At 38.8% G+C, this 288,358-nt stretch overlaps 1 protein-coding gene, 2 long non-coding RNA genes and 1 pseudogene across 3 annotated transcripts; all 4 read right to left on the minus strand.

The window, feature by feature from the left end:
• Positions 1–21,515: 21,515 nt before the first annotated feature.
• LOC139029704 (uncharacterized) lies at positions 21,516–155,712 on the minus strand. Its single transcript, XR_011481918.1, has 4 exons — positions 149,144–155,712; positions 148,828–148,929; positions 53,080–53,264; positions 21,516–21,590 (listed from the first exon to the last, which is right to left on the minus strand). It is a non-coding gene; the product is annotated as an uncharacterized lncRNA (long non-coding RNA).
• On the minus strand, positions 35,876–43,908 carry LOC139039639 (myb-related protein B pseudogene; annotated as a pseudogene).
• A 6,781-nt stretch (positions 155,713–162,493) lies between the features above and the next one.
• Positions 162,494–172,075, minus strand: LOC139039632 (uncharacterized). Its single transcript, XR_011492968.1, has 3 exons — positions 169,227–172,075; positions 163,798–163,933; positions 162,494–162,835 (listed from the first exon to the last, which is right to left on the minus strand). It is a non-coding gene; the product is annotated as an uncharacterized lncRNA (long non-coding RNA).
• Positions 172,076–224,203: 52,128 nt separating this feature from the next.
• On the minus strand, positions 224,204–237,152 carry FUT9 (fucosyltransferase 9). The gene has a single exon (XM_070450097.1). The coding sequence runs from the start codon at positions 237,150–237,152 to the stop codon at positions 236,073–236,075; it is 1,080 nt and encodes a 359-aa protein (XP_070306198.1). The 3' UTR covers positions 224,204–236,072.
• Positions 237,153–288,358: the final 51,206 nt, after the last annotated feature.

Here is a 288,358-nt window from a genome sequence, read left to right on the forward strand (position 1 = left end):
TACATGGGCTTGCCTGATAGCTTAGTTAGTAAAGAATCTGCCTGCAATACAGGAGACCCCATTTTGATTCCGGTTGGGAAGACCTGTTGGAGAAGGGATAGGCTACCCACTCCAGTATTCTTGGGCTTCTCTTGTGGCTCAGCTGGTAAAGAATCTGCCTCCAATGCTGGAGACCTCGATTCAATCCCTTGGATGGGAATATCCCCAGGAAAAGGGAAAGACTACCCACTCCAGTATTCTGGCCTGGAGAATTCCATGGTCTGTACAGTCTATCCAATCACAAAGAGTTGGACACGACTAAGTGACTTTCATTTTCACTTTTCTAGATTTACATACTAGATTGATCCCTTAATTTTGTGTGACTATAGACAGTCTGCTTAAATTTTTAAGGCTTGATTTTCTCCACCTTTTGAAATGGAAATAATGTTAAACATACTTTACATAGTTAGCTATTGCAATGTAGAGTTGTATATTTACCTATTTAAAAATTCTGAAAGAGATGGGAATACCAGACCACCTGACCTGCCTCTTGAGAAACCTGTATGCAGTTCAGGAAGCAACAGTTAGAACTGGACGTGGAACAACAGACTGGTTCCAAATAGGAAAAGGAGCACGTCAAGACTGTACATTGTCACCCTGCTTATTTAACTTATATGCTGAGTACATCATGAGAAATGCTGGGCTGGAAGAAGCACAAGCTGGAATCAACATAGCTGGGAGAAATATCAATAACTTCAGATATGCAGATGACACCACCCTTATGGCAGAAAGCAAAGAAGAACTAAAGAGCCTCTTGATGAAAGTGAAAGAGGAGAGTGAAAAATTTGGCTTAAAATTCAACATTCAGAAAACTAAGATCATGGCATCTGGTCCCATCACTTCGTGGCAAATAGATGGGGAAACAGTGTCAGACTTTATTTTTGGGGGCTCCAAAATCACTGCAGATGGTGATTGCAGCCATGAAATTAAGATGCTAACTGCTTGGAAGGAAAGTTACGTCCAAACTAGATAGCATATTAAAAAGCAGAGAAATTACTTTACCAACAAAGGTCTATCTAGTCAAGGTTATGGTTTTTCCAGTGGTCATGTATGGACGTGAGAGTTGGACTGCAAAGAAAAATGAGTGCCAAAGAATTCATGCTTTTGAACTGTGGTGTTGGAGAAGACTCTTGAGAGTCCCTTGGACTGCAAGGAGATCCAACCAGCCCATACTAAAGGAGATCAGTCCTGGGTGTTCATTGGAAGGACTGATGCTGAAGCTGAAACTCCAATACTTTGGCCACCTCATGTGAAGTGTTGACTCACTGGAAAAGACCCTGATGCTGGGAGGGATTGGGAGCAGGAGGAGAAGGGGATGACAGAGGATGAGATGGCTGGATGGCATCACCGACTCAATAGACATGAGTTTGAGTAAACTTTGGGAGTTGGTGATGGACAGGGAGGCCTGGTGTGCTGTGATTCATGGGGTCACAAAGAGTCCGACATGACTGAGTGACTGAACTGAACTGACTGATTAATATAATAGTGAGGAATCATGGATGATTTTTTGCTTTCTACCAGAAAATAAGTTATAATACAAATATTTCATTCTGTAGATAAATAAAACTTGGTATTTTGGAGCTCCTCATAATTGCAATGATTCAGTTTGACATCACCTTGACAGACAAAACTCACATTTTTACTGCTAGGGAAACTTCGGGATTTTTGCTTCCAGCAATATGGAGGGCTAGATCACCTACTACAAATGCACTGGATATAATGCAACAACATTTTAAAGTTCACAAGGACACTCTTCATTGTTTACAAAAAAGAAAAAGCAGCAATCTGGCATGGTAAATCTATATTAGATTTGTGACTGCAAGCAGGTATTTTCTGATTCAAGGAGACTTGTGTTTTCATGATTCAATACTTTTCACTTATGCAAAGTGATCCCTATAGTCAGTTCCTTCAAAGGGATATTTGCTCAGTGAAAAGACAGGCTAGGAAAATAACATCTTCTTACCAGCAAAGATATATGACAAGGTCACTTGTTTGTCCTTGGCTCTGATTCTAGGTAGGGCAAAAAGAATGTGCTTCTTAACAATTTCTAAATATAACCACAACTTCATGTGGAATCTGTAGTTGGATTTATGTAATCTAAATCCTGGAAATTAAAATAATGTGGCCGTGGGTATCTGGCAGAAACAAAGTAACTCTCTAGAAAGATACATACTTAACTCAGATCCCCACATTATAGGTTTAGATTAACTGAGTTTAAAATTCAAAATCATAAAACACTCAAGAAGTAAATCATCACAAATGGGAATCAATATGAACAACGATGGAGTGTGAAATGTGGTACAGCATCAATGGGAATTTTTGTTTTACTTTGTTGTTGTTGTTGTTTTTTTTAAGGTGGAATAGACTTAAGTCTATTTCTAGGTCAAGAGGAAAAACAGATTTTCGATGGGAGAGTCAGGGGAAATAATTGATGGAAATTCTGCCAGTACCCTGGAAGGAGATGGAGAGCAGAGGTTGGAGGGAGAGGCCCATTCATCCCCTGAGGAGGGAAGCTGATGTTGACATGTTGAGGTAGGAATGGACAAGTCTTTGACAGATTCATGGTTCAATTTTCTCAAGTAATACAAAGACAAAGAAGGTGAGAGTGGGTAGTGGAATTGGAAGCCTGTGGAACTAGGTAAAAGTTCAGATTCTGCATGAAAGAGAGAGAGATGAACAAGGAAAAGAGAAGGGCTGCTGATCAGTGTTGACAACCTGAGTACGGACATGGAAATTTGCAATATACTCATTTTGTGATGTTGGGACATATCAACCATGGAAATGTGGAGAAGCTGTAAAAACCACAATTATAATTAAAGGCACATTTAGAGCAAAGGCAAATGAGTAACTAGAATTCTTGTATCAAGAAAAATATGAAGTTCTATTTAGTGTTCAGATTTTAAGAAAGAAAGAAATTGTTATAGGAATTTTGAAATCTTTGGTTGAAGATTATTATATTATAAGTATAATTATAAATATTATATTATAAATATAATATTATGACAAATTATTATAATTTTAAAAGTCTTATGCTAGAAAAAGTAAACTATCATGAAAATTTCCTTACATCTAAAAATACTGAACAAATGAACTCTTACTGAATTTCTTTACTTTTTACCTGATTAAACTGATTGCCAAAATCAATTAAAAAAAATGTTTTTTCTCGTTCTCAATGTGTATTTAGCAAAACATAAAGAAAAAATCAATCTTAAATCTCTTTCAAACAATATATTCAGAAAGTGGCTAGGTACTATGCATGTTAAGTTTGAAATCTTGATAGCCAAAGAATGTGTGTATGAATTTTAAGTGATTTCCAATATCTTCATTTCAGCTCCACTGGAATCATTCACTGTGTTAGGTGTTCTAATCATTTATTGATATTCCAGTAACTAGCATGGCAGCTTCAACAAAAGCCCTACTGTATTTCTGTCCAGAATCCCTGCTGCACCACAGCACCTGCTGTGAAGAAAATTAAGTATGGATGAGAGATCCTTGCTGATTTCATTCCCAGCAGGCCACATGAGAGAAATACATACACCACACACACACACACACACACACACACACACAAACTTTGGTTCAGGAGATTCTGAAGCTAAAGAGAAAATAAAGAGAAACGAGGAGGATCTTAAACGATAAGAGCAAAAATAAGCTGAAAAAGTAAACAAGGTCTGACAGTTTTAAACAATCGTGAAATCCAGAGATTATAAGAAGGAACAGTATCTCCAATGATGGTTTGGTGAGAGAGTTCAATTTGGGAAGTGCCCAGAGTCTAAGAAAGCAGCGACTTGATCTGCTTCCACTGTTCTTGGCATCTCACACAGCTCTTTGGCAAGCAGGCCTCCTCTGGAGGCTGCTAATGGCTTAGGGCCCTTCAGGGGGAGTTTATGCAGAACATTAGGTAATCTAGAGCCTTGTTTAACTTAGTTGCTACGTCCAGTTGGTTGCCAACACTTTGTTTTTGTTATTTGATACCACTGTGATGTTAATTTTGAAGGACAGTGAGAATTAATTAGGATGAAGTATATTTTAAGTCTGACTAAAATATTATCAGGGCCAAGAAACTTCTCACCCCAAATCTCTTGGACTCATTATTTTGACTCAAGCTAGGAAGCTCAAGGAAGCTACTATTTCCAAACCACTCGGTTGTTAAATCCCTGGACAGCATGCGACTTCGGTTCCTCTGTGCTCTGCTTCAGCTTCTGCCTTAGGAGAAGGAAGCACCTAGTGGGGAGTAACTGAAAATCAACAGAAGCATACTCACTGAAAACATGCTTAAAGGAAGTAAAATTTTTGTTCATGAATATGACAAACTGCTTCTTACAAAATGGTGGTGATATAACATAAAAACAGCATCTGAAGTGAGGGAAAAATAAGAATCAGGGTGTTTAAACATCACATCATAAAGCCCATAGGATTTATTTTACAGGAAATCCCCTCAGGTCCTCATCCAGAGCTATTTTGTGTATTTTGTGTAACACTCCTACGTGCCTGATTATCTACGTTTTCAACTTACAAGTGATATATGGAATATGTAAATCTAGATAACTGTAAGAAATCTGCTATCAAGCTCTATGAGGATAGAGGCTATATTGATCTCATTCAGTTTTTGGATTTCCAGTGCCTAGTATATGCCTACCATACAGCAGCAACATGAGAAATATTTGTTGAATGAATAAATGAATGGAAATTAATTAGAGTTATCATGAAATCTAGATTTTTTTTCCCATTGAACCAGATGTGTGATATATCCTGAGAGACTCGAAAAAAGTCTCAGCTGTGATGCTAACAGTGTTACTTTTTAGAGGTAATTGGAATAGAAAATGTTTCACCATTTTTTCCCCTGAAATCTGTCAGCTCTGTCTTGAATGACCTAAACTGTAAAATCTATAACAGAATATTCACAACTATGTAGATTGAAAACAACTCAACCATAATCAAAATAGTGACCTCCAACAGAAAACCAATATCCTTTTATTAGCTTCTTAAGCCAGACTTTGGGCTGCCCTCGTGCCTCGGATGGTCAAGAATCTGTGTGCATTGCAAGAGACCTGGGTTTCATCTCTGAGTCAGGAAGCTCCCCTGGAGAAGGGAATGGCTATCCACTCAAGTGTCTTGCCTGGAGAATCCCATGGACAGAAGAACTTGGTGGGCTATGGTCTATGGGGTCGGAAAGGGTTGGACATGTCTGAGATTAACACTTTCACTTTTCTTTTCAAGCCAGCCTTGCATGTTTGAAACACAGCCCTTACCAAACTTAAGTCTAAAGTACAATGCATATGACCTAAATCTTATCTCTACCAAAAATCTTTCAATGAAACTAATAATCTAATTATTGATTTAATTCAACAGAGAGGAGCTGGTTTTATTTTACAGTGGAATACAATATCTGAAATAAAATAAAAGAGCAGGTAAGACAGAGTGGAGGAAATAGACAGAGGCAGATTAGAAGGCCATATCTAGAATTCTGGTTAGAATTCTAGGTGTAATTAGAGCCATACAAGGGTGTTGGAAGGGTAATCTAAGTTGTTGCAGATAATTGGACTGACCTTTTCATAGTAACAACTGTAACACATATGTGTGTGTATGTTAGTGTGTGTATAACTTGAAGGCATTGAATAGTAACTAGAAGCAGAGAGAGTTAGAATTTAACCCTTAAAAGAAGACACTCATATGCACCGGAGATATTCACATTTGTATGACCCCCCCCCCCACCACCATTTTTTACACAAGTCTCTCTGCTGTCTACATAATATAGGACATTTAGACTTAAGCAGAAAGCCAGAATACTACTGGCTTGAGAAATTAAAAGTTGGTGTTCAAGGATGCCAGAGTAGCTGAAAATTTGGAAGGACACACTATAAGAGGAATTCCTAGACAAGGAGACATAGTAATAAGAAGATGAACTCTATTCAAATACTTGGCTGACTTTTGGACTATGTAAGTATGAGGGAGACTCCAAGAAACCGACTTAGAAAGTAGTAGCTGAAAGGATGAAAAAGTGAGTAGAGATATTAGATGTTTCTAAAAGCAGAAAAGACAAGTTTCGATTTTGAGTTCTTTCAAATTAAGATTTTGATAAACTACCAGGGTTTTTCAACTACCTACCCTAGCAAATTATAACAATAAGCCTCCACAAGTTCTAGGTGATCATCCAGTAATTTAACTCACTTCTAGAACAAAAATCAACAATCTTCCAGTGAAGAAAATAGATTACAGTATTTTACAATGGAACATAATACCTGATGTGAGATAAAAGCTATAAACATGCAAAGCAGAAGAATGGGACTTTTAATCAGGGGGAAAAAAAACCCCAACATGAATCAGGTGTAAAAATTAGCATATGAGGACTTTAAACTTGATTTTACAAACATGTTTAATGACCCAAAGGAAACAATGGTTATAAAGAATAAACATAGGAAGTCTCAGTAAAGAAAGAAAATCTATTCTAAAAAGAAATTTTACATTTGAAAAGTAGTTTCTGAAATGAAAAAAACCATCACCAAATTGGCTTAACAACATATTGGATGATGCAGAATAAAGTCAGTAATGAGAAGACAAGTCAATAAAAATTATCCAATCTGAAGATGAGAAGGAAAGCAAAGACTGGGAAAATGATCACATCTTCAAAGGACTCTGGGATAATATTGAGTGATCCAATATATGTCTAATATGAATTCCAAAAAAGGAAAAGACATAGAAGGGGAAGAAAATGTTTGAAAAACTAATGACCCAAATTGAGTGAAAAATCTAAATTTACAGATAGGAAGCTCAGAACACTCTAAACAGGATAAGTCAAAGACCAAACTTTAGGTACATCATAGTCAAATTTTTGGAAAAGCCCACATAAGTTTAAATTTTGGAAGTGGTCAGAGAAACAAGACACATTACATACACAGGAATAATGATATGAATGGTGGCTGTCTTCTCACCAGAAACATTGGAGGACTGAAGACAGTAGAATGACATTTTTAAACTAGTGAAATAATATATGTATACCTCTACCATCTATGGTTCTATATTCAGTGAAAATATTCTTCTAAAATAAAAGCAAAATATAGATGTTTTCAGATAAATGAAAGCTGACAAAATTAGTTATCATCAGGTCTGTTCTTTCAAGAAATACTAAAGAACGTCCTTCAGGCCAGAGGGAAATAACACCTGATGAAAACTGAATCTACTGCAGGGGAGAAGAGAACAAGAAATGGGAAATATATACATAAATATAAAAGACAATTTCTTTCTTCTTTCATTTCCTTTATAATACAACTGACTGAGGTTTGTGAAACATTTATAATACAAGTAAGAAATAAAAATAGCACAGAAGAGGAGATAGTTAAATGGAATTTTACTCTTATAAGATTCCTAATTTTATATTAATTAACACACTATTAAGTATAAGTAGAGTGTGGTAATTAATCTGTAGGATAACCGCGACCGAATAATACAAACGGTAGTTCTAACTAAAAAGTCAATATATAAGTTAAAATAAAATAATAAAAACTATTTGATTAAACCCCACCTTCCTCCCAAGAAAGGCAAGAAGGGAGGAGCAGGGAATCAAAAAAACAAAACAAACCAAAGAAACAAACCAGGGCAAATAGAAACCAAATAGTAAAGTGGTATAATTACAATCAACCATATCAATAATTGTATTAATCTTTTTTTTTCATTTTAAAAGATTATCTTTATTTAGGTTTCTGATTCAGCACATGTCTCAAAGGCTAATCAACAGAAAGAAGTAAGTAATACATTAATTGGAAGTCTTACATCTCTCTAAATTCTGACCAAGAAATGTCAGGATTGCCACTATTAGCAGATCTCTTAGTCGAGTTGTGGATAAGCTATCATGAATGACGTGCAACGTGCACAGGCGCACAGAGCCAAAGACATGCCAGCACTTGGCTCTCTCCTCTTCCCTGTTGATGTCCCTCCTTGGGACAGCCCACTTCTGCTTTCCATGCCTAATTCCAAATAAAGCCCAAAGAAGGCTCAGGGTCACCCTGATCCAACACTCTGCTGGAGGAATGCCTTCTCTAACTGTTGTGCCGGCAACTTTGTTTTTGCCAGGATGAGGTTCAGATTGAGATGTGCAATACAATCTAGATGACGGTGCAGACGAGGGCAAGAACTAAAGTTGAGCAGTAACCCGAGTTAAGGCATGAATGTACACACACACACGCTCGCACACACACATGCACACACACAGCACCCACGCTATCATGAATAGAAGATTCATTATTTAAATGTAAATGGTCTACTGGACCAATCAAAAGGCAAAGTTGATGACAGTAAAGATGGAATTAAAAGGATGAAAGGGAGAAATGTACTGGTAGTAGGTGCTTGCTATTGTTGTTCAGGAGGTGTATAGAGTGAAGATTGGCTGAGGTAATGTGATATTGCTGTATTGTATATGTTAGAGCTTTGGCTGATTTGTCAAGCTTAACTCTAAACTACAAGTAGAACTCCCTATTGTTGCTGGTTTACTTCATTCTGTGCAACTGGAAATGAAAGCACACATCCAGGTACTAAATTATCTTCCTTTTGGATGTTTACAGCCTGGAAAGCATTGAAATAGCTAAAGAATAATGATACAGGAGAACTGGGGCCAATGCACCCCTGGATATTTCTTTCCTGAGTTATTACTTTCCTTTATATCATCCAGCACAAAATAGCATGTATCTATTTTTAATGACACCCAGGGGATAATATTCCTCTTGGAAACTTAGAGCAACGCTTAGCAGGTTTCCCTGTAAAGGGATGCTCTATATGTAGCATGAATCCCTTGTGTTGCTCTTTGAGTTTATTTTGAATGAATTAAGAATTTGTTGAACACCTGCTATGCACTAAACACTGGGGAAGGACAATTAAAGTCAAAATCAATATTAAAAGAGTGTCTCTATCCTTATTAAAGTCAAATTTATGTGGGGAAAGATATATAAATATTCAAGTAGTTAATTAAAAATACAAGGAATAGGATAAATATTAATTGGCTAGCAAAGATAATAAACACAACACAAATCACTAGTTAAGTATAGGGACTGTGAAATGGACTGATAAGGAAGAACTTCAGAGAGATGTGACTTTCCCTGAACCTGAAATCATGGGTCAGGTTCAGATGATAGGGAAAGGGATGAGAACCCATTCCAACTGAAGGAAATTGGGGAAGAATACTGCGCTACAGTGAATCACATGTGCTTGAAAGGCCAGCCAAGCCCAACTAGAAGAGAGACTTTGAGTGGCTATGCACCAGGCTCTAAGGCAGGAAATGCAGGCTGGGCAAAACCTATAGGAGGCATTGAAGGTAGGATAGGTTGCTTCAGCTTTCACCAGAAAGCCACTGGTTGTGTTGGAGGGGAAAAGTCACATGGCAGACATAGTTCATGAAAACAGATTAATTTGTGTGAAGAGTTGCAAGGACAGGAGGGGAAAAGATTCCTCTTATTTTGCCCTTAGCGTACTCAGAGGAGGAGTCGAATAAAGCAAAGTTGTCTGTGGAAAAGATTAAGTACATTTACTATAGTCTACCTTTAATAAGCCAATAAGGAAATGCAAATATTAATTGTGGAACTGTTTCCGTGAGAATATTACACATTGTTGAGTGTCTGTTAATTTTTGGTTGAGAAAATTTATGTGACCTCAGTTATGATCTAACAGTAATCATATAGTTGTATCCTCTAACAGCCTAGAGCTCTTTTTGGATGAACTGCACTGGGTCCCTAGGAGAAAGGGTTTGGAATTTTAAAGTCTTCATTGGCACGTCTTTATTAACTCTCCTTTGTTCAAGGGGGATAGAAGTTATCCATAAAAACTCAATCTTTTTTTTAAAAAATAAAAATAAATTATTAATGCCTCCATAGAGACTTTCATTCTATATTTCATTTTGACTTCAGGCTTATTTCAATCATCTTTGTGTTAAAGTGGGAACACATTTTTATCATATTTGCTGTGAAAGATTTATGTAATTCAGGTACCAAAATATCTAGGACACCTGCAAAAAACCTGGAAACTTTATAGTGCTAATTGGCAATATGGTACCCTGCCAGATAAGCACATCAGATGGAACTCTTAAAAAAGAAGTATCAAAAACTCTTTTTTGATAGTGGCTAAATTTGTTTACTATGAAATATTGGAAGTGGAGTTAGGGGCCAGACTGGGAGAGAATTTAAGAAGATATTTTAATGTAAAAAATCTTACAGAAAAATTTATTCTTTTGCGCTTTCCTTGTGACATTGTATCACCAGATTCCATGATGCTAATGGGCATCTTAGTCAATGAAATTTTCTATGAATTCTACTCTACCTTGCACATATCATCCTGGTATATCAAGGAAGCTCTATCTGTCACAGGAAGTCCTTTTATAGAGCAGTATGGATAGGCCTTTGCAGTGTGATGATATGATCACACTACATGTTAGAGCATTTCATGGAAAAAGTTGGTTATCATTAGACTAGATATGATTTATGACACAGTTATGAATGAAAACTCTAAGAACCCATTCAATTCTGATTTCTTTTAATTTTTAGCATTTATATATTGTTTTGAATCTCATGAGGTTACTAGGATTTGGTGAATGAAGACGTCATTTACTATTATCCAGAATTCTACAAACCTAATATTATTTGGAAACACTGTAGATGGTTAGAATTACTGACCTTAGATGAATGAATGATGTGCATCAAGATAATTTTATGCAAAGTTTAGTCATTTCTAAGACATGAGTTTTGAATTACCTTCTGCTCTTACATTGCTTTAGCAGAAACATTAAAAGAAATCAGGGAAAATTCTCTTGCACAAAGTATCCTGCATGTTAGAATCTGGACATTTTCTTGGCCAGGCCATTACCACCATAGATAATTCTAAGAAAAATATTCTTAGCTATTTAAGAATAGCCATTCAGAGTATGAGAGTAAGAGAGTAGCCATTCAGAGATGAAATGGCTTATACTGTCATCCATCCTCTTCTTGTTCTGAGATTTCATGTGAATAAAATTTTAATTTCCATGAAATGAAAGCTTCCCATCTATAAATGTGAAGGATGAATATGCAAATATTCACATGTTGACTTTTATCTGCATCTCTCAATGCTTTAGAGATGTCCCACTGAAAAGTTCTTGCTGAGCCATGAAATACACCAGGATTCTTGGCCTCTGGAGGAGAAGAATTCAATCTGAGGCCAGTGATGAGGCTTGATTGCTCAGAACTTTTGTGTAATAAAGTTTTATTAAAGTATAAAAGAGATAGAGAAAGCTTCTGACATAGACTTCAGAGGGGGCAGAAAGAGTGCTCGCCTGCTAGCCTTTAGCAATGTTATATAGCTATCAGCAAGCTATTAATTAGAGAAAGGAGATGTCCCAAAACTCAGTGGCACCAGACCCCTCACCCACAACTTGCATTTTGAGATAATATTGGCAACAGGTGAGTCACACCGGGCCATAAAACGATGGACATGAATCTTCAAGAAAGGTAGGTTTCCACGAAGTGTATAGATTCATTAACATAGATTAGGAGAACAATGTATGAGTAAAACATACAGATTTGTTGAGTCCTTATCAGTTCTGAGTCTTAAGCAGAACCTATTTCAAGAAAGACAGAGTCAAGGGTAAATACATAGTTCAATTAACATAGCTGAAGGAAAACATTTGCATAATAAAAATGCATTGGTTAGATCAAGGTTTGAGAACAGTTCAGTTCAGGTGGAAATAGGTGTAATTTTAAGAGAAACGTCTTTTTAAATTTGTATCCGTCAGTCAGTCAGTTCAGTTGATCACTTGTGTCCGACTCTTTGTGACCCCATGGACTGCAGCACGCCAGGCTTCCTTGTCCACCACCAACTCCTGGAGTCCACTCAAACTCATGTCCATTGAGTCGCTGATGCCATTCAATATCTCATTCTCTGTCATCCCCTTCTCCTCCCACCTTCAATCTTTTCCAGCATCAGGGTCTTTTCAAATGGGTCAGTTCTTCGCATCAGGTGGCCAAAGTATTAGAGTTTCAGCTTCAGCATCAGTCCTTCAGCATCAATTCAGGATTGATTTCCTTTAGGATGGACTGGTTGTATCTCCTTGCAGTCCAAGGGACTCTTAAGAGTCTTCTGCAACACCACAGTTCAAAAGCATCAATTCTTTGGTGCTCAGCTTTCTTTATAGTCCAACTCTCACATCCATACATGACTACTGGAAAAACCATAGCTTTGAATAGACAGACCTTTGTGGGCAAAGTAATGTCTCTGCTTCTTAATCTGCTGTCTAGGTTGGCCATAACTTTTCTTCCAAGGAGCAAGTGCCTTTTAATTTCATGGCTTCAGTCACCATCTTCAGTGATTTTGGAGGCTGCCCCCAAAAATAAAGTCTGTCACGGTTTCTACTGTTTCCCCATCTATTTACCATGAAGTGAAGGGACCAGATACCATGATCTTAGTTTTCTGAACGTTGAGTTTTAAGCCAAATTTTTCACTCTCCTTTTTCACTTTCATCAAGAGGCTCTTCAGTTCTTCTTCACTTTCTGTCATAAGGGTAGTGTCATCTGCATATCTGAGGCTATTGATATTTCTCCCAGCAATCTTGATTCCAGCTGTGCTTCATCCATTCCAGCGTTTCTCATGATGTCCTCTGCATATAAGTTAAAATAGCAGGGTGACAATATACAGCCTTGACGTATTCCCTTCCTGGGTTGGAACCAGTCTGTTCCAAGATCAGCTCTAACTGTCGCTTCTTGACCTGCATACAGATTTCTCAAGAGGCAGGTCAGGCGGTCTGGTATTGCCTTCTGTTTAAGAATTTTCCATGGTTTGTCATGATCCACACAATCAAAAGCTTTGACATACTCAATAAAGCAGAAGGAGATGTTTTTCTGGAACTCTCTTGCTTTCTCGATGATCCAGTGGAAGTTGGCAACTTGATCTCTGGTTCCTCTGCCTTTTCTAAAACCAGCTTGAACATCTGGAAGTTCACGGTACACATGTTGTTGAAGCCTGGCTTGGGGGCTTTTGAGCATTACTTTGCTAGCATGTGAGATGAGTGCAATTGTGCGGTAGTGTAAGCATTCTTTGGGATTGCTTTTCTTTGGGATTCCAATGAAAACTGACATTTTTCAGTCCTGTGCCCAGTGCTGAGTTTTCCAAATTTGCTGGCATATTGGGTGCAGCACTTTCACAGCATCATTTTTTTAGGATTTGAAATAGCTCAACTGGAATTCCATCACCTCCTCTAGCTTTGTTCATAGTGATGCTTCCTAGGTCCCACTTGACTTTGCCTTCCAGGATGTCTGGCTCTAGGAGAGTGATCACACCATCATGATTATCTGGGTCATGAAGATTTTTTTTTTTATAGTTCTGTGTATTATTGTCACCTCTTCTTAATATCTTCTGCTTCTGTTAGGTCCATACCATTAACAAGAATCAAAAACAGTAACAGTTGCCCAAAACAACATGTCAGCAAGAGAGATTTGAAGGTTGGAAAGGAAGCACTGGTCACAAAATAATGGAAAATGTAGAAAACTTTGATATATTAATGGGTGGAGTTTTTCTCTTTACCTAAGGGATAGTATTAGGAAACATTCTTTCCTGTGGGATGAAAATAACAAAAAAACTTTTTCTTCTGTTCCTCATGAAATTTCTAATTACAACCAATGAATGTAACTAGTTGCTTATGCCCTATCCTCCACTGTGTAATGTCAATCCTTGAATGCTAACAATAGTTTACCCAAAGGTATGTGCATAGAGATGGAGAGCTGTGCTGAGGCTCTTGGAATTGCCTCATGCATACACCATCTGGTCTCTCTTCTCCTGAAGAAGTACATAGTTTTTCTGGGCATGGCAGGTGGGACTCTGACCCCCAGGCATGGACGATAAGCTGAAAACAAGATACTCTGACTCCTGTTCATTTCTATTGTGTTCTGAGTGAAAGATTATTCTAGTGCATTGCCCGTGATAGACAACTGCTTTAAAAATATTAATTATGAAGGATGCTATTTATTTCTACCTTGAATTACTTTCACCTTTTTGCTTGATCCTATTTATTTTATATAAAATAGGTAAATAACCAATTTACTTTATAGAATTTGAAAATGACATTTGGAATGCATGTCCAAGTTCTATTTTTGCGGTGTTTCACCATCACTGCCTTTGTAATGTTTACTAAATACTTGTCTCTAGGTGGCAGCATTTCAAGCCTTTCTAATACATTCTATAAAAACATATAAAAGGAGGTGTTCCTGAGTGTGGTTAGTGATGATTTCGGGGAAGCCTGGTAAGATAACCCAATTTGCTGACAAAAATCAAGGACTTGTATTTTCAGGGCATGTTTGGCATTAATCAAATCCAAAGTGGCAGGAAAATAACTGTCCACGAAATAAAATAAGACTGTTTTTGTTCACAGCTGGGCCTTCCAAGGACCATCAGTGTGATTCTCCATCCACCACGCTGATTAGAGTTCTGGTGAAAAGAAAATCTTCTCCAGTCATCCTCCTCAGCGTGAGAGTGCAAAGAGCATTCTCTGCTGTAGCATCTGTGTGGCTTCTTAACCAGGCTGGCAAGGGAGGGGGGAACTAGGACCTTGCCTGGGCTGCACGCCTTGGACAATAACAGATCGGATGCCTATCATTATAATTGTCATTAATTGGCTGTTTATCGTATGCTTGCTTCAATCTGTTTACTTGGAAAATTCTTATGGATTTATTCCTTACAATAACCCCAACAGGTAGGCATTGCTATTCTCCATTTGCAAATGATGGACTAAGGTGCTGAGAAGTTAAGTAACCTTGCACAAGATAACACATCTAGAAAATGGCAGAACTGGGATTTGAACTTGACCATCATGCTGCAGAGATTTTCCAATCATCTACCAAGCCATGGGCTTTCCTGGTGGCTCAACAGTAAAGAATCCACTTGCAATACAGGAGACGTGGGTTCAATCCCTAGATTAGGAATATCCCCTGGAGGAGGAAATGGCAGCCTGCTCCAGTATTCTTGCCTGGGAAGTTCTGTGGACAGAGGAGCCTGGTCAACTACACTCCACAGGGTTGCAAAGGGTTCGGACACAACTGAGCAGCTGCGCATGCGCACACCAAGCTCCACCGTGCCCTCTTAGCTGGGAAATGCCGGGAGGGAGTGAGAAAAGGACAACAGAAAGTATAGCGAAGCTTTATTGGGCTTAGGGGAGAAACATCACTTCTCTATGCTCAATGGCCTGTAGAGTATTCTGAGGGTTTTGAGACTCCTTTCTGACCTGGTACTTAAATTCAGTTCGGCATACCTTTATTGAGTGCCTCTTGTGATCTAGGAATCATGTAATGTGCTAGGAAGAGCAAGACAGGTAAGACACAGATAAGAAGCTGCATTAAATCTTGGAAAGATGTTCTTTATTTTATAAATATCCTCAGATGGCATTCTTGGCTGATGCCCTTAAAGTAGCAGGATGCTATAGTGAAAATGCATGGTTCCAAATGTGTGCCTGTTTCTTACTAGAGGTCATCCTCTCTTTTTGTTCACATCTCAAATCATTCAGGGAAGTGCAACTGAAGCTGTTTGTATCAGATGAATCCAATTCCTAGAATCTTCTCTGGCCATCAGTAGCAGGCCATGGCTGCTTAAAGCTGTTTATTAACCTGCTGGCCCACTGAGCTTAGATCACAGATAGGCAATAAATGAAACGGAAGAATAACAGCCAACTTTCTTCTTCCCTCCCTGTATTTTAGATCATTTATTTTTGACTCCTGACTTCACTTGTTCTCTAAGATAGCAACTAGCATGTAGAAAAAGTCATCATCTGATAGTCATGCAAAAATGGCAAGGTGATACTGCCTCTCTAGCAAGGAAGGCATCATCTGAAATAATATTTACTACCATCAAATTCCATAAATTCCATAAAATAATAAATAAATGGAAATCTCATTCTTCATCTGTTTTAGCAGCAACTGCATTTCTTGATTTTATGATTATTTTCAACAAGTGATTTTGAGCAATTAATTAGGAATTAGAAAATGTGAAAGAAGATGTTTTAACTTCACAGATAGCATGTTTATAGAAAGGACTTACTGTTTCTATGTCTCTAAAATCTATGGGTTAAGTAGCAGCTTTATAGATGGAGATAATTTAGGGCCATGCTGTTGGCTCTCCAAGTATTTCATGATAGCTACAGCACTAATCAGGTCAGGCCTTAGGCTAAGTACTTAACATGAATCATCTCATTCAATTCTCCCAAATACATCTTTTTCATTTAAGAAAACAGACTCATAGAGGTTATTTGTTCAAGGCTGTGTGTGTGTCTTACGTGTATGTGTGTGTGAAATTGCTTCAGTTGTGTCCAACTCTTTTCAATCCTATGGACCCTTCTGTCCCTGCCAGGCTCTTCTGTCCACGGGGTTCTCTAAGCAAGAATAGTGGAGTGGACTGCCATGCCCTCCTCCAGGGGATCTTCCAGTAATCAAAGCCTTGTCTCTCATGTCTCCTGCATTAGCAGACAAGTTCTTTACCACTAATGCCCCTGGATGTTTAAGGTTACATAGATAATTGTGACAGAGGGGAACTCCCAAACTGGGAGATTTAGCTAACCAGTCTATGCTATGGCTACCCTCTCATTTCTTTCTAACAAAGTCACTTTATGTATTATTATTAAGATGATTTTAATTAATTAATTAATTACTTTTCTAGCTGTGTCTTGAAACATGCTGATCTTATTTCCCTGACCAGGGATGGAACCTGAGCACCTTGCAATGGAAGTGAGGAGTTTTAACCACTGGACTACCAGAGAAGTCCCCCACTTTATTTATTGATTGTAGTTAGTGCTCACCAATTTAGCATATCACAGCTACAAGCCTTTCCTGATTTCCTGAATTTTGTGGATTTATTGTAAGAAATAAATTCAACCCCTCAATTATATACTTACTGCTCCAGAGACCTTTTCATTTTACATTTTTAAATTTTATTTTAAATTTGTGTTGCAATTTCATTAGTGTCAGTTATTGATTGATATAATAAACTACTCCAAAACTATGTGGCCTAAAACAACAACCATCACTTGTTATTTCTCATGGTTCCTGTGGGTCAGGAATTCATAGAGGACGCAACAGGGATGGCTTGTTTCTGCTCCATGATCTCTGGAGCCTTACCTGAAGCTGGAATCCTTTAGAGGCTTGCTCACTCTCCTGTCTGTCAGGTGACACTAGCTGTCAAACTAGCGTCTACTGTGGCTTTGGTTGGAGCATCTGTATGGAGTCTGTTCATCAGTCCTGAGTTTTCCTCATAACATAATGGCAGGTTCCAAGGGCAAATATTCCAAGAGAGTGCACCAATGCAGAAGCCACACTACCTTTTTTTTTTTTTTCATTTATTTTTATTAGTTGGAGGCTAACTACTTTACAATATTGTAGTGGGGTGGGGGAGGGCAGGCAGTGGTGGTACAGATTTATTAAGACATAATGCACTCTTATGGTAGAAAGCAAAGAAGAACTAAAGAGTCTCTTGATGAAAGTGAAAGAGAAGAGTGAAAAAGTTTGTTTAAAACTCAACATTCAGAAAACTAAGATCATGGCATCCGGTCCCATCACTTCATGGCAAATAGATGGGGAAACAGTGGAAACAGTTACAGACTTTATTTTTGGGGGCTCCAAAATCACTGCAGATGGTGACTGCAGCCATGAAATTAAAAGATACTTGCTCCTTGGAAGAAAAGTTATGGCCAACCTAGACAGCATATTAAAAAGCAGAGACATTACTTTGCCAACAAAGGTCCGTCTAGTCAAAATTATGTTTTTTCTAGTAGTCATGTATGGATGTGAGAGTTGGACTATGAAAAAAGCTGAGTACTGAAGAATTGATGCTTTTGAACTGTGGTGTTGGAGAAGACTCTCGAGAGTCCTTTGGACTGCAAGGAGATCCAACCAGTCCATCCTAAAGGAAATCAGTCCTGAGTATTTATTGGAAGGACTGACACTGAAGCTGAAACTCTAACACTTTGGCCACCTGATGCAAAGAACTGACTCATTTGAAAAGACCTTGATGCTGGAAAAGCTTGAGGACAGGAGGGGAAGGGGATGACAGAGGATGAGATGGTTGGATGGCATCATCGACTCAATGGACAAGAGTTTGAGTGGACTCCGGGAGTTGGTGATGGACAAGGAGGCCCGGCGTGCTGCGGTCCATGGAGTTGCAAAGAGTTGGACACGACTGAGTGACTGAACTGAACTGAATGCACATATTAGAAAATTCACTCATTGTAAGCATATTGAATATTAAAGTCTATACCACTGGCATTCATGTGAGTCAGTGTATAGTTAAATAAAATATATACTGATAGTAGGGTTAATGATAAAGTGAAAGTGCAGGTTGTTCAGTTGTGTCTGACTCTTTGCGACCCCATGGACTATACAGTCCATGGAATTCTCCAGGTCAGAATACTGGAGTGAGTAGCCTTTTCCCTCTCCAGGGGATCTTCCCAAGCCAGGGATCAAACCCAGATCTCACACATTAAGGTGGATTCTTTGCCAGCTGAGCCACAAGGGAAGCCCAGGAATACTGGAGTGGGTAGCCTATCCCTTCTCCAGAGGATCTTCTTGACTCAGGAATTGAACCGAGGTCTCCTGCATTGCAGGTGGATTCTTTACCAACTGAGCTAGGGTTAATGATAAAGTGAAGATAATTAGATGTTTTTGAGGTATTCCCTAAGTCATCTCAACATCTCTGACTACGGTGCCTTATTTAAAAATGGAGTTATTTTGGAGAAAAACATGTTGAGTGCCAGGGCCCCACCTTCCTTCTCATACCTACTGTGGATATTAGTTGGGAACTTTCTGTACATATGTAGCTACCCCAAAAGTGGTCACACAAAATATCCAATAAATGTGGCTTCTGCTGTGGTTGAGCAAGGAGTTCCAGATGTAGACACTACCAACTCCACTTCATTGCGAACAAAACCTTGATTTTCTTCAGCTATATGACTGAAATGTGAGCGGATAAGGTGGAGCTCCACTTATGTCTCCTCCCTCCAAGGAATAAACTGTAAAGTGAAGCTCGTATTCTTCTTTCATGCCCTAGGAGATATAGTCTGAGAGTAAGAGGCTTCAGGTGTTATAGTCCTTTTGTGACCATGAGGGTAAAGCCAACGAAGTAGCAGGGAAACCCACCAGCATCCTGATATTTCTGAGCAGCTAAAGTAACCATCTAAACCTTCTACTTAAAAGTCTGGATAAGTGAGTTACTAAAATATCTTTAATGTTAAATCTCCTTTCATTCCCATATTTTGTTACTTGAAGTAGCACTCCTCCTAAATGAAAAATTCTTGTGGAAAGAACAAATTATGTTTATTCCTGTCGGCAACAGAATAAAAGTATACAACTACTTGCTCTTATTAACACTTGCTGTAAACTGTATTAATCTTGAGACTATTATAATTTATAATTTTTCTGTTGGAAATTCAGTGCCACTAACACTGTTTAGAACTTTTAGGCACCTGAGGCCATAACGACTGTGTGCTAAAGATATTAAGTCAATATTAAACTAAAAGTGATTTTCCCAAATTTTAAACTCTGTGCTTTAAAATATTAGAGAATATAGGGAGAAATCTCAGAAAAGCTGAGCAACTGATTTAGAAAAAAAAAAGTTGGGAATTGGAAACTATAAAATATATAAGGGGGCATAATCTGCTTGGTGAGGGGCCATTTTGTACTGCCGAATTACGTGCAGGATTCCCGCTGGACTCAATCAGAGTTGTGCAAAAATCGATGTCAGGATCTTTCCCTGAAACTGTAAATGAGGAAAGCTGAGAAATCAGAACTATTTCTTGATAAATGTATGGGAATGTACCAGTTTTCAGGGAGACCAGGTGTTTGATGGAAATGAATGTTCTTGAGACCCTAATATTGCTGGATATATTAAGAAGAGAGAATCCCATTCATTTTTTTTTTAAACTTGAAATGTTTTTTTTTTTAAGACCCTTAGAATTTCTTCAATTTTTTTTTTTCAGTTAAGTATTTTAAAGGATAATACTCACTCTTTGAATAAATGGTATAAGATTAGGTGTTTTTCTTTCCAATATTCTTAGAAAAAAAATCCTTTCCTTTTAGACCTAAACTTAACCTGAGGATCAGAGGTCAACATTTGTGTGCCCTTTTTTTCTGAAGTAGGAAGTTAATCACCAACCATTTTACTTTGAGTCTCCCTGATGGTTAGAAAGGGGGTGAGGAAGGAACAGTGGAACATTTGGCAAGGTAAGGTCTCTGAAAACCATTTTTAAAGAATTTTGTCACAGAGGCTCAAGAGAAGAATTAAAAATCATCTTATAAGTCCTGATATGGTTACAAAGTTGGAATAGGAAATGGCAACCCACTCCAGTATTCTTGCCTGGAAATTACATAGACAGAGGAGCCTGGTGGGCTACAGCTCATGGAGTCACAGAGAGTCAGATACAATTGAGCACACTACTATGGTTATAAAATATAAGGAGAAGTTATGATTTATTAAAATGATGTGTTAACTGGGTAGGTATTTAAAGAGCCAGGACACAGAATCTTGCTTGTAGTTGATCAGTGTTGATTAGAAGCCTTTTGAATTGGTTATAACTACAGAGGGAATTTTTTTTAATTTTTGTTTTTTAATCTTTAGGTATAAAAATTTTCATAGGCATTAGCAGGACAGGTCTGTAATTTGTAAACTCATCATTCATGGGGGTAAATGGTTATTGTATTTTTGCTGCTGCCTCTTGTGAGACACATTTCATCATTTTTATTAGATTTTTATCACTCTCTAGTATTTAAGTTGGCAGCAGATATTTACAGTATGCCTCATTTTAGGGTCTGCCATATGAGATCTAAGGCAATTATGATAAAAGTAATAGTATTGATTCATTGATTGAATGATCTATGTTTTGTTATTTTTGCAAGAATCATAGAGGTTCTCAGTGGATAAGATCAAAGGGGTAGACAATCAAGTATTTGTGGACAGAGACCTCAAGAAATTTGCAGAAAGTGTGATTTTTATAGAATTTTGTGAAATTTGATCATTGAAGATCAAGCCCTCTATCTTACACTCAAGGTACTGGAGGAGTTCCTAAAAGGTCCATTATTTTGTCAAGGACTATACAGTGGGTCCTTTTAACTCTTGTCCAGACTATATCATAATATCAGTCTCGCATAGCACCAAATTTCCCTGATAATCTTCTGTGGTCTACCATGTTATAGTTATCTGAACCCTTGTTTTTCAATGACATTTGCAAGGTTACAGGTTTAATTAAGCTAACATATAAGTACAAAAAATTTGCATTTATTTTTGTCCTGAAACAATGTCTCTAACATTTTAAGTTCAGTTCTCATTCTAGTGTTTTGGGATTTAGAAAATTATCACACAATCTACTTACGCTCTTTATAATATAGCTTTCTGGGTTTCAGTGGGCTCATCATAAAATGAGAATGTTACTGTAATTGATCTCTCAGGTCCAGCCCTAGAATTTTCTTAATCTGTATACAATTAAAATTTCTACTTACTCTTCAGATGAACTCTTCCTGGTCTTAGTATTTTATTGTGTTTCTCTCTTCGGGGAATAAAGACTTTCTTTGTGTCTGTAAAATAATTTTAGGCATGAATGGTTAGAATTTTTTTTTTTGGCAAGTGTCCTCTTTATCTCTGAATTAAATTGGCCTGATTTCTAGCCCCAGAGGTAAAACTATTGTAGTCTTTTAGAATGCCTATGAGCTTCCCTGGAGGCTCAGATGGTAAAGAATCACCTGCAGTGCAGGAGACCGGGGTTGGAAAGATCCCCTGGAGAAGGCAATGGCAACCCACTGCAGTGTTTTTGTCTGGAGAATCTCGTGGACAGAGGAGACTGGTGGGCTATGGTCCATGAGGTCACAAAAAATCACACATAACTCAGCAACCAACACACACACATACGCAGAGTCTGGATTAGAAGCGAGGTCCCTGGGCTCCTTTCTGTCTTCCATGTTCTTTAGTGCATGTCTTTCTTTTCTGAGGTCTCAGTTCTTAAATTCTCAAGTACCAGAGATGCAGAACCGTTACTCACTCTACCATCTCCTACCACTCATACCTGCCTGTACTTGTTAAACCTAACACTCTGGATAAGCCATTGCCTCATTTTCCAAAGTTCTGAGGGCCTTAAGTCCTCTGTTACCCAGAGATCCTTGGTATGTTGGGGTGGTCCAGTTATTAGGTGCACAAAGACTTCTGATTGTGGTAAAGTGTCAAGGAGAGCACTGATGGATCTGAGCATATATAATATTAGTGCTGGGGGAGAGGTGGAGTCAGTGGTACTGGTTTTTCTAATGTGTCAGCACAGTAAAATTGCAGTGGGTGATGATGATGTTTACTGATGATGGTGGTAAAGAGAACTAAACAGTAAATGCCACTGAGGAAAACTGGAAATCTGTGCTCATAAGAGATACAATGTAAGGAGGAAAATTTAAAATTTATACTTATTATAGTACTAATTATAAAAACTATAGTACTTCTGTGACCTAATTTTAGCTTAGGTTTTTTTTATTGAGAAGTAAAATAACAATTAGATATAAAGCTAAAAATTCCATATGAATTCTATTTTACTGATAACAATATTCATATTTACTCACATACTTATTAGTATTCATATGATCTAGTCCCATACTCAAGCAATGGGATTATTGTTTCAGATCTTAAAAATAAAATTAGATTGCATCCTAAGGTAATTTTGAGCTTAAAGGATTTATGTGAATGCTAATGAATGCCACCTGAGAACTGTTAGTGTTGTACGGGCAAATCTTGAGATGTTGGAACACAGGGCTTTTAATTGCATGCTAATTTATTGAACAAATTAAAAAAATAACATTTCTTGGTTTTTAATACATGTTCATTGCAAAAGTAATGGAAATAGAGAAAACTTAATACATTAAATAATTATTTGCACTACAGGTAGACAGGCACCAGTGACATTGTGACATGAACTCTTATAATTCTTTCATATACATGTACACACACAAACACATGTGCACATTTTTGGATACAAAATTGCTCTCAGTCTATTTGTTTTGTTTATACTTTAAAATATTAACTTCTATGTGTTTCAGTAGATTCATCAGAAAATGAGACCGTTACTATAATTGATCTCTGAGGTCTATCCCCCCATTATATGAATATTAAATTTTCACTTAATCTTTGAATAAGAACTCTTGCATAGTAACATAAAAATTCTTTTTAATTCACCATTTCACATCTAACAATGCTTTGTGGACATTTCTATGGCTTTGAATATTATCTAATATTATGATTTTTAATGGTTTATAGTATTATATTAGATGATTATATAATGTTCCTATCAATCTTTTTTTAAGACGTTAGGGTGTTTCTTCTAATTTTCCTGTTATATTTTATGCTAATCATTGCCTTTGTAAACAAACTCTTATGCAAATGTTTAATGATTTGTATATAATAAATTCCTAAGTGTACCATTTATGGGTCAAAAAATTCCCCAAATTTAGGTGTTTTAGTGAAAATTAGTTCTAGAAATAATGTGCCAGTTTATATATTCCTGAATTTTAGCTCAGCATATTATTTAAAATCCTTATTAATCAAGTTTAATATGATAGTACATTGTTTTATGTTCTTTGTGTACTAAAATTTTGCCACATATTTATCATTTGTATTCCTTTGCACATTTTTGTGAGTATTCATCTACTTTATTGATATCTTCACATATTAACATTTAGTCCTGAGTTTGCAGTTACGTTTTCCTGAGTTTATTCTTTGACGCACTAGCTGTGTGATCTTGGCCAGCTGTTTACCTTGCCAGTGCCTTGGTTTCTTCAAATGAAAGTGAGACTGATACAGCCCATCTCTTCAATTAATGTTTTCTGGATCTGAGAACTTGCTAAGATTTAGAGACTAAGATTGTGACTTTTTATTGTTGAGACCTTCCTGCTTTTCCTGCTCTTGCCTTTTTAGAGACTGAAACTCACGTTAAAGAAAACTAAGATCATGGCAGCCGGTCCCATCACTTCATGGCAAATAGAAGGAGAAAAGTGGAAGCAGTGACAGATTTTATTTTCTTGGGCTCTAAAATCACTGTGGATGGTGACTGCAGCCATGAAATTAAAAGGCTCTTGCTCCTTGGAAGGAAAGCTATGACTGACTGACTGTATTAAAAGGCAGAGATATCACTTTGCCAACAAAATATGTCAAAGATATGGTTTTTCCAGTAGTCATGTGGGTACATGAGAGTTGGACCATAAAGATGACTGAGCACCAAAGAACTGATACTTATGGTGCTGGAGAGCAGTCCCTGGAACACCAACGAGATCAAATCAGTCAATCTGAAAGGGCATCAGTTCTGAATATTCATTGGAAGCACTGAGGCTGAGGCTGAAGCGCTGATACTTTGGCCACCTAATGAGAAGAACTGACTCATTGGAAAAGACCCTGATGCTGGGAAAGATTGAAGGCAAAAGGAGAAGGAAGTGGCAGAGGATGAGATGATTAGGCAGCATCACTGACTTAATGGAGACAAATTTGAGCAAACTCCGGGAGACAGTGAAGGACAGAGGAGCCTGGAAAGCTATAGTCCATGGGGTAGCGAAGAGTAGGACATGAGTTAGTGAGTAAACAGCAACAACAGCAGACATTGGGTAACACTACCATTGACTGCATGTCTACCTTATCTCTAGAATAGGGGTCCCCAACCTCTGCGATCTAATGCCTGATGATCTGAGGTGGAACTGATGTAATAATAATAGAAATAAAGTACACAGTAAATATAATGCTCTGAATCATCCTGAAACCATCCACCCTACCCCTGGTCTATGGAAAAACTGTCTTCCACGAAGCCAGTCCCTGGTGCTGAAAAGGTTGGGGACCACTGCTCTAGAGAGAAGAAGCTCTACTAACAACTCCTGGCTGATCAAAGCCCCTGGACTGCCTTTCTGGCCTTGCCAATTGTCCAGGTAACTGTGGCCTCCTGGCATCTGCTGCTAAGCCCACATCCCAGACTCATTCCTATGGATAGAAGCAAACCCAACTCTGTGGCCTCCTTTGCCATGCTCAGGCCTGCATTGCGGAGAAGGCCACCACCAAACTATTTAGTGATGCTGGCACCCAGACCAGTACATGCCTCGTGGCCTTGCTGAATATTTCTTTACTCGGTGTCCCATTCTTCCACTGGAAGATTAATCCTCTGATGAGGATTCTAGCCTTACATTTATTCCACCATATCACTTCTCTCAGCCCCTGTTTTCTTTACCATCTGTTAGCGTGGGACATCAATTTCTCAGACTTCCAGGAGCCATTCTGGTAACAAATGCACCCACGCCCTGAGGTTCCTGCCAGGTTGTTAGATCTTATGCCCTGTGAAAGTGTCCCAAATCATAAATCCCTAGTTTATCTGGTCTCATATTCTGACACCTTGGTTAAGCACCCTCTAAGTCCAATGCCAGATGCATTCCCCTGGCTCCCACTGGTGTTGCTGCTCCTGGGGGGCTTACTTTCCTTCCTCCCTTGCTGCACCCAACTTGGCCTTGTGCAGGTTATGTTGGGATTTACCCCTGGTCATCAGACTGGTAACCAGGAGAGGAAGTGCAAGCAGCTTCCAAAAGGAGCATCCCCCGCTTTACATATGGTACACCTTCTAGCGCAGGGACCTTTGTGCCAGGCTACCCTGGTTTTCCACCACAGACCTTCCTCAACTATTTAGTCATCTATGGAGCCCTGCATCTTTAACTTTCAGAGCTTCAGTTTGCTGCTCAGCTGTGTCTTTTCTACTTTGTAAGCGATTAAACAGGTCAATGGCTCTCTCACTCAGCCCTTAACTGCCTTTTAGCAATGCTCAGCTTCTTATTATTCCTTTGCAGTTAGCAATACAATTTATCAGTAACCAACCACCTCTGCTGCTTTGTAGGTATTGTTTCTCTTGATATTCCAAATGCCTTCCCTGTCATCTGCGGTAGCTAGTAGCCTTGGGCTGCCTTGGGCCAAGGCGTGTCCAGGCCCCACATACCACTCAGTTTGATAGCATCTTAGGCTACTGGGCAGTGAATGCTGCTGCTGCTGCTAAGTCATTTCAGTTGTGTCAGACCCTGTGCGACCCCATAAGGCAGCCCACCAGGCTCCCCCGTCCCTGGAATTCTCCAGGCAGGAACACTGGAGTGGGTTGCCATTTCCTTCTCCAATGCATGAAAGTGAAAAGTGAAAGTGAAGTTGCTCAGTCATGTCCGACTCTTAGTGACCCCATGGACTGCAGCCTACAGGCTCCTTTGTCCATGGGATTTTCCAGGCAAGAGGACTGGAGTGGGGTGCCATTGCCTTCTCTGGGGCAGTGAATGAACCCGCCCCTAAAACTCATTGCCTCTTTTCTTGAACTACAAGTGGTATCATTTGTATTAGTTCAGATCCTCAAGAAGTGGGGCACCGAGACAGAATTAGACATGTGTATTAATTTCCTGTGTCTGCTTTAACAAATTACCGTCAATTGAATAGTTTCAAACAGCACACATCACACATCTATTCTTCCACAGTTCTGGAGGCTGGCACTTAGTTCGAGAATCAGTTTCCTGGGTTGAAGTCAAGCTGTGGGCAGAAGCACACTTCCTCTGGAGGCTCTAGGGGAGCATCTGCTCCCAGCTTCTTCCAGCTTTCGGTGGCTGCCTTCCATGACCAGTATCTTCCAATCTCTCCCTCACTGTTGCCTTTCCCTCCACTTGTGTATGTCAAGTCTCACTTTAAGGGCATTAAGATGGTGTTTCAGGCCCATCTGGGTAATCTAGGAATCTGTCCTCGGATCAAAAATCCTTAACTAACCACAATTGCAAAGAAACCTTTTCCAAATTAGGCACATTCAAAGATTTCAGGATTTTGACCTGTTATCTTTGGATATTAAAATATTAAAATACAGTTCCCCTGAGACATGCAAAAGATTATTGGGGAAACAACTGTAAAGGCAAAAAGGAAGGAAAATGTAGAGGCAGTGGGGAAATGCAGTTCTGACATCTCTGAAAAGGAGTGAAGAGGAAGGGGCAACGTGTACAGAGTGTATCAGGCCTCAGTGCAATTCTAGAAAAGTTTGCCTAGCTGACAGGGAGCCCTTGAACCAAAGTACTTCATTTAAAAATTCCTGTGCCTGCAGGAATGGGTCTGCATCTGTAAGCCTTTGTGCAAAGTCACTGACTCAGTGCAACACTTGGGAAGTGTGGCCTGGACAGGACTGTGGGGGTGGGTCCAGAAGAGCAATAGCTCAATCCATCAGTTATGCTCCATGGAGCTGGGGAGCTGAGCAAGGCGTTTTCATGGTCAATACGTCCATCCATGTTACTCTTCCCCCAATTCATGCCGTCATCCATCTTCACATTTCTAAGGTCCCTGACTAGCTAGATAACTCATGAGGCATTAACCAATGATTAGTTTAGATTTGTACCCATCTACCTCTCCTTCTACAAAAAGTGGAGCACAAATTATTGCCTGAAGATCCGCTCAGCAGGGGAAGTTCCCTCTCCTACAGACATCTAGAAGTGGAACTGTAATAGAGCAGTGATTATTCTTGGCTGGAGACATAATACCTTGTAGATTTAACTCTAAAAAAGGCCTGTGCTTTTTCCCCCTCTATGAGCTAGTCAGTCTCTGCGTATGAGTTCGTAGATGTTGGTGAGGGGGAGGCATAAAGGCAATAGCAGCAACTGCCCTGGGGTCTGATTCACCAGCGCACGTGATTCAGCTGTGCTGTCTGGACCACCTTGAACCTGGTCTTGAGTGTACCACTTCAATTTAAGAGTGAAACACTGCTGCACATGTCCAAATTCCTAATTTGGCACATCAAATAAGTCTCATTTCACAAAGGAGAGTCCTAGACACAGTCACATAGAGTCTCACGTCTTTGGTGGACTCAGTTCAAGGCTGCTTTTCAAATGAAGGATAGTTGTTGGAAGTATACAGCACGTCCTTATTCCCAGATTCTAAGATCTGTGTTGTGGTGCTTCTGTTGAGCCTCTGTTGGCCTGAGGCACTTCAGGTATCATTGAATCTGCTTGGGCATAAAGCCTAAATTGCAGCACCATCTGCACCCCAGCTCGTACGCAACACTGAGGCTTCCTCTGGAGCCAGCTTAGAAGTGGCAGCTTTATATATTACCTTGTAATTGGATTGGGACAGCACTTCCAAATAAGGTATACATTCTCTCTAAACCCTGAAAAGTTCAATCAAGCACTGTGCCTCTTTCTTCGCAGGGGCAGCACTAAGTGCCACCAACTTTTCTCACTTAAGAGAAGTTATCCTCACCTGCTACAGCCCACTGCTCCTTTCGAAACTTATCTATGTGGCTGGTCTCTGAACTCTCATGAGTTTTATGTCTCCTCTGCCTGGCACGCATGGGCCTTTCAAAAGCATCTACTTCTACTTCCTGATCACCAGGTCTACTTAGCATGCTGTTGTCAATCTAAAGAACTGGTGTGATACTCTGTGGGATATCAAGGCAATCAAGGTCCCCCTAGGGTATTATGGGACCAAGAGCCAAGAGCTGACATAGCCCTGAGGTATAAGAGCGAGGGTGAATCACTTTTAATTTTCTCCACTACCTGGTATAGAAGATAAATGTTTGCTGAATCAGTGACTGCCTGAAAGGTGCCAAGGGCTGTGATGGTGTGCTCCAGTGATGATACCACATTGGGAATAGCAACTGCAGTTGGTGTCACAACCTGATTAACTTTATCATCATACAGAGGTGTCCCTGAGCATATATCTGGAATGTGTGCTAACTAAATAGGGGAGTAAAAAGAGATCATAAGAATTGTTACCACTGCATCTTTCACGTCTTTGATGGCAGCACTAATTTCCCCTGAGAAACCTGTATGCAGGTCAAGAAGCAACAGTTAGAACCAGACATGGAACAACAGACTGGTTCAAAATTGGGAAAGGAGTATGTCAAAGCTGCATATTGTCACCCTGCTTATTTAACTTCTATGCAGAGTACATCATGAGAAATGCCAGGCTGGATGAAGTTCAAGCTGCAATCAAGATCGCCAGGAGAAATATCAATAACCTCAGATGTGTAGATGACATCACCCTTATGGCAGAAAGTGAACAGGAACTAAAGAACCTCTTGATGAAGGTGAAAGAGGAGAGTGAAAAATCTGGTTTAAAACTCAACATTTAGAAAATGAAGATCATGACATCTGGTCCCATTACTTCATGGAAAATAGATGGGGAAACAGTGGAAACAGTGACAGACTTTATTTTCTTGGGCTCCAAAATCATTGTGGATGGTGACTGCGGCCATGAAATTAAAAGACGCTTGTTCCTTGGAAGGAAAGCTATGACCAACCTAGACAGTATATTAAATAGCAGAGACATTACTTGGCTGACAAAGGCCTTTATAGTCAAACCTATGGTTTTTCCAGTAGTCATGTACAAATGTGAGAGTTGGATCATAAAGAAGGCTGAGTGCCGAAGAATTGATACCTTTGAAATGTCATTCTGGAGAAGACTCTTGAGATTTCCTTGGACTGCAAGGAGGTCAAACCAGTCAATCCTAAAGGGAATCAGTCCTGAATATTCACTGGAAGGACTGATGCTGAAGCTGAATCTCCAATCCTCTGGCCATCTGATGCGAAGAGCTGACCTATTAGAAAAGACCCTGATGCTGGGAAAGATTGAGGGCAGGAGGAGAAGGGAGTAACAGAGGATGAGATGGATGGATGGCATCACTGACTCAATGGACATGAATTTGAGCAAGCTCCAGGAGATAGTGAAGGACAGGGAAGCCGGGTGTACTGCGGTGCATGGGGTTGCAGAGAGTTGGACTGGACATGACTGAGTGACTAAACAACAAAAATTTCTCTGATAGCCAGTGATGTAGTGTCATATCTTTTTGACTTTTCATACAGTTCATGGGATTCTCAAGGCAAGAATACTGAAGTGAATTGACATTCCCTTCTCCAGTGGACCACATTTTGTCAGAACTCTCCACCATGACCTGTCCATCTTGGGTGGCCCTACATGGCATGGCTCATAGTTTCAATGAGTTAGACAAGGCTGTGGTCCATGTGATCAGATTGGATAGTTTTCTGTGATTGTGGTTCTCGTTCTGTCTACCCTCTGATGGATAAGGGTAAGAGGCTTATGGAAGCTACCACTCCAGTATTCTTGGGACTTCCCTGGTAACTCACATAGTAAAGAATCTACCTGAAATGTGGGAGACCCAGGTTTGATCCCTGGGTTAGGAAGATCCCCTGGAGAAGGGAATGCCTAACCCATTCCAGTTTTCTTGCCTGGAGAAGTCCATGGACAGATGCCTAGAGGGCTACGGTCCATGGGGTCCCAAAGAGTTTGACACATTGAGTGACTAACACTTTTACTTTTCAAGTGGTTTTTAATCCCCATCATAGTAAAGTTTCCATCACTAGACCTAAGGTTTTTTTCATTTGTACATATCAAGCAGTATTTTAATGGCTGCATATCTATTTTATTCCTAGGGATTTTCATACTCAATTAACTACCACCAGAGATCATTTTAGGATAAAAGACTTTGATTACTGCCCCACCTCATTGGCTTATTATGGTAATTGCACACAGCAAGTCTCTAATGATTCAACAGTGCCACCTGGTTTCTATACATCTGGAAATGAAACCAGGGAGCCTGATTTTATGATGGCATCTGCCACCATCATCTCTAGTCTACAGAGAACAGCCACCACAAGGCTTTTAGAGAATGCTGGTCTTCCCGACACCAATGTATTCCTTAATACCTTGGTAAAAGAGACGTCCTTCAGGTTTTAATCCAATATTATCTCCATAAATCTTTGTGCTTCTTCCTCGATTCTAAGCCAGAGTCTGGTATCTTATCTTTATTGTCTAGAGGCCACTAATGAACTCATACTTTAAATTTTATTCATCATATCTAGGTGTTTTTTATTTGGGATTCTTTTCTGGTTATATAGTTTGCTGCATTGCATGAAATATTTTATTCTTATGGTTTAAGATTTATTAGCTAGAATCCCATCTATTCATTAATTCATGCTTGACTCCAAGGATCTCATTATGCTTCAATTATGCATTAAATATTCCTTACCATACATTAATGTTGTTTTAAGTTTTTGAGTATAACCTTCTATTATAAACTCACAAATAATTTTTAATTTTTGTTTCATGTTTTTATAAATTTCTTTGCATCTGCTCTGCACTCTGGTGAGTTTCTTAATGCTGTCTTCCTACCTATTATTTCTTTTTTTTTTATTTTTTATTTTTTATTTTTATTAGTTGGAGGCTAATTACTTTACATCATTGCAGTGGTTTTTGTCATACATTGAAATGAATTAGCCGTGGGTTTACATGTATTCCCCATCCCGGTCCCCTCTCCCACCTCCCTCTCCACCCGATCCCTCTGGGTCTTCCCAGTGCACCAGGCCCGAGCACTTGTCTCATGCATCCAACCTGGGCTGGTGATCTGTTTCACCCTAGATAATATACATGTTTTGATGCTGTTCTCTTGAAACATCCCACCCTCGCCTTCTCCCAGAGTCCACAAGTCTGTTCTGTACCTATTATTTCTCAATTTGACTGTCTACACTATAAAGTTTATCCTTTCTATTGCATTTTCCATTCTTTTTGCTGTATTTATATCTCCAACATCTTAACTTTAAACTTTACATATCTTTATTTCTGTTTACTTCTCATTTTTTTAATTCTCTTTGTTAAAAAATTAAAGTTATACTCTCATCTCATTGGATATTTGCAATATATTTACAGTTTTTGTTATATTTTTAAAAATGAGATGGCATTCATCTGGAGTGGGTTCCATACCAATTATTGATTTTGCCAGCTGCCTTTCCTAGCACTGGTTTCCTATTGGTATTTCATGGCTGTGCAACAACTGGGGCTGTCAGTCATTCATGTACCCCCTATGCCTAAGACAGGTGCTCAAGCTTCCCTGGTGCTCAGAGGTTAAAGCATCTGCCTCCAATGCGGGAGACCTGGGTTCGATCCCTGGGTTGGGAAGATCCCCTAGAGAAGGAAATGGCAATGCACTCCAGTATTCTTGCCTGGAGAATCCCATGGACGGAGGGGCCTGGTGGGCTACAGTCCACGGGGTGGCGAAGAGTCAGACACGACTGAACGACTTCACTTCAATAAACATTTATTAAATAAGTGAATAACCAACTTCACAGGTTTATATAGTCTGAGCATCTGCACTGTCATTAAAAAAAATATTTATTTGTTTGGCTGTATTGAGTCTTCATTGCTGTGTGGGCTTTTCTCTAGTTGCAGTGAGTGAACTACTCTCCAGCTGTAGTGCTGGGGCTTCTCCTCGTGGTAGCTTCTCTTATTGTGGAACACAGGCTCTAGCCCCATGGGTTCAGCAGTTGTGGTGCAGGGCCTTGCTTGCTCCATAGCATGTGGAATCTTCCTGGACCAGGGATCAAAGCCAAGTGTCCTGCACTGGCAGGGTAATTCCCTTCTACTGTGCCACCAGGGAAGTCTGAGATTTTTTCAAAGAAATTTTTAATTGGGAATAATTTTAGATTTACAGAAGAATGAAATACTAAGATAATGCAGAGAGTTCCTGTATACCATAAACTCAGTCTCCCCCTAAATCTTATACCTGTTTTCACCATGGTTCATTTGTCAAACACTGGTACTTCTCTTTAACTGAATTCTAGATTTCATTCAGATTCCTCCAACTGTTCTATTAAGTGTTCTCTTTCTGTTTCAGGACCCAAACAAGAATATCAAATATCAAGTCATGACAAATAGATTTTAAAAAATAACATAGATTCAAAAAACATTTGATTTGACGACTCTAGAGCAAGCTGTAGCTGTGCCTAGGATTGCAAGCTGTGATTCATAGGGGCAACTGGTGCTTCTTTTTCTGCAGAGACTTACCATTAGAGTCACAGACTATATCACATTTAAGAAAGCACTTTTTGGTGGTTGCCCTGACACTGTGGAGTGCAGTAAAAGTGGAGAAAACTAAGACATCAGCTAAGATTGTTGTCATGTTCGCTGTGCCTTCTGATTTGTTGCTAACCCAGAAAAGACGTGTCAGGAATTCAGCACAAGTCAAAGGATCCAAAGGAGAGTCAGAAGATGGATAGCAGACGACTTAACACTCAGAAGGTTGGACTCTCTGAGCTGGTTTCCCTAATCACTGGAAGACTCCCTACTCAGTGTAGTTGATTAATAGATTGTTGAACATATGAATAAGTAGTCGAAGAATGTACTATGTGTTAATATTGGGGCACATGGTTACCAGGAAGGCAAAAGGCCTACAGGTAAATGAAAAAAGATACCCTTTTTCTCCTTACTAGTAGTCAAGAGGGGAGGAACTTAAATGTCCTTACTCATAGCTCTCTTAGATGATCAGATGCTCACAGGATTCAGAGGAACACAAAGAATAGCACTTCAGTCTCCAGGCAGACACCCCAACCCACACAGAGCCCAGTAGAATTTAGGGGCGGCTTCTCTGTCCTACTTCTTGTATGTCCAACTTTTCAAGTTCAAGTCTTGTGCTGCTTTATGAAGCTTCCTCTCTCACAGTTACTAGGAAATTCAAAACCTGTTTTTTTTCTGATCTCTGCTTTCTCTTCACACCTCCCAGCTACCACTGGCCTGTTTTCTCCTCAGCCTCAGGGGAATTATTCTTTAGTCGCATCTGTTTCTACTTTAGATAGAGTTGGGATTGTGTGGGGGTGGTTGTATTTTGGATTCTGTAGGAAGGGAAGACGAAAAGCAATAAGACTTATTACTCAGACATATTCCAATGCATATGTCCTGTGCACTATTGTGCTAAGAGCATCATGGTTTCTATCTCCAGTTTTAGAGGCAATACCAAATGTCAACTTTTCTTCTTGCTGATATATGTGATAAGCAGCAGGAAGGGAACTGGCATTTTCTAGGAATCAGGAACAGAAGGTGGGGGGAGTGGGAGGAGAATGAGGAAAAGACTTCTTTCTGCTTTACTTGTGACGTGCTTTTGTGTTCTTCAGACTTGCCAGTTTTTCTTTTTTTCTCTCCTGAATTCCTATTTGGAGTCAGTGTGTTGGCTTGTTTTTGCCTCTGGTGAGTTGGAGTTGGTCTATTTTTACTATACTAGTGTTTGTTTTGATGTTTTATACCATATTTGAAGGTCTTTCACTCTATTGATCAATATCAAAAATGAGAAAATGTTCATTGCACAATTGAAATACAAACCTAAGCAGTTTCATTCCAGCATTAATTACTAAGCTCTTATACCTACACAATGATGTTTCAACCCTCTTCTCCTTTAGCCTTTATTTTTAGCATTATTTCCTAGCCTTTTTTTTTTTCATTTATTTTTATTAGTTGAAGGCTAATGACTTCACAATTTGGCAGTGGTTTTTTTTTAATTTTATTTTATTTTTCTTTTTTTTTTTTTTCATTTATTTTTATTAGTTGGAGGCTAATTACTTTACATCATTACAGTAGTTTTTCTCATACATTGAAATGAATTAGCCATGGATTTACATGTGTTCCCCATCCCGATCCCCCCTCCCACTTCCCTCCCCATCCCATCCCTCTGGGTCTTCCCAGTGCACCAGCCCTGAGCACTTGTCTCATGCATCCAACCTGGGCTGCTGATCTGTTTCACCCTTGATAGTATACATGTTTCAATCCTGTTCTCTCAGAACATCCCACCCTCGCCTTCTCCCACAGAGTCCAAAAGTCTGTTCTGTACATCTGTGTCTCTTTTTCTGTTTTGCATATAGGGTTATCGTTACCATCTTTCTAAATTCCATATATATGTGTTAGTATACTGTATTGGTCTTTATCTTTCTGGCTTACTTCACTCTGTATAATGGGCTCCAGTTTCATCCATCTCATTAGAACTGATTCAAATGAATTCTTTTTAACGGCTGAGTAATATTCCATGGTGTATATGTACCACAGCTTCCTTATCCACTTGTCTGCTGATGGGCATCTAGGTTGCTTCCATGTCCTGGCTATTATAAACAGTGCTGCGATGAACATTGGGGTGCACGTGTCTCTTTCAGATCTGGTTTCCTCGGTGTGTGTGCCCAGGAGTGGGATTGCTGAGTCATATGGCAGTTCTATTTCCAGTTTTTTAAGGAATCTCCACACTGTTCTCCATAGCGGCTGCACTAGTTTGCATTCCCACCAGCAGTGTAAGAGGGTTCCCTTTTCTCCACACCCTCTCCAGCATTTATTGCTTGTAGACTTTTGGATACCAGCCATCCTGACTGGCATGTAATGGTACCTCATTGTGGTTTTGATTTGCATTTCTCTGGTAATGAGTGATGTTGAGGATCTTTTCATGTGTTTGTTAGTCATCTGTATGTCTTCTTTGGAGAAATGTCTGTTTAGTTCTTTGGGCCATTTTTTGACTGGGTCATTTATTTTTCTGGAATTGAGCTGCAGGAGTTGCTTATATATTTTTGAGATTAATCCTTTGTCTGTTGCTTCGTTTGCTATTATTTTCTCCCATTCTGAGGGCTGTCTTTTCACCTTCCTTATAGTTTCCTTTGTTGTGCAAAAGCTTTTAAGTTTCATTAGGTCCCGTTTGTTTATTTTTGCTTTTATTTCCAATATTCTGGGAGGTGGGTGTAGAGGATCCTGCTGTGATTTATGTCGGAGAATGTTTTGCCTATGTTCTCCTCTAGGAGTTTGATAGTTTCTGGTCTTATATTTAGATCTTTAATCCATTTTGAGTTTATTTTTGTGTATGGTGTTAGAAAGTGTTCTAGTTTCATTCTTTTACAAGTGGTTGACCAGTTTTCCCGGGCACCACTTGTTAAAGAGGTTGTCTTTTTTCCATTGTATATCCTTGCCTCCTTTGTCGAAGATAAGGTGTCCATAGGTTCGTGGATTTATCTCTGGGCTTTCTATTCTGTTCCATTGATCTATATTTCTGTCTTTGTGCCAGTACCATACTGTCTTGATGACTGTGGCTTTGTAGTAGAGCCTGAAGTCAGGCAGGTTGATTCCTCCAGTTCCCTTCTTCTTTCTCAAGATTGCTTTGGCTATTTGAGGTTTTTTGTGTTCCATACAAATTGAGAAATTATTTGTTCTAGTTCTGTGAAAAATACCGTTGGTAGCTTGATAGGGATTGCATTGAATCTATAGATTGGAGAAGGACAATTTTTATTCCTTCAAGAAAATGCACCAACAAGTTGCAAGAAGGAGCACGCTGGCTAGGTAGGTCCCCCGTCCTAAGCAGGGGTCTGAGATGAGGCCAGGCCTGACCAGGGCTTGGGAGAAGCTGAGGGCTCCCTGTGGCACTCGGGGAGGGCCAGGCCAGCTCAGAGGTGGGACTTTGTTCTGTTAGCACCAGGAACTGCCCGCAGCTGCCGCCGGGCTCGGAGACAGGTCAGTAGGTGGGCCTGCCTGTCCCCACCTGAGCAGTCTGGGAGGGGCTGGTGGCAGAAGGCTCCCTGCAGGCAGTCGTCTGAGTGTGATTCTCAAATTCACAGCACAGAATCGGTCCCCGGCCCCCTGTAAATGTGAGAACGGGCTCGTGACTGCCAAGTCCCTAGGACAAGATGAGGGTCCGAGACGTGTCGCTGGGCTTCAGGCGACCCAGGAGCTGCCGGGCTTTTTTCTGCATGAAGAGCTGGTCCCTGGTGCCCCTGCAGGCCACCGTCTTCCAGGCGCTGGTCATGGGGGCAGGGGTGGGAAAGTGGCCCCGGGGCTTCCCGGCCGGTGGCTTCTCAGACTTGGCCTGCAGGAAGCCCTCGTTGAGCAGGCCACTGTCCTCTCTGCTGCCCAACGGGGTGAGGCCCGAGGAGCCCGCTGCGAGGATGCTGGTCGGCTTGGGAAGTGTGGCCATCATCAGCTTCATGTCCTCGTCCACAGTGTCGAGAGCCAGGGACTTGCGGACTTTCTTGATGGGGCTTCGCCGCATCCCGGCCTTCCTCCTCTGCTTCTCCGGCCTCACTTCCTCCTCGATGATGAGCTCGATGCCGGCTTCAGAGCGCAGCACCTCCTTCAAGTCCTCCTCCAGGTGGGGGGTCTAGGGCAGGGGCTTTAGTGGTCCCTATTTCTCAAGGGCGTTCTTGAACGGGGTCGGTGTGTGGGGAGTGTTATCCACGGAGTACTTCTGATCTGGGGTAACAAAAGCAGCGTGTTTCTGGTGCAGCGGCGTCTTGTCCCGGGGCAGCGGCGTGGTGACCACCACCTTCTGGCTGCACACGGGGGTGGACGGCAGCGAGGGGCTCTCCAGCTCCAGTGTGTCCCGCTTATTCCAGAAGTTCAAAAACTGGGAGAAGGGCAGGGTCTTGACGGGCGTGCTCTTCGGGGTGAGGCTGTTGCAGGAGTCCAGGAAGGACAGGCTGGCGCTGTTCTCCGTGACGGGGGACAGGGCGACACGCCTCTCCTTCTGCCACTTGAGCACGGAGGGCGGCGTGCCCACGCCCGAGCCCCCCACGTCAGTGCTGGGGGAGATGGGGATCAGTTCGCCCCGGCTGCCACGGCTCAGGTCGGAGATGGTGTGGCCGTCCAGGCGGTACTTGGTCACGCTGGGTGCCGCGGTGGCGGCTGGCCGGGGCGGCGCGGGCTGCTGCTGCTGCCAGGCTTGGGGCTGCCCCGGGCTGCCCACGAGACTGCCCTCGGCCGACGGCTTCTCGGGGACGTCAAACTTACTCAGGTCACACCACGCATCGGGGTCCGACTCGATCAAGTCCAGGGCTTCCGAGAGGCCGGACTCCACAGCCGGGATGAGGGGGGTGGCAGCCTCCACCAGCTACTTGTAGGGCAGGCTGGTCTCCGGCGAGGAGCCTTCTTGGTCTTCACGCTTGGGGAAGTCCCCCCGGGGCCCCGGGGTCTGCACTCCGTCCAGCTCCGGGGAAGGGCTCCTGCTCCTGCGTGGCGGCGGCCGCCGCGCCCTCCTCCTCGCTATTCTCTTCTTCTTCAGGGCAGGGAGTGCCGGGGGCCAGCTGGTCACACTTCCCTGACCTTCCGAGGAGGGGGCACTCAGGCGGCCGTCCTTGTCCTCCAGTTCCAGCAGCAAGTCCATGGGGGGCTTGCTGTCCCTGGACTCACTCAGGAAGCCTCCCGTGTCCACCTTCCTCTTGATAGTAGAGTTCCAGAGATTCTTCACAGCATGGTCCGTCCTCCCCGGCAGCATCTTGGCGATCTCGGCCCAGCGGTTGCCCAGCACCTGGTGGGCCTCACAGATGACGCGGTCCTCCTCCTCCGTCCAGCAGGACTTCTTCACCTCGGGGTTGAGGTGGTTGTGCCAGCGCTCACGGCACTGCTTGCCCGGCCGGCCGTTCAGGTGCTTGGCGATCAGCGTCCCTGCTTCTTGCCGTACTTCTTGACCAGCTCGATGACCTTCTGGCCCTCCTCTTTGATCCATGGCCCTTTGACGAGGTCTGGATTCAAGACCTTCAGCCAGCGGTACTGGCACTGCTGGTCGCTGCGGTTAGGAAAGTGGCTGGCCAGGAACTCCCAGTCTTGCTGTCCAAACTGCTTCACCAGGGCCCTCAGCTGCTCGTCCTCCTCCTGGGTCCATTTGACCTTGCACTTGCTGTCTCTCTGCTCTGGCACATCTGAATCTGTGTCCTGGCAGTGCAGCTCATCCAGCTCCTCACCGTGCGCCCGCCGCGACACCCCCCCGGACCGGGCCGCGCTCGTCTGCCCGCCAGCCGAGCCCGGAGCGGGAGCTGGCCGGGGTCAGGGTGCAAGCTGCTCCGACCGCTCCGGGCCCCGGGGCCGCGTGGCGAGGCGTCAGCGTGACCGCAGGTCCGGCCGCTGCTCACGGGGACTCTTTCCTAGCCTTTTTGACAAATATTATTTGGCTTGCCTTGTGACTCAGCTGGGAAAGAATCCACCTGCAATGTCGGAGACCTGGGTTCGATCCCTGGGTTGGGAAGATGCCCTGGAGAAGGGAAAGGCTACCCACTTCAGTATTCTGGCCTGGAGAATTCCATGGATTGTATAGTCCATGTGGTCGCAAAGAGTCAGACATGACTGAGCGACTTTCACTTTCTTCATTGAGAGCAAGAGTTCTTAAAGTTGGATTATACACTCCTGGTGTATTCCTTGCTACATTTATTTTGGCCAGTAAAGGCTGGTTTGTTGTACTGGAATGCTGATTATCTGAAGACTTGGGGAAGTATTGTTGAAAATTTGGTGTCACATATATTTACAAGGGAATCAGAAGAATTCCAGTGCTTTGTGTATCTTCTGTGTGCAGTGTATGTGTGAGAGAGATTACCTAGAAAAAAGAAAATATGCAGTGTATACAGAAAATTTTGTATTTTTTGTATTCCAAGGCACAAGTGGTATTGGGTTGCTCTGTGGATGAATCAAGGTGGGGCCTGCCACGGTGCTGAAAATGTATGCTTGTGTCGTTCACCCCCGTGGCCTTTGCAAGTCTGTCAGACAGAGAAGCAGGGATGTGTGCTGGTTGACTCAGTCAGTAGGTGTCCATACAGCTGTTTTATAAAAAATAAAATTCACCACTTTATAGAACATTGCTTCTTTCCCAAATTTAAGTATCAATTAAGTAAAACTCAGCTCCATCAGTCAAATTAATTCAAATATGTGCTGAAATTGTGCTTTATTCAGTTGTCATTTAAAAAATATAAATTTGCTTCCTTCCATTTCCAACCAAAGTGAAGTCCCTTTTCACAAATAGCCTCAGTTATTACCTTTTATTATTTTGCTTGTCCTTCTATATCTTACTTATATGTGCTTATTTATCTTAGGTATGTATCTTGGTTTGGAACCTGGATCTGTGATGCCCGGTTGTGAACAGAAAGTACAAAGCGTGATAAGGAAATTGAGAACAATACGAAATCATCATAGATTATGGTAATGAAGGCATTATTTCTAAACTTCCCACAATGAACTTGACAACAAAGAAGTTGAAAGCTCTCCCAACTACAGCCACTAAATCGACACCAAGCAGTATCAATCGGAAGAAGCTTTCGATGTACTTTGAAGCCAATTTAAAAGTATAAGCTTTTGTTATTGCAGAAATGCAAACGAACCTAGATTTTGGAGCCTTTTATGTAAGAAAACAATGAGTAATAACTTCATGAAATAACGATTCTTTCCATGCCAACACAAAAGCTGCACTTTTTATTTTCATGCATGTAAGATTTCTCTGTTTTCCCCAAACTCCAAGTTCAGAATTTCATCAGAATACATTTAAATATACATGTTCTCATTAATTATTCCCAGAACTTTGAACTTTTTAATTTTTGATTTGTAGACTCCGGGTTTTTTGTTTGTTTATTTTTCAGGGAATAAGAGTTTTCTTGATTAGCTTTTAACTTTTTAACTGTTTCTTTTCTTCTGTTCATCTTATCCTGGAATTCCGGTCATATATAGGTTGAATAATTATATTTGTCTTTTCAGTTCAGTCGCTCAGTCGTGTCTGACTCATTGTGACCCCATGGACTGCAGCACACCAGGCTTCCCTGTCCATCACCAACTCCTGGAGCTTACTCAAACTCATGTCCATTGAGTCGGTGATGCCATCCAACCATCTCATCCTCTGTCTTCCCCTTCTCCTCCCACCTTCAATCTTTCCCAGCATCAAGGTCTTTTCCAATAAGTCAATTCTTTGCATCAGGTGGCCAAAGTATTGGAGTTTCAGCTTTAGCATCAGTTCTGCCAGTGAATATTCAGGACTGATTTCCTTTAGGATGGACTGGTTGGATCTCTTTGTAGTCCAAGGGACTCTCAAGAGGATTCTCCAACACCACAGTTCAAAAGCATCAATCCTTCAGCCCTCAGCTTTCTTTATAGTCCAACCCTCACATCCATACATGACCACTGGAAAAACCATAACTTTGATAGATGGACCTTTGTTGGCAAAGTAATGTCTGCTTTCTAATATGCTGTCTAGGTTGGTAATAGCTTTTCTTCCAGGGAGCAAGCGTCTTTTAATTTCATGGCTGCAGTCACCATCTTCAGTGATTTTGGAGCCCAAGAAAATAAAGTCTGTCACTGTTTCCATTGTTTCCCCTTCTATTTGCCATTAAGCAATAGGGCTGGATGCCATGATCTTTGTTTTCTGAATGTTGAGCTTTAAGCTAACTTTTTTTCTCTCCTCTTTCACTTTCATCAAGAGACTCTTTAGTTCTTCACTTTCTGCATAAGGGTGGTGTCATCTACATATCTGAGGTTATTGATATTTCTCCCAGCAATCTTGATTGCAGCTTGGGCTTCATCCAGCCTGGCATTTCACATGATGCACTCTGCATATTCATCTTTTAGGAATTGTCATTTGCATCTCTTAAGCTTTTCTTCTTCTTTAGCTGATTTTCCTAACTTTGTCTTCTACTTAAGATAGTCAGGTCTCCTTAGACAACACTTTCCGCTATTTTGGGGCTCTAAAACAATTTTTTTCTTTATTTATGTTTTAGCAATATGCTATTTGATGTGTTCTGCTTCCAGAAATGGTGGGTATAGCTTCTTTGAATAATTGAAAAACAACTAAACCATTGTAAAACAAACACAAGAGTTGGAAAACTATGAACCAAAAAGTCTCATTGACGGCACTGCAGGATTCCCTGGTAAATAACACTTGTAAGACTGAGACATGAAGAGAAGGGAAGACCAGGGAGGTTATGTGTCAGAAATTTGTTCCTGTCTTGTCCCCTCAATGCATTCACTGATTTGAAAGCGGTGATTGAGGCTGGGAGGCTATGCAGGGTTTCTAGCAGCTCATGGCAGTGGCAGGACAAACACTGGAACTGGGGCAACAGGAAGTACTAGTAAACCAGTACACCAGGCTTTCAGTTGGAAGTTTTACCCTTAGGAGCAAGAGTAAAAGAAACATAAACTAACTCTTGTAAGGCCTGCCCTTAGCTTAGTCGGGGTTTTTAAAATTTCCTCAGTTCTGTCTCATCGCAAAAAAAATTTGAAGCAATGGGTAGTTCAGAGACCCCTTGGTTGGACCTTAGAAGTAAATGATGTCCCATTGTCATTTTGTAATGACCTGGGCATACCAAATCTCATAATGATTTAATGGAGCAGTTTGGTTTTTTGTTTGTTTGTTTGTTTGTTTTTACCGCCTTCTCAGCCTTCTCAGTCCATGTGGGAAGGCCTTCAATCATCCTGTGAATGTATCTATCATGACTAATAGGTATTTATACCCTCAAGAAACTGGCATCCGTGTGAAGTCCATCTGCCAGTCCTCTCCTGGGTAGGTCCCACGTCGGACAGACTGGGCCAGCTGGAGTCTTCGAGCTCCTTGGGGGTTGTTTAACTGGCAAGTGGGACAAGAGGAGACCACTTGCCTTATAGTCGTTTGGAGGCCTGTTCCTCTGAGGACCTTTCTTGTAATCTTTGGAGGGCCTTCTCCCCTAAATGAGTGGTGGCATGTAAGGAGTTAACCAACTTCCATTGGAGGTTCCCAGGCAGAAAAAGGAGTCCCTCCTTTTGGAACCACCCCATATGATCTTGAAAACCCTCACTTTTAGCTTTAAGAGTCTCACCTTCAGCATAGGAAGGAGTTTCTAGCAAATTAGTCTGTGGAAATAAGGTGGGAGCCCCTATTAGGCCATTGTTCTGTAATGCTGCTCTCTTAGCTGCCTGATCATCTGCTTGATTCCCTCATGCCAGTTGTGAGTTCCCTTTTTGATGCCCTTTACAATGGGAGACTGAAACCTCAGTGGGCAGATGGACTGCCTCCATGATCTTAAGGATTTGATCACCTTATTTGATTGGAGACCCTCGGGTGGTCAAGTGGTCTCTTTCTTTCCAAATAGCAGCATGTGCATGTAGCACCAGAAAGGCATAGTTGGAGTCAGTATAAATGGCTACTCTTTTTCCTTTTCCCAGCTCTAAAGCTTGAGTCAGGGCTATGAGCTCAGCTAATTGGGCTGAAGTACCTCGTGGCAAAGGTTTAGCCTCTATGGTCTCAAAATTGCAGACTACTGCATATCCAGCTCTTCTTTTTCCATCGAAGACAAGGCTGCTTCCATCAGTGTACCAGATTTCCTCAGGATTGGTCAGAAGATCTTCTGACAATCCTTCTCGGGGTTTTGTTCAGTGGTCCAAGGTTTCTAGGCAAGATTGAAAGGGCAGAGAGCCCTCAGGGGAAGGCAGGCGGGTAGCTGGGTTAAGAACCTCACAAGGGGATGTAGTTATGCCTGGATTTTCCATCAGCACTACTTGATATCTGGAGTCTTTGATCAGATATCCATAAATTGCCTCTCCCACTCAGGAGCTGTTTCACTTGGTGGCTGGTAAAAGTAGTTATTTTGCCTCCAAGAGAGTGTTTTAAAGCATCTTCCATCAGATCTGCAATAGCTACAAGATTTCAAAGGCAGGGAAAGATCTCTTCTCAATAAGGGAGTTGGACACTCAGGGACCACTGGAAATTGATGGGAAAATATTTGTCCATCCCAGCAACAGAGAAATGCTCATGTGCATCTTTTTGTTAATTGCTTTTCCTGTAGCAGCCAAAATGGTACAGTTTTGAATGGAGAAAGCTCTGGAGCAGGAGGTCAGGACAGAGTAGGTAGCCCCCTTTTCAACCAAGAAATTCTCGGACCTATCAGCCACATCCATTTGTACCCTTGGCTCCAGCCCTGTGATGGTTGTCTGTGACAGGTGGGCTGGCTGGAGCGGGCCGCTTCAGTCCTGTTGAACCATCATGAGGGAAGGCTTGGCACTTGACTTTGAGGCTCTTGGGTTGCAAGGGCAGAGTGCCGTCCAATGTCCCAATTGATGGCATTTGTAGTAAGCTATTTTAGGAGACTTGTCATGGTTTGGACATTCTTTGGCCCAAAGTCCTGCCTGTTTATAGATTAGGCATTTGCCTGGTACCTTGTTCTTTAACACTCGGGATTTGCCATAGGGTTTCCTTGGAGGGCAGCCAGCATCTGGGCATGCCTCATCTCTTTCCTTTTCTCCCCTTTCTGAACCTTGGCCTCCCTCTCCTCGTCTGTTATAAAAGGTATTGGTGGCTTTCTGGACCATCTCATCTAAAGAGGCAACAGGGTCCTGCTACTGTAGCTGTTGTAACTTTATCCTGACGTCTGATGTACATTAGGACAGGAATTTGTCCTTTAAAATCACCTGTTCCTCATAAGAGTCTAAGTCCAGATTGGTAAACTTTTGGAGGGCCTCTTTTAGACTTTCCAGAAAGGCAATGTGGTTCTCGTTGGACTCTTGAGTTACTGCTGAGACCAGGCACAGTCCCACAACTAATAGGCTTCCTTCTATTTCCATGGGTGAACTTCCCTAGGGGCGAATCTTTCTGAAGCTTATCCTACCCAGTACTGTTGTAACCTGAGAGCCAGGCATCCCTGGGTCAGGGTGCAGATCCCCAGGCAAGCTGAGGCATGACAGCCTCCTGGAGATTGAATCCCTGGGCAGGATGAGGCATGTCAACCTCCTGGGATCCTGGGCTGGTGGATCTCTGAGCAGGTTGAGGCATGGAAACCTCCCAGGGACCAGATACCTATGAAGGTCAAGGCAGGTTGACTTCCAGGAACCCCAGAACTGGAGTTGGGTGTCCCCAAGGACCTGTGCTGGATAGGATTAAGGGGTGTAATCTCAAGACATTGCTGGTTTGTCCACTGTGGATGAGAATAGATACCATGGTGTAAAGCAACCCAAGCCTGTGCCCTGAGACTGGGAACCTGGTGAAGCAGCCATAAGCCTTATCCTCTTGCTGCTCTGAGGGAATGTAAGTCATTGATTTTCTCCCCTAGCCCTCCATAAGAACAGGTTAGGGTATTTCCAATGGTAAACACTTCATTGTCATAGACCCACTTTAGGTAATAGGAGAAGTAATGACTAAGGAGCGGGTTATCTGGGTTAGGGGCATTAAGAATCTTTTATTAATAGGCTGGATGGAGCAGTGTTGCCTACAAGGGGGCAGGGTCCTGGTTGTAGGAGTTAGTAAGTGACTTAAGAACAAATCAATAAGATGTTCCATAAAAGTGCAGTGGAAATTTGATCTGCGGGTATGATTGTAACTTTAGGAGAAGGGTAAGGGTTTGGGCCCAAACAGCCAGAGGGCTAATTCCCAAAGTGGCAAACATTGTCCTGGAAGCCCAGTTGCCCTTGAAGGGATGCCACCAACAGATGGACTTCTAGCAGATATTGTGTGCCTGTTACCCACCCCACCAGGTTCACTGAGAGATGCTGTTGTTGCACATGTTGTAGGAAACACAGAAGATGAAGGCCTGGATATCTAGAGGAATTGGATATTATACAGTATTTCTTTCCCAAGGGCCAGCTATTTTCTGGTTGTCCCTCCAGAAGATTGTAGAGGCAACATTGTGGGCCCAGACGGGGCTCAGGAAAAGAGCTTGAAATAGGAGGGAAGGGGGCAGGGCACAAATTTTGAAATAATGACAAACCCAAGGGAATAACATAAACCAATTAAAATCAAATGGGTCCAAGATGACAAGTCAAATTCAACTAAACCTTGATCCTCAATCTGCAAGTTAAATGACACACCAGAGGTGCCAGGACAGTTCCAAGGCACTATCAAAAGACCAAGGAGTGGGTGGTTCCTTAATTGTTGGGATGATCCTCCCACTCACTAGCATATGAAATCACCCAGCTGGCAAAAACTAACCACACCACATTCTATGGTTGATACTGGAGCCCTCTGCCAAGGCCCACACCCTGCGGAGTGTGCTGCTCTCTGAATCTGAACAAATCCACCTCTTACCTATCGCTGTGTCTCTCACTGAATTTTTTTGCAATGAGACATCAGAGCCTGAGCTTCATTAGGTCCTGAACTCAGGCACAATGGGTTTTGGCCAGGCTCAAGTCCCAGTCAGATATGTCTCAGTGACTAAGCATAGCACAGAGTCCCTTCCACGTGGGTTTGAGTCCCAATCTTAGGTAAACGGGTTCAAACACAACTTTCAGAAATGAAAAGATGATGACCTGTCCAATACTTTGTAAGCAGTGGCATAAATGGAGAGAGGAGCCGAAGGATGGGAGGAAAAAGCAATGTGGAAAATGTACAAAGAAGTCCCCTTCATAATCTGCCAGAAAATCTGCTAAATACCTGACTGTGCTCACAGTTTTCATTGGCCTGATCCTTGGCACATAGAAGATTAAGGACAGAAGAACCCCCACCCACTTGGGCAACAGCTACCAGAGTGCAGAGGATAGTGGGGCCTTCAGGACACGCTGGGGAGGAGACTTTCCAGAGTCCCTCAGTTGCACCCACTGCTGCTCACCTGTTCGTGGGGGTTCAAGGAAACAAGAAACGAGAGATTGCAAAGGAATTAAGATTTTGTTAGGCATATGTCCTTTCAGCCATAGGAGCGAGGACCTCCTACCTTAACCAGAGGTCTTCTGAGACTGAGTCGTGTGAGCTTTCTGCTGAGTTTATTTTTTGCGTCCCAGTTTCCAGCACACTGGGCTTCTTGTCACTTCCTAGAACGGGGTTTTCTTTGTGTTCAGCTTCCACCACAGAAGCTTTTGCTGAGTTGGGCTTCTGCTGTGTTCGGCCTCTGCCTCGCGGGGGCCGAGCTGAGGCTGCTTCAGCCAGGTTAAATCTGAGAAATGGCACCACACAGAGTCGGACATGACTGAAGTGACTTAGCAGCAGCATGTTGGGGGAGTTTGTAATTTCCTTGGTTCTGTCTCGTTGCAACAAAAATTTGAAGCAAGGGTGGAGCAGTGTTACGACCCCGTGTAATTTCCTTGGACAGATCAGTGTTACAGCTCCATGTTACAGCTCAGTTTTTTTTTTTTTTTTCCTTCCATTTATTTTTATTTGTTGGAGGCTAATTACTTTACAACATTGCAGTGGTTTTTGTCATACATTGAAATGAATTAGCCATGGATTTACATGTATTCCCCATCCCGGTCCCCCCTCCCACCCCCCTCTCCACCCCATCCCTCTGGGTCTTCCCAGTGCGCCAGGCCTGAGCACTTGTCTCATGCATCCAACCTGGGCTGGTGATTACAGCTCAGTTTTATTTAGAATGTAAAGGAAAATACATCCTCGAGGCGTGAGGGTGGGCCCATCCAAAAGACACAAAGAGAAGAAAGCCCCTGGCTCAATTTTGGCTTCTCTTTTTATATGTTTTTTTCTCCTCCCACTGAGCCTACCCTATGGAAACTGGGCTAGCCAGGAGAATTGTTTGTTTCACCTGAGGTTCTCACTCTGGTCCTCACACCTTCCCTCGTTCTATTTTTGCAGGCTTTTCCCTTCTTTGTCTTTTAGCCACTGCCATTTTGGACTCCTTTTTCCTATTCTAACTACCTAGCTTCAAATTCACTATTCACTTATTCACTGTTGGATGAAGGAAATGGATTTTAGACTTATTCTTGGCAGAAGCAGAGCAAATACATTTGGACAAAGAAATAAATTATATCTTCAAATGATCCCTAGATATTTCTGCTTGTAATATTCAAGACTCAGTGAAAACTAAAACAAAAAGTTACACTAATTGATTAAAAAACATGAAAAACTTAACATATTTAAAAGAGATATAGGTATTAAAGATAGCCGATACAATCTTTAAAATTACTGTGATAATATATGTAAGACATTCAATTGCAAGTTGACATTTTTAACTAAAGAAGTAGAGATTATAAAAATAATTTAAATTTCCATTTAAATTAAAACTAAAAGCTAAAATAAATATTTTGAAAATAATAAACAAAATTAATAAAATTAAGTATTTAATATTTGATTTTAACAAGAGATTGGATGCAGTTGTGAAAAACATAGTGAACTGGAAGATAGGTCTGAAAAAATATCCAGATTGAAGTAACTGAGACAAAAGGATGGAAAAGAACATAGGATGAACATGACTTGCAGTTAAAAATGTCTGCATCTGGAATCCTTGAAGGAGAGAACCGTGGTTGGTACAGAAGAAATATTGGAAGAGATATGGCTAAAATTTTTCCAAAATTAATAGATGATATTAAACCACAGATGTAAATGTGTATAACCATCCAACAGGATAAGTACAAAGAGAATTCCACACAATAAAACACTTGAAAACAAGACAAAGATAAAATCTTAGGAGAAACCAGAAAAAAAAGTTGTATCACTTCAAAGAGCAACAATGAAATGACAGCTGACTTTGCAGAATACAAGGGAATGAAAATATCTTCAAAGAGCTGCCAAAAAATAATTACCAGCATAGAATACTATAGTCTAAGGAAATATTCTTCAGAAGGGAAGACAAAGGCATTTTAATAGAAACAAAAACTGAAAATTAATCAGCAACAAACCTACAGTGTGGGAAATTCCGAAGGGAGATTATCAGGCTAAAGGAAAATGAAGATAGACAGAATGGAAGTAAAGAGGGATGAAGTCATCAGAAAGGATAAACATCAGAAAGGGCCCAGTTCTCCATGACAACGCCTGTTACCTAGTGTGTGTGTGTGGGGGGTCTGGCAGCTCCCTGCTCAAAAAAAGCCAATAAACAGGCCAGGTTGGTGGAAAGGAAAGTTTGCTTTATTTCAGATGCTGACAACTGGGGGTGGGGGAGGGTGGCAAACATTTGTCCAAAAGCTGACTCTTGCCCCCCCCCCCCCCCCCCCCCCCCCCCCCCCCCCCCACAAGCAGGGGGTGAGAACTTTTACAGACAGAGTGTGGGCAGATGGGCTACATGCAGAATGAGCACTGTCATCTCTCTAAGAGTGATCTTCATATTGGTCACTGCTGTTCTGACCAGCATCGTCTTGGTTGTTTTAGTTAATCTTTACTTCCAGGGTCCATTTATTCCTATTTCTTTGCAGCCAATTCTCAGAATTGTGACAGCTCATGTCCTGGGTAAAGTGTGGTCATCATGTAGCTAACTTCACCTAGGGTTTTAGTATCTATAAGACAGCTCACAGGACATGGCATCAGCAGCCCTTGAGAAAGAACTGAAGGTCCTTGACTATGGTTAATGACTACATTTTTATTATTATTTGGTCTTCTTTGAGTGTTTTTGTTTGTTTCCCCATGTCTCACTTCTCTGATTAAATTTATTCTTTGCATAAGTTTTCCGCAGACAAAAGGCAGGCAGAGGACATGGTGGGGGGTAAGGACCATAGGGTCCTGCTCCACTTAAATTCCCGCTTTTCTTTGATACTCCTCAATCTTGAGGAGGGACAGGTACAGAACAAGAAAAGCAACAAACTTTCATAGTACCTGGACAACATTTGAAATTTACTAGACACATTATAATGAGGATAAGAATAAAAATGCATTTTGTATTATTCTGTTTTAATGATTAAAGCAAAGTGCAATGTATGTATTAAGCCACAAACAGGCTGTTTTGGTTAGCCTGAAGTTCAAATTAAATCATGTATAGGCCAGAATGACTTTCTCATACTTCAGTATGTGAAAATTTCTTCCATCACTTTCCTCTTTTAATTGTAATTCCTTTCACAGAAAGCATTTATAATCAATACATTTTCCCAATGTCGCCAGAGTGGTTCACTTGCCTGCTCTGGGTCCACCCATGTCCCTCGGTGCTAGGCTTCTTTGTTTATATATGTGCCTAGTTGTCCATGTTGGGGGAAAACTAATCAGATATCATGAACAGGCTCTGAGGATAACAGAGCTCCCTCTGTTAATAGGGAAATGCCTTATAGGCCATGCATTTTATCATTTATACCTAATTGTCAAGTTAGAGATACCAAGGGAACATGCCATGCAAAGATGGGCACAATAAAGGACAGAAATGGTACAGACCTAATAGAAGAAGAGATTAAGGAGAGGTGGGAAGAATGCACAGAAGAACTGTATAAAAAAGGTCATCATGACCTGGATAACCACGATGGTGTGATCACTCACCTAGAGCCAGACATCCTGAACTGTAAAGTCAAGTGGGCCTTAGAAAGCATCACTACAAACAAAGCTAGTGGAGGTGATGGATTTCCAGCTAAACTATTTCAAATCTTAAAAGATGATGCTGTTAAAGCATGGCACTCAATATGCCAGCAAATTTGGAAAACTCAGCAGTGGCCACAGGACTGGAAAAGGTCAGTTTTCATTCCAATCCCAAAGAAAGGCAATGTCAAAGAATGTTCAAAATACCACACAATTGCACTCATCTCATATGCTAACAAGGTAAGGCTCAAAATCCTTCAAACGAAGCTTCAACAGTATGTGAACTTCCAGATGTTCAAGCTGGATTTAGAAAAGGCAGAGGAACCAGAGATCAAATTGCCAACATCTGTTGGATCATAGAAAAAGCAAGAGAATTCCACAAAAACATCTACTTCTGCTTCATTTATTAAGCTAAAGCTTTTGACTGTGTAGATCACAGCAAACTGTGGAAAATTCTTCAAGAGATTGAAATACCAGACCACCTTATCTGTCTCCTGAGAAACCTGTATGCAGGTCAAGAAGCAACAGTTAGAACTGGACATGGAACAACAGACTGGTTCCAAATAGGGAAAGGAGTACATCAAAGCTGTATATTGTCACCCTGCTTATATAACTTCCGTACAGAGTACATCATGCAAAATACCAGGCTGGATGAAGTTCAAACTTGAATCAAGATTTCCAGAAGAAATATCAATAACCTCAGATATGCAGATGATACCACCCTTATGGCAGAAAGTGAAGAGGAACTAAAGAGTCTCATGATGAAGGTGAAAGAGGAGTGAAAAGGCTAGCTTAAACTCAACATTCAGAAAACTAAGATCATGTCATCCAGTTCCATCACTTTATGGCAAATAGATGGGAAAAAAATAGAAACAGTGATAGAATATTATCTTGGGCTTCAAAATAACTGTGGACAGTGACTGCAGCCATGAAATGAAAAGATGCTTGCTCCTTGGAAGAAGAGTTATGTCAAATTTAGACAGAGTATTAAAAAACAGAGACATTACTTTGCCAACAAAGTCCATCTAGTCAAAGCTATGGTTTTCTAGTAGTCAAGTATGGATGTGAGGGTTAGACCATAAAGCAGGCTGAGTGCCAAAGGATTGATGCTTTTGAACTGTGGTGTTGGAGAAGACTCTTGAAGTCCCTTGGACTGCAAGGAGATCTAACCAGTCAATCCTAAAGGAAATCAACCCTGGATATTTATTGTAAGGACTGACGCTGAAGCTGAAGCTCCAATCATTTGGCTGCCTGATGCGAAGAGCCCACTCATTGAGGGCAGGTGGAGAAGGGTGCAATGGAGGATGAAACGATTGGATGGTATCATTGACTCAATGGACATGAGTTTGAGCAAACTCCAGGAGACAGGGAAGAACAGGAAACCCTGGTGTGATGCAGTCCATGGGGTCGCAAAGAGCTGGACACAACTGTGTGACTAAACAACAACCTAATTGCCATACAACCATTGTACGTGTGCTTTAAGCGATTAACTTGAAGCCAGCAGTGCTACACACCATGAGTAGTTATATTCTGTGACAACTTTACTGGACAATTTTTCCATCTTGTTAGAGTCAAAAATATGATTAGAAACAAAACAATTACTTTCCATTAGAAGTTTCTGTTACTAAAATCAGATCAATATTCCAGAAGAACTTTGCTTTCTTAACAGAGAAAAAAAATTTCAATCTTAGAATCAGTTTACTGTTAATAAAAGCATTCACATACCTAAATTAATTTAGTTTAATCTTAATCCTGACAATATATAAAATTCTTTTTTCAAAGTTTCTTTTTCATAAACCTTTTATCATTTTATGGACCCAAACAAATTTTCCTGTATTTTCCTGTCCAGAAACATATAACTGTAGGACAAAATTATCATCATTTTTCTTGAACAAAAATATCTCTGTTTTTATTCTTTCTCTTCACCAATAGCACATATTCTACTTATTTTATACATGGAAACATGTCTGTTATCATTTTTACATATTATAATTTTTAACCCTTAAAACCTTAACAAAACTAAGTGAAATGTTACACCAGCATTTTCTGATTGGTAAACTGAAGAACATATTCCATAACCTCTAAAAACTTACATTTTTTTCATAGTATAGTTTTTCTTCAGTGGTACCACGTGCATGTTTAATAAACCACAACATCTTTAGTTTCCCTCTTGGTCTTACAAGAAGACAAAAGTAGGTAAATTTACATTTGTGTGACTTGTGAGCGCTTATATTTTTTTAAGGCCAATTAAGTAGGGCTTCTTTACATATTAACCTCAGCAATATTATCCAAAGGCAAAAACACATTATTGAGACATACAAACATCCAGACAAACCGAGATCTCACTGTTTCATCTTTTTACATTTCATGAATTAGGCATTGCAACTAAACTTATCAGTTTATGGATAACACTCAGAATAGCCAAAATTACATACTCAATCTTAAAAGGCTTCCCTCTTTTTTTTTTTTTCCTTTGACTTGAACTTCTGCTAATCAACCAAAGGGTGATGGCCCAGACAAAGTGGGCTGTATTTGTATTTCAAGGGCCTGATAAGAGTTAATGTCAAGTTTTCTCCTAGGAATGTTTTTATTTCCTCAGGATCCAAAGAAAGTGTTTTATCAAGCTAGCTTTCCCTAACTCCATATGCAAAAAGAACTTTTTAAAAAAATTTCAAGTTTCATCTTAACTAATTTTCCTCGAGTCTAAACAATACTGCAGCCATAAATTGTCTGAAAAAAAAGATCATCTTTCTTTTTTTAGTCATAGTTTCACAGCTAAAATTTTTCTTAAAGAATGGAACCTGAATTTCCCATTTTACATAAGGCAACAAGAGTGCCAATCATACAAATGGAATACATGCTCACACACCAAATGATAGATCTGTCATAAACCCTCTCTGAGGGTGATCGGTATGGAATCCCAGACAAACACTTTCCCAAAACAAATGAACTTCAATGGTACTCAGACATCAGAACCAGTTGGCAAAATGCCCAGATGACACTCATTGCTCACAAATGGTCCTCAACAGTAGACAGATATTAGAACCAATTGTCAAGAATTCCCAAATAGCATTTCACGCTCACAAACTGTCATCAGTGGCAGACAGACCTCAGAAGCAATTGGCAAAAGTGCTCAAATAGCACCTCATGTCCCCCCAAGTTCTCAACATCAGACACACATTGGAACCACTGCCAAGAATGCCCAAATAGCAGTAGTGCTCAAAAACAGTTCTCAACAACACAGACCTCAGGACCAACTGGCAAGAACGCCCCAATAGCACTATAGCACTGGCACTTATAAATGGTCAAATTGCCTGTGTGCACACCGGTAGACTTACCTGGTCTTGAAGCTTGTTGTGCTAAGTTGCTTCAGTCATGTCCGACTCTTTACTATCCCATGTATTGTAGCCCACCAGGCTCCTCTGTCCATGGGATTCTCCAGGCAAGAATACTGGAGCTTGTCAGCTTGTCCCAAATGCAAGATTCCATTCCACCAGAGAAGAGCTTAAGTTGGCAGCCAGTGCTGAGCAGGGGAGAAACAGGGAGGATCGTCAAAGCAAATGGTTTTGGCAGCTGTCCCCCAGACCCTCTACTCGGGGCTAGCAGCAGACTTATATGCTCTCATGGCCATAGTTCTCCCCTGGAAAACCCAGGAAAGCCAGGTGCCTTGAAAGCAAAGGAGCCAGCAGGTGCCAACCGCACGTTGGGTGCCAAAAATCTGTTACTGGAAGAATGTGTGTGGCAGGGTTCCGGCTGCTTGCTGCTCAAAAGCCAGTACACAGGCAAGATGGTGGAAAGGAAAGTTTGCTTTATGTCAGATGCTGGCATCTGGGGGAGAGTTGGGGGAAGGGTGGCAGACTCTGAGAAGGTAGCGTGATATTGGGCTACACAGCTCTCTTCATTGGAGGAGAATTTTGGAGGCAGGATTCAGCTGTGAGTGATCAGCAGCCAACCTTCCCAGTAGCTGGGGGAAGGCGTTCCTGTGTCTTGCAGAGGATTACCGGCAGCCCACACTTAGGAAGCCTCTCCTATTCCTTCAGCCAGTTCCCTGTGAGCGGTATAACAAGGGGCTTCAGAGAATAAGCTTTAGAAACTCCTGGGACTAGAAGTTGGACCCACCACTTACTATTGGCCCAAGGCCAAGTGGGTTTCTTGGTTGAAGCACCTGAATTCCTCATCTCTATGTAACTATAATAATATTTCTTTCATAGGGGAGATACAAGGAATATGAGATAGTAAAATTAATGCTAGACAAATGAAAAGGATCCATACAGCATGTAGTATTAACAAGTCAGGTGGCTTCGGCTTTGTCAAACTGGAAGGAAAACTCAGACATGCTGAGTCTCTGTTTATTTTGGCTACAGGTTCTGGGAGGAATTCCTGCTGTTTTGATTTAGGTTATTTCAGATTCCTAGTGGGTGCAACATCAGCAGAATCCTTATCACATCAGCTCCCTGTCATCTGGGTCTGTTTGTTCCAATGTGTGTTCTCACTCCTACAAGTCAGGGGTTGTTAGTGGTGGTTTCTAGGGTCTATTTCATTTAATTCCGATGTACAATCACCTTTCTCGGTCATTCTTTTCTCCAACAGAAATTGAAATAAATATTGATATGGAGAGTATCTGATAGAATTTCTCCCAACTTTATAATCTCTGGCTTATTCCATGGGAATCTGGGAAAGGGGATTTAATTTCTGTGATGGCACTAACAACTTCCTCTGGGTGTCTTGGACGATGACTATGGAACACACAGGCTCTAGAGACTATGAACAAGACATGGCTGCCTTGGATCCTCAGGAGCTTACCATAGCTGCCTCTTGAAACAATGCTTTACACAATTCTGCCTGTAGAAAGTAGATTATTATTTGACAAACATTAATTGGCTAGTATTTTTATGTTGGGAACTGGGCTAGGAGAAATATTTAACAACACATATTCTACATTCAATACCCTTCATCATTTAGATCCACTCTTGCTCCTGTTAAGTTTTGCTTTGTCTTGACAGAGCCTCTTCAGAATGGCATGGACACTCAAAATTTCTACGAGAAACGATTTACAGTGGAAAGGTTTGTAGGACAAGCTATACTCTCTGATGCTGCTGATGCTGAGATCACAGCTGATACATTCATCCTCCATTTCTACATACTCCTCACTCTCAGCCAACATTTCTGTTGATCTGCTTTGCTTTTCCCAGAGCTTTACTGAGCTCTGAGGGATGAGACCTTAAGGGATGAGACCTTGGTTTCTGTACCCTTGTTAGGCAATGGTTGCTATAATTGCCCCTTAAGAGTAGTCACAAATGTGGAAGTACTCAGAGATAAGGCAGTGAATTTGTTGAGTCCCAGACATTCTGCCCATTACGTAATAGCGGCTGTATCTCCTTAAGGTAATCAAACTCAGTTACTCCTGGTATAGTATGTATACATGCGGCATTTTTTTTTTTTTTGCTTTTATTCTTTTGACATGAGGAGCTTAAAAACTGCCAGATGTAAAACATAAATTTAGATTTAATGGTCCCTCCACTGTGTTCCAATTGCAGCATCTCCTCCTCAACTCCCAGGAACCAGAAACTCTAGACCAGCAAAGCCAAAAGTCATGGGAAGAGGAAGCATAAGTTTTCCAAGTGGGTTATTAAGAGTGGCATTTAGACAAACCACTCCTGTTTCTATCCTTTGGTTCCCAGCCCCAGCTATCAGAGATATAACACTATAAAATAGCCATTGGTTTCATGTATATACTGTACTTTGAAGGACAGCACTGCACATGTAAGCCAGGATCTCAGTTGGACTATCAAGGGCCATCACAACATGAAATCAGGAAGGCAGCGTTTGAGTGTGAGGTTTTGGTAGGACCAGGGGCGTCTGTGTGTGTGCTCCTCATTGCACCACTCTTCCTGGAGGTCCCTTAGCCTGTGGTGATGTTATGATGGATCCTGTGATAACAAATCAGACACTCTGTAAGTTCTTCCAGAGTGGTCTAGTCAAGGACCTGCACACAAGGACAAATCTATACCCAGAATAAATACCAATTCTATTAAAGAATGAATTGATGCCCTTCTGGAGCTGAAAAGATCTGAAATAACCAATTTTCTATCCAAGTGGCTGGTTTCGTCTCCCAGAGGGGTGCCATCACTTTGAGGACTTAATCTCCACAGTGGACCAGATAGACTTTCAGCTGTGGCAGTAGCTAAATCAGGAAGGCCAGAGGGAGCCTGCACTTTGAGACCCACATGCGGGCTCTGGTACAGATTGGACCATGGTCTGATTGGCCTTTCCAGGCTGATTAGTACAACAGGAACTTTCTTTTCACAGCAGAGTGAAAAGCTCAGAGTGAATTCTTCTGGCTATTCTCTTGTAATTGAATATTAATCCTAGCACTCCACTCAAATTAATACCCCTAGCATCTATTTGAAATGGATACATTTCAACTTTGGATCTATTACTTGCTCTGTTTTGCATTTTTAGGTGCCCTAGTTTCAGTCTATGCTGTCTCATGCATTGTTCATTGTAAAATCTGAGAGAGCAAAATTTTTTTTTTCTTGGTAATTCTCTTTGAATTACATTTATTAAATATAACAGTGAAGGCAATAACTGTTATTATTGAACAGCAGCAGGCAATTTTCTTGAAATATGTTTCACAAAATCGGGGATTTTTTGCTGGGTTTATATGCTTGTGCTCAGTCTGGCTCTTTGCCACCCCAGGGACTATAGCTTGCCAGGCTTCTCTGTCCATGGGATTATCCCGGCAAGAATGCTGGAGGGGGATGCCATTTCCTTTTCCAGGGGATCTTCCCCACCCAGCGATCAAACCCACGTTTCCTGCATCTCCTGCATTGGCAGCACATTCTTTACCACTGAGCCACCCGGGAAGCCCCTGCTGTGTTTATAACATAGTCCAAGAACCTAGAGACGTGCCTAGCACGTAGTCATGTCAAGAAACATTTATTGACTAAGTAGACTCCTAAAGGGCTTTATTATCCCTATCTTACTGTTGTTAAAATGTAAAGCTCAAAATGGCTATGTGACTTTCTGAAAGTAACACAGTCAGTCAGTGGCAGAGGAAATTTGAAACTAATTCCATCTGACTTCAGAGGTGTATCTTTCCCACCACTCAATAAGGATAACAGGGTGACCCTGATGGGCAGACAAGTCATTTGTGTCTCCCAATATATGGAAAATTCAATGGTGGCAAGAAACTTATCAGATTTTGTAGCCCCAGGAGTTAGCAAATAGCTTGGTATGAAATAGGGCTTCTACAAACATTTGTTGAATAAATGACTCTTACTTAGTCAAATAACTAAGGTGAATTTGCTGCCATGGAAAGTGTGAATGATTAATCTTGCTGTGTCTATTTATTGATCATGATAGTGCTCTTTGAGTGTAATTGTTTTGCACGAGTTTTCTGATTCTGTCATACAGGACTCAAAGATGTAACCTCAGACACAAAGGATGGGAACTCATTTACCAATTGATCTTGGAAATGAGAAGATATGAGGGGGAAGGAAAAGATAGGTTCACAGCCTTATCACAATATTATAAAACAGCAAAGAGATTTCCTAAAAGATTTAACATAAATATAACCTGTCATCCTTGGTTGGAAAATTGTCACTGATCAGTTATTCTGGATTGATTTTCTTTCTATGCGAGTCCAGTGACCCCTGATGACTGTGGAGTTCTGTGCTGTGCTTAGTTGTTCAGTTGTGTCCGACTCTTTGAGACCCCATGGACTCTAGCCCGCCAGACTCCTCTGTCCATGGGGATTCTCCAGGCTAGAATACTGGAGTGGGTTGCCATGCCCTCCTCAAGGGGATCTTCCCAACCCAGGGATTGAAGTCAGGTCTCCTGCATTGCAGGCGGATTCTGTATCATCTGAGCCACCAGGGAAGGCCAAGTATATTGGAGTGGGTAGCCTATCCCTTCTGCAGGGCAACTTCCTGACCCAGAAAAAGAACCAGGGTCTCCTGCATTGCAGGCGGATTCTTTACCAGCCCATATCAATTAACTCACATAAACTTGGATTCACTATAAGGCTTAAAAATGGGAACAGAAAATTTCTCCTTGAACTTGGATTAAGTGACTTGCCATTTTTAAACTAGCATATTCAGAGCAGGGGCATTATTGAAAACTTTTTTTCATTTTCACAGAATTTATAGGCATAAATTTACTTTGAAATTTGAAAACAACGTGCAAATCTAACAAAAATGCAGAAAAAAAAGAAATATTAACAAAACAAGAGTATTTGTGGGACTGAGAAACATAAGGGATAGTAGTTCTAATCACAAAGGTGAAGAGAAATTAAGCAAAATAATCATTTAATTTCATATTTTGATTCGATAACTCAATATAAGCTTATGTCTTTTCCTAGTGAAAATATAGCCAAAAATATTTGCTTCATCAATCGACAAGACTGTCAATATAATTCCAAATACAAAAAGGACTAAAAAAAATTGAGGAACAGTTTTTACTAGTTAACAGTCAAACTGGTCTGACAGACAGACAGCCTTGGAACACTGCACTGCTGGCTGACAACTGGCATTTAAAAACGACATCCTCAAATATAAGAAAGGAACCATTAAGAATTTTGCCTTACAAAGACAGAAATATAGATCAATGGAACAGAATAGAAAGCCCAGAGATAAATCCATGAACCTATGGACACCTTATCTTCGACAAAGGAGGCAAGGATATACAATGGAAAAAATACAACCTCTTTAACAAGTGGTGCCCGGAAAACTGGTCAACCACCTGTAAAAGAATGAAACTAGAACACTTTCTAACACCATACACAAAAATAAACTCAAAATGGATTAAAGATCTAAATGTAAGACCAGAAACTATCAAACTCCTAGAGGAGAACATAGGCAAAACACTCTCCGACATAAATCACAGCAGGATCCTCTATGACCCACATCCCAGAATTTTAGAAATAAAAGCAAAAATAAACAAATGGGACCTAGTGAAACTTAAAAGCTTCTGCACAACAAAGGAAACTATAAGCAAGGTGAAAAGACAGCCCTCAGATTGGGAGAAAATAATAGCAAACGAAGCAACAGACAAAGGATTAATCTCAAAAATATACAAGCAACTCCTCCAGCTCAACTCCAGAAAAATAAATGACCCAATCAAAAAATGGGCCAAAGAACTAAACAGACATTTCTCCAAGGAAGACATACAGATGGCTAACAAACACATGAAAAGATGCTCAACATCACTCATTATCAGAGAAATGCAAATCAAAACCACAATGAGGTACCATTACACGCCAGTCAGGATGGCTGCTATCCAAAAGTCTACAAGCAATAAATGCTGGAGAGGGTGTGGAGAAAAGGGAACCCTCTTACACTGTTGGTGGGAATGCAAACTAGTACAGCCGCTATGAAGAACAGTGTGGAGATTCCTTAAAAAACTGGAATTACAACTGTCATATGACCCAGCAATCCCACTCCTAGGCATACACACCAAGGAAACCAGATCTGAAAGAGACACGTGCACCCCAGTGTTCATCGCAGCACTGTTTATAATAGCCAGGACATGGAAGCAACCCAGATGCCCATCAGCAGACGAATGGATGAGGAAGCTGTGGTACACATACACCATGGAATATTACTCAGCCATTAAAAAGAATTCATTTGAATCAGTTCTAATGAGATGGATGAAACTGGAGCCCATTATACAGAGCGAAGCAAGCCAGAAAGATAAAGACCATTACAGTATACTAACACATATATATGGAATTTAGAAAGATGGTAACGATAACCCTATATGCAAAACAGAAAAAGAGACTCAGATGTATAGAACAGACTTGTGGACTCTGGGAGAAGGCGAGGGTGGGATGTTTCAAGAAAACAGCATCGAAACATGTATATTATCTAGGGTGAAACAGATCACCAGCCCAGGTTGGGTCCATGAGACTAGTGCTCGGGCCTGGTGCACTGGGAAGACCCAGAGGGATCGGGTGGAGAGGGAGGTGGGAGGGGGGACCGGGATGGGGAATACATGTAAATCCATGGCTAATTCATCTCAATGTATGACAAAAACCACTGCAATGATGTAAAGTAATTAGCCTCCAACTAATAAAAATAAATGAAAAAAAAAAAAAAAGAATTTTGCCTTATTTCTTTTACTTTGGAATTTTGAGTGTCAAAAATAAGAAGAAATGGGAAAAATACCATCAGGAAACTTACGTTGTTTTAGCAAGTTAAATTTTCTCAGTTTAAACTTTTTAGCTTCTAAGAAGAAAGTGGAGTTTCCTTGATATTTGATTCTGGAGCTTCCCAGGTAGCCCAGTGGTAAAGAACCCACCTGCCAATTCAGGAGAAACTAGAAGCATGGGCTCGATCCCTGGGTTGGGAAGATCCCCTGGAAGAGGGCATGCAACCCACTCCAGTACTCTTGCCTGGAGAGTTCCATGGACAGAGGAGCCTGGCGGGCTGCAGTCCATGGGGTCACAGTGAGTCGGACATGACTGAAGTGACTTAGCAGGCAAGCACACATAGGTCATCTAAATATCTACTTTAACATTATTTAATATTCTTTTGGATCTGGATAGTTACTTTGTGTGTGTGTATGTGTTTGTGTTTGTGAGAGAGAGAGAGGAGACAGGTGGAGGTCGGGTGGAGGGTGAAGAGAAACAGAGAGAGACAGAAAGAAAGGTGGGTGTATTGCTAGTTAAATCTATTGCAAGTCAAGCCTGCTAGCATAAACTTTTGATAGATTTAGCCTGAGGAATATCACTGGCTATTACCATCTTCTTTTCAACAGTGGAGCCAAAATATGAATGCATAACATTAGATTGTATCCCAGTGGAAAAGAACTGAGAGATATTTCTGAAACAGAGTAGGGAGGTTTGCACCATTCTGTTATAATTAATACTTTTCCTGGTCTTTGGATAAAGAAGCATTTATTGCCCTTTGCTCTGAGCTGGCATCCTTTATGATGAATTTACTTTGAACTGTAAAACAAAGAGATTTTTCAAAGTATAGACTATAAAGAGATGAAAGCTTCTAAGAGGGTGACCAGTATGCTGAGAGAAATAATTCCATTCATCATGTAGGTTTATATTTTACCTAGTGGGATTAGGAAAGAGAAAATCACTCTTTCTGCACAAGGATAAGTGAAATAAATCTCAATAATAAATGCAAAGCTGAATTTTATAATTCCAAATTAATGAATACAGATAATAAAAAGCAGCCCAAAATCAAATTGATCAAATGCTTAAATAAATTTAAAACCATAAGTAATATCAATATCATCATATGAATATTGCCAGAACAACATAAGAGGTCCTAGTGCGGCAGATGACAGGAGGACCAAGAAATTCATGAGGTATTTATGAGGTAATATCCCAGGAAGAACCTTACCCAAGTCCCCACATTATGGGGTTCCTCCATCTGATGGTTTCATCTGGTCAGTTCTGGCATTGCTACTCCGCAGCACCTGAAGTTATTTTTTCAATCTGAAACATTTAGAGAGGTACAGAGACCGCAAAATGGCACGAAATGTATAGAAGTGACCCAAAACAATAATACAGCATGGTGGTAGAAGAACACACCCTTCTACTGAGAAGGGTCATAGAAGAAAAGAACCCTTCTACTGGGGTACCCTCATCAAGGCATGACAGGAGACATAAAAATTCTGAAGTCATGGAAGTCAGGTAGCAAATTTGAGACCTAGGGTATTTATGCACGGAAAGAAGCCAAGACTGCATACCAGGATTGAATGTTTAATGGAGAGCTGAGCCAGAGGAGCAGCTCTGTCAAGACAGAACCCTGGAAAGCAGGTGAGCTAGAGGAGGCAGAGGGGCTAGGTCATCTAAGTTAATTAGGTAAAGTGCATCTCTCCCTGGCCTGAGGCTGTTTGTAATAGGCTGGCTGGATGCCTGGCACAGGAAGGCGCCAACTAGCACTTGAACACAAGAATACTGCTGAGACCGTAAATAGACCTGGGTCCAGTAACACCTCTGGGACAGCTCTTTCTGCCTGAGCCCTCTGGTTTAATTTGTTCTCTGCTGGTGCTGCTGCTTCTGAGGTCCATATGCCACGTTCATCTTCATGTGCTTCCCGATAGCTGCATGAACTAGTTTTTTCAGTAGGGGATTTGATATTGGCTTTAGAATAGGCAAACTTTGAAGGGAGTTGAAATTAAGTAGAGGTCAAGAGGAAACACCTAAAATATGAAGTCCTGTTAGTGTCTCATGGCAATAACAGCATTCTGGTTGAGTAAAGCCTTTTTTTTCCCCTCCACTTTTTGAGGCTCCAGGCAGCAAAGACCTTCTCAATCCATACCAACTTGGCTATACACTCTGGCCCACTACCCACAAAAAGTCCCTAAGCCAGGTTCTTCTGGACCCTTCGTAGAGCCATAAAAAGATTGATAGGGTGGATCCAAGATGTCTGTGACAAAATCTCCAAGAATGACTTTCTCCCACTCCTGAAAGCTGGATGGAGTGAGCAGCAATGAAAAGTCCTTGTTCCTTAAAGTTTTCCTCAGGATATCACTCACTGTTTAATATTCCTCGCTATCACATGATGGGGTGGAAAAGTATATCAAGGATGAATTATTGTTCAGAAATGTTTCTCATTGCTAGGAGTTACAGTTTATAATTTTGAGCTAGGAAATAGTAGTTTTACTCATTAGTAAAGAGAAAAACAAATATTTTAATGTATGTATGTAGAATCTAGAAAAATGGGTATAAGTTAACCTAGTTCCAGGGCAGGAATAGAGACGCAGGCATAGAGAATGGATATGCAGACACAGGGGAGGAAGGGGGGGATGAATTGGGAGATTAGGTTTGATATAAATACGCTACCATGTGTAAAATAGATAGGGAGGGGGAAGCTGCCGTATGGTACAGGGGTTCCAGCTCAGGGCTCTGTGGTGACATAGAGGGGTGGGATGGGGTTGGCGGGAGGGAAGGTTAAGACAGAGGGATATATGTGTACACATAGCTGATTCATTTTGTTGCACAGCAAAAACTAACACAACATTTTGGTCATACTACAATTGAAAAAAAAGAAGAATGAGAGAAGGAGGGTGGAGGTTCTAGATGAGACCTCCACTTAACGGCGTACGGACGTGGGTCCTGACAGCTGAGTGGGAATCAGTCAGGGACAAAGCTGTGGGCGGGTGGAGGTTTGCAGAGAGGACGTCCCCAGCAGGGGAGAAAGCCTGGAGGTGAGAGAACAGGGCACGTTAGGGGAAACTGCAAGTAGCTTGATATGCTGCCAGTGAGAGAAGGAGGACAGTGAGACATGAAGTTGGAAGCATGATAAACGGAAGGGTCATGAAATGTCCTTGCTGGCTCTACCAGGGAATTTGAACTTCCCCCTCATGAGCATGGGGAGCCCAAAAAGATTTTAAGTGGTGGAAATCATGATCAGATTCCTACCTGTTAGCCTTTTATATGTTTCTTATCTATTTAGGTCTCTGCACCTGAATATTCATTGGAAGGACTGATGCTGAAACTCCAATACTTTGGCCACCTCATGCGAAGAACTGACTCTTCGGAAAAGACCCTGATGCTGGGAAGGATTGAAGGCAGGAGGAGAAGGGGATAACAGAGGATGAGATGATTGGATGGCATTGCCAACTTGATGAACATGAGTTTAATCAGACTCTGGGAGTTGATGATGGACAGGGAAGCCTGGAGTGCTGCAGTCCATGGGGTTGCAAAGAGTTGACATGACTGAGCGACATAACTGATTTGAATGTTGAAAAAATGGGAATGAGAGTTTCTCTGCTTTCTTCTCAATATGAACATCTCTGCTAGTGGCTTCTGCAAAAGTTCTATAGAAGAATACCTTTTGTGACAAGATGGGTGGATTTCATATTATTTGTATAAATTTGAGTAGGAAGAATATTTTTCAAACAAGCATTCAGTAGAAGGATTCCATTATTTTGACGATTTTTTTTTTGGTGATTGCTTGCCATCTCATGCCAACTACCCTCTGGTTACAAGTGGATTTCAAGCTTTTTGCCTGCAGCATTATGGAGGTCATTCTGGCTGTGGTTTTATGCTCAGTCAGGCTAAAAAATTTCCTCCAAGAGTCTGAGTTAGTGTCTCTGGCGACCTTTCAACAAGATCAACAATTGGAAAGCATTTGGGTTCATAAGAATCCCCTGCGGAGCTTGTTAAATAAAAGATTCCTATATCCTACTGTCAGGTACTCTGTCTCAGTCCGTACAAGATGGGACCCAGAACCTCCATTTTTAATAAATGCTCTAGGTGATTCAGAAACAAATGGTCTGGTAATTAGACTACCTCCTTCCAACCACCCCCCCTCCTTTATATAATTTGTTTATATTTTACCTGATTTCTGAAGTGGAACTTAAATCTATTAAAGTAAATAAGGAATTAAGACATGATTTTGCATTATATTCATTTCACTATTTTTGTAACCTGTCTCAGTTTAAAATAATGAAGATGTGGATCTTGTTAGGTGAATGGTAAGGTATTCCAGGAGGTTAGAAGTGGCCTTGCATGACATTTAGAAATTAGAATAGCCTGTTAGGGTAAGGCACAGTTGTCTCTTGCATATATTAGAAGTGGAGGTGTATTCTGGGGCACTGAGACCCGGGATGTGTCCTTTAGTCCGGCAGCATCGGCATCACTTGGGACATGATTAGAAATGTAAATTCTTAGCCCCACCCTGACCTACCGAATCAGATCTTTAGGGTTGGGGGTCCAGAAATCTGTTCTTTCACAAGCCCCCCAGGAGATTCTGATGTATATGAAAAGTGAGAATAATTGGTTTAGTGCACTTCTGTCTCTCCATGGAGACGATATGTTTGGGCTTTTTTTAAAAGTTTGATAGTATATCTTACACTGTGGAAATGTTGCTGGACTTGTTTCTCTAAAATAAATTCACATCTTAGAGTGATTTAATTAGGAATTGGTTCACCCTAAGGAGACAACAACAAAAACAACAGTGAATTTAAAAGGGAGAAACTGCTTTCTCTCTTAAACCACAAGTTAGAACAATTCAGGCCTAAATTGACCTTCCATGATATTAGAGCCCAGGGCTCCTTTTATTTTATTGCTCAGTCTTACAAGCATGCATCCCTAGATTCACTCATTACCTCCGAGGCTTGCTGCAGCCAGAGCACATACCTCTGCCTTCCAGTCAGCAGAAAGGAGAGGATGGCCTGGGCGCGGGAGACACAGACACTGTGGCCACTTCCACGCCACTGGCCAGGACCAAGCTATTGGTGGTTGTTAGCTCCCTAGAAGGTGGCAATATGTGGTTTTAATTGAAAAAGGTAATCTACTCAACTCAAATTCAAGGGTTTTATCATTGAGGAAGAAGAGCAAAAGAGAAATTGGGTGAGGAGTTGGGGATGGATTTGTTTCTTCTGCCACAATGGGAGTAGACACTTATCTGGGAAACTTATTTCTGATATGTTCTTTTTCTTTCTTTTCAAACCTTTACTTCCCTTGCACATAGTTTTAAAAGATGTTTTCCATTTTTCCGCTTCATATTTTTATCTAGTTTTTGAGTCATTCTCAGTGGTTTGAGGAAAAGATTGCTTAATCCTATAGAAGTTATAATGATGAAATGATTCTTGCTGTTTATCTACTTATCTCTATATCTGTCTGAATGTGTTCATAATGTTTCCATGACAAACTGTTGCTGCTTTCCTGGCATATGTTTATGTATGTGAATATATAAAGAAATTCCCATTAAATAATAATGCTTCTAATGTCCCACTTTCTCAGAGTTTATGAGTTATGTCATGTCAGAGAATAATTCCAAAACCTTTAGGGAAATACCAAATTTACATGGTAATATCAATGACTTATTTTAGACAGCTTTAAATAATTTGCTTCTCATTTTTTCCAACTTAATATTTCCTGACATTTGAACCAGACAATGGCTGAATACAAATGTTTTATGTGCTCTTCAGTGGAGACACCTACTGTAAAATGGTTATTGCAAAGCCTATTAATCATCCCTTTCTCTGAAATATTCAGTTCTTTAAAGCTGATTGCTATTAGCTGTTCATATTATTTTAATTAGAAGAAAACATGGCTGCTGAAAATTAGCTGAAGGTTCTATAAATAAAAGTATCCATCCTGCAGAGTCAAATTTTAATTAACCTTTTAGCATGCTAACCTTTCCACTGGATTTTTTCAGGACTTGCAGCCATTCATTTTGTTCAAAAGCCATATGGGCTATTTTTCATCTGCATGTAATCCAAATCTGTGAGAGACTGCTCATGGAATACAAACACTGTTCATCAGCTGTCACTTAAATACCTTTATCGAAATTAAAAGACATCCAGATCAATACAGTATGGAATGGTGGAGGAAGAAATACACAAAACAGAATTAAATAACTCTCTTCTTTTTCCTATTTATCTTGTCACGTGAGCCACAACTGGTGTCCTGACTTTGCACTTGTTAGTTTCTTAAAGATAGACTACTTATTCATTATTAAAGCAACATCAGGCTGTAATTCCTAGGAATCAGACAGTCCACTTTTATTCTTAGTTATTGTCTACATGAAAGGTGTTTTCATAAGCTATTTGTTAGAAAATCCATATGTGACATAAATAAGCATTTTCTTCTGATTGATTTTATGTGTTGCTATGACTATGACTGTGAAAGAAGTGCTGAATCAAAGCACAAAATGTGACTGGACCCTGAATTCACTTCAGTTCCCTGTTACTAGAAAAATCAGTTTTGAGAAAACAATGTTTCTAATTGTTATGCAGTCAATGAAAACCGTCAAACACAACCATAGCAACCACTGTCAGAACCTGACCTTAATAAGCAAAGAAGCCTGATATTAATTCAGTTTCTATGGTTATATTAAAAGCAAATGTGGTATTTTCTTATTTATAATGTATAACTCTCACAACTCTCTATTTATTATAGTAATCAACTATATCAAATTTATTGTACTTAGTAAAAGAACCAAATGATAAAACTTTGCATTTTGCAAATAACAGCCTGGATCTTCAGTGGTGATTTGGTGACTCTAGTTTTAAGAGGGAAACACAAGGCTGACCATTGAATGCTTGAAGCTATTCATTGCTATTATCATACGCTACCTGGAAGCTCCTACTTCTCTGACCATTGCTTTTCTGCCTTTTGGTTATGTTTCTTCCTGAAACCCAGTTCCTTACAGGGAAATGCTTTGCAAACTGTACACATACAAGATATAAATGTTAGTTTTTGCTATTTGTCTGGACAGAAACTTAGACAGTCAGGCCAGTGATTAAAGCCCAAGAGTTTAATGAATACAGACCCTATACTTTGTCCTTCTCAGGACAAAGTGAGAATCTAGAATATTGGATAAAAAGAGACAGAAAAGAACAGATGTGGATTTATAGTGGGTGAGCCATAGAGTCAGGCAGCTCTGACATATATTCCAGTCTTTGGTTCTCTCCTCCAACCTCTGAAAACACTTCCCGTCCTCTCACCATAGGAATGAGTGATATGCAGTCTCTGTAATGACCCCTGATGATGATGATCCCCACCTCTTGGTATTTACCTCCTTCTCCTCTAATGGATTTAGTGACTTGCAACTGATGAGCTGAATACAGCAAAATTGATCGGTTATGACTTCTGTGATTGGATTCCAAAAGACAGTGACATCCAGCTTGCCAGCATTCTCTCACTTTTTAGCTTGCTCACTGTTATGAAAATTCTAACCTACAACAGATTTCCCAACCAGGGGATCTGGCAAAGGAACTAAAACCCTCAGGGAATTTGATTTGGAGGCCAGTGGGATTTGATCACAGGACTGACACAGGAATGGGGAAACAGACTCTAGGAGGGCACAAAAAATATCTTGTGTGCACCAGGACCCAGGAGAAAGGAGCAGAGACCCCAGAAGAGAATGAGCCAGACTTGCCTGTGAGTGTCCAGGAGTCACCAGTGGTGGCGTGGGTCGACAGTGGACTGCTGCAGGTTTGAAGTGAAGTGAAGTGAACATTCCCAGTTGTGTCCGACTCTTTGCGACCTCATGGACTGTAGCCTAACAGGCTCCTCTGTCCATGGGGTTTTCCAGGCAAGAATACTGGAGGGGGTAGCCATTTTGGGCACTGAATACTTCAAGTCCTTTTGAAGGAGGTAGCCATCATCTTAGTTACTTCTAGCATAGTTTGGTCTCAGGTCAAACAACATGGAGGGAACACAGCCCCACCCATCAACAGAAAATTGGATTATAGTTTTACTGAGCATGGCCCTGCCCATCAAAACAAGACCCAGTTCCCCCCACAGTCAGTCTCTCCCATCAGGAAGCTTCCATAAACCTCTTACCTTTATCCATCAGAGGGTAGGCAGAATAAGAATCACAATCACAGAAAACTAACCAAGCTGATTACATGGACCACAGCCCTGTCTTACTCAATGAAACTATGAGCCATGCCATGTAGGGCCACCCAAGACGGATGGGTCATGGTGGAGAGTTCTGATAAAATGTGGCCCACTGGAGAAGGGAATGGCAAACCACTTCAGTATTCTTGCCTTGAGAACCTCATGAACAGAATGAAAAGGCAAAAAGGTATGGCACTGAAAGAAAAACTCCCCAGGTCCGTAGGTGCCCAATACGCTGCTGGAGAAGAATGAAGAGATGCAGCCAAAGGAAAAAAGGCACCCAGTTGTGGATGTGACTGGTGATGGAAGTAAAGTCTGATGCTGTAAAGAACAATATTGCGTAGGAACCTGCAATATTAGGTCCATGAATCATGGCAAATTGAAAGTGGTCAAACAGGAGGTGGCAAAAGTGACTGCTGAAATTTTAGGAACCAGTGAACTAAAATGGACTGGGGTGGGTGAATTTAATTCAGATGACCATTACATCTACTACTGTGGGCAAGAATTCCTTAGAAGAAATGGAGTAGACCTCATAGTCAAGAGAAGAGTCCAAAATGCAGTACTTGGGTGGAATCTCAAAAACAAAGGAATGATCTTGGTTTGCTTCCAAGGCAAACCATTCAATATCACAATAATCCAAATCTATGCCCCAACCAGTAATGTTGAAGAAACTGAAGTTGAAGGGTTCTATGAAGACCTAGAAGACCTTCTAGAACTAACACCCAAAAAGATGTCCTTTGCATCATAGGGGACTGGAATGCATAACTAGGAAGTCAAGAGATATCTGGAGTAACAGGCAAGTTTGGTCTTGGAGTACAAAATGAAGCAGGTAAAGGCTAATAGAGTTTTGCCAAGAGAACAAACTGGTCATAGAAAATACCCACTTCCAACAGCAGTTGTCCAAGAGACAGCTCTACACATAGATATCATCAGATGGTCAATACTGAAATCAGATTGATTATATTCTTTGCAGCCAAAGATGAAGAAGCTCTATCCAGTCAGCAAAAACAAGATGGGGAGCTGATTCTGGCTCAGATCATGAACTCCTTATTGCAAAATTCAGACTTGAAGTAGGGAAAACTACTAGACCATTCAGGTATGACCTAAATCAAATCACTTATGATTATACAGAGAAGTGACAAATAGATTCAAGGGGTTAGAGCTGATAGACAGAGTGCCTGAAGAACTATGGAAGGAGGTTCATGACATTGTACAGGAGGCAGTGATCAAGACTATCCCCAAGAAAAAGAAATGCAAAAAAGCAAAACTGTTGTCTGAGGAGGTCTTAAAAATAGCTCAGAAAAGAAGAGAAGCTAAAGACAAAGAAGAAGAGGAAAGATATGCCCATCTGAATGCAGAGTTCCAAATAATAGCAAGGAGAGGTAAGAAAACCTTCCTCAGTGATCAATGCAAAGAAATAGAGGAAAACAATAGAATGGGAAAGACTAGAGATCTCTTCAAGAAAACTAGAGATACCAAGGGGACATTTCATGCAAAGATGGGCACAATAAAGGACAGAAGTGGTAGGGACCTAACAGAAGAATAAGATATTAAGAAGAGGTGACAAGAATACACAGAAGGACTATACAAAAAAGATGTTCATGACCCAGATAATCACGATGGTGAGATCACTCACCTAGAGCCAGACATCCTGGAATGTCAAGTCAAGTGGGCCTTAGGAAACATCACTTCGAACAAATCTGGTGGAGGTGATGGAATTCCAGTTGAGCTATTTCAAATCCTAAAAGATGATGCTGTGAAAGTGCTGCATTCAATATGCCAGCAAATTTGCAAAACTCAGCAGTAGCCACAGGACTGGAAAAGGTCAGTTTTCATTCCAATCCCAAAGAAGGGCAATGCCAAAAAACTTCAAACTACTGCACAATTATACTCATCTCACACACTAGCAAAATAATGCTCAAAATTTTCCAATAAGGCTTGGACAATTGGTGAACTGAGAACTTCCAGATGTTCAAGTTGGTTTTAGAAAAGGCAGAGGAACCAGAGATTAAATTGCCAACATCCACTGGATCATAGAAAAAGCAAGAGAGTTCCAGAAAAAATTTGCTTTATGGACTGTGCCAAAGCCTTTGACTGTGTGAATCGCAACAAACTGTGGAAAATTCTTAAAGAGATGGGGATACCAGACCACCTTACTGCCTCCTGAGAAATCTGTTTGCATGTAAAGAAGCAACAGTTAAAACTGGACATGGAAGAACAGACTTGTTACAAATTGGGAATGTAGTATGTTGAGGCTATATATTGTCACCCTGCTTATTTAACTTGTATGCAGAGTACATAATGTGAAATGCTGGGCTGGATGAAGCACAAGCTGGAATCAAGATTGCCAGGACATATATCAATAACCTTACATATTCAGATGACACCACCCTTATGGCAGAAAGTGAAGAGGAACTAAAGAGTCTCTTGATGAAAGTGAAAGAAGAGAGTGAAAAAGCTGGCTTCAAACTCAACACTCAAAAAATGAAGATCATGGCATCTAGTCCTACCACTTCATGGCAAATAGATGAGGAAACAATGGGAACAGTGAAAAACTTTATTTTCTTGGGCTTCAAAATCACTGCAGATGGTGACTGCAGCCATGAAATTAAAAGACACTTGCTCTTTGAAACAAAAGCTATGACCAACCTAGATAGCATATTAAAAGCAGAGACATTACCTTGCCGACAAAGGTCCAACTTGTCAAAGCTATGGCTTTTCCAGTTGTCATGAATGGATGTGAGAGTTGGACTATAAAGAAAGCTGAACACTGAGGAATTGATGTTATTGAACTGACTTGCTGGAGAAGACTCTTGAGAGTCCCTTGGACTGCACGGAGATCCAACCAGTCAATCCTAAAGGAAATAATTCCTGAATATTCACTGGAGGACTGATAATGAAACTGAAGCTCCAACATTTTGACCACCTGATGCGAAGGGCTGACTCATTTGAAAAGATCCTGATGCTGAAAAGATTGAAGGTAGGAGGAGAAGGGGACAACAGAGGATGAGATGGCTGGATGGCATCACTGACTCGATGAACATGAGTTTGAGCAAGCTCTGGGAGTTGGTGATGGATAGTGAAGTCTGGCGTGCTGCAGTCCATGGTGTCCCAAAGAGTTGGACATGACTGAGTGACTGGACTGAACTGAATTGTGATGAGCTGCAGTGTTGTGCTGTGAGATGCCCTATGGAGAGGTCTACACAGTGAGAATCAAGAGAGGACGTTCAGCCAACAGCTCAGTAGGAAGAAGGACCTTAGTCCAGGCTCTATGAAGGTCTGAATCATTTCAACAATACCAGGAGTGAGCTTTAAAAATAATCCTTCCAGCTGAGCCTGAAAGTAAGCCATACCCACACTTGTGATCCATAGAAACTGTGAGTTAATTGCTATTGTTATTTTAAGCCGCCAAATTATAGATTATTTGTTACACAGCAAAAGATAAATATTACAGCCAGACTCTGAAACAGCGATACAATCCAGCCATGTGGAGGGCAAGCTGGAAAGGATTGGAATATGGAAGGGAAGGATCCCCTTGCCATGCAGGCAGGTCAACGTCTGGGGACATGATCAGCAAGAGACAAAGGAAAAGAGAGTGAGATAAATAAAAAGAGACTATCAAGCATAATCTCACTCAGGGGTCAGTGTTTAAACTGGAAGCAAGGACCACAAGAACATTGTCTGAAACCAGAAAAAACCTTGGCAGTCGGAGTGGAGCCTGTCACAGGATCTCCTCTTCCTCACAGGTTACCACAGATTCGAGGAATCACAATTAGGGAAGTAAAATTCACTCTGTTCATGATAGATCTTGCCACAATATCCTCTATTTAAAATTATTTTACTGTCTCAGGACAAATAGAACTCAGATATATAATCATAAATTATATACCTCATATTTCATATTTGACTATAGCGTTTTCTTCTTTCTCTGATTCATAGAGACATCACAGGACGGTGTGGGTGGGATGTGTGTGTAATGTCATCCGAGGAAAGTGCAGTGTTATGTGCTATCTGAAACCACTGACTGCAGCCGTCCCCACTGAGATGCTTCTCACTCACAAAGCTTGGAGTTTGCAGGGCATGCCACTTACAGAAAAGGCATGCTTCCGTAGTTATCTGTGGCTTGGTTGATAACAGCAAAGAGCTTTCTGCGATTGTCACTCAACCTGGGATCCAGAGAATTCTCACAGTTCCATTAGGGACTTTTGAGAGAACTGTTTCAGGAATATGGTGAGTGATAATCTTAGATAGAAAAATGTCCCCTTAGGTCTTTTTTTTTCTTCTTTTTTTTTTTTAACTTGGAAGACATTGACATTTATTTTTACTTTCCCACATCACCAGTCAGGGATATGAGTGGCTTGTATCTCCATCTCTTTGCCCTTTCATACTGCAAATCTCCATCAGGAATACATAGCACTATCAAGTGACTATTACATCCAATGCTGAATTCATTCTTTGGTCATAGCCTTAACATCAACTGGATTTGGTACCTTCAGCCCTCTTTGAAATTGCCTACTATTCCATCTTTTGAATTGGAGGGTTTATCAGGAAGACTTGCTTTAACAGCTTGTGCCTAGGCCTACAGAGCAAATAGCTTCATCTAACTGACTGTCAAGCTCTCAGCACACCCCACTTCCTATATATCTCAGATTTTCCAAAAGAGAGATTGGACTGCGAAATGCTGGATATGACATCTATAATCACGATCAGCTCTCCTTTGACCCAGCTAATGATTCGTGCCTCTGGAAAAGAAAGACATGGCTATGTGGATAGCTCCACATAGAAAGACATGTGGATGCTCCACTGGGCTACCCATGGGGTGGAGCTAAATCATACTTAGTATCATAAGTGTTAGCATTTTCTCAATATTTACTCTAGTTCTGCTTTGCTCATAATACTCTAGAGTCAATGGGTGTACTGTATTCTCTTCCATATCCTGCCCAAGGTGCTACCAGTGTTGGCAGCCAGAGATTAAGAGTGGTCTATATCAAGGGCAGGCTTCCACTGCCCCTGGAACCTTGCTCCTAATATTTAAGACGTGATGCTTAATGGACACCCTCTGATGAGTCAGTGTAACTTGAAACACCTCAATCTACTCATCTCTTAGAACTTTGCTTCCATGAGAAAATGGAAAATGAGCAGTTTCTTCGAGTACATCATTATAGATCCAAACTTCAGCTGTAAGCATATGTTTCAGTTGTAAGCATACAAGAAGATATGTTTAGAAAAGTGTTTTTGAGTATTGATTTCAAATATGATCTATGACCTTTCTCAGTTATAAAATTTCATTTATACCAACCTCTTTCTCTTTTCCTGCTTTCAATATAATTTTATCCCTTTTTTATTTCACTTTTTGATTGCCTTATAATTTTAAATAATAATATGTAAAATTTGTTGATTTATCATTTATAGTCTGCCTCCCTTTCCCCTTTCTATACAGATGATCTATTACTTAAATTAGAAGGAAACAGTTTATTTGTTAAAATTCAGCATGAATACTTGCATAGAATTTACTTTTTCATTATGTACTCCTTTCCAACAGCTGCCTAAGAAATGAAGGGAATTTTGTAAATCTTTGCATAACTGCAAATATCTTTATTTCACTTTTATATTTAAATGAAAAAAAATCTAGGTTGAAAATCATTTCCTCTCTGAATCATCAGGTGTTGGTTTTGAAAATCTTGAAGTATTTCTGATTCTCCATCTTTGGATGTGATCTCTTTATTATTAATTGTTTAATATTGCCTCTTTAACATAGTATTCTAAATGTCATGACACAATATACTTTGTTTTGTATGTTTAAAGAAATTAAGTGTACTGGTAAATTTTTCAATTTGGAAAAGTACAGTCTTTAGTTTTGAAAAACTTTCTTGGTAAAAAAATATTTTTTATGTTCATGACCTTCCTCCTATTCTCCTATGAAACTTATGTCAATTGGTTATTTGAGATCTTGGTTTGGTGCTGTTAGTTCTTAGCTTTTCTCTCACATTTTCCATCCTCTTGACATTTTTTTATACTTCTAAGTTTCTGTAGAAATTTTGTTTCAACAATCTTATCTTAACTAAGAGTTCTTCCTTCTAAATATCAGCCCTTTTTATTGACACAAATCCTTCTATCTACCTGATATATTAATTTGCATTTTTGTTTAATTTTGAGAAATTCTTGCATTTCCTGCATTATCTTTCCTCTGAATTTCTTTTTTGGCTTTGCCTTCTTGGCCTCCCTCTTGAGGCTTTCTGCATATTTTCATGATTCTTGGTGACCATTCTTTTTAAAAAATTTTTATTTTTATTGGAGGCTAACTATTTTACAATATTGTGGTAGTTTTTGCCATACATTCACATGAATCAGCCATGGGTGTACGTGTGTTCCCCACCCTGACCCTCCCTCCCCATCCCATCCCTCAGTGTCATGCCAGTGCGCCAGCCCCGAGCGCCCTGTCTCATGCATCCAACCTGGACTGGAGATCTACTTCACATATGATAATATACGTGTTTCAATGCTATTCTCTCAAATCATCCCACCCTCGCCTTCTCCCATAGAGTCCAAAAGTCTGTTCTTTACATCTGTGTCTCTTTTGCTGTCTCGCATATAGGGTCATCGTTACCATCTTTCTAAATTCCATATATATGCGTTACTATACTGTATTGGTGTTTTTCTTTCTGACTTCTCTCTGCATAATAGGCTCCAGTTTCTTCCACCGCATTAGAACTGATTCAAATGCATTCTTTTTAATGGCTGAGTAATATTCCATGGTGTATATGTACCACAGCTTCCTTATCCATTCTTCTGCTGATGGACATCTAGGTTGCTTCTGTGTCCTGACTATTGTAAACAGTGCTGCGATGAACATTGGGGTACACGTGTCTCTTTCAATTCTGCTTTCCTCAGTGCGTATGCCTGGCAGTGGGATTGCTGGGTCGTATGGCAGTTCTATTTCCATTTTTAAAGGAATCTCCACACTGTTCTCCATAGTGGCTGTACTAGCTTGCATTCCCACCAGCAGTGTAAGAGGGTTTCTTTTTCTCTGAACCCTCTCCAGCATTTATTGTTTGTATATTTTTTATAGCAGCCATTCTGACCGGCATGAGATGGTACCTCATTGTGGTTTTGATTTGCATTTCCCTGATAATGAGTGATGTTGAGCATCTTTTCTTGTATTTGTTAGCCGTCTGTATGTCTTCTTTGGAGAAATGTCTGTTTAGTTCTTTGGCCCAGTTTTTGATTGGGTGGTGACCATTCTTAACAAGCAACAGGCTTTCAAATTTTGATTGAAAGCTCCATACTATCTGTGCTTGTAAAGCTCTCCTCACTCTTGTGGAAGGGGCCTGGATGATGGCCAGTCAGCCCCCAAATTTCAATGCAGGAAAGTCTATCCTGGGAATCTTTTTGTACAGAAAAAGTTCTCTGCTATTCTACCTGGAGCCTGACCATTGGGTTCTAATAATCTGTGTAGGGCAGGGGAGAAGTCTTAGAGTCACACTGTCATGTATACTGTGGGTCAACAGTTACTCTTACTTTTAAGTATGTGCCTCTTTCTTGCTCTCCTATGTTCCTTTTGTTCCCGTGACTTTATCTTCACCTGTTATCAGTGATTCAATTTCCAGTTTCTGGCCTCAGAGATTACTTGTATTCAGTGTGTGGGAGCTGGAGGAGGAGAAGTGAAGGTGCTGAACACAGACTTTCCAACTACCTTCCATCTCCCTTCTCCACCCACTTCCTCCACACACCTTTTTTTTCCTCTGTAATTTTCTGTCCTCCTCTATCAAATCTTCCCAATCTTGTGCCCTGCTGGGATACTGAAATGACTGGTGGTGGAGACCAGCTCACTTTTTATTAACATCTCCCTCTGCATGGCAGAAGCCTGAGATTCTAACTACCAATGTCATTTTGCTGCTGTATCTGCTAAAATTTTTCTGAGATCTCTTGTTTTTTAATCTTGGAGCTGATAAACAGGTGTTCAATATGGTATTCTCAACTTGAAGCTGTCTTACATAAGATAAACTATATATATGGATATCATTTATTGAGCATGTAGGTAGCAGACATTGTACTAAGCACTTTATTTCATGTAGCATTCATAATTTCCACTTTACTCATGAGGAAACGGACCATCAGAGAGATAATAAAGGATGGTATAATTATAAGATGTCCAATAAAAATTTTGATTCCAGTGAAAATTGTATTTAACTTCAAAAAAGTTTAATTAACTATAAGAAAAGAGACTCATATGAGTGAGGGTGTGTTTCATCCCACTAGACAAGCCTGAGCTAATGTCAAGAGTATGTGAATGTTTTCTTATGATAAGTTTATATCTCAGGCAATTTACATCTAATGAATGACAGAAAGCGTCTTTTCTAATAAACATTGAAAATTTGGAAAAGAATGGATAATTTATTATTTTGGATTTTTTTTTTCTAAGAGTTACTGAGAGCTTATCTGAAATATATATCCTTCAATGTGGCTGTCATAAATATTACCTTCAAGGATTTAATTCTAATCAGAGTTAATTAGTGAGTGAAAAATTTGCTATAATTTAACAGATAAAGGCTGTAGGCCCCAAGATATAAATAAATAGAAGAAACTTTTAGCAAGGAAAAGGATGCAAACGTCCTGGGATTGCACTCCTAGCAAACTCAGTCCATTTTCTTCTCAAACAAAAAGAATCTTGATCTCATTAAACAGAATGTTTAAACCTCACACAGATAGTGATAGACAGTGCTCAAACTGCTGTGTGGGTTTCCAGTCTTCAGAATAGCTGTAGGCTTACAAATATCCAGCTACTTTAAAAAAAGTTTTCTTTATCATTTATAAAAAATGCATCAAAAATTTTTCACCAACCATAAAAGACTTTTTTCCCTAAGGTAAGAGAATAATCAGTGTGATTTTTGCTTCTTTACTCCTACTCTTACAATCAAACAAGAGAACCAGACTTGAGATGAAGTCGTGTATTACCTTTGGGAACTCTTCCTAGTAGAGTGAGATTGGGGCTCTTCTCCAACCTGTGTTTTGGAGCTATACTTCAAAGATCCTGGAGCTAGAAACACTGGAATTTTGCAGGTTTTTGTTTTTTTTTTTTTACTAAATACTCTCCAGGGGAAAATTTTTTTGGAGGGTGAGTGGGAAGAGGGCCTGATATATATTTATAAATTTGTTTGTAACTTTTTATTTTGTTATGCTTTTTAACTCACAGAAAGTTTTCAGGAATAGTACAAGGAACTAGGAATACCCACATAACCTATATTATACCCGGATTCAACTCTTTACTTTTTGTCCCATTGGTTTCTCTCTATATACTTGCATATTATTATTATTTTTGTGAATCATTTGAAGGTAAACCAGAGAGATGAATTTTAACCCCTAAATAATGCACTGCTTATTTCCTAAGAACATGTTTTTCTCTTACCTATGGCTAACGTAGTTATCAAAATGAAGATATTTTCTTATATTTTCTATCTTCAAGATCCAAACCAGGAACATCAGTTCAGTTCAGTCCCTCAATCATGTCCAACTCTTTGCGACCTCGTGGACTGCAGAATGCCAGGCTTCCCTGTCCATCACCAACTCCCGGAGCTTACTCAAACCCATGTCCATCCAGTTGGTGATGCCATCGAACCATCTCATTCTCTGTTGTCCCCTTCTCCTCCTGCCTTCAACCTTTCCCAGCATCAGGGTCTTTTCAAATGAGTCAGTTCTTGGCATGAAGTGGCCAAAGTATTGAAGTTTCAACTTCAGCATCAATCCTTCCAATGAATATTTAGGAATGATTTCCTTCAGGATGGACTGGTTGGATCTCCTTGCAGTCAAAGGGACTCTCAAGAGTCTTCTCCAACACCACAGTTCAAAAGCATCAGTTCTTCAGTGTTCAGCTTTCTTTATAGTCCAGCTTTCACATCCATACATGACTACTGGAAAAACCATAGCTTTGACTAGATGGACCTTTTTTTGGCAAAGTAATGTCTCTGTTTTCTAATATGCTGTCTAGGTTGGTAATAGCTTTTTTTCCAAGGAGCAAGTGTCTTTTAATTTCATGGCTACAGTCCATCTGCAGTGATTTTGGAGCCCCCCCCCCCCCCCCCGCCAAAAAGTTTGTCACTGTTTGATGTTCACCAGGAACATGGATTATATTTATATTTTTATGTCTCTTTGAAAGTGAAAGTGTTATTCTCTCAGTTGTGTCCAACTCTTTGTGACCCCCATGGACTGTAGCCTGCCAGGCTCCTCTGTCCATGGAAATCTCCAAACAAGAATACTGGAATGGGTAGTCATTCCTTTCTCCAGGGGCTCTTCCTGACCCAGGGATTGAACTCAGGTCTCCTGCGTTGCAGGGAGATTGTTTATCATATGAGTTACCATTTGGGACAGATCCTCAGCCATACATAGTGGTTTTTGCCTTAAAATTTTTACTTATATAGATTAGTTGTTTTTTTTTTTTCCTGAATACCCCTCAATTTGAATTTATCTGATGATTCATTGTTGTTAGTTTCAGGTTATACGTTTTTGTCTGGAAATCCACTGAAATGCTCTTTTGCCCTTCTTAGTGAATCGTATTGGTGCACATTATTCAGACTGCACTAATATTAGTGATATCAGTTTTGATTGCTTGGATAGAGTGGTGTCAACCAGGTTTCTCCATGATAAAGTCACTATTTCCCCTTCCCAATCAATAGGTAATTGCAAAGAGGTACTTTGAGATTAAGTAAATATCCTGTTAATCAAACTTTTATCCACTAGATTGCTGTCTGCTCATGGTTTTCTAACTCCATCATTCTTTCTTCATTTATTGATCTCCATTCTACCATAAAAAGTTCATTTCCTTTCCCATTCATTTATTTTATTTTTAATTTATTCATTTATTTATGTCAGTGTGGAGTTATAGATGTTTATTTCAATCACCACAGGGTTCTCAAGGCAAGAATACTGAAGTGGTTTGCCACTCCCTTCTCCAGTGGGCTACGTTTTGTAAGAACTCTCCACCATGACCTGTCCGTCTTGGGTGGCCCTACATGGCATGGCTCATAGTTTCACTGAGTTAGACAAGGCTGTGGTCCATGTGATCAGAATGGTTAGTTTCCTGTGATTATGCTTTTCAGTCTGCCTGCCCTCTGATGGAGACGGATAAGAGGCTTATGGAAGCTTCCTGATGGGAGAGACAGACTGAGGGGGAAACTGGGTCTTGTTCTGATGGGCCCTGTTCAGTCAATCTTTAATCCAATTTTCTGTTGATGGGTGGGGCTGTGTTCCCTCCCTGTTGTTTACCTGCGGCCACACTATGGTGGAGGTGATGAGGATAATGGGGACCTCCTTCAGAAGGTCCCAGGCATGCACTGCTACACTCAGTGCCCCCAGCCCTGCAGCAGGCCACCAGCGACACACACCTCTGCCGGAGACCCCTGGACACTTTCGGGCAGGTCTGGGTCAGTCTCTTGTGGGGTCACGGCTCCTTTCTCCTGGGTCCTGGTGCACACGAGGTTCTGATTGTTCCTGCCAAGAGTCTGTTTCCCAGTCCTGTGTAAGTTCTGGTGGCTCTATGGTGGGGTTAATGGCGACCTCCTCCAAGAGGGCTTATGTCATACCTAAGTCTGCTGCACCGAGAGCCCCTGCCCCCGCAGCAGTCCACTGCTGACCTGAACCTTCACAGGAGACACTAAAAGGCTTCAACAGTATGTGAACCATGAACGTCCAGATGTTCAGGCTGGATTTAGAAAAGGCAGAGGAACCGGAGATCAAATTGCCAACATCCACTGGATCATCAAAAAAGTAAGAGAGTTCCAGAAAAACATCTACTTCTGCTTTATTGACTATGCCAAAGCCTTTGACTGGGTGGACCACAACAAACTGTGGAAAATTCTTAAAGAGATGGGAATACTGGACCACCTGACCTGCCTCCTGAGAAATATGTATGCAGGTAAGGAAGCAACAGTTAGAAATGGACATGGAACGACAGACTGGTTCCAAATAGGAAAAGGAATGTGTCAAGGCTGTATATTATCACCTTGTTTATTTAACTTATATGCAGAGTACATCATGTGAAATGCTGGGCTGGATGAAGCACAAGCTGAAATCAAGATTGTTGGGAGAAATATCAATAACCTCAGATATGCTGATGATACCACTGTTACGGCAGAAAATGAAGAACTAAAAAGCCTCTTGATGAAAGTGAAAGAGGGAAGTGAAAAAGTTGGCTTAAAACTCAGCATTCAGAAAACCAAGATCATGGCATCTGGTCCCATCACTTCATGGCAAATAGATGAATAAACAGTGGAAACAGTGAGAGACTTTATTTTCTTAGGCTCCAAAATCACTGTAGATGGTGACCTCAACCATGAAATTAAAAGATGCTTGCTCCTTGGAAGAAAAGCTATGAAGAACCTAGACAGTATATTAAAAAGCAGAGACATTACTTTGCCAACAAATGTCCATCTAGTCAAAGCTATGGTTTTTCCAGTAGTCATGTATTGATATGAGAGCTGGACTATAAAGAAAGCTGAGCACCAAAGAATTGAGGCTTTTGAACTGTGATGTTGGAGAAGACTCTTGAGAGTTCCTTTGACTGCAAGGAGATCCACCCAGTCCATCCTAAAGGAAATCATTCCTGAATATTCATTGGAAAGACTGATGCTGAAGCGGAAACTTCAATACTTTGGCCGCCTGATGCAAAGAACTAACTCATTTGAAAAGACCCTGATGCTGGGAAAGATTGAAGGCAGGAGAAGGGGATGACAGAGGATGAGATGGTTGGATGGCATCACTGACTCCATGGACATGAGTTTGAGTAAACTCTGGGAGTTGGCGATGGACAGTGAGGCCTGGAGTGCTCCAGTCCATGGGGTCGCAAAAAGTCAGACATGACTGAATGACTGAACTGAACTGATTTCACTCACCAGCTTATAATCCATTACTACCAATATTTATTTTGGTGGTCAAATTGTCCCAGATTTAGCCAGGGGGAGTATTTTTGAGCTGAATTGTGTATTTGTTTGACATGTCCCTTTTTTCTTCACTACTTACTTTTTGTCTCAACAGGCTTGTTTTATACTTTCCATGCCTTAGCACTGGTATTATCTATTTCTTCTAGGATTCCTGGTTCCCTTTAGTGGAGAACAGAATTTATAAAACAAGATCTGAAAATGACAGAAGATGGATCCTAATTCTTACCTACAAATCACTGTTTTCATCATTAATATTAGAAGTAGATAATTATTAACAACATGGATCTTTCTATTTCTTTCATAGGATGGTATACTATTACAAACACTCTAATAATTCTATCAGAAAATAATGCTACATGTTAAGAAAATATATATTGGTCTTCTGGAAAAAATAGCTCAGCCTATGATTGACTGGTGGTGCAGATGGTAAAGAATCTGCCTTCAATACTGGAGACCCAAGATTGATCCCTGGGTTGGGAAGATCCCCTGGAGAAGGGAATGGCAAACCACTCCAGTATTCTTGCCTAGAGAATTCTGTGGACAGAGGAGCCTGGTGAGCTAGAGTCCATGGGGTCACAAAGCGTTGGACACGACTGAACAGCTAACACACACACACACACGTGTATATAAAAATTCCTCTCTCTCTTTCTCCACACACACACACACACACACACCCCTTGGAATTGCACAGTGGCAGTCTAGTGGTTATGGCCCTTTGTGACCAAAGCAAAACCTGGCTGGATGCTAATAGTAAGAGCTGCCATTTGCTTTACTACTTATATTTCCACAAAATGTAGAATATTTTCATGAACATTAATAGCCTCTTCAGCTTTTTTAGTACATTATTAAGGTACAGCATAGAATGGAAGGGTACCGTAGCATGTAACTAGAGAGACACAGGTATTGGGGAAAGCAATTACGCATAAATAACATTAAATCCTGTGCTTGCACTTCCCTAGTGGCGCAGTGGATAAGAATCAGCCTGCCAATGCAGGGGACACCTGTTTGATCCCTGGTCCAGGAAGATTCCACTTGCTGTGGAGCAGCTAAGCCAGTGGCCACAACTACTGAGCCGGCACTCGAGGGCCCAGGAGCTGCAACTACGGAGTCTAAGCGCTGCCAACACTGAAGCCCACATGTCTAGAGCCTGAGCTCTGCAACGGGAGAAGCCACAGCGATGAGAAGCCTGGGCACCACATCAAAGAGTAGCCCCTGCTCATTGCAACTGGAGAAAACCCATATGCAGCAACAAAGAGCCAAGCCCAGCCAAAAACCAAAAACCCACTCCTTCTTTTTTCGGTAGTATTTTAACTAGTCTTTTAAAGTCAGTCTCCCAGAAAATAAGTCAGTTCTAAAACTTTAAAAAATCTAAGTTAACTTAATTTCATGGGCACATATTGATGCTGCTTCATACATAATTGACTCAGATGTGAAATCAAGATTACAGCCCTGATGGAGAAGGGAGGTTTGAGTAGTAAATCAGTGATTTAAAAAAGTTGCCCAGGTACCTCTAATGTACAGCCAAGGTTAAGGACTTGTGTGCAAACCTATGGCCTCAAGGTCTCACTTTCAACCCTAAATTGCTTTTCGCCAAAAGAATTACATTGCCAGCTTTTGAAAGGAAAAAAACCCATCTTCCATTTTTAACTTTGTAAATGAAGAGTACTTTAAAAAAGCTACTTAATAATATATAATTACAGAAACACTCAACTGTCCTTGAAGAGCAAAGAATTTGCTTAAACATTTAATTACTTAAGAACAGCTGGTTGACCAAATACATCACATTTTGACACATAATACATTTTCTGAGAAGTTTTACTTCTAAGATAAGGTTAGATGAATAATGTCGGTGAAAATCCTCATAACCATTCCTGAGAAGGTGAAAGCCATAAACTTGGGGTCAGATATATTTTCAACTTAAAGCAAAATTACATTCCTTCTATCTTCTTTGACCCAGGTCTTTAGTAATTGATTTGACCTCTGGGAGAAGTATTAGGAGTGCTTATAAGCTGTTCCCTGTTTCTTTTTAGCTATTTGACACCTCTTCACCTTCATTGACCAAAGTCTTCTGGATGATGCTATAGCTACTGACAATCACAAAAGACTGCCTTGAGGAAGTCACATTGAAAATAAAAATGTATTTCCTCTTTAACTCTGGAGGTGGAATGGGGAAAGTGTGTATACACACACACACACACACACACACATACATACATACAGAGATTCCCTGGCTTAGCGGTAGAAAATCTGCCTGCAGTGCAGGACGTGAGTTCAATCCCTGCATCAGGAAGACCCCCTGGAAGAGGAAATGGTAACCCATTCCAGTATTCTTGCCTGGAGAATCCTAAGGACAGAGGAGCCTGGCGGGCTATAGTCCATAGGGTTGCAAAGAGTTGGACAGGATTGAGAACACACACTGTACTGTATTTCATGAACATCTCATTTTTTTTTCATTAGATTTGCTTTCTGATAAAAACTAGGATTAATAAATTTATACACAATTTAGGAATAAATATAAAAATATTCTGTTTTTACATCGAAATGGGGGTGAAATGAAGAAAAAAGTGATTTCTTTTCCCTTGCATACAAAGTCCAAACACCAAGCTTGCAGCCTGCTCTATCCAGAATGGCACCCAGAGGAGGGGGAGGAAGAGAAAAAAGCACCCCTGATTACTTAGGCCTTAGAAACCCCACTTCAAGTGATTTGGCAAAGAAAGTGAAGCTACAGAAAGGTTTCTCAAGCTTCTGTTTCTCAAGGGGGACTCTGGGCCTTTCGAGGTAACTCTTTCACTGATTTCGCTTTAACGAAGCAGGTGAAAGGCCACTTGGCACCAGCCGGTTCCTTTTAGCCCAGCTGCCTGTGATGAGCGCGGTTGCCAGGCAACCAAGTCTCAGGCTCTCTTTGTGCCTACATCAGGCTAGGAAATTTAGAGGTTTTCAAAGCTGTTGTCTGCTGCAGACAAGTTACACTGAAATGCCTTTAGGTTTTTAGGACTATTTTTTAATTCCTTACAGTAAAACTACATTATCTTTTCTAATTTTCTCTCCTTTGTAGAAGAGATTATTTAAAGTGTATATGGCTATATTTCCACAGGAAAATAGCAAGATCTTGACTTCAAAATCAGAAGTAATTTACATTTTAAAAGAAGCAAACGAGCATCGCAGCTGCATCTCATATGTTCCTTCCTGTCAGCTTAATTTCTTTCATTTTCTTTCTTCTCCTCTTCTTTTGCTTTAAATATTTTTATTGGCTTTCCTCTCTTTTTCCCTTCACTCCACCCCACTTCAACATGTTTCTTTTATCTCTCTCTTATGCTCTCCCGTGACATGAACTCTGTGTTATTAATGCATTCATCTTTAATCAATTGCTAATCCCATGAACTTGAAGTGAATCAGGCTTTTCTTTACAAACTCACTGCTTTATATTTTCTTCTTACTTCTGAACTCCTTTTATTATTACTATTCATGTTGTATCTGTAGCTGGGGAGATTTAAGGGGAAAGGGCTGACAAAGTATTCCCAGTTGTTATTTGGACCTGTCTTGTTCCTCACAGAGAAGCCTGCACCACTGCTCTCTGAGTCTGCAGTGTGGCCTCTCTGCTTGTATGGTGGCCTTCTTGGCACCTGCCAGTAGCCTTGAACCTGTGGAGTTGTCCAAGTATTTTGGCCCTACATTAATGTGAGACATTCTCCTCTGTACTTAATATTATAAAGATATTTCATTGAGTGCCATTCAATTGAAAAAGACATGAAAAAGATGTGCTTCCTTTTGTTCTTTATCTCTGAGTCTGGCAATGATTCATGGAATAGATGGGAGTGAATTGATCTGGATATGCTTTTACTATCAGTGATGACTCTGCTGCTGCAAGGGAGAAAAACCTGGTAATATGAACTGAAAAAGGCCAAAGTACTCCTAGGAAGATGTACACTCAAGACAGCAAAGCATTTCAAACTTGGGCACATTTGGGTGATCCCAACCCCCATAAAAAATATCTTGTTACTTTTTTATCATTATGAGGTAACAAGCAGTACAAGGAGTTTGATTTACTTGTTCACTAAGAATTTGAAATAATATGGAAGTCGACCTTCTGAACATCATTGCCTGAAAATCCACTGTTGCTGAAAAACTCATCTGTTAAAACTACTAAAATGATAAATGGGCTAAGTGGTTAATATTCTTACAGTTTTGATTTTGAGTTAGTAGGTGTGCAACCAATCACATATATTTCTGGAATTTATAAGTAAAAACTGTTCTCCCTCTATGACTCAATATTATGATCTCTCATGTTTGCTATGGAAAACCTAATAAAGAGTTATGTCCTTTTTTATATAATAAAATCAAAGTAATATATTACAGTAGGCCAGAAAACAGGAAGTATGGATTTTAATCGGAGTTCAATCCCTAGCTAGCTTTTTGACTTTGGGCAATTCCCTTAATCTTGGTCTCAGCTCCCTCTTCCATAAAGTTGTAAGGTGGGAGTAAGTATTCTCTGAGATATATTCTGCTATTAAAATTCTATTATTGAATTTGAAAACCACTAACCTTTTCAGTGAGTCTGATTTAGGAAAGGGATGATATAACTTTTTTTTAAGCTGGTAAAGTTAAGTGAAAAAAGTATTTAAACCTCCTTGTATTTGTTAATTGAGCTATTTTTTAGTTCAGACATGCAACTTCAAAATTTATATCTCTTTTCAACTCTATAGCCAGTGGTTAAAAAGTACAATTTCTAGAGATGGCCTGTGCTTCGATCTGCCTCATCATTTGCTAGTTGTGGGTCACGGGCATGCTCCTTAACATCTTTGGGCTCAGGTCCCTCATCTGTCACTTGGGAATAATAACAGTACCCATCACAGAGGGATATTGTGAAGATTAAATGCTGTAACTCACTTAAACCCTGAACAAATGACTAGAGCATTAACATATTCTTGATATGTGTCAGCTTTTACTGTCACCAGCTATCCGACTCTATTGTCATCCTATTCTTTATCAGTGTAACAATAACCTCCTAGTTTTCAAGTCTCTTGAACTAGTTTTAAAGTCCATTCTATACATTTCTTCCAGTTTAAACTGCCTAAAACACAATTGTCATAATTTCACTCCCCTGCTAAGAACTATGGCAACAGATTTCAGTGAACCTATACCCAGTAGAATTGAATATAAATTAGCCTGGCATTTAAAGCTCTCATTAATATATTGGTTCAATTTATCTTCTCAGCTTCATTCTATTTCTTTCTCATAAAGAAATGCTCTGCCTGAATGCAACTCCGCAAATGTCCCTGAGAACAAGTGCTCTGCTCACCCGTGTTAAGCAGTTAAGGGCAGAGGCTGTGATGAGTTTTTATACCCCATCAATCCAGGACCTGGCACACAGTGGGCATGCAACTGTTGTTGAAATAAACTGCTTCTACTCATACTGTTTTCTCCCAAAGATACTCCTTATCTTTATCTATATCTCTTATCCCCTCTTATCTTTGCCTATATCTACCCTCTGAGGTCCTATCCAAATATCATGTTACCACAATTCATAAGCTACCTACTTCATCTCACAGTACTTTCATGTATCTATCTGGTAGCACTTATGTTCTGATGGGATTCTAAAGATGTTTTTCATGATTTTATGTCCTAATTTTTAAATAGATTTCAGAGCAGTATACTATATCTTACTCAATTTTATTTCCTACAGTGCCTAGCATTTAGTTTGCTAGCTGCCTATAGCTGGTTGTTGAATACATGAATATGACTGACTAATATTGTCAGTTGTTTTGTTATGATTCTTTTTTAAAAAAGAACTGTCCTATTTCCATAGAAGCAAGTCTGTATTGCTTATGAGGCTTCTCAGTTTCTGCAATGACAATCACATCCTCTCTATCTTATGTAACTTTAGGTAGTTGCTGAAGCCATATAGGCTTTCTCATTATTCCATGGACAAGCCATATGCAATCTTACCCCATCCTTCCACTGACGTTTTCTCTGCCTGAGTGCAGTCTTATCTTCTTTGTGACCCAAACCTTATTTAAAGTTCCATCTCAGTTCCTAAACTACAGATTCACTAAAGAAATTCTGACATGGAAACGTTAGAATGACTGTTTCCATATTAATTAACCCTTTGAACTTTCATTTTTCTCCTTCCAGGGTTACCCCTGTATTATTTATGCAGATATCATTCTTGGCTGCTTCTTTGTAGGATATTTAAGCAATTGATCACTGTCTAAATAGTATGACTTTTCACTTGGTAAGTGCTGATGAAATTCAGACTGAAATCGAAGAAAGTGGAGAAAACCACTAGACCATTCAGGTATGACCTAAATCAAATCCCTTATGACTATACAGTGGAAGTGAGAAATAGATATAAGAGACTAGATCTGATAGAGTGCCTGATGAACTACGGATGGAGGTTCGTGACATTGTACAGGAGACAGGTATCAAGACCATCCCCAAGAAAAAGAAATGCAAAAAGCAAAATGGCTGTCTGAAGAGGCCTTACAAATAGTTGTGAAAAGAAGGGAAGCGAAAAGCAAAGGAGAAAAGGAAAGATATAATAATTTGAATGCAGAGATCCAAAGAATAGCAAGGAGAGATAAGAAAGCCTTCCTCAGCAATCAATGCAAAGAAATAGAGGAAAACAATAGAGTTGGACTATAAAGAAAGCTGAGTACCAAAGAATTGAGGCTTTTGAACTGCGGTGTTGGAGAAGACTCTTGAGAGTCCCTTGGACTGCAAGGAGATCCAACCAGCCCATCCTAAAAATCAGTCCTGGGTGTTCATTGGAAGGACTGATGCTGAAGCTGAAACTCCAATACTTTGGCCACCTGATGTGAAGAGCTGACTCACTGGAAAAGACCCTGATGCTGGGAAAGATTGAGGGCAGGAGGAGAAAGGGACAACGGAAGATGAGATGGTTTGATGGCATCATTGACTTGATGGACATGGGTTTGGGTGGACTCTGGGAGTTGGTGATGGACAATGAGGCCTGGCATGCTGCGGTTCATGGGGTCACAAAGACTCAGACATGACTGAATGACTGAACTGAACTGATGATGTTTTAATTCAATAGAAAAATACAATTTAAATCTATATCTTAGTTTTTTCATATGTTTTAGTCTTTCAACCCATTAGATCCTAAACCTTTCAGGGCAGAGGTCAAATCTGGAACTTCCTTTGAATTTCTCACATTAGCAAGTATAGTGCTAATCACATTGGACATTTTTATCATATAAACAGTATTCATTGGTAAATGAGACCTACCTGCCAAAATGGCCTGGTTCACTTTATATTTATTTTGCAATACATCACACTCAAACTTCATTCCATTTTTTTCCTGGACTATTTGGTTTTAAGTTACCGCATACTTAAAAGTTTTTTCCTGGTATCTTGCTTTCCAATTTACTGTTATACTTACTGGACTTCTCACTAAGTAAGGCAACTAAAGCTGTATCTTTGGAGATTTAGATATATCTTGGAGGGAAGGTACACAGGGTGACTAACAAAAAAGCATTCATTTGGAAACATTTTGAAATAAGGAATAGTTAAGATAATAATAGTATTAGTGACAATAATAATAATACAACCACTATACAACATATGGATCAATATCACACTGTATCCCAGTTACTGCACCACCTTACTATTTGTCAGGTATTGTGTGTTAAGCACTTATGACATATTTTGTCACTTGAGTCTCACAACCACCTAGTGAAATATATATAATTATCACCTACCTTTTATGTGAGGAGGGAACTAGGATCAGAGAGGTTGCATAGTTGGTAAGTGCTGGAAACAGCATATGTCCACAATGCATGAAAGAGACAGTTAAATAAAAGGAAAGCCAGGGAGACTGCTTTCATAGAGCCTACAGGAAGACAGCACATCAAGAGCAGATGATGTCAATTCCTCAGAATTAAGTGAGCTAGGTTGTGAGAAGTGTTCCCTGATTTATAAATGAGGAGGTCATTGTTGATCTTAGCAAGATCAACTTGAGTGAACAGATGGGAATAGTAAGGATATTGGGAGTTAAAGAATGAATGGAAGGTGTAAAAAAATAGAGTTAAATCCCCATTTATTGCATTTCCAACAAAAAGTAAGCAAATAAAGAAGATTGTTCTAGGGGTTGATGCAAATTTAATGAACATCTGAAAAAATATAGGATAATCATGAAAACATTCAGTGAAATGTATAATGAAGAAAGAGGTAGATAAGAATGAAAATAAATAAAAGTAATGAGACAGTCTTGGAGAAGATGGGATAGATCTGTCAGCTTTGTACAGAAGCACTTATTTTTCTGGGAAAGGTGAAGGCAGCTGTGGATGCAGATCTAGGTATTTGACTAGTGATACAGTCATGGGCATTTATGTGCAGGGAGATGGGAAGTTAAAGTAGTTCCTATTGATGGATTTTATTTTTTGTGTTGAGAAAATTAATAGGGTCTTCAAATGAACTAATAAAGATTTAGGATAGCTACTGTGAGGAGATAGAGGCATAATCCCAGAAATACATATAAAGGATTGCTGTGGGATTAAACACCCAGCTGAGAGAAAAGATCATATATTGTAATAGTATCATTGTATGGCTTTTATTCAGTGGTGTTCAGTGCTAGAAGCAGAAGTAGGATTGGGGTCAGTTTAGCTCAGGGATTTAGTAAAACAAGTGGTATGAACAACAGTGAAACATGCTTAAAAGCGTTGACAGTAGGCTTTGTGAAATGAAGGTCTCTGGAACTAGAAGTTTAGGGAAAAACAGTAAGGCTAGTAGAGACCTACAGACATGGAGAAAAGGGCTAAAAATTGAGTTTTAAAGAGATGATAAAGTAGTAAATGGTAAAAGAGGTGAAAGAACTGGAAAAGTAGACAGCTGTGGGGTGAAAATGGGAATGAGCGGGCTCTAGTGTGCTTTAGCTACACAGCAGCAGCCTGAAAGGAATGTGCAATGTTTTAACTCACATAATTTAATCTATTTTCTTTTACTTTTTAGGAAATCTGAGATCCTAATGTCTTAAGGAAGAGACAATCTTCTCTAAGACGGTCTCATTACTTTTATTTATGTCATTCTTATCTACTTCTTTCTTCATTGTACATTCCCCTGAATATTTTTGTGACTATCCTATATTTTTTCAAATGTTCACTAAATTTGCATCAACCCCTAAAACAATCTTAAGTGTAAGACTGGCCTTGTGTTTCCTCTCAGGTCCTGTGAGCTTTCTGATTACTTTGACTTTCTTTCCTTGTGTCTACATCACTGTCAATTCTGCTATCACTTACTCTTAGTCAGGTTAGAACAGAGAAGTATTTATTTCTTTAATTTCTAGAATAATGAGTGCAGGGCCATGCATCAGAATCACCTGGAGAGCATATTGAAAATTTATATTTCTGGCCTTTACACCAGACTCATTTAATCAGGATCTCTGTGGGAGTGGATTCTGAGGAATCTGAATTTTTAAGAAACTCTACAGGAGATTCTGACTCATGTGCCTATTTTAGGAGATGACAGTTTCAACAAGACAGATTCTTTTCCTTTAATTTATCAATTCATACTCAGTATGTTTTTGCTGTTAACTCCTATTTACTGAACAATAATGCTGAAGCTTGTGGGTTTTGACATTGGGATGGAGAGGCAAAGAAAGCAACAATTTAATCTTGAAATTAGTACCTTTCATAAATTTCATCCTTACATACAACCTGGCCCGCCCAACACCTGCATCATATCTCCATCCACTGTTGACATCAACACCTAACATGTTTGGAAAAGCAAAACCAAAGAACAGGTGAAGTAGAAAAGATTTATAAAATTAAGAAGCTTGACCGAAAGACTCCAAACAAGAGATGATTCCAAGTAAAAGGGGCATAGAGATTGGGTAGATGTAAAGAATAGATCAGGCAAGTAAGAATTTCAGCTCAGAAAGTGATAGAGATGCACTGATGATGACTAGAAAGGTAGTGTACTGCTTGTGATCAAATTAGACATATGATTGATGCCCACATATTTGAAACCTACTGCCATAGTTAACTTGAGGGTTTTTTTTTTTTTTTTGGTGGTTCTGTGATCCATTAGAAATCAATGAATTCTCCTGGCACTGAACTCTTGTGCCGTTACATTTCCCACATTGAAATTTCAGTTCACAAAGAACAAGAAATCTTGTTTTTGGTATCTGGGTACCTGGAGGTAAGTAGAGAATACATTATTTTCTTCAGTATCTGCTGACAGTTTTCAGGGAACAAAGGCACAGTGTTGCATCTAAAATCTCCCCTTAGCGACTTAGAAGTCAGACTTCTGTATATTGGAGTTATGAATCATACAACAAATGAACACACTCATGGATGAAAAAAATCATCACTTGATAATATTCTACATGGTGATATACTAATCCATAAGCCATGACAATATTTTTTAAGTTTCCTTTAGAGAAGAAACTACATCTTAGATGTATTTTTATATTCAGAAAATGAGCTTCTGTTTTATCTTTATTAATGATTTCTGTTGAACCCAACACAAAGGCTCTCTCTCTCTCTCTCCTTCTTCTCCTCCTCTCTCTCTCTTTCTCCTGTACCACCTTAGCACTCTTATTTTTTTTTTTTTGTTTCTCTGTGTATATAGGCTTATTAGCATCCTTAATCCTTTATGTTAGAGATCTTACTACAGAAAAAACTAGAAGGAACAAACTCAGAATTGCGTAACCCAAATGAAATTTAGAATATGGAACATGCCTTTGTTTGATGAAGAATAAATGACTGGATATAAAAATCATGCAAGTTATTCTTTACTTGATGAAACTACATGAATTAAGTTTCAACATGGACCATGTCAGTTTCACCTCCGTGAAGGGAATCACCGTTATCTCATCCCTTTTGCTTCTAGTCCTCGTGTCCAGGTACATGAACTGCCCTGTTCAGGCTGGAATGAATGACGGCAATGACCATTCAGTTACTTGGACAAGTATTATTTGACTTGTTCTCAGTGAGAGAAATTTCTCTTAGGTTTGAGTCAGACTACTCAACATTAGTTCAATTGATTAACCTAATAAATTCTGTCAAAAATTAGTTTTAAATGAATGTATGGCCTTTCTCTTATAAAATCCAAAATCTAGATGCCTTGTCCAGTTTGAACTCTGGCTGATAATGCTGATACCCTGCCCCTGACCTATGTCTCTTGGATACATTGCTACTTTAGGAGTCACGCCCATCTCTGGAGTAACTAACCCTTGCCCTTGTTTCTATTTTCTGATTCTGAGCCTTAGCACAACTTGCTGTGTTTCAGTACTCTGACCCCAGCGGTCTCTGATCTGAATTCTGGGACCGTGAAGGAAACCATGGCCAAGTGACTGCTCTTTGTTTGAGTGCCAAGGCATCTGACTGTATTCACTATGTAATCCTTTCTCACACTGTAGCTATCTACCTTCATTTAGGTGTAATTCCCTCATGCTTTGATAATGGAAACATTCTTCTAAACTGCCTCTATGGTACTCCTCCTCAAATTGGTTGTTTATAATATTACCAAATTAATAGTCCTAGATATATATTTCTCTGTGATACATTTCCTAGTGAAAAACTTCAGTGACTCTACAATGCTTACAAAATCAAACTGACATTCCTTAGTTCATCATTTTATGCCTTCATCCACAATCTATTCCGTATTTTCCCAGCCTTGTCTCTAGTTATTTTCCTATGTATAGCTTTTAGTATCACTTTATTGATATTGAATGAGAAAGTTGGATGAGACTTTTTACTTTCTAATTTATTACATTCTCTTTCCCAGGTGGCACAGTGGTAAAGAATCCAACTGCCAATGCAGGAGATGCGAGAGATGTGGGTTTGATCCCTGGGTAAGGAAGATCCCCTGGAGAAGGAAACGGTAACCCGCTCCAGTATTCCTGCTTGGAAAATTCCATGGACAGAGGAGCCTGGCAGGCTACAGTCTATGGAGTAGCAAAGAGTCGGACATAACTGAGTGCGCACACACACACACACACATTCTCCCTGAAATACTCTCCCTCTCTAATTCAGTTATGAAAATCCTACTCATTTTTTAAGTTTCCATTAAATTCTTTCTCTTCCATGAGATTTTCCATCATTTTCATATGAAGTTATCTCCTTTTTCTATAGGTTTATGTTTTATTCATTTGATGCTCACAGATATTACTAGAGCTATTTTGGAATATAGCATATCTACTCAACCAGAAAGCAAATTCTGAACAAAGGAAACTCTTTCTCATGTATCTTTGTATCTCAAACAGAGGCTTGGGTCTAAGAGGTACATGGGAAATATTTTTAATGTAAAATAATGGCTAATACATCAAAATAAGATACTGTCTTTGAGATAGTAAATATTAAATTTTAAGACAATGATGATCACCCTTAAAGCATGAGGGTTGAAATTTACTGGTCTGTTAGAACATTTCCACGATGCCCATATAATTTCAATAGTGTATATTTGTCTTTCAAAACTATTTCCAACCAACATACCATAGATTTAATTGAGTTTAGTTTCTTAATTTATATAAAAAGAGATATTAGAGCACCCTAGGATTTACCAGTTGCTAGATATCGACCTTAGCTTTATTGCTTGTAAAAAACAACAAAAAGCACTTCAAAAACAAGCAAACAAAAGAACAAACCATATAATATTTGTCTTATGCATTCATTAATTTATTTTTTCATTTATCTAAAAATGGTTATTGAGAATTGGCTATGTAAAAGTCACTGAACTCAGAACTAGGGCTAGGACGGTGAACCATTCCTGGCCCTTGAATTGGTGAAAATTAAAGTATTAAGGTAGTATTATTCTACAGAGGGAAAAAAACATTTGTATTGCAAAGATAAACAAAAGAACATGGACTGTTTGGGGAAGATGAATGACATGCTATCAAATTTTATGAATTCCTCAAAAAAAAACCAACAACGGCAAACCCACACCTAACCACCTACTACGTGCCACTGACTGCGTTATGCAGTGAATGTAGGGTAGCTGCTGTAGCGTTTATTACTGTTTGGTAATTCATCGTCCTGTCCCCCAGCACATCGGCAGCCCCTACCTCCCCATTCCATGGACTTTGGTCCTGTCCATGTGATTGCTTTGACCAGTGCAATCTGAGGTTAAGGATCATAGTTTCTGCTTCCTGTTGCCCTGTTGACATTTGACATACATGAACCATGTAGTCACTGTTTCTTGGTTCTGGTTTTGTTTCCAGAATAAGGAACAGAGCAGATACAAATGCAGACAGCAGCCTAGAGTAGCTTGCAAGCTCAGAAGAGTCCAGTTGGGCCAAGCTGCCATTACAAAATCATGAAGAAGAAATAGATTTGTTGTTCTAATGCTCTAAATTCTGTTGTTACTGCAGCAAAAATTAAATGATGCTGGTATTATGTCAGTGGGAAAGAAAGATATTGCCAAACAGATAGTTATCAATGTTTTCTGTGTTTTGGGAAAATGGAGTGTTCCTACACATGTGTATAGCAAGTGGACTTACATTATTCTGGGGGAAAAGGAATATCTTCTGGTGTGGCTACTACTTACATATAATTTAATTTAATTTAGCTTCTAGTCATTACTTAGTATATGCCACACCAACTGCTGCTGATGAACAGATACATCTTTGGGAAACAATTTTCCAGAAAAATCAGATGCAATATCCACAACAGAAAGTTATTGTCTCTTTTACCTCATATAGTAGTTTTGCATAGTTATGAATTATTTTAATGAAGGACTAAAAGGATCTAGTTCTGTATTTTCACTTAAGATCAATATTCTTGTGGCTTCTAGGTGAAAAGTAACCTCTATAGGAACAAGCTTATTCTAGTAATAGAGACTATTTCTGTTAAGTTATAGGCCATAGACTATGTAGACTGGTGTAGGCCTTGAGATGACCTGGCAAACAACTTCATTTTGCAAGCCAAGCAACTGGGGTCCACAGATGCAAAATTACTTTCCTAAGGCTCCCACTGGAGTTTGGGAAAGGTCAGATGTTGAGGTCAGGAGCTCTGACATGTGGATCACAATACTTTAGCTTTGAAAAAAACATTTCTCCATATAATTGTCTTTGGATGAATTTTAAGGAAAAATTGATGATAAATATTGCAAATTTCTGTGGTGATTCAACTTAGAGACAAGAGTTAAATTTTAGAGGGTGAAAATTTTGGTTAGCTTTAGGCCAGTGGGATCCAGCTGAACTGGATGAAGCTCCTCCTAAAAGATGATGCTGTTAAAGTGCTGCACTCAATATGTCAGCACATTTGGAAAACTCAGCAGAGGCCACAGGACAGGAAAATGTCAGTTTCCACTCCAATCCCAAAGAAGGGCCATGCCAAAAAATGTCCAAACTGCCAAATAATTGCACTCATTTCTCATGCTAATAAGTTTATGTTCAAAATCCTTCAAGCTAGGGTTCAGCAGCATGTGAATCGAGAACTTCCAGATGTACAAACTGGGTTTAGAAAAGGCAGAGGAATCAGGATCAAATGGCCAACATCTGTCGGACATAGAAAAAGCAAAGAAATTCCAGAAAAAGCATTTACTTCTGCTTCATTAACTATACTAAAGCCTTTGACTGTGAGCGTCACAACAAACTGTGGAAAATTCTTCAAGAGACAGGAATAGCAGACCACCTTACCTGTCTCCTGAGAAACCTGTATGCAGGTCAAGGACAAAAAGTTAGAACCAGACATAGAACAATGGACTGGTTCAAAACTGTGAAAGTATGACAAGGCTGCATGTTGTCACCCTGTTTGTTTAACTTCTATGCAGAGTACATCACTGTGAAATGCCAGACTGGATGAAGCTCAAGCTGGAATCAAGTTTGCTGAGGGAAATATCAACAACCTCAGGTATGCAGATGATGCCACTCTAATGGCAAAAAGTGAAGAGGAACTAAAAAGCCTCTTGGTGAGTGTGAAAGAGGAAAGTGAGAAAGTTGGCTTAAACCTCAACATTCAAAAAACTAACATCATGACATCCAGTCCCACACTTCATGGCAAATAGATGGGGAAACAATGGAAACAGTGATAGATTTTATTTCCTTGGGCTCCAAAATCACTGTGGATGGTGACTGCAGCCATGAAATTAAAAAATGCTTGCTCCTTGGAAGAAAAGCTATAACCAACCTAGACAGCTTATTGACAAGCAGAGACGTCAGTTTACCAAGAAACGTCTGTAATTCAATGTTTGTTGAAGATATTTTCAAAATTATTGATTCAGAAATAAACATTACTTAGCTGACAAAGGTCCATCTAGTCAAAGCTATGATTTTTCCAGTAGTCATGTATGGATATGAAAGTTGGACCATAAAGAAGGCTGAATGCCAAAGAATTGATGCTTTTGAACTGTGGAGTTGGAGAAGTCTCTTGAGAGTCCCTTGGACAGCAAGGAGATCAAACCAGTCAATCCTAAAGGATATCAGCCCTGAATACTCATTGGAAGGAATGACGCTGAAGCTGAAGCTCTATTACTTTGGCCAACTGATACAAAGAGCTGACTAATCAGAAAAGACCCTAGAGTCCACAAGTCCATGGTGCACTGGGAAGACCCGGAGGGATCGGGTGGAGAGGGATGTGGGAGAGGGGACTGGGATGGGGAGTACATGTAAATCCATGGCTAATTCATTTCAATGTATGACAAAAACTACTGTAATGATGTAAAGTAATTAGTCTCCAACTAATAAAAATAAATGGAAAAAAAAAAGAGAGAAAAAAAAAGAAAAGACCCTAATGTTGGGAAAGAAGCAAAAGGAGAAAGGGGTGACAAGGGATGAGATAGTCAGATAGCATCAATGGACATGAATTTGAGCAAACTCTGGGAGATAGTAAAGGACAGGAAAGACTGGCGTGGGGCAGTCCACGGGGCCTCAAAGAGTCGGACACAACTCAGTGACTGAACAACAAAAATGGGATCCTTAAGCTATCCACAAGTTTTCCTACATTTCCCTGCCAACTCTGGTCATATACATTTCTATGTTTGTTGTTTTTCATAGTTTTTCATAACCATTTGTGTGGTCATTCCGTTAATGTCTGTCATTTGTATCATTATCCTTTTAGGCCCATTAAGACAGAAACAATATATTAACTAGCACAGTATCTGATACATGCTAAGTACTCAATACACTTTTGCTTGATTAATGAACAATCTTTCATTGATCTCACACAGGTACAGTGATCATACTTTGCCATGTGGTGTGAAGTATGTCCCATGATCAATAATCTCTTGTTGCCACATACTCAACATAATACATTTTTCATAAAGTCTGAAGGAAATGAATTAATGGGCTACTTTCATCAGATTTTTATTAATAGATCACATAATGAATATAACTCTAAAATATAGCATTATTAACAACAAAGTATAAATTTGCACAGAATGATTGCATTGAAATATTTCATTTAGAAGAAAATGAGGGTGTACAGTGACTCATTAAATGAAGATCTATTCAAGTGAAATTAATAGAATTACTAATAAAGATTTCAAAATTATTTAAATGACTAATGCTTAAGATACGGGAAACTAAAAAGCCAATAGTGATCTAATTTACTATCTTGATATTTAGAAGAAATATCTGTTAGATTAAGGTAGCCTCATTGCCTAACTCTTAAATGATGCGTTACTGAGTCATATAAAAAAAATAAAGTTTTAAGGAAAATAATTTAGGTCCTGAATAGTTATTTTGCCAGCATTTTTGGAACTCCAGGCTAAAAGGATAAGAGAAAACAGAAAACCAATATATAGCTCAGTAACTACTTTCACAGTCCTGATACGTGGGAGGAACCAGCTCCCCACATGATCTCCACTCTGCTTCCTTCGCTGTTCTACTTGCTGCATTCTCAAGAGATTACCACGGCCAATTTAAAAATGATATAAGGCCCTGGTATCCAAAGTTATGACAACATAGAGCAAAACTTGAACCAAACAGAACGTCTGTCTTGTTATGTAAATGTTAAACAAGTGCACTTATCACTGCAACTTCACTGATGAAATTTTTGAGGATGATATTCTTTATTATTGACATGCATACATCTTTTCTACATGATCACTAAATGATGTGAGAAATAAACAAATACATGAGCTGAAATAGCACCTTTATCGTTGTTGGAGATAAAGATACAGATTGTGGCATTAGGTCCGTTAGTCAAATGGGCCTGGTACTGGGATCCTAGAATTAGGGGACTTCATTCATTTATAGAAAGCATGGACTGAGGAAGGTCTTCTTTCATGATACTCCCCAGACTCAGCTCCTACCTGACTTCTAGCATGAAAGTGCAAACTAATAGTCTCTGTCTGAAGCTGGCTTCAAGAGAAAACTGGAGGGTGGAGCATGTCTAGTTATTCTTTCTATGTTTTCATGCAGGAAAAGCACTCCATCTTCCAAAGAAGAAAGTGACTAACAAGTACAAAAATGCCAAAAGAATATTAGTTGATCTTTCTCAACACAAGGAAAACTGAGAGTAGATGGAAGCTTGCCCAATAACTGTGAAGATGTCTTTAGGGGCAATATACTTACATTCCTGTATAAAGTATTCTTGAGGTCTTTCAAGAAAAAGATTTCAATTGAAAGTGAAAAGTTGTAGAAATTTCTGGCCAGATATTTATTTTGATGTAGACAATAGGTCTAGGAAATTTTCTGTGAAAAAGATATTGAACTATTGAAAATCAATTGAAGGTTGTAAAAAATGCAACTTAATCTATATTTTAAAATAGGGGGTATATTTAAAATACATTCATCTAATTTTTAGAGTTGTTAGGAATCACATTTACTGTAAATTATTTAGACAATAGAAAATGGAAGGAAAAGGATCTTATTGATACTTCTCAAAAGCAATTACTCTTCATGTTTATGTGTTTCATTACAAGTTTTTCTCTGTATTTTCTCATTAGATCATATAGACTATGCAGTTTTATGACATAAGAAATTCATGTGCATCTCTGTATATGGAGGTGGTTTGGTCAGTAAAGAATCTGCCTGCAATACAGGAGACCCAGGTTCAATCCCTGGGTCAGGAAGATCCCCTGGAGGAGGACATGGCAACCCCTCCAATATTCTTGCCTGGAGAATCCCATGAAGAGTGGAGCCTGGAGGGTGACAGTCCATAGTGTCACAAAGAATGGGACACAAATGAGGCAACTTAGTATGCATGCAAGAAGGTTTAAATGAACAGACTTTTACGGAGCAACTCCAGACAGAAGTGTGGCTAGAATTAAGAAACAAAACAGGTGATACTGGATCATCAGACACTTGCAATAAAGGAAGTTATGGGGCTCAATGGGCAGAATAAAGACATGTTTTTCCTGGAGCTCAGTGGGAATTTAAGTTAGCTGTGTGATGCAGTCTTTAACAGTTGACCTCTCAAAGACAGATCAGGAAAAAAAATGGAAGAGAATGGATCGGCAGAGTAGGGAGCCAAGTGGACAATAATCAGCATACCAGTTGTTAAAAATTTCTTATTAACAGATTTTTTATGGCCACATAATATTCCAACATAATCACACCATGTATTACAACTACTACCTTTTGATTAACTACTTAGATGTATCAGGTGTTTTTTGCCACTATAAACAACAGGGCAATTCATATATTTCTTTACTTCTATAATTTTCCTAGAGAAATTCTTGGGTGTTGAATTATTACACTAAAAATTACAAATGTTCTTAGGCCTTTTAAAACTTCATAGCAGTGTTTTAAAGCCAGACATATTATTTTTTCACCAGCAATGTAAGAATGTGCTTATTTTACTGCACACCATCGAGCATTGCATATTCCCATAAAAGTTATTTCTTATTTTCAGGAGAGTTGTCCACAAAAATAACATCTGTGTATTTTTCAAAAGAAATCTTTAGAACTGCATCTCTTTAATTTAATAAGTTTTTTTTCTGTATGCTTTTTGAATCACATCAGCATGAGGTAATAAAAGTACATTGTTGCTCCTTGCTGCTGCTGCTGGGCCAGCATCACTGATTTAACTATCCTGTCTCTCCAATGTTGATTTGCTTCCTTAATCATTTAATACATCATTACATACATTGATATATGTCTTCTGAGCTATCTGTAATATATATCTTTCAGTCTATTTTTGGGGGTATTGACTGAAATAAAGCTTCCTGGCATGCCAAGCTATCCATAAAATAGCTTGACACTGGAAGATGACAAAGATAGGGTCCCTGTTCCCTATGAGGCCCCCACCTCCTTCTTTATCTTTCAGCCTTGGTCATCAGCATTAAAAATAGGGCAAGAACAATACAAGGATCTGTTGAGTGTTTACAATGGGACAGGAATTGTGAAGAAGCTATCATGTGTCAGCTTAAACCACAGCCACAGTGCCTCTCCTTTGGGTCAGAAATGTATTTTTTTGGAGGCTTATGTACCAAATCTTGTTAATTCTACTCTCTAAATGCTTCTTAAGTTTCTCCACTTCCTACTCCTATTGCTAAAACCCTTTTAGCATCTTTTTTTTTTTTTTTTGCTGGATTAATGAAGCAGATATTTTCAGTTCTTAAGTGGTTTGATTTTTAGTAGTCTGATGTTTAACATATCTATTTATTTATTTATTTTAACATTTCAATGGCTATCTTATTTCCAGAATCTCCATTTTGTTCCTTTTCAAAAACATCTGAGTTTTTTTCTTCATAAAATCTTTATCCCTTGTGAAATCTCTTGCTGCCTTGAGCTCTCTGAATATTTTAAATATGCTTATTTTAAACATCTAATTTCTTAGATCTCTATTTCCTTAGTATGAATAATGTCATTATGGCTTTTCCTCAACTTGTCTCCACTGGGAGTTTTTTTTTTCTCTAAAGGGGCTGGACATTTCTTAGATTTTTCAAGAGTCTCTATGTTGCACTTTCAATGTCAACCAGGGTCTACTGGGTCACCAGTTGAGGACTATACTTATATAGCAGTTCTTAGGTGAGGTTTCTGTACCTTAGGGATCTTAGGAATTTGGGTCTCATCCCCATGCATATAAACATCCAAATGTTCCAGCACTGTTTGTGGAAAATACCATCTTTTACCCATTGAAATGCTTTTGTACCTTTGTTGAAAAGAAATTTACTGTATTTGTAGATATACTTTTTGTCACTCTGTTCTATCCCATTGACCTATGTGTCTGTTCTTTAGCTAATACTGCATCTTTCAAAAAACTCTTTACTTTTATTTTTGGTTGTTCTGATTCTTCATTGCTTTGCACAGGCTTTCTCTAGTTGCGGCAATAGGGGCTACCCTTCCTTGCAGTGTGGGAGCTTATTGCAGGGGCTTCCCTTATAGAGCGCGGGCTGCAGGTGGCGGGCTTCGGCAGTTGCAGCTCATGGGCGCTAGAGGGCGCAGGCTTCAGCAGTAGGGGCGTGCGGGCTCCGCAGCTGTTCCCAGGCTCTAGAGTGTGGGCTCAGTAGCTGTGGCTTAGTTGCAAGTGGAATCGTCCCAGACCAGGGATCAAACCCATGTCGCCTGCATTGACAGGCGGATTCTTATCCACTGCAACACCACAGGAGTCGGCTAATACTGTGCCTTGATTCCTGTAGATTTATAGTAAATCTTGAAGAAGGGAGAGTTCTACATAATTTTTTTTTTTTTTTTTTTTTGCTTCTTCAGTATTGTCTTAGCTATTCTAAGGGTTTTGCCTTTCTATATGAATGCTAGAATCAAAATCAGTTTCTCTGTATTTATAAAATGGCTTGCTGGAATTTTGAGTGTGATTACATTTAATCTATAGATCGAGTTGGGAGGACTTGACATCTTAACAATATTGAAACTTCCAATTCATGAACACAGAATATTTCCCTATCCATTACCTAAGGGTGGAAAAATTCTTGTATAGACTTAACTTAAAAAAAAAAAAAATCCCGAAAAGCCAAGTTCTAGGTCTCTAAGTCTGAGTTTAAGGCTTTGGGTCTGATCTGTATGCTGTATAAAATCCATCTCAAAGGTGTATATCATGTCTTTCCCACTTTCTAAACCATAGTTTCCTTCAACTAGAACTCACTGATTTATCTCTGAATGCTTCAACAGACTAGATTTATTTACTTGATTGAAGTACTTTACAGACTTTTCCTATAGGCTTTTAAAATGCTAATCATTTTTCCCTGAGACCTCTGCCTTTTGCTGGACACTCATCTTTAAATATGAGTTTTGACACCTTAATCTCAGTGAAGTGTCTTCGGACTCCTGATTAAGTTGAGGTCCTCCAGTCGTGTGCCTGGTCCTTTTATATTTACCTGCTTAAAAACCATGCAGGAGGACTGAATTACTTTGAAAAGAATACAAAAACCTTTCACTTGCATTTATTAAACATCTGAAAGGTACACAAAATCATCAAAATTCTTTCTTAAAATCCTTTTGGATTCCTCTTCCATCCTCTGCCATCACAAACCTCAGCTTTTTAATATGCCTCTGTTCTCAAAACCATGGGGGGGGGGGGATAAAAAAAACCCCCTTGACTCCCAAAACCATCAGTCTTCTCTAGTTTCCACATCTTTTTAGGTCTAGATGTTTAGGTTTTCCTTAGGTTTAGTAGCATATGTATCATTATTGTAGTTTGCTTGTATTAAGATACTTCCATTTTCTTTTTCTTTTTCTGATGCTAACCATTCTTGACTTTACTCAAATCTTATGCTTCAGTAGTTCAGAACTGATTTTACTCACTGTTTTCCTTCTCTGGGATTCAAACTATAGTGCTCAATTCTTAGCCTTTTGTGTAAATATTGAATTTCCAAGGCACAATTTATGACTTTATCTCTAGTGATTTCACTGCACTTCACTCATACTTTTAGGACCAATACTCCCACTAGATGTAATCATTTGTGTATATGTTTTTTCCCTCATTTGACTGAACGCAGACAGAATGAGCATCACTGATAATTACACACAGTGGCATTATATGAGAAATCTATCTTCATCCTATGACCTATTAAGTTGTAATTGATTTTTATAATTGGACCCCAAAGAGTCAGTCCTATGGGATAGAATGCAATTCAGTTTCTGTTCAGAATAGATTGGAAACTAATATTTAAGTTATATCATGTTTCAAATAGGGCTTTCCTGGTGGTTCAGAGTAAAGAATCTGCCTGCCAATGCAGGAGATGCAAAAGACTCGGATTGGATTCCCAGGGTTGGGAAGATCCCCTGGAAGAGGAAATGGCAACCCACTTCAGTATGCTCACCTGAAAAATTCCAGGGATAGGGGAGTCTAGCAGGCTATAGTCCATGGAGTCTCAAAGAGTTGGATATGACTGAGCACACACTCCATGTTTCAGATACACTTGAACCCACCTCTGTCCTAAAAGGAAGCTGGATGAAAGTAAGCCAATTTGAAGATCCCTTCCACCCAATAACAACAAAGGCAGACCAAATGATGAGATATTGATGGGTGGGCCATGCCATAACCAGATCAACCATTTCCAGGAAAGAAAATGATTAACTTCAATTGCTGCATATAACTATTTACAATCCCAATTTCTAAATATTTGCAAATTGTGCACCAACATTTAGTTACTTCCAATAGTTACTATAGAAATGCCTATTTTATACATTTTAAAATACAGAGAGTTGTAAGATGATAAATGCTGCAGTGATACTGAGAATTATTAAATGTCTTCCTAAAAACAAAACAGACAAGACATAAATTCATAAAGTTTACTGATGACAGACAGCCATCATCTATTCTTCACTGGAAGGAGAAGAAAAGTGAGTTTCATACAGATGAATGAGCAGAGTTTGTAAAATGAGTAAAATGTAGTGAAATATCCATGAAGAGCAAAACACCTAGAAGGAGAAAGGAGTATATTAACATTAAATAGCAAGGAAAATTATATTTCAGGGAGCATAAAAATAAGCAAGTTTCATAGTTAAGGGGAAGTTAGGAGAGCATGCATAATGGGAAATAGAATAGAAAGAAAATTTAAGTTGGAGTAGGTTTTCTGAAGCATCAAACTATGAACCTGCTAGGTGACAGTTCCTCTCCATTCTGCAATGAAAATGACACAGCAGGAGACACAACTTTTCACTTCCCCTAGGATTTTTGCCATTTAGGAAAGGAATATGTGAGGAAATTTATTCTATTTGAAACAAAAATAGAATTTTAAATATGGGATCGTGAAGCTAGATTTGAAATATTAATAACCTGATTTACAGTCTACCTTTATGGAAAAATGGAAGCAACTGAATTTTCAAGGAACTCCAGGGATTTGAAATTAGCTTAGAAAGCTACTAGGTCATGGTACATTACTACATAATATTTGAAGGTTGTAAGCAGCAAAATTGGAAGGATAATGCTGTCTGATCTGAAAGAGAATAATGAAAAGAAATAGGAGGAAATTAAGCAAAGTCACTTTATATTACTATCCAAAAAATTGCTCAACAATGATAGGAAAACAGAGCCCCAAAGACGTGCTAAAAGCTTGATGATGTGAATAATTGCAACATCTGCATTTCATTGAATAACCTTTTTGAAAATCATGCAAAAAATAACTGTGTAGGCTTGGTGGAGGAGGCACCATGTAGCCAGAACTATTTTTCTCTAATCTATGGCATCCTTAATAGATTAGGTTCACATATATTGTGCACCTATTACTATTGTATCTGGAAAATATGAATGTATGGCACATAGGGAAAAGCCAAAAAGAATCAATCATTTAAAAACTATAGAGCTGGAAGGGTCTAGAGAGACAACTCTACAACTCAACTTGCATTTTGGATTAAAAAGCAACCTAACCAACCAAAAACCAAACAATAACAACAGCAACAACAAAAAACAGAAAAAAATCCAAAAACCTAATGCCTGAGAATAAGTGACTCATTGAAGTTCATATGATTAGACTGGCAAAGCCAAGACTAGGACCCATATTTCTTAATGGGCAATCTAGTTTTCTTTCTTCTGGGAGTTGGTGATGGACTGGGAAGCCTGGCATGCTGCAGTTCATGGGGTCGCAAAGAGCCAGACACGACTGAGCGACTGAACTGAACTGAACTGAAGTTTTCTTTCTAAACATACTCCCTAGCTGATTAAGATTGGCCATCAACTGCTCAATACCCAGATGCTAGGCACAAATGAGGCTTCATATCTTCCTTAATTTAATCTACCTAATACAGCATGTCTCCATGGCCTAAGCTCCTTAAAATGGCTTAGAGCAGAAGTTTAAAAATCAGATGCTACTGGGTCTAGATTGGTAATATAAATTAACAAAGAAGATAGACATTTCAGTATCAAGTGAATAGAAATAATTCTCATTTATTTTAAAGAAATATATAGCTTATTTTCTTAAAATATATCATGATCGTTATTTTCTTTTGCTTTTCTACTTTATATTGAACATTCAATTATTCAACAAATATTTAAGGTAGAAACAAGCTTGATGTTTTTAAATGAGAACAGAAGGCCAATATGACTAGAGTAGAATGATTAATGCTAAGAGTAATGGGAGAGGATGTCATATATAGAGATGATTAAGGCTAAGAGAAATGGGAGACGATGGCAGAGACAATATTGTGTAGTTGACTGACTACATAATAGGGGTTTTAATTTTATCTGATTTTATTTTATTCTGTATATAATAGGATGACCTGATAACTCAAATTTCCTAGCACTAAGGGAGTTCCTGGGACATAGGAATTTCATGTTAAATCTAGGAATGGCTCAGGTAAATGAAAATGATCTGGTCAAGCTAGTGATGGGAAACAATCTGGTGTTTTTAAGCAAGGGCCATAACATGACATGCTTTAACTGTTACAAAGACCACTGTGGTACAGAACTGACTAGGGAGGTGAGAGCAGAAACAAGGACATGTTAGGTAGTGATTGCTATGATCTAAGTGAAAGATGACTGTAGTCTTTGCTAAAGTTTTAGTGATGATCCACAGTGAGATGAGGTAATTGTTAGGTAATGATTGCTATATCTAAGTGAAAGATGACTGTAGTCTTTGCTAAAGTTTTAGTGATGATCCACAGTGAGATGAGGTCAGATTCAGACAAATATCTTGAAAGAAGTGTGAGTATATGTTGATAGATTACATACCAGGTAAGAAGAAAAGGAAAGAGATAAGCACAACTGGATAGTTGTGGTTCCTTTTACTGATGTGGGGAAAGTTGAGGCAAGAGCAGCTTTGAAGAAGGAATTCAAGAGTTTGGGTTCAGACATATACACTTGAGAGCCTAATCTGTATTCAAGTGGAGATGTTGAATTGGTCCGGGTCATGATTGTAACTAGAGGATTCTGAGTCGTCAGTATTTAGGGAAATAGTTAAAGCCTTACATGTGTAAGGTAAAGGAAGAGAGGAGATGTGAAGAATTAGATGTAGGACATTAAATATAGATGGAAAAATAAGCAGTAGGGTACAATTAAGTTGAAGAAAACCCGTCAAAGAAGCTTGAAAAGCATAAGTGAGACAGGAGGAAAGCATGACAGTGTAATGTTATGGGAACCAACTGACAAAAGTATTTAAACAAGGATTTTTGGAGAACTTTCCAAATGCCAATGAGATATCTAGTTAAGGTAACAACAAAGAGTTGGCTTTGGGATTTAGCAAGATGGAGGTTACTGATGACTTTGACAAGTGAGTTTTCAGAGGAGTAGAGGTAATAAATGCCTGATTGAAGTGGCTTTGAAAAGAGAGTAAGAGAGGGAGGAGATACAACTCATGCATTAACTAGTTGCAATTTTGTTGTGAAAGGGAAATGAAGCAGTGGTTTGATGTGGGATGTGAAAAAAATGAAGTATTTTAAAGATAGGAGATATTACTGCATTTTTGCAATGTGATAAGAATAAGCCAGTTGAGAGGGAAAAACTGAGAGTGCAAAATCTTTGAATATACAAACAAAGAATGGGATTCAGAGCACAAGCGATGGGTTGACCATTGGAAGCCTCACATTTTATCCCTTCTAACACTAAGGAAGGCAGAAAGCATGGGCACAGATACAGGTAGACTGAGTACAGGAAATATATCTGTATTAAAAAAAGTAAAAGAACAGAGCCATAGATGTGAACCCCTTGACCGTGTGGTGGGGAGTCCATGCACAGTGGAAACTTGTGGACAAACTGAAAGGACGTGCCCTTGGTGTGGGGGCAGCTGCTACTTGGTTCTACACAGATTTTTGTTTGTTTGTTTGTTTGTTGCCTTTCCTTAGGATAGTTCACTGAAATGTGGGTTTTAATGGAATATCTCTCAATTTAAAAATGTTGACTTAATTCTATAAAATGAGGCAAATAAGAGCAACTACTTCTTTTTACTCACAAATGGGTAAATGGGAAAAATTAATATAGGAACCAAGAAAGAATTGATATAAACAAAACAAACAAAACCCCCACAAACAAAACTGGAGCAGGATTCTGAGAACTCAGAAAAAAAATAATGCCCAAAAGAACTACAAACTAGAAGTCAAAGAATTTGTTTAAATCTGCTTATAATCCCAGTAAATAGTAATCATTATAAAATGGTGATAGCAGTAGTAGCAGCAGCTGCTATCAGAATTTATTGAGCTTCAGTGTATGCCAGACACTGTTCTAGATGCTTAATAGGTATTAACTTATTTATAACTCACATCAACCCTGTAAGGAAATTGCTTTATAATAAACACAGTGTACTATATTCTATATACTGGCAACTGTGCTGAGCCTTTCAGGAACATAATCTCACTTTAAATTCACAATTGTTCCATGAGGATAGAAATTTTTGCTGCACCCTTTTCCAGATGAGGAAACTGAGCCTTAGAAAGATTAAGTAATTTCCTTAGAGGAACTACATCTATGCAAAATGGCAGAGAGGGACTCAAAAATTTCTTTCTCCAAAGTCTATGCTATTAAGCACTATATTGTGCTGTTAGGAAATATTTGTTGAATGTCTCCTAGTTCTCAGATTTTGAAACTGGTAATGAAGATACAACATGTAAGTAAGACAGGCATAGTCCGTGTTTTATGGAGCCTGCATTCTGACTTCAAACTAGTTAATTTCATGAATAACTGCAAATGTACAATTCTGGCCCTGAAAAGTGCTGAGGACAAAAGCCAAGAGCTCTGAAGCCATGGAACACGCAACTCTGAGTTGTGCAGGATAGAGGGATGATAAGTGAAGCCTCTTGGGGGGAAAACTAGAGATTAGGTGGCTGGCCTGGTGTTCTCCAGAAAATACAGATGTGGTGAACCCTGGAGGTTGCCGATCACATTATCAAACAGAATGCTTAATGCAACTTCAACACTTTTTTGATTAACATATAAATTATCAGGTAAAACTATTCACATCAATAGTGAATTCCTCACACCACAAAATTATCATAGGTTGCTTTTGTGTAGCACCTGATCAAATGTTCGTTACATATCGTTACATTCTTGCAGAGAGAGACTCAAAAAGCTGAAGGATTCCACAGTCCCTTTATGCATAAGCATAAACCAGAAATTTAAATAAAACCAATCTCAATCATTATGAAAAAGGTCTATAACTCATGGGGTGGTTTTCTTTTCATTTTAGCTAAAAGGAAGCTGAAATATTGAATATTGTGTTTCAATTCCACATATGCTTTATATGCGTCAAATCACTCAGAACAAACCGAAAAGATGTGTACTATTACTTACCCTCTCTTACTGCTAGAAAACCTGATGCATAAAGAAGTAAACTTACTTGCTAAATCTTGCATGTTCAGTGGTAGAGCTGGAATTGAAATTCTGGGATTCAAACCCAGGTACGTGACTCAGGTAGGCTCTTAATAGCAAGCTACACTGAATAGGCTATGTCTTATGCTAGTATACTTAGAGAATATCTATATGTTTTACATCTTAGCCTTAGCCTACATGTGCATGCGGGCTCAGTTGCTCTGACATGCCAAGTCATGTCCAGTTCTTTGCAACTCAATAGACTGTAGCCCACCAGGTTCCTTTGCCCATGGGATTTCCCGGGCAAGAATACTGGAGTGGGTTGCCATCTCCTTCTCCAGAGGATCTTCCTGACCCAGGGATCGAACCCACATCTTCTGCAATGGCAGGCGGATTCTTCACCTATAAAATACATTTATGTATATGTCGTTTCCAGAATTTTCTTACATAGGTAGTAGAAAGTAATAGGTAAAACTTGAAAAATCAACCAGAAATTCTGCTGAATACTCTGGAATCAGAATATCTAATTGGTGAACTCTTTTGAACTTTTTGCCCTAGGTAATTTGTATGCACATCTAACATTCCCAGTCTGTGTATAGGTGGAGTATGCTTCCATCTTGTTTCACAGAGTTAACCCAATCCTGAAACCCAATCTGGTAAAGATGTCACAAAATAGTAAGTCATATCCATCTTACTTTTCAGTATAGGTGTAAAAATGTCAAAAAGCATTTTAGGGAGTAGTTTAAATATATAAATAACATATCACAGACAAATATGGCTTATCCTAGATTGCAAACAAGAGTTAAATATTACCATATTAATTAATGACTATATCGTTATCATATAATTAAATTGGTATTAAAATAAGAGAACACTGTTCAGAGTATGGCCCCTACTTGCTTCACAGAGATCACAGCTACCAGTTTTGTACAGTGATCTTGCCCAAGATGGGCTTCCCAGGTGGCCCTAGGGGAAGAGAACCCACCTGCCAAGGCAGAAGACAGGAGAGACGCAGGTTTGATCCCTGGATCAGGAAGATCCCCTGTAGGAGGACATGGCAACCCACTCCAGTATTCTTGCCTGGAGAATCCCATGGACAGAGAAGCCTGATGGGCTACAGTCCATAGGGTCACAAAGACTTGGACATGACTGAAGCCACTTAGCACGCACACACACATTTCCCAAGCTGATCTTTCTCAGTACTCTACTCCAAAGATGCCACTAGGAATTAATGAGTGTGCTATGAAAGGATAGTTCCATGCTCTCTGACACTCTGTTCTTGTACTTGTCCTTCAAGGTTTAGCTCAGATGTCACTTCCTTCAGGGCTGTCTTTCCTGACCTTGCCCTTAACCAAGCACCTTCATTGCTCTTCACAGGATTCCCAATTTATGGCTGCTTTTAACTTCCATCTTGTGTTGGAATTATCTGATGACATTTTATCTTTACTCTTAGATTCTAAGCTTTTTGACATCAGTGTCTCGATACCCTCCACACATAAAATAAAGCATAATCCCACTTGTTAATATAAATAACACGATTAGTTTATTCTTGTTGAAAGCTAGAGATGAAAGTACAATAGTCATCTAATCCTATCCTGTTATTTTTCTTTCTAGATAAATCCAACCCTGAAAGAAGTTATGAAAGCTGCTTAGATCTATGTGAATGATTTTTAAAGATTATTATTAAAGACTAGTTCAGGTATTGCAAATGTAATGCAATACTTTATTGACTGATGTTAATTGACTTTAAAAACATGCCATTATATACAGTAAATATATGCTTTCTAATGAACAAGCTAATGATACAGAGCAGATTTTCTTTCCTTAAAAATTACCCAGTGGAAGATAAAAATGAAGCTTTATAGAGATATAAAATGATAAGCATAAAAATATTATAAATGAGGTATCTGATGTATAGCCTACTATTAGTTTTCTATTAGCAAGAGTATAAAAGAGTTCCATTTGTTTTAGAAAGATGCATTATATAAGGGACTGAAATCCCAGACAGAAGAAAATGTACATTGATTTCCTTGAAAATGATTTATGATTTAAGCTCTGGTGGGAAATCATTTTTTTCTCATTTTACATCTCACTTGAAAATACTCACCTAATTCAGTCCAAAATGTTCTTTTTACTCCTAAAATTCTCCTCTGTTAAATGAAAATTTCTAGAAAAATTTTATGTTTTCTGTTTGTTTTAGAGCTCAGGGTTTTTTAAATCTATTTTTAAACTTTAAAATTGAAGTATAGTTGATTTATAATATTGTGTAAGCTTCAGTTGTACACCACAATGATTCAATTATACATATATATATGTACATATATATATATACATATATATATATATATATATGTTTGCTCTTATTCAGATTCTTTTCCCTTATGGGTTTTTACACAGCACTGAGTATAGTTCCCTATGGTGTACAGGCCCTTGTTGTTTATCTATTTTATATACAGTAGTTAGAGTCTGCTAATCCCAAATCCTCATTTATCCTTCCCCTACCCTCTTTCCCTTTGGAAACCATCAGTTTGTTTACTATGTCTGTGAGTCTGATTGTGTCTTGTAAACAAATTCATTTGTATTATATTTTAGATTCCACATATAAATGATATCATACAATGGGTGTCTTTCTGATTTACTTCACTTAATATGATCTCTAGGTCCACACATATAGTTGCAAATGGCATTGTTTCATTCTTTTTTATGGCTGAGTAGTATTACAAGTATTAGTTGCTCAGTCATGTCTGACTCTTTGCGACCCCATGGACTGTAGCCTGTCAGGCTCCTCTGTCCATGGAATTCTCCAGGCAAGGATACTGGAATGGTTTGCCATTCCCTTCTCTAGGGTATCTTCCCAACTCAGGGATCAAACCCAGGGGTCCTGCATTGCAGGCAGATTCTTTACAGCCTCAGCCACCAGGGAAGCCTGTGTTAGGAAGCTTCTTTATGCATTCCTCTGTCGTTGGTCATTTAGGTTGCTCCTGTGTCTTTGCTATTGTAAAACAGCACTGCTGTGAACATTAGGGTGCATGTATCTTGTCAAATTAGAGTTTTCTTCATATAGATGTCCAAGAGTTGGACTGCTGGATCATCTGGCAACTGTATTTTTAATTTTAAAGGAAACTCTACACTGTTTACCATAGTGCCTGCACCAGTTTACATTCCCACCAACAGTGTAGGAGGGTTCCCTTTTCTCCACACCTTCTCCAGCATTTGTTATTTGTAGATTTTTAAAAGATGGCCATTCTGATTGGCATGAGATGATATCCCATTGTAGTTTTGATCTGCATTTCTCTAAAATTTAGCAATAATTTTGTTTAACATCATAGCATTAGGATTATTTCTACTTGATAGCAATCAGATTGATTGAGGACCAATTTCTGAAAGATCTGCAAACATAAAGAGTTTAATTTTGATAGTTCAATTTTTTGCAAACATGAAATAATATTATAGAAGACTTTAGTGTACAAAATGTCCCATTCAATATGTAACTGTGGAACAAGTTAGGAAATTAGGTTCAATTGCCCATATAAGTTTCCTATGAAATAAAGCAGAAAATGAAACCTGAAAGAGAGCCTTGAAAATTCAATTTAAATAATCTATTCTGTTTATGGTGATCTCAGCATCATATCAGAACATTTTAGACTAATGTTTCTATAATGAAACTTAGCTTTCCCTGTCTTTCTCTAGATTTTCAACACTGCAAAATACCAATGTTTTCCATTGCACTTAGAGAACAAATACACTATTCTTCATTAAAATCATGTTAATTTTAGCTTGTGATTTCTTTGTCTGAGGTACTACTCTTAGTGACACTTAGAGCTTTGTGAAAACTAGCATGGGAAAATGAGCTACATGAATATTATTATTCATCATCTCAAGCAGCTCATGAAGATGTCTATTCAAGCTCATGTACAAGGTCAGTTTTATGACTAAATCCTGAAAAGAGTCACAGTGCTGTTCAATAAAGATAAACTTTTCAAAAATTGAAAAAAAAAAGATAAACTTTTCACAAATGTTTATTATTTACAAAGGAAAATTCTATTAATATATGTACACTTGGAACAATGCACAGTAAAAATCCTGTAGTGCTTTTGATACATGAGTTTTAAGACTTAACGAAAATGTTTTCCTTTCTCAAATTAAATTAATTATTTTCCTTGAATTGCTTGCTTCCATACCTCCCTTCCCGTTACTTTTGCTTAAACATATTTGTTGAACACTGCATTCTTAAATACCACCTCCTCCCACCCCTGACTCTGCCAACCAAAATTCAAAATAGAAATTTCAAAATAAATTATTACATTTTGCTCTGTCTCTATGTTATAAATTAGATATGAAATTAATTTTCAACCTCTAGAGTTTCAACCTCTGAAACATGTTCCTTAGACTCCAACTACTATCTGGTGTGGTAGACTTACTTAAATGGTAGAAAAAAGCAACAAGTCATTAGTAGTTAGGAGAAGATACCTAAAGGTTAAAAGAAACCATGTTTAATATATTAATAATTTATTATGAAGTTTGGAATTTTTAACCTTTTGGGTTTCATTTAATGGAAAAAGAGAAATCAGTAAGAAGTCAGGGGAAGGAGTTAATTGACTGCATTTGTGTACACTGCCACTGATAAAACTGCAACTTTAAGACTGATTCTATAGAGAACACCTGAAAGAGTAAATTAATATGCCTTAAGGACTAGTTAAATTCTCAGCTTTACCACAGTCGTATTTTTAGGTGTGCTAAGGAGGCCATTCATCACAGTTATGATTTAAAACTTTAAATTGTATATAATTATAGTTGGGTGACAGCTCTGGAATTTCTCTTTGTTTGCTTTATCAGTCATGTTAACTGATATTTCAGCTTGGCTGCTGATTTCTTAGTGCTCAAAAGACAGATGTGTGAATGTCATAGGTTAAAGGTGGAAAACGCAACATCAGTTTGATTAATATTTGGAGCTAATGGGAAAAGAATGATTGATTTGAATCTCCCTCACTGAAACAACCATGCCGGTGCAGCAACCTGCAAAATTATCACCTAGAGAATTGGTGTGGTACTTTCAGAGGCAGTCCTATCACACAGGTCAGGAGCCCAGGCTCTGCAGTCTGACACCTCACGTTCTAATGCCAGGCTGACATTTCTTAAGGCCTCAGTTTCCATATGGGTTTATTAGAGATTCAGCTGGAGGAGGAAATGGCACCCCCTCCAGTGTTCTTGCCTGGAGAATCCCAGGGACGGGGGAGCCTGGTGGGCTGCCGTCTATGGGGTCACACAGAGTCGGACACGACTGAAGTGACTTAGCAGCAGCAGTAGAGATACAATGCTGTTACTGCTAAGTCACTCAGTCGTGTCTGACTCTTCGCAACCCCATGAACTGCAGCCCACCAGGCTCCTCCATCCATGGGATTTTCCAGGCAAGAGGACTGGAATGGGGTGCCATTGCCTTCTCTGAGAGATTCAATAGGTATTACCAATAAAACACCTAAAATAACACCTGCTGCCACAATGTTATACCACTAGAAACCTATCAGAATGACCAAGATGAAAAATACAAATAATATTGTATAGGAAAAAAATGTGAAACACCTGTAACTCAGTTTGCTGGGTGCAAATAATAACTTCAATATATAAATAAGTGAAGCATTAGAAAATCTGTTAACATTCGTAACTCAAAAAGCTGAGTTGGTAATACCAAAGCAAGTCTAAATTCACCTTAGAATAAATTATTTTCGTTTTCAGTGTTGGTGTTGATGCCTAACCAGGGCTGTATTTCTCTCTACTGCTGGGAGAAACCTTACTTCCAAGAAATTGTTATTGTTTAGAATGTTTTCTCTATTAGGTAAAGAAAATAAAAATTTGGAGCAAATAATATAGCTTTCTGTTTCTTTTAATTGATGAAGATAATGGGATCTGTCAACAGTGCAATGGCATAACTTAGAAAAGCAGGAGATATACATGAGCTTTATTCAGTAAGTCCTCTTCTGCCCTAAAAATACTTTATTTCTCATATGACTATTATAACAATAAAGAGACCAGAAAAATTTTCTCTCTACATTTCACCTAATTAAAAAAACTGCAGTTAATCTTATCATGTTTCCCTCTGTTGCTTGAATATATGTGCATACATTCATATATGCATAAATATGTATATGCTGGCCTTAGATTTTATTTTCTTTGTCACTATTTTTAGTATTTAAAATTGTTGCATGGCTGTTCATTGGTCTACTTCATAATATACCTCTCTGTATTTTTTTAATTTTTAGGATAGGCTTTATTTTCCCTTTTAATGTGGCATCTAACGTAAATACAATACAAAATATTGGCTGTATTTCCCTGTGGTATACAATACAGATCCTTATTCTCATCTATTTTATACATAGCTGTTTATATATCCTAGGACCTAGAGACTTTATGCTTAGTGAAATAAGTCAGAGAAAGACAACTCTATATTATCACTTATATGTGCAATCTAAAATTTTAAAAAATGAATGTATATAATAAATTTTTAAAAAAACTATAATTTCCTTAGGATTGTTAGGTCAAAGAGTAAACACTTGGCTGTGATTCTGGGTAAATGCTGTCATTTTGTTTTCCAAAAGATACAAATGTAGAATATTTTTCACACTGTAAATTGCAAAGATAACCAAGTTCAGTCACATCTTGGTGATGAGATGACATCCTGGTTAGTAAGAGATATTATCACTAACATTTAGTAGCTTATCAGATAATAAACGAACTTTAATTATTTTGGTCAACAGTGGTTATACATTTCCTTAAATATTTACTTAAAATTGGATTTACCCTTCTTTTGAATAAACTTTAATGTTCTTTGTCCTTTTAACTATTTGAATCTTTTTTGCTGTATGATTGATATAATAATCTGTATAATGTTGGTATGAGTCCTTATTTACTATCAGTTAGATTCCATTTCATTTCATTTATTTCATAATAGTCAAAGTTATATATGCTTTATTCCTTTGGTCAATATATTTTTGAACCAATGATGTGACTTTTTCTAATTCTTCTGTTCATTAATGCCATTCTCTTTAGCTTAATTTTAATCTTTTACATTTAATTCTTTAACTACCCTAAAGTTAAATATATCTCTTTAATTGCCATCAAGTTTTTTTGGTAAATGTCATTAGGTGTGATCTAAATAATTTTCCTAAACATTTTAGCTTCATTGCATATCACCAAAACAAACCAGCAAACTAAACTTATCTAAACTGAATTAAGCCTTGCCTAGAGACAGGAGTCATCCCTGATTTTGATAAGTGCCAAATACAATGTGACAATAAAAGTGAGAGGCAAGAATTCTCTAGTGTTAGGCTTGCATTTTTATTTTTACACTTATGGTTTATACCAGTATAACCCAGATGTCAACTGGGGTCATGACATTTCTTGAGAATTAAATGCAAATTGAGTTAAACTTCTACCACAAAAAATGATGAGGTCAATGTTTCTCTTAATGTGTCAAGACTGCCTGGAGGAGATGGATTTTTTGTTAGAGTTCTGTAACTTCCCATTTTTTCCTAACTAGGTTTTGTTCCCATTGAATTCAGTCTTAACCTATTTTTTATCTCCTAGAGCTGCTATTCTTTTTCTGCTTCAGGCATAAATTATACAAGCCACATAACTCTTCTTTCTCATGATACCATTTACCCAGAAATTTTATTTGTTCAACACACTTTGGTATTTTCACCCTCATTGTAGTACACACACACACACACACACACACACACACACACACACATATATATTTACTCAGTAATGATTTATCTTGTTAGCACATAAACTAAACTAAACATTGTTCTTATTATTGTTCAGTTTCTAAGTCTTGTCTCTTTGCAACCCCATGGACAGCAATCACTCCAGGTTTCCCTGTCCTTCACTATCTCAAACTCATGGCAATTGAGTCAGTGATGCCATTCAACCATTTCATCCGCTGTTGCCCATTTCTCCTCCTGCCTTCAATCTTTTCCATCATCAGAGTCTTTTCCAATGAATCAGCTCTTCACATTAAGGGATTAAAGTATTAGAGCTTCAGCTTCAGCATCAGTCCTTCCAATGAATATTCAGGGTTGATTTCCTTTAGGATTGATGGGTTTGATCTCCTTGCTATCCAAAGGACTCTTAAGAGTCTTCTCCAGCACCACAATTCAAAAGCATCAGTCCTTCATCACTCAGTCTTTATGATCCAATTCTCACATCTGTACATGAATACTGGAAAAACCATAGCTTTGATTTGATAGACCATTGTTGGTCAATCAAAAAGCAGAGAGTGATGTCTCCGCTTTTTAATATGCTGTCTTGGTTTGTCATAGCTTTCCTTCCAAGGAACTAGCATCTTTTAATTTCATGGCTGCAATCACTATCTACAGTGATTTTGGAGGCCAAGAAAATAAAATCTGTGACTGTTTCCACTTTCCCCCTATTTATTTTCCATGAAGTGATGGGACAGGGTGCCATGATCTTAGTTTTTCAAATGTTGAGTTTTAAGCCAGCTTTTTCACTCTCCTCTTTCACCCTCATCAAGAGAGTCTTTAGTTCCTCTTCACTTTCTGCCATGAGGGTAGTATAATCTGCATATCTGAGGCTGTTGATATTTCTCTCAGCAATCTTGATTCTAGCTTGTGATTCATCTAGCCCAATAGTTCACATGATGTACTCTGCATATAAGTTATATAAGCGGTGACAACATACAGTCTTGATGTACTCCTTTCCTGATTTGGAACCAGTCTGTTGCTCCATGTCCGGTTCTAACTGTTGCTTCTTGACCTGCATACAGTTTTCTCAGGAGACAGGTAAGATGATCTGATATTCCCATCTCTTTAGGAATTTTCCACAGTTTGTCATGATCTACACAATCAAAGGCTTTAGTGGTGTTGGAGAAGATTCTTGAGAGTCCCTTGGATTGCATGGTGATCCAAACAGTCCATCCTAAAGGAAATCAGTCCTGAATATTCATTGGAAGGACTGATGCTGAAGCTGAAACTCCAATACTTTGGCCACCTGATGCGAAGAACCGACTCATTAGAAAAGACCCTGATGTTGAGAAAGATTGAAGGTGGGAGAAGGGGATGATTGAGGATGAGATGGTTGGATGGCATCACCGATGAGATGAACATGAGTTTGAGCAGGCTCCAGGAGTTGGGAGAAACCTGGTGTGCTGCAGTCCATGGTTTGGCAAAGATCAGACACAACTGAGCAACTGAACTAATAGTCAATGAAGCAGAAGTATTTGTTTTTTTCTGGAATTGCCTTGCTTTTTCTATGATCCAATGGATTTTGGCAATTTGATCTCTGGTTCCTCTACCTTGTCTAAATCCAGCTCGTACTTCTGGAAGTTCTTGTTTCACATACTGCTGAAGCCTAGCTTGATGGATTTTGAGGATTACCTTGCTAGCATGTGAAATGAGCACACCTGTGCAGTAGTTTGAACATTCTTTGGCATTGCCTTTCTTTGGGATTGGAATGAAAACTGACATTTTCCAGTCTCATGGCCACTGCTGAGTTTTCCAAATTTTCTGACATAGTAAGTGCAGCATTTTAACAGCATCATCTTTTAGGATTTTAAAAGCACTAATTTTCTCAAAAGACTTTAGAGACTCTACCATCAACATTCTCATTTATATCCACACTGTCCAATATGCTGCTATGCAGTTTGGACTAATCTCTTTCTTATCCATGAGCTCTTCCCCCAATTCCAAATTCCTGTTAAATGGCTACCCATATCCCTAGATTTTAGGTGTTGTGTTTGTTTTATTTTTTCCACTCTGCCATGTCTATGAAGAACACACTCAGGCTTTGCTGTTTCCCTTCTGAGAATGCTATCAAGGTATTTCCTATGCAAAGGCACTTCTGTCTGGGAATCTGGAGCCAGCTGTTAAAATACACCTTTATTTCTCATTGCACAACAAATACCTCCTTGTTTGGGCAAAATAAAATGACACTTCCCTCTTTCTCCCATTTGCTTATATATGATGAGGGAATTTAATTGTGTGGGATGAGTCAGGATTTCAACTTTATGAGCTTATTTTTTTTCTTTTTCTAGATTTGACACTTGTTAATATGAACAAATGGAAAAGATGATGACATTAGGTACCTTTAGGAAAGACCACAAGTCATTTTGTACTAAAGAGTCTAAAATCTTGTGGTAAAGTAAAAATCACGGACAGTACTGAGGGTCAGAAGACCTACGTTCTGTTTCTGGGCATTCCACTCTATTTGTAATTTGGGGAAAGTCATTTTGCCTTCCCAGTGTTTTTTGTAAAATGAAGAAATTTGACCAGCAATTTCTTACTAAAGTGATAATTTTGGCCTGTTTAAAAGATCCTACTTTAAAATACATTGATTTTTGCTTCCAAGCTTCTGACCTTTCTGGTTTACCTAAGATAGTATACTTCTCTACATATTCAATAGCTTCTTGGCTATTTTTAAAATAACATTTCATTTTTCAAATTATAGAACAGCTAGGCTATGTGGGAGGAAAATCCTTCTAACTATAGAAAATAAATATCTGCCACATAGAACCTAAAAACAAACTTTTCTTAGTTTATTCATTTCACACAACTTGGAAAGAACTGGAAAAATACCAAACAAAAAAAATTGTGGAGTAAAAATTATAGGTAACTGACAACAGAGAGATAACAATGAAATATTGTTATATAGTTTTAATACATTTTGTTCTGTTCTGAAATTTTTGTGGGGCATTGTTAACACAGTCTTCTATTTGTTTACAATTAGGGAAATGTGAAGCTTAATACTTAAAAAAATTTAATGGCCTATCATTCAAAAAACTAAGATCATGGCTTCTGATCACATCACTTCATGCTAAATAGAAGGGGATAAAATAGAAGCCAGTGAACATCACAGTAATCCAAATCTATTATGCCTCTACCATCGATGCCAAAGAAGCTGAAGCTGATCAGTTCTATGAAAACCTAGAAGATCTGCTAGAATTAACACCTAAAGAAGATGTTCTGTTCATCATCAGGGATTGGAATGCAAAAGTAGGAAGCCGAGATATACCTGGAGTAACAGACAAGTTTGGTCTTGGAGAACAAAACGAAGCAGGGCAGGTTAACTGAATTCTGCCAAGAGAATGCATTAGTCATTGCAGATACCCTTTTCAACAACACGGGAGTTGACTTTACACATGGACATCACCCATTTCAGTCAATGGTGAAATCAAAGTGGTTACATTCTTTGTAGCCAAAGATGGAGAAGCTGTATACAGTCATGAAAAACAAGACCCGGAGTTGACTGTGCCTCAGATCATCATGTTCTCGCAGCAAAATTCAGGCTTAAACTGGGGGAAAAAAAAGGGAATAACAATGGGCCAGCAAGGTATGACTTAAATCAAATCCCATATGAATTTGCAGTAGAGGTAACAAATAGATTCAAGGGACTAGATCTAGTTAACAGTTCCTGAAGAACTAGGGACAGAGGTCCATAATATTGTACAGGAAGCGGCAAACAAAGCCACATCAAGAAAAAGAAAAGCAAGAAGCCAAAGTGGTCATCTGAGGAGGCTTTACAAACAGCAGAAGAATGAACAGAAGTGAAAGCAAAGGAGAGAGGGAAAGGTACATCCAAATAAACACAGAATTCCAACAAGTAGCTAGAAGAGACAAGAAGGTCTTCTTCAATGAACAATGCTTAATAATAGGAGAAAATGACAAAAGGGAAAAGACTAGAGATCTCTTCAGGAAAATTGGAAATATCAAGGGAGCATTCAGCCCAAAGATGGGCACAATAAAGGATAAAAATGGTAGAGACCTAGTAGATGTTGAAGAGATGGAAAGATTATATGGAAGAAATGTATAGAAAAGATTTTAATGAACCAGATTACAATGATGGTGTGGTTAATCTCCCAGAGCCAGACATTCTAGACAGTGAAGTCAAGTGGGCCTTAAGAAGCACTGCTGTTAATAAAGTTAGTGGATGTGATGAAATTCTAGCAGAACTATTCAGATCCCTAAGGGATGATGCCAACAGTTTTTTGTATTCATTATGTCAGCAAATCCAGAAGACCCAGCAGAGGCTACAGAACTGGAAAAGTTCAGTCTCATGGCAGTCCCCAAGAAGGATAGTACCAAGGAATGTGTTAACCATCAAACAATTGCACTCATCTCCCATGCTAGTAAGGACACGCTTAAAATCTTGCATGCTTGGCTTCAGCATTATGTGAACCAAGAACTTCCAGATGTCCAAGCTGGGTTTAGAAAAATAGGAGGAACTAGAGATCAAATTGCCAACATTTTCTGGATTATAGAAAAAGCAAGGGAATTTCAGAAAAACATCTCTCTCTGTTTCATTGACTACACTAAAGCCTTTGACTGTGTGGGTCATGACTATCTGTGGAAAGCTCTTAGAGACATGGGATTAGCAGACGAGCTTACCTGTCTCCTGAGAAACCTGTATGCAGATCAAGAAGCAACAGTCAGAAACTTGTATGGAACAACTGACTGATGCAAGATGGAGAAAGGAGTACGACAGGGCTGTCTGCTGTCACCCTATTTGTTTAACTTAATGCTAAGCACATCATGAGAAATGCTGGGCAGGATTAGTTACAAGCTGGAATCAAGATAGGTGGGAGAAACATCAACAACCTCATCTATGCGGATGATACCACTCTAATGGGAGAAAGTGAAGAGGAACTAAAGAGCCTCTTGATGAGGGGGAAGAAGGAGAGTGAAAGACCTGGCTTAAGACTAAATATTTAAAAAACTAAAATCATGGCATCCTGCCCCATTACTTCATGGCAAACAGACAGGGAAAAGACGGAAGTAGTGAGAGATTTCCTCTTCTTGGCCTCCAAAATCACTGCAGATGGTGACTATAGCCATGAAATCAGAAGACAATTGCTTCTTGGCAGGAAAGCTATGACAAACCTAAACAGTGTGTTGAAAAGCAGAGACATTAGTCTGCCAACAAAGGTCCGTATAATCAAGGCTATGGTCTTCCCAGTGGTCACGTTGTGAGAGCTGTACCATAAAGAAGGCAGAATGCCAAAGAATTCATACCTTTGAAACTGTGGTGCTGGAGAAGACTCCTGAAAGTCCCTTGGACAGCAAGGAGACCAAACCAGTCAATCTTAATGAAGATCAACCCTGAATAGGCACTGAAAGGACTGATGCTGAATCTGAAGCTCCAGTATTTTGGTCATCTGATGTGAACAACCAACTCATTGGAAAAGTCCCTGATGCTGGAAAAGATTGAGGGAAGAAGGAGAAGAGGGCATCAGAGGATGAGATGGCTGGACAGCATCACTGATTCAATGAACATGAGCTTGACCAAAGCCCAGGAGATGGTGAGGGACAGGGAGGCCTGGCCTGCTGGGGCTGCAAAGAGTCTGACACAACTGGGCAACTGAGCAACAGCAACAAATTATAGGCAGTGGCAGACTTTATTTTTTGGGCTCCAAAATCACTGTGGACAGTGACAGCAGCCATGAAATTTAAAGACGCTTGCTCCTTGGAAAGAAGCTACGACAAACCTAGACAGCATATTAAAAAGCAGAGACAACACTTTGCTGACAAATGTCCATCTAGTCAAAGCTATGGTTTATTCCAGTAGTCACGCACATACGTGAGTGTCAGACCACAAAGAAGGCTGAATGCCAAAGAATTGATGCTGTTGAATTGTGGTGCTGGGGAAGACTCTTGAGAATCCCTTGGACAGCGAGGAGATCAAACTAGTCAATCCTAAAGGAAATCAACTCTGAATATTCATTGGAAGGACTGATGCTGAAGCTCCAGTACTTCAGCCACTTGATTCGAAGACACGACCCATTGGAAAAGACCTTGATGCTGGAAAAGACTGAAGGCAACAGGACAAAGGGTGGCAGAAGATGAAATTGTCAGATAGCATCGCTGACTCAGTGGACATGAATCTGGTCAAACTCTGGGAGACAGAGAAGGAAAGGAACGCCTGGTGTGCTGCAGTCCATGGGCTGGCAAAAAGTAATATATGACTTAGCAACTGAACAACACACAGTTTTCAAGAGCATTTTCAGTGTTAAATAATGTGGCTCAAGGTCCTTGTTTCCAGGTTTTTTTAGGCAACTTGCTAAGTAGTCCACGTTCACAAAAAAGTGTTCTTTCTTTATCAAAGAACCTTTTCAGTCTTTTTTTTTGTATACAACTAAGAATGTTGAAAATACACCAGGGCTCAAGTCTCATAATCCTGTGTGCTTGTGGATAGGTAGTTTCAGCTGAGGTAATAAGGTGAGGAGGAGAAAGCTGTGGTTGGTGGTAGCATTTTAGGTTTGGAGTCAGAAACCTGAGTTTTTTGAGGCTAGTAGTGCACATTTCACTGGGTTGGTTTTAGAGAAAAATGAGATCCTCACAAAAAAACAAAGTGCTGTAAATAATGCCAGGAACCAGTACCAGTGGCTTGCTGTGAGGATTTCTCATGAAACATTTTGTTCCATAGGTCCTGAGTCGTCATGTTTTCTTTAGGGGTTCTGTGGTTCATGTGTTTGAAGCTGCAAGGATGGAGGAGCAAGCAGATTCTTTTTATTTTCCCACTGGAATTATTACAAACACAGCATCAAGTACATTCTTCTGATTTCCCAGATGAGTGATATACTCTCGGAACATGGAGGGCAATGTAACGAAAGTGTTACAAAGAATGAGGCGCTTAGGGAGATAGATGGCTGCCGGCAAACGCAGGGGGTGTGGGGAGTGCCTCATTTCAGGAACTGTGAAATTCCAAAGTGCCTTTCAAGTCTTTGCTGAGTTCTGTGTCATAGAGTGGGATGGAAAGAGGTAAAGGGACTTTAATTCTTTTTAAAAAAAATTTGTTTTTGTTTTATATTGGAGTATCATTGGTTAACAATGTTGTGTTTCAGATGTAGAGTAAAGTGATTCAGTTATACACACATGCGTATTTACTTCGAATCTTTCTTAAGTCCTTTTTGACTGACTCCTGCTTCCGGACAGTCTTTTATCTTTGCCCTAGGGTTGATCCAAATGCGGAAACATCTACATTGGGATCAGAACATTCCAAAGCACTACAGATCAAAGGAAATGACATGAAGCAGCTTTTTTAAACTAAAGCTTTACTAAAGGGTCAGCTTACTCACCTCACAATAACTTAAAATCACACAGGTTATTTCCCACTTAAAGACCCTGTAGCTGTTCCTAGCCAGGTAGCACCCTGGCTGACTGCCAGTTTCCTTGCTCTTTTCCTGACCTTCCCATCCCTTCTCCTCACTGCCCTCTCACTATTACGTACAGCAATATTGATCTCTAGTTCCTGGCCCAAACTTGCATCTATAAAAATGAATGGAGTACAAATAACAACAACCCTGCTCCTTCTAAGGCACTTGGAATTATACATAAAATTATTACTTTTCTCTGAGGCCAAGGTAGCATTTTCTATCTGTAAATATTTGTGTAATATTGTGCATTGGTTATACAAAGCTGAGATGTAAATGACTACTGGAATCACCTTGTAAACATAAGTGCATCCAGACTTTTTGTGAAAATGGCAATTAGAGTGAGATTCTTCCCTGGCTTTGCCTTAAAGGGTATTTGAAGGTCGTCGCTTCAACACTTCACATTCTTCTGGAATTTCTTTGCCATTTTTTTTCCTGAGTGCAAAGTCCACACTCTGGATATTTTTTCTTGTCAACTTGTATAGTAACACTACTTGTAAATACCAAGCTATAGCTTTTTTTTTCTCGTAGAACTGTTGATATAAATCTAATGAAATTCATTCCTTGTTGATTTTTATTTTATAAAAGGATATTTTTGCGTTAAAACAGCTAAGCCATTAACATTTGCAAAACATCTGTTGTAGCATTTGATTAAATTAAATTTTGAGGTTTTTAAAGTCATCCTTATTCACTGATGTTATAGTTGTTGCCAACCTATATATTGGTAACATAAGGACTCACCTATTTCCATATTGGTGGCATCACAGCAAATCATGATGCACTTTGAGCTGAGTAAAGATAGTCTAATCCTAGCAATATCCTCAAGCATATTTAAAGGAACTTATAAAATGTCAGCTGAGAGCTCAAAGATGTAGAGAGCTGGAAACGACATCACTCCCACCCTTGTGACATGAAAAAAGGTGGACTAACTGCAAATTAAAGAATTTTCAGAATAACTACTTCCAAAAAATGGTGAGACACAGGGAAAAACAGAACTCTGAAATTTGACTACTTGGACAGATGCAGTCAAAAAACCATATTGACCAGTATGAAAATGTAGCTAAAATTCTTTTGAAAGCATTGTTAAATGCTTCATAAAAGCTACTATGAAAACTTTGGGGTCACAGGCATAGGTAGTTTATATCCGTTTGTACATTTTCCTCTATGACAGCCATCAAATGCTCACATGGAAGATAATGAAAAATTCTGAGAATGGTTTCCTCTGGTTCTGACTGGACAAGGGGAAGAACAGTCCCTGACAAAGGCCACCCAGATCCAGGTTCTCTATTTCACTTACAGAGCAAAAGCCTTGATGGACTTTTGCACATGGAAGAACAACCAAAGCAGCAAAAACAGCAACAAAACCCAAAAAACTGGTGCATTAGAGCACTGGGTTTTTGCAGAAGTGGTAAGAAAATGAGAAGGGGAATGAAAAAAGCTCCACCTCTGGGAAAGGGGCAGGAGTACACGCCAGACCCAGAATTACAGCTAGAGGGGGAACAGGGATATTGGTGAAAGCACAACATGCAGGCACAATGTGATAGTGCTGCCAAGAGTGAGATTACACAGAGCATCAGAGAAGGCCTCCTTTCCCAGACCACTACCTTCCCGGCTAACAAACATCAATTAAAAAACAAGAAGAGGGAAATGCATCTGAGTCAGATTCTCTCTTGAGAAGATGGCAAGAGGGGGACCCAAATCCAAGTGGGGAGCAAACATTAAGCAAAACCTGCTCACCACTAGACCATACTCTAAACACAAAATATCAGCAGAGGAATATGAAGTCTCTGGGGCTTTGTGGGTCACTGTAGCAATAATAAACTTCAAACACAGTCCCTTCCTAACCTGATTAACAAAACCCTCCCCTGCAGGCCTAGCAAAGGAGAAAGTTTATTCACCTCCAAGAATAAAATATAGTATCCTGGTTTCAACAGACTTATATATGTGTATAGCTTCAACAAAAATTATACAGTGCATGACATGGCAAGGAAAAAAAAAAGTCTGAAGTGAAAAAACAATCTTTAGAAAAAAATTCAGATGTTACACATGTTGCAACTACCGAGGGGGAATCTCATTATTTATATGCTTGCATTTATAATGTCGATCAGTTTCTTGCAAGACTGACCAAGAAACATAAAGAGAAGACACGTAATAATATCAGAAATAAAATTAGGACATTACTATAAACCTACAGTTAGCAAACAAATAGTAAGGATTAAAAATATCCCTGTGCCTATATATTCAACAACTAAGACTAACAGACTAAGTCTTTGAAAGACACAAACTACTAAAATTCACTCCAGAAGAAAGAGATCATATGGTAGCTCTATTTTTAGTTTTTTTTAAAGGAAGCTCCATACTGTTCTTCATAGTGACTATACCAGTTTACATTCCCACAAATAGTGTAGGAAGGTTCTCTTTTCTCCACATCCTCTCCAGCATTTATTGTTTGTAGACTGCCAGATGGCCATTCTGGCAGTGTGAGGTGATACCTCATTCTATTTTTGATTTGCATTTCTCTAATTATTAGTTATTTTGAGCATCTTCTCATATGCTTTTTAACCATCTGTATGTCTTCTTTGGAGAAACATCTATTTAGATCTCCAGCCCATTTTTTGATTCGGTTGTTTGTTTGCTTAATATTGAGCTGCTTGATCTGTTTACATATTTTGGAGATTAATCCCTCATTGGTTGCTTCTTTGGCAAATATTTTCTTCCATTACAAGGGTTTTCTTTTCATTTTGTTTATGGTTTCCTTTGCTGTGTAAAGGCTTTGTAATTGCTGTATAATTAGGCCACATTTAAAAAAATTTTCACTACTGTATGAGGTGGATCATAAAAGATCTTGCTGCAATTTATGTCAGAGTATTCTCCCTATGCTATTCTCTAGGAATTTGGTAGTATTTGGCCTTACATTTAGGTCTTTAATCCATTTTGATTTTATTTTTGTAGAGACATGTATCAGAAGAAAGCCAAAATTTGGAAAGATACATGCACTCGGATGTTAATTATAGCAGTATTTACAATAACCAGGACAGGGAAGTAACTTAAATGCCCATCACCAAAGGAATGGATAAAGAAGATGTGGTATATATATATATATATACAATGGGATGCTACTCAGCCATAAAAAAGAACAACATAAAGCCATTTGCAGCAACAGGGATGAAACCCAGAGATTGTCAGATTAAGTGAAGTAAATCAGACAAAGACAAGTATCATATGATGTCATTTATATGTGGAATCTATAAAAGGGTACAAGTGAACTTGTCTGTAAAACAGAAATAGAGTTACAGATCTAGAAAACAAATTTATGTTTACCAGGGAGTAAGGAGGGAATAAATTGGAAGATTGGGTATATATAAAATATATAACTAATAAGGACCTACTGTATAGCACAGGGAACTCTACTCAATACTTTATAATGACCTATATGGGAAAAGAATCTAAAAAGAGTGGATATATGTATATGTAAAACAGGTTCACATAGCTGTTCAACTAAAACTAGCATAGCATTGTAAATCAACTATGCCTCACTAAAAATTTTAAAAAAGAAATGGCCTGAAGCAAAAGTAGGGTACTGCACATGCCCCCTGCACATTAAGGGGTGGGCAAACCACCTAAGCCACACCTCCAGCCTGATCCCTGGAACCAACTCATGCCCCAGCGCAGGAGCACGCCAGCAAGGGAAACTGTTGTTTGCTCTCACTCCCCACTGTTGTCGAAAGGGACCCAATAACCTTGCCTGAAAAAAAAAAAAAAGAAAAAATGGAAAACCTAAACAGTTCTAAATCTACAAAAGAATTAAACCATAGAAAAAAACATTCCAAATATAAAATTATAGGCCTAGATATTTTCTGTGGCAATTTCTATCAATATAAAGAAATAATACCAATTCTATACAGTCTTTTCCAGAATATAGAAGTAATAGTTCCATACTCATTTTATGAGGCCAGTTCAGTATGGTTCAGTCACTCAGTCGTTTCCAACTCTGCGACGCTATGAACCACAGCACACCACGCCAGGCCTCCCTGTCCATCACCAACTCCCGGAGTCCACCCAAACCCAACCATCTCATCCTCTGTCGTCTCCTCCTCCTGCCCTCAATCTTTCCCAGCATCAGGGTCTTTTCAAATGAGTCAGCTCTTTGCATCAGGTGGCCAAAGGATTGGAGTTTCAGATTCAACATCAGTCCTTCCAATGAACACCTAGAACTGGTCTCCTTTATGATGGACTGGTTGGATCTCCTTGCAGTCCGAGGGACTCTCAAGAGTCTTCTCCAACACCACAGTTCAAAAACATCAATTCTTCAGCACTCAGCTTTCTTTATAGTCCAACTCTCACATCCATACATGACCACTGGAAAAACCATAGCCTTGACTAGATGGACCTTTGTTGGCAAAGTAATGTCTCTGCTCTTTAATATGCTGTCTATGTTGGTCATAACTTTGCTTCCAAGGAGTAAGCGTCTTTTAATTTCATGGCTGCAATCACCATCTGCAGGGATTTTGGAGCCCAGAAAAATAAAGTCAGCCACTGTTCCACTGTTTCCCCAGCAATTTGCCATGAAGTGATGGGACTGGATGCCATGATCTTAGTTTTCTAAATGTTGAGTTTTAAGCCAACTTTTCACTCTCCTCTTTCACTTTCTTTAAGAGGCTCTCTAGTTCTTCACATTCTGCCAAAAGGGTGGTGTCATCTGCATATCTGAGGTTATTGATATTTCTCCCGGCAATCTTGACTCCGGCTTGTGCTATGTCCAGCTCAGCGTTTCTTATGATATACTCTGCATATAAGTTAAATAAGCAGGGTGACAATATACAGCCTTGACGTACTCCTTTTCCTATTTGCAACCAGTCTGTTGTTCCATGTCCAGTTCTGTTGCTTCCTGACCTGCGTACAGGTTTCTCAAGAGGCAGGTCAGGTGGTCTGGCATGCCCATCTCTTTCAGAATTTTCCACAGTTTATTGTGATCCACCAGTCAAAGGCTTTGGCATAGTCAATAAAGCAGAAATAGATGTTTTTCTGGAACTCTCTTGCTTTTTCAGTGATCCAGTGGATATTGGTGATTTGATCTCTGGTTCCTCTGCCTTTTCTAAAACCAGCTTGAACATCTGGAAGTTCACGGTTCATGTATAGCTGAAGCTTGGCTTGGAGAATTTTAAGCATTACTTTACTGGCGTGTGAGATGAGTGCAATTGTGCGGTGAGTGAAGTAGCTCAGTCGTGTCCGACTCTTTGCGACCCCATGGACTGCAGCCTCCCAGCTCCTCCATCCATGGGATTTGCCAGGCAAGAGTACTGGAGTGGGTTGCCATTTCCTTCTCCAGGGGATCTTCCCGACTCAGGGATTGAACCCGGGTCTCCCACATTGCAGGCGAACGCTTTACCCTCTAAGCCACCAGGGAAACTACCAATTGTGTGGTAGTTTGAGCATTCTTTGGCATTGCCTTTCTTAGGGATTGGAATAAAAACTGACCTTTTCCAGTCCTGTGGCCACTGCTGAGTTTACCAAATTTGCTGGCATATTGAGTGCAGCACTTTCACAGCATCATCTTCCAGGATTTGAAACAGCTCAACTGGAATTCGGTCACCTCCACCAGCTTTGTTCGTAGTGATGCTTTCTAAGGCCCACTTGACTTCACATTCCAGGATGTCTGACTAGGTGAGTGATCACACCATCGTGATTATTTGGGTCATGAAGATCTTTTTTGTACAGTTCATCTGTGTATTCTTGCCACCTCTTCTTAATATCTTCTGCTTCTGTTAGGTCCCTACATTTCTGTCCTTTATTGAGCCCATCTTTGCATGAAGTTTTCCCAAGGTATCTCTAATTTTCTTGAAGATATCTCTAGTCTTTCCCATTCTATTGTTTTCCTCTATTTCTTTGCATTGATTGCTGAGGAAGCCTTGCTTATCTCTCCTTGCTATTCTTTGGAACTTTGCATTCAAATGGGTATATCTGTCCTTGTCTCCTTTGCTTTTTGCTTCCCTACTTTTCACAGCAATTTGTAAGGCCTCCTTAGACAGCCATTTTCGTTTCTGTGTTTCTTTTTCTTGGGGATGGTCTTGATCCCTGTCTCCTGTGCAATGTCATGAACCTCCATCTGTAGTTCATCAGGCACTCTGTCTATCAGATCTAATCCCTTAAATCTATTTCTCATTTCCACTGTACAGTCATAAGGAGTTTGATTTAGGTCATACCTGAATGGTCTAGTGGTTTTCTCCACTTTCTTCAATTTCAGTCTGAATTTGGCAATAAGGGGTTCATGATCCGAGGCACAGTCAGCTCCCAGTCTTGTTTTTGCTGACTATATAGAGCTTCTCCATCTTTGGCTGCAAAGAATATAATCAATCTGATTTTGGTGCTCGACCATCCGGTGATGTCCATGTGTAGAGTCTTCTCTTGTGTTGTTGGAAGAGGGTTTACTGTGACCAGTGCATTCTCTTGGCAGAACCCTATTAGCCTTTGCCCTGCTTCATTCTGTACTCCTAGGCCAAATTTGCTTGTTACTCCAGGTGTTTCTTGACTTCCTACTTTTGCATTCCAGTCCCCTATAATGAAAAGGACATCTTTTTTGGGTGTTACTTCTAGAAGGTCTTGTAGGTATTCATAGAACTGTTCAACTTCAACTTCTTCCGTGTTACTCGTTGGGGCATAGACTTGGATTACCGTGATATTGAATGGTTTGCCTTGGAAATGAACAGAGATGATTCTGTCGTTTTTGAGATTGCATCTAAGTACTGTATTTCAGACTCTTTTGTTGACTATGAAGGCTACTCCATTTCTTCTAAGGGATACTTGCCCACAGTAGAAGATATAATGGTCATCTGAATTAAATTCACCCATTCCAGTCCATCTTAATTCACTGATTCCTAGAATGTTGATGTTCACTCTTGCCATCTCCTGTTTGACCACTTCCAATTTGCCTTGATTCATGGACCTAACATTCCAGGTTCCTATGCAATATTGCTCTTTACAGCATCAAACCTTGCTTCTATCACCAGTCCCATTCACAACTGGGTGTTGTTTTTGCTTTGGCTCCATCCCTTCATTCTTTCTGGAGTTATTTCTCCACTGATCTCCAGTAGCATATTCGGCACCTACCGACCTGGGGAGTTCATCTTTCAGTGTCCTGTCTTTTTGTCTTTTCATACTGTTCATGAGGCCAGCTCTACATTAATACCAAAACTTGAGAAAGACATTATACAAAAATAAAACTGCAGACCAATATCCCCCATGAGCCTAGACATAAATATTCTCAACAAGTATATGTATATCAAATCTTGCAATATCTATTATATTAAAGAAGAACAGTATATAAAAATCTAGTGGGATTTATTCAGAGGATGAAAAACTGCATCAAAAATTTGAAAAATCAATGTAATTCACCAAATGAACAGACTGAATAAAAGAAACATGATCATATCAATAGGTGTAGCAAATATTCAACAAAGTTCAATTTACCTTTGTGATTTAAAAAACTCTCAGCCAACTAAGAATAAGGGAAACTTCCTTTACTTAATAAAGAGCATCTGCAGAAAACTTACAGCAAACATCACACTCAGTGTTGACATTTTAAATGTTTTTCTTTTAAGATGTGACCAAAGCAAGGATGTTGTCTCTGACCAGTTCTATTTAATAATGTACTGAAAGTCATTGCCAGTGAAATAAGACAAGAGTAGGAGATAAAAGGCATATTGATTGCAGAGGTGAAAATAAAATGATCTATATTTCCAGACAACAGGGTTTTCTGCTTAGAAAAATCCCATGAACTCTACAAAAGGCATCTGAAAGTAGACAAGTAAGTTTATCAGGCCTGTAGATTAAATGGTCAAAATTCAAAAGTCAGTCATTTTTACATACCAGCAATGAACAATTGGAATTTGAAATTGAAAAACAACATTTACAGCTGCTGCAATGGCAAAATAGGTATAAATTAAGCAAAAATGTGCAGATTCTGAGTACTAAAATCTTTAAAACTCTGATAAAAGAAATTTAAAAAAATCTAAGTAAGTGAAGAAATACACTATGTGTATTGATTAGAAGAATCAATATTGTTAAGATGTCAATCATCCCAAATGATATATAAATTTAATACAATTTCAAAGCCTGAGCAAAATAATACTTTTAGATATTAATAAGCTGATTCTATAACTTATAGGGGCTTCCCTGGTGGCTCAGAGTAAAGCGTCTGCCTGCAATGTGGGAGACCCAGGTTCAATCCCCAGATTGGGAAGATCCCCTGGAGAAGGAAATGGCAACCCACTCCAGTACTCTTGCCTGAAAATTCCATGGACGGAGGAGACTGGTAAGCTACAGCCCATGGGGTCGCAAAGAGTCGGACACGACTGAGCAACTTCACGTCATAAAAACACTAAGGAATGGGGCTATTCAAACTAATTTTGAAAAAGAAAGATAAATTTTGAAGGCTCATTATCTGGTTTTAAGTCTTACAAAAAAGCTACAGTAATATAGTAATAGTGAAAGGGGAGATATATAGATCAGTGAAACTTAATAGAGAGCACATAAATAAACCCATACAAAATATAGACGGCTATATTCAATTCATTTTGAAAAAGATGCAAAGGCAAATCAATGGAGAAAGAACAGTCTTTTCAAATAATGGTGCTTCAACATGTGAAAAATCATATACATAAACAAAATAAAATAAAAAACAGCCTCAATACAACCTCAAACCATATGCAACACTTAAAATAGATCATAGTCCTAAATGTAAAATCCAAAGTTATAAAACTTCTAGAATAATACAGAGGAGCAAATTTGAATCAACTTGGGTTTGACTATGTGTTTCTAGGTATGATACCACAAGCATGATCCATGATAGAAAAATTGGTCAGTATTATATTTATTGACATTAAAATTTTTATTCTGTGAAAGACAATGTTAAGAAAATGAAAAGACAGCCACAGATGGAGAGAAAATACTTAAGTATCACATATCGAAGAAAAGAGTTGTTTTCAGTATATAAGGAACTTAAAATTCAACAAGGTAAAAATAGAAAATGAGTCTTACAAACAAAAAAAGTATAACTTACAGTTCTGGGCATTGGGAATCCATGGCACATGGCACTAGAAGATCCCATGTCTGGTGAGAGCCCACTTCCTGGTTCATAGAGGATTGTTTTCTTGCTGTGTCCTAACTTGGCAGAAGGGAGCTCTCTGGGATTTCTAAAAGATCAGTAATCCAAATGATGAGGATACCACCCTCATGACCTAATAACCTCCAAAATGCCCCATCTCTTAATATCTTCACATTGGGGTTTAGGTTTTAACATGAATTTTAGAAGGACAGAAAATATTCAGTCTATAGCAATAGTCTTCCCTGCAAAGTGAGGAAGTTAGTTTCCCCTGCTCTTGAGGGGGCCAGACATAGTGATTTGTTTGTAACAAACAGAGTTTGGAAGGGTAAACAATGCTTTTTACATTGGAGAAGAGAGGCGGACAACGTCTCGACCACTGGTCAAAGTTAACATAACCAGTAATAAGTTAGACAGATATCATATACACCCAATACAATGCCATGAAAAAGGAATGCTATCTCTTTGGTACTTTTCCAAAAATGCATAGCCTCAGTATAATCATTAGGCAATGTAAGAAAAACCAAAATTAAGGGACATTCTGCCATATGCCTGGCAAGAACTCTTCGGAAGTACAAATTCATGAAGAAAAGAAAGTGACAAGAAACTACCACAGATTGGAGAAGACCAAGGAGAAATGACCATGTGATATCCTGGTTTGGATCCTGGAACAGAAAAAGTATGTTGGTGCTAAAACGGGGTATCTGAATCAAGTCTATAGGTTAAGACTGGCAAACTGTGAACTATGGGCTAAATCTAGCTGATAGCCAGGTTTTATAAAATTTCATTAGCGTGGAGCTGTACCCATTTGTGTTACCTAATGGTGAGGATGTCCAAGGATGCTTTAACTACAGTGGCAGAGTTGAATAATTGTGATAGAGCCATCTCATTCACAAAGCCTAAAATATTTACTATATGACTCTTTACAGAAAAAGCCTACAGATCCCTAGTATATGAAAATATCTGTGTACTATATTTTTGTACAGTCTTCTGTAGGTCTAAGATAACTTCAATATAATATTTTTTTAAACTCACATGATTTACATCATCTGTCCATTTTAAGCTACCATTGTTTGAGAGCTTGCTATTTGTGAAACACTTTGCTAAATGTTTTTCATGTACTACCCTAGTTAATTCTCTCAGCAGCCCTTTATAGTTTCTCCTATTGTTATCTTCCTTTTTCACCTAAGGAAAACCAAGGTTAATTAAGTCAATGACTTGCTGAAAGACAGTTCACATGGTTAAAAATGCAAAAGTGTTAGTAGCTCAGTCATGTCTGACTTTTTGCGACCCCAAAAATGCAAAGTTAGAGTTTAAACCAATCTGCCCAAGATCAAAGTCCACATTATTCTATTCTGTCATCCATATGCATGGGTCAACTGAGGATATTCAGGGTCATCTTCATCTAAAGTTCAGAATTCATTTAGTAAACATATTGAGCACGTACCGTGCCCAACACAATTTTCTGAGATCCACAGAAAGATAATTCCTTTATCCACAGCACCTTCTGAAGTCGTCTTTGCTCCTTCAATGCTCTAATTAGATTTATAATTATGTATATAGCCCTCCTTCCAGCTAATTTCCTCTCTTACCTTTCGAGTTACAGTGCCTCAGATAATAAAACGCATACCAAAGGATAAATCTACATCACCTTTCCCTTACTCTTTTCACATAATTTTCTATTCTGTGGTGGCATGCTCTTTGCTGTTATCCTTGATAATCTTTTGCTTTTTTGTAATCAGTAGACACACACACCTGGTCTTTATTTGAAACTCATTTAAAAACCAATACTCTTATAAATTCTAGAAATGACAGGCTGACCTTTTTAGGCCATTAAAAATATCTAAAACACCAAGTTACCTGAGTCTATTCTCTATTTGCATTCCCAGTAGATAGTTGGGTTTAGATAGTTAAGTGGTTTACTATATTTCTTTATTCTAATTATTAAATGTTAAACCCAGTTATAAACACATCTTTTGAAAACAAACCCTGGAAGAACAAATACATTGGATATTTACTCATACTGAAGAGAATTTCTGAGTACTGCAGTTTCCATTACTTGAAAAATGAAAGGAAAACAAGCTCTTTGGTCTCTGAGGATACTTCATGGTTGGGGAAGGGGGCAATTCCCCTCTGGAGGTTTGTAATACATTTTACTAGAAGTCTACTTCTGGTTGACAGGATATTTTCCATGTGCAGATAAATGACTGACAAAACATTAAGCCCCACTGAACACCGTTAAGTATTCTTGCTATCTGAGTCCTGCTTTGACATAAGCAGAGAATGATTTTATTTGAACCACACTTAGAATTCATGACAGGTTCACTTTCAAACACCACCACGCTGATGGCATTGCTGTCTTTACACAATGCTTCAATTCCCTTTTAAGAGGATACAATACCTGTCTGGGTTTGACAAGTAAAACTAAAGTTTTAATAACTCCAAGGTTGTGCCATCGCTGGAAAAGAACTGATGAAAGGTTTAAAAGAATTATTTCAAAAGTGCCTTATTACTTTCATATCAGAATGCATTTAAATAAAAAGCAGACAGTTTCATTACTGTCAAGAAGCACATTTTCAACTATACATTTCTGTAGGGACATCTCTATCTATAGCAACACTTCATTGTTTAATTTGAGATATAGACTACATGAGGAACATGTTTCATTGCCTTATTATGTAGGCAATTCCTAAACCTGCTTAGGAGTGATACCAACATACAGACATTGATAAGAAACGCAATACAACAGTTTGTTGGGTGGAGGAGAAAGAATTGTGATTCGAAAATAGTGATGTTAAGGTTTACTACTAAGAAATAATCCTAAATCTGTTATTTAAATTCCTCCTCAAGGATGTCCACTTATAAATGCTTTCTCCAAATCCTTTGGGCTACTTTGTTTTCAGCATCTCTCTAATCCTCAAAATTTACTTTCCACCCTTGCAGATCACAATGTCTTTCTGAACATTTTTTTGTGATTTCCTAGAGGGTGGAAGTGGAAGTCTCTCAGTTGTGTCTTACTCTTTGTGATCCCATGGACTGTCCATGGAATTCTCCAGGCCATAACACTGGAGTGGGTAGTCTTTTCCTTCTCCAGGGTATCTTCCCAACCCAGGGATCAAACCCAGGTCTCTTGCATTGCAGGCAGATTCTTTACCAGCTGAGCCACCAGGGGAGATGTCTTTTTTTGTTTGTTTTCTTCCCTAGTTCCGGTTGCTGCTTTTGTTCTTTTTAAAGGTTGCTCTTCCCTCTTGTTATGTGGTCCCTGGTTCATACCACGTTGATCTAAATGTGAAACTCCATACTTTTTCTTAAATTTTGCCACACAAACCACTCACACAAAGGCATTTGAGTAGATGGATTTGGCAAAGGTTTGAAAGATGAAGGAACATGGCAGCATTACAAGCAACTCCAAAATCCAAGTTAGATATTCCTGGTTTTAGGTCTCTTCACTATTTCAGTAACGAGGCATCATCTGCATGTCACATTACTTTACTTCTCTCTTCCTCCATCATTCTGTCCCACTTTTCCAATTTCCCTGTCTTCTCCTTGACCACTCTTGACCCCAAACACACTTCAGCTCCCTCATCTATAGCTTCATTCCAGCTGAACCTCAGGTCTCACCTTCTTCCTAAATGATTCCTTAAGTTCTGTTTTTAAACAAAGGCATAACCCTTATTAGGAACAATTGTAGTAACAGCTCTTAGAACATTTACACCATCATACTTGGATATCAGGGCCGTTTCATGTAAGGTCAGTGTGACCATTAATGTTTTGGGCTTGATAATAATAAAGTCATTCGAAGCTTGGCTCAAATTCTAATTATTATCAGTGCCATTTCCCCTCTGTTTTAAATGGAAACACAACCTTCCTCATAGTATGATTTTGAAAATTAACAAGTGCTCAATACATGCTAAGTTCCTTTCCATCCTTTCTCTGAATATTTCATGGGTTCAAAATCTGATGGTGAGCCAGATTTCAAACTCATTTCCTTTTAGCCAGTACCACCTTCTGATGGCTTCCATGAGGCTGGCCACATCTTCTGATCTATACTGACATAACTGACAGGGGTGAGCTTGCCACTTATTCTTCCCACTCTTCCCACTCTCTCTTGCTTGGCTGGGATTGAATACCAGCCTTATACTGCCTTATTTACCTGTTGTTGTTTATTTCTCAGCATTGGCATACTATCAGATTTTGTAGATGTCTGAGGAGTTAGGCTATATTGCTGGATGGCTGGTGTTTTCCCAGTGGTTGATGCTAGGATTGGCCAGGCACCCACTAAACTGGCCCTCTGGGCCTTGATGAATGTAGCTTCCTGACTGCTCTAGCTGTTGCTATTCTGCTTCGTGATTTCTTGAGTTCGCGCCTTCCTGCTCCCAGCCTGTATGTCTGCTGTAGTCTTTCCTATCTTTCTTATCATAGGTTTGTTAACTGTAATCACTGATTAAATGTTGCCATGAGTTTCCTTTTAATTCACTCTTTTACCTGTATTTCATGGTATCAAAAGTTGTCTAACAAAATAATATAGTAAAACTAGGATGTATTTGGGCACAATCTCAAAATTTATTAAAGCTCTAGGAATTTGCTGGCAAATGCTTACTGTGCAGATAGAGTAGTTATACAGCAGATATTAGCACTGCGGAAACTACATAGTTGGATTAAGAAGAAGATGAAGTCTGAAGTTTCAGGCTTTCACTTTGGTTTTTAGTGTCATGTATTGGGAGGTGAAAGCTATAATATATGGAAAAGGAACTTACAGTGACATACATTAAAAGTTAGACTTGTGTGTAGAAAACAAACTGGTGGTTACCGGAGGGTAGGAAAAGTGGAGGTTTAGGTAAAATCGGTGAAAGGGATTAAGAGGTATGAACTTCCAGTTATAAAATAAATAAGTCTTGGGGATATAATGTATAGCATAGGAAACATAGTCAATAATATTGCAATAACTTTGAATGGCTACTAGACTTATGCTAAGTCGCTTCAGTCGTGTCCGACTCTGTGCGACCCCATAGACGGCAGCCCACCAGGCTCCCCCGTCCCTGGGATTCTCCAGGCAAGAACACTGGAGTGGGTTGCCATTTCCTTCTCCAATGCATGAAAGTGAAAAGTGACAGTGAAGTCTCTCAGTCGTGTCTGACTCTTCGCGACCCCATGGACTGCAGCCCACCAGGCTCCTCCATCCTGGGATTTTCCAGGCAGGAGTACTGGAGTGGGTTGCCATTGCCTTCTCCATACTAGACTTATAGTCATGATCAATTTGTAATGCAAATGTGTCAAATCTTTATGTTGTACACCTGAAATTAATATAATATTGTATCTCAACTGTACTATAAAGAAATTCTAACTTTAATAAATTGAGTTTCAAAACCAACTGTCTAAGCTTGATGTAAAAATCTTATTTTAAACTTATTTTTTTGCTTAAATTAAAGTACTCATTCCATTTTTTTTCTATTACTGTTCAATTAGGCTATAGACTTAGCAGATTTGGGAAATTTAATTTCCTAGATTTAATGCAATTTAATTAGCTGATTGGGCTTCTCTGGTGGCTCAGATGGTAAAGAATCTGCCTGCAATGCAGGAGACGCAGATTTGATCCCTGGGTTGAGAAGATCCCCTGGAGAAGGGAACAGCAATCCCTTCCAGTATTCTTGCCTGGAGAATTCCATGGACAGAGGAGCCTGGTGGACTATAGTCCATGTGGTTGCAAACAGTTGAACATGACTAAGCGACTAACTGACTGACTGAAATAGTTGATTAATGAATACCTTTAGCTATGTCACACTAAAATCTTAAATCTATTATATTGAATTTTCTTAAAAAATTAAATACAAAATAAGACAGATCTATAATTTAAACTAAAGGGGCTTCATAGATTCTTAAATATGTTTATGAACCTAAAAGTCTATTTATATGGATTTAATCAATTGTGTTTTCCTTGGCTTTAAATATTGCTTGAAGCAAAGATTACACATGCTTTACATTAATATCATAGGTATAAGCAACTCAAAGTGAATGTGAAGCCACTCAGTCGTGTCCGACTCTTTGTGACCCCAGGGACTGTAGCCTACAAGGCTCCTCTGTCCATGGGATTTTCCAGGCAAGAGTACTGGAGTGGGGTGCCATTTCCTTCTCCAGGGTAAGCAACTCAAATTGTCTTAAAATATTTTTAAAAATAGAAACTACAACTACTCTGAGTATTTTACACTGAAACCTAAGGAATAACACTGGAAATGCTTGAAAGAGAAGCAGGTCAGAGCTAGAATTATTGAATTTGAAAACAAACCAAAAAGTCTGCTGTCCAAGCACCAGAAAATTTCTTTGTCCACAGATACTTCTGATGCCCCAGTTTTGTCTCAACATCCATGAAAATGATGACTGGGCTCTGAATGACAAGTTCAGCTACCTACCACGTCTTCCTTTCTGCCCTTCTGGTTCCACAAAACCACTTGTCCAGGTGGATATGGTGACAGAGGGTGTCCCCTGCTTCTTTTCTACCTTCCAGGTCTCCTCAGAGTATGTCTTACCAGCAGAAGTTATTTCATATACAGAATCTTAGCTGCCAGGAAGTGTGAGCGCTGCCATTTTTATTTCTTGGCTCTTGGAAGGCACATGGAAAGGTAGAACACAGCCTAGTGAACAAAAGGCTAAAGGGGTGAGAATTCAAACATGTAAACCTAGAATGCAAGTGCTCTTTATTGTCTAATGCGTAGAAATAGTTTCAACAGTAGTAGAACTAAATTTCTGTTATAATGAAATGTTTTAAAACATGGTTTTGCTGAATATTGTTGCTTCTCTATGTGCTGAGATAGGTATTCTCTTTAGAAAAGTGAAATTTAAACCTTAAAAATTACTCTTTTCTTATGAGAAATTGCAAATCCTTTTCATCTTGTTATATTTGTGATGTTCTTGTTATATTTGGCAAGTCAAGACTGGATTTTACAGTCATGATAGTATCAGATATTGGCTTAAGCAATAATTCCATTTTTAGCAATTGGATTTGACCCTCTGGTAAAATAACTGATCATTTTTCAGTTTATGCTTTTTTAACCATTTACTTATTTACATCGCTATTGGACTCTAAGCAGATTCAGAACAAAACCATCATTCTATATTTTTACAGCATCCAGTAGAAGTGTTGTGTATGTTGTAGATCAGTGCTTTTAAAATCTTTTTAAAAAATCTACTCTACTTTTCCTTAACATTTTTTCATTTTCTTGAATGCTATTTAAAATTTCAAAGTAAAATAAATGTATCATTGAAAACCTGATAAAAATGATAATTTCAGAAGAAAAACAGTTTGATCTTAAAGGCTACTCATCTCTTTTTTAATATACTTTTTATTAAAGTTTAGTTGATTTCTTAAAAATGTTTATTTTATTGAAGTGGGCTTCCCTGGTGGCTCAGATGGTAGAGAATCCACCCACAGTGTGGGAGACCTGGGGTTCGATCCCTGGGTTGGGAAGATCCCCTGGAGGAGGGCATGGCAACCCACTCGTGTTCTTGCCTGGAGAATCCCCATGGACAGAGGAACCTGGTGGGCTACAGTCTGTGGGGTCACAAGGAGTCGGACACGACTGGGTGACTACGCACAGCACACATTTTATGGAAGTATAGGGAATTTACAGTGTTGTGTTGCTTTCTGATGCTCAGCAGAGAAATGGGTTCGATCCCTGGGTGGGGAAGATCCCTTGGGGAAGGAAATGGCAACCCACTCCAGTATTCTTGCCTGGAGAATTACATGGAGAGAGGAGTCTGTCAGGCTATAGTTCATGGGGTTGTAAAGAGTCGGACACAACTGAGCAACCAACACTTTCACTTTTTTCATTTCACAAGTTGCTAATATAATACTGAGAGTTCTATTACACACTATACCTAATTTTTCCTATTATTAGAATCTTATATTAGGTATGTATTTCACAATTAACAAACTACCATTGGGAATTCCCTGGTTGTCCAGTGGTTGGGACTCTGCCCTGTCACTGCTGAGGGCAGTGACACTGTTGTTCAATCCCTGGTTGGGGAACTAAGATTCCATAAGTAGCATGGCCGAAAAAAAAAAAAAAAAGTAGGGAATTCAGCTCAAGCAGTCCTTCAACTACTGAACACTGTTCCCACCTGCCAACCTCTGCCAGTGACTGTTTACCATCTTCTTACTTTTGGCCTTTCCAGAAAGTCAAATAAGTGGATTTCTGTATTAGCAACCTTTCAGTCAGGCTTTCACTTGGCAACATTCATTTATGATTCATTCATGTCTTTGTGCATCTTGATAGCTCATCATTTCTATTACTGAATAGTATTCCATTTTATGGCTATACCATAGGTTGTTAATCCATTCACTTACAGTTTTTGGTAATTATGAACAAAGCTGCTGTAAAGTTTGTGTGCAGGTTTATGTGTGGACATACAATTTCAAATCAGTTTAGCAAATGCCCAGCAGAATTATTGGTAGATTTTATGTTAAAACTATATTTAGACTGTAAGAAACTGCCAAACAGTTTTTAAAGAGGTTGCACCATTTTGTATTCCCACCGACAATGAAGGAAAGTTTCTATTGCTCCTCATTCTTGCCAGTAATTGGCATTGTCAACTTTTTGGGTATCAAGCATTCCAACAGATGTGTAACACTATCTCATTGCTGTTTTAATTTGCATTTGATTAAAGACACATGATGCTGAGCAAATTAAAATAGCAACAGTTTCTCTGCCAGCAACTGTTACTGAAAGTTATGGGAATATTACTTATTCTAATAGGTGTATAGTGGTTTCTTAGCGCATGGGCAAGTGATTGGTATATTTTCTTCAGTGAAGTGTCTTCAGATATCAAGTATATTTAAAAAATTGTGTTTGTTTTCTTAGTGTTGAGATTCAAGCATCCTTTGTATATTTTGGATAAAAATCCTTTATCAGGTATATGTTTTGCAAATATTTTCTCCCAGATTTGATTTGCTAATATGTCTGCTGTAGATTACAATGGCAAATATATGTACAGCATGGGATTCTGTGTATTACCTGAACCAAATAAGTTTTTGAAAATGCAAATATCTCAGAGAAGATGTCTAGAGTAATTAGAATTGGAGAATTATAGAAAGTGACTTCATTTTATATCACTGACTGCAAAATGTAGAGACTTGATTTCATCCTCTTTCAATCTAATGAGGTTGGTATAATTTTTGTCATTTCTCAGTTTAGAAAGCTGACCGTTCACAATTTAATGATGTAAAGATCACTTGACTGATAAGTGGTGAAGCTCTGTTTTACACCCAGGTTTTTATGCCTTGAATATCCATGTTTTTCCCACCACAGACAGTCTTGCTAAGAGTAGCAGAGGTGGAAAGCGAGTACATTAAAAGCCATAAAGTGAATCATGATCTGTTTTAAAGTCATTGGTCTAAGGTATGTGCGTATGTATGTGTATGTATATATCTATTTTTCAGTACTCAGCACATATAACTGTGTATATTTTATATGCTGAGCATTGAAAATATACATAATATAAACATTTTATAATATAATTTCAAGTTATGGAATATATTTATATAATTTATACTAATATTAATACATGATATTAATATATTTATTATGTGTTACAGATGCCAAGTACTTAAAACAAACTTCCTAACTCATATTCTATTGAAGAAGACTGGGATAGGCACAGACCCATTTATATTGAGAAACTGATAGGGAGTCTATATAACTCAATGCTGTTTCTTTTAAAACTATGAAAAAGTGTTTTGTTTCCCTGAACCTCAAACTCATTTTCTTGGACACAGTGTTCTCTTATTCAGCAGTGTCTTTGTGAAAATTATCAATGCAACACTATTAATCATTTAGCAGCTGGTATAAGAAAGAGCTTTTAGGAGATTTGGGTTGATGTACAATTCAGAAATAATAATTTGCTCACTGTGCTGCACAAGATGCCTGTCATTTCACTCAAATGAAGCAGAGACACATCTTATATTTTTTACATACATCTGAAATTGGAATATTTAGTGTATGCTTCTTTAATAAGCCTTATCATATTTATAATTTAGTGTTATGAGAATAATAGGTAGATCCTTTGGATGAAAGATTAAAGGTAAGATAAAATAAATGTTATCTCTCAATTCTCTTGAAGTGGCTTGGTTTTTATCAATTAATAATGCCAAATAGCAGGGAAATGTTCAACTAAAATTTGCAAAAGGTACTAGAAAATTTTAAAAATTTCCCTGTAAACTATAAAGTTTCAGAATGTGTAAGATGTTGCCTATCATGACTATGAATTTATGAATATGGGACTGGCTAACTAAATTTTATTTTAATATCTTGTGGTGCTATGCTTATTGTGTGGTCAAAGGTTATAAGCTAACTGAGACATTTACTATAAGATTATCTGGAAAAAGGCACACTTTGAATTTAAGAGTTAGTTAAATCAATGCGCTGGGCTCAGATGCCCAGTCATTTCTCACTGTTTCTGACCCCATGGGCTGTAGCCCACCAGACTCCTCTGTCCATGGGAATTTTCCAGGCAAAAATATTAGAGTGGGTTGCCATGCCCTCCTCCAGAGGATCTTCCCAGCCCAGGGATTGACCCCAGGTCTTCCACACTGCAGGCGGATTCTTTACCACCTGTGGCACCAGGGCAGCCCAGTTAAATCACCAATGCTTGTGTTTAGAAAAAATGAGTTTCTGTGAGGAAAAAACAAACCTGGCAAAGTTTGGTGTATGGTATTCATTTAGAGGATGAACATTTGAGGTAAGCTGTCATCTCACGTTGCATGCTAAGTCCCTTCAGTTGTCCCTGACTCTCTGAGAGCCTGTGGACCGTAGCCTGCCAAGCTCCTCTGTCCACAGGATTTCCCAGGCAAGAATACTGGAGTGGATTGCCATGCTTTCCTCCAGGGGATCTTCCTGACCCAGGGACTGCCCCAGATAAATTTGTCTTTTTCTTATCAAAGTATTATTATTGTCTCAATTCAGTTTTTAAAATGTTGAATTTTTAAAAATTAAAAAAAAAATTGCTCTGGTCTAGGTAATGTCAAGTAAACTCAGAAATCGTCCTTTTCCCAACTGAGTCCTTTTTTCTATGAAATCTTTTCACCCGTGTGCTTTAACAAGCAAGTCAAGGTTCTGCCCTTTCAATGATTCCCCCAACAAACAACCAAAATCTTGACTAATTACTTTAGGTGTTCAGATCATCCAAGAGCTGCACCTGTTGGTACCAGTGTGAGGAAGGCTAAAGTCAGAGGGGCTGAGGATCGGTCAGTCTCAGCGGCAGCACATCAGTCTGCGGCTTGTCACGATGTAAAACCACAGTGTCACTGGGGAGCGTAAGTCCTTGCAAAGAAGTGGTACCAAGTACAGCTAAGAAGCCTAGGTTCAAACTGTCTGGGCCGAAACTCTGGGCTCCATCATTCATCAGCTGGCTGACCTCAAGCAAGCTGCTTATCTCTGTGCCTTACTCCCTTCATATCTGAATGGGAATAAAATTGGTACCTATCTCATAACATTTTGAATTCAATGACATAGCCCACTTTTAGCACCTGACACTAGAAAAATACTGTGTAGTAGGAATAATCCCAGAAGCACTCTATGAAGACATATACTCATAATATCTGTTGTTCACATTCTTCCCACCTTCCCTTTGCTATGTCTCTATCTCCTTCAAAAATAGAAGATGATGGTTTGCTTTGCATAATGTAATTTCAGAAATATGTGCTGCGTCGTTTTCCAAGTAGAAAAATACTTTCTAAAATTCCAGTTGATCAATAAATTTTATAACCAAATAAAATGTAGATTTTTTTCATTCATGTTAATTATCTGCTAAGCTTGAAAAACATTGGGAAAGAGAGAACTTCTGTGTGATGGAAAAATAATGAACTCAGATTTCATTTGCATTGTTGAAAGAAAATTTAAATCTCATATTTAATTGATAAGACTGGTGGCTCAGAAAGTAAAGAGTTCACCTGCAATACAGAAGACCTGGGTTTAATCCCTGGGTTGAGAAGATCCCCTGGAGAAGGAAATGGCAATCCACTCCAGTATCCTTGCCTTCAGAATTCCATGGACAGAGGGCTATAGTCCATGGGGTTGCAAAGCATCAGACAAGACTGAGTGACTTTCACTTCACCTTCATATTATATTGCATTTTAACTTTTGTTAAGATGAAGCATCAGAATTTAACATCAATTCCCACTGTGAAACAGAGGAACTTTAAGAACTTTTATGTAATTAACAATAATTTTTGACTAATTATTAATAATATATTGTTCCATCTATCAGTTGTTTTAAGCATTCTAAACATTATATACTTAATTTGACTTATACAAAGTTCCTCCTCAGATTCATTTCCTGCCTAGTTTTAACACATATGAATTAAATATTTTTCTATTTCCAACTGGAACATTATTTTGATTTGTGACGTCATCACTCATGAAAACTAAGTTCTTCACAGGTGTTTTGACTGATATGGACATAAATGATTATAAAGAGGTAGAAAGTGGAACCTCCGTCATAGCCAGAGTTAGTGCTATAAAGAGTGTGTGTGTGTGTGTGTGTGTGTTTGTATATATGCCATGGCCCAATATGGATATTTTAGCACATATTCTTTTTGATAAAAATAAATGTTTGTTCTAAAATTCTTGAACATAAATGTTAAATAATAGATAAATAATTAAATAATAGATAAATAATTCAAAAGAAAACATGTAAAGAATATGTCATTTAAGAACATTAATTTTTTTCCCATTTATTTTTATTAGTTGGAGGCTAATTACTTTACAATATTGTAGTGGTTTTTGTCATACTTTGACATGAATCAGCCATGGATTTACATGTGTTCCCCATCCCGATCCCCCCTCCCACCTCCCCCTCCACTCGATCCCTCTGGGTCTTCGCAGTGCACCAGCCCTGAGCACTTGTCTCATGCATCCAACCTGGGCTGCTGATCTGTTTCACCCTTGATAATATACATGTTTTCGATGCTATTCTCTCAGAACATCCCACCCTCGCCTTCTCTCACAGAGTCCAAAAGTCTGTTCTGTACATCTGTGTCTCTTTTTCTGTTTTGCATACAGGGTTATTGTTACCATCTTTCTAAATTCCATATATATGCATTAGTATACTGTATTGGTCTTTATCTTTCTGGCTTACTTCACTCTGTATAATGGGCTCCAGTTTCATCCATCTCATTAGAACTGATTCAAATGAATTCCTTTTAACGGCTGAGTAATATCCCATGGTGTATGTGTACCACAGCTTCCTTGTCCATTCGTCTGCTGATGGGCATCTAGGTTGCTTCCATGTCCTGGCTATTATAAACAGTGCTGCAATGAACATTGGGGTGCACGTGTCTCTTTTAGATCTGGTTTCTTCGGTGTATATGCCCAGAAGTGGGATTGCTGGGTCATATGGCAGTTCTATTTCCAGTTTTTTAAGAAATTTCCACACTGTTCTCCATAGTGGCTGTACTAGTTTGCATTCCTACCAACAGTGTAAGAGGGTTCCCTTTTCTCCACACCCTCTCCAGCATTTTATTGCTTGTAGACTTTTGGATAGCAGTCATCCTGACTCCTTGAAAAAGAACTGGCTCCTTGAAAAAGACGTTGATGTTGGAAAAGATTGAAGGCAGGAGGAGAAGGGGATGACAGAGGATGAGATGGCTGGATGGCATCACCGACTCAATGGACATGATTTTTAGCAAGCTCCGGAAATTGATGAAAGACAGGGAAGCCTGGCCTGCTGTAGTCCACGGGGCCACAAAGAGTTGGACACGACTGAGGAACTAAACAACAACAGTTACATTGTGTTACAGATGTGTGAGTATGTCCTTTTGTGTGTATGATATACATAATGGTAGTTGCTCATTTGGCCTTTGTTTTCTTTTGCATAAGTTGGGTAAGCACTAGTCTTCATGATAACTTCAGATGAGAAGAATTCATTATTCTTCTGTCTCAGACCTCAAGGGAAATTCTTCTAGGGATGGGGACAATCGAGGCACAAATCACCTTGTCCACATACAGCTATCACCCCCACCCTCAAAGTTTGCTTCCTTTTATGTCCATTTTATTTATGGACTCCCTCCTGTTAGGGGAAGACACAGATAAGCCCTTTAGCTTTTTCATTGTTTTAGTCTTACCTCTTGCAGGATATTGTAGAGTTTAGCTACCTGTAGTTTAGGACATCGTCTCCACAAATAAAGGTAGGGATGGTTGTAAGAGAGGGCGAAATGACTTAGGCCTGGTAATTGGCATCTTTCTATGCCACTTCACCTAAGATGTCACTCCATTAGAGCTCTGGCAATCAACAGGGTGGTACTGACAAAATAATGTGCAGAAACTGGAATGGAAAATGCAGTGATGTATGTCTGAATTGTGTGTGTGTGCTCAGGCGTGTCCAATTCTTGGTGACCCAGTGAACTATAGCCCACCTGGGTTCTCTGTCCGTGGGATTTCCCAAGCAAGAATACTGCAGTTGGTTGCCATTTTGTCCTCCAGGGGCTCTTCCTCACCCAGGAAGTGAACCTACATCTCTTATGCCGCCTGCGTTGGCAGGTGGGGTTCTTTACCTCTGTGCCACCTGAAGTATAAAAAATGGAAGCATTACAAGCCATTCTGAAGGGACACCTTCATTTAATTAACGAGTGGTATGGGGAAAAGTTATTTCCAGATGGATTGAGAAAAAAATGAAGAGCTTTGAATATTGATGTTTTTCAAATAAATAACATTTAGCTATGAAGGTGAAATATCTTTATTTTCTGAGGTTTAGATAAATGAACCTCAGAAAATTTACCACACAAAGACTACCTTTGAAATTCCTCTTACAGAAAGACTTCCAGGAAAAAGAGGAATGAATATAAGATGAAGAGACACTATGGGGTAAGGGCTTAGCAAGTGTTGTTATTGCCTTAGTAAGCAATAGCAATAACAAACAGACCCAGAATTAAAATTTCAAGTGATTCTAATATAACTTGGGCTGTTGGACATAAGTGGGGGCTGAGAATAATTTAAGGAAAATACAAAAATATTAATGAACTTAGAAGTTGAGACAAAAATAAATGCAAAGCTGGGCTTTAGTTAGAAATAATCACATAAAGACAAAAACAGTATGTCTGCTATTTTATATAAAATTCAAGACACCATCAATTGTAAAATACACCATTATTTCATTTACCGCTATGAAAGAAAAAATGCTGCCAACTATGAAAAGAGACTGCCAGTCAAGACACAATGCATTCTTATTTAGATTTTTTTTTTTTTTTCAGATTGAAAGAGCTCTTTTAGACCTATCATTCTCATAAAACTACAAAAAGAAAAACCAAAATAATACTGGTAAGTATATGCCTAAAATTTCTTCGTACTGAGTCCAACTCTTCTAAATGACTTTTTAGGCATTAATGTTTGTGTTTTCCACACAAAATAATCCTCTGTGCTATGAAAAGTGGTGATGAAATATTTTAAAAATGAATTTATAGAAGCTACTGTGTATTCTTTGTAGAACAGGCCTACTTTAGACTTCTCCTGAGGAATGCTGCTAAATATGTCCAATTCATCACCCACATCAACATCTTTTCCAGTATCTTTTGGTTCCCAAGGGTTAAATATATTATTTTCTCCACTATTTTCTCTTCGGTTTTCTTCCAAACTCATGGCCCCTAATCTACAAGCTATGATGCTGGCTCTTTTGACATTTCCTGAAGGCTCAGTGAATGACTGCTATGTCATGACTACTGCCTGGCCAACAGGGGTCATAAAACAGTACTGACTTCAGATCTTTCCTGATTTCAAGATATTACATCACCAAATTCATGTATTTTAGGTATCATGAAACACATGCATTTTAGAAACCGTGAAATATAAAACTTTCAACCAACTTTAAAAAAAAATCAAGCTTTCTAATATAAAGAAGGAAAGGAGAAAAAAGGGAACAATAAAAATATAGTAATACAGAACACTAAGCATTACACAGACAAATCCCATTATAGGAGTAATTTTGGTAAATGTAAGTTCAACTTAAAAGTCTAGAGATAGAGACACGCAGATTGGATCTGAAGTAACGTTTACCTGTATGCTGTTGTATTAGGGACTTTGCTGGTGGCTTAGACAGTAAAGAATCTGCCGGCAATGCAGGAGACCCAGGTTCAATCCCTGGACTGGGAAGATCTCCTGGAGAAGGAAATGGCTATATTAGTCAAGATCCCTCCAAAGGGGGAAAAAAAATGTAAGTATTTACAGGGAATTTAATACAGGGCATTGGTTATGTAGATGTTGGATGAGTAAAATGCAGACGATGATTAGCAGGAGCAAAAAGGAAGAAAGAGTGGTATCCAAAGATCAGAAGTTTGCTGACACTTCTACGCTGGAGTCTAAGAGTCTACACCTGCTGATGAACTGCTGGAGATGTCACATCCTGACCCGGATTCACCAGAGAGCTGCCTCCTTGGCAGGGCTGGAACCATGAGCTACACTGTGTCTGTAACCAGTGCTGTCGCACGCGGCTGCGCTCCCACGCCATGGCTCTGTCACGGCTTCCGCTGCCGCCGCCGCTCAAGATTCTGCCAGAGACGGGATGCAGGATGAGAGGCAGTTCTCCCCTCCTCCACCATACAAATTCCTATCAGGACCCCCGTTAGCAGAACTTGACAGGAAGCCAGTTGGCAAGAGATCTTGGGAAGTGTCATTTGCAGACTCCCAGCCTCATCCAACACATAGAAGAATACAGAAGGGGCTTCAAACAAACAAAATTAACTGACACCATTATCTGCAAGACGTACATTTAAAACAAAAGGACGGAGAACTGTTTATTCATTCATTCATTCAAAAAGTATTTATAGCATGACTTTTAAGTGTCAGATCCTCTTCCAGGTGCGATGATACAGCAAGGAGGGAACAAAACAGACGAAATACCTGCTCAGCATATTTTTGACCCGCTAACTCAGGGTAGCTAGACAGCAAACAAAATGAGTGATTAAATCCTACAATATTTGAGGATGTGACAAATGCTAAAGGGAAAGTAAAGCAGGAGGAGGGATAGGGAGGCGTGCAAACTTAGTAGCTTCAATCATGTCCGGCTGTTTGCGACCCCACGGACTGCAAAAATCCTCTGTCCATTGTATTTTTCAGGCAAGAATACTGGAGTGGGTTGCCATGTCTTCCTCCAGGGGATCTTCCTGACCTAGGGATTGAACCCATGCCTCCTGCATTGCAGTCAGATTCTCCACTGCTGAGCCACTGGGGAAGTCCAATAGGGAGGCAGGGGATTGCAGTTTATTCAAGCAGCGATCTGGAAAGGCTTTTGAAAAAAGATAAGGAGGAGGAGAAGAAAGAAGTCTGAATGAAATGTGAACTAGTTATTTTAATACTAGTTATTTAATACTCCAAGTAAGGATTATGGTGAAAGTGCAATAGGGATAAAGAAGTAAAAGAAATATTAGATCAAGAAGACACAGTAATGTGCATAATTTACAGCATATCAGTGCAGCCCAGAAACATAAATAGCAACAATGGAATGCAAATCACAAAGGAAAAAAATTTAATGGCATCAAAATGGACAATTAAAAAGACTGTCAGCAAAATTCAAAGACAAGTGGGAGGTTTTTACAAATTGTTTGTTACCTAGATCACAAAAAGATAAATATTCAAGATAAATAAAAAATTTCTATAATATAATGATATTTGACACGGGAGAAGGACTCAACATATCATTGCTGGTTGTTGACAGAGAAAGGATGAGGGCAACCTCTAACAGCAGAAGCTGGTCCCTGGCTGATATCCAGAAAGAAAATGCAGACCTCAGACCTGCAGGCTCAAGGAACTGGGTTTTGCCAAAAATCTGAATGAGTCTAGAAGTGGATTTTTTCCATGAGGACCCAGATAACAGTTTAACCCAGCTGACACCTTGACTTTGACCTTGAGAGATGCAAAGCAGAGAACCCAGCAAAGCATGATTGGACTTCTCATCCTCGGAACTGTGAGATGATATATAGGTGCTGTTCTAAGCCAATAGTTTGTGATATTTTGCTATATAGCTATAGAAAACTGATACAATATTAGAATCCAAAGACAACATCTACATGAGTATTGTAGAAAATATCAGGTGAAATATCACATCTTCTTCCAGGCTTCTAGATGTCTAAATCTTAGAAAATTTTCAAAACCTGACCAAATAGAAATTATTACAATATTATAGCTTAAAAAATAATGAGAAAGACAAACCATTCTAGAGAACATAGGTAAAGGCTTTGAATGGCTAATAAAAATGCAAAAGAGCTCTAAATTTAAGAATGCCAGCATGCATGCTCAGTCACTTCAGTTGTGTCTGACTTTTTGTGACCCTATGGACTGTAGCCCGCCAGGCTCCTTTGTCCATGGGATTTTCCAGCAAGAATACTGGAGTGGGTTACCATGCCCTCTTACAGGAGATCTTCCCAACCCAGGGATTGAACTTGTGTCTCTTGTGTCTCCTGCATTGTAGGACAGATTCTTTTACTGCTAAGCCATCAGGGAGGCCCCAGATTTCTTAATAACAACTTTCAAAATAACTTAGAATGAAATAATTTTCTGTAGCTTCAGATTGGTAAAAACTGTGTAACACCTATTGTTGGGAGGAAATATAAGTGGAAGGAAAACGAAAACTCTTATTCCCTAATGATGAGAGAATAAAGGAGACCAAAACTTTAACTACTTTGGTAATAGTTACTATATTCGAGTATGTCCATATACTAGTATCAAAAATTCCATTTCAGGTATATTTTATCAAGTATATTTTCCATATTGAAAAGACCAAAGAACTGTACTTTAAAAAAAAAAACTTTGTTATTTCAAAGAATTGCAGTGCAGGAAAAAGAAGGCCTAATAGCTTGTTCTGGTGATGACGATATCTCATTTCCTTACATTCCAAAATTAGAGGATTAAAGAAAGTAGCTCAGTGAGTTCAAGACTTATACTCCCCTATTCTCTATATACAAAGACATGGATTCAGAGATTTCGTGTCCATTTGATGCTGCTGCTGCTGCTAAGTAAGTTCAGTCGTGTCCGACTCTGTGCGACCCCACAGACGGCAGCCCACCAGGCTCCCCCGTCCCTGGGATTCTCCAGGCAAGAACACTGGAGTGGGTTGCCATTTCCTTCTCCAATGCATGAAAGTGAAAGTGAAAGTGAAGTTGCTCAGTCGTGTCTGACTCTTCGCGACCCCATGGACTGCAGCCTACCAGCTTCCTCCGTCCATGGATTTTCCAGGCAAGAGTAGTAGAGTGGGTTGCCATTGCCTTCTCTGGTGTCCACTTGATAGGGATGCATATACTCATAAGAAACAGATCTTGAGAGAGAAAACTGAATATACATGGTTTGAAAAGAAGTTAGCCGTATACACTTTTAAACAAGGAAACTTGCGATATTTATTTAGAACAAATATTGTGGAACTGTGATATTAAAGATCTCTGGAGGTGCTTATTTTATAGCAAAACATTATGTCAGCTGAGTATTTAACTGAAAAACTAGCATGAACGTCTTTTGACAGTTGGGGACTGATTTTGTCATCACATTCCTGTGGTATTATATGTAGGAAAATGTACACAATAGTTTTCAGTGTAGCATTATTTGTACAGTAATAAGAAAATATATGAAAACTCAAACTATTCATCACTGTGTGAATATAGAAACAAATTTTGGAAGATTTGTACAGAGGAATATTATACAGCTTGTAGAATAATCTAGAGCTAGAAATAACAACTCTGAAGTTTGAGTGCTGAGTGGAAGTCATTTTTAGGGCAATATGCGGCCCAATTCAAAACAGTATCTAAACTCTGATGGATGGGTTTGAAGGAGCAAAATGTGGCAAGTCTTCCAAGGCTGACAAATCTCAAATCATCTCTGTCCTATATTTGGAAAACAGTCTCATAGTACAGCTGATCCCACTGAGGAAGGTTTCAATGGCACAGCTCACTTTGAAGTTTGCCTTGCAATCCGGGTGTCTGACTACCATTGTTGTTTGATTTGGAGTTATGATACCCAATTATTTTTCAGTAAAGTCAAGTCTGCCCCCACTTAAAGCAGGCTAAGTATCAACATAGGAAGATATTGAAAACATAATATTGAATGCATATTGCAGAATCATTGAGCAGTGGGAGTCTTTATGTAAATTATGTAAATTTATGAACACATATAAAAAATGTGGCATATTGTGTTATTTTGAACATATTTAAGAAGAATAATCTTAGGATGATTATTAGTTACTTGTCAATTGTGTCTGCCTAATCCTCCTAGACAATGAAATCAGAAAAGAAAAGCTAAACACATATGGCTAACTGGATTTGTGTACCATTTCATCAAAACAAAAATAAGTAGCTGCTTCCTTCGTATAGCAGTTTAGACCTGGCATCAGCAGGCACAAGCGCCTCGGTTGATTTGCGGAGTCAGGGGTTGGAATTTCAGGCTACTGAAATTCTGTGCTGCTTGCCCTATTGGTAGCTCATGAATTGACAATGTAGGAATGATGGCCCTGTCCTCCCTTCAGTGTTTTCACATTCTGCTTTCAGTGCTGAAAAACAGAGACGTGAAGCTTTATGTCAAAGCCAGACAGACTTCTGAGGAGCCATTGCCTTTCAGGGACTTCTGGGGGAGAACACTAGGCATCAATATTTCCTTTTCATCCGGTGGCAAAAATTCAAGGACCAGGGGAATCACTCAAATATTTATAGAAGCTACCTGTCCATGCCAATGCCTGAGCTCTCATCAAACTAAAAGAAAAGCACAGACCTTGTCATCAAAGGCAGTTTCTTCCAAAGGATAAACAACACACACTCTCATATATCTTTAATACAAAAACAAATCTTTGTATTTCTACTGAATGCATTGGTGTCGAAGGGATAATGATCTGTTTTTCTACCCTAAGAAATAAAGAATGTTGAAATTTATTCTCCAATGTGAAAATTTTTTCACTTTTGGAGAAGTGTCCGTGGATTTGACCAAGCTTCACATTAAATCCCTGTCTCTGACTATCCTCACTGATTCATTTTCTCCCGCAAACAAAGCCACTGGAACAAGGTCCTGAAATCTGCTGCTGCAGCTGCTTGAGCCTCGACGAGTGGTCAGGCAGCTATTTCCCTTGCCCCTAACCCACACCTGCAAACTGCTGGCTCAGCAATCCCGCTGCAGAAAGCATGGCCCTCTGCTCTTTCTCAAGGATCTGCTCTTTGCCATCTAATAATGTAGAGTGTATTTTCCTATGTTATTTTGTTTTTAGATTTAGTCAGAATTGTCAGAGGCTTTTATTTTCACAGCCAGACTTCATGTGTTCTGTGACAGGCTCCTCTGTGGACCATTTCAGTTTATGTGACCTGCTTTCTTTTTTATTTTCATCTTTTTATCTTTAAAAAAACTCAGCCTGTTTCCTCCTTTCAGCTGCATTAGCAGTGCTATGTGGAACAGGATTCAGTGCCCTTCCACACTGTGTGCTGGTAGGCATTTACACTGGGTGTTTTAAAATTTGCTTTTGAGCCAGAGTTTTACTAGACTGTAATCATTATTCTTTCATCCATGATGTAGTCTTTATATTATCAGTTAAGTAAAGCTGTGACTGTACAGAATGTTTAGGAGTGATATAATTATTTATTGCCAGTAGTCAAACATCTGCTGAAAGCTGCAGATTCCTCCAAATGTTAATTTAACAGATATGCTAATATCTGTTAACAGATATGCTAATCCATAGATACATTCTAAATACCAGCTCTTGGATTGGTTAATTCTGACTATATTTGTGTGCATTCACGTTTCTTAAATAAACTTTTTGAGTCAGTTTAATAAACCAACCAATTAGATCAGTTGAGATAAAATTGCCGATCTGGCTGTCCATTTTGACTCATTATATCACCAAATTCAAGTTTTTATAACAATAGGCTTTTAATCTTGTAGTTGCAGTCATCACGACTCTAATAACTTTACATGTAGTCTGAATCCTGGCCACAAGTCCTCAGACCTATTCAGCCTTCCTCCAAATTGATTCTGAACAATGAAAATTCAGTCATTATACTTAATTCCTAATCCTGCTGTCAAGTCATTTCACCATCTCCTACTTCATCCATGTTGTCTTTTTTCTTTTTTTTCTTCATCTTGTTTTCCTCTTAATGCCATTGTTTCTGAATATGTTTTATGGAGTTTAATATCTCATCTTCTGATTAGGCCCTCATTGATCTCTTAAAGAGTATTTAGAAACTTTAACATTTCTTTGGCCCTTCAAATTTATTCACAAACTAAAGACTCTTGTTATTGTGGTCAGACTTTCATTATCTAACACCTAGCTTCATTTGGATTTTTGCATTTAGCATTCTTTCTTCCTCCCTTCATGCAATATTTTGACTTAATTTTTTCAGGTGCAGTATTTGCTGATTCTTTCCTTGTGTCCAATATCATATTAGTTAGACATGTGATAAAAAGAAATGCAAAATAATTCTTATCCTTGAGGTGTTTATACTTAAGAGAGAGAGAAGTAAAAAACAATAAGACACAATAATTAAGAACTACCTGAGTAGACTTCAAGAGGACAGGCTGCAGGGCAGTGCAGTCTGGCAGTTAAGAACTTCAGCTGATGTTTGGCTGCTTGTTCCTATACTGAATTCACCACTTAGAAATCATTTAGCCTTGGGGAAATGTCCTTTAGACTTTCACTCCTCAGTTTCCTTATATTTTAAATTAAGATACCTATAAAATCTCTTTCATAGGGTTGCTGTCAAAAGGAAAAGAAATGATACACAATTCGTAGGCACATAGTATGTGCTTGAAATTTACTAATTTGATTATTACTACCTATCCCAACCTTTGGAGGAAGAGTGAAGAGGTAGTTTAGCACACCTGGCAGTTTGTCTTTGGGAGAATGAGAACAAGGTTTTGAGCTATGACATTTTATCTGGTTTCTGGATCTGCCACTAGAAAACTTTAATCACCAAACCTTTCTAGAGTGTACCATTTTGTTGTATGTAACATGAATGGATTTTAATAATTCACTGTTTCTACTAATTCCCCTAAACTTGGGTTATGCATGGACCCCTAAGGTTCTCAGTATTTAAAATTAATTTGCTTATAATGTTACTAACATTATTCAAACAAGTATACCCATAAACAAAATATAAACCAGATATAAATCTTTAATACTGATAAAAATTTAAAATTAAACCAAAGTAAGTATTTCCTCCTTTTGGCTTTAATTGCTTTGATTTGCCATGATTTATTTCATTTGATTCTATGGAATACAAAGTGATAATGCCTTCACTCTAACTTTCACTATGGCTTTTATTTATTTATTTACTTTAAGTCTTTATTTTTTGTGGAAGTACAGGTGATTGACAATGCTGTGATAGTTTCAAGTGGACAGCAAATGTTTCCATTCTCCCTCAAACTCATTAGTGCTTTTAAACACGTGGGCTTTTCTTTCTTAACCCTTAATAGCACACTGAACATCGTTATTCCAGTCACTTTCAGGTATTAAAATGATCCTATTTTAAATACTAGAAAGTCCCATACAACCTTAGTCAAATTTATATCCTAGTAATGTGGAAAAGTAAAACCAAGTACCACCTGATGGAGTATGCTGAGAAGAACAGAGTATTACTTCTGTTTTATTCCTGTGAAAGGTACATAACTTGAATTTTATCATGAGCAAACATGCATGAGGAAAACCTGAATTGTACCTCATCCTATAGGAGAACTGGCCTGTGCTTTTCAGAAGTCTCAAGGTCATGAAAGACAAGGAGAAACTCTCCCAGATTGAAAAGCTTTAAAGAGACATGACAGTTAAGTGTAGGGTGTGCTCCTGGATTGGATCTTTTTGTTACAAGGGACATTATTGGGGCAACTGGAAAAACTGAAAGGAGTCTGAAGATTTGATGCTAGCTATGTTTCATTATTTATTCCCAGATTTTGATAGCTATGGAGAAAAAGTCCTTACTGACAGAAATTGCCTGTGAAAGTAATTGAGGATGATGGGTTGTTGCATCATCAACTTACTTTAAAATGATTCAGGAAAAAGTTATTTGTACTTGCAGCTTTTTCATAATTTCAAAATTATTTAAAAGTTATTTAAAAATGTTCTTTACTGAGTTTGGAAGGAAATATGCATATGCATATATTCAATTACAAACTAAACTTCAGCATCTTAAGTCAAGATTAATTATATAAATTGCCACTAATCAATATAATTTAATGTAGATTGATTAAATATTAACTGGTGTTAGGTTAGTTTGCCTCCTCCTGCAGTTTAGTCCTGAACTTCAATACTGTAGTTCCCCGAGAGAAAAGAGTACGTTCTGTTCTAGCTTTCCCTGCTTCGTGGCACCTCTGCGTTCTCTCTGTTTTCAGAGAGAGCTGCTCACCTCTGCTGCTTGTTTCCTCAGGGTCTGGAACTTGATAAAGGGTGTTTATTTATTTATTTATTTTAATTAATTTATTTATTTTAATTGGAGGATAATTACTCTTCAATATTGTGATGATTTCTACCCTACATCAAAGGGTGTTTAGAAGGAAAGGACCATTACCTTCCTGTCTGCTTCACGCTGTGCTATTCCCTGATGCTGATCATGCCTCTTCCAAAGGACTCCTGGCTCCCACTCTTATGAACAACACCTCGGGGGCTTTTAGAAAGCTCCCTTCAGTATCATCCTAGCCCTAGTAACTTCTGAATGTTCACTTGGTCCCTCAGTAGAAAAGTTCACTACCTCACTATTGAGCTCTGACTGTTCAAGATTTTCTGTTACACTGTCTATCCCAATTCAACCATCAAGGGCACTGCAAACAGTTTCTAATCTTCAGATTCATCCTACCTAGAGACAAGTACCTATTGCCTTTCATTCCCAAGCTTTGACGAAATCTCCAGTGTTCTGTTCTAACCTTACACGGGTATGGCTTTTTGCAGCTTATCTATCATCTAAAGGAAATAAGAGGCCAGTCTTGCATTCTGAAAAGTGCCTCAAAGATCAGAGCAGGGCACCCATATTCCCCTTCTTACTTGGACTGGGAGAATGGCACAGAGTGGAAAAAAACACCGAGGCATTCTCTACTCCATCTCCTTCAAAGAGTCTTCTCTTCTCAATAAATTCTCAGACTTGTGATGATATTCTCTAAAGGTTTCTTGAACTTTTGTCAACTGTTAGCAAGCCATCAACCTGGGGTTAATTTAAACAATTTCATGTTATAATAAATGAGGCACTTTGGCTGAAGCTAAATTTCTGTAAGCAACACAAATATGGTAATGATGGTTTAAACAGATTTTTATTTCATTTTATCTACACCATGTAGTAACTTATTTCTCCCATTTTCTTTCCCTATTCAAATTGCAAGGCACCTTGAGGCTTCCCAGCTTGCCTGGTGGCTCAGATGGTAGAGCATCTGCCTGCAATGCAGGAGACCCAGGTTTTTGATCCCTGGGTTGGGAAGATCCTATGGAGAAGGAAATGGCAACCCACTCCAGTATTCTTGCCTGGAAAATTCCGTGGATGGAGGAGCCTGGTAGCTTACAGTCCATGGAATCACAAAAAGTCGGACATGACTGAATGATTTCACTTGATGCTTTTCATGGAAAGTTTTTCAGAGTGATCCAATTCTCTTATTGGCTCAGATTTATAGTTTTTGACACTTACGTGATTGTAAACACAATGGCAATTTAAGATTTTTATCCAGGCAATTATAAGGTATTTATTCAGGTGGTTAAGAATATCTTTGCTTTAAATTATCACTGGGTTACAGACTTGCAATATGTGTATGAGCCCTGATAGTAAAGCATTAACATGGACCAAATAATTTTGTGTGCTTTTTCAAATATAGAGTCATTATGACTTTAACAGCATACAATATGCTGTTACAATATGTGGTTGAGGACACGCCAGTGTTAAAATCAAATTTGACCTTTAAGAATACTTGAACTGTTCCCTTTTTATAGAAACCCACCCTTTCCCAACATTTTCTCCCTTAAAAATGGTACAGAAAACTTACCTGTAGATATATGTGAAACATGTTATTTTTGTCTACTAGGAATATCTATACAAGAGGTGTGCAATATAAATTTCATAATCATGTTAGAAACAGAAGGTAAACTTAGTTCTCCATGTATCTTGTCCCAATGTCCAAGTATTTTTTTAAAAAAGTTCTTGAAATGTTTTATTATATTATTGATGGTGGCTCAGATGGTAAAGAATCTGCCTGTAATGCAGGACACCTGGGTTCGATTCCTGGGTTGGGAAGATTCACCTGGAGAAGGAAATGGTAATCCATTCTAGTATTCTTGCCTGGAAAATCCCATAGACAGAGTAGCCTGGAGGGCTACAGTCCATGGGGTTTCAAAGAGTCAGACAAGACTGAGCAAGTAACACTTTTACTTTTAGGATGCCTGATCCTGTCAGTGTAGCTTTGCAACTCCCAGATTTGGACAAGCATGTTGTCCAAAAAGGGGGCTTCCCTGGGAGCACTCAGCTAAAGAATCCACCTGCAATTCAGGAGACCCTGGTTCAATTCCTGGGTTGGAGAGATCCCCTGGAGAAGGGATAGGCTACCCACTCCAGTATTTTTGGACTTCCCTTGTGGCTCAGCTGATAAAGGATCTGCCTGCAATGAGGGAGACCTGTGTTCAATCCCTGGGTTGGGAAGATCCCCTAGAGAAGGGGACTGGCTACCCACTCCAGTATTCTGGCCTGGAGAATTCCATGGACTGTACAGAAAAAAGGAAAGGAAAAAGATGGTAAAAACCACCTACTATTACTTGGCCATCTATCTTCTACAACATGGTGGGGAAGAAGGACGTGCGCTCATCTTTTGCAAGAACTCCAAAATTATAACTCTCTGCTGAACAACCTTCCACAGGAGAATGTTGGATCCCACCAAAAACATACCCCATGTTCAAGGACAAAGGAAAAGCCCCAGCAAGATAGGAGGGGCAAAATCACATTTAGAATCAAACCCCATTCTCACCAGAGATGTTCAGAGGGCTCAAACAAAACCTTGCGCACACAAGGAGAGCCCACAGAGACTAAGTCAGACCTGCCTTTGAGTGATTGAATGTCTCCTGTGGAGGTACGGGTCAGCAGTTGCCTGCCACAGGGGCAAGGACTCTGGGAGCAGCAGACATGGGTGTGGCATAAACCCTCTTGGAGGAGGTCACATTAACCCCGCCATAGAGCTGCCAGAACTTACACAAGACTGGGGAAACAGACTCTTGGAGGGCACAAGCAAAACTTGGTCTGCACCAAGACCCAGGTAAAAGGAGCAGGGACCCCACAAGAGACTGACCCAGACTTGCCTGAGAGTGTCCAGGACCTCCGGTGGAGGCGTGGGTCAGCGGCGGCCTACTGCAGGGGGGTCTGGGGCACTGAGTACAGCAGTGCATGTTTGGGACCTTTTGAAGGAGGTCGCCATTATCTTCATTACCTCCTACATAGTTTGGTCTCAGGTCAAACATCAGGGAGGGAACACAGCCATGTCCATCAATAGAAAATTGGATTAAAGATTTACTGAGAAAGGCTCCGCCCATCAGAACAAGACCCAGTTCCCCCCACAGTCAGTCTCTCCCATCAGGAAGCTTCCATAAGCCTCTTACCCTTATCCATCAGAGGGCAGACAGAATGAGACCCACAATCGCAGAAAACTAATAAAACTGATCACATGGACCACAGCCTTGTTTAGCTCAATGAAACTATGAGGCATGCTGTGTAGGGTCACCCAAGACGGATGGGTCATGGTGGAGAGTTCTGACAAAATGAGGTCCACTGGAGAAGGGAATGGCAAATCACTTCAGTATTCTTGCCTTGAGAACTCCATGAACAGTATGAAGAAGCAAAAAGATATGACACTGAAAGATGAACTCCCCTGGTCTGTATGTGCCCAATATGCTATTGGAGAGGAGTGGAGAAATATCTCCAGAAAAAAATGAAGAGACAGGGCCAAAGTAAAAACAGCACCCAGTTGTGGATATGACTGATGATGGAAGTAAAGTCTGATGTTGTAAAGAACAATATTGCATAGGAACCTGGAATGTTAGGTCCATGAATCAAGGTAAATTGGAAGTGGTCAAACAGGAGATGGCAAGAGTGAACATTGACATTTTAGGAATCAGCAAACTAAAATGGACTGGGATGGGTGAATTTAACTCAGATGAGCATTATATCTACTACCATGGGCAAGAATCCCTTAGAAGAAATGGAGAAGCTCTCATAATCAGCAAAAGAGTTTGAAATGCAGTACTTGGGTGCAATCTCAAAAATGACAGAATGATCTCTGTTCATTTCCAAGGCAAACCATTCAATATCATGGTAATCCAAGTCTATGCCCCAACCAGTAATGCTGAGGAGGCTGAAGTTGAATGGTTCTATGAAGACCTACAAGACTTTCTAGAACTAACAGCCCCAAAAAGATGTCCTTTTCATTATAATAGGAGTGGAATGCAAAAGTAGGAAATCAAGAGATATCTGGAGTAACAGGCAAATTTGGCCTTAGAGTACAAAATGAAGCAGGGCAAAGGCTAACAGAGTTTTGCCAAGAGAATGCACTGGTCATAGCAAACACCCTCTTCCAACAACACAAGAGAAGACTCTACAAATATACATCACCAGATGGTCAATACAAAAATCAGATTGGTTATATTCTTTGCAGCCAAAGATGAAGAAGCTCTATACAGTCATCAGAAACAAGACTGGGAGCTGACTGTGGCTCAGATCATGAAGTCCTTATCGCTAAATTCAGACTGAAATTGAAGAACATAGGGAAAACCACTAGACCATCCAGGTATGATCTAAATCAAATCCCTTATGATTATACAGTGGAAGTGACAAGTAGAGTCAAGAGATTAGATCTGATAGACAGAGTGCCCGAAGAACTATGGATGGAGATTTGTGGCATTGTACAGGAAGCAGTGATCAAAACCATCTTAAGAAAAAGAAATACAAAAAGGTAAAATGGTTGTCTGAGTAGGCCTTACAAATATCATTTGTAATGGTGAACGATGTTGGATTCGTCATCTCCAGAGAATATTTAGCTTCAGGACTAGGGACCAGACTTGATCACTCAAGAGCTCTTGTGTAGCAGAGTTATATTAAAGTGAAAAAGGGAGAGAGAAACCTTCTGACATAGGCATCAGAAGGGGGATGGAGAATGCCCCATCCCTAGCCTTAGCAAGGGAATTACACTTTTTAATTGATTATTAAGATAAAAAAATGTCTCAAGGTTGTAAAGATCTTACTAGACTCATTCCCATAATATACATTTTAAGATAACAGGATTAGTCAGAAGGTTTTCAGGAAGGAGAAACATGTCCTCAAGCAGGATACGTTATTGTTATATAATCCTTACTAAAGAATGTAGAAAATAAGTTTGTCCTTTCCTCCTCCTTGAGAATTCCAGGCCCCTATCTCCTCCTTGAGAGCCCCAGACTCCTTTCTCTTCCTTGGGGACTCCAGACTTTTTAATCAACCTGCCCAGGAATTGACTCTCTCATCCCCACTTTTCTTCTAGGAGAGTTATGTTGCCAAGGGCTAGGGGCATCGTTTTCATTCCATAACTACTTCTTGCTTTTGAGGCGCATGGTCCCTAAATTGTTGAGGCAACCTATTCTCCTAACCCTCATAATGAGGGTCTCTGATTCAGGCACCCCATGTATTAGTTGGAGGAGGCTGTGGCATTCATAGGAGCCTGGACACCCATTTGTAACTTACAAGCTTTCAGATGGTTAGAAGCAAACCCCATTTTACAGTTACAGACGTAAGGCCAAATAGTGATTAAACCAAGTTAAAATCTAATCAAAATTGAAAGTCACATTATGTCCATAGTTAAGGTACAATATGTCAAACCAGTCCATCTTAGGATTGTTAGATGTCATCAGATCAAGAAGAGGCATCACATACGATTGTTGTTGGTGAAGGTATTTGCCGAGTTGAAGAAAGTCCTTTCCTTGAAGTGGAGAAATTCACCATGTGAAGCCTTCAATTGATGAGGAGGGGGAGTGCTCTGCAGACCCAGCAATTAGACCCACTGCCACTGCGGAGGCTGGGTCAGGGGTCACCTCCCAGAGTTTTCGAAATGTCTGGTGAAAAGCTGAAAGCTGAGTCACATAGTTAATTCCAAGGTTCAGGATCTATGATAATATCTGTGCACAAAAACGGTCTGTCCCCGAGATAATCCCATTTTTGGGGGGCAGTTCGAGCCCTCATTAAAGGTATGGGTAAAATTTTAAAACAACTGTCTTGTGTTCCATGAGTTAGCTTATATGATTGTCTTTTAATAATGTCATTAGCGTTTTCAACTTTTTCTGAAGATTGGGGTCTCCAGGAACAGTGTAAGGGATATTCTATTCCTAGAGTTTCTGACACCCCGTGAGTTACCGCAGCTTTAAAGATGGAGCATTGTTGCTCTGAATTTTAGAGTTTAAGATCCCACTTACACCATGAAAATTCAGTACAGTAAGACTTTTCCCATTAGGAAACTTATGAGCTTTAGGCATTAGCAAAACAATGGTAGCAATTGCCGTCAAGCATTGTAGCCATAGCCTTTTTTCAGTAACGAGCAAACGAAACTCTGATCCTGTTGGGCAAGCTCAAAGTTAGAGCCTTCAAGGAGAGCAGATTGAAGAACCTTAAAAACCTTTTGGGTCTCTGAGGACCAAACCAGCTTGTCAGCTTGGGGCTACTGGGTCTCAATTGTAAGTTTATATAAAGGCCAGGCAAATTCCCCATACAATTATAAAAAGGTCAAAGAGACCAGGAAAAGCTGACCGGTAAAGGAAAGTTCAGTCCACACGCTCCACCCATTTCTGGCTGCCCCCCTCACAGGGACCTTGGGTGTCTCTTGGCATTGGCAGGTTGGTATAAACCTCCAACAAGGCTCCCCTTTCTGGGGCTGCCTTCAGGCATTACGAGGTGCCACTAAATAAACCACAAAGCAGGACTCATCATTTGTTTCTCACAGGGCGTCATTCATTCACACAATCACACTGTAGAATTAGTAAAGTAAAGCGGAAGACGTGTATACTGAGAAAGTAGAGTCTAGAGTTCTGAGTGTTCCTACCTTGTCCTGAAAATCCTAGACGAGCCACCAAGATGATAGCTTATGGTGAACGATGTCAGACTCGTGATCTCTGAAGATTTAGTTTCAGGACCAGAGACCAGGCTTGATCACTCAAGAGCTCTTATGCAGCAGAGTTCTATTAAAGTGAAAAAGGGACAGAGAAAGCATCTGACATGGGCATCAGAAGAGGGACGGACAGTGCCCGCATCCCTAGTCTTAGCAAGGGAAATATATACTTTTTAATTGGTTATTAGAATAAATAAAGTCTCAAGGTTGTAAAGATCTTACTAGACCCATTCCCATAATACACATTTTAAGATAACAGGATTAGTCAGAAGATTTTCATAAAGGAGAAATGTCCTCAAGCAGGACACATTATTGTTATATAATCGTAACTAGGGAATGTAGGAAAAAATGTTTGTCTTTTCCTCCTCCTTGAGAATTCCAGACCTTTATCTCCTCCTTGAGAGCCCCAGACTCCTTTCTCCTCCTCAGGGACCCTGGACTTTTTATCAGCCTGCCTAGGAATTGACTCTCTCACAAATAGCTAAGAAAAGAAGAGAAGCTAAAGGCAAAGGAGAAAAGGAAAGATACACCCATTTGAATGCAGACTTCCAAAGAATAGCAAGGAGAGATAAGAAAACCTTCCTCAGTGATCAATGCACAGAAATAGAGGAAAACAATAGAATGAGAAAGACTAGAGATCTTTCAAGAAAACTAGAGATACCAAGAGAACATTTCATGCAAAGATGAGCACCAATAAAGGACAGAAATGGTATGGACCTAACAGAAGCATAAGATATTAAGAAGAGGTGGCAACAATACACAGAAGAACTGTACAAAAAAGATCTTAGTGACCCAGATAACCACGATGGTGTGATCACTCACCTAGAGCCAGACATCCTGCAATGCGAAGTCAAGTGGGCCTTAGGAAGCATCACTACAAAGTGGAAGTGATGGAATTCCAGTTGAGCTATTTCAAATCCTAAAGGATGATGCTGTGAAAGGGCTGCACTCAATATGCCAGCAAATTTGGAAAACTCAGCAGTGGGCACAGGGCTGGAAAAGGTCAGTTTTCATTCCAATCCCAAAGAATGGCAATGCCAAAGAATGTTCAAATTGCTGCACAACTGCACTCATCTCACGTGCTAGTAAAGTAATGCTCAAAATTCTCCAAGCCAGGCCTCAACATTGTGTGAACCATGAGCTTCCAGATGTTCAAGCTGGATTCAGAAAAGGCAGAGGAACCAGAGATCAAATTGGCAACATACATTGGATCATCTAGAAAACAAGGAAGTTCTAGAAAAACATCTATTTCTGCTTTATTGACTATACCAAAACCTCTGACTGTGTTAATCACAAGAAACTGTGGAAAATTCTTCAAGAGACAGAGATACCAGACCACCTGACCTGCCTCCTGAGAAATCTGTATGCAGGTCAAGGAGCAACAGTTAGAAGAGCATGGAAGAACAGACTGGTTCCAAATCGGGAAAGGAGTACATCAAGCCTGTATATTGTCACGCTGTTTATTTAAACTTATATATCGAATACATCATGTGAAATGCCAGGCTGCATGAAGCAAAAGCTGGAATCAAGACTGCTGGGAGAAATATCAATAACCTCAGATACACAGATGACACCACCCTTTTGGCAGAAAGTGAAGAACTAAAGAGCCTCTTGATGAAAGTGAAAAAGGAGAGTGAAAAAGTTGGCTTAAAACTCAGCATTCAGCAAACTAGATCGTGGCATCCGGTTCCATCACTTCATGGCAAATAGATGAGGAAACAATGGAAACAGTGACAGACTTTATTTTTTGGGGCTCCAAAATCACTGCAGATGGTGATTGCAGCCATGAAATTAAAAGATGCTTGCTCCTTGGAAGAAAAGCTATGACCAACCTACACAGTGTATTAAAAAGTGGAGACATTACTTTGCCACCAAAGGTCCATCTAGTCAAAGCTATGGTTTTTCCAGTAGTCAGGTATGGATGTGAGAGTTGGACTATAAAGAAAGTCGAGCACCAAAAAATTGATGCTTTTGAACTGTCTTGCTGGAGAAGACTCTTGAGAGTCCCTTGGACTGCAAGGATATCAAATCAGTCAAACCTAAAGGAAATCAGTCCTGAATATTCATTGGAAGGACTGATGCTGAAGCTGAAGATCTAATACTTTGGCCACCTGATGTGAAGAACTGACTCATTGGAAAAGACTAAAGGCAGGAGGAGAAGGGGATGACAGAAGACAAGATGGTTTGCATGGCATCACTGAGTCAACAGACATGAGTTTGAGCAAGCTCCAGGAGGTGGTGATGGACAGGGAAGCCTGGTGTGCTGCAGTCTGTGGCAAAGAATCAGACATGACAGAGTGACTGAACTGAGCTGAGCTGAACTGAATTCCTTGGCCATAGCTACTTCATCAGTTGTTGCTCTCAAATGTTGTAGTGCTAGATGGCTTTACTTGAGCACATCAAGTTTCTGAGGAGCATATTTTCCATTTCTCTATATGCTTCACAGTTTCTCTTGCAGATGCAAATGTAGACTGCTTTCAATAGACTCAAATAAATGTTAAGATAAACACTGAATGTGACTCAGCTAGTTGGTAACAGGCTTACTGGGAAATTTTCTGTGAAGTACTGATTCAAATATTTTGAAATAAGATTCAAAAGAATAATGAATGGTCCTAGCTGACTTTTACTGTTTGTTTCTCTGAATCCTACATGGAAGAAGATTGTTCAGAACAGATCACTTCAAAACCTATAAAAAGCCAACAGGAAATCACAGGTTTCCCTCCCAGCCACATAACTCAAGTTATAGACTCTTCTGATCTTAATCTCTTAGGTCTCATTCCAAGATGCTCCTGCTTTTTATCTACAGCCTGCATTCCTGATTTTGACAGTCTATGATTTGTAAGTATGCTGTGCATGATACAGTAATATTATTCTGTGTCTCTTATTCTCAAAGGTGCAAATAGAGGCCAGTACTTATTTATTTCCTCATAGGTTGATCTCAATATTTGCAAATATTTTAATAATAACACCACCAAAGTTTCCATAAAACACTTTCTATTTTTGTTGTGTGTATTTCTAGTTTTTCCCAGCTAGAAATTTAGTAGTGGGTTTTACCTGAAATGTATAAGTAGACCTTATTTTTATTTTCACCTCCTTATATTTACTTAAGATTAAATTGCATTTATACTATTTTCAGTGAGAAAATTATTTTAAACAGTTGCTCATTAAGGTTACCATTTATAATCCCCCTTACTATATTATATTTGCACCAGAAAATGATGACCCAGAAATGTTTAGCTACTGTTGGCAAGAAAAAATTTACATAATAGCTGGTACAATAAAACTCTTCATTTTGGTCCATAAATAGATGGTTTTAATAATTAACTGATTTATGAAATAAGGCACATTATTTTGTAGCTAAAATCATCAGATATTCAACTACCATAAGGAAATTTTTGGTTGTTTTGAGGTGCTTATTCTATCTAAAAATCATATTTGTGATTATATGAATTTTTCAATGTATACTGTCAAGGTGTATATCACATACTATGTTTAAACCCTTGTAAACAAAAAGGAAAAAATATGCACAATAAGAATTATGTAAGTGAAGTGAATATCTTTAAGCCAATAGCTAAAAATAACTGAGTTACACAAAGCCACTAATCAAAATCTAAGGAGAAAAACATTCTCAGCACTGTTCTCATTTTCTTCTGGTAATTGGTTTTCTTTCTTCATACCTTTGGAATTAGAGGAGACTTAACAGTGGAAGAAGAAAAGGCACACAGAGAAAATGAGAGCTTGACAGACCCACGGATTAACATCGGCTTTTTCTTCAGACTTGTTAATGACAGACTTGCTCATGATGCCTGTAACTCTAGGAAATCTCATTCATTGGTAAGCCACTTCTGGATTTCTTGTATTTGTGGCAGATCATATATGTTGGAATGATTCTCTTCCTTGCATTTTCTTTTTTCTGTTTGTGTGAAATACTAGTGTTGGATGGTAAATGTTGAAATAAAAGTTGCCTTTCCCTGGTTTAGCCTTTAAAAAAGCTAGAGAAACTTTAAATTGAGGGTAGAGCCTTGTCCTCCTCTAGTACCCTGCTCTGTGTATTTTTCTGTTTACCTTCAAGCAACAATGAACTGAGCATTTCATAATAGATATCATAGATACCTTGAGATGAATTGTCACCAACAGAAAAGTCTGGAACTCAGAGTAGTGGAGCAGAACTATCTTTACACAAGGAATCTGGTCAAGCCTCTTGGCTCTAGTTTAAAACTTCTTCCTATGGGTGATTCATGTTGATGTATGGTGGAAACCATCACAATATTGTAGAGTAATTATTTACCAATTAAAATAAAATTAAAAAAAAGAAACTTCCTCCTGTGTGTCATATTCCTCAATCACTCCAGAAAGCTAGCAGTCAACCCTTTATCTATGATTCTCAGAGCAAAAACCACAATTCTCTTAAAAATTAGGATTTTTCCCCCTATTTCACTTCTTGAATTTTAATCCCTCATCATAATTATTGTATTGTTAGTATAATATTTGATGATGAAAGTAATATATTTTCTTTAGAGAAAATGTGAAAAATAAAGAAAATATGGAGAGCAATTAATCCTATCCAAAGATGGGTCAGTAATAATAATTTTGATACATATATTTCAAGGTTTATTTCTATGCATACAGGCACTTACTACATACATTCATATCTTCAGCGTGTAAAGGAGTATAGTACATGCTCAATAAATACTTATGGAGTGGACCATTGAATATAGAGATCATGTTGGGGCAAGGAGGAGACCAAAACATAGTGAATGAAAAAGGCATAGACCTAAGGAAAATGAACAATGAGGGAAATGAGGCAATATTACATTCACAGAATTCCTTCTTTGCCTTACAAGCTACATTATGCCATATTTAGCATAAGGATTGTAGATTCAAATTCCAATCTAATGGTTAATTTCTGGGAATAGAGGCATGTTCTGGGGCCATCTGTGTCAGAGGCTGTCTCATTTTCTTTGCACTGTGATAATTTTGTTTGGGGGCAAGATTCCTATTTTCCCTACAGGGTCTCTTTTTATCCTACCCTCTAAGCATCTGATTTGAAGAGTTTGATATTGCTTCATGCAATTCTATCACTTTGAGGAACACAGTAAAGTCTCTGGGGCTAATTTACAGACAGATATAATCAGTTTAAATCTAAAGCATGAGATATTCAAATAGAGATCCAAGTTTGAGTAAGTTTTGTGAAGGAAAACTTGTAAATCTTTTCAAGTACTTCTTAAACTTACTCTCAAGAGAATAGTCTCATTTTATATTCTCCATTGAGCTGCATAAATTTCCTCTGTCAATAAGAGGACCTTTATCAGAAGCCCTGGTAACTGCCTCACTTTTTCTCCCTTGATCATATGTTTGCTTACCTTGTATTGTGAGCTCTATGCAGTGAATCAGGGATTACACAGAGGTTCAGTCAATTAATGTCTTAGATCAAAGGCATCACTCCACAGTTTCTTACATCATTCCATATGTTGGCAGTGATTTTTGTGGAGAAAGATTACTAGTTCTGAGATTACACAGATTTAACCTGAGTACTGGGACAAGTTTTCTTGATGCCATAGTTGATTTCAAAGAGGATTTCATTTCACAAATTGACAAGATATTGGAAAATTATAGGAAAGGAGTCAGAGAACTCTAACTGGATGGTATGAAGGAGCTCTCCATGAGGAAGCATATGAGGGAATTCTGAGAGAAGGAAGCTGCTAGGAAACTCAGAGAGGGAAAGTGAGAGGGAATTCTGAGAAAATAAAGGTGAGAGTTACTTCTGAGAGAAGGGGAGTAAGAGGGAATATTGCTAGAGGGAGAGTGAGAGGGAAATCTTAGTGAGGGAGGGTGTAAGGGAATTCTGAGAGAAGAGTGAGAGAAAATTATGAGAGAGGACAGTGTGAGGGAATTCTGAGAGAAGAGAGGAATTCTGAGAGAGGCAAGTGAAGATATTCTCAGGAAAGGAGGGTGTGAGGGAATGCTCAGTGAGAGAGGGTGTGAGAGAAATATGAGAGAAGGAAAATGAGCGGGAATTCTGAAAGAAGTAAGGTGAAAAGGAATTCTAAATAAGGGAATTCTTGTTGTTGTAAAGTCCCTAAGTTATGTGCCACACTTTTTTTGTTTCCAGGCTCCTCTGTCTAAGCGATTTCCCAGGCAAGAATACTGAAGTGGGTCACCATTTCCTTCTTCAGGGCATCTCCCCTCTCCAGGGATCAAACCTGAATCTTTTGCATTAAATGCAGGCAGATTCCTTGCCTCTGAGCCACCAGGGAAGCCAAAGTGAAGGAGAGTGTCAGGGATTTCTGAGAGAAGGAGGGTGAGGAAATTCTGAGAAAAGGAGCGGGGCAGAGAATAGTGAGGTGGAGAGAGAGTGTGAGAGAAAGAGAATGAGAAGGGCTTCTGAGAGAAGGAAAGTGAGAGGAAATTCAGAAAGAAGGTGAGAGAGAATTCTGAGAGAGGCTGTGAGGGAATTGTGAGAGAAGGAGAGTGAGAGGGATTGAGGAGAGGAGAATTTAGAGAGAAGAAAGGTGTGCAGGGATTCTGAGTAAGGGAGAATGTGAGGGAAGAGTGAAAGGAGGATGAGAGGGAATTCTGAGAAAATGAGAGTGAGAAGGAATACTGAGAGAAGAAAGGAAAAGAGGGAACTCTGAGTAAGGGAGAGTGTGAGGAAATTCTGAGTGGAGACTGAGAGGAAATTCTGAGAGGAGGAAGGTGTGACAAAACTCTGAGAAAGGAAAGGTAATAAGAAATTTTGAGAGAAGTGAGGCAAAATTCTGAGAGAAAGAGGATGAGAGAGAACTCTGAGTGAAGAATGATGAGAGGGAATTCTGAGAAAATGAGAGTGAGTGAGAATACTGAGAAAAAGAGACTGAGAGGGAATTCTGAGGGAAGAAGAGTGAGAGAGTTCTGAGAAAAGAGGTGAGAAGGAATTATGAGAGAGAAAGGGTGTCAGGGAGTTCTGAGAGAAAAAACATGAGAGAGAATTTTGAGAGATGGAACCTGAGAGTGAAATCATAATGAGGGAGTGTGTGAGGTAATTCATAGTGATGGAGGGTATGAAGGAAATATGAGAGAAGGGATAGGTGAAAGGGAATTCTAAGAAAAGAATGTATGATAAAACTCTGAGAGGGAGAGTTAGAAGGAATTCTGAGAGAAGGGGTGTGGGGGATTTGTAAGAGGAGAGTGAGAGGGAATACTGAAAGAAGGGTGAGGGGATTGTAAAAGAAGGAGAGTGAGAGGGAATTTTGAGAGAAACTATGAGAGGGAATGCTGAGCAAGGGAGGGATAAAGGATTTCTGAGAGAAGCAGAATGAGAGGGAATTCTGAATGAAGGAAGGTGACAAGGAATTCTGAGAGGAGCAGAATGAGGGTGAATTCTGAGAGAGGAAGGTGCTAAGCACAGCAGCACAGTAGAGTAAGAGGGAATCTGAGTGAGAGAAAGTGTGAGGGAATTCTGAAAGAAGGTGAGAAGGAATTCTGAAAGAAGAAAGGTGAGAGAGAATTTTGAGTGAGAGAGGATGTGAGGGAATTCTGAAAGAAGGAGAGTGAGAGGAAATTCTGAGGAAAGGAGATTGAGAGGGAATTCTGAAAGAAGAAAGGTGAGAGGGAATTTTGAGTGAAGGAGAGTGAGAGGAAATTCTGAGAGAAGGAGATTGAGAGGGAATTTTGAGTGAAGGTGAGTGAGAGAGAATTCTGAGAGAAGAGTGATAGGAAATACCAAAAGAAGAAATGTGAGAGGGATTTCTGAGTGAGAAAGTGGGTAAAGGACTCTAAGAAAAAGAATGTGAGGGAATTCTAGCAAGGAAGTGTGTGATGTTATTCTGAATGAGGTAGGGTAAGAAGAAATCTGAATGAAGAAGGGTGTGAGAAAATTGTAAGAGGGTGAGATGAAAGAGAGTGATAGGAAATTCTAAGAAAAGAGTGAGATGGGAAAAGTGAGAGGGTATTCTGAGAGAAGGAGAATGAGAGGAAATTCTGAAAGAAAGGTGAGAGGGAATTCTGAGTGAGGGTGATCCTGAGGAAATTGTGAGAGAAGGAAGTTGAGAGGCCTTTCTGAGAGAAGGGGAGTGAGGAAATTCTGAGAGAAAGTGTGTGAGAGGGAATTCTGAGTGGAAGAATGTGAGAGGGAATTCTGAGTGAGGGAGTATGTGATGGTATTCTGACTGGAGTAGGGTAGGAGGGAATCTGAGTGAGGGAGAGTGTGAGGGATTTCTGAGAGAAGGGAGCATGTGAGGAAATTGTGAGAGGAGAGAGTAAGCGAATTATGAAAGAAGAAAGATGAGAGGGAATTCTGAGAGCAGAAAGGTAAGAGGGAATTTCGAGTGAGAGAAAGTATGAGAATATTACAAGAGAAGGAGAATGAGAGGGAATTTTGAAAGAAGAAAGGCAAGAGGGAATTTTGAGAGAAGGAGGATGAGAAGGAATTCTGAGAGGAGAGTGAGAAGAAATTGTGAGATAAGAAGTGTGAGGGGGAATTCTGAGAGAAGAAAGCTGAGAAGGAATTCTGAGTGAGGGAGTCTGTGATGGTATTTTGATTGAGGTATAGGGTAAAAGGGAATCTGAGTGAGGGAGGGTGTGAGAGAATTCTGAGAGAAGGAGAGTGAGCAGGGAATTAAAAAAAAAGAATGAGAGGGAAATTCTGAGAGAAGAAAGATTTCAGAGGCAATTTTGAGTGACAGAGGGTGTGAGGGCATTCTGAAAGAAGGAGAGTGAAGGAATTCTGAAATAAGAAGAGTGAACAGGGAATTTTAAAAGAAGAGTGAGGAAATTTTGAGAGAAGACAGGTCAGATGGAATTCTGAGTAAGGGAAGGTGTGAGGGAATTTTGAGTGAGGGAGGAGGTGATGGAATCCTGAGGATGGAATGTTTAAAAATATATATACTTCAATTTTTCCATGTTTTTGTAGATTGATAGTTTTCCTTTCTTTTTACAATTGCAAATAGCACAACTCTGAACACTTTTATATATGCTCTTTGGTAAACATTTCTGTTGGATCTATACAGGAATAGAATTGCTGAATTATGAGGATTATATATGTCAAGTTTTAGAAGATACTGATAAGAAGTTTTCCCCAGTTATTTTACTAGATTAGACTGTCAGCAGCAGAATAGAAAAGAGTACTTTTTACTACCACAACCTGTCAGCATTTGATATTGTCTGCATGTTTTTTCTTCTTTTAAATCATTTTGCTAGCATTTTGTTAATATTTTATTAGCATTTTCTTAGGAACCATATATATTGAAGTGTTTAAAAAATTAACTATAGGTGATTTTTTCACAGTATATTGTTGCTGTTGTTCAGTCACTAAGTCAAGTTGGACTCTGCGACTTTATGGACTGCAGCATGCCAGGCTTTCTTGTCCTTTACTATCTCCCAGAGTTTGCTCAAATTCAAGTCCATTGAGTCAGTGATGCTATCTAACCATCACATTCTGCCACCCTCTTCTCCTTTTGCATTCAGTCTTTCCCAGCATCAGGGTCTTTTCCAATGAATCTTCTCTTTGAATCAGGTGTCCAAAATATTGGAGTTTCAGCTTCAAGAGTAGTCCTTCCCATGAATATTCAGGGTTGATTTCCTTTAGGATGGGCTGATTTGATCTCCTTGTTGCCCAAGGGACTTTAAGGAGTTTTTTTCCAGCATCACAATTCAAATTCATCATTTTTTTGGCACTAGGTCTTCTTCATAGTCCAACTCTGACATTCATATATGACTACTGGAAAAACCATAGCTTTGACTATATGGACCTCTGTCAGCAAAGTGACGTCTCTGCTTTTTAATATACTCTCTAGATTTGTCATAACTTTTCTTCCAAGGAGCAAGCATCTTTTAATTTCATGGCTGCAATCACCATCCATAGTGATTTTAGAGCCCAAGAAGGTAAAATCTGTCACTGTTTCCACTTTTCCCCATCTATTAGCCTTGAGGTGATGGGACCAGATGCCATGATCTTAGTTTTTTGAAATTTGAATTTTAAGCCAGCCTTTTCATTCTCCTCTTTCTTTCATCCTCATAAGAGGCTCTTTAGTTCCTCTTCACTTTCTGCCATTATAGTGGTATCATCTCTACATCTAAGGTTGGAATGAAAACTGACCTTATCCAGTCCTGTAGCCACTGATGAGTTTCCCAAACTTGCTGACATATTGAGTGCAGCATCATCTTTTAGGTTTTTAAATAGCTCAGCTGGAATTGCATTACCACCACTAGCTTTATTCCGAGAAATGCTTCCTACGCCCCACTTGACTTCACACTCCAGGATGTCTGGCTCTACATGAGTGCCCACATCATCATGGTTATCTGGATCATTACGATTTTTTTTCTATAGTTTTGTGTATTCTTGCCATCTCTTCTTAACCCCTTCTGCTTCTGTTAGGTCCTTACCATTTCTGTCCTTTATAGTGCTCATTCTTGCATGAAATTTCCCTTCATATCTCCAATTTTCTTGGAGAGATCTCTAGTCTTTCCCATTCTATTGTTTTCCTCTATTTCTTTGCATTGTTCACTTAGGAAAGCCTTTCTATTTCTCTTTGCTGTTCTCTGGAACTCTGCATTCACTTGGGTATATCTTTCCCTTCCTCCTTGGGGCTTTTTGCTTTTCTTTCCTCAGCTACTTGTAAAGCGTCCTCAGACAACTGCTGTTCTTGCATTTCTTTTTCTTTGAGATGACTTTTGTCACTGTCTCCTGTACAATGTTAAGAATCTCTCTCCATGGTTCTTCAGGCACTCTGTCTACCAGTTCTAATCCCTTGAATCTATTTGTCACCTCCACTGTATAATCATAAAGGATTTGATTTAGGTCATACCTGAATGGCCTAGCTATTTTCCCTACTTTCTTCAACTTGAGCCTGAATTTTGTAATAAGGAGCTGATGATCGGAGCTACAGTCAGCTTCAGTTCTTGCTTTTGCTGACTGTATACAGCTTCTCCTTCTTTGGCTGCAAAGAATATAATCAATCTGATTTCAGTATGACCATCTGGTGATGTCCACGTGTAGAGTCTTCTCTTGTGTTGTCGGAAGAGGGTGTTTCCTATGACCAGCGAACTCTTTTGAGAAAACTCTGTTAGCCTTGCCCTGCTTCATTTTGTACTCCAAGGCCAAATTTGCCTGTGACTCCAGGTATCTCTTGAGTTCTTCTTTTGCATTCCAATCCCTTATGATGAAAAGGACTTTTTTTTGGCAGGGGGAAGTTAGTTCAAGAAGATCTTGTAGGTCTTCATAGAACCATTCAGCTTCAGCTTCTTTAGCATGAGTGGCTGGGAGATAGACTTGGATTACTGTGATGTTGAATGATTTGCCTTGGAAAAGAATTGAGATCATTCCTTTGTTTATAAGATTGCACCCAAGTACTCCATTTCAGGCTCTTTTGTTGACTGAGGCTTACTCCATTTCTTCTAAGGGATTCTTGCCCACAGTAGTAGATATAACGATCATCTGTATTAAATTCACCCATTCCCATTCATATTAGTTCACTGATTTCTAAAATGTTCATGTTCACTCTTGCCATCTCCTGATTGACCATGTCCAATTCACCTTGGTTCATGGATATAAGATTCCAGGCACCGGTGCAGTATTTCCTTACAGCATTGGATTTTACTTTCACATCTACAACTGAGGGTCATGTTTGCTTTGGCCCAGCTGCTTCATTCTTTCTGGAGCTCTTCATAATTGCCCTCCACTCTTCCCTAGTAGCATATTGGACACCTTCTGACCTGGGGGCTCATCTTCCAGTGTCATATCTTTTTGCATTTTCACATTATTCATGTTATTCTCTTGGCAAGACTACTGGAGTGATTTGCCATTCCCTCCTCTAATGGGCAACATTTTCTCAGAACTCTTCATTATGACCTGTCCATCTTGGGTGACCATGCACAGCATGGCTTATAGCTTTATTGAATTGTGTAAGCTCCTTCACTATGACAAGGCTATGAACCATGAAGGTGATTTCACAATGTATACAGTTATCAAAACATCAATCATACAACTATATGCAATTTTTGTCAACTATACTTTAAAAGTAATGGAAAAAAATAAAAAGCTGACTATAGTGTACATGATTTTACCCATCAGAAATACATGGGTACTGAAACGTAGCTTTCTTTAATTTTTAAGCTGATTTCTCACTTCTGTAAAGCTCCACTCCTATGAGTAGAAAAAGAGTTTAAGCCAGCTTATTCAAATTAACTTAGCCTGTATCATCTTAAACAGTCCTTTTCAGGTCAATATAAAATTTAAATCTTTTTCAGGAATTTCCGATCCCTCTGAATGTCTCCTCATTCCATGATGGTGTCTGTGTAAAGAATGTATCCTCATATAGCAGTGAATTCCTCTCTTTGCCTCGGCTCCTGGTCTGGAATAGTACTATTTCTTGTTGATCTCTGCTTGATGTGGCTTCACCTTGCCTTGTTTTAGAGGTGTTGCTATTTTTATAGTTTCATCCAAGGATGAAGTGTCAGGTTTATTATTTCCCTGTGAGACAAACCTTGGAATTTTCTTTTCCTCCTTCTCTTTTTTTTCCTTTCTCCTTTTCCCCCTCTATTTTCCTTCTTTTCCCCTTTCCACCCTCCCTCCCTTCCTTCCTTTTTCTTCCTTTCCCTGTTTATTTATTTTCTTCTATCTCTCTTCTATATTCCATATGCAATATATGTTAAATTGCTTTTTAAAAAATGTTTGCATTGTTCCATTAATATTTATTAAATAATTTTCTCCTTTGACTCAGTAACTCTATATACATTAATCTTCCAAACAGTAAAAAAAAAAAAAGATGTTTTATAAACATATATACTACAAACATACATGCTACAATGAAAATCTGAAATAGCAAAATGTTTAAACAAAGTGAAAGGCAAATTCATTCTGGAACATTCCCACACGTGATCTTATATGGTAAGTAAAATTTTCCCAAGAATATTTAAGAACTTAATTAAATATTCATGATAAATTGGGTTAAAAAATTTAGACACAAAGCCATGAGCTACACACACACACACACACACACACACACACACACTATACACATACACACATTGCATAATTTCCTTAACTTTTCTTCCAAATCATCCAGTAGGTCTTTTTCAGACATATGTTGTTTGAGTCTCCAAATGCTCTATTTTTTTCCATAATGGAATATTTTTTCCTTTATGTTCCATGACTACTCTCTTCTCCCCATTAAAGATGTTTTAAAGCTCAGGTTGTTAGAATACAGAGTAAGTCATCCTTGGTCTTAATCCTGTTCAAGAGCAGTGGTTAAATTTTTTTCTCAGAGTGACAGAGAAAAGGTTGATTCAATGCACCCTTCTTATTTCATATGCCAAGATCCACTACATAGTCACAGGTGTATCTCTGCACAACTGGAGGTTTATCTTCCTACTGCCTGTGTGTCTCCTTATCTGCTTTTCTCAGAAGTCACCAGTCCCTGAGAAGTTGCACTATTCTGTAAGCATGGCTACAGAGTTCCTGCCACATCTACTTTCACAATAGTAATTTTGTTTTCTGATTTATATAGGATGTGGGTCTTTGAGTTAGAAGATATAAGAAGATGTAAGAAATATGTTGCTGAAAGTTTTAGGTATTTTCTTTCCAAAGAAGCAGAACTGGGAATAGATGCAAATTTCCTTCATTATTGAATCCTATTTGTTTAACTAAAACATATTGCCTGCTGCTGCTGCTGCTGCTAAGTTGCTTCAGTCGTGTCCGACTGCTGTGCGACCCCATAGACGGCAGCCCACCAGGCTCCCCTGTCCCTGGGATTCTTCAGGCAAGAACACTGGAGTGGGTTGCCATTTCCCTCTCTAATGCATGAAAGTGAAAAGTGAAAGTGAAGTCGCTTAGTCATGTCCAACTCTTAGCGACCCCATGGACTGCAGCCTATCAGGCTCCTCTGTCCATGGGATGATCCAGGCAAGAGTACTGGAGTGGGGTGCCATTGCCTTCTCTGAAAACACACTGCAAACTTGAGCAAATGGGAAGAGATTGCTTGGGAGTGCTAATAAAGTCCTCATAAACTTGAGAGTTTTGAGAAATCTGTATGCAGGTCAGGAAGCAACAGTTAGAACTGGACATGGAACAACAGACTGGTTCCAAATCAGGAAAGGAGTAAATCAAGGCTGTATATTGCCACCCTGCTTATTTAACTTATATGCAGAGTACATCATGAGAAACGATGGGCTGGATGAATCACAAGCTGGAATCAAGATTGCTGGGAGAGATATCAATAATCTCAGATATGCAGATGACACCAGCCTTTTGGCAGAAAGCAAAGAACTAAAGAGCCTCTTATGAAAGTGAAAAAGGAGAGTGAAAAAACTGGCTTAAAACTAAACATTCAGAAAACTAAGATCATGGCATCTGGTCCCATTACTTCATGGCAAATAGATGGGGAAACAGCGGAAACAATGACAGACTTTATTTTTGGGGGGCTCCAAAATTACTGCAGATGGTGACTGTAGCCATGAAACTAAAAGACACTTACTCCTTGGAAGGGAAGTTATGACCAACCTAGACAGCATATTAAAAGCAGAGACATTACTTTGCCAACAAAGGGCCATCTAGTCAAAGCTTTGGTTTTTCCAATAGTCATGTATGGATGTGAGAGTTGGACTATAAAGAAAGCTGAGTGCTGAAGAATTGATGCTTTTGAGCTGTGGTTTTGGAGAAGACTCTTGAGAGTTGCTTGGACTGCAAGGAGATCCAAACAGTCCATCCTAAAGGAAATCAGTCCTGAATATTGATTGGAAGTACTGATGCTGAAGCTGAAACTCCAATCCTTCGGCCACCTGATGCGAAGAACTGACTCTTTGGAAAAGACCCTGATGCTGGGAAAGATTGAAGGTGGGAGGAGGAGGGGATGACAGAGGATGAGATGGTTGGATGGCATCACCGACTCAATGGACATGAGTTTGAGTAAGCTCCGGGAGTTGGTGATGGACAAGGGAGGCCTGGTATGCTGTAGTCCATGGGGTCGCAAAGAGCTGAACATGACTGAGTGACTGAACTGACTGAAACTTAAGAGAATAGTGGAACATAGTAAGTCCTACTACTGTTCTTTGTCCAAAAACTTCTCAGCCAAAAGCTAGGAATGCATACTTTACCGAAAATAATCTGAAAATAATCTGACTTTTAACTGTCGAAATTCTGGATTATGGTACTATAAGTGTCCTAAATGGAGAACATTCTACACAGAAGAAAAACTGAGAGTCTGGTCGAGAAACCCTCTATGAAAATTATACAATGTTTTCAGGAGACACTCGTTATTTGCTAAAATGGAGTGGAAGTTTGGGGAAAGACACATAATAAGTGATGAGAGAGATTTGGGGCCAGGTTATGGAAGACATTAAATGTTTTTATTTTTTCCCTTAATTGAAGCAAACATGGCATTTTTTTGTTTGTTTGTTTTAGCAAGACTAGAAAGATTGAGTTTTATAAGAGATGGTCAGCATCTTTTCATTGCATTTCAAACTGTAGGCACAAATGCTGCATGAATTGGGATCTGTTAGCTTGTTCTTCAACATATGCCAATATCTGGTCACTTTCCATCACCCTCATCTTCACTAGGTAGTTGAACTTAGCATCATAGTTCATTTCAATAATTACCTTGGAATTCTAACTGGTCTAACTAGATTTTTGGTTTCTTCTGAAAAATCAGAAGACTCTTATGAGAAGCCTCAGCCAGCAGTCAGCTGAAGCTGAATAGTACCAAGCTCTATAAATGGGGCTCATTCCATTTCATTTCATCACCCACTCACTCTACTGTGAATCTGCTTGCTTCTCTTAGGGGTGTCACCTGCCCCGGCCAGAAGAAATGTGTTGCAGCCAGGGCCCTAGCTGAACTTTTTACAATATGCTAACGATTTTATACGAATATTCTTTCAAAAAGCTTCTGTGAAAATTCACCTAAAAAATGTCATGTACAGTTTTGTAAATAAATGACTATATAGCAACTTCTATGAACACTTAGAGGTTCCTGATCCAAATAACTTTGAGAATAGACTATAAATGAATTGTTCTTTGTCTCAGAACTTCTCAGCCAAAAGCTAGGAATGCATACTTTATTGAAAATATCTTTTACTGTCAAAATTCTGGATTATGCCACTATTAATATTTTATTTGTTATAGTTTATCAAAGGCAAACACAGCCTCTGATGCTCTAACTTAATTTTTCTTTTTCAGAGATCATATGGAGAAGTTGTTGGGAAATTTTCCCTTGTCTAGCACCGAGGGAGGGTATCTTAGAAAGGGCACTCATTGGCTTCTAACTGTCTAAGATCTAAAGTGCCAACTTCCTCAGGCTTTGCAAAAATTTGAATTTAAATTTGTCTGTCTTCAGCCTTTAAAAGGCTATTTGGCTACAGGGGCACAAGAGCAAGGAACATGAGAACCTGCCCTACTGATTGATCCCTATGAATTTAATCTAATTGGGTAGAACTGCGATGTTGTAAAGTGACTGGATATCTTTGCTAAAATGTCAAAACTAAAATATGTGGAGTAAATTGTTTTATTTATTTTGCTCATGTAACGTGACAATATGATGGTGTGATTGAATGAATGAATAATTAGGCTTTTGGTGTTCAATAAGTGAATTTAAAAGCAAAAAAAAACTCCTAACTGACTGAATATAAAGGTAGCAGAAACACCTGTGCCAATTTGGAAGCCAGCACTTTATCTGAGTATGAAGTTTTATTTTAGGCACAATCAGACTAATTACACTGCCAGGTTTTCTAAAGGTGATAGATTTTTCTGTAGAATTAAAATAAGAACCTTTTGTAATATTGCCTTTTCTGTTTTATACATATCATTTTTCCAGGAAATGGATGTGAATTTGAGTAGATTTTAGAAATATCTTCATGATATAATTGGAATAGCAAATGACATATAATTTCTCTTAGGTCTGCAGAAGAAAGTTTTGTGTTTTTAAGCCAATAAGTGTAAAAAATGAACTCTTTTTTCCAAGTACCATGATAGAGTTACATAAAGGTAAAAAATCCTATTTAAGATGGCTGTCAATTATATTCTAGTTAGGGTCTGTTACTTTGGAGTAAAGAACAAAAGAAATGGCCAGCTATATCACTCAATCATTTAAGACATTTCCAAATATTAAAAGAGGAGGAAAATATATTAACAGTAGGGGATCTGAAAAAAATTTTCTTACAATTTATATGATTCTGATATCATTTCCCCCAAATTTAGATCTCCCTTGTATGTAGCACATCTTTTATTAACAATCAAAATATAATGTGCATCTTCTGTTTAAAGTAGATTTAAACAGGATTTATGTTCATGTACATACATAATTTTGGTTTAACATATCATTTAGTGACCAATTTAAAAGTACCAGTGATTATAAGAGTCTTTTAAGGGCATTGGGTCAGGGCGAAATTTTGGCTGTCAGTGAACCCTCTGAACATCTTTGTGGATGCAATCACTGTGAGGAGACAGAACTCCAGGGGTCATCTACACCTGTGCTTTCCAATATGGACTAATTGAGCTTATTTGTTAGGATTTGCAAATATTTAAGGATTGGTGCTGGCACTCTCAGCAGGCATGTATGTCATAACTCAGCCCTCATGAGCCATCCTGACAGAGGATTAGGTGTCTTCAAGGTCTTAACACAAGTCCTCTGTGCTTCCTTTTGATTTCAGTATATTGTGATTTTTGCAATTTATTTGTGCCTAACTAAGTGGATTTGTAGATCATATTAACTACTTTTGATGAAACTAAGCCTCTCAAATTGAACAAATGGTTTAAAAAATATATCTGCAAAGAAATCATAGCTTGAATATATTACTAATAATGCAGGTGCATATAAACCAGAAATGGTGGAACTTAGACTTCTAACACTGGCTCCTCTTCAACCACACTTTGAGCAAAAAACAATAATGTCATAACAATATTTGAGATGTTGATAAAAAAATAATTGAAATGATCAGAGACCATTTGAAATTTATACATTCAGTGTATCATTAAGGATGAATCTTGTCCTGTTTATTTAGCCCTGAGTTATTAGCTAATCATGGTATAAAGGCATCATGAACAGCAGGATATTGAAAAAATAATCATTTAGAATAATAAGGTGATCATTTTTCAGTAATGTTTAGGACCACATGATCCAGTACTTTATAAAATTTTTGTGTGTGTACATACTCAGTCTCATCTCATCTCACATGCTAGTAAAGTTATGCTCAAAATTCTCCAAGCCAGGCTTCAACAGTACATGAACCCCAAACTTCCAGATGTTCAAGCTGGATTTAGAAAAGGTAGAGGAACCAGAGATCAAACTGCCAACATCTGCTGGATCATTGAGAAAGCAAGTTCCAGAAAAACATCTACTTCTGCTTTATTTACTACTCCAAAGTCTTTGACTGTATAGATCACAACAAACTATGGGAAATTCTTCAAGAGATGGGAATATCAGACCAACTGATCTGCCTTCTGAGAAATCTGTATTCAGGTCAAGAAGCAACAGTTAGAACCGGACATGGAACAACAGACTGGTGCCAAATTAGGAAAGTACATCAAGGCTGTATATTGTTACCCTGCTTATTTAACTTATATGCAGAGTACATCATTAGAAATGCTGGGCTGGAGGAAGCACGAGCTGGAATCAAGATTGCTGGGAGAAATATAAAAAACTTCAGATATGCAGATGATACTACCCATATGGCAGGAGGCAAAGAAGAACTAAAGAGTCTCTTGATGAAAGTGAAAAAGGAGAGTGAAAAAACTGGCTTAAAACTCAACATTCAGAAAACTAAGATCATGGCAGCCGGTCCCACCACTTCATGGCAAGTAGATAGGGAAACAGTGGAAACAGTGGCAGACTATTTTTTGGGGCTCCAAAATCACTGCAGATGGTGATTGCAGCCATGAAATTAAAAGACGCTTACTCCTTGGAAGGAAAGTTATGACCAACCTAGACAGCATATTATAAAGCAGACACATCACTTTGCCAACAAAGGTCCGTCTAGTCAAGGCTATGGTTTTTCCAGTAGTCATGTATGGATGTGAGATTTGGACTATAAAGAAAGCTGAGCACCAAAGAATTGATGTTTTTGATCTGTGGTATTGGAGAAGACACTTGAGAGTCCCTTGGATGGCAAGGAGATCCAACCAGTCCATCCTAAAGGAAATCAGTCCTGAATATTCATTGGGAGGACTGATAATGAAGCTGAAACTCCAATACCTTGGCCACCTGTTGCGAAGAACTGACTCCTTGGAAAAGAGCCCAATGCTGGGAAAGATTGAAGGCGGGAGGAGAAGGGGATAAAAGAGGATGATGTGTTTGGATGGCATCACAGACTCAATGAACATGAGTTTGAGTAAACTGGGAGTTGGTGATGGACAGTGAGGCCTGGTGTGCTGCAGTCCATGGGTCACAAAGAGTTGGACATGACTGAGCGACAGAACTGAACTGAAAAAGATAAAATAAACTGTGTTAAATATATTTCATGTAGTTTGGGAAGTTTATTAGATAGGTGGATAAATGCAGAGACTTTTCTAACATTCAGACTTCATGGTAATTGCTGGGTTATATTTCTTTTTGTGGGCACATAAAGAAAGATATGTTCTCAGCATAAATAATTAAGATTTTAAAAAAACTGACTGCACTCTGGGTCAACCCAGAGGGATGGCATGGGGAGGGAAGTGGGTGGGGGGTTGGTTCAAGATGTCATGACACATGTGCACGTGTGGGTGATTCATGTCGATGTACTGCAAAAACCAGAATCCTGTAAACAAATTATCATCTAATTAAAATAAATTAATTTTTTAAAGTAAAAGACAAAAACAAAACTAACTGCAAACTACTTGTTTTATGACAAAATATTTACATATAACTCTTGATAAAATTGCTGATTTGTCTGGAATTACTAACAGGGTTCTTAGTTATGGTTAGGCTTCCCTCGTGGCTCAGATGGTAAACTGTCTGCCAACAATGCAGGAGACCCAGGCTCAGTCCCTGGGTTGGGAAGATCCCGTGGAAAAAGATATGGCAACCCACTTCAGTATTCTTGCCTGGAAAATTCCATGGATGGAGAAACCTGGTAGGCTACAGTCCATGTTGTGGCAAAGAGTCAGACATGACTGAGCCACTTCAGTTCACTTCACTTGGTTATGGTTAGAGAGTCCTCTTCACAACTTAAATTCATTCTTTCATCACTTGTATAGAGGTATCATTTTCAATGTTATTAGTATAGTTGGTTTTGTAAAAACAATAATTTTGAATGATAGAACAGTTTGTATTTTTTGTTAAACACAGTAAGAGTGACCATGAGTCTTTTCTAACTCAGGAATTGTCTGGTTGTCTCACGGCAAGTGCTTAAAGGAGCTGACAACTTTTAAAAAAGATATAATTTTTCTCTTAAAAAAGACAAACATTCCAAATTTGCTGAACTTTCCAGGGATGAGGAGGCATTCTAATATGTGGAAGATATTTTTCTGAAAGAAATAAACACATAATCTATCTCTTCAAGTTAAAGGTGACATTTAAACAAAGATTGAGAAAATGAATCCTTTTTCAAAGAGCCTTTTGTCAAAAGAGAATTTTAAAAATAGGTACTTGGAAATGTTCACATTGTTATGTAGCTTTGTTGACAAAAAGTTGTAAGCACATCACCTATCAACTCTAAAGTCTGCATATCTGAAAACAGAAGTTTCTATCTCTTTAAAATCTCCCAAAGGAAGAGCTTTTGGAGGTTTTATCTCTATGTGTTTAAAATAGAATATTATGTTTGTTGTTTTATAATATGTGAATTATATCAGGAAAGGTAACATTTACCAGCTCAATTTCATAGTTTCCCTTTCTGATGGGCAAGATAGAAAAAAGATTGTGGTTTAGTGATTGGATGAAGCATGAGCTGGAATCAAGATTGCTGGGAGAAATATCAATAACCTCAGATATACAGATGACACTACCCTTATGGCAGAAAGTGAAGAAGAACTAAAGAGCCTCTTGATGAAAGTGAAAAAAGAGAGTGAAAAAGTTGGCTTAAAACTCAACATTCAGAAAAGTAAGATCATGGCATCTGGTCCCATCACTTCATGGCAAATAGATGGGGAAACAGCAGAAACAATGACAGACTTTATTTTTTTGGACTCCAAAATCACTGCAGATGGTGACTACAGTCATGAAATTAAAAGATGCTTGCTCCTTGGAAGAAAAGCTATGACTAACCTAGACAGTATATTAAAAATCAGAGACATTACTTTGCCAACAAAGGTCTGTCTAGCCAGAGCTTTGGGTTTTTTCAGTGGTTATGTATGGATGTGGGAGTTGGATTTTAAACAAAGCTGAGCGCCAAAGAATTGATGCTTTTGAACTGTGGTGTTGGAAAACACTCTTGAGAGTCCCTTCGACTGCAAGGAGATCCAACCAGTCCATCCTACAGGAAATCAGTCCTGAATATTCACTGAAAGTACTGATGCTGAAGCTGAAAGTCCAATATATGGCCACCTGATGTGAAGAACTGACTCATTTGAAAAGACCTTGATGCTGGGAATGATTGAAGGAGGGAGGAGAAGAGGACAACAGAGGATGAGATGGTTGGATGGCATCACCGACTCAATGGACATGAGTTTGAGTAAGCTCCAGTAGTTGGTGATGGACAGGGAGGCCTAGCGTGCTTCAGTAAATGGGATTGCAAAGAGTCAGACACAACTGAGTGACTGAACTGAACTGAACTGATTGCAGTTTAGTAGAAGCAGCCAGTGAAACACTTTATTAATTTGGATCTATATGTTTTTATAGAGTATCTTTTCCAGATATACAGTGTATGCCAATCAATCAAGTAGGAAAATGAGCTGATTTATAAGCCACACCTCAGAGTTAGTATATTATAGAACTTAAGTATTAATGCAAATAATTTTCCAAATATTTTATGTTGGGGTATATGTTCACATTTTCCTTTTTAAGCATTTGAGTTCAGAATGAAATATCCAGATATCACTGGTATGCATAGTTCCTGCTTCAAGATGCCCCAGAATTGGGTTAATATCACTGATGAAGCCTAATCCTATGGGAGGGGTCCATCACCAACCACAACAAGTTTCTGCCATAGCTTATTTCAAAACAGAATATAAAATATTTCCATGTGATATTATTTCTGTACCTTTTTCTTTAGTCTAGAGGAAAGTATTACCCTGCATTAAAAAGAAATCAATAAGTAGCCTGCTTACATTTGTCCCTGTTTTCTTCTCAGAGCTAAATCCCACCCCACCCCTCTTCAGTTTCTCCCTTTGTTTCTCTCTGCCTTCAAACAATTCTTCTTCATTTTGAAAACAAAGAAACAAACCTTCATCTATCTTGTACCAGAGTTATAATTTGCTTTGAATTTCCTTATCGCCAAAGCACTCGCAAATATGGGGTGTATTTACTGCTCCAGTTTCTTCACTTCCCCTCTTCATACCCCGTGAAAATATGTATTCTGTTGTTTTTCCTCTTTTTTCTCAAAGGTCGCTGGATGCCTCCTCAGTAAGTAAATGCCCTTGCCCTTACTCTTAGTCTCCACAGCCTCTTTGCAGCATTTCACACCATTTACAGAAAGCTTCCTCATCCCCTCTTTCCCATCATTTGTATGATGTGGTAGCATCTCATTTTTATGAGATTTCTCACCTCTCTTTGTCCTTGTCCCCAAGATATCAAGTGTCAATGTTCAATACTATCTAGTTCCTCTAACTTAAAGAGGAATCTTTTATATATATATAAACACCTTTCCACACACCCCCACCAAATTTTTCCCATCATTTGATTTAGTCATGAAATTGTTAGAAAATTTAATTTACCTACAGATTATTTAATAAAAGGATTATGGAGGTGTTGGTTGGGTTAAAGGCTAAAAAGAAAAAAAAAAAGATGGTACAGTACTCAGAGAATAATCCTGATGGGAAATTATCTTCACCTCAAGGGCTAAAGGAAAAGAGGGGGATCTAATGTATAAGAGCCTTGCTGTTGTCATTGTTCTGTCACTAAGTCATGTCCAGCTCTTTGTGGCCCCATGGACTGCAGCACACTAGCCTTCTCTATCCTCCGCTATCTCCTGGAGTTTGCTCAAGTTCACGTCCATTGAGCCGGTGATGCTCTCTAAGCATCACACAGAGCCTAGTGAGGCCAGAAACCTGGCAGGAAGTAACTGCTAAGTGGGAGTTACAATTAGGGAGTAATGCAGTTACTACCAGAAGCCAGACCTGGAAGCAAAGAGGAAGCAAGAGAGAAATTCCCCAACCACTTCCTGCTCCTACCACCCCTGTTATTCCCTGTCTCTGCCTCCTTGGGTTAAACTCAATTTGAAGCTGGCTGGTAAGCAAGACTGGGTGAACAATCTACAGATATCAGCTTCCTAGCACCAGAGGATGCAGAGAAGAGCAAAATCCAGCAGATCTTGGGAGGGGGCAAATACAGACATTGTATCATCTCTGTGTAATAACTACAAATATTTTTTTCCTGTTAGATTGCTCACCTTAATCTAATTTCCAGGTCAACTGCCTTTTGGCTAATTCCACATGATTGTTGTTGTTGCTATTCCTTCAAACATAAAATGTCTAAAAGCAAGCACCATTTATTTTTTAATAAGCTAACCCTGAGTGAATTTCAATTCATGCCACGGTCGCTTTGAAATTTTCTCTCATCTGTATCTGCTTTCCACTGTTCTAATTCTAGGAGTCCCTTGGTCTGCAAGAAGATAAAACAAGTCAATCCTAAAAGAAATCAACCCTGACTATTCACTGGAAGGACTGATGCTGAAGCTCAATACTTTGGTCACCTGATGCAAAGAGCCAACTCATTGGAAAAGACTCTGATGCTGGGAAAGATAGAAGGCAAAAGGAGAAGGGGCTGTCAGAGGATGAGATGGTTAGATTGAATCACCAATACAATGTATATGAGTTTGCGAAAACTGCAGGTGATAGTGGAGGACAGAGGAAGGAGCCTGGTGTGTTGCAGTCCATGGGATCGCAGAGTAGGACCCAACTTAGTGACAGAACAACAACAATATTGCCCTTCTGCCTTAATGCTGAGACTCAGTGTCTACTTTGAATTATACTTTTAGAAGTTTAATGCCTTATTTTATTTCCAATGCTCATCTCATCTTGCTTTTTTAATATCCTATATCCTTGGAAATTGAAGTTCTGTCCCAGAGGCAGGAATGCTGATGGCCTTCTGAGTAGCTGTTGTCTGCATGGCCTCCCTCCATGGTTCTCTGAAGAGCCTCTATTCTAGGAGCCGCAGCTGTCCCTGCTGTTCTGCTCATCTCTTCAGGCATCTTCAGGGTGGGACTTTCCCAATGTCTGGGCACACTTTTGTGGCTAGTGTTAGTCTCCAGATATACACAGTGCTCCAGTTATGATTTTCTTTCTGAACTTCTATTTAAATCTGAATACTCCTAGTGCCTGCCTGTTCCTGCTAATGAATTGTATTCTGGACATTAGTCCCTTCCAATTGGAGGAGTTAATTGGGTTGTTCAAAATTATGGGACTCTCCTAAGTGATCTAATTTATGAAAAATACTGACATCTTAACTACAGTGTACTAAATCAGACAGTTTTAACATTTATTTTTCTAATGTAAAAAAAGTAACACAATTATAAAAACATTGAATGATAAAAAATGGAAAACAACAAAAAAAAACCTATCTGTATTTATAATGCTAACATCCAGAAACAAAAACTAACAGTGTTTGAGGTTTTTCTAACCACCTCAAATATATTAACATATATAATATATTACAATAAAAATATCATTCAATATACAGTTATAGATAAATGTTTCTAAAGGTTTCATATCTTTAGAAAATACTATATGCATACATACAATGTATTCATACAATTCAGCTAGTTCAGTCTCTCATTCATGTCCAACTTTTTGCGACACCATGGATTGCAGCATGACAGGCCTCCCTATCCATCACCAACTCCTGGAACCTGCTCAAATTCATGTCCATTGAGTTGGTGATGCCATCCAACCATCCCATCCTCTGTCATCCTCTTCTCCTCCTGCCTTCAATCTTTCCCAGCATTGGGAGCTATTCCAATGAGTCAGTTCTTGGCCCAGGTATTGGAGTTTCAGCTTCAGCATCAGTTCTTCCAATGAGTATTCAGGACTGATTTCCTTTAGGATGAACTGGTTGGATCTCCTTGCAGTCTAAGGGAATCCCAAGAGTCTTCTTGAATACCACAGCTCAAAAGCATCAATTCTTCAGTGCTCAGCTTTCTTTATAGTCCAGCTCTCGCACCCATACATGACTACTGGAAAAACCATAGCTTTGACTAGATGGACCTTTGTTGGCAAAGCAATGCCTCAGCTTTTTAATATGCTGTCTAGGTTGGTCATAGCTTTTCTTTCAAGGAGTAAGTGTCTTTTAATTTCATGGCTACACTTATTTCGGAGCCCAAATAAATAAAATCTGTCACTGTTTCCACTGTTTACCCATCTATTTGCCATGAAGTGATGAGACCAGATGCCATGATCTTCGTCTTTTGAATGTTGAGTTTTATGCCAGCTTTTTCACTCTCCTCTTTTACTTTCATCAAGAGGCTATTTAGTTCTCCTTCACTTTCTGCCGTAAGGATGGTGTCATTTGTGTATCTGGGGTTACTAATATTTCTCCCAGTAATATTGATTCCAGCTTGTGATTCATCCAGCCTGGCATTTGGCATATGTACTCTGCATAGATGTTAAATGAGCAGGTTGACAATATACAGCCTTGACATACTCCTTTCCCTATTTGGAACCAGTCTGTTGTTCCATGTCCAGTTCTAAATGTTGCTTCTTGACCTGCATAAAGGTTTCCCAGGGGGCAGGTCAGGTGGTCTGGTATTCCCATATCTAGAAGAAATTTCCAGTTTTTTGTGATCCACACAACCAAAGGCTTTGGAGTAGTCAAAGCAGAAGTAGATGTTTTCTGGGTATTCTCTCATTTTTTCTATGATCCAATGGATGTTGGCAATTTGATCTCTGGTTCCTCTGCCTTTTCTAAATCCAGCTTGAACATCTGGAAATTCACAGTTCACACACTGTTGAGGCCTGGCTTGGAGAATTTTGAGCATTACCTTGCTAACATGTAAAATTAGTGCAATTGTGAGGTAGTCTGAACATTCTTTGGCATTGCCTGTCTTAGGGATTGGAATGAAAACTCTTTTCAAGTGTTGTGGCCGCTGCTGAGTTTTCTAAATTTGCTGGCATATTGAGTGCAGCACTTTCACAGCATCATCTTTTAGGATGTGAAATAGCTCAACTAGAATTCCATCACCTCCACTAGCTTTGTTCTTAATGATGCTTCCTAAGGCCAACTTGACTTCGCATTCCAGGAAATCTGGCTCTAGGTGAATGATCATACCATCATGATTATCTGGGTCATGAAGATCTTTTCTGTATAGTTCTGTGTACTCCTGCTGCCTCTTCTTAATATCTCCTGCTTCTGTATGATTCATGCCATTTCTGCCCTTTATTGTGCCCATCTTTGCATGAAATGCTCCCTTGGTATCTCTAATTTTCTTGAAGAGATCCCTAGACTTTCCCATTCTATTGTTTTCCTCTTTTTCTTTGCACTGATCAAATAAGGAAGGCTTTTTAATCTCTCCTTGCTATTCTTTGAAACTCTGCATTCAAATGGGTATATCTTTCCTTTTCTCCTTTGCCTTTAACTTCTCTTCTTTTCTCAGCTATTCCTAAGCCCTACTTAGACAACCATTTTGCCTTTTTGCATTTCTTTTTCTTTGGGATGGTCTTGATCCCTGCCTCCTGTACAATGTCATGAACCTCTGTCCATAGTTCTTCAGACACTCTGTCTATCAGATCTAATCCCTTGTATCTATTTGTCACTTCCACTGCATAATTGTAGGGGATTTTATTTAGGTCATACCTGAATGATCTAGTGGTTTTCCCTACTTTTTTAAATTAAGTCTGAATTTGGCAAAAAGGAGTTCATGATCTGAGCCACAGTCAGCTCCTGGTCTCATTTTGGCTGACTGTATAGAGCTTCTCCATCTTTGCTGCAAAGAATATAATCAATTTGATTTTGGTGTTGACCATCTGGTGATGTCCATGTGTACAGTCTTCTCTTGTGTTGTTGAAAGAGGGTGTTTGCTATGACCAGTTTCTTCTTTTGGCAAAACTCTGTTAGCCTTTGCCTGCTTCATTTTGTACTCCAAGGCCAAATTTGCTTGTTATTCCAGGTGTCTCTTGACTTTGTATTTTTGCATTCCAGTTCCCTATAATGAAAAGGACATCTTTCTGGGAGTTTGTTCTAGAAGGTCTTGTAGGTCTTTATAGAACCATTCCACTTCACCTTCTTCAGCATTACTAGTTTGGGCATAGACTTGGATTACTGTGATATTGAGTGGCTTGCCTTGGAAATGAACAGAGATCATTCTGTCATTTTTGAGATTGCATCCAAGTACTGCATTTTGGACTCTTTTGTTGACTATGAAGACTACTTCCTTTCTTCTAAGGGATTCTTGTCCACAGTAGGAGATGTAATGGTCACCTGAATTAAATTTGCCCATTCCAGTCCATTTTAGTTTACTGATTTCTAAAATGTCAATGTTCATTCCATCTATATTTTACCACTTCTAATTTTCCTTGATTCATGGACCTAACATCCAAAGAGATAAATAGATAAAATACATATGGGAATATACTATGTATTTGTAGGTGTGTGGTACATCATTTTTATATCTCCATCTTTTTAATCTAGCATTTTGTTGAGCATATAATTAAGTCCTTAGTTCTTTTGAGAAATATGATTTTATTGGCCACATATTACATGTATGAATGCTCCATAGTGCATTTTGCTACTCACACTGTTGAAAGTTTATATTGCTTTTACCTTTTCCAACAGCATATATCTTTGTTGAGAAGCTGGTATTTCCCTCTTTATCTAGGACAGAATCTTCAAAATGAAATTACTGAATCAAAGGCAATTAAATTTACTGTAAGTCTCAGGCACTGCTATGTTGCTGACTCTACAAAATGGAGCAATATGCTTTTCTTGTAGTAGTGTTTATGCACACCCATTCCAAAGTTCCTCTCTTGTCAAACCCTTTATTACAGTGAGGATTTTATATTTAAAAAAGACCTCAATTTGTGAGGCCAGAATTTCCTTACTGATTAAACAATGTTTCTCTTTGTTTCAACATAATGAACAAGAAAAGTGTTGAAGAAGCTACATTTCTTATTTTGTCGCAGAGTCAGAACAAAACAGAGAGCAACTTACCTTTCCCAGGTCACGTCTCCAGTTTATTTTCCATGGAGTGTGTTTTATCTGTTTACTTCAATAACAAGAAGTCAGTGAGATTTGTACTCACCTCTGAGGAAGATGGGAAATGATGAGAGTGAGCAGCTAAAAAAGAACCAACACCATCTGCAGTGCTGACCTTGTTCGTGATGGCAATTGTTTTGCTGTTCACATTGTCTGCACTCTTGCTGAGCCCATAGTAGGCAAGATGTGAACCAAGAGGCTGAAGGAGAGTCAGAGAGCCGTAGGAACTGGAAACACCTTCGTTCTCTCCTGGCTGACCTGGCAGCCATAGCAGCCGACATAACAGCTGCACACACTTCAGGGCTTTTCCAGATGGAGCCCATACACGCACATCACACACAGTAGTCTGCAGCCCAGCGAGCATCTTTCACACTCACGTTCAGTGCGGTAAGTGCTCTCAGCTGTTCAGTTCAGTTCAGTTCAGTCGCTCAGTCGTGTCCGACTCTTTGAGACCCCATGAACCGCAGCACGCCAGCCCTTTACTCCTTGTTACCATAAGTTTGTTTTCTACACCTGTGATTCTACTTCTGTTTTGTAAATAAGTTCAGTTGTACTTTTTAAAAAATGATTCCAGGAGTAAGCAATAGCACATACTAGTATATATAAAATAGATAACTAATGAGGACTTACTGCATAGCACAGCAAACTCTATTCAGTATTCTGTAATGACCTCTGTGGGACAAAAATCTAAAAAAAAAAAAAAAAAAAAAAGAGTAGATATATGCATATGTACATCTGATTCACCTTACTGTGACGCCAGGCCCTAGACGCCAGTGCAGGGTACAAAAGAGATGCGGGTTCGATGCCTGGGTTGGGAAGATCCCCCGGAGGAGGGCATGGCAACCCGCCGCAGCATTCTCGCCTGGAGAATCTTATGGACAGAGGAAACTTGCAGGCTACAGTCCTTGGGATCACAAAGAGTTGGACACGACTGAAGTGAGTGAACACACACATGTACACCTGAAACTAATGCAACATTGTAAATCATCTATACTCTAATAAAAATTAAAAAATAAAATTTAATATTTGTATATTTATATTAACAACAAAACAAAAAAGCTACCCAGGAATCTTCCTGAACACATGCATTCAGGAGGTTCATGGCACTTTCCACAGTTAGAGGTCTTGACTGGAGTCCTTATGCAGACTCACAGCATTTCCTATTAGCTCACAGCATTTCTAGAATTTGGCACACAACATTTCATACTAGCAAAATACCCACTAACCTGTCTTCTGTTCTGTGATAAAACATGTAAAGGAATGGAAGCCTTTAAATTTCCTTAGGTAGACTTTAAAAAAAAATAATCAATTTGTTTTAATTGGAGGCGAATCACTTTACAATATTGTGGTGATTTTTGCCATATATTGACATGAATCAGCCATGGGTGTACATGTGTCCCCCGGTCCCGAACTCCCCTCCCACCTCCTTCCCCATCCCATCCCTCTGGGTTGCCCCAGTGCACCAGCTTTGGGTGCCCTGTTTGATGCATCGAACTTGGACTGGTCGTCTTGTGTACCTTTTAAAAGCTATCTTGATCCTCCCTCTCCATCCCCACTCCTATTTGATAAATGTGATTCTGGTTGATTGAAATGTAAAACAAATGCAGCCCTAAAAATTTCTGTGGTACTTAATCTTGAGAACCGATGTGTGAAATTCTTCAAAGTATAGCACTAAAGGTGTATGATGCTGCTCTGTCTTGGAAATTAGCTTAGTAAACCTATTTCTAATGTTGCCCGTAAAACAGCAAAGTCATTCCCTTCAATTTGTTCCATGGAGTTTTACTTCCATTTATCAGCCATTCCCTCTACAAGCAGAAGAGGATCCTGAAGATATATATATGTAGGCATCGCTGTCTCACTTTATTAAAGACAATGAATCCTTCATGTGAGTGTTTATAGTTTGAGCTCTATCATCTCTGTGACAAATGAAAAGCTAGACAATAGCAGTAAAGATTTATCTTAGTCAAAATAAAAGCTCAAAAATACTCTTCCTGTGTTGTTAATTCGTACCTTTCCTTGTCATTAGCTTTGTACTACTTCTTGTCAATTTCACAGTGGGAAATAGTGTGAAACAAATGGAAAAGAGTTTCTGGCATTCCCTTTCCCTTAAAGCAAGAAAGAAATCCCAACTGAAAGTAACATTTAAGTCAAGCTTATAGTTGCTCCTTCTGTTATTAAACATGTTTTCTGAGTTGGAGAGTAAAATAATAGATTTAATCAAAAGTTTCTCTCTCTCTCTCTCTCTTTTTTTTAATCAGTTTCCATTTATTCCTTAAGAAGCATTTGCTAATTTTCAAAGTGAGTGAGGAATTCCCTTGATTTGTGTTTCAAGTCTGAAAACTGTTATCTTGAAAAGGAACATTTTAGAAAGACGATATACATGATACTTAAATCCTTTCCATCAGCCTTTTGTACCATATGTAGTGGATTGTGTCCTTCTTGAATCCATAATTAGAGGAAGAAGCGGATGGCTAGGACTTATTGTAAAATTATCTACCCATTAAATAGCAACTTATGCATTCTCAATGACTACTTTCTGTAGTGAGGTGAGCCAAACATTTAAGGTGATGTTTTATTTTAAAAGAAGAAACAACATACATTTTTGCTTTTAGATTACTTGCTGTGTACATATCAGAATCACTTCACAGTTTACTTTCAAATTACTATACACTAAGAGTATGGGATTTTTGTCCCAATCCTTTTCATAGACATTGTGACATAGACACCTTTGGAACAACAATCCTTACAATACAACCAGAAAGTTTATTCCTTTTCACTTATTTTCAAGTCTTTCTTGTACGAAAATTATTTTCAAAGATATTTGACATACTTCATAGTGACCTTAGGGTTATTTCCAAAAAAGATACATTTGGGCATGTGCCTCATTAGTTCGTGGGTAGAGGCAGGTGAGCTAGCCCATCATTTTCTGATTTTGTTCTAATTCTACCCAGAAGAGTAGAGTAACCAAATGCTGGGGTGAACCCCTCTATTTCCTGGTGTTGCCCACACATTCTCAGCCATGACATTAGAGGCAGATCAGTGATTCATTCATTCTCATACATAAACCCTTCCACATTTGTTGAACACTTGTGATTGAAAAGCATTCTTTACTTCCTTTCTGTGTATATTTTGGAATTACCTTCTGCTAGCTGTTGATGGACAAAGCATCCTGATTTTATGAGAAATGAGGTCTGAAGATAGTCAAGTACAATGCTTTTGAAGATTTTATTATACCTTTAGTATGAAGCTTTCAGATGGCAGATTCATTAAAGTATGAATTTTGTATTACAGAAGCTACATCCCTGGAAGGACGTTTTTGGAATGAGTTCTCTTTCTATACACTCAGAATTTTGTTGGCCTTGTACCTCTACTTTTTCTCCACTTAAATATTCTTTTAGAGAAACTGTGGGGCCTCACCTGGGGACCAAGTCAAAAATTACAACCATGAATTCCATATTTATCCAGCCTCTGTGTTCTCCTGTTAGCTAATATATAATTGTTAAAGAGTCTTCATTAAAAAAAAGGAATATTTGTATTATATATCAACAATTTTGTGGAAATTCTGGAAATCTCTGCTTTGTCATTTAGTGAAATAAATATATAGATTCATAAATAATGTTAAACAATGTTAAATAATGTAATGTTAAAAAAACAATGTTAAATGAAAGCGGTTGCTCAAAATTCTGATGAGTGTAAAATTAATGTCTTTATAACTGTGAAACCAGATATTCTTCACAAAGATCTTTTAAAATACATATTACATGTCTTTATTGAGATAAAATTATTTCTGAATTATTTTCATGTAAACAATGAAAACAATACAAAAAAGGAGTGATGTTACATTTGCAGTGAAGTCTGTCTGGGCCTTATTGTTATTCCTAGTTTTAACAACCCTTACATATTTAGAACCAACTACTTAAGGAATCAGCTCTGAAAGCAGAAGGTAGATTTCCCTGGAGGACCTCCAAACTGGCCTCAGGCCAGATCTTGTTATCTTCAAGGATTCCACTGTTTGAAGAATAACCAGAAGTTTAGGGAATATGGATACTAGGAGGATTAGGAGTCTGCTATGTATTTCTTTTAGGTTCAGAAATTTAATGTTAGCCTAAAGATTTCCTTCTGTAATCCCAGAGATTGGGATTGACCATTCTTGAACAGACTTGAATTGATCCTAGGAAGCATGTTAAGATTTTTCAATCAGAATTCTCTCTCCCCAGACTTCTAGAGATACCTTTCATAAAGTGTTAGTTGCTCAGTCATGTCTGACTCTTTGCGACCCCATGGACTGTGGCCTTCCAGGCTTCTCTGTCCATGGGATTCTCCAGGCAACTATACTGGAGTGGGTAGCCACTTCCTTCTCAAGAAGACCTTTCTGACCCAGGATCAAACCCAGGTCCCCTGCATTGCAGATGGATTCTTTACCATCTGAGCCAAAAAGTATGTCAATATGAGATTTCAGTGGAAATAATATATCTATTTCTTCCTTCTCTCAGCTGGTCACTGTTCTCATCTGAAATGTACCCCTCTGACTGATACAGCTTTTGTGATTGATACATGAATTTAATAAATCATTGGTTGGTGCTCAGCATGAATAATGGAGGTGGCATTCTACAGAACAGCAGAGATGGTTGATGTCAAGGTGGACTTGTGAATCAGCAAAAAGAAAAATCAGTTGTGATTAATATTAATTATGTCGGCTCAGTAAAGGCATAAACTTTTAGTTAACTACTACAGTATGTGAGAGTTTTTATAAATATGTAATATAAAAATATAAATTGCTTATGTGAGAGTGTTACATGTATATATTACATATAAATACATGTGTGTTAAATTGACACTTCCATTCTAATCACCTCCCACTCATTCATTTTAAACAGAATATAGTATGCCTTGTAATGATGTTTGGGAATTTTTAATTTTGCTCATTACCCTCCCCTTAAGATTCTGTGATTTTTTAACTTTTGTCTTTTGTTTTCCAACTTTATTGTTCTGTATTGTATTTTACACATAAAGATATGTACTTATGCAGGGAGCTTCCCAGGTGGCATTCACGGTAAAGAATCTGCTTCCCAAAGCAGGAGACACAAGAGACGTGGGTCTGATTCCAGGGTTGGTAAGATCCCCTGGAAAAGGAAATGGCAATCCACTCCAGTACTCTTGTCTGGAAATTTCCGTGGACAGAGGAGTCTGGCAGCTTACAGCCCACGGGGCTGCAAAGAGTTGGACATGACCGAGGATATACTCGTGCACTGATTTCGTCTTATTGTACTTTGTTTATAGTGCTTCACAGATATTGCTTTTTTTTTTTTTTTTTTAACAGATTGCAGGTTTGTAGCAATCTTTCATCCTGCATGTCTGTAAGCATGTTTTCCAACACTATTTACTCACTTCATATCTCTATGTCACATTTTGGTAACTCCTGCAATACCTTAAGCTCTTTAACCATTGTACTCATTAGGGTGGTCTGGGATCAGTGATCTTTGATGTTACCGTTGCCAAAATATTACTACTCGCTAAAGTCTCAGAGGATGGTTAACATTTCTGAGAAATAAAAGTGTTAAAATTAAGGTATGTATTTAGTTCTTTTTTGCACATAATGCTATTACACATTTAATAAACTACAATAGAATGTAAGCATAGCTTCTATGTGCACTGGGAAACCAACAAATTTCTGTGATGCTGCTTATTGTAGTATTTGCTTGATTGAAATGGTTTGGAACCAAAGCTACGATATCTTTGAGATGTGCCTATACTATCTTTTTCTCACATTCATTGCCTCCAATAAACTGTAACTATGAAGAGTGAACTAGCCAACATAAAATTGGATTTTATCTTACCTTTTTAATTTTAAAAAAATTGCAGTGGGAATTTATGAAAATTCTAATCTAAGACAGGTATTATGTGAAAAAACATATTAACTATGCTATTGATAAGCTTTTCCTCTCAATATTCTAAAAGATTATATTCCTCCAGAATATTGTTCAGTACTGAAGGGAAATTTGACAGCAGTCTCAGGGGAAGTAACCTGAAATTTAGTCATAAATTTAAGAAGCAACTGAAAATGTTCACTTAAAACAAAAAGGAACTTATCTAGAGATTGATTTCTAAGCTAGGAACATGTGCATTATCACTTGTCAGTTACACACTCTCTGAGTATACATTATGCAATGGTCATTTCTGATAAATCTGTGATTAGTACCTGAGACTAAAGATTTTCCAGTATACTTCTGACTCTACATAGATCAAAGTAAGGGGCTATTTATTTTTATGGTGCTGAAAATATGGATTTCCAGAATATGTTCATTAAAAAAACAATAAATCAAACAGGGGCTCTATCAACCTAGAGGGGTGGGATGGGGAGGAAGACGGGAGGGAGGTTCAAGACGGAGGGGCCATATGTATACCTATGGCTGATTCATGTTGAGGTTTACAGAAAACAATAAAATTCTGTAAAGCAATTATCCTTCAATTAAAAAATAAGTAAATTAAAAAAAGAAACAATAACCTCTCAGAAACTGACTACTAAAAATAACTATCTAAACTAGGACTTTTCTCCAGGGAATCCCTGATTTTCTAGCTTTACCAGAATTAGCAGAATTTCATCTCTGGCTTTCCTCCTTGTGCTGGATGCCACATCAGCAAGTAATCTCAAGAAGTATATCTTAAACATCCTTCCTAAATGTTCAGATCCAAAAGCATGGGACCCAAAGCTTGTCTTCTCAGTTTGAGTTTCAGGAACTATTTCTCTGGACAATCATCATTTGTTCAAGGACTGGTCCATATCAAGGTACATGATACTGTTAAAATTTGATTATCAAAAATTAGATATAAATAAAATCCAAAGGATACTCTTAAATACTTGCAAGAATTTAAAAAAACAATGCATTAAGTTCATTCTCTAACCAGGGGAGAACAGTGGGAGGAAGGAGCATAGGGAGTTTGGGATGGACAGCTGCACATTGCTATATTTAAAATGGATAATCAACAAAGACCTAATGGATATAGGATAATCCTAATTATCCAAATAATCCAAAATGGATATAGCACAAGGAACTCTGCTTAATGTTAAGTAACAGCCTAATTGGGAAAAGAATTTGAGAAAAGAATAGATACGTGTATTTGTATAGCTGAAACACTTTGCTGTATATCTGAAACTAGCACAACATAGTTAATCAACTACACTCCAATATGAAATAAAAAGTTTTTTAAAAAATAACTTTAAGAAAGCAAGGAACAGTGAACATCTGTGTATCTACCACCCAACATAGAAAGAAATCCATTCCCTTGAGGTCACAGACACTCCTTTAGGAGTCCCGATTCTATTTCCTTCATCCTCAGATGTAACTGCTGATTTGAATTTCAGGTTGATTATTCCCTTGTTTTTCTAATTTTATATTTAGATCCCAAGCAATCTATTGTTCAGATTAGGTGTTTGAAGTTTATGTGACTCACTTTAGTTTTTCAGTTCTATTAATATATTTTTCTACAATTTTTTTGCCACTCAAAATTATTTTCCTTTTATTTTATGGTGTTTAGCTGCAATTTGTTTACTTTTCTGCTGTATTGGATTCCATTTGCAATCATTTGCAACCATCTATTTACAGATTCTACTGTTGATGGATGCATGGCATTTTGACAAGTTAATTTTTTGTGTCCACTTCCATGTTCAGTACTTTTTTCACTTTCATTTATTTCCTATTCCAAAATACTAAGTCATTGAGTTTTGAGCATTTTAAAATAGTTATTGAATTGCCCTCTCTAATATCATACTCTCTCTAGTTTCCTTCCAGCCTGAGCAATTTTCATTCCAGGCATACGTGTTATGTCACCTTCCTGTACACTCCTGAGGGCAATGATGTATGAGAAGATTGGGTGGGAGCCAGGAGTGGAGTTGGGGTAATCTTCTGATAATAATGTTTTAAAAGAGTAATGTTTTATCTTTAATCAAAATGTTTTGCTTTTTCAGTTTCAGCAAGTAGTATTTTTAAACAAATAAGATGTCTGGGTTATAGGTTATTTCAATTCACTTAGTTTGATGCCCTTTCCATATATAAATACACAAAGCTTATATGTTACTGTATAATTTACTATATAATTTCCTATGAGTTCATTTGCCTGGCTGGGAGGACCTGAGTTTTGTTTTTTTATCACTTTTATTTAATGGGGAAAAATTGCTATTGCCACCAAAAGAGAAGGGCAAGTAGAAGACTTTTTTCTATTTTCAATGATTTTCTGAGAAAAGAGTTAATTCCCCTAGGATATTAATACTTTATAAAAGGAGTAAGAGCTTATTATGGATCAGGGAGATGTAGTGCTATCTTGGGGAGAAAGTGAAGGAAATTTATAAGGGAGATTAGAAAAGGGGCTGAGATTTTAGCCAAAAAACAGAGCAAGTAATTAACTTCATAGAAGAGATAACATAGTTCATAAGTCCTTTTTGGGAATGCATGATTTTTCTTTATTGATTGATTTACTGCATTGTATGTGTCAGAGAAAATGCAATGAGGCTTAAAATTAAAATGCCTTACTATGCACATTGAGTAATTTTAATGCACTCTTACATGCTTCTTATATTTCAAAGGGCTTCCCAGCTGGCACTAGAGGTAAAGAACCTGACTGCCAATGCAGGAGACATAAGAGATGCAGGTTTGTGTCTTTTATCTCCCTGTACTTGTTTTGAAGACATGTGTGTGCTAAGTCACTTTAGTTGTGTCCAACTCTCTGCGACCCTATGGACTATAGCCCGTCAGGCTCCTCTGTCCATGCGGTTCTCCAGGCAAGAACACGAGTGGGTTGCCATGTCCTCCTCCAGGGGATCTTTCTGACCCAGGGATCAAACCCATGTCTCCTGCCTTGTAGGCAGATTCTTCACCACTGAGCCACCTGGGAAGTCCTTATTACAGCATCACTCTTGTAAAATTGTGACACCTTTTACTGCAAAGGAAGAATGTTTACTTTCTTCCTTCCAATGTGTCCTTGTTTCTGTGAAATACCAGCATGGTCCTCTTTCTTTGTTAAAAACAAACCTCAGAACGTGGTGTTGGGAAGGGATAGTCTTGAAAATAGAGGTAATGTGTAATTTCTCATAATTAAGGACTTAAAATTGATGACTATTTAGATTGGAGTACAATCCATATTAGTTTGTTTAACTTGCTCAATGATGCTAAGTCACATTCTCAGGAGAGAGCTATTGCTGAAACAGGATGGGGACATTTATTATGGTTGAAGTGCCTTTGGCTGGGCCAGCAGGCCTAAGCAAGAGTGCAGAGGGACAATATGGTACAAACTCGATTGAAAGATGCATGGTATGCAAATGCCCTGGCACTATGACTATGCCAGTCTACCAGCGGTGTTACACTGACCATGGGTTAATACAACTCTTTGCTTTCCATTTCCTCATCTGAAAATTGATGAAACCTATACCTGATCTATCTACTTCACAGGATTACTATAATCACTGAATAGAAAAAGACACATGAAAGATTTGTAAACTTTTACATATTCATTTAAAAAGTAATAACTATATTGTTTGTGTTCATTTGATTTTCGCAGTGGTAGAAAGTCTGGTCCAGATGTTTTTTAGGTGGAAATGAAGCTCAGAAAGTAAAAAATGTAATAACACTATTTACCTGTTCGGTGTTTCTTTCTAGGGTATTCCCTATGGACTTTATAAAATGTTTCAAAATAGATTAGATTTTGCTGGGTGGGGGAATTTTTTGGTGATTATATAATAGATAGAACTCTATTTCAGCTGTCAGTGACAGAAACCCAAGATGCTGCTGCTGCTAAGTCGCTTCAGTCGTGCCTGACTCTGTGCGACCCCATAGACGGCAGCCCACCAGGCTCCATAGTCCCTGGGATTCTCCAGGCAAAAACACTGGAGTGGGTTGCCATTTCCTTCTCCAATGCATGAAAGTGAAAAGTGAAAGGAAAGTCGCTCAGTCATGTCCGAGTCTTTGTGACCCCATGGACTGCAGCCTACCAGGCTCCTCCGTCCATGGGATTTTCCTGGCAAGAGTACTGGAGTGGGTCGCCATTGCCTTCTCCCAAAACATGCTGCTGCTGCTGCTAAGTCACTTCAGTTGCTAGCTTAGAAGAAAAAAATAAAAAGGAATGTGTGTTTGTTTGTATAATTGGGTATTCATCCTTGAATAATGCTCAGTCACTCCCCATTTCCTTCTACTTAAGCCATGGCTTCCTCCCCTCCCACATTGTATCAGGATTAGTCTGTATGACCAATAGATGATAGTATGTGGCTTCTGAGAATAAATCATTAAGGATGTGGTAACTTTTACCTTGCTCTCCCTTAAACTGCTCACTCCAAGGGAAGCTATCTGCTAAGTAGCTCCTTGGAGAGATCTATGAGATGAGAAATTCAGGCCTTCTGAGAAAAGTCAGTGAAGAATTAAAGCCTCTAGTAAAAGCCATGTGTGAATGAGTAATGGAAAAAATCCTCCAGCCCCAGTCAAATGACATCAAATGATACTCAAATGACATCTTGTCTGCAATCTCATCATTGTTACTAGTTACTAAGTCACGTCTGACTCTTTGCAACCCCACAGACTGCAGCATGCCAGGCTTTTCTATCCTTCACTCTCTCCCAGAGTTTGCTCAAATTCATGTCTATTGAGTCAGTGATGCTATCTAAACATCTCATCCTCTACCACCCTCTTTTCTTTTTGCTTTGAATCTTCCCAGTTTCAGGGTCTTTTCCAATGAGTTGGCCCTTCACACCAGATGGACAAAGTATTGGAGCTTTAGTGTCAGTCTTTCCATATATTCAAGGTTGATTTCCTTTAGGATTGACTGATTTGATTTCCTTGCATTCCAAGGGACTCTCAAGAGTCTTCAGTAGGTTTCATAGAGGTTTAAGATGATTCAGTAGGTTTAAAAACTAAATTAAATAGAAGTGATTATATATCAATATATAACATAAACAGTCATGAATGGCTAGCTTGGAAATGATACATCTGAAGTTCATGTTAAAACACTTTAAAGAAAAAAATCAAAAGCCTGAAGTAGACCATGGAGGTCATTCTGGAGAGTTAGAATGTTGGTGAGTGGATTTGAAAAGGCAGTGAATATTTACAACATTAAAACTTCCCAGGGTCAAGTCCCAGGGAATTCTATTAGAACTTAAGTAACTGTATTAATGTTTTATAAATAGATTAGTAAAATATATATTCAATACAATGAGCCAGCAGAGTGTCTAATAACATACATCAAGAGAATCTGCACATGTTATTCATCCTTCCCCAGTGCAAATATATAAACATCCTACAGGGATAAAAAGGAACAATGACTTTGCAAATTTACCTAGACCAATGGAATAAGATAAAAATGCTCTTCCCATAAGAAGAAAAAAATATTATATGGTAATAGGGAGTTATACAGAGGGAACTTCAGATCCCAAGGAGAGTTTTTTTTTTTTTTTTTGTGATGATACCTGTAATAATATATCTAGCCATTGTTCTATAACTGGAAACTTGGCTTATTTTCTGTTTTTCACTATTAAAATAGTCCTTTCTAGGATCTTGGCTCTTCTTGGCCCTTCATTCTTCCATATACATTTTAGAATCAGCTTTCCATGAACCACAAGAAATTGTGGTTTGTTTGTTTTTGGTAGAAATGGCACTGAGTGTTTACTTACTCTCCATGGAATGGTATATCCCTCCATTTTGCTGTTAAGAGACTAAGCCATGTCTGACTCAGCTGAGACTCCATGGCTTGTAACCCACAAGGCTGTTTTGTCCATGGGATTTTCCAGGCAAGAACACTGGAGTGGGTTGCCATTTCCTTCTCTAGGGGATCTTCCTGATCTAGGGATCAAACTTAAGTCTCCTGCATTGGCAGGCAGACACTGATCCACCAGGGAAGCTCATGCCTCCATTTAGGTAATTTTAATTGTAATAAATTTTATATCATTTAAATAAAATCTTATATAGCTTTAGGTGGATCTTACTCTTAGCAGATTTCATTGTAAAATTCTTGCTCCTGGTTAATAAAATTTAACTGTCTTTTAATGTAATCTATGTTCAAGAAGATTTAATACTCTCTTACTAAGTCCAATAATTTATCTTTAACTATTTTGAGGGTTTTCTACATAGAAAATGTTTTAGCTGAAAATAATGACACATTTTTCCAAACCTTATATCTTTTTCATTCAGATCAGTTCAGTCGCTCAGTCGTGTCCAATTCTTTGCAACCCCATGGACCCATAGCATGCCAGGCTTCCCTGTCCCATCACCAACTCCCAGAGTTAACTCAAACTCATGACCATTGAGTCGGTGATGCCATCCAACCATCTCATCTTCTGTTGTCCCCTTCTCCTCCTGCCCTCTATCTTTCCCAGCATCAGGGGCTTTTCCAATGAGTCAGCTCTTCACATCAGGTGGCCAAAGTATTGGAGTTTCAGCTTCAACGTCAGTCCTCCCAACACTCAGGACTGATCTCCTTTAGGATGGACTGGTTGGATCTCCTTGCAGTCCAAGGGACTCTCAAGAGTTTTCTCCAACACCACAGTTCAAAAGCATCAATTCTTTGGTGTTCAGCTTTCTTTATAGTCCAACTCTCACATCCATACATGACTACTAGAAAAAACACAGCTTTGACTAGACGGACCTTTTGTTGGCAAAGTAATGTCTCTGCTTTTTAATATGCTGTCTAGGTTGGTCATAACTTTCTTTCCAAGGAGTAAGCATTTTTAATTTCATGGCTGTGGTCACCATCTGCAGTGATTTTGGAGACCCCCGACAAACTAAAGTCTGTCACTGTTTCCATTGTTTCCCCATGTATTTGCCATGAAGTGATTGGAACCACATGCCATGATCTTATTTTTCTGAATGTTGAGTTTTAAGCCAACTTTTTCACTTCCCTCTTTCACTTTCATCAAGAGGCTCTTTAGTTCTTTGCTTTCTTCCATAAGGGTGGTGTCATCTATGAATCTGAGGTTATTGATATTTCTCCTGGCAATCTTGATTCCAGCTTGTGCTTCATCCAGGCCAGCATTTCTCATGATGTACTCAACATATAAGTTAAATAACAAGGTGACAGATATCTTCAGGTATCTGCCACCAGGTATTTCTTGACTTTGGGTGTTAGTTCTAGAAGGTCTTGTAGGTCTTCATAGGACCGTACAACTTCAGCTTCTTCAGCATTACTGGTCAGGGCATAGACTTGGATTACCGTGATATTGAATCATTTGCCTTGGAAACAAACAGAGATCATTTTGTCATTTTTGAGGTTGCATCCAAGTACTGCATTTCAGACTCTTTTTTGACTACGATGGCTGCTCCATTTCTTCTAAGGGATTCCTGCCCACAGTAGTAGACATAATGGTCATCTGGTTAAATCCACCCATTCAGGTCCATTTTAGTTCACTGATTCCTAAAATGTCAATGTTCACTCTTGCCATCTCCTGTTTGACCACTTCTAATTTTCCTTGATTCATGGACCTAACAATCCAGGTTCCTATGCAATATTGCTCTTTACAGCATCAGACCTTGCTTCTATCACCAGTCACATTCACAACTGGGTGTTGTTTTTGCTTTTGCTTCCTCTCTTCGTTCTTTCTGGAGTTATTTCTCCACTGATTTCCAGCAGGATATTGGGCACCTACCGACCTGGGGAGTTCATCTTTCAGTGTCCTATCTTCTTGCCTTTTCATACTGTTCATGGGGTTCTCAAGGCAAGAATACTGAACTGGTTTGCCGTTCCTTTCTCCAGTGGGCCACATTTTGTCAGAACTTTCCACCATGACCCATCCATCTTGAGTGGCCCTATATGGAATGGCTTAGTTTCATTGAGTTAGACGAGGCTGTGGTCTATGTAATTAGATTGGTTAGTTTTCTGTGATCGTGCTTTCGGTCTGTCTGCCCTCCCGCCCTCTCTTAGTGCCTACCATCTTCTGGGGTTTCTCTTACCTTGGATGTGGGGTATCTCTTCATGGCTGCTCCAGCAAAGTACAGCTGCTGCTCCTTGCCTTGAATGTGCTCATTAAATGCGGTAGAAACCTAGTTTACAATGGGTTGCCATTGCCTCCTCCAAGGGATCTTCCCAATCCAGGGATTGAAACATGGTCTCTAGCATTGCAGGCAGATTACTGCTGAGCCACCAGGAAGTTTCTTAAGACAATATTGTTATTTATATGGCTAATTATATTTAAAATGAATTTCTTCTTTTTATCTAAATTTTCAAATGTTTTGACTTAAACTTATTCATAATACTCTTTTAAGTTTAATCTCTCCTGAACCTGAAATTACATTCCCTTTTCCAATCTTACTGAGTGACTAATTGGTGCTTTTCCCTTTTATTCTTTGATTAATATTGAAAAAGCTCCACAATTTTACTAGTTTTACCAAAAGCCAAATTTGGCTAGGTTATTATTAAATTAACATAATTTAATTTTTTCCCATTTCTTTCATTTTTTCTCATATGTGTTAATTCTACATTTCTTTTCAAATTTATGTGCCTCATTAATATTCAGTTTTATTCCTTTTCCAAAATTAATATATAAGAATAAAATTTTCTTAACTATTGATTTGGCTGTGTCCCAACAGGTTCAAAGAAACATTTTCATTATTGTACAGTTCTAATTATTTCCTAGCTTCTATTATAGTTTCTTCTTTCACTCATTAATTATTAACAATTTTATTTAAAAATTTTAAGCATATTATTTTTAACTTACTGTTATGAATTCTTAATTGCACTGTAGCCTTTAAAACTTGCTTTATGATTCAGATTCTATTAAATGTGCTGAGATTTATTTTATGACCTAGTAAATTATCAATATTTGAAAGTGTTTCATGAGTTTAGAGAAAAAAGTTATTTTCCAGTTGATGGCTATAATGGTTCTATATACCAACTAAGTCAAGTGAGTTGATTGTGATTTTTAAAACCTCCAGTCTTAAAATTCATTTGCTTACTTAAACTATCAATTAGATAAATTCACCAATTTATTCCTGATATCAACAAGTCTTTGTTTTATGCATGTTTATTAAGTTCTTTATTATTAAGTTCACAAAGATTTAGAATTTTACCTTCATATGAATTAAAATTTATAATTTTTTATTACTCTTTATAAAACTTTTTGCCTTTAAAGCAGTTTTATTTGATGTTAATATGGCTATACTGAAGTTTCTGAGGCTAGTATTTTCTATGTACACATACATTTTCCCTGTCCTCATATTTTCCTTGTCATTTCCTATGTTACCTTGTCACTATAGCTTATGTTTATACCTTGTATGGTGATGGTTTAGTTGCTAAGACATGTCAGACTCTTGTTACCTGATGGGCTACAGTCCACAGGATTCTCGGTCCATGGATATCCCAGGCAAGAATACTGGAGTGGGTTGACATTTCCTTCTCCAGGGGATCTTCCCGACTCAGGGATTAAACCTGTGCCTGCATTGCAGGCAAATTCTTTATCACTGAGCCACCAGGGATACCTTATACCTTGCATACCAATGACACTAAACTTTTATAATGTTGTTTATGATTATATAGCTTTATTACCCAGGTTGCTGTTTTTCTTAGCTTACCAGTTTTTTAATCCCTGACTTTTTTCTTGATTATTATTTTTTCTTTCTTTAGTAGATTCCCTAGAACTCTCTTTTGTGAACCACTTATAGCGAACATTCTTTTTGAGTATATTAAAATATCTCTATTTCAATCTTACTTTTGAAAGATTGTTAGCCAAATACAGATAACTAGTTTGACAGTTTCTCTCATGTCTGAAAATAGCATTCTTCTATTTTTATCATAGTTATTGAGGAATTATAAATCATTGAGAAATTGGAAATCATTCTAATCAAATTTACTTTGAATTAACTTTGTACATAATCTCTTAAAAACTGATAGCTGTTTTTAATACCTTCCCTTTGTCTTCTATAGTTTACATTTTTAGTATGATATGAGTTGGTATAAATTTCCTTTTTATTTCCCCTGCTTAGGTTTCATTCAAGTTTCTGAATTGAAAATTACACTCTTTCTTCAGTTTTGGAAAATTCTCAATACTCTTTATATTCTCTCCTTCTGATACTCTAGTAGGTCTTATATTACATCTTCTTATTCTTTGAACTTCCTGTTTATCTTTGTTTTTTCTGTTTTGTAACCTTATAGATTCATTTTTCAGTTTATTTCTAACTGTTTCTAGTCTGCTGTTAACTCACAACATTGCTTTTGTTTGCATATTTGTATCTCATATTTCTATTTTGTTTTTAAATATTCTGGTCAATTAGGATAGATTCTTATTCCTTCATCATACATTTAATTATTTCCTTTATTTGTCTGTATGCATTAAAATATTTATTTTATATTTAGTACTGGAGAATTCTAAGATTACCTTTCCATTTTGGGCAGACACATAGTTTGTTCTTGTTGGTCATCTTACTATCAGCTTGTCTTCTAATGTGATTAGTAAGTTTTTATTATGAGCTCATATTTCCTGAAACTCTGTGGTGATTCTTTGAGTGCTAAACTCTGTGTATCTCCATCCATCTGCTTCCATCTGCGCATGGAAACAACAGAAACATAGGTGGTAAAATTTCAGCTTGGATTATTTTAGGGCCATTTCGGTAGGCAAACCTTTATGAATGGGGACTTGTAATTTCAGTAGGTATTTTTTTTCTTTGTCATCACAAAACCCAGAATCAAGTTCAAGTTTTGTCTTTTCCTCCAGAGTCTCTCTCTTTGGGAATCTGGTTTACCCACTGAGTCATCTATGTTCCAGGAACTCCACTGTTATCAGCATTCTCTAATCAAACTTCCTAGGTTTTCTCCTTAAGGTTCCTGCACTCAGCTTGTTATATCCCAGCTCTCATCTACCTAGGATGGGCAGAAAATTCCAGGGTTAATGCAGTCCCCAAACTCAAATATAGATTCTTATTGTTTCCAAATTTAGTGGATTTCTTTTACTCTGATTTTAAAAAAAAGTGTTATACTTGGATATATTTCTTTTTATATCTTTTCTGCCATTATGTTAAAATGGAAGATGTAGGTGTTCTTTGAAACAAATCATGTTCCTCTCCTACTGAAACACTCTATTGTGACTCATTTATTTAGAATAAAATTAAAAATCTTTCCATGACCTGTACAACTTTATATGGATGGATCTCTAGCTACTTCTCCATCTCTTTCCCCACAACTCTTACTAATGTTCTCTCTACTTAAGTCTCAATGAACTCTTTGATTTTCCTCTATCATACTAAGCTTACATTCACATTGAGGCTTTTTAATCTGCTTTTCTATTGAGTTTGAATGTTCTTCCCCCAAATCATGATGTGGCTCCTCAATTCATTCAGATGTATATTTGAGGCAGGAAGTAGATAGGCCCCTCCCACGGTAAAGCAATAGGAGACTCATTTCTTGTGGACCAAAACTCTAAGATGAGAATAGCAGGAAAATTAAGACAGGAGGCTGGGCCCTTCCTAGACCACATATTCCTTGTTCTCAAAGTCAGGAGATCTCCCCAACCACACATATGCAGACAGGCTCCTTAGAGGTCAAAGAAGAGTGATGCTAACTGATGCTCTACCTGTAGGCCCCTGCGATAGAATCCATCTTAGCTAAGAGATGCACTCACACACATGGGAGCATCCTGAGATTCAAAAAATATGGACTATGACCCAGGAAAGTTAAAATTGTTAGCCAAAGAAACCTGGAAGAAATGCCCCATAAAAGTAATTCAAATTGCCACAAGGGCGCGACTCAGGGGCTTTCCCTCTGAGTCTGCCAGTATATCTATCCACACGGACTGTACTCTGTTTCCTTGTAACAAACACTTTGTTTCACTACTTTCTGTTTTTTTGGGAATTCTTTTCTGCAGGTCTAAGGGCCAGGGCCTTGTCACTGACCACTGGACTGGCAGCAAGGATCTGGTGCTCTGGCTGCTGTGACCCAGCCTCAACATCCGGCTGGGGAACTAAAGCCTCGCTTCAAGCTGCTGCAGGCTAAGGCCACTTGAGATCATATGCAGTGTGTGTATGTCACTGTACATAGGTTTTCCTTAGCTATCCATCATGATATGGCATCCTCTTCCACGGTTCCTGTAACTTGAATTTTCTTCATTGTGAACATCATCACCTGATGTTTACACACACACACACACACACACACACACACACACATACACACATGCATCAGCTTTTTAAATCCTGGCACAAAGTAATCATTCAATAAGTATTTGTTGAATCGATTAGTTGATGTCTTTGATTATATCTCACTTTTTTCTTGTGGATTCTTTGTTCTCACATCAATTTTATACAAATTGTCTTCTGTATTTTAACTTGTTTTATAATTTTGTTTAGCTACTATATACTGTGTTCTTCCTATAGGTTAAACAGATATATGTATCATTTTACTTGATTTGAAAAACAACTGAGTTGTGAATTATTTTCCTTATTTCACAGTGAGGAATCTAAAACTCAGGAGAAAGAATAAAGCACCTTAGGTTATGCACAGCTAGTTTGAGTAGCAGTCCAAATTATATTTGTTATCACCTCAAAGCGATATTCTTTACAGAAACTGCTGCACTTATCCTCCGTCTGAAATTTACTGGGCTTCCCAGAAGGCTCAGTGGTGAAGAAGCCACGTGCCACTGCAGGAGATGCAGGTTTGATCCCTGGAGAAGGAAGTGGCAACCACTTCAGTATTCTTGCCTTCAAAACTCAACAGACAGAGAAGTCTGGTGGGCTACAGTCTACGGGGTTGCAAAGAGTCAGACACAACTTAGCAACTGAACACACACACACACATACACACACACACAGAAATTTACTACAGTGATCGATCAATATAAATGGAAAAACTGGTAAAATCCAAATAAAGTCTGGAGTTTTGTTAATTAAAAAAAATCAACTACTTGTATAAGCAATGATATTGATGAATCTCAAATTATGCTAAGTGAAAAAAGCCATATATTTTTGTTCACATACCAAATAATGCAATTTACATGAACTTCTATAATGTGCAAATGACAGAAAGCACATCAGTGGTTGCCTGGATTCAGCAAGTGAAATAGAAATTGACTGAGAATAGGCCTGAGGAAATGTTTTAGTGAGGAGGAAATGCTCTATATCTTTTTGTGGTGGTTACACATGTGTCCACATTTTCAAAATTCATAGAAATGCCCAGTTGAAATAGATGCAAGTTATGGCACATAAAATATCTCAATAAAGTTGATAAAAAATACATAAACCAAATATTCCAGACTTGTGAAAATATCTTGAGTTAAAGCCAATATTTTATATTCTGTAAATATCAGAACTTTGAGATCAGCAGGTTGGAAATAAGAGTCCTGCTTCCATCGCTGAATGAGTATTCAGCAGTTCTCTTAGTTCCTCTGGCTGTGGTTTTATCATCTACAAACCAAAGGGGTTCCTACAATTTCCAAGGTTCTATCAACTCTGCAGTATTTAGCTACAACTCTGTTAGAGGTGATATTATTTAGTTCTCCATGACTTCTGGAAAATCTACTGTACAATTAGTCAAGCAACATCAGTCAGCTAACTATCCAAAGAAATGGACAGAAGTAAGAACATGTGGGGGTGCCCATAATCTAGTGAGCAGTTTAGTTAGACTATTATGGTGTTTTGCTTGTTTTCTGTGTGTGTGAATATTCAGGATTTGGAGTGGGCTAAAGGCATTCTGGTAGGCACTATGTGAAGGTGATATAGAATTTGGCTATCCCAGAGATGACTATACATTTTTCATTATAAGACATGTCTCCAAAAGTTATACACAAATTATTAATAGTTGTAAATAATAAAGAAATAGAATTAGAATTAGATCATTTTTTAAAGCAAAATTATATTTTGATTACAATCCACATGTGTTTATTTAATGCATAATTTAAATGTACTAACAAGTGAAAACAGCAAGTTGCACAATGATACAAAGAAAAGGACCTCATTTTAGGTTTTTATTATTATTATTTTTCTGGGTGTTTGTATTGGCTTTATTTTTTAATAGCAGGAATTATTATCATTATTATTATTTAAAATGGATCCTTATTGGTTATCTATTTAAAATATAGCAGTGAGTATGTACCAGTTAGAATTAGAGTCTTAAAATAAAGAGTGTCTATATGTCAACAAACAGAGTCTTTGTACCCCATCTTTTACTGAGCAAAGGGAAGGAGAGGAGGAGAAACGTATTGTCCATGACCTTCAGAAACTTGCCATATAGAGAGTACGGGAGATAAGACACGTTTCCAATCTGTCACATTGAAATAGGTGTAACAGTAGAGGTACTATACCCATGGGAGTTTAGGGAAGAAAACCAATTCGGAATAGGACATCTGGGAAACTTGCTAAAACATTCATTATTTACACTGGACTTTGAAGAATGAGGAAGGCTTTCAGAAATGACTATAGGAAGGAAGGTTATTTCAGCAAGCACTCTAGAGAGACTAGGGGACCTGTGGGAGACTTCCCAGAGGGACTCAGACAATGAGTTTGAAGCAGGTTAGGCCGTGATCTCAACCCTCCTGCACTGTCCTTTAGAAGACATTACACCAATAAGCACAGGATTTTTGACCAGGAACCTTATGTGAGGTTAGGATATGGGTCTTGTTGAAACACTTTTATTTTAGCTTTAAGGCTTTAGTGGGAATCTATGTAAAAGTGAGCCACATTTAATTCAAACTTCTTGATAGTTCAAGGAAAAAATGATTTTATTCCAGCAGCTACACAGCTGTACTGTAGAAACAATAACAAATGTTCATCCTTATTGCCACAAATGAGTCTGTATGTGTTCAGGTTCCTAGTCTGCAACCATTTGGGAGAAGCACAGTGAAACTGACAGCACTCCCTAAGATTGAGACCATTGGAATGTCTCCTTTCAAAGTGTGTGTTGAATTGGAGATTAGAACGCAGAGATGGAGACAGTCAGGGATTGGTATTTTTGTTGTAATTTGCATCCAAGCATGATTTTGCGTTGGTGGTAATTTTGAAAAAAAAAAAAAAAAAATTTTCTCTTTTGCTAGATCTTTCCTCATTTGGCTCCTGTCATTCTTAGAGGCCTTTCAATGGAACTTTGTCAGGAAGCAGTTCTCAATCAACTTTCTTCAGCTTTGAAGTTTTAGCTAATGGTCATCTGAATGTATTTTTCTGAAGCAGCCTGCTCAGCAGGCAGTCTGCAGGCAGGGTGATGTGAAAAAAAAAGTGCCAGTTTTCAGGAGAGGCACTCTCAGATTCAGCTCTCAGCTCTTCTGCTTGTCGGCTCTGTGTATGGGCAGTCATATAATTTCCATTTTTACGTGGATAAGATGAGACTAATAATTCACTCTCTCTACACACAATTGTGAGAGTTAACTGTGCAGGTTGATATTAGCAATCTAACAGGACTCCAGTTCTCCCCGTGGCAGTGTCCTTCTCTATATCTGATCACAAAGGTGTTTCATTCTAGCCTCATGTTGCCCTGGCATAGCTTTGGTCACTGAGCATTTTTCTGCTCTTTGAATATGACTTTTGCACTCCACTCCACCCCAGAGATGTCGCAAATATCTATCTTTCTGAAACTCTTCCTTCATAACACTTGTCACTGTTGGCAATTTCTATTTATTGGTGTGATTATGGGTTTGTAAACTTGATGAGGGTAAAAATCAAGTCTGTTTTCCTCTCCATTGCATGGCAATTCTCTATCTATTGCTTGGTACTTAGGAGTGTCAGAAAATACTTGTTGATTTTATAATTGAATAAAGTGGAAAAGCAGAACTTTTCAATTTTAATATAAGATATTTCAAAACCCTCATAGAGAAGTCGAGCACTCTGAATAGACAAGACACAGGAGGCAGAGAAAGCTGACTTGTTCTCTGCCAGATATCTTTAGACAAATTATCCTCTTTGAAGTTCAGTTTCTACATATGAAAAATGAGGCGAAAACATTCACCATATAATTTGTTTTTAGTATTAAGTAGGATAATGTCAATGAAAAGGCCTCGCATAATGTGTCATATGGTAGGCATGCCACAAATGATAGTTTCAAATACAAGCAATAGTAATAATGGTAATGTTACTAATAATAGTGTATTTTAAAAAAATAATATTCTAGATTGAGTTTAAAAGTTCCATTCTAAAAAAATAAACAAAAGCTCCATTCTTTGTTGTAATTAATGAAATTTGCTAGTAATAATTAAAATTTAATGCAGAGCAATGACATTTAATGCAGGGCTTCCCAGTGGCACAGTGACAAAGAATCCACCTGCCAATGCCAGCGATGCAGGAGATATGGGTTCAATCCCCAGGTTGGGAGGGTCCCTTGGAGGAGGCAAATGGCAATCCACTTCAGTATTCTTGCCTGGAAAATCCTATGGACAGGGGAGCCTAGTGGGCTATAGTCTATAGGGTCTTAAAGAGTTGGACATGACTGAGCGACTGCGCCAGAGCCCCTGGAAGAAGAATGCCATTTGTCTGAATACAAGAAGACAAAGCCAAGTAGTATTCTCTGAAGAAAGTTTCCAGAACTTAGAATCCTTTTTTTTTTTTTTTTTTTTAAGTAGCTGACAAAGTATAATAGCATAAACATTTGGGGGAAGAAAGTGTTTAAAGAACAGAGCTGAATTATTAATTTGTGGTGAAAGACCACCACAGGAAGCAACAGTTAGAACTGGACATGGAACAACAGACTGGTTTCAAATAGGGAAAGGAGTACAAAAAGGCTGTCTATTGTCACTGTGCTTATTTAACTTGTATGCAGAGTACATCATGAGAAACGCTGGACTAGATGAAGCATAAGCTGGAAACAAGACTGCCAAGAGAAATATCAGTAACCTTGGATACAGAGATGACACCACGCTTATGGCAAAAACCAAAGAAGAACCAAAGAGCCTCTTGATGAAAGTGAAAGAGGAGAGTGAAAAAACTGGCTTAAAACTCAACATTCAGAAGACTAAGATCATGGCATCTGGGCCCATCACTTCATGGCAAATAGATGGGGAAACAGTGGAAACAGTGACAGACTTTTTGGACTCCAAAATCACTGCCAAAGATGACTGCAGTCATGAAATTAAAAGATGCTTGCTCCTTGGAAGAAAACTTATGACCAACCTAGACAGCATATTAAAAAGCAGAGATGTTACTTTGCCCACAAGGGTCTGTCTAGACGAAGCTATGGTTTTTCCAGTAGTCATGTATGGATGTGAGAGTTGAACTATAAAGAAAGCTGAGCACCAAAGAATTGATGTTTTTGAACTGTGGTGTTCGAGAAAACTCTTGAGAGTCCCTTGGATTGCAGGGAGATCCAACCAGTCCATACTAAAGGAAATCAATCCTGAATATTCTTTAGAAGGACATGCCGAAGCTGAAACGCCAATACCTTGGCCACCTGATGTGAAGAACTGACTCATTTGAAAAAACCCTGATGCTGGGAGAGACTGAAGGTGGGAGGAGAAGGGGACAACAGAAGATGAGATGGTTGGATGGCATCACCAGCTCAATGGACACGAGTTTGAGTAAACTCCAAGAGTTGGTGATGGACAGGGAGGCCCGGCCTGCTGTGGTCCATGGGGTTGCAAAGAGTTGGACACGACTGAGTGACTGAACTGAACTGAGCTGAACTGAAAGACACCAGTATTATGTCCATTTATGGAAGATGTTTCTGAGGGATGAAAAGTCAGATTGCAAACACATTTGAGAGCTGAAGACAGATCTGTTCATTGTCTCTATGCCCCTGTTTTTTGCAGGTTTATGAAGCTTCTTGTATTCAGAAAGGGTTAACTTATTGGATACTTTTGTCTCTGTATTGGAGTCTTTTGAACGGGGTGGGGGGGCATTGATCAGTTTTCTCCTTGTGCCAGCTTCTATCATCATCTCTGTCAGGTCTACTGATTTGGCTGACAAAGAACCTCTTTGAGATGGCTCATGAATAAGCCCATGAGAAGTTTTAACAATAGAAAGACCTGTGGGCTGGGCAAGATATTAACAGCAGAAAGCATAGCTAAATCTCTACATGGGAAATTTTTGGTCATACTGTTGCTTTGGATTACTCACGCAACAGGGAGAAGATGTGTGTAACTTGAGTTAGTTATAATTCCTTAATGAGAAAAAAATACTCATAGCAGAAAATCTGCAGCCCAGGGAACACTGGGATACTACTTGGTATGCAGCATGCTTTACAGTCTTCCAATGGCAGAAGAGCCACTTTTAGAATTTATTGTATACATTAATTTGATTGCACAGTGATATATTTGTTAGACAAATTACCCAGGTCTAATTAAAAGGCAGTCTTAAAGCCACCTGATTACTGATTTATGTTACATTTATTCGATTCCAATATGTTTGTGGAGATAAATTAGATGTAATTTCCAAGTAATAAAACTTAAGTGGCGTAAAATCTCAAGGTTACTAGATCAAAAATAAATGGAAAAACTCAACCACATACTGGATAATGTGAGTCATTGAATGAGGTATTGTGTATCAGCATATAAGCAATGTATTCTATCAAGAGACTGTTTCTAATATCTTTTCTGTTGCTGACTTGTGGAATCTACACACATCTTCCTGTTAGACACTTCAGTGTCTTCATTTGAAAATGAGTTGTTTGGATTTACTGTCCAGGGTTGTTTGTAAGAAAATGAATAAGATGGGGAAGTGCTCTGCATTCCCAGGGATATATGATGACAGATGATGAAAGCTATCTCTTCTGATAAATTTGTGAAGCCTAGGCCACCTGAGCTGAAGAAACGGTGGGTTACAGTCCATGGGGTCGCAAAGAGTCAGACATAACTGAGCTACTAGCACACACATTCTAGAGCAATCTGGAATGGATTTGTGGTATCTGAGTTGTTTATCCTGTTGCCTGCACCTGAAGACAATCCGTAAGTACGTAAATTATAATTTGCCATAATACCTGTAAACACCTGGACAAAATACATATTTATTAATTCTAAGCTAATGACTAATTTAGATGTAGTATAAAAATAACCCACTATTTATATCTCTGAAAACATAAATTATTTTCCAGCTATTCCAAATCCAGTAATGGTTGAATTATAATATTAAATACTCATCTTTAAAATTAAAAGGGAGTTTGTGATAGAAAGATGGATATCTGTCAGTGTTGATGTTGTGTCTTCATCTTGGTGCATTAATGAAATTTACTGATTCTTTTTTTTTCCCATGTTGTGACACTGATAGGTTTGAACTAATTTGCCAGAACATGGGCAACACTTCAGACTTTTGAACTAGTCCATGAGAAGATGGACAAAATTAATGAGGAAGGAAACTGCATTAGAAGGTGGATGGGAATTCTCTTGAGAGTTCTTGTAACAAGAGACCATCCAAAGGAAATGTCCTCCATGTTAGGAAAGTGAAGGCGTGCACATCTGTCTACCTGCTCCATTTCTCTGTGTGTGTGTGTGTGTGTGTGTATGTGTGTGCAATCATAATGTAAGGCATTTATAGAGGATTCTTTTTTCTCATCTTGCCCTGCCTGTGGTGCTGGGAACCTTAGGTTGTAAGGGCAGCCTCAGGCTTACTGATTTTGCCATCTGGTGTTTGAGTAAAAAGTAACCTACTTTATCTTTTATTTAAGATGTCTCTTTATCCTCATTTGTCTTTCCTACCAAAACCTCCAAGCTATTTATATGCATGAAAGAAGATTTTCCTTCTGCCTGTGGTTAAATTTTTCTTTCTTTTTTTGTTTCTAGTAATTTATGCTCCTTGAGTGTCTCTTCAATCCGTTGTAACCAGTCACCTTCATAATTTATTTATTCCTTTCCCCAAACTGGAATGTTTATTTTCTACACGTCGTGTCTCCTTAAAAGAATTATTTCCACTGTCCTCACTTTTTTATTATCATTTCTTGTTTTATTTCAATCATCAGACTTTTTTTTTCCTAGTGTGAGACCTAGTTTGTGACACATATTAGCAAATTCAGTAACTAGTTTAGGCTGGGCAGTGGAGATAAGCTGAACTGCAGATGACTAAAATCTTATTTTATTTGTAACACTTTCTAAAGTTAGATTAAAATGTTTTCCTTTTGAAAACATTATCAGCAAAATCATTCAGGGTGTGTCTGATGCAGTTATCAACTTGAGAACCCAATCCTGGGGCTCTAGATTTTCAGATTCATATATTAAAATATTTTGAACCATCTCTGGAAGGGGGCATCCCTGGTAGTTCAGACAGTAAAGAATCTGCCTGTGATCCAGGAAACCTGGGTTTGATCTCTGGGTTGGTAAAATACCCTGGAGAAGGGCATGATACCCGCTCCAGTATCCTTGCCTGGAGAATTCCATGGACAGAAGAGCCTGGGCCACAGTCCATGGGGTTGCATAGAGTCGGACACAACTGAGTGACTAAGACTTTCACACTTTCACATCTCTGGAAAGAATAAGCCAGACTTAAGAATTGTATTTCCATTCTCACCATAATAGCCCCAAAGCTGTGAATAATCTCTGGGTGATAGTTTCTTAATTAATAAATTAGATACTAGAACTCAGTAATTTCTAACATCTCTGCCAGCTCTAAAAGATGACTGGACTCATGTTATGATTTTATCACTTTATTGTTTAATTTCTACAGATATTTTTTAGTAGTAAAGAATGAAATGAATGTGCCTTCTCTTATTTGACCTGATTTAAAACATAATAGGGAAGATAAATGGGCACAACACTGGAAATTAACAGTCTAGTACTGATTATGCCAACCATGGACTATACAGCCTTGAGAAAGTCACTTGATTTTTCTGAACTCTAATTTTGTAAAATGAAGAAACTGGACTAGGTGGCTGAAATTATTTCAGGCTTTGTGAAGCAGTAAGTATTTTTGTTTTAATGTGACCACTTTTTATTTTATGCTATTTACTTTTTCTCTTTACTTGAATTTGTTACCTGATAACCTCTAAAGGAGATTAATTTGTGAGATGTATTTGGCATCAAAGTATTCTGTAAACATGCCCAGGTTCTACTTAGATTCCATTTGTAGTAAAGATTTTATTCTAGACTCTGTATTGGAATTCATCATTGTTTTCTAAGTTATTTGTATTCTCCAATTAGGTTTTTGGTTCATTTAAATAATAATTTGTGAATAACAGCTTTAAGTCACACATTAGTAAGTAAACACTAACGTTAGTTTTAGCTTAAAGTATATACATTCCCCTCAAAAGTCAATTTCTTCAAAATACTAGAAGCAACTGTTTTTAACATCATATTTCTAACAAAGGCAAATTTAGTAATGTTGATAACCAAAATTTAAATTTCATGATGCAATGTAAAAACAATCAATATCTAATATTATAATGTTTAAAATAGCTACTTAGCTCTGATAGGCTTGATTTACCTAGAAATTCACATTTTTGTCTATAAAAGTTAATAATAATCATAATAAATAAATTACTAATACTATAAACACATGTTGTCCTAGTAATCCTATTAGGTAAGGCTCAACACATTTACAAGATTTAAGAAACTTGTATGAAGTCTTCAAAAGGATCCATAGACTTACAATGCACTATGTTGTAGCATGCTGAAATAAATAATCTACTAGAAAAGCTGAAGTTATCTGAATGTGTATTTCTGCAATACAAATTGGGTTACAGGTGATCAGCAAACAGGGAAATGTCAATTTAAAAATAGGCCAGTGATTTTTCCTAGGGTGCAAGCATGTTCGAAGCATGTAGAAATAATATCCACACAGACAGAGAAATTTTTTACAATATGTAGCAGTAGTGGTTTTCAGAAGCACTGAGTGCTGTATTCAAACAAGATATTTGGTGCTGCCTCTGTGCGTGCTGGGGGCTTCCCGGCAGCACTAGAGGTAAAGTACCTGCCTGCCAACGCAGGAGACGTGACGCACGTTTGAACCCTGGGTCGGGAAGATCCCCTGGAGCAGGGCAGGGCAACTCACTCCAGTATTCTTGCCTGGAGAGTCCCGAGAACAGAGGGGCCTGGCAGGCCACAATCCATGGGGTCACACAAAGTCGACTGTGACTGGAGTGACTTAGCCTGCACTGCACACACTGCGAGTGCAGAAGAAGAAACTCTGAAGATAATTGTTAAGAGGAACAGAGGGAAGGAGAGAAATTAAAAAAGAAGAGAAACCCTGAATCTTGATACTAATTTTTACTTTTCATCAAAGAAGAATCTATTGAAAGCAAACACATTCAAAGACCTACATCTCCAATAAGGATTAATTGACCAAGGTGCTGGGTGCATATTTCTGTGGCTCTTTAACTATGTGAAGATTTCTAATCATTATTGCTTTTTTACTTTTTCCATTAGTCTTGCTATTTTTGTGCACAAGACATAATGCAACTGTCACAGCAGAAGATTCCTTAGTCACCATCTCTGTTGCATTCATATTCATAGCCACTTAGCTCAGTTGATAAATGTCATGTTAATGAGATTATCATCTAGTTCACGGCTTCACACTGTTCTAAGGCTGTAGTCTATACTTAAGATCCTTCACGAAATTAGGAATAAAAAAAAGAACGTAGATGAATTAGTGCAAATTAGTCCTCATTAACAGAAAAATCCTTCAAAGAATTAAAAATTTTTAAGAAAAAGAACCTACATTTTAAGAAACATTTAGATCAAGTGGAATGCCTTTTAAAAATGAAAACAAATGCAAACAGTGACATTAAAAAATTTAAAATCACCAATATTATCCCCATCAAAACTAAACTATTATTATTTTGACATATTGTATCCAGACTTTGTCGTTTCTCTCATTGATATATATATATTTAAAACAGTTGTAATTATAACATTCATAATTTTTACATTTGTGCTTTCACTTGTTCAGTTACGTACTTTCTTTTTCTTTTTGACTTACAAGTAGTTTCATAAAGTACCAGAAATATGATTTGTGAAACCTCTCCTACTGTTTGGTATTTGAATGATTTCCATTATTTTTTATCGTACTTAATGAAGAAAACATCTTAGTCAAAATAACTGTGTATTGTTAAATCATTATCTTAGCACTTCGATAAAACTAAAGATTACAGAATAAATGAATATTTCTTTATAGATAAACTATTTATTAGAGCTTATATATTTTACAGTATTGTTTTCTATAGTGGGTGAAAAGTTTAGAATTCCATCAGCTATACATAAATATGTTTGTCTTGCCACTACGTTGTCAGTATATTTGACCCTTTTATGTTCAAAATTGATGAGTGGTACAAAACTATATTTCAATATTTCCTTTATTTGCATTTTTACTAAATGCTGGTCAGCTTCCTATAAAAATTCTCTATTTACTGTTTATTGGGCATGTAAATTTTTAAGCCTTTTAAAAACGGATTATTGAGATAGAATTGACATACAATAAATTGCATGCATCTACGATATAAAATTTTATAAGTTTTGAAATATGTATACACTTCCCGTCACTGCAGTCAAGAACAAGAACATATTCTCTTCAATATCTAGAAGATTTTATATAGAACTGACATTATTACTTCCTTCAAGGGGTGGGCCAAGAATGCGGAGTAGAAGGCCGTGTGCTCATCTTCTCCTGTGAGAACTCCAAAATTACAACTTTCTGCTGAATAACCATTGACAGGAGAATGTTGGATCCCACCAGCTTCCCCAGCAGTCAGTCTCTCCCTTCAGAAAGCTTCCATAAGCCTCTTATCCTTCTCCATCAGAAGGCAGACAGACTGAAAACCACAATCACAGAAAACGAATCAAACTGATAACATAAAACAAAGCCTCGTCTAACTAAATGAAACTACGAGCAATGCCGTGTAGGGCCACCCAAGAGAGATGGGTCATGGTGAAGAATTCTGACAAAACGTGTCCACTGGAGAAGGGAATGGCAAACCACTTCAGTATTCTTGCCTTGAGAACCCCATAAACAGTATGAAAAGGCAAAAAGATAGGACACTGAAAGAGGAACTCCCAGGTTGGTAGGTGTCCAGTTTGCTACTGGAGAGGAGTGGAGAAATAACTCCAGAAAGAATGAAGAGATGGGGCCAAAGGGAAAACAATACCCAGTTGCTGATGTGACTGGTGATGGGAGTAAAGTCTGATGCTGTTAAGAACAATAAAGGTATCAAGGTAAATGGGAATCAAGGTAAATTGGAAGTGGTCAAACAGGAGATGGCAAGAGAGAACATTGACATTTTAGGAATCAGTGAACTAAAATGGAGTGGGATGGGTGAATTTAATTCAGATGACCATTATATCTACTACTGAGGGCAAGAATCCCTTAAAAGAATGGAGTTGTCCTCATAGTCAACAAAAGAGTCCAAAATGCAGTACTTGGATGTAATCTCAAGAATGACAGAATGATCTCTGTTCATTTCCAAGGGAAACCATTCCCTATCACAGTAATCCAAATCTATGCCCCAACCAGTAATGCTGAAGAAGCTGAAGTGGTACAGTTCTGTGAAGACCTACAAGACCTTCTAGAACTAATACCAAAAAAAGACATCCTTTTCATTATAGGGGACTGGACTGCAAAAGAAGGAAGTCAAGAGATATCTGGAGTAACAAGCAAATTTGGCCTTGGAGTACAAAATGAAGCAGGGCAAAGGCTAATAGAGTTCTTCCAAGAGAACAAACTGGTCATAGCAAACACCCTCTTCCAACAACACAAGAGAAGACTCTGCACATGGATATCACCAGATGGTCAACATCAAAATCAGATTGATTATATTCTTTGCAGCCAAAGATGGATAAGCTCTATACAGTCAGCTGAAACAAGACCAGGAGCTGACTGTGGCTCAGATCATGAACTCCTTATCACAAAATTCAGACTTAATTGAAAAAAGTAGGGAAAACCAGTAGATCATTCAGGTATGACCTAAATCAAATCCCCTACAATTATTGCGGTGGAAGTGAAAAATAGATACAAGGGATTAGATCTGACAGAGTGCCTGAAGAACTACGGACAGAGGTTCATGACATTGTATAGGAGAGATCAAGGTAATCTCCAGGAAAAAGAAATGCAAAAAGGCAAAATGGTTGTCTGAGGAGTCCTTACAAATAGTCAAGAAAAGAAGAGGAGCGAAAAGCAAAGGAGAAAAGGAAAGACATACCCATTTGAATGCAGAGTTCTAAAGCAAGGAGAGATAAGGAAACCTTCCTCAGTGATCGGTGGGAAGAAATAGAGGAAAACAACAGAATGGGAAAGACTAGAGATCTCTTCAAGGAAATTTGAGATACCAAGGGAAAATTTCATGCAAAATGAGCACAATAAAGGACAGAAATGGTATGGACCTAACAGAAGCAGAAGATATTAAGAAGAGGTGGCAACAATACACAAAAGAACTATACAAAAAAGATCTTCATGACCCAGATAACCATGATGGTGTGATCACTCACCTAGAGCCAGACATCCTGGAATGTGCAGTGAAGTGGGCTTTAGGGAGCTTCACTACTAACAATACCAGGGGAAGTGATGGGATTCCAGTTGAGCTGTTTCAAACCCTAAAAGATGATGCTGTGAAAATGCTGCACTCAATATGCCAGCAAATTTGGAAAACTCAGCAGTGGCCATAGGACTGGAAAAAGGTCAGTTTTCATTCCAACCCCAAAGAAAGGCAATGCCAAAGAATGCTCAAACTACTGCACAGTTGCAGTCATCTGCAGACCTTGGGTTTGTACTACTGGAAAAACCACAGCTTTGACTAGATGGACCTTTGTCGGCAAAGTAATGTCTCTGCTTTTTAATATGCTGTCTAGGTTCGTCATAGCTTTTCTTCCAAGGAGCAAGTGTCTTTTAATTTCATGGCTGCAATCACCATCTGCAGTGATTTTGGAGCCCCCCAAAATAAAGCCTGTCACTGTTTCCATTGTTTCCACATCTTTTTGCCATGAAGTGATGGGACTGGTTGCCATGGTCTTCATTTACTGAATGTTGAGTTTTAAGGCAAATTTTTCACTCTCCTCTTTCGCTTTCATCGAGAGGCTCTTTAGTTCTTCTTCACATTTAGGCATCCAAACTCATACAAGATCTATTCACCCCGTAGAGTACTGCTGAGGTTCATGTCATTTTTTTGATTTAGTATTTTTAATGAATGTATAAGCTGTAAGATTTATTTATTTAGCTTTTAAATTTTATTTCAATGTATTCAGGGACTCTAGATGTTAATGTAAGTGGAAAGAAATTTCCTCAAATGAGTGATTTTGAATGTGAGCATTATAAATAACCAGCAGTAAGTATTGCACATTTAAATTGAATTCTTTTTATTTTAAATATTCACAGTACAGAGTTCATTAGGCCTGAATAGACATCGTTATTTACACATCCAAGGAATAATTCTAGTGGTAAATCAGTGAAGTACTTATGCTGAATATAGGAAATATGATTGAAGAGATTTCTGCTTACATATACAGGCTCAAATCTTTTATACATTTATTTCTGCCTGGGGATCATAGCACAGATTGAAGTCACTATTAATTGCTAAACAAAATTTCACAAAATTATAACTATAGCAATTACATCATATATTTATAAGCCCAGAAAGACATCAATGGCAAGGAATCCAAATTACCATGGCATTTTTAAGGGAAGAAAATCTCAAATGACATCTCCAGTTTAATTTGTGGAAAACACAAGTTCTCCAAATAGCTGAATATACAGATCTTCAATGGCATTTTGCCTCTCATGGCTTATTAACGTATTTGCTTAGCTGCCATAATGTGTTATGCTATTTACAGGTTGAATCAATATAGGGAACAGTATGGTAGCAAACTAAGAGCCCAGATGGATGTTTGCTAAATGTCATAAACATACAACATCCTGGTCTGGGAAGTTGGCCTCCACATTGCTGGGACTCATTACTCATCATTTGGATTACTGCTTGACTCCAAGATGTAGCAAGACTCAGTTGCAAGATTTTCACTTGGAATAGTAGCTAGAGTCAGGTTTTCATACCACTATACTAACTTCACTGAAGCTGTTAAAATAACCTGAATGAACCAAATGTCTGTAAATAAATAAATAAATAAGTGTATAAATAGGATCCCCACTGTTTTAATAACATAGCAATGAAAGTAACTTCCAACAGTATAAATGTTACCTTGATGTTTAAGTCACTAAGTGCTATGTTCTAGCCTTACCATATTATGGTGAATAACTAATTTCATTGGGTATGGTTGGTGGCTGTTGGTCCACATTTATTATCAGTTTGGAATTAAGCCCTTCAAAAGGCATATTTTCTGAAAAAAGAACACAAAAGCAAAAATAAAAATAAGACTTTGCTGAATGGAGTAATTTCTGCTCACATGGACTACTGCAAATTACCAGCATGCAGAGGCTTGGTCTTGCAGCCAAAATTCACATTTTTTCTTTACCCAAGTTACTGAGGAAAAGATTGGGTTTATCTTTTTTTCCTCCTATCAGTTACACGGATTGGTCGTCCACACTGCCTGGATGTTCTGTGTTATTGCCCGAATTAGTGTGGTGCAGATCAGGATTTAAGTTTTGCTTTTTTTTCAAATAACCTCACTGGCAGTAGTACTGATTTTGGCAGTGTCAAAAAAAGACACACCATTCTTGATTGTAGAAAAAGCTGCCAGAATATTGTGTTCATGGTATGGAACGAATTGAGATGATTTTTTTTTTCATGCTTTATTATAGGAAAATGCTATACAGTAAATTGTATCATTTGCCAGAAAGTGATTTTGTTGTATTTTATTGCCAACAAGAAACTCCAAGAAGAAAATTGGGAGGAGTGGAATTTACCACAATACACTGCAAAGTTAGAAAATAAGCAAAGTAGCATTGTCTATGGGCTTATTCACACCAAGAGTAACATTTTCACTTCTAAAGTTTAAAGGTTTTGAAAGAACGTGAACCATGCACACGGAATGAGATGAAGTCTGTGGGTGAGCTGTCAGTGTGAATCTCCCCAAAGTTGTGTGATTCACTAATGGCATGCATTTTTCACCCAATATAACAGAACCTTAACATTGTCATATAATTTCTAGCACATCTAATTTCAAGCATGCATTGGCTACTAAAATAAGATTTTAAAGAAAAGCTGATGTTTGGTATAAAATAATCATGTTTTTTTCAAATGTGGAAAAATACTCTACAAAAAAAATAAGTAGAAAAGTGATTTCTGATCAATGTATGATTTTATCTACAAAATTCACATGATCAATTAGTGTGCTTACAACAACCCTATTGGGTCTGCATGGCAATAATACACATACAGAAAGTTAAGAGCCTTAAACAACTATTAGCACAATGCAATTAAATCCTTATAAGAAATAACATGAACCTATAAACTGTACATTTGGCATTTAGGTTTCAGGGTGTTTTTGAGTCTGTTTAAATATGACAATACAATAGTGCAAAATCACATTACATGAATAAAGTACACAATTACCATCCAAATAGTTTATGGATTACTGACCCTTACAAGTCACATATTGGCTAGAATTGGCACATTTTGTTTCAGCATGATAGTTTGACCTTCCTTACTTGAGTATATGTCATTTTATTCAAAGTTATACTTAAATAACATTTAAAAAAAGTTAGATATGGGTGAATTTTTATGTGTGTTCTTGAGGATATTAGGTAAGAGAAAGTATATAGAATCCCTGTTCTTCATCTGTACATCTCTATTGTTGCTTTCTTCTTTAGCAGCTCTTTAGTTATTGCATGTTAACTTTTTTTCCCTTATGGCTCACTGAGCATCCACATGACCACATGGAACGGAGCAGGGACAAAAGAAGAAAAATTATAGACAAATATATTACAGCTCATGTCCTGTGCCAGGCTAATTAAATCAGGATGTCTAATCAAAAAATTAAAATTTGTAAGAGCTTCTCAGAGGATGATAATGTAAAGTCCACTGAAATCGGCTGACAGATGAGAAATCTGTGGCTCAGAAAAGCTAGCAAACTAAGCAATAGATAGTGTAAACTAGAGTTTGACTTCTGATCCTTAATTCACTCTTCCTTTCCTTGTTTCTTGTCATCATTTTTCTCCTTTCTGAGCTTTGTGAACTTCAGTCTACCTGCAGACTTGCCAGCTCTTTATTTTTTCCCTTTAAAAATGTAATACACAAGTTGTTTTGGATTCAGAATAAACCACAGTATTCCAATGAAGATGGTAAATCTCAATAATTCCATTCAAGTAATTTTGACCAGTTGCATTTCCTCCAGCAAACATTACTTCTTACCTTCATCTGACACAAGATTTATAGAAAAAATTTACAATGACTCCACTAACCTTGACTCCTGCTGAACCCAACCTTAACCAGAAAAAAAAAAAAAAAAAAAAAAGAGAAAGATAAAAGAATGGGGTGGGCGGAGGGGGAGGGGAAGACACACAAATAGATATATTATTTGTGAAGGTTGCCATCATACTGATTGCTCTAGAGATTAAATTTTTATTTTAAGAGTTAAAAGGCATGCTGCTATTTTCACAGTCCCCCCACTCCCCCCGCCCCGTCTCTATTTCCAATGGATTCCACATAGTTTGCTAATCTTTCAGGGCAACAGATTTTTATTGATTTGAATATAGAGCATCTACAAGCTAAAGGAGACTTTTTGTTTTCTTGATGTTCTTTGTCCATGGATTCATTGTTAAAAATATGTAAAATATGTGAGATATGTAATCTGTTATCTAAGAAGTTCTCTGCTTCCAGTTTTATATAGACAACCAGATATTCTCATTTTGCTCAAGAGCTTTTGAAAACCAGTGTATGAAAGGCCTGATCTTATTCCAGTCCCTGGAGACACATATCCTACATTGGATGATAGTGAGCTCTCTTCGAGCAAAACTGCCTTGGATGAGGATGGCATCTTCAGGATTGTCTCATCTGAGGGACCAAAGGTGGCTAATGAGGCCCATCTGAGGTCAGGGGATGCACTGTTGTAACTCTGCCACATATTTCTTGCATAATGAGTAGTACTGGGTTATTAATTTAGTCTGGGTACTGTTTCTGCCGAGCCTGCTTTTCCATCTACTGCACTCTCATTAATCAAAATGGAATGCAGTCATGTGTAGAAAGCCACCACTGTTAATATACCTCTGTGTAGAAATCGCTTTTAAAATTTTTCAGATAAAACTTACGTTTTTCACAATGAGATACAAGCAAGCTCTAACAACATATTTTAAATATACGCTTAATTCAACAAATTGGTTGCCAGAGAACTCAGAAAAATGACTTAATTCAGTTTTTGAAATTTTCTAATGTATCTGAAATGATAAATGTTTCTAATATTTTTTAAAGCAATACTAGAAACTACTTAAAAATACTATTCTGAATATCATTATTTTACACATTAAAAATTTCCCTTAAGTCTAAGTTTTTGTTTTCTTATAGTACAACTTAGAAATTGTGCACACAAACAACTGAGATTATTCATGTCAAAACTCTTTTTATTATGCAACTAGCAATTAGAGGAGTCTTAAGCACACTCTGGCTAAGAATTATTTTATTTCTGCACCACTAAACAAATATATTCCTGCTTATTGAATGTATACCCTAATATTTTAAAAGAATCATTTAGCATTTTAAAAAAATGTTATGAAAAGTAGAGACTTGATTCTGTTTCCTAACTTGTATCATAACTAGTTCTGTGGCTACACTACTGGACAATTGAAATGAACGATTCAGTCAAGTTGTTGAATATTTCTAGGCCCCTTTCCTTACCAGATAATGATCTCTGAGAATCTTCCTGATATTCCATTAACTGATTGAGCCATACCAGGTAAATTGACTATTAATTTACTGATTGTTCATATGTATGGAGAGAAAGCTAGGTTTGCTTTGGGTTACAATGATTTTAAGAAATTATGTATATGTTTAGTAATGCAAATAATGCCTACATACTATGACTGTCAGCTTCCCCACCCCATGAATTACAGAAAATATGAATGCACACTTCCACACTGTTTGTTTCACCTCTCCTAAAGATTATTCCTTTGGCTTCCTTAAATTTGCAATGATTCTTATACACTGTCTTCTTAATGTTTTCAGAGTCTCAGAAGTGAGATTGTGGAAATGATTTTGGATTCCCCACAATGATCTTTCGTTATAGTGGTGGTGGTAGTTTAGCCACTAAGTCATATCTGACTCTTGTGAGCCCATGGACTGTAGCCCCCCAGGCTCCTCTCTCCATGGAATTTTTCAGACGAGACTATTGGAGTTGATTGCCATTCCCTTCTCTAGGAGATCTTCTCAATCCAGGGATTGAACCAGTGTCCCCTGCACTGCTGAGCCACCCAAACCATATTAATTGGACGCCTTGTACAGTCACTTAAATATCATTTCATTTGTCCTCACACACACACAAAAAAATCAGGAATATGTCACCTCCACATGCATGTTACTGCCACATGCAAAATCTGAGGCTAAGAGAAGTCATATAACTTGCACATAGTGAAAGGAAGAGCTAAGATTCAACTATAAATCTGTGGTCATCAAAAATCCATGTACTGTACAATATAAACTTGTTGTTTATTGTGTACATCACAAGAAAAGATAGCCATTATTTTGTAATGTAACTTTAAATGGCATAAGTCTATAAAAATGTTGAATCACTATATTGTACATCATCTATATGTATGCATGCATGCTATGTTGCTTCAGTCATGTCTGACTCTATGATCCTATGGACCACCAGGCTCCTCTGCTCTGTCCATGGGATTCTCCAGGCAAGAATACTGGAGTGGGTTGCCATGCCCTCCTCCAGGAATTGAATCCTCATCTCTTACTGTAAATCAATTTGCTATACTTCAATTAAAAAATTTTATGCATTATACCTTGCTACTATTTTCCAATTGCAAATTACATTCTACTCATCAAGCAAGGACTTTGGAATATGGGAAAGCTTATTCTTTATGTGTCTCTTAAACACATATAGCAGATAAGCAGATCACAGAAGCTTAAGATTTTATGGCTATAAAGAATTTTAGTAATCAGATAGTCTAGTCCTTTCATTGCAAAATACAAACATGAAGTTATAACTCAGAAAGAGAATGATAGGTTTTTTCCAAGATATATAACCGTTTCTTATCCTAACCTTTTCTTATCCTACTAATTCCTCCAGGCCAAGAATTGTTTATGTCTTTGGTGTAGACTGGTGGCTTCCAGAGGTGGCATCACCTGTGGAGACCCTGCATGGAATAATTAGGCACAGACAATGCTTTGGATCTTGAAGTAGAGGAATGAATACTTTACGGGCATATTTGAAAGATTCCAGGTGAACTCAAGAAAGGTGATAGCTCCTATCAACTGAGCAATAGAATACTTCCCATTTAACAGGTGGCTAAGAATCAGACTTCAAAATCGAGAGTGTATCAGAACTATCTGGGGAGATTTAAAAAATATAAATTTCAGCTCCCATCTCAGACTCAGACAATCAGAAGCTCTGCATTATTAACACTTTTTCAAATGAGTTCAAGAAGTTGCAAAGACATGTGTGTGTTGGAGAACCATTGTCTTATGATGGCTCACAAAACATAGCATGGAACAATCTAACTTAGAACATGCATTAAAAGCAGTTTTTTTTTAAACTTAACATGAAAGATTCCAATTGCATTAGCTGGACCTAGGAATCAGTATTGTTCATAAATACCTCTGGTTTTTCTAAGTCAGGTGACCCAGCAACCAGGTTTTTCACTAATACTGACAAAGGCAGCTACTGTTTGAGAGGTTCTTTTAAAATTCTTCTTTAAAATATATTTAATTTAAGTCAAATGAATAAATGTATATTAGCCATGAGTTTAAAAAATAGCTCAATTGTCCAGATGTATTCAACCTGGCTTACTCAAATTAGCTCCCCTATTTTACTGTCACCTGGGAATTGACTATGCAGGTCCACTACCTCCTTGAAATTTTTGCATCAGTAAAAAATTTTACATTATTCTGGTAAGAATGTGGATAGAATAGAAAAATCTAAAATATTTTAAAATAATGCCCAATATATGGTTATTTTTCTGTAGGCAATTAAGGTCTCAGAGAATAGTGAGTACATGAATTGCAAAGGAAGTTAGGTAGAGAACTAAGAGGAGGAAGGAGTTAAAGAAGCAGGCTTAGTTAATTGAGCACTTGCTATATTCAAGCACTGGATTAGGGTTCTTCCCAAATATGAGATTAATAATCAGTTTTAAACTTTAAATGCCTATTCAGAGAAGTAAAAGACAAATCTCTTGGAATATTTACCTTTAAAATATTATTTTATGATGGTCATTGGAATTGCATTTGCAAACACACACATACATCAATTTAGATCTTTCTTAGATGAGAGAGTAACAGAGGTAAAAGGAACATTACAAACAGCAAGGTCCAGAGAGGTTAAGTGGTTTTCTCAAATTATAGTTTTTTTGACCAATAACCCAGCCTAGCATCACTCATATTTCTGATTTAGCAGGCAAAGTCTCATTTATGTTCTTGTTGCATTGCGTGTGTGCTCAATTGTGTTTGACTCTTTGCGACCCCATGGACTGTAGCCCACAAGGCTTCTCTGTCCATGGAATTTTCCAGGCAAGAATATTGGAGTGGTTCATTTATGCTATAAACTGCTTTATATAATGCTTATGGATATGAATTCATTCAATATGAATTACTGAGAGGAAGAAGACTTTTGGTAGTAGTGGAGCTTACCCATTTGTAAAATGTTACAAAATCTCTAGATGAGAGACACCAGGAAAAAAAATACCATCTTAATTGACTGATGTTTGTGATATTAAAAAAAGTGCAGTTAGGGAGGAAAGAAAGATATTTCTCACAAGCATAGTTTGGGAGAAACTTGCTTTATATTCTGCTTACACTTTATATTCTTCTTAAAACTAATTATTCTTCCTATTAGAAACAGGTAGTATGTTAATATTTGAAAAGAATGTCAACATGTTCCAAGTTCTTAATCTTTCTTGTACTGTTACTTCTTTGGGGGTGGTAGAATGCAGTAAGACTAGAAAGACCTTAAAATGTCTTTCTTTTGCAATCAGGCAGCAAACTGGCCAATGAAATAAGTATATCACCTCCGGTGGGTAACAAGAAGCTGGAACTCATTACATTTAAAAAAATATTTTGCATGTTCTCTAATGCAATCTGTTTATTCATTCAACAAATATTTGTTGAGACCCTCCTGTATATTAGGCACTGGATTTATTTTTTAGATCCTAAAGTTTATTGTGTTTAACAGCTTGATTATAGTTAATGTATTAAGAAATTCCCTTAAACGAGATCAGAGTTTAAGGGCACTCAAAGATAGGATAAAGCATAAAGTCATAATGTAAGGATCTAAGCCTTGTTTTTGTAATTAAGTCATACAAAGACATTTTATGGATGATTACCTTAAGACTCATCGAATCTAGTTTAAAAATAGGTAGGCAAAAAGATCTCAAAAGTATAGTTTCCAATTCTTTTCATATTTAACCTCCAACTGAAGGCAGGAATTTAAAGGCTCAGCAAATAATTTCTAAATATTTGGTTAATTTATACCTCTTATGCTCTGAGATTTCTAAGCCCTCACAACAGAAGGCATTTCTACACATTCTGGGATTATCAGAATTTATGTAGTAAATATATAATTTTTAAGTGGATAGTGGTTTCTTATTTAGATAATTCTTTTCAGTTTGTACTTCATGTTCTCAAATTTATGGCTGTCATAAACTATGACTGTCTTTTTTTCCCAGATATGCCCTACTCCTGGATTTGGAGAATTAAGTACATGTTCTTATTAATAGGGCCTATAATAATTAATATTTATATTTCTTTACTAGTAAGGCCTATAGTGAATAATATTTAAATATTTAGATAATTGAAAGTAAAAGATTTTTGATATTTTTAAATAAAAATTTTGAGTGGACTATTTTTTTTTTTTTTAATATTCAGTTTACCTCCTGGCAAGTTTGTTTTTATAACCAGCAGTTTTGCCAAATCTTTATCTTTCACCATGAGATATCCTTACAAAGTATTGCAATCCACAGGATTTATTAAAGAAGTAGCAGAGAAATAGTCACCATCTTGAGGGTTGCATTTCACTTAAAATGTAGTGAAAGCCTACTTCCTTCTGCTAATGCTCAACTCCTAAGATATCAAACCAGAAAGAATTCTAACAAGTTCCATGTTTTATTGACCATATGTAAATATATTTTTTTAAGTCAAAGTGCTTCCACATAGAGTATAACATTCTACAACTCCTAATAATACCAATAAGATATTCACATTTTTAGAACTGAAATGTACTTCAGTGATAAGGTAAGAATATGATGAAAAAGAACACAGAACTGAAGGAGATAGTACTTTGAAATTCTAATCTTGGCTATGTCAATATAGCTGTGGGGTGTTTGTGTGTGTGTAAGTGTGTATGTGTGTGTAGTATGTGAACATATGTCTTAGATAAATATTATCTTTGAATCTAGTTACCTCATAAGTAGAATGAAGGGATTTGCTTGTAAACATTGCTATAATTTCTTCTAGTCCTAAAACCCACCGATGAATGAACATAGAACTGAAATTGACTCATTCATTTTTGGCACTTCAAATTAAGAAAACTTATTCTTTGGAAATTTGATAATGGATTTTTAATATACAGATGTGCTAGTTAGTCACTTAGTATTATTGCCTTAGCTTGAGCCATATTATCAGAATATAATTATAGTCTCAGACTGAGAAAGAGACCAAACTCATAGTTGACAGTAAGTAATTATTAGTAATGCATTCTTTTTAGATCCCTACAATTTTTAGTAGGTCAAAAATATAATAATGTAAACATAAATGTTTGAATGTATTTGAACATGATGAAATAAATGAGGGTGGAAATCTTTCCTTATCTAGGAGGGCATCTACACAGACATGCCATTTCTGGATGCTATCCAATGATAAGAGATAATATGACAGGCATCTTCCATTGGGTCAAATGAATAAACAAAGTTTGTGGCTCAGAAACTGGTCAAATAGCTAGTCAGTTGGAGAAATTTATTATCTTATTTTCATTAAATCAGCAGTGACTCATATAAACTGCATTGAGAGTAACATGTGCCTAAACATAGACTCAAAGGAAGTTTTCCTTATCTCTTGACTTAATGGCAAGTTCCTTTAAGGCAGTGATGGTACCTTGTTCATCTTTATCTCTGGTTAGGGCCTTGCCTGACACAGGGAGCCTGTTCAATCATGGGTAAAGGGATGAACCTGAAGATCAAACAGGTCTTCAACCAACGCAGTAATTTTCCTCTGTTCAAATCCTTCTAGTGGTACTGAGAGCTCATTTCCTCACAAGTCAGACTGTATTGTTGGACATAAACTCCTACTTTCTGAATTCAAATTTGCCTCTCTGTCTAGCTTCCATTTGATGTAGAAAATTATGGATTTGAGTTCTACTGATATAGAGGACTATTAGAATAAGTCACAAATAGACTCAAATAGATGTCATCAGTACATTCTAACAGTTTTGATGGGTTTTTGATCTGACTGGAATAAAGTCATTAAAGATTCTTTTGGGAAATGCTTTCTTTGAGAATTCTTAGAGTCCCATCTTTTCACATCTACTGTTCTCTGCTTGTATCCAGTCCTTAACCTTATGGAGGAGAAACACTGTACAGCAACGGCAATTTCAGGGGTGAATTCTCTAAAAACTTAGTATAATGAAAGTTTATTCTGGTTCTGTAAAACCCTGAGGGTGATGGTCATATTGTCATTTATGGATAATTACAAAAATGAATATAAAACATCATCTCAAGTTAGCAACTCTAGATTAGAGCTGTCTCTTTATTGGAATAAGCAAAGCTTTTCTGATGACATTAAGTGTCATCCATTTATTAATTCAACAAATATGCATTGAGGTCTCATTTTGTGTTAGCATGTGTTCCCTACTGACTTCCACTTTATTATGTTTAACATTTTATACTTAACACCTTGATCATAATTTTATTTAGCCAAGTTGCTCGGTTGTGTATGACTCTTTGTGTCCCCAAGGACTATAGAGTCCATGGAATTCTCCAGGCCAGAATACTGGAGTGGGCAGCTTTTCCCTTCTCCAGGGGATCTTCCAAACCCAGGGATCAAACCCAGGTCTCCTTCATTGCAGGCAGATTCTTGACCATCTGAGCCACCAGGGGAGCCCTAATTTTATTTAGGCTCTTTTAAAATAATAGGACAAACATCTAAAATATTATGTCAATTTAGATGTCCATATGGTATAAGGAAAATGTTTTAGACATTGGGCATTTGGAAAAAAATATTTTAAATTGATATGTTAAAAACTGTACATAAATGTACCATTTATAAACATGACAGATCTACACTTACCCTTTTCCCTTGTCATTTGATGAGATTATTTGTTTTATTATAATAATGAGTGTTAAGATCAGGAAGAAAACTATCTTAGCTTTTCTTAAGTGTTACTAGGATTACTTCCTAGGCACCAAAAATCTCCCCAAATTGGATATTTAAAAATACTTAAGTAATTTAGCTTAATAACATGAGAACAAGTGACCGTATTTGCAAGTCAACTTAATGAAAATAAACGAGAAGCCTAACAACTTCCTGAATAGAACAGTTCTGCTCCACTCTCTGCTTATTCACTACATGAATAATTCTGTGTTCACAAACATAACACACAGGTGGAAAACAGATCAAATAGAGAGAGCTATACATTGTTCAACTTCAAAGTCAAAGAGGCTAGAATTCAATTACAAATTGATTTTCCTTTGCTTCGTTATGTCAACTTGGAACTACAGATGATAATGTTTAATGAAAATATTTCATATTTGAAGATATGTGTCTTCATTTACCAAGTGGATGAAACAAATGTTCAGTGTAGGAGCAACAATCAAATCACAGTTACATTAGAGATAACAACAAAAATGTGAAAAAAGAGGTTTACAAATGATAGAGAATAATAAATTATTTTTCAGTGCACATAATTAGGTATATATAAGATAATTTAAAACCAAGTGGAGTGATTGCTGATGCTGCGCTCTTAAAAATCTCCATCAAAATATACATGTCACCCGAGAGAGTGATACAAATAAATTACGACACAAAAGCAGAATAAGTCTCTTCTCATCCTTAAAACATGGATAATATCTCATCAAAATGATTTGCCAAATGTGCAAATGATGGCAAACTTTAATTCCAAAACCATTTCTCTAAATTACCAACAGATTTATACTCTTGATGCCTTTTCACATGGTCACAAGCCAAGCATGCATGTGATTCCCAAAATCGAGGAAGATTTACTGTGAAATCTCTCCTCCAGTTAAAGTAACTAAGGTATAATTTATTGTTTTTGTCTACTTCCTTCAGATACTTAGCTAGCTCACTGGGAGAGTTATAATCTTCCACATGAATGAATGAATCTGCTGGAATATAATTCTCATAGTTTTCCCTAGATGGCCCCAAAACAACAGGCACAGAGCCAGCCAGAAAAGCATTGTAGAGCTTTTCTGTGATGTAATCTTTGTGGATTGAGTTTTCAAAGGAAAGATAAAATTTGCAAGTAGATATGGTAGGAATCAAATTTTTATCAGTCACGTATTCTCCAAATGCTTGCCCATAGGTATGGATTTCAATGCTTTTGCTTAGCTCATTGTAATACTTGACCCTGGCATGCTCAGGGTTCCAGTTACTTACAACCCAGCACACTAACTTCTCTTTGCTTGGCACTTCAAACACGAAGGGGTTTGTGCTCACGGTCAAGAAACCATAAGGCACTTGGATATCTGAGTCGCGGCGATAAGTCAGCGTCAGGTTGAACAGGTGCTCTATGCCACTCTTCTGTGGTGTGTGAGTCGGTGATTCCAAATTCATCCAAATCCATTTCTGGAAGGGTGGCCTCGCCTGCTGAGGTAAATTGGTCAGATCCCAACTGATGTCTCGGTGGTGGATCAGAACTGCGTGAGACTTGTTGTACAGAGAACGGTCTGTCGTGAGATGGCATCCTTGGATGTTGAACATTGCTTGGCAAGATGTAAGGTCAAAGGTCTGCCCAAATGGCCACACCCAAATCAGAATAGTAGTTTCATTAAAATCACCAGTTTTGGTGGAGAAGAAATTTTTCATTTTCAGCACTGAGCTGGCGGACTCCATCGGGCTGAAGATCCAGCTGTTGGTGGGCTTGATGTAAATGAACAGACACACCATGAAGCAGGCCAGGATAATGCAGAAAATTAAAAATGGACGGAGAATTCCTTTGGATGCTGAGGTCATAATTTTTTCTGTGAAACAGAAAGGGAAAGATAGAGGAGTAGGTAGAGGTAGGGATGAAGAGTTAATCACAAATACATTTTGAGATAAATAGGTGGTACATCCTAAAATATACTTAATCACAAAATCAACTACATTTTCTTTTCCAGTGTTACCAAAAATTAAACATGGTGTCTGCTCAATAAAATCAAGTTGCAAGCAGTACCTGTTTCCTAAAAGCTCACTCTCAACTAGGCTTGGTGCCAAGCACTTTGAACACATTACCCCTATCAATGAGGTCTTTTATCACTCTTCTCTGCAGAATGAGGAAACTGAGGGCCAAAAATAGGTAGCTTACCCATTGAATTATGCTGTTTCTTGCCTTCTAAAATCCTAACACGAGCATCAGTAATCCACTGAGGTGCAATTGGCACCTTAAGTTTAACTGTCTTGATTTCTCCAATCTCTGCCTTTAATATAAGTGAGGGCTTTCCTGGTGGCTCAGTGGTAAAGAATCTGCCCGCCAATGCAGGAGACATGGGTTCAATCCCTGGGACAGGAAGATGTCTTGGAGAAGGAAATGGCAACCAACTCTAGTATTCTTGCCTGGGAAATCCCATGGACAGAGGAGCCTGGTGGGCTATAGTTCACGGGGTTGCAAAGAGTTGGACACTATTTAATGACTAACACTACCCCCATTTACCCATGAGTTAAATTTTGATCAGTTTCCCTTAATAAGAACAATACCTGACACTTATCTGGGGCTCATTAGTGCCATGCATTAATATGAGGACTTGCATGAGCAATATATGTATTAATTTATATATTTACACAAGTGTGTGTATCTCTTTGTAAGTATATGTACTAACTCATTATATTCTCATCTCATTCATGAAGAAACTGAGGTCCCAAATGGTTAAGAAACTCCAAAGTCACACATAGTCAGTGGCAGAGCATTCTTTTAAACCCAGGCTCTGGGTCCAGAGTCTGGGCACTTGATGACTCCATTTTTATAATCATTGATTCCGTAGGCTGCAGCTAGAGAATACAATCATCTTGATGATACCAGAACGTAAGCTTCATGAGAAGCTTTGTTTCTCACTGCTGTATCCTCATCAACAGGTTACACTAGGTGCTTAATAGATGCTTAGTAGATGCTATGAATACCGCATAAATGAATGGGTGGATTGCTAAGTATCTTGGGTGGATTCTCAAGGTATAAGCATTGGTAACTACATAAATAAAAATAAACAAAGTACGAATGAATGAAATTATACTTAGTTGCTTTCTTGGTATACTTAACACATATCACTCTATAGAATGAAATGACTGACAGGTATTCTTACCAGTAGTTGAGCAAAATTTCCCAGTTTTGACTCTCTTTGTTGCATCCCAAAGTTGGTATATAGTACATTTTAATCCCACAACACTTTATTTGGCCAAATGGGAAAAACTGATTGCTAGGCAGACACAATATTTTTCCCATTATGTGCCTCTCAATTTCCTGATTCTTGGGCATTTTGAGTTTCTTGAGGTTCTTCTTGTTAACTCTGCATATTGTCTATCCTCTCAACTTTCCACTGCTATTGGGGTCAATTACTAAACAACAGAGCTGTTACTCAGTAACACCTTCTTTGTACAGAAGCTGTCAGAAAACTGCCTCTTGGAGCCAAATTGACTTTCCCTTAACAAGAACTTTTTCACCTATTCCTCATTACTAAAATTCAGTTGGACCCCTAACATGTCTTGAATTTCTCATATAACCTATATTTAAAGGACTTGCAGTTTGTTACTATAGCTCTCACCAGAGACAGCAATACATATAAACATAAAGCTAATTTTAACAATAAAGAGTATAAAGACTACAAAATTAAAAATAACGGAAACTTCAGTAAAAGTACTACTTGTAAGAATTGGCATGTGTATAATTGCATTCTTCATAAAGAGACCTTTGGTCATACTTTAAGAATGATCTACTGAGCATTAATGGATAGAAGAACTTGGAAAAGAAAAGGTTCAGGTTGTGATTTTCAAACCATAAGTATACTTCAAGGTATTAGGGACAGAAATGTGAAACTAAGAATAGAAGACTTCTTCAAGGTGTGGTAATTCCACTTTTGCATGTGTGTGTTTTGAACCTTAACTTTAAATGGAAACAAACAGGAATATACCTGGAAAAGATATAATTTGAAAAGATACATGGAGCCCAGTATTCTTAGCACTATTCAAAATACCTGAGACATGGAAGTAATCTAAATGTCTGTTGAAAGATGAATGAACAAAGAAGATGTGACACATATATACAATGGAATATTGCACAGCTATAAAAAAGAAAGAAAGAATGCCATTTGTAGCAACGTGGTTAGACCTAGAAATTATCATACTAAGTGAAGTAAGTTAGACAAAGACAAATATCATATGGTACTATTTATGAATCTAAAAAAATGGTATAAAAATATCCTATTTACAAAATAAAAATAGACTCACAGAAATAGAAAACAAACTTATGTTTACCCAAGGTGAAAGGGAGGCAGGGATAAATTAAGAGATTTGGATTAACAAATAAACAATGCTATATATAAAATAGATGAACAACAAGGTTCTACTGTATAGCACAGGGAACAATAACCTAAAATGGAAAATAATCTGAAAAAGAATTCACTTCAGTTCAGTTCAGTCGCTAAGTCATGTCCGACTGTTTGCAACCCCATGGACTACAGCATATCAGGCCTCCCTGTCCATCACCAACTCCTGGAGTTTACTCAAACTCACGGCCATTGAGTCAGTGATGCCACCCAACCATCTCATGCTGTGTTACCCCCTTCTCCTGCCTTCAAATTTTTCCAGCATCAGGGTCTTTTCAATTGAGTCAGTTCTTTCCATTAGGTGGCCAAGAATTGGAGTTTCAGCTTCAGCATCACTCCTTCCAATGAATATTCAGGATTGATTTCCTTTAGGATGGACTGGTTGGATCTCCTTGCAGTCAAAGGGACTCTCAAGAGTCTTCTCTAACACCACAGTTCAAAAGCATCAATTCTTTGGCTCTCAGCTTTATTTATAGTCTGACTCTCACATCCATATATGACCACTGGAAAAACCATAGCTTTGATTAGATGGACTTTTGTTGGCAAAGTAATGTCTCTGCTTTTTAAATGCTGTCCAGGTTGGTCATAGCTTTTCTTCCAAGGAGCAAACGTCTTTTAATTTCATGGTTGCCATCTTCATCAGCAAGTGATTTTAGAGTTAAAAAAAAAAAAAAAAGTCTGAAACCATTCCCACTGTTTCGCCATCTGTTTGCCATGAAGTTATGGGACCAGATGCCATGATCTTAGTTTTCTGAATGTTGAGCTCTAAGCCAACTTTTTTCGTTCTCCTCTTTCACTTTCATCAAGAGGCTCTTTAGGTCTTCACTGTCTGCCATAAGTTTGGTGTCAGCTGCATATCTGAGGTTACTGATATTTCCCCCGGCAATCTTGATTTTAGCTTGCGCCTCCTCCAGCCCAGCGTTTCTCATGATGTACTCTGCATAGAAGTTAAATAAGCAGGGTGACAATATACAGCCTTGACATACTCCTTTTTCTATTTGGAACCAGTCTGTTGGACCATGTCCAGTTCTAACTGTTGCTTCTTGACCTGCATACAGCTTTCTCAGGAGGTAGGTCAGGTGGTCTGCTATTCCGATCTCTTTCAGAATTTTCCAAGTTTGTTGTGATCCACACAGTCAAAGGGTTTGGCATAGTCAATAAACCAGAGTTAGATAATTTTCTGGAACTTGCTTGCTTTTTTGTTGATCCAGCAGATGTTTGCAATTTGATCTCTGGTTCATCTGCCTTTTCTAAATCCAGCTTGAACATCTGGAAGTTTATGGTTCACATAGTGTTGAAGCCTGCCTTGGAGAATTTTGAGCATTACTTTACTAGCATATGAGATGAGTTGCAATTTTGCAGTAGTTTGAGTATTGTTTGACATTGCCTTTCTTTGGAATTGGAATGAAAACTGACCTTTCCCAGTCCTGTGGCCACTGCTGAGTTTTCCAAATTTGCTGGCATATTGAGTGCAGCACTTTCACAGCATCATCTTTCAGGATTTGAATAGCTCAACTGGAATTCCATCACCTACACTAACTTTGTTCATAGTGATGCTTCTTAAAGCCCACTTGACTTCACATTCCAGGATGTCTGGCTCTAGGTGAGTGATCACACCATCATGATTATCTGGGTCGTGAAGATATTTTTTAGATAGCTCTTCTATGTATTCTTGCCACCTCTTCTGAATAGCTCTGCTTCTGTTAGGTCCATACCATTTCTGTCCTTTATTGAGCTCATCTTTGCATGAAAAATTACCTTGGTATCTCAAATTTTCTTGAAGAGATCTCTAGTCTTTCCATTCTATTGTTTTCCTCTATTTCTTTGCAAAGATCACTGAGGAAGGCTTTCTTATCTCTCCTTGCTATTCTTTGGAACTCTGCATTCAAATGGGTATATCTTTTCTTTTCTTCTTTGCTTTTCACTTCCTTGCTTTTTGTAGCTATTTGCAACACCTCCTCAGATAGCCATTTTGCCATTTTGCATTTCGTTTTCTTGGGGATGGTCTTTATTACTGCCTCCCATATAATGTCATGAACCTCTATCCATAGTTCTTCAGGCACCCCGTCTATCCGATCTAATCCCTTGAATCTATTTATCACTTCCATTGTATAATCATAGGGGATTTGATTTAGGTCATACCTGAATGGTCTAGTGGTTTCCCCTACTTTCTTCAATTTAAGTCTGAATTTGGCAATAAGGAGTTCACGATCTGAGCCACAGTCAGCTCCTGGTCTTGTTTTTTCTGACTGTATAGTGCTTCTCCATCATTGGCTGCAAAGAATATAATCAATCTGATTTCAATATTGACCATCTGATGATGTCCATGTGTAGAGTCTTCTCTTCTGTTGTTGGAAGAGGGTGTTTGCTATGACCAGTGTGTTCTCTTGGCAAAACTCTGTTAGGCTTTGCCTGCTTCATTCCGTACTCCAGGTACTTCTTGATTTCCTACTTTTGGATCCAGTCCCCTATAATTTAAAGGACATCTATTTTTGGTGTTAGCTCTAAAAGGTCTTGTGGGTCTTAATAGAACTGTTCAACTTCAGCTTCTTCAGCACTTCTGGTTGGGGCATAGACTTGGATTACTGTGATACTGAATGGTTTGCCTTGGAAAGAAACAGAGATCATTCTGTCATTTTTGAGATTGTATCCAAGTACTACATTTTGGACTCTTTTTTTGACTACTTTGTCGTTGAAAAAGAATATACATATATATAACCTTAGTCTGAAACTAACACATTATTATAAAGCAACTATACTTCAATTTTAGAAAAGACAGAAAGAAACAGGGATATACTATGGAGTATTATACAATACTTGTCTAAAAGTTTAAGATAGAACAGAACAGTAACTTACCACTTGGTCTTTATTCCTAGGTTGCAGTCACTACCCTCCTCTTGAACCCACTTCTCTATTTCACACTAGCTAGGATGTGGGGTTGGAAGAGGTTCTTCTCTTATGCCATTATGAGTCCTTGGGTCAACATGTTTGATAATCCCTATTTGTAACCTTTTCTATGTTGTGCAAATTCATAATCAAACTACTTCTGTTAAGGCAAAACTTTTTAATCTTCAGTAAAAATGCATAAAAATCACAAACCCTTTGAAACTTTGGATCTACTTAGGCATCTAGAGATCAACTCAGATCAACCCCAAAGACCTAAATGAATCACCAAAAATTGATAAGTAGACTGAAATTAGAAATGATTTTAAAAAGAAGGATTGCCATATATAGTCACATTGCAACTTCTTTCATGTTATATAAAGTAAAAATTTTAAGGTGCTTCCTATAGTGCCTGGACCATGCAGCTGCTAAGTCGCTTCAGTCGTGTCCGACTCTGTGCGACCCCATAGATGGCAGCCCACCGGGCTCCTCCGTCCCTGGGATTCTCCAGGCAAGGATACTGGAGTGGGTTGCCATTTCCTTCTCCAATGCATGCATGCATGCATGCATGCTAAGTCGCTTCAGTTATGACAGACTCTGTGTGACCCTATGGACAACAGCCCACCAGGCTCCTCTGTCCACAGGATTCTCCAGGCAGGGGTACAGAGAAGGCTCTGTCTGGACCACAGAAAGCACGTGTTTGCTTACATTATTATTTCTGGTTAGTCAAGAATCAGAGTTCTCATAACAGCTGAAATTCTTTTGGAATAATAGATTCTTTCTGATTTCTGTGCAAATTATGACTATTTCTAACCACATACATACATTCTCCCCTAAGTACAAAACATAACTCATTAGTATTAATGTCTGGATAAAATACATAAGGAAACAAATTATAGTTAACTAGCAGCAGAAGCAGCAAGCAGAGTCTTTGAATAGTTTATGAAAACAGCCTTTTCACAAAAGGTTGCTTTGCAAGCATGTTGTGTTTAGATTCTGTGGCAGATATTTCCCGGTTTTTACTGTCTGGCAATCACTCACTTTTCTTCTGATAATAGCATCCCAATTGCCTATCAGGATATACCTCTCCTTTCCTGTGTGCAATCTCTGTGACTTTTTCTCAACCACTGTTGAGGAGGGATGCCAGATCATTCAAACTCTCTGTCTCTCTCTCTCTCTCTCTCTGGGACTTTAAAACTTGCATGCAAGGGCCAAGAGAGAAAAATGTTGGAGATAATTAATCACAATGGAGTTCCCTGAGAAGACTTATATAAACTCTGCTACCTGCCAACAAGGAGCTACTCAGGACCCTACCTTCCTGGGCTTGGTTCCTGAGATATTCCTTCAGTTCCAAGAGCTCCTCCATAAACACAATAATTTTCTTTTTGTTTACATTAGATATAATTGATTATATTTCTTGAAACAAAGAAATCAAAACAAACAACAAAAACAAGAGCCCTAATAAAGCCAAAAATGGAAAAACCAACAACAACAAACAATTAATTCTGTTTTCTCCTTTTTTTCTTTCTGCAGTATGTGAAGTATCTAACTTAAATCTTTCAAAATATATCCACAATTGTCTGGACCATGGTGGAGAGTTCTGATAAAATGTGGTCCACTGGAGAAGGGAATGGCAAACTACATCGGTATTCTTGCCTTGAGAACCCCATGAACAGTATGAAAAGGGAAAAAGATAGGACATTGAAAGATGAATTTCCCAGGAAGGTAGGCGCCCAATATGCTACTGGAGATCAGTGGAGAAATAACTCCAGAAAGAATGAAGAGAGGGAGCCAAAGTAAAAACAACACCCAGTTGTGGATGTGACTGGTGATGGAAGCAAGTCTCTTTACTGATGCTGTAAAGAGCAATATTGCATAGGGACCTGAAATGTTAGGTCCATAAATCAATTCAAATTGGACGTGGTCAAACAAGAGATGGCAAGAATGAACATTGACATTTTAGGAATCAGCGAACTTAAATGGACTGGAATGGGTGAAATTAACTCAGATGACCATGATACCTACTACTGTGGGCAAGAATCCCTCAGAAGAAATGGAGTAGCCATCATAGTAAACAAAAGAGTCCAAAATGCAGTACTTGGATGCAATCTCAAAAACGACAGAATGATCTCTGTTCATTTCCAAGGCAAACCATTCAATATCATGGTAATCCAAGGCTATGCCCCAACCAGTAATGCTGAAGAAGCTGAAGTTGAACAGTTCTATGAAGACCTACAAAACCTTCTAGAACTAACACCAAAAAAGATGTCCTTTTCATTATAGGGGACAGGAATGCGAAAGTAGGAAGTCTCTTGTGGCTCAGATGATAAAGTGTCTGCCTACAATGTGGGAGACCCGGGTTCGATCCTTGGGTGGGGAAAATCCTCTGGAGAAGGAAATGGCAACCCACTCCAGTACTCTTGCCTAGAAAATCCCATGGATGGAGGAACCCGGTAGGCTACAGTCCATGGGGTCGCAAAGAGTCGGACACGACTGGGTGAATTCACTTCACTTCACTTCAAGAAGCACCTGGGGTAACAGTCAAATTTGGCCTTGGAGTACAGAATGAAGCAGGGCAAAGGCTAATAGAATTTTGCCAAGAGAACACACCGGTGATAGCAAACACCCTCTTTCAAGAACACAAGAGAAGACTACACATGGACATCACCAAATGGTCAATATCGAAATCAGATTGATTATATTCTTTGCAGTCAAAGATGGAGAAGCTCTATACAGTCAGCAAAAACAAGACTGGAAGCTGACTGTGGCTCAGATCATGAATTCCTTTTTGCCAAATTCAGACTTAAATTGAAGAAAGTAGGGAAAACCACTAGTCCATTCAAGTATGACCTAAATCAAATCTCTAATGATTATACTAGAGTGGAAGTGAGAAATAGATTTAAGAGACTAGATCTGATAGACAGAGTGCCTGATGAACTATGGACAGAGGTTTGTGACATTTTACAAGAGACAGGGAGCAAGACCATCTCCAAGAAAAAGAAATGCAAAAAGGCAAAATGGCTCTCTGAGGAGGCCTTACAAATAGCTATGAAAAGAAGAGAAGTGAAAAGCAAAGGAGAAAAGATATACCCATTTGAATGCAGAGTTCCAAAGAATAGCAGGGAGAGATAAGAAAGCCTTCCTTAGTGATCAGTGCAAAGAAATAGAGGAAAACAATAGAATGGGAAAGACCAGAGATATCTTCAAGAAAATTAGAGAAACCAAGGGCACATTTCATGCAAAGATGGGCTCAATAAGGGAAAGAAATGCTATGGACCTAACAGAAGCAGAAGCTATTAAGAAGAGGTAACAAGAAAACAAAGAAGAACCGTACACAAAAGGTCTTCACGACCCAGATAATCATGATGGTGTGATCACTCACCTAGAGCCAGACATCCTGGAATGTGAAGTTGAGTGGGCTTTAGGAAGCATCACTATGAACAGAGTTAGTGGAGGTGATGGAATTCCAGTTGAGCTATTAAAATCCTGAAAGATGATTCTGTGAAAGTGCTGCACTCACTCAATATGGCAGCAAATTTGGAAAGCTCAACAATGGCCACAGGACTGGAAACGGTCAGTTTTCATTCCAATCCCTAAGAAAGGCAATGCCGAAGAATGCTTAAACTACTGCACAATTCCACCCATCTCACTTGCTAGTAAAGTAATGCTCAAAATTCTCCAGGCCAGGCTTCACCAAGACATGAACTGTGAACTTCCAGAGTCAAGCTGGATTTAGAAGAGGCAGAGAAACCAGAGATCAAATTGCCAATATCCACTGGATCACTGAAAAAGCAAAAGAGTTCCAGAAAAACATCTATTTCTGCTTTACTGACTATGCCAAAGCCCTTGACTACGTGGATCACAATAAACTGTGGAAAATTCTGAAGGAGATGGGAATACTAGACCACCTGACCTGCCTCTTGACAAATCTGTGTGCAGGTAGGAAACAACAATTAGAACTGGATATGGAAAAATGGGCTGTTTCTAAATAGGAAAAGGAGTACGTCAAGGCTGTATATTGTCACCCTGCTTATTTAACTTTATGCAGAGTATCATCATGAGAAACGCTGGGCTGGATGAAGCACAAGCTGGAATCAAGATTGCCAGGAGAAATATCAATAACCTCAGATATGCTGCTGACAGCACCCTTGTGGCAGAAAGCGAAGAAGAACTGAAGAGCCTCTTGATGAAAGTGAAAGAGGAGGGTGAAAAAGTTGGCTTAAAACTCAACACTCAGAAAACAAAGATCATGGCATCCGGTTCCATCACTTCATGACAAATAGATGGGAAACAGTGGAAAGAGAGGCTGGCTTTATTTTTTTTGGACTACAAAATCACTGCAGATGGAGATTGCAACCATGAAATTAAAAGATGTTTACTCCTTGGGAGAAAAGTTATGACCAACCTAGACAGCATATTAAAAAGCAGAGAAGTTACTTTGCCACAAAGGTCCATCTAGTCAAGGCTATGGTTTTTCCAGTGGTCATGTACGGATGTGAGAGTTGGAGTATAAAGAAAGCTGATCGCCGAAGAATTGATGCATTTGAACTGTGGTGTTAGGGAAGACTCACAAGTCCCTTGGACTGCAAGGAGATCCAACCAGTCTATCCTAAAGGAGATCAGTCCTGAATATTCATTGCAAGGACTGATTTTAAGGCTGAAACTCCAATACTCTGGCCACCTGATGCGAACAGCTGACTCATTTGAAAAGACCCTTATGCTGAGAAAGATTGAAGGTGGGAGGAGAAGGGGATGGCAGAAGATGAGATGTTTGGATGGCATCACTGACTCAATGGACATGAGTTTGAGCAAACTCCGGGAATTGGTGATGGACAGGGAGGCCTGATGTGCTGCAGTCCATGGGGTTGCTAGAGTTGGACTTGACTGAGCGAGTGAACTGAACTGATATATAAATTAGGAAAAGAGCAAACAAATGTCTTCACTTTACATTAAGCTATAGACTTCACCCAGAGCTTAGTTATTTGGTGGCAGGTGATGTGGAAAGCAGTCCTGAATATTCATTTGGAAGGATTGATGCCAAAGCTCCAATACGTTGGCCACCTGTTGCAAATAAGTGACTCGTTTGAAAAGACCCTTATGCTGGTAAAGATTGAACGCAGGAGGAGAAGGGGGCGACAGCAGATGAGATGGTTGGATGATATCATCAACTCTATGGACATGAGTTTGAGCAAGCTCCAGGAGTTGGTGATGGACAGGGAAGCCTGTCATGCTGCAGTCCATGGGATTGCAAAGAGTTGGACATAACTGAATGACTGAAATGAGTGACTGATGTCTTACTTGGGCTTCCCTGATGGCTCAGCAGTAAAGATCTTGGTTTGGTCTGGGTCAGGAAGATATCCTGGAGGAGGGCATGGCAACCCACTCAGGAAGAATTCTTGCCTGGAGAATCCCATGGACAGGGGAACCTGGCCCGCTACAGTTCATGGGGTCTCAATGAATCAGACATGACTGAAGTGACTTTGCACACGTGCACCCATATGTCTAACTTAGTGGTTAGTAATCTCTTTAGTTAGGCTCAGATAACAATTGCTCCCCATATAACCATTATGGTGTTTCCGTTCAGTTCAGTTCAGTCGCATCCGACTCTTTGCGACCCCATGAATCGCAGCCTGCCAGTCCTCCCTATCCATCACCAACTCCCGGAGTTTACTCAAAGTCATGTCCATCGAGTCGGAGATGCCATCCAGCCATCTCCTCCTCTGTCGTCCCCTTCTCCTCCTGCCCCAATCCCTCCCAGCATCAGGGTCTTTTCCAATGAGTCAACTCTTCTCATGAGGTGGCCAAAGTATTGGAGTTTCAGCTTCAGCATCAGTCCTTCCAATGAACACCCAGGACTGATCTCCTTTAGGGTGGACTGATTATGGTGTTTAGTATCATGCTGTTAGTATCTAGGATTCTGCAAAAGTCTTCTAAACACTACATTGTATGTTCATAATTAAAATTGCCCCTCTAAAAAAATTGTGAGGTTTTTTTTTTTAGTGTTGTTTTGCTTTTACTCTTCCTTACAATTTTTATGCTAAAATCCTTTACAAGAATAAAAATATAAGCTTCCTATTTTCTACACTATATATTGAGTTATATTCTCCCTCAAGTACTGCAGAACTTTATATATTCATCGCTTTACTATCAAAGACTCCCTTGACACCTCACATTCCACTAAACCTTTCTCATGGGAATTCCCGCTCTGAGTTTCCACAATTCTCTGCATTAAGTTCCTGAGCCAAAGGCCTCCTTCCTTTGGGAGAAAAGCCATTTACTCTTTGGCAAGAAGACACTGGTCAATTTCTGGAATGTAATCAAATTGCAAACCGTCTTCAAAGGCCTTTGGCTACAATCTCTGGTATTTCTAGGCATATGCTTGTGTTTTACTCCCTCCAAACACCAGAAAAGCTGCCACAAAAATATGCCAGCTTTGGTCACCAGCGCTTTTCCTGAGTACTTCTTAGAACATATTCTGACAGAACTAACAATTTCCTGACCTATTTCTATAGTGGTTTCATTGATCTTACCTCCAAATACTCAGACTCCTCTCTGCCCCTGCCCCCTGCCCTCCCCCACCACCTCTGCTTTCATTTTTGTCTCAGACATTTGTTTCCATTGGAGTGCAAGCTGCCAACTCTCATCTCTGCACTGTACACTTCTTTATCTTGGGAAGTTTCTACATTCAGTCTCTGAATTTTTCTTTTCAATTCAGGGATTAACTTTTTTTTTTTTCCAGTTTGATCTTTCATCTGCTTTCTTCTCCCTACTTGTAATCACTAGTTCTTAATCACTGTCTTGATTCCCTTTAGAAACTCTATTTACCAGCTTTGTCTGCTGCTAGAAAAATCAGATCTGACTCTGAGCCCAAGTGTAACTTGGCCCATGTGCCACCTACACGTGGGAACACCCCAGACAGGACAGGGGCTGGTTCTGGCTGGTTTCCTCAGAACACGCTTTCTGGCTTCCCTTGAGGCAGTCTTTTCATAATTTGTCTGCCAGCACAGTGCTTTCTAAGGGCTGCCCTGGTGGCCCAGACAGGAAAGAATTCGCCTGCAATGCAGGCCTTGCTGCTTGATCCCTGGGTCAGGGAAAATCCCGTGAAGAAGGGAATGGCAACCCATTCCCGTGTTCTGGCCTGGAGAATTCCATGGACAAAGGAGCCTGGCAGGCTATAGTCCACGGGGACGCAACAGAGTTCGACACAACTGAGCAGCTAACACAGCAGCAGCAACAGGGCTTTCTATGATTGTCGTCAGAGTTTAGAACATAGCAGCCAGCCACCAAAGGTCAAGAGGCCTTTAAAACAACGATAAAAGAGTCAAAATTCTCATTTTGGGCCAATACATTACTATGCGTTTCTGACTCTGAGAGTTCCTTCCTTTCCAATGACAAAGTAGAACAATTAACTCATTGGAATTTTCTTGATGTTTTCCTTTCCTTTAAATCCACACCCAACCCAGCGCCAGACCTGCCAATTTTGCCTCCTCAATGTTCCTTAGACTGGTTGACTTCTCATCTCCCCAGGTTAAAATGCACATCATTTCTTGTATGGACCACTGTCATTGCTTTTTTAAAAGGTCCACTTGGCACTCGCTTTTGATCCTTTCAGTTCATTCACAATGCAGTAGACCAGTGGTTCTCAAAGTGTGTTCCCAAGACCAGAAGGGTTAGCATTAGCATCTCCTGTGATCTTGTTAGAAGTGCAAATTCTCCCTCCCAAATCTAGACATATGGAATCAGAAACTCTAGGGTGAAGTCGAGCAATCCATTTAAAAAAGTCCTCCAAGTGATGCTGGCATACACTTTTCAAACCATAAATCACAAGTTATACTTCTGTTTAAGGGCATGAATTCCAATTGCTTTTAGGATAAATTAAAAAAAAATCCTAATGTGGCTTAAACAGTTTTTTATAATGGGGATTTTGCCTCAGTCTCCACCCTTAATGCATGATCCTTTTGCATTGTCTGCAATGCTGTCCTTGGCCTTCTTGCATGGGATCATTACACCAGCTCTTCTGTCTCCCTGGACAGTTTCCTGCTCTCTTTCTTGATTTACTTTTTCCTTTCCAGGTCCAGCTCTAATGGTGGTTGCTTGTGGAAGGATCCTGGACAATCTGCCAACACCACCCTCCCCCCCGCCCCGCCACTGCCCAGCACACACACGTCCAAGTATGTATCTCAACTATGTGTCATTTTTACACAGCACTTAGCACAGTAGCAAGTTTACCTTTACTTGCGTGGGTATTTGATAAATATTCTGCCTCTGTTCTACCTCAAATATTAACTTGTATGGTAGTCATTGGGTGTTTTTCCTCACTATTTAATCCCTAGTGCCTAGTCAGACCTGGCATATCCTTGCTCTCTGCAAATATTTTTAGAGTGACCACATAACTAAAAATTACTGAGCATTTGCAGGGTTCTGGGCACCAGGCTAAAAGTTTCATATAGATTTTATCATTTTGCCCTCAGGAAAAATATACTTTGTTAATTTAACAAATAAGTATGCATCACTGTCTCTGTGACATCATGGTTCTAAGCACTTAACAAATATTAACTCCTTTAGATCTCACAATTCTCAGATGAAATATACTCTACAACTATATTCATTTTTACGGATGAGGAAACCCATGCCTGGCTATCTGTCTCATGTCATACAGTGGTCAGTCAAAATGTGGACACATACCTATCAGTCCGGTGGTTAGCACTCCTTGCTTCCACTGCAAGGGGCATGGGTTCGATCCCTGGTTGGGGAACTAAGATCCCATATGCATGCAGCTTGGCCAAAACAAACACACAAGAAAGATATGGACTCTAGTGGCTTGACCCAAAGTGTGCTGCTTTAAAAATACTGTGAAGTATTGAGGTTCCAGCTGATAATTGCAGAGAATGCCTTGAATTATAGGACTAAAATTTTATGACATATATTATCCTGGAACCATTGTTCATTGGAATCAACTAGATTCATCAACACTTCTCTCCTGGCTTTTACTCTAGAAAACAATGTCTGGGGACAGTGGATCTGGAGTACTAGTAGTTTAGGTAACTCTCCTCCTGCTCCTACGAGAGTGTGGAGAGGTAAATCAGAGCAAGGGTGAGACTAGGACTTGCTTTTTTAAGATTTGGGTGTTTGTAAAGCAATTCAAGAAATACCAAGGATACTGATACATTTTTTATTTGCTAATCCAAGGCCTCTCTGATAATTACATTCCTGTTAGCCACACTCTCTTTCAGGTGAATTCCGTGTGTGCTGCTTTCTTGACTTAGCTTTGAAATTCAACTAACTTCAAAGAGTTAAACTGGTTAAAAACAATAAGGGTAGAGAAAAGAAATCATTCAAATAAAATTTTCAGTTCTATCCAATTTTGTCCACATAATGTCCTCAGTTAATATTTTTAGAGGATTTACAAGTATTTATTTTAACCATTCCTTCAAACTTGATATGGAATTCCTTCTCTATAAATTTTTATATTCTTAATTCCCTAGCTCTCACCAGATTACTATATAGGGCCATATGCTTAATAGTTTAATAGTTTGATTTCCATCAGTTTTACCACTAGGAATGTCTCTTCCTCAAGATGTCCCTCAACCGTTCCTGTGAAAGACACCCTAGTTTCATATGGACCCCAACTGGTCTGGCAGTAGCAGCCCCCATCTACGGTTTGTCCTTCTTCATCAAGTGGGTCCACTAGTTTGAGAATATACTTGATGCAGCCTCACTTCTCCTCCTAACCACCCAATGTGTGGACCTAGAAACACAAATGCAGATTTTCTCTGACCTTGAAGCATCTTGTACCAGTTTCCAGGTTCATGTCGCAGTTGGAAAACCAGCTACTTGAATCAAGCTTGGTCACTGACTGCAGTATTATTGAATGCACTGAGACACTCACAGCATCTCTCCTAGACCATTTCCTTCAATTTCTGGTCCTTTGTCTGCTAACATTATAGGCTTCATCCTAGTTTACAGGGCAAGTGAGTGAATCCACCGAAAATAAACAGCTTTTTCTTCCCTGGCTATTTCTATACCCTTATCCCCAACATTAAATTCTTGTTCTTCCAGCTACAAAAAACAGAAATGGAAACAAAAACAGAATACCATCATGCATATCAAAGGATGTTAACAGATACTAAGAAAGAGGCTGTCAGAATGAAAGAGAGAATATCTACCTATAGACAGAAGCATTGTACTAGATGGGGCATTGCCATGACAACAGTTTCTGCACCACATCAAATTTTGCAGGCTGATCATCTTTTGAACTCATGTGAAACTAATTAGCACCAGCTTTACTGGGATTAAATAAAAACAGATCACTGTAGTTAATGAGGAGCTTCTGAAACTTCAAGTTAAATCTACAATAAAAGAATTGGCCAGTAAGAACTAAAACAGAAAGAATGAGCCACAAGAAGTCAACAGTTTAAGAGACAATATGATAAAAGTGTGGCTAAGGAGATTACAGAAAAAAAGGAAGTTGCAAGTTTAATCAACTTGCAATTGAATAATTTGAAAATCAACTGACTGATTAACATATTCAACAGAAGAAAATATTACTAGAAGGAAGGTAGAAAGGGAGAAATTAGGAGTAAAAATTCCTGGAGTGAGAAATTTTTAATCTTGGAGATATAAGTATTACAGTCCTTGGAAGTGAAACAGAGCAGGATGTTATGGTCCTTCCCCCTCATGTCCTCTGCCTGCCTTTTGTCTGTGGAATACTTTAGTCATATAATAAGTTTAATGGGATAAATGAGAACATGCAGAAAGAAAGGAAAACAGTCAAAGGAGACCAAATAATAATAATAATGATGTACTCATTAAGCAGAGTCAAGGACTTATAGTTCCTTCTCAAGGGCTATAGATAATCTTCTGAGCCATATCCTGTGAGCTGTCTTACAGATACTGAAACCCTCACAAGTGGAGAAGCTAAACACATGATGACCAGACTTTTCTCACAACATGAGCTGCCACAATCCCAAGAAGTAACCTTAAAGAAATGGAAACAAACTAGATGTCAGGTGAGTGAGTGAATGCTCCTTGGTTTTGTCTCGTCACCACAAAGATTTGGAGCGATGGGCATTAAAGCCCTCAGCGCGTCACAGCTCTCGGGTCTTGGACAAAATGTGTTATAGTTCTTAGACAAATCAGTGTTACAGCTCTATTTTATATAAAAGTATGAGGGCGTGCCAACCCAAAGACGCAAAGAGAGTGGAGGAGCGCGCCAGCGCACTGGGAGGAGGGGGCAGGGGAGAGGGAGAGGGAGAGAAAGAGAAAGAGCGCACGCACGCGGGGGTGAGAGAGAGAGAGAGAGAGAGCGAGCGCAATTTGCCTCCTCCTTTTATATGTTTTTCCCTCCCCCTGGGCCTGCCCTATGCAAACTGGGCCAGCCAGGAGTGCTGTTTGTTCTACCTGAAGTCCTCACTCCAGTCCTCGGAGCTTCCTTTGTTCTATTTTTGCGGGCTTTTCCCTTCCTTGTCTTTTAGCCACCGCCATTTTGGACTCCTGTTTCCTGTTCTAACTACCTAACATCCCCCCCTCAAGAGATGGGAGACCCAGTTCTTTGGGAATAGGGGCGTTGAGGTCTTTCTGGCTACTTCCTGCTGAACTGGGATGGTGAGGGGTATTGGGCCTCCCCCTCTTGCTAGTCTCAAGCCTCAGAGTCCTCGTAGCAGTGTCCATTTAAGGGTGAGTAATATTTTCCGTGGTTGGCCATAGTTTCATATCTTTGTTGAACTGGCACTGCATGTTGTAGCTTGTTGACCTGGGCAGAGACAAAACATGTTAGACAATTGATAATACATGGAGCAATCATAAGCAGCATCAATATGGTATAACAAGGACTAGTAGCATTAGCCAATTCCAAATTCACATTGCCAGGATGGCTCAAGTCCCCCCCCTGTTCAGGGATCAGAAGATCTATCTCCTGTCTGTTTTGCAGTACAATCCTTGCCAAGCTGTGTTGGCTCTTTAGGACTATCCAGAGAAATTTTATCCCCAGAAACCAGATTTTGGGGGTGTACATTAGAACGGCACTCATTTGTAGTCCTGAATAGGTATGTGAGAGCTCCCAGTGGCTCACAGGTGTATTGAGTGTCCTCTTCTGTTTTCTTCCACGGCTTGACTCGTGAGTAGTGAATCCAGGAGTCATGTCCTGGTACCTTGACTGCTGGTGGCAGAGGCTTAGCTTCTATGATCTCAAAATTGGAGACTACTGCATATCGGGCTCTTCTTTTTCCATCTAAGACAAAGCTGCTTCCATCAGTGTACCAGATTTCCTCAGGATTGGTCAGAGGATCTTCTGACAATCCCTCTCGGGATTTTGTCCAGTGGTCCAAGGTTTCTAGAGAAGAGTGAAAGGGGAGAGAGCCCTTGGGGATAGGCAGGAGGGTGGCTGGGTTAAGAACCTCCCAAGGGGATATAGTGAGGCCTGGATTTTCCATCAGCATTACTTGATATCTGAGGATTCTTTGATCAGACATCCATAAATGGCCTTTCCCATTTAGGAGTTGCTTTACTTGGTGGCTGGTAAAGATAGTTAGTTTGCCCCCAAAGGAGAGTTTTAAAGCATCTTCTATCATGACTGCAATAGCTGCAAGATTTCTAAGGCAGGGGGGCCAGCCTTGGGCGGTTGGATCTAGTCTCTTGGATAAGTAAGCTACAGGCTGGGGCTCAGATCCTAACCTTTGAGTTAACACTCCCAAGGCTATTCCCTCTCTCTCATGGACATAAAGTTGGAATGCTTTTCCTGGGTCTGGCAACCTCAAGGCAGGTGCTTGAATTAAGGCCTGTTTTAATGTAGCCTCTGCCTTCTTTTGAGGAGTTCCCCACATCAGTGGGATTGAATCATCCCGTCCCTTTACACTTTCATATAAGGGCTGGGCAAATAGACCATAGTTGGGTATCCAGATTCTACGATACTCAGTTAGCCCCAGGAAAGCTCGCAGTTGTTTTCAAGTCGTGGGGAAGGGCAAGTGGAGGAGTCCTTGTACCCGATCAGAGGACAGCCTCCTGGACCCATGTGTAATCTGAACTCCCAGGTAAGTGACCTTTGTCTCGACCATCTGTGCCTTAGCACGGGAGACTTTATATCCCCTTTCTGCCAAAAAGTTTAGAACCTAAACTGCATGTTGTCAGGCATTTTCCTCATCTGGAGAGCAGATTAGTAGGTCATCTACATATTGTAATATTTTCCCATTAGGCCCCAGATCTAGGAGATCTTGGCTAAGGGCCTGTCCAAACAAGTGGGGGCTGTCTCTGAACCCCTGAGGTAATACTGTCCAAGTCATCTGTTGGTGTTTATCTCCTGGGGCCTCCCACTCAAAGGCAAAAAGATATTGGGATTCTTTAGCCAGTGGTATGCAAAAAAATGCATCTTTGAGATCCAAGACTGTAAACCACTTGGCACTGGGTGGGATTTCTCCCAAGATTACATAGGGATTGGGTACTGTGGGATGGAGGGGGACTACAGCTTCATTTATGGTCTGGAGATCTTGAACCATTTGCCAGGTTCTGTCCCTTTTCTTTACTGAGAAGATTGGGGTGTTACATGGCGAAGTGGTGGGGACCAATAGCCCACAAGCAAGGAATTTTATTTATTAAAGGCTGTAGTTCCTCCCGAGCCTCTCTTTTGAGGGGATATCGTTTCCGGTTAGGAAACCGAGTGGGATTTTGGAGGACAATGATGACCAGTTCAGTTTGGTGGGCTCGTCCAGAAATTCCCTGGTCCCACACCTGGGGGTTAATTTTGTCTTTCCATAGTTTTTGGTCCCTCTCTATTGGAGGTGTAATGGGTTCCTCAGTAGTAACCAGGAGCTGTAGAGCTCTAGGGGCTGAAAAGCTTCCCATCACAGGGTGGCCCCCAATTTAGTGAGTATGTCTCTTCCCATTAAGGCAATAGGACACTCAGGGACCACCAGAAACTGGTGGGAGAATATCTGTCCACCCCAGCAACCAAGAAGTGCTTGGGTGAATCTTCTAGTAGTTGCTTTTCCTGTAGCACCCAAAATGGTACAGGTTTGGGAGGAGAAGGCTCCGGAGTAGGAGATCAAGACAGAGTAGGTAGCCCCTGTGTCAACCAAGAAATTCTCGGACCTACCTGCCACATCCAGTTGCACCCTTGGCTCCAGCCCTGTGACGGTTATCTGTGACAGGCGGGCGAGCTGGCTGGAGTGGGCTGCTTCAGTCCTCTTGAACCAACGTGAGGGAAGGCTTGGCGCTTGACTTTGAGGCTCTTGAGTCCCGAGGGCAGAGTGCCACCCAGTGTCCCAGTTGATGGCATTTGTAGCAAGCCATTTTAGGAGACTTGTCACAGTTTGGACACTCTTTGGCCCAATGCCCTGCCTGTCTACAGATTAGGCATTTGCCTCGTGCCTTGTCCTTTGGGGTTTGCCATAAGGCTTCCCTGGAGGGTGGCCAGCATCTGGGCATGCCTTGTCTCTTTCCTTCTCTCCCTCTCTGGGCCTTGGCATCCTTCTCCTGTTCTCTGTTATAAAAGGTATTGGTGGCTGTCTGGACCATCCCATCTAGAGAGGCAGCAGAGATCTGCTGCTGTAGCTGTTGTAACTTAATTCTGATATCTGAGGCACACTGGGACAGGAATTTGTCCTTTAAAATCACCTGTCCTTTGTAAGAGTCTAAGTCTAAATTGGTAAACTTTTGGAGGGCCTCTTTTAGCCTTTCCAGAAAGGCAATGGGGTTCTCATTGGACTCCTGAGTTATTGCTGAGACTAGGCACAGTCCCACAAGTAATAGGCTTCCTTCTATTTCCATGGGTGGACTTCCTTAGAGGTGAGTCTTCCTGAAGCTTATCCTGTTGCAACCTGAGAGCCAGATATCCCCGGGTCAGGGTGCAGATCCCCAGGCAGGCTGAGGCATGACAACCTCCTGGAAATCGAATCCCCAGGCAGGTCGAGGCGTGGCAACCTTTCGAGGACCAGATTCCTAGGCGGGTCAAGGCAGGTTGATCTCCTGGGACCTCCCGGACTGGAGTTGAGTGTCCCCAAGATCTCCAGCATGACCAGTGCTGGCTAGGATTAAGGGGTGGGATATTATACAGTATTTCCCTCCCAAGGCCAGCTATTTTCTGGTTGTCCCTCGAGAAGATTGTAGAGGCAACATTGCGGGCCCAGATAGGCTGAAGAAAGGAGGATGAAACAGGAGGGAATGAGGCAGAGCAGAACGTTTGAAAGAATAACGTAACACAGAGCATAACATAAACCGATTAAAATCAATTGGGTCCAACATGACAAGACAAATTCAAGTAAACCTTAATCCCCAATCTGTAAGCCAAAAGACACACCCAGAGGTGGCAGAACATCTCTAGTTGAGTTCAGTTCAGTCGCTCAGTCGTGTCCGACTCTTTGCAACCCCATGAATCACAGCACACCAGGCCTCCCTGTCCATCACCAACTCCCGGAGTTCACCCAAACTCATGTGCATAGAGTAGGTGATGCCATCCAGCCATCTCATCCTCTGTCGTCCCCTTCTCCTCCTGCCCTCAATCTTTCCCAGCATCAGGGTCTTTTCAAATGAGTCAGTTCTTCGCATTAGGTGGCCAAAATACTGGAGTTTCAGCTTCAACATCAGTCCTTCCAATGAACACACAGGACTGATCTCCTTTAGGATGGACTGGTTGGATCTCTTTGCAGCCCAAGGGACTCTCAAGAGTCTTCTCCAACACCACAGTTCAAAAGCATCAATTCTTTGGCGCTCAGCTTTCTTCACAGTCCAACTCTCACATCCATACATGACCACTGGAAAAACCATAGCCTTGACTAGATGGACCTTTGATGGCAAAGTAATATCTCTGCTTTTTACTATGCTGTCTAGGTTGGTCATAACTTTCGTCCAAGGAGTAAGGGTCTTTTAATTTCATGGCTGCAATCACCCATCTGCAGTGATTTTGGAGCCCCCAAAAATATAGTCTGCCACTGTTTCCACTGTTTCCCCATCTATTTCCCATGAAATGATGGGACCAGATGCCATGATCTTAGTTTTCTGAATGCTGAGCTCTAAGCCAACTTTTTCACTCTCCTCTTTCACTTTCATCAAGAGGCTTTTTAGTTTCTCTTCACTTTCAACCATAAGGGTGGTGTCATCTGCATATCTGAGGTTACTGATTTTTCTCCCGGCAATCTTGATTCCAGCTTGTGCTTCCTCTAGCCCAGAGTTTCTCATGATGTACTCTGCATATAAGTTAAATAAGCAGGGTGACAATATACAGCCTTGATGGACTCCTTTTCCTATTTGGAACCAGTCTGTTGGTCCATGTCCAGTTCTAACTATTGCTTCCTGACCTGCATATAGGTTTCTCAAGAGGCAGGTCAGGTGGTCTGGTATTCCCATCTCTTTCAGAATTTCCACAGTTTATTGTGTTCCACACAGTCAAAGGCTTTGGCATAGTCAATAAAGCAGAAATAGATGTTTTTCTGGAACTCTCTTGCTTTTTCAATGATCCAGGGGATGTTGGCAATTTGATCTCTGGCTCCTCTAATTTGATCTCTGTTCCTTAGAACAGCTCTAAGGCACTGTCAAAAGAGGGAGGAGTGGGTGGTTCCCCAATGGTTGGGATGATCCTCCCACTCATTAGCATATGAATTCACCCCACTGCAAAACCTATCCAGGCCTGAGCCCTTGCCCTCCACAGTGGCCCACACCCTGAAGAGTAGCTTCTCTTTGAATCCTAACAAATCCACCTCTTATTGCTTTGTCTTTCAATGAATTTTTGCAATGGGACATTAGAGCCTGAGCTTCATTAGGTCCTGAAGCCAGGCATCCTGGGTTTTGGCTGGGCTGGAGTCCTGGGAGAGAGCTGAAGCACAGGAGAAAAAAGCAGTGGGAAAAACATGCCAAGGAATCCCCCTCATAGCCTGCCAGAAAATCTGCTAAATTCCTGACCTGTGCTCACAGTTGAGAAGAGAGTGCAGGAGCGGGCCAGCGCGCCGTGGGGGGTGGGGTGGGGGAGGGGGGGATGGTGGGGGGGTGGGGGAGGGGGGATGGTGGAGGGGGTGGGGGTGGGGGTGGGGGGGAGCGAGAGGGAGAGAACGAGAAAGCACACGCAGGCAGGGGGAGAGAGAGCGAAAGAGCGAGAGCACGCGCTTTGCCTCCTCCTTTTATATGTTTTTTCCTCCCCCTGGGCCTGCCCTATGCAAACTGGGCCAGCCAGGAGTGCTGTTTGTTCTACCTGAAGTCCTCACTCCAGTCCTTGGGCCTTCCTTTACTCTATTTTCTCGGGCTTTTCCCTTCCTTGTCTTTAGCTTCCGCCATCTTGGACTCCTGTTTCCTATTCTAACTACCTAACACTGACTCTGGAACTGATGACCAACTATACCTAGAACAGTCAAAATGACGTTGGTCAGAGCACAGATGACCAATTTGAAAATGACCGTCAGAGCTGACTGTGCTGTTTCGGCATGTAGCCCCCTCCTCTGTCTATAAAAGCCTTTGTCCCACTGGTTGTCAATGGGAGGAGTCAACCTTTAGACAGATGTTCACCGTTCCCTTCCTTCCCCCCAGTTTGCTGAAATAAAGCAAACTTTCCTTTCTACTAACCTGGCCTGTTTATTGGCTTTGGGGCAGCAAGCAGTCAGAACACATGCCTTTTGGTAAGAGAATGGCCATATCATGGTGATTCATCTGGCCTCTATGTTTTCTTTCTCTGTAGCCTGAATGAAACATCCTCAAGGGTCACCTGTCTTATTCTGATATCACTCCTAATAAATAATCTTTTGAATATTTAGTTTAACACGTAGTTGGATACTCAGAAGAAAATGTCATTATTTGGTGAACATGATAGAGAAAATAGAGGACACCAAAAGAAAATACTTGTCCTTCCTTCCCCCACAGTGAAAAAGACATCTGCCTTCACATCTACAGCTTATCCTTCCTCATAATTCTGGAATCTGAATGAGTAAAGTGACCTCATTCCATTTATTATGCCTGATTTTTCCTGCAGCATCAATTTCGACATATCTCTAATTATTGTTTTCCATTAGTATTTAAATATAATCACATTTCTCTTATCTTCTATTAAAGAACCTTTACCCTCTTTAGGAGGGCACAAACAAAACTTTGTGCAAACCAGGACCCAGAAGAAAGGAGCAGTGACCCCACAAGAGAATGACCCAGACTTGTCTGTGAGTGTCCAGGAGTCTCTGATGGAGGCATGGATCAGCAGTGGCTTGCTGAAGGTTCGGGGGCATTGAGTGCAGCAGTGCATGCAAGGAACGTTTTGAAGGAGGTCAACAGTATCCTCATTATCTCCACCATAGTTTGGTCTCAGGTCAAACAACAGGGAGGGAACACAGCCCCACCCATCAATAGAAAATTGTATTAAACATTTACTGAGCATGGCCCCGTCCATCAGAACAAGACCTAGTTTCCCCCTCAATCAGTCTCTTCCATCAGGAAGCTTCTTATCCTTATCCATCAGAGGGCAGGAAGCCTCTTATCCTCATCCATCAGAGGGCAGACACAATGAAAACCACAATCACAGAAAACTAATCAAACTGATCACATGGATCACAGCCTTGTCTAACTCAATGAAACTATGAACCATGTTGGATAGGGCCACCCAAGATGGACAGGTCATAGTGGACAGTTCTGACAAAACGTGGTCCACTGGAGAAAGGAATGGCAAACTGCTTCAGTATTCTTGCCTTGAGAACCCCATGAACAGTATGAAAAGGCAAAAAGCTAGGACATTGAAAAATGAACTTCCCAGCTTGGTAGGTGCCCAATATGTTACTGGAGAACAGTGGAGAAATAACTTAAGAAAGAATGAAGGGATGGAGCCAAAGTAAAAACACCACCAAGTTGTGGATGTGACTGGTGATGGAAATAAAGTCTGAGGCTATAAAGAACAATATTGCTCAGGAACCTGGAATGTTAGGTCCATGGAACAAAGAAAATTGGAAGTGGCCAAACAGGAGATGGCAAGAGAGATCATTGACATTTTAGGAATCAGTGAACTAAAATGGACTGGCATTGGTGAATTTAATTCAGATGAACATTACATATACTACCATGGGCAAGAATCCCTTAGGAGAAATGGAGTAGCCCTCATAGTCAACAAGAGAGTCTGAAATGCAGTACTTGGATGCAATCTCAGAAATGACAGAATGATCTCTGTTCATTTCCAAGGCAAACCATTCAATATCACAGTAATCCAAGTCTATGTTCCAACCAGTAATGCTGAAGTAGCTGAAGTGGAACAGTTTTATAAAGACCTACAAGACCTTCTAGAACTAACACCAGAAAAAGATGTCCTTTTCATCATAGGGAACTGGAATGCAAAAGTAGGAAGTGAAGAGATAACTGGAGTAATAGGCAAATTTAGCTTGGAATACAAAATGAAGCAGGACAAAGGCTGACAGTTTTGCCAAGAGAATGCACTGGTCATATCAAACACCATCTTCCAAGAACACAAGAGACAACTCTACACATGAACATCACCAGATGGTCAATACTGAAATCAAATTGATTATATGCTTTGCAGCTGAAGATGGAGAAGCTCTCTACAGTCAGAAAAAACAAGACTGGGAGCTGACTGTGGCTCAGACCATGTACTCCCTATTGCCAAATGCAGACTTAAATTGAAGAAAGTAGGGAAAACCACTAGGCCATTCAAGAATGACCTAAATCAAATCCCTTAAAATTATACAGTGGAAGTGACAAATAGATTCAAGGGATTAGATCTGGTAGACAGAATGCCTGAAGAACTATGGACAGAAGTTCATGACATTGTAAAGGAGGCCAGTGATCAAGACCATCCCCAAGAAAAAGAAGTGCAAAAAGGCAAAGTTATTGTCTGAGGAGGCCTTACAAATAGCTGAGAAAAGAAAAGAAGCTAAAAACAAAGGAGAAAAGGAACAATATATCCCTTTGAATGCAGAGTTCCAAAGAACAGCAAGGACAGATAAGAAAGTTTCCTCAGTGACTAGTGCAAAGAAATAGAGGATAAAAATAGAATGGAAAAGTCTAGAGATCTCTTCAAGAAAATTAGAGATACCAAGGGACCATTTCATGGAAAGATGAGCACAATAAAGAACAGAAATGGTATGAACCTAACGGAAGCAGAAGATATTAAGAAAAGGTGGCAAGAATACATAGAAGAACTATCCAAAAAAGATCTTAATGACCCAGATAACCACGATGGTGTGATCACTCACCTAGAGCCAGATACCCTAGACTGTGAAGTCAAGTGGGCCTTAGGAAGCACCACTATGAGAAAAACTAGTGGAGGTGATGGAATTCCAGTTGAGCTATTTCAAATCCTAAAAGATGATGCTGTGAAAGTGCTGCACTCAATATGCCAGCAAATTTGGGAAACTCAGCAGTGGCCACAGGACTGGAAAAGGTCAGTTTTCATTCCAACCCCAAAGAAAGGCAATCCCAAAGAATGTTCAAGCTACTGAACAATTGCACTTATCTCACATGCTAGCAAAGCAATGCTTAATTTTCCATGCCAGGCTTCAACATTCCATGAACCATGAACTTCCAGATGTTCCAGCTGCATTTAGAAAAGGCAGAGGAAGCAGAGATCAAATTACCAACATCTGTTAGATCACAGAGAAAGCAAGAGAGTTCCAGAAAGCATCTACTTTTGTTTTATGGACTCTGTTAAAGCCTTTGACTGTGTGGATCACAACAAACTTGGAAAATTCTGAAAGAGATGGTAATACCAGACTACTTTTTCTGCCCCCTGAGGAATCTGTATGCATGTCAAGAAGCAACAGTTAGAATTGGACATGGACCAACAGACTGGTTCCAAATCAGGAAAGGAGTATGTCAAGGCTGTACAGTGTCAACCTGCTTATGTATCTTATATGCAGGGTATATCATGCAAAGTGTTGGGCTGAATGAAGCACAAGCTGGAATCAAGGTTGCAGGGAGAAATATCAATAATCTTAGATATGCAGATGACACCACCCACATGGCAGAAAGCAAAGAATAATGAAAGAGCCTCTTGATGAAAATGAAAGAGGAGAGTGAAAAAGTTGGCTTAAAACTCAACATTCAGAAAACTAAGATCATGGAATCTGGTACCATCACTTGATGGCAAATAGATGAGAAACAGTGGAAACAGTGACAGACTTTATTTTTGGGGGCTCCAAAATCACTGAAGATGGTGACTGCAGCCATGAAATTAAAAGTAACTTGCTCTTTGGGAAAAAAGCTATGACCAACCTAGACAGTGTTAAAAAGCAGAGACATTACTTTGCCAGCAAAGGTCAATCTAGTCAAAGCTATTGCTTTTCCAGTAGTCATGTATGGATGTGAGAGTTGGACTACAAAGAAAGGTGAATGCTGAAAAATTGATGCTTTTGAACTATGGTGTTGGAGAAGACTTTTTGAGAGTCCCTTGAACTGAAAGGAGATCCAACTAGTCAATCCTAAAGGAAATCAATCCTGAATATTCATTGGAAGGACTGATGCTGAAGTGGAAACTCCAATACATTGGCCACCTGATGAAAAGAACCAACTTATTTGAACAGACCCTGATGCTGTTAAAGATTGAAGGAAGGAGGGGAAGGGGATTACAGGGGATAGATTGTTGGATGGCATCACTGACTCTATGGACATGAGTTCAAGCAAACCCCGGGAGCTGGACATGGAAGCCTGGGGTGCTTACAGTCCATGGGGGTTGCAAAGAGTTGGACACAAGTGAGCGACTGAACTGACTTACTGACTGACTCTTCCTCAAACTACTACTCTTTTCTATCTTTGCAAATAGTCACATCATCCATATACCTGTCTAAGTCTCCAGCTGGAAATCATGATTTATTCCTTCCACTCCCTTAACCTGACATATAGTAGATTACACTTCCTCAATTAAAATGCTGCAGCATTTATTAAATCTCACTCTCCTCCATCTTTTTGCAACTTCATTGTTTAAGTCTGCATCACTTATTTCCTGAATTATAGTAATCAACTGTTACCAATCCTACTCATCTTGCTTTCCTCCAAAACACTGTGGCTTCTCCCCTACCTCTACCTTCCTTTCATTCTCTCTCTTTCAAACAAGTTTTATTATAGAAGTTGTGTTGGGGAAGAAGGGATTAAAGCAGCTGGACTGAGATTCCTCCTGATTACAAGGGAGATGCTCCTAGGGAGTGGGAAGGAAGGCAGGCAACCTGGTCTGATGTTCTTACAAACCTGACAACTTGACATCTGGGCCAACAGACTAATATTTACTGGAAGGGAGAATTTTTACCTATAAAATACTTTCAGGAAGATGTTCTTGATTTAGAATTGCTTACTGTAAACAAATGTACACTTAAATGGATTTATGAGGCATGGCTCCCTGGAGAATGTCACATAAGCTATACAACTCTCTTAAGTTAAAAGAGATGTTTTCCTTTGCACACTGTTTTATGATGCCTTATTTACCAAAACATTTTCAGGTGTATGTCTGAATTTACTTCAAGGTTATCTATTCTATTCTACTGATATGTCTGTTGATTATAGCATACTTTAAATTGTTTATATAATTTTCCTCCTTATAATTATTTCCTTTAATTGTGTATAACCTATTTATTCTTCCAGATAATAATAGATCTATTTTCATCTAGCCCATCTTTGAAAAAAATTCTGTTAGTATTTTCGAGAAATATTTCAATGTGTCTATTTAAATTATTGGAAAAAGATAACATACCAAAAGCATTTGTTCTTTTCAATGAAAACATGCTATGTCATTATTTTAAAATGGTTTATATTCTGGGTAAAGTTTGCTGGAATCATAGAATATTTATTTTTCTGAGGCATTTCATGTTCTTGCTGGCTTTGTCACGGCTATGTAGAATATTTTTTCTTTCCCCTCATGTTACTTGATTATTTCAGAAATAGAAAAAAAACTAATGACTTTACATTTTTATATCTTATTGAAACAGCTTACAGAACTCATTAATTTTAAGAATTTTTGTTGATTTTACTGAGTTATCAAGATATATTAGCCTTTGTAAATAATAATATTTTCTTTACAATTTCAATAGGTAAAATACATAGTTAATGGCTTAGAAATTTTGGAATGACATTAAATAATAATAATAGTTGGCTTTTTTGGCACATTTTTATTTGTAAGGACTGTGTCATTTCTGGCCATTTTATAATATAGAGATACTGTTGTAATGTTAAGAAAGTTACTTCCTAGTTCACCTTTAAATCAATTACCAAAGCTAGTTTTTCATTTGTTTGCTTTAATTAAGTGCTTTTTCTTCTACTAAAAGTATCATATTATTTTTAATTAGGTCTTTGATTTGTTATGATATTAATATATTTCCTTATTTAAATCTTCCTTAAATTATTGGCATGCCACTATTTTTCTATACAAATTAGTACTGACTTTTATTTAGGTATTTTTGTCTACATATCCAGAGGTGAGTATGTATTATTTTGTTATGGGGCCCTCTTCATTAAGTTTTGATACTAAAGCTAGACTATCTACATAGAGGATTAGATAATATAAGCATTGTACTGTTCCAAATACATTCTAAGTACAAATAAATACCAACTATTTTTATTAATATGTTTCAGACATTAGGTTGTATTACTGAGAAACTTTTGTAGCAGGAGGATTATTTTTCCTTGAGAATTTGAAACCAATTTATTTATCCCCATCCCCTTCTTAGTTATTTGATGAGTTCCAACTTCTTTTATTTATAGTTTAATTTTTTTTATTACTTGAGTTAATTTTGATCATTTGTATTATCCTAGAATTTTCCATGGCATCAAGATTTTAAAATATTAACATCTCATTGCATGTAGTATAATAAATTTTAAAAATAACAGCAGCAGAGCAACAATAACCTCCTCTGATTTTGTTCTTATGTCATTTCCCCTGTGTCTAATTTTATTTATCCTTAAAGAAATCAGATGCAACATCACCTTCTGCTATAGACTGATGTTTATGTCCTCCCAAAAGTTATATGTTTAAGCCTTAATTCCCAGCATGGTTGTATTCGGAGTTGGGTCCTTTAAGGAAGTAATTACAATTAAATGAGGTTGCAAGGGTGGGACCCTGGTCCAAAAGGGTTAGTGTTCTTATAAAAAAGACACAGAGAGCTCCTGCTCTTTTCCCTGCCCTTGCAGACCCACACACAGGCGGTCATGCAAGCACACAGCTAGAAGGTGGCTGTCTGCAACCCAAGGGGAGAACGCTCACCAGGTACCAACCCTGTTGACACCTTCATGTTGAACTGCTGGCCTCCAGAATTGTGAGAAAATACATTTCTGTTGTTTGAGACCACTCCCAGTCTGTGGTTTTTCATTATGGCAGCCCTAGCAAACTAATGTACCTCCTCATCCAAGTATTTTACTTGTTGACACTTCTTTTATCATGAATTTTGCCATAGCACTTTATTGTATTGCTCAATCAATACATCTTATATGAATGAAATAAACAAAAACTTACATCCCTCCTTTTGGATGAATAAACTCACCATTCAGTTACTTGTGTGTATATGCTTATGTGACTATTGCCTCTAGGTACATTATCAAAATCCTGAATGTCTTCCCTTTGGAGTCTGAGGGCCAGTAGGTGCCAATGCCATCTATTTGTCTCTGTCTAACTTTAAAAGTAATAGTCCAAAAGTAGTACACACAAAGGTAACAAATGACTCACTCACTTTGTGTTCACCCATGACTCAAACTTGTTTCTTACTTTTATACAAGTCCTAGCTTGTATCTTTCCCACTCCAGTCCTCTTGCCTGGAAAATCCCATGGACGGAGGAGCCTGGTAGGCTGCAGTCCATGGGGTCTCGAAGAATTGGACACAACCGAGCGACTTCACTTTCACTTTTCACTTTCATGCGCTGGAGAAGGAAATGGCAACCCACTCCAGTGTTCTTGCCTGGAGAATCCCAGGGACAGGGGAGCCTGGTGGGCTGCCGTCTATGGGGTCGCACAGAGTCGGACACGACTGAAGCGACTTAGCAGCAGCAGCAGCTTGTATCTTTAAACAACTGCAAAAAGGAAGACCACCCACTGGCTTGTGGCCCCTGTGTGGAACATGGCACATCATTCTGTGACTGAGAACATGTGCTCTGCACACAGTAGGCCATTTCCACTGCTGAATCTACCTCTTGCTCTCTGTGAAGCTATGTAGCAATATCCTCAACCTTTCCATGTGTCAGTTATTCATCTAAAAAATAAGAATTCCAACCCATCAGACTTGTGTATGTAAGCTGAATTGACACACGTAAATTACCTGGAATAACCCCTGGCACATAGCAAGCACCCAGTAATTACAGAAACTGTAATATTTGCTATGTATACATGTGCAGGGCTTAAGACATATGTTTTTCCATTAATGAATATAAAATTGCCACATACAGCAGTAGTAATAATACATTTTGCACGTCCTCTGAAAGACAGAGTTGCAGAGGGTTTTTCATGGTATAACCTAGTCACTTAACCACTGAGCAGTCAGTCAGTCACCTCTAACAAAAAAGAAAGTGGTATTTTGCAGGATGAATGTGTCACTACTTGTCATTGGCCACAATGCAAAAGGCAATTTGCTCCATTTTAATTTGATTTTGTTCCATCTTTTAGAGTAATTACTGGACAATTATTTTGTCATAAGCTGTATGCTCAATAGGCAAATCTGGCTTCATGAGATTAAGAAACTCATTTTCTCTGATGTGCTTTGCCCCTCTTTGACCTTCAGTTTCTGAAAACATATTTTTCAGGTGTTCTCTTTAGAATTGATTTTTTTTTACCCTTTTTCATCTCCCTGTCATTGTTTTTCTTTACTGAAATTTCTCTTCTCTTATAGCCAGCAAGCTAACTGACCCCAAGCTTTGCATATAGCAAATGTTCATTAAATTTTTTTTTTAAGTTCCTGTGTTTATCTAACACGGTGTCATAAATGGAGGCATAATGAATGTAATAAATGGCCTTAAAGAACTCATAAGCCAAAAAAAAAAAAAAAAAAAAAGAAATGGTAAAGTAAGACACAGATCCTGCTGGATAATATATACTTTAAAATATTTTATCTTAATAAGAAAGACTCCTCCTCTGGGCCCTCATAGCTATTCTGTATCTCTCCAACATGGCACCATCTACTTAGAAGGGTGGTTATGAAGAAACATGAAGTAACAGAAAACAGAGTAATAGTTTGAAAGTTCTGTGCACATTTTTCTTTTCCAACTTTCTCTGTACATGACCTTTATCCTAGTTGACCTGCCCTATCTATCCTATCTTGGGGGTGAAGTGGGGTAGGTAAGTTAGAATTTATTTGACAAGAAATGAGAATGTAATTTTCAGCTTCTGACAAGTAGTACCAGATGCAAGTTCGGCTACTATTTTGAGAGGGGATTTTTCAAATGTATTTATTCTGTTTTTAACATATCAAGGTCTAAGATTGAAACAAGTTCTCTGGGCTTTGGCTTAAGTTGGCGGTATGAGATAATTGAGGTGTGATATTGAAATCAGAGGCAAGAGGGGAGGCCTCTTAAGAACTACAGGAAGTGTCAAAGTCAACTTGATCAGGGTGGTCAGACACCTGAGATCTTGAGGGACAGGTTCTCCAAGCATCTCTTGGTTCATCTCCAGTATAAGTGGATGAGATGTGCTGGGAAGCTTGAGGGAGGGAAGTGTCACGATGTGGTGAGGTGGCCCCGCCGGTCAGCAGAGCTGATTGCCTGGTCTGAGACTCGGTGGCACCCACAAAACCCTGAAAGTTCTCAGTACTCTAGAAGTTGAAGGGAACCCATGGCAACCAGACTGCTTCACTGCATGTCATTACTGGTGATGAAATAAAAATTCATATTTTAAGATAAGAAAATTTAAACATTTTTATCTGCCTGTTTGGACCTCTTCCCTCCCCTCCAGTGTGCTATGTACATCTGCACTATGCATTAGCCAGACCAGCCCAATGGCAGAAATATCTGCTCAACCATAAAGATCAGTTTTTCTTTTTCTGGTGCCAACCATGTAACTCCTTAGAAGACAACATTTCTTTCTCAATCGCATAAATGGTCATGCTCACCCTCTTACATGGAAACATGTTCAATGAACTTTACATACAATGCTGATATATCATTTCCCTTAAAGACAACAATTGGTGCAGAACAGACTGGTCAGATGACCTGGGGAGATACCGAGGTGCACCAATTGTAAGTTCTTAGCTTAAAACTTACTTATGACCTTATTAATGTTACTATGTCATATTCTGCCTATTTAACAAGATTGTTTCTTGCATTACCAGATATGCGAACCTCTGATAAAATTAATAATGATTCAGTTCTGTTCAGTCATTCAGTCGTGTCCGACTGTGCGACCCCATGGACTGCAGCATGATAGGCTTTCCTATCCATCACCAACTGCCAGAGCTTACTCAAACTCATGTCCATCAAGTTGGTGATGCCATCCAACCATCTCATTCTCTGTCATCCTCTTCTCCTCCTGCCTTCAATCTTTCCTAGCATCAGGGTCTTTTCAAATTAGTCAGTTCTTTGCATCAGTTGGCCAAACTATTGGAGTTTCAGCTTCATTATCAGCCCTTCCAATGAATATTCAGGACTGATTTCCTTTTGGATTGACTAGTTGGATCTCCTTGCAGTCCAAGGGGCTCTCAAGAGTCTTCTCACACCACAGTCCAAAAGCATAAATTCTTCAGCACTCAGCTTTCATTATAGTTCAACTCTCACATCCATACATGACTACTGGAAAAAGAATAGCTTTGACAAGACGGACCTTTGTTGGCAAAATAATGTCTCTGCTTTTTAATATGCTGTCTAGGTTGGTCATAACTTTTCTTCCATAACTTTTAATTTCATGGCTGCAGTCACCATCTGCAGTGATTTTGAAGCCCCCCCAAATAAAGTCTGTCACTGTTTCCATTGTTTCCCCATCTATTTGCCATGAAGTAATGGGACCGAATGCCATGATTTTAGTTTTCTGAATGTTGAGTTTTAAGCCAACTTTTTCCACTCTCCTTTTTCACTTTCATTAAGAGGCTCTTTATTTCTTTGCTTTCTGCCATAAGGGTGGTGTCATCTGCATATCTGAAGTTATTGATATTTCTATGATGATTAGGTGACTTGAAAGAAATAACCGAATATATAGTCCTATAAGATCAATGACTGAAGTAGTATAACTCTAGAGACAAAGGAGCAATACCAGGGAGTCTTATCTTGGACCATCACAGGCTAGTAGGACAGGTGGTTCAAAGACTTTTTGGATACTGCTAACAAGGCTAGTCCAGTAATAGCACATTGAGTGACTTAACAAGGTAATCCTAGCCTGATTTGGGAATGAGCATTTCTAGTACTGTGGTACAGATTGGTCACAAAATGCCTCTCAAACATCCATTGAAATGCAGACTGAAATGGAAGGGACTTTAAAATAAAGACTAGCCCACCCTACAATTCTGTAAGATCAAGTCATTAGCCACTGCAGTCACTGACCTATAGTACACCCTGAAAGGAATTCAGGGTGAAGATCAAAATGAGGCATTTTGTGTTCTAGGAAAACTTACAGAGCTGGCCCTTAGTTAGATTTCTCTCTCTCTCTCTTTTTTTGCAATAACACACAATGATCTTTATTATGCAGTGTTTGGACAGGGGTGCATAAGAGGGAAAGTTTCTCATGGTATGAGTCCATTCAGAGGCTATGGTAAGTGGGCTAGTCCCAGAAGAGGAGGAGGGCAATAGACCTTCTGGGGCAAAGGGAGATAGAAATGGGAATCTATATGTCTAGGAGATGTCAAGATAGATGTTTTAACTTGAAAATTTTAAGGACCCAGCTCCTTATATTTTCCTAAACAGAAAGAAGCAATGAAACCATTGACTAAGATATCTGAAGCTGAATACTTTGGCCACCTGATGTGAAGAGCCAAGTCCTTGGAAAAGACTTTGATGCTGGGAAAGATTGAGGGCAGGAGGAGAAGGGGGAGACAGAGGATAAGATGGCTGGATGGCATCATCAACACTATGGATATGAGTTTGAGCAAACTCTGGGAGATAGTGATGGACAGGGAAACCCGGCATGCTGTTTAGTCCATGGGGTCACGAAGAGTTGAACATGACTTAGCAATTGAACAAAGATATCTGTTCTCATGAATAGCAGTAACTTTCTACCAAGATTTGTGCTTGACCCAGCAATCCCACCACTGGGCATATACCCTGAGAAAACCATAATTGAAAAAGACACACATACCCCAGTGTTCATTGCAGCACTATTTATAATAGCAAGGACATGGAATCAACCTGGATGTCCGTGGAGACAACCTATATGTCTGTCAACAGAAGAATGGGTAAAGACATTGTGGTACATATATACAATGAAATATTACTTGGGCATAGAAGGGAATGAATTTGAGTCAGTTCTAGTGAGGTGAATGAACCTAGAGCCTGTTATACAGAGTGAAGTAAGTCAGAAAGAGAAAAGCAAATTATTGCATTTTAATGCATACATATGGAATCTAGAAAAATGGTACTGATGAATCTATTTGCAAGGCAGCAATAGAGACTCAGACATAAGAGAACAGATGTAGGGACACAGCAGGGCCAGGCGAGGTTGGGATGAACTGAGAGAGTAGCACTGGAATGTACACATTACTATATGTAAAACAAAGAGCTAATGGAAAGTTGCCGTATAACAGAGGGAGCTCAACCTTGTGCTCTGTGACAACCCAGAAGGGTGGGATGGGGTGGGAGATGGGAGTGAGGTTTAAGAGGGAGGGGACATATGTATACCTCTGGCTGATTCACATTGATGTATGGCAGAAACCAACACAACACTGTAAAGCAATTATCCTTCAATTAAAAATAAAATTTTAAAAAAGATGTGTGCTTGACTGCACATACACCTTTGTCAAGATCTAATATATACTGCCCTCCCCTTAGCTCTTTGGGAAGTTTCTCAGAGCTTTCTGAATGACTGCCTCCAGGGTTATGATCCTCAACTAAAATTTTCCATCTCTTTCTCAGATGACTATTGATTAATTTTTTTTGTCAACACTGGGAACAGAGTCAAACTTAAACCTTCAGAGCAAGCCAGAAGAAGGTAGATAAGAAGCATGGCCCTGAGGTTGGAAGGTGTCAGACAGAAAGATGCTTTCCCATTTTCTCTTGCAAGGAGGTTTTATATGATGTTTTTGAGAAAAGAAGAGGAAAGGAGAGAATATATAAGAGAATAAAATATTTCAATTGATAAAAACAAACTGCTTCAATCAAGGGGCAGCCAACTATATGCCTGGTGGCCAAATCTAGCCATTGCCTATGTTGTAAATAGAGTTTGGCTGAGAGCAACCACATCCATTTATGTACTGTCTATGGCCACTTTTGTGCTATAATGACAGAGCTGAACAGTTTCAGCAGGGATCCTATGGTTCACAAAGCCTGAAATATTTATTATCTGGTCCTCGGCAGAAGACATTTGCAACCCCTGGTCTAAAGCATCAGGTAGAATTTATTTTAAAACGTAATGTGCAGTTATTTTTCTTGCTATTTGATAGCTTGAGTGGAATTCTAGAGTTCAGCAGTGAACCTTCTTTTTACTGCTAGTAAAATATACGTTAAACTAAGTGCCCATGACATCTGTATATAATTATCACTGCTAGCCACAGAGTAGGTACAATATTTGATGACTGGATTTATATTATTTTTCTCTGCTTTTTCAAGATAACTATATTTCTTAGCAGATACTGTAGTGTTGGAAACGTATTTAGTTGAAACAGAAGGTGAGAGTGGGATGAGGAGAAAAAGAAAATAGAGTTCCTTGTCTTTACTCAATGAAGGCAGAGCTGAGCATGCTGGCAGTGAAAGAGGTGGGGCCATGACCCAGAAGCACCCTAGATTTTCTCTTTGAGGAGCTCTAGGATTTATTTCGGAAACTACAGCCTCAGGGAAGTGGGAGCCAAGAGGGCACTCCTTTAGCCTTAAATAGTCTCTGTAAGAGTCACGATATCTTGTTGAGACATTTTCTCAGTCCAGCTTCAAGGAAGAAGTCCAGAGACTTAGTTAACTTCTAAGTCTTAAGGTAAGTCATGCTTGGCATAGCAACACAACAAGTCCATGACAAGGCTTTGTGTAAGATCCTGAAACATTTTGGAATAAAAAATTCCTTTGGATACAAGAAAACTTTTATCCTTAAAAAAAAAGTAAGAAAAAAACCTCACGTATACAAAATGGTTTGAATTCCATTTCAAGGGACTTTTTTGCGGGATGCTTTCAGGTTAATTTGTTCAGAACTGGGCATGTATGGAAGTAATACCATTATTCACAGATCACTTTCTGTGAGTTCTTCTTATCTTCCCAATTTATTTCTATCTTCTGCAACCTCTCTAACCTACTCACAATTTCTGTATTGACTTTATCACTCCCCCGTTCCCTGGTTCCACATAAAAAGTACAGTGATAAAAGGAGAAAAATAAGATGACAATGTGTATATCTTGTCATTGTGGCAGTGGTCAGCTTTTTAAAATTTGAGGACCCTTGTATCTACTTCTGGGGTTTCCCAGGTGGTGCTAGGGATAAAGCCCCTCCTGCCAATGCAGCAGACATAAGAGATGTAGGTTCAACTTGCTAACACCACACACAAAAATAAACTCAAAATGGATTAAAGATCTAAATGTAAGACCAGAAACTATAAAACTCCTGGAGGAGAACATAGGCAAAACACTCTCCGACATAAATCACAGCAGGATCCTCTATGACCCACCTCCCAGAATATTGGAAATAAAAGCAAAAATAAAAAAATGGGACCTAATGAAACTTAAAAGCTTTTGCACAACAAAGGAAACTATAAGCAAGGTGAAAAGACAGCCCTCAGATTGGGAGAAAATAATAGCAAACGAAGCAACAGACAAAGGATTAATCTCAAAAATATACAAGCAACTCCTGCAGCTCAATTCCAGAAAAATAAATGACCCAGTCAAAAAATGGGCCAAAGAACTAAACAGACATTTCTCCAAAGAAGACATACAGATGGCTAACAAACACATGAAAACATGCTCAACATCACTCTTTATCAGAAAAATGCAAATCAAAACCACAATGAGGTACCATTACATGCCAGTCAGGATGGCTGCTATCCAAAAGTCTACAAGCAATAAATGCTGGAGAGGGTGTGGAGAAAAGGGAACCCTCTTACACTGTTGGTGGGAATGCAAACTAGTACAGCCGCTATGGAGAACAGTGTGGAGATTTCTTAAAAAACTGAAAATAGAAGTGCCATATGACCCAGCAATCCCACTTCTGGGCATACACACCAAGGAAACCAGATCTGAAAGAGACATGTGCACCCCAATGTTCATCACAGCACTGTTTATAATAGCCAGGACATGGAAGCAACCTAGATGCCCATCCGCAGACGAATGGATAAGGAAGCTATGGTACATATACACCATGGAATATTACTCAGCCATTAAAAAGAATTCATTTGATTCAGTTCTAATGAGATGGATGAAACTGGAGCCCATTACACAGAGTGAAGTAAGCCAGAAAGATAAAGACCATTACAATATACTAACACATATATATGGAATTTAGAAAGATGGAAATGATAACCCTATATGCAAAACAGAAAAAGAGACACAGAAGTACAGAACAGACTTTTGGACTCTGTGGGAGAAGGTGAGGGTGGGATCTTTCAAGAGAACAGCATTGAAACATGTATATTACCTAGGGTGAAACAGATCACCAGGCCAGGTTGGATGCATGAGACAAGTGCTCGGGCCTGGTGCACTGGGAAGACCCAGAGGGATCGGGTGGAGAGGGAGGTGGGAGAGGGGATCGGGATGGGGAATGCATGTAGATCCATGGCTGATTCACATCAATGTATGACAAAAACCACTACAATATTGTAAAGTAATTAGCCTCCAACTAATAAAAATAAATGAAAAAATAAATAAATAAAGTTAAGACAAAAAAAGAAAAAAAAGAGATGTAGGTGCAATCCCTGGGTCAGGAAGATCCCCTGGAGGATGGTATGGCAACTCACTCCAGTATTCTTGCCTGGAGAATCCCTATGGACAGAGGAGCTTGGCGGACCACAGTCCATAGGGTTGCAGAGAGTTGGACACTACTCAAGTGACCACTGCACGCATGCACACACATGTCTATTTCTAGCCAGGAGAAAACCCTGGCAGATACTATTTTGTTTAACCTGTGACTTCAAGTAATCCTACACTGAACTAATGAAAGATAATTGTTCTGTTTCAAGAAACTTCTGCTATAGTGGAGAAGGGTATTTTTTAGGTATAATTTTCATTTTTCTTGATGCAATTTGAAACCATTTAATTTGTTTATTTCTCTAAGTAGATGGAAAACATCTGACCAACCTTTTAACAGAGATTCTTATATTCTTGATAATAGTTATTAACAACCTTCAGCTATCCTTTCTTCAATAGTAATCTAAGTTTCTGTAGTATATCTTCATAATGATTGGCTGCTCTTTAAGTACAAAGCTGTGATTGTTAGGATATGAATATCAGTTTTTTGCCAACTAAATAATGCCACTTGCCATCTGGTTCTATAAGAATAAAGTCATTAGCCACTGCAGTTTCTAACCTTTAACACACCCTGAAAGGAGTTCAGGGTGAAGGTTAGGAATTAGGTACTCTGTGCTCTGGGAAAAATTGGTAGAATAAGCCTTTAGATAGGTGGTTTCAGGAGAAAATGTTATGAATCCAATTTCTTATATCTTCTCATACCCAGAAAAGCACTAAAATCATTAATAAGAGATATCTCCTCCTTGTAACTAACAGCAACAATTTTGTGACTAGCAGCAACCTTTTACCAACAAGTATGCTTGATTGCACATATTACCTTCACCAAAATCATATATACACTGACCTGCCCTAGCACTTTTTAAAGAAAACTCCTCAAAACTACCTGAGAGGTTATCTGCCAGATGATAGTCCTCAGTAACCCCCCAATAAAATTGAACTCGCAGCTCTCACATTGCATGTTTTTTCCCTGCAGTCAACAGTTTTGGAAACCACGAAGGAAACCACACCAGACTTCTGTCCTTTGCCTCAACTCTGTGAAGATCTGATCCTTGGTATCAGCAGAGGCTTCTTGTGTCCATACCTCCTTGGAGAGTTCAGAAGACTTTCAGTGAGTCTTTCCTGGTTCTCTGATCTTCTGATTATTGGCAAGTGATTTTGAGTTTTATTTGGCAATGTATAACAGATATCTGGGCCCCCAGATGAAACGCTAGTCACCCTCCAGTTGAAAGGTACTGCTCATTTGAGAGACAGTGAACAGTCTAAACTGGGTGATAGGTGAGGGGCTGGCCTAACATTTTTCCTAAATGTGGGCATATCAGAAAGCCAGCCTCCAATAAACACTCCAGGTCAGGTTTATGCATTTACAAAACTTATACTTACAAGTACTTACTTGAGAATTAACAGGAAATCTTGCATTGAAAATGGCCAAAATGGGGCTCTTTCACTGCATATGCAGTGAAGGAAAGTCAGCTTTATAAAACATCTTCTTGGAATTCTGACCCAGAGGGAACAAGTTGTCAGGGAACGTTTAACAGGAGGATTCCTACGCGCTGTTTCTCATAAATCCTCTGTTCCTTATCAGTTCCTTGCAAAAGGAATGAGTGGAACAGCACGCCGCTCCCAGGACTGAGGTCATAGGATGAAACACATGCATGAATCTCCTTCAGTAAACATTCTCCTTACAACAAAACTGCTTAGTCTCGATCCTCTTTCTTGAGATATGGATTGTCTCCCGAACTTGTGACCATTGTTAATTCCTTGTTCCCTTGACAACGGTTGCTGCATGTTTGGTTTTCTGATCTTTATCATTGTTGAAAGAAATTCCTTGTACAACAGCCTATATACACTCACAGAAAGATCATTAAAGCACCCGTGCTCCACCAGAGGCTTGGGTCCCCGTGTCTTTCTCTCTCTCTCTTTCCCTTTCTCTCTTCCTCCCTCTGGCTAATTCTTTGGAGCATGGAAACCCACCGAGCTCATTCTCCTGCCTGGGCTTTCAAGACCTCCTGGAGAGGGCGCCCTGTGCCTTCGTGAGTGGTGCAAACCCTGTTCTAGGGTTTTATTGGTTGTCTGCATAACCCAGGGAATATTAGCTACTTTCTCTTTCACTTTCTTATCACCAACTCTGGACCATCAGGTTCGGGTCCATTAAAGGACTGCAACAAGCCTTTGTAGAAAAACTTGCATTTCTCTGCCCATGCTCTGTGATGTAAATACTCTCTCCACTAGGGCTTTCAGGACCATTTATCTTACCTAGATCATCTCTAACTCCTGAGACTGAGGGAAAAAAAAAAAAACCAAAAAAACAGAGAGAGAGAAACCTGTCTTTTTAAACTAGTCTTTTTCCAACTGTTACTATAAACTGCTCAGTCACTTCAGTCATGTCTGATTATTTGCAATCCCAAGGACTGTAGCCTGCCAGGCTCCTCAGTCCATAGGATTCTCTAGGCAAGATTACTGGAGTGGGCTGTCATGCCCTCCTTCTGGTGATCTTCCCAACCTAGGGACTAAAATTGTGTCTCTTGCTAAGTTTAAAAAATGAAGCTATGAGATCTCTGATTGTGTCTGTCTATGTGTGCATTGTAAATACATGTCTACCTCCACCAGCTACTACTAGAATTAATTTGTAAATGAGTGTTGTTTAATTGTCTTAAGGAAAATTAAGCAATTATATAAACTCTCAGAAATATAAAGGAAACTAACCCAAATGAATTTCAGTTTCCAATGAACTTGGAAATATTCAGTATTAAATTAATGTTTGGTATTGAAGTTAGTTAAAATTTGTTGGCTTAATCAACACAACCATGCCTTTAGAATCATCAATAATAAATACAATATTTTTATTGTAGCTAGGTTTACTGGAAGTTAAATAAGATTTTATATCTGTTGCAAATGTCAGCAAGAAAAATAAATTGGTATGGTGAAAACTTTCATAAATATATGTAAATGAGAAAAGACTTTTTAGATAAGCTCTTTTGGAATAATTATGTTTTAGAAATGTCTACTTAAAAATATTCTCTCCAAATATTTGGTAACTTGAAACTTTAGCACTTTGTCAAATTAAGTTAAATGACTGATGCTTATTAAATATCTAGGTCATTCCCAAATAAAATAAGATACTGAAATATCAATCACTGAACACTAGCTTTCTTTTACAGAGAAATTAAAGATATTTATGAATATTAATAAATACCTTTGGTGTCACACTGATTTTTTTCTAAGAAAACATGTGTTTTTAAAAATTATTGATAATATAAGCTTGATAAGATATGAATTCTAATGTAAAATTGTTTTCACTAGAAACTGTAAGAGTTGAAGATTCTAATTTAAATATGTAATTAAAGCTACTAGAAATAATATGGGAGACATTTCAGTATACAAGGGAAATAGGATGTGTGTTTCCAGTAAAAGAAGGTATGAGGAAAAAAAAAACATTCTGTTAAGAAAAAGCAAGCAATTTGCCTTAAAGCTGGCTATTTCTAAATAGGAGAGAACATGCATTTGTGGTCAGTCATGTCCAACTCTTTGTGACTCCATGGACTGTAGCCTGTCCATGGGATTTTCCAGGCAACAATACTGGAGTGGGTTGCTACTTCCTTCTCCAGGGGATCTTTCTAACCCGTGAATTGAACCCATGTCTCCTGTTTCCTGCATTGGCAAGCAGATTCTCTACCACTGAGTCACCTAGGAAGGCCATGATAGAACATGAGGAACAAATTAATGTGGGTATAGAAAGCTGTAGGAGGTTTGTGAGATGGACAAAAAGTCTTTAGGATAGTATTGTTAGGTAGTTAGAATAGGAAAAAGGAGTCCAGAATATCACTACCTCAGATATGCAGATGACACCACTTTTATGGCAGAAAGTGAAGAAGAACTAAGAGCCTCTTGATGAAAGTGAAAGAGGAGGGTGAAAAAGTTGGCTTAAAGCTCAACATTCAGAAAACTAAGATCATGGCATTTGGTCCCATCACTTCATGGCAAATAGATGGGGAAACAATGGAAACAGTGGTTGAATTTATTTTTGGGGGCTCCAAAATCACTGCAGATGGGTGATTGCAGCCATGAAATTAAAAGACGCTTACTCCTTGGAAGGAAAGTTATGAGCAACCTAGACAGCATATTAAAAAGCAGAGACATTTCTTGCTAACAAAGTCCGTTTAGTCAAGGATATGGTTTTCCCAGTAGTCATGTATGGATGTGAGAGTTGGACTTATAAAGAAAGCTGAGCACTGAAGAATTGAAGTTTTTGAATTGTGGTGTTGGAGAAGACTTTTGAGAGTCCCTTGGACTGCAAGGATATCAAACCAGTCTATCCTAAAGGAAATCAGTCCTGACTATTCATTGGAAAGACATGCTGAAGCTGAAGCTCCAATACTTTGGCCACCTAATGTGAAGAGCTGACTCATTAGAAAAAACCCTGATGCTGGGAAAGATTGAAGGCAGGAGGAGAAGGGGATGACAGAGGATGGCATAGTTGGATGGCATCATCGATTCAATGGACATGGGTTTGGGTAGACTCTGGCATTTGGTGATGGACAGGGAGGCCTGGCGTGCTGCGATTCATGGGGTTGCAAAGAGTCAGATATGACTGAGTGACTGAACTGAACTGAAAAGACAAGGAAGGAAAAAGCCTGCAAAAACAGAACAAAGGGAGGTCCAAGGATGGGATTGAAGACCTCAGGTAGAACAAACAGCACTCCTGGCTAGCCCAATTTACATAGGGCTGGCGCAGGGGGAGGGAAAAAACATATAAAAAGAGGAGCCAACGGCTGGGGGTGGGGGGGGGGTTTCTCTCCCGTGTGTGACTGCACTCTCTGTCTCTCTTTCTCTCTCCCTTCTCTTCACGTCTTTTGGGTTGGCATGCCCTCATGCCTCTAGGATGTATTTTCCTTTGTTTTCTAAATAAAACTGAGCTATAACACAGAGCTGTAACATCGTCTGAGAGCTGCGACATGCAGAGGGCTTTAACGTCCATCACTTCAAATTTTTGTTGTGACAAGACAGAACCAAGGAAACTACACACTCCCCTGACAGAATTCTATGTGTGGTCAGAACTGATTAAGAGTAGAATAACTTTAAATGAGTTTTAATGTTAAAGGCAATTTGGTGTAAACCTGAATTTCTTTTCCCTATTAAGAGGACAAAGTTTTCTTAAAATATCGATCTGTTTTTGATAGCAGATTTTAAATTTTCTTTACCCTTAACTGGTAATCTGTTATAACATTCTATATTTGCCTTTGAAATCTTTTATTGTCACTTTGGTTAAGTGAATGAGCATTGTTTTACAGTGACGTGTGATCCTATTTGATTAGTGTTTTAAATCATTTTGGCTTTATTTTTTTTATGAATTTCCCCAAATCATATTGTAATGAAGTTCCTTTGATCTCTAGCTAACTGGTATGCTTCAAAGGGCCCCTAACACACAGCTCCAAAGGGACATATTAAGCTAATTAGTCTCATCAATTAAATCACATGGGAAGCATTGTCAAACAAGTAATACATCTTCTTAGGTTATATTGTATGGGTAAATATTATTTACCTAGATATTCTAGAAATTATATGGAATTTCTAAATATTTGGTATGTCCTGGAAAAATGTTGTGATCTAATTATCAACAAAAAATGTGCGTCACAGCAGTAATCAACTTTCTTTACCAATTGCGTTGTAATCAGGTCTTTATCTTTGCCTTCTCAAGTCTTTGGTCATTCATAGAAAGTTACTGTTTTACTCTGATGACTTTGCAAACATGCTCCCTCTTCAAGAAGATTCATAGCAAGGACTTTTTTTTTTTTTTTTAAAGTACAGGTTTCTTATAACTTTCAAACCATACCACTGAATTGGATAAGATATCAAAGAATTCTAATGGGAAACTTGACTTCATTAAACTGTTAACTAAAAAGGATTAGCTATATAAAACTGAGTGTATTGGTGAATATGATTATCATTTTTATGGTTTCTGTCTGAAACATTACTGACTTTTAACCTATATTTTCCAGATATAATTATAATTATACCAAGTTAATTATGACTTACAGCAACATGGTAAACTGTACCACTGAAAAAAGAATTGAAATATATATCTTTTCTCTCTACCCAATCTCTCTAGAGATTTGAAACTCTTAGGTTTCCAATAGCCTTATCAAGTGAATAAAGAAGGCCGCCTCCTGACAGGTGCAGGAATCTCAAGAGACTTTGAGAATCCGGAGAAGAGAGGAATTCATCTAAATCTGTAGCTATCACAGGTGGAATCTGATGACCCACCCTTGGCATGGCTTTCCTGGCCTTGAAAGGCCTTTTAAAAATTCAATCTGAGATTCCTTATAAAAAGTTTCAGCAAAGTCAATTTTAAAAGAGCCAGTATGATTAATTGCACTTATGTAAATAATCAGGCCAAGTTTATTGAAACTAGGCTTATTTTGCAAACAAATTAGTCTTAGTTTGGCTCTGTTTAGTAGAAATTAGGGTGATTTTGGAAAAAGTTTATGTCAGTAGATATTAAATTCTAATTTTGTTAGCCTAGATTTGTATTTACCAGCATTCACTTCCAAGATAGTTCCTTGTTATTATGCTATATTATTGCAAAATTTAATCAAATTATTAAAAAGACTATTTTTCTTTTCTGAAACTTATCTCAGTAATTTATCTTTGGATGAAGATCAGATGCTCCATGACCTGCAATGAGGAGATTATGCCTCCTGGAAAAAATTTAATTTAAAGGACTATCTTCAACCTAGATGGAAGGACAGGTACTCCTAACTAGCTCATGCATAGTGAAACTGAAGGGAATTGACTTAGTATTTCCCACTTAAGAAGGACCTCTACACTGGACTGGTCATAGAGAGAACTGTTGACCTTTAAGTCACCTTAAAACAACACTCAAACAGAGGAAACCACACCATGATAAGAGCACAACATCAAAAGTAGACAACTATCCCAAGATGCTGGATTTGACTCATGATTATTTCTAGTGTTTCCTTAATTTCTTGGGCTTTCACAAATGTATCAAATGTTTTTCTATCACGAGCACAATCTTATGAAGAATTAAAAAAATTAATCCAGTTGTTGGGTTTATGATCAATTAACTATATCTAGTATTTCTGGGTTAGCTTTCTCTGCTCCAAAGGGAATTTATTCTAGAAGAAAGAAGATGTAGCTCTATTGGGCCACTCTTGATATTACTATTAATAACTCCCTCACTTGGCCAATCAATCATACTTGCTCTGACCATGGCCATAAATATGAATTTTCTTTAAGGTTACTTAAGCTCAATGAGAGCAAAGCTAAGGTTTGGCCAAAGAATATAACCTTCCTCAGTTGCGGGGTGAATTTATATGACTAACACCAGGCTATAGTCATTTAAGTTTACGGCCCCTCTTTGTTGGGGGCGATTAAACCACACTAAGGATAATCAAACACATTAGGAAATTGGGCTAGGTGCTTAAGAACAATGTCAACGTATCATTTGCCTTAAAGATAAAGGCTTGTATGGGACAGATTAAGTCAGACAACCTGGGGATACCGGGCTGCACTAATGAAAGTGGCTTAAATGTTAGCTATAATCTTATTAATGTTACTAGCTATAATGCTTGTATTCTGCCTATTTTCCAAAATTTTCGCTTCTTGCACAACCAAATGATTAACTGAGCCTCTGATAAATGATAACTAGGCAGCTTGAAACAACTGACCAAATGTATAGTTCTACATAAGATCAATGATTATAATAGTTTAAGAGTTAGGAAGAAGCAACAAGAGGGAATCTTCTCCTGGACCATAACAGACTAGTAAAATAGGTATTCCAGAGACCTTTGGCTCATGTTAACAGGGTTAGTCCAGTAATAGGGTTAGTGGGTTACAGGGTTAGTTCAGTAATAGCCCATCACGTGACATATCCTCCCCTGACCTGGGAATGAGCATTCCTAGCACTGTGGGACAAATTGATCATGAAATTTCTCCCAAATCATGGTTGAACTTACGACCATGAGATGGCAGTGCCAACTAAAGAATGTCACTTGCCATCTGGTTCTTTAAGAATGAAGTCACTAGCCAGTGCAGTTCCTAACCTTTAACACATCTTGACAGGAGTTCAGAGTGATGATCAGGAATGAGGCACTCTGCATTCTAAGAAAAACTGGCAGAACAGGCTTTCAGACAGATATTTTTATGAAAAAATTTTATGAACCCAATTCTTGCATCTTCTCAAACCCAGAAAAGCACTAAAATTATTAATGGAGACATCTGCTTTTTGGAACTATCAGCAACAGTCCTGTGACTAGCAGCAACCTTATACCAATGTGTGTCCTTGATTATACATACCTCCTCCGCCAAAGCCAGATACATAGTGACTTCCCACCCCCACCCCCAAGTAATTCCAGGCTGTCTTCTAAACTATAGTCCTCAGTAAAGCCCATATAAACCTGATCTTACAGCTCTCACATTGTGTTTTGTTTTTTAAGTTGATATGTTTTAGACAGTGGTGAAAGTTTGCATCCACCCAATCATATCTTTTTTACTTCAATCTCTACTGTGCTTGTGCATTTTAAAAGCGGGACAAGTACAAGTCTATAAATTCCAAAAAATGAGAGATTTATTAGATCACTGGATTCCATATTTCCTGTCTCAACCAAAAATTCCTCATTTTAGAAGTCCTATTAAATACTTGTATTAATCTTATCTGTATTCAGAGGATAAAATTCTACATTTCTCTTTAGAAAAAAAGCATCAATGATCAACACAAATTATTTACTACTTTGTTATGAAAATGGATTAAAAATTTTTTAATGACAACAATGTGGCAATCATTTTTATTTAAAGACTTAAAACTCTTAGTAATGCTATAAAATGATAGCAGATCTCATGAAATAGTAGTAGGAAAAAAAACAAAAGAAAATCTGTAGGATTTTTCTTTTAAATGTTTGTAATACATGTTAAACGATCATATTGTAAACATAAAAGACCAGGTGTTCTATCCTGCCAAATGCATACCTTTTGTGAGAGAGATGCAAAAATATTTTTGTTTCATAAATATTCATTAATTTTTGCTTTGTTTTAATGCATAGACTTTAAATGAAGCAAGAACATAGTCAAGAAAATCTCCAGTGAACACAGACTTTGAGAAAAGGACACACTCAAGCCCTACCTCCCATCAAGTCAATGTGGTTATATGTAGTGGACTCATCAACGAATTCAATACATATGATTTGTTACCAAGGTCATGTTGAGCACTATTCAAGCTGCTGTTGATGCAGCAAATAAAGAAGATAAAGTCCTCTTCTCTCACATTGCTAACACTTTAGTGGGGAATGATAGACAATACAATAAAGACAAGTAAACAAGACAGTATCAGTTAAGGCAAGTTATTTGGAGAAAATAAAATATACCACTAGAGAGTGACTGGTGCCTACACAAATAAGATGATATAGAGATATTTAAGGGCAGACATATTAGAAGAGTGGGGGCCAGCTCTTCAGTGATCTGAAAAAAAGCAGCAGAGAAGAACTAAAGGAAATAGAAAACGCTATTGCAACTGGACAGAATGCTGTGTGTGCCTTGTGGAACTGTATTACTATTCACAACAAATACATTTCCTGCCCCTCTCTACCAGTCCAAATTCAAACCTCTCATTTCCTACAAATACTTTTCCCAATTCATAAAACCATCTATTTTGTCTCTCTTAAAAATTTTTAAATATCTTTCAGTGGTACTGGAAAACAAATGCTAAATAAACCAATGTAAAAATAAATGCTTCTGTGTGACTATCTGATGTCCTCAGGGTATATAATCATCTCTTCAAGAATGAGAATTGTGTCTCTTTACTTATTTTGTCCTCATAGTGATAATCCTTACAACATATGACATAAACAGATTAAGAATCCTGAGACTTGTTTAAGATCTACCAGGATTTGCCATTTAATCCTGGAATTCTGATTTACTCATTAGATTTTCTACCTCTAAAACAGTTTTATAAAAAGAAGAAGGAATGCATCTGGGGATAATAAGTGCAGTACCTTGCATGTAAGAGTATAGTAGTTGAAGCTACTCAGATTGGGCATATTTTCCAGTGTATCCTAGAGACTTAAGCCTTGGTGTAAGGACTTAAATTTGCTTCTTAACTGCTGTTGTCAGTTCTCAGCCTTAAACTTTCAATGATTTCCTAGTGTTTTTCAATAGGATCTTCTTTCCTTTATTGTCAGTTTTTGGCAGCAATCCCTAAACATTGGTAGTTTTATGCAGAAACTTACATTAGAGGCTCTAATCTTTAAGAAAGATGATTACAAAGGTTACAACCCCTACAAAGATTACAGGGGTTTTATAGTTAATAAACTGAACATGCCTCAGTGATGTAGTGCTATTTTCTAAATACAGAAACCAAACAATTATTTGAAATTGTATCCAGATCCATATTCAATCTTGAACAAGCATCTTGGCAGGAACAAAATGCATAAAAAATGTGTATGGTAGCAAATGACAGTGTCCCTAAGAAAGACATTAATGTAAAACTTTCATTCCAGTTAGTTCCCACTGATGACTGAGGAGATTTTTTTTTTTTAATCTTTAGAATCATCAAATAATAGTCAAACAAAAATAGCCTCAAGTATTAAAAATATTATTTATCCTGCTAGGTGTTTTAGGAGAGGATCTCAGGATAGTGCTTTAGGTCACTTGTCTAATTTACAGGTTGGGATAAATAGGAGACAAACCAAGAATAGGCATTCATTGAGTTGATAGGAGCCCCTGAATAAGGTATAGGGATTCAAAACTTTGCTGTATGGACTCTCTTAAAAGGTGTGTGTAGGTCTTTAAAGTTTTTAATGTGAAAGATATCTGTATTTTGTTTTTATCTGATTCCAGAGAAATAACTGTCATACATCTGAGATAAATATTCTACTCTCAACATGCCAGAAAATTTGGAAAACTCAGCAGTGGCCACGGGACTAGAAAAGGTCAGTTTTCATTCCAGTCTCAAAGAAGGCCAATGCCAAAGAATGTTTAAGCCACTGTACAGTTGTGCTCACTTCACATGCTAGTACGGTTGTGCTCAAAATTCTTCAAGCTAGGTTTCAGTAGTATGTGAACTGAGAACTTCCAGATGTACAAGCTGGATTTCAGAAAGGCAGAGGAACCAGAGGTTAAACTGCCAACATTCACTGGATTACGGAGAGAGCAAGGGAGCTCCAGAAAACAACATCTACTTCGTCTTCATTGATAATGTTAAGGCCTTTGACTGTGTGGATCACAACAAACGGTGGAAAATTCTTAAAGATGGCAGTACCAGGCCACCTTACCTGTCTCCTGAGCAACCTGTGTGTCAAGAAGCATCAGTTAGGACTAGACACAGAACCTCACCTGGACTTGAGGTTTGAGAATGAGAAATCTCACTAGAGATTATCTTGGAACACAACACTGGTTCCAAAGTGGGAAAGGAGTATGACAAGGCTGCATATTGTCACCATGCTTATTTAACTTTTATGTAGAGTACATCATGAGCTTCCCGAGTGGCACTCATGCTAAAGAACCCAGCTACCAATGCAAGGGACACAAAAGAGGCAGGTTTGATTCCTGGGTCAATAAGAAAGCCTGGAGGAGGTCATGGCAACCCACTCAAGTGTTCTTACCTGGAGAATCCCCGTTGACAGAGGAGCCTGGCTGGCTGCAGTCCATAGAGTCATACAGAGTTGGACATGACTGAAGTGACTTAGCATGTACAAACACAAATCATGCAAAATGACAGGCTGGAAGAATCACAAGTTGGAATCAAGATTCCTGGGAGAAATATCAGCAACTTCAGATATGCAGATCAGTTCAGTGCAGTCGCTCAGTCATGTCCAACTCTTTATAAACCCATGGACTGCAGCATGATAGGATCCCTGTCCATCACCAACTCCTGGAGCTTGCTCAAACCCATGTCCTTCGAGTCACTGACGCCATCCAACCATCTCATCCTCTGTCGTCCCCTTCTCCTCCTTCCTTCAATCTTTCCCAGCATTAGGGTCTTTTCCAATGAGTCAGATCATCACATCAGGTGGCCAAAGTATTCGAGCTTCAGCTTCAACACCAGTCCTTACAATGAATATTCAGGACTTATTTCCTTTAGAATGGACTGGTTGGATCTCTTTGCAGTGGGGACTCTCAAGAGTCTTTCCCAACACCACAGTTGAAAAGCATCAATTCTTTGGTGCTCAGCTTTCTTTGTACTTCAACTCTCACATCCATACATGACTACTGGAAAAACAATAGCTTTGACTAGACAGATCTTTGCAGGCAAAATAATGTCTCTGTTTTTTAATATGTTGTCTAGGTTGGTCATAGCTTTCCTTCCAAGGAGCAAGTGTCTTTTAATTTCATGGCTGCAGTCACCACTTGCAGTGGTTTTGGGGCCCAAGAAAGTAAATTTGGTCAGTGTTTACATTGTTTCCCCATCTATTTGCCATGAAGTGATGGTATCAGATGCCATGATCTTTATTTTTTTGAAAGTTGAGTTTTAAGCCTGCTTTTTTCACTCTCTTGTTTCATTTTCATCAAGATGCTCTTCAGTTTCTCTTAGCTTTCTGCAAGCAGGCAGAAACACAAAAACAGAATGGCATTTGTATTTCTGAGGTTTTGATATTTCTTCCATCAATCTTGATTCCAGCTTGTGTTTCATCCAACCTGGCATTTCATATGATGTACTCTGCATATAAGTTAATTAAGCAGGGTGACAATATACATCCTTGAACTACTCCTTTCCCAATTTGGAACCAGTCCATTGTTCCATGTCCAGTTCTAACTGTTGCTTATTGACCTGCTTACAGATTTCTCAGGAGGCAGGTCAGTGGTCTGG

This window comes from Odocoileus virginianus, chromosome 19 (genome assembly GCF_023699985.2).
Source record: "Odocoileus virginianus isolate 20LAN1187 ecotype Illinois chromosome 19, Ovbor_1.2, whole genome shotgun sequence".
Classification (NCBI taxonomy): Eukaryota; Metazoa; Chordata; class Mammalia; order Artiodactyla; family Cervidae; genus Odocoileus; species Odocoileus virginianus.

Excerpts from the sequence above, each read along its gene's own strand:
- FUT9 (XM_070450097.1), bottom strand. The coding sequence starts at position 237,152 with ATGACCTCAGCATCCAAAGGAATTCTCCGTCCATTTTTAATTTTCTGC.